At 43.5% G+C, this 288,358-nt stretch overlaps 1 protein-coding gene and 1 non-coding gene across 2 annotated transcripts; both read right to left on the bottom strand.

Moving 5' to 3' along the window:
- Positions 1-42,088: 42,088 nt before the first annotated feature.
- On the bottom strand, positions 42,089-42,161 carry trnaa-ugc (transfer RNA alanine (anticodon UGC)). The gene has a single exon. It is a non-coding gene; the product is annotated as a tRNA-Ala (tRNA).
- A 25,912-nt stretch (positions 42,162-68,073) lies between these two features.
- On the bottom strand, positions 68,074-206,487 carry LOC132815251 (cadherin-7-like). The gene is made up of 11 exons (XM_060824065.1): positions 206,305-206,487; positions 191,945-192,239; positions 186,080-186,199; positions 168,756-168,923; positions 137,444-137,631; positions 111,639-111,892; positions 103,612-103,748; positions 93,957-94,078; positions 76,841-76,958; positions 74,261-74,512; positions 68,074-69,216 (listed from the first exon to the last, which is right to left on the bottom strand). The coding sequence occupies exons 1-11, from the start codon at positions 206,485-206,487 to the stop codon at positions 68,723-68,725; spliced, it is 2,331 nt and encodes a 776-aa protein (XP_060680048.1). The 3' UTR covers positions 68,074-68,722.
- Between the last annotated feature and the right edge of the window lie 81,871 nt (positions 206,488-288,358).

The following is a 288,358-nucleotide window of genomic DNA, read 5'->3' as shown; positions in this document are numbered from 1 at the left end:
ATTTTGTTCAGTTAATCAACTTCTGGATAATCGAATGCCAGATAACATAGTTAGCCAAGCACTGGGACCTTGCGATCTTGTTCGGATAATCCGAAATTTGCTTACTTGAATGCTGGATAATCAAGGTTCCTCTGTAGTGTGTGATAACAGGCCGTGTGATGACAAGGTAGACAAATAAGAGGCTGGAAGAACACAACAAGTCAGGCAGCATCAGCAGGTGGAGAAGTCAATGATTTGTGTGTAACCCTTCTTCAGGACTTGGAGTGGGTGAACGGGGAGCTGCAGATAAAGGGAGAGTGGGGGAGGGTATAGTGTAGGGAGAGGGGCAGGTGATAAGGTAAGGATAAGTGAACAAAGGTAGTAGGTACAATCCTGGTTGGTTGAAAGGAGGGAGAAGGGATGGGAAGGGAGCTTATTTGAAATTGGAGAACTCGATGTTGAGTTCTCTATAGTGTAAGCTGCCCAGGCGGAAGGTGAGGTGTTGCTCCTCCAATTTGCAGTCTGATCCATTGCGGCAACGGAGGAGATCAAGGATAGTCATGTCGGAAAGGAAGTGGGAAGGGGAATTAAAATGCTGAAAAATGTGTTGCTGGAAAAGCGCAGCAGGTCAGGCAGCATCCAAGGAGCAGGAGAATCGATGTTTCGGGCATAAGCCCTTCTTCATTCCTGATTGGAAGAGAGGTAGATGAACTTCTGTCTCACCTGGAAGGGATTTTTAGGGACCTGGATGGAAGAGAGGGAGGTGATGTACTGGCAGGTTTTGCATCTTTTCCGGTTGCAGGGGAAGGTACCTGGGGGTTTGAGGTATTGGTGGTGAGAGTAGCGTGAACCAAGGATTGGTGAAGGGAATGTTCCTTGTGGAAGGCAGAGGTGGGGAGGGGAAGATGTCCTTGGTGGTTGGGTTTAACTGGAGTTGGCAGGAGTGTTTAAGAATGATCCATTGGATGCAGAGACTGGTGGGGTGGTTGGTGAGGACAGGAGGACCCTGTATTTATTGCATTTAGATGGGAGGGTGGGGTTTCGAATGGTAGAGTAGAGGGAGTATGATGGAGGGCACTTTTTTTCAAAATAGATGGACATCTGGGACGCTTGGCAGTGGAATGTCTCCTCATACAAGCAGATGCAATGGAGGCAGAGGAATTGGTAAAACGGGGTGGAGTTCTTGCAAGATGCTGGGAGAGGGGAGGAGGTGTAGGCCAGGTAGTTATGGGAGTCTGTTGGTTTGTAGTAGACATCCATCTGGAGACTGTCACCGGAGATGGAAATGGAGAGGTCAGGAAAGGCGAGGGAGGTGTCCGAGGTGGATGAAGTGAATTTGAAGTCGGAGTGAAAATTGTGGGCAAAGTTGATGAACTTCTCCAGTTCAGCCTGGGTGCAGGGCATTGCGCTAATGCAGTGATCCTTGTAATGGTGGAATAGTTGGGGCACAGCGCCTGTGTAGGTACTGAAGAGGGACTGTTTGATATAACCAGCAAAGAGGCAGGCATAGCTGGGGCCCATCTGAGCATGCATGGCCAACTCCTGGATTTGAAGGAAATGGGAGGAGGTGAAGGAAAGGTTATTGAGGGTGAGTACCAGTTCAGCATGGCGGAAGAGGGTATTGGTGGAGGGGGACTGGATGGGTCTGTTGGAGAGGAAGAGGTGGAGGACCTGAAGGCCATCGTTGGGCAGGATTTATGGATGTGTATAAAGACCGCATGTCCATAGTGAAGAGAAAATGCTGGGGGCTGGGTAACTGGAAGTTACTGAAGAGAAGGAGGGTGTGGTTAGTGTCGCGGATGTAGGTGGGAAGTGCCTGGACCAAGGGGGAGAGGATGGAGTCAAGATTGGAAGAAATGAGTTTGATGGGGCAGGAGCATATGGAGACAGTGGGTTGGCTGGGGTAATTGGGTTTGTGGATTTTGGAGACCAGGTAGAACAGGGCAGTATGGGGCTGAGGTACTATACATTTGGGGGCAATGGAGGGAAGATCACCCAGAGGAAATGAGGGCACGGACAGTGCAAGTGATTTGGGCCTGATGGGTCATAGTGGGGTCATGGGCAAGGGGGAGGTAGTAGGTAGTGTTGGAGAGCTGGCATTCAGCCTCTGCAACATCAAGGTCTATTCTCCAGCCCACCACCTTTGTCAGCGGGTCTGATGATGAACCGAAGATTGATGCAGAGAGAGTGGAGTGCTGCTTATTTGGAGGGTGATGACAAAGCCCAGTGTCTGGGGGGTGGGGTAGGGACATGGGAGAGCTCCAGCCCTAAAGCTGCTGAACTCAATATTAAGTCTGGAAGGCTGTAGGATCCCAAGGTACTGAGCTTAGCTGGAGCACTGCAGCAAGCCTGAGACAGAGATGTTGGCCAGGGAACAGGGTGGGGTGTTAAAGTGAGAGCCAACTGAAAGCTCAGGGTTTTTGTTGTGGACAGAACGCAAGTGTTCTGCAAAATAGTCACCAAGTCTACGCTTCGTTTTCCCAATGTAGAGGAGATCACATTGTGAGCAGCGAATGCAGTAGACTAGCTTGTGAGAAATGCAAGTAAAGTGCTGCTTTACCTGGATGGTATATTTGGATAGTGAGGAGGGAGGAAATAAATGGACAGGCGGTATGCCTTCTGCAATTGCAGCAGAAGTTGTCTTGAGGCTGTGGAAAGGTGTTGAAAGTGAAGGAAGAGTGGACCACGGTGTCCTGGATAGAATGGTCCCTGCAGAAGACTGACAAGTGAGGGGAGGGGCATATGTGTCTGGTGGTGGCTTCTGGCTGGAGGTGGTGGAAATGGTGGCTAATCATCCTCTGGATGTGGATGCTGCGGGATGGTAGGTGAGGACAAGAGGAACCCTATCGCTTTTGCAGAACAGAAGGGAGAGTGTGAGAGCAGAAGTGCAGGAGATTGATCGGACCCAGCTAAGGACCCTGTCAACAGCTGTCCTGGGAAATCCTCAGTTGAGGAAGACTGGGGCCTAGATACAGAGATTGGGACCTAGGCAACATTTGACATGGCCACCAAGGATGAAAATACTAAATCTGGGGGGGGAATTGAGGGTCTGGAATTACAGCTCAAAGTAGCAAATAATCCCAGACAGCAAAGGGTTAACTATACTCAGGACACAGCCAGAGAATTTTAGCAGAATTCTGATCAGTCCAGTCTCAGTTCCAGGTAACTTCACATGAAGTAACGTGTCAGGTCTTGGAACTTTATCTAGCCTCAGGTGGCACAGAGGGAGTGGATGTGTGAAGGGTCATGAAACTGGCATGTGCAAACTGTTCAAGTCTCCCATTGAGAAGTGCTGGACAACTGCCTTATGGTCTGTAAGGTTGCTTGTGCCTTTTGATTACAGTTCAATCCATCAGTGAGACAGCAGACGGCCTGAAGCGAGTGTCCCTTCCTCAATCAATGACTGCTCTGCGCTCTGCTCCCTCAGTCAAACATCGGTGGTGGTCAGCATCACAAAGTAGGTGTTGGCTCCCAATTTGTCTCAATCTCTTTTTCAGTCTCAGGAATTGGACACAATCCTTGTTGACAGATTGAAGAACAGATGGCCTTCTCCTGTGAGAGCCCGTTCAACATGAATAGTGTCACAAATTTTGGCTTCTCTAACTTGATGGAGTTTTTTTTGTCTCTTTGTCCCTTTCAGCCAGCGTGAATGAGCAGATTTCCAGCTGTCTTTCGGGGTTTGGGCGGGAAGGTAGAGAGGGAAGGCAAGGATTTCCTGCAGCACAGCCAGGAAAAGCCATCTAATCAATCCTTCTGTGCATACGCAGGTGGTCCTCTAGCCTTGACTCCACTTACAGAGGAAGCATCAGATGAAGTCACAGTAATATATATTTTGCTCAATATTTTATTGTGTTGCTGCTCAATGCCACTGTCATAAGTATTGATCGGGAGAGCAAAGCTTCCGTCTGTGTTGTGCATTTTCTGCTGACATGATGAAAAGAACCACAATTGTTTTAAAGCTTCAAGCTGGTCATCAGGATGAAACCAGGATTAAAACTTGAGCTGTTCCCAATTCGCAGCAAGGAATTCCACAGGCCGCTGATAAATACCGCCTCTGTGTTTCTGTCTTTGTCAGAATGGTTGCTTTCATTCTTTGTGAAAGCGAGAATGAGATACATCATTCAGTTCGAAAGGAAGCTGTCCCAATGTTGATCTCATGTCGAAATGTGTGAACCACTGGAGCGATTGTTCCTTTAACAGATTCTGAGCAGCTGATAGAATTTCACTTCTATGCCAGCCAACACTTCCATGTAACTGTTGTTCGCACTTTTGTGCTCCTGAGCAATTTGTCAACTTTTGGAAGAAGTCGCAAAATGTTCTTTTACACTGTGGTGTCTACACACTCGGAGAGCTAATGTCACGACTAAAAGCTTACTGGCCTGGGTCCGTAGATCTTGATGATCTTGAGGAATAATCAACCCACAGATAAATGAAGAAGTACATCAAGTTTACAACCCAGATACAGGCCATTCAGCCCATCAGATCCAAGTTAGTGTTTATACCTTCTTTGGTAGTCCAGGAATTATATTGTTTATGGATAACTGAATAAACAGAAGTGGGTGATAAAAGAGGCAAGGTGTTCAGTTGTGATGTATTTGATTTGATTTCTTATTGTCAATGTTCTGAGGTACAATGGAAAGTTTTGTTTTGCGTGCAGTACAGGCAAATGATACAACACAAAGGGCATAAGGATAATAGAACAGAGCGAGGAGTGTTGACAATTGAAAGAACTACAAATACATTAAGGACAAAAGAGTAACTAGGGAGAGAATAGGCCCCATTAAAAATCAGCACCTCTGTGTGGAACCACAGGAGATGGGGGAGGTGCTAAATGAGTATTTTGCATCAGTGTTTACTGTGGCAAAGGATATGGAAGATAGGGAAGATGGGAAAGTAAATAGCGACAGCTTGAAAAATGTCCATATTACATTTATTATGTCCTTCCCAAAATGAGGTGACCAGAACTGCATACAATTTTCCAAGCGTGGTCTCACCAGGCCTCCACAGAGCTGCAGCATAACCTCATGGATCTTAAACCCCATCCCCCTGCTAAAGAAAGCCAACACATCATTTGCCTTCTTAACAACTCTATCAAGTTGGTTGGCAACTTTGAGGGATTTATGGACATGGACCCCAAGATCCCTCTGTTCCTCCAAACTGCCAAGAATCCTACCTTTAGCTCTGTAATCTGCATTCAAATTCGACCTACCAAAGTGAATAACTTCACATTTTACCAGGTCGAACTCCATCTGTCACTGATCAGCCCAGTTTTGCATCCTGTCAATTCCCATTGCAACCTATAACAGCCTTCCACACTATCTACCACAACACCAACCTTTGTGTCATCAGCAAACTTACTAACCCACCCTTCCACTTCCTCATCCAAGTCATTTATAAAACTCACAAAAAGCAGCTGTCCCATAACCAATCTCTGTAAAACACCACTGGTCACCATGCTCCAGGCTGAATACTTTCCATCTACCACCACCCTCTGTCTTCTATGGGCCAGCCAATTCTGCATCCAGACAGCCAGATTTCCCTGTATCCCATGCCTCCTTACTTTCTGAATGAGACTAAAATCCATGTACACCATATCCGTTGCTCTGCCTTCAACCTGTTTTGTCTCATCTTCAGAAACTTCAGAGAGGTTTGTGAGGCATGACCTGTGGCCCGAAACGTCGAATTTCCTGTTCCTTGGATGCTGCCTGACCTGCTGTGCTTTAACCAGCAACACATTTTCACCTCACAAAGCTATGCTGACTATCTCTAATCAAACTATGGTTTTCCAATTAATTGTAAATCCTGTCTCTCAAATCCTCTCCAGTATTTTACCCACCACAGATGGGAGACTGACTATTCTGTAATTCCCAGGATTACTCTTGCTCCCTTTCTTGAACAGGGGACTAACATTTGGCACCCTCCAATCATCTGACACTACTCCAGTGGACAGTGAGGATGGAAAGATCATCGCTAAAGGCGTATCAATCTCTTCCCTCATTTCATGTAGTAACCTAGGGGAAATCTCATCTGGCTCAGGGGACTTGTCTGTCCTTGTGGCTTTCAAAATTTTCAGCATATCCAGAACTATATTTGCAGATACATTCTATTTTGCTCAAGAAATGCACAAACTTCAGGCAGTCAATCCATGTAACACTTTGTAAATTCCATTTTGGAAATAGAACTAGTCTGACTCAAGATACAGACAGGCTCTAACTTCGCACCCTTAAGGCATTGTCTGAGCTGAGATGTCACCTTTTGTTATAACACCTTAAGTTATCTTGCGAATGTGACTTAAAAGATATTCTGGGATTTACATATTAATGAACCGAAACCTGCAACCCTTTCTAAAAGATGAAAGATGCAACAATTTAGGTTTGTTCAATATATCATTTCAGCTGCATGACCCTGTAATCATTCACTATAAATTCTGTGTCTTCTGGTCCTGTTTCACAATCACCTAATGAAGGAACAGAGCTTCGAAAGCTAGTGCTTCCAAATAAACCAGGCAAAAGTGAGGACTGCAGATGCTGGAAACCAGACTCTAAATCAGAGTGGTGCTGGAAAAGCACAGCAGGTCAGGCAGCATCCGAGGAGCAGAAAAATCAGTTGCACTGTAACTGGGTGTTGAGTGATTTTTAACATCTATAAAACGTTTGAATGGGTATATGAATAGAAAGGGTTCCCAGGGATATGAGCCAACTGCTGGCAAATGGGACAAATTTATTGAGAATATCTGGTCAGCATGGCCAAGTTGGACTGAAGGATGTGTTTCTGTGGTGTACATCTCTATAACTCTGTAACTGCGGATGCTGTAAATCAGGAACAAAAGTAGAAACTGCTGGTAGAGGTCAGCAGGTCAGGCAGCATCTGTGCAGGTCAGGCAGCATCTGTGCAGGTCAGGCAGCATCTGTGCAGGTCAGGCAGAGTCAACATTCTGGGCCGAGTGACCCTCCCTCAGAAAACAAAAAGAAGATGCACAGAGAGCAATGTCAACATTAAATTTAGTCGATCTTCATCAATCATAGAGTCCTTAAACCAGAAAGTAGATTGAAGAGAAGATTGTTAGTAGTTCTGATAGATACAGAACTGAGGTTTAGAAGACCAGAACAATTGTAAGATATGTAAGAATAAGATTTGCTGTAACAGCTCTGATGCCATCTTGATTCCTGGCAATGCTCATGTACAAGTTCAGACACGTTCAAGAACCTCTTCACATGGTGAAAGATCATTTATCTTGGAGTTTTGGTCAATATTGTTCCTTGCACATTGGGACACTGTTTGGGAGTATTTTATGTTGTGGATATCTGCACATACACAGCTCCTTGTTCTTATCACTAAGAAAGGCTCGTCAGCTTCTAATGTGCTGTAAGACTCCTTTCATTACATCCGCACACAATTGTTTATCAAATACATCTTTTTCTTTTTATTTGTCCATGGGATGTCAGTATTCCTATCTGGCAATGACTCCTGTCCATTGCTCTGACCTCTGAGAACATGGTGATGATCTGCCTTCTTGAACTGTTTCAGTGTTTGGAGATTTAAGGGATGCGTTTAGGGAGGAAATTACCAGATTTTGACCCAGCGACACTGAAGGAATGGCGATATATTTCCAAGTTCAGGATGGTGAGAGGCTTGGAGGAGAGCCTGCAGGAGGTGGTGTTCCCATGTATCTGCTGCCCTGTACTTCTAGAAGGAAGTAGTTGTGGGTTTATAAGGTACTGTCCAAGAATCTTTGGTGTATTTCTGCAGTGCATCCAGTCGATGGTATACGCTGCTGATCGAGAGTCAGTGGTGGATGATTTGAAGGATAGCTAATGTGGTTCCTTTGTTCAGAAGGACAGCAGGGATAGAGCAGGTAATTACAGGCCAGTTAGTTTGATATCAGTGGTCAGGAAATTATTGGAAAAAGTTCTGAGGGACTGGATTAATTAATGTTTGGACTATCTGTCATTGATCAGGGATAGTCAGCATGGATTTGCGAGGAGATCCTGTCTGACTAATTTAAATAATTTTTTTGAAAATGCGACTAAATATATTGAGGGTGGTGCAGTTGATGAAGTTTACATGGACGTCAAAAACTCAGCCAGAAACTTAGCAGGACTCTACATGTAAACACAGTAGCTCCAAGAGTAGGTCAGCAGCTAGAAATTCTCCAGCTGATAACTCACCTCCTGACTCCCCACAATCTACATTGGACAAGTCAGGAGTGTGATGGAATACTCCCCAGATGCCTGGAGGGTGCAGCTCCAACAATAATCAAGAAGATCGACACTGTCAAGGACAAAGCGGTCCACTTGATTGTCATCATCACTTCGTCAACTGCACCACCCTCAATATAGTTAGCCACATTTTCAAAAAAATCAATTAAATTAGTCAGACAGGATTGCCTCACAAATCCATGCTGACTATCCCTGATCAATGACAGATATTCCATATAGTAATTAATCCAGTCCCTCAGAACTTTTTCCAATAATTTCCTGACCACTGACATCAAACTAACTGGCCTGTGATCACCTGGTCTATCCCTGCTCTCCTTCTGAACAAAGGAACCACATTAGCTATCCTCAAGTCATCTGTCATTTCACTCGTGGCCAACAAAGTATTAAATATCTCAGTCAGGGCCCCAGCAACATCTTTCTTTGCTTCCCATAGCAACCTGGGATGTGTCTTATTGGACTCAGGGAATTTATGCCCACTTAAACATCTAATACCTCTTCCATATTAATCTTAACGTTCTAAAACCTCACCATCCCAACTGAAATTTCTAGCTACAAGGCCTTTCTCCTCTGGGAATGAAGATGAGAAGTATTCATTAAGACTTTACACACATCCATTGGCTCCAGGCACAAATTAATCCTTTGGTCTCTAATAGGCCCACTCTTCCCCTGGCAAATCTCTTGTTTTTAATATCCTAATAAAATGTCTTGGGGTTTTCCTTAATCCCGAATGCCCAAGATTTTTCATGCCCCCACTTTGCCCTCCAAATTTCTTTTTCCTCAGCAATCTTTTGTGTGCATTTCTCTCCATATCCATCCAGTCAAGACTTCCTTGGAGTCTTACATGCTTCAGTCAAGCTGCTTCTCTCTCTCTCTCTCTCTCTCTCTCTGCTGAACTCCAATGGATAAAAGTGTAGCCTGTCCAACTTTTCCTCATGAGACAATTCACCCATTTTTGACATTAGTCATGAGAGATCTGTATTTATATCGAAAGCTCATGACTTCTGCACATCCCCAATTATTTTTCAGCAAATGAAGTACTTTTCGAAATGTTGTCAATGTATCCGTAGTGTAGGAAGTGTGGCAGGACGCTTGCACAGAGCAAGATCCCACAGATACCAATAAGAAACCAAGTAATCTTTATTTTTATGATGCGACCTGAGGAAGAAATAAGGATCAAGAGCTATAGAATCCCTACTATGTGGAAGCAGACCATTCAGCCCACACTGACTCTCTAAAGAGTATCCCCCCCCCTTATTCCTGCATTTCCCATGGCTCATCACCATGAGCAACTTAGCATGTCCAATTTATCCTGCACGTCGTTGGACTATGGGAGGAAACCCACACAGACCTGGGGACAATGCGCAAACTCCACACAGACAGTTGCCCAAGACTTGACTCAAACCTGGGTTCCTTGCACTGTGAGGCAGCAGCACTAACCACTGAGTCACCATGTGAAGAGTGCCACGCCTCTTGATGCGAGGCATGACTTCCCTGCTCTTGTTCAAAACTAGCACTGCAGAAGCTTTCATACTGACCTGAGAGGGTAAACTAGGCCTCATTTTAATGCCCCATCCAAGTGACAGCACTTCTGACAGTCTCTTGGTGGAGTGTTTTCCATTCAAGTAGAAAATGGGCTCACACATCCTGACTCAGCCAGAAGACCGCTGCCCACTGAGTTACAGAAACCCAATCTGCCATTGCTTTGAAATTCTCGACTATCACTCTGTGCTTTTTGGCAGTTGATACTGATCAATGTCTTGTTTAGCAACAGATGTGCATTATGCAGTGGCTTGCATGGCATTATGCATGCACATTTAAAATATCGCAAGCTACAATTTTCATTTCTGTTTGCAGACCTTTCTTTGTATTTGCAGGATGAATAATCTTCAGGCTATTCATAACACTCTTTAGTTCCTGAAGTCATCGACACTTTCAGATAGAGAGAACCAGATAGAATATAAAGCGACCACTATAGTATATGTCCAGGTGAACAATGCACCTTTCATTGCATGGGCCAGAGCATAAGAATGAAGAGCAGGACTAGGCCATCTGGCCCATCGAGCCTGCTCCACAATTCAATAAGAACATGGCTGACCTTTTTATGGCCTCCGTTCCACCTCCCCGCCCACTCACCATAACCATTAGTTCTTGTTATGAAGTTAAAATCGTGATCTGTACCTTTAAGAGAGAGAGAATGCTGTTCAGAACAGGGAACTTACAAGCATCTGTGTGTATAATTAGATAGCAGTCTGAAAGTGTACTGGAAAATTGAAAATATGTAACAGTTAGCTGTGTAATGGATAGATCAGAGTGGTACTAGAAAAGCACAGCAGATCAAGCAGCATCCGAGGAGCAGGAAAATTGATGTTTCGGATAAAAGCCCTTCATCAGGGTACCTGAGTTGGTTGCTGTTTTGACAACAATTTGAATTTAACCAATCCATTGAAACTATGCCTCAGGATACTTAAACCCAATCGAGTTTGAATTTATTGTTTTGCCAATACCAAACCAATGGGATGATCCGATGTTGGGGATATAAAAATGCAGGCATTTTGAGAATTGGAGACAGACCAACTGCCGTTGAAAGAGAGACCCAAAAGAAATTAGGAAACACTCTCTTTCAAAGGGACCTTTCATTATGAAATGCATTCACAGTAAAAAGAAAACTGGCAGAAGAAAGACATCAAAGTGACAGCAGGTGTATGGATTTGAAATTAAGTTGATGTAATTTTAATAAGTGTCTTATGGAATAGAATAGTGATATAGAGTTGGAGGTAGATAATAAGCAGTTCAGAGAAAGGGGGACTCAGTTGTGAATAGTAGTTGTTTAATGTTTAGTTTTAAAGTTAAAAGATTAAATTGATATTATTTTCTTTAAATAGTGGAATTTGGGGGTTCTCTGTCACTCATTCTTTAACAGATTACAAGGTGAGGTGAGCTTTTCTGGGTGTATGGTTTAATTAACAGAAGGGTTCACCACCATATCGTGACAGTTCCTTCACTGTTTGAAAATATATCTATCTAACTATCTTTGCTTTAAAAATATTCAACAAGGTCAACGTTCACCCAGAGAGTGGTATGTGTATGGAATGAGCTGCCAGAGGAAGTGGTGGAGGCTGATACAATTGCAACACTTAGAAGGCATTTGGGGTATATGAATAGGAAGGGTTTGGAGGGATATGGGCCGGGTGCTGGCATTTGGGACTAGATTGGGTTGGGATATCTGGTCAGCATGGACGGGTTGGACAAAGGGTCTGTTTCCATGCTGTACATCTCTATGATTCTAATTGTAAGGTGCTGACCTGCCACAATCCATCTGAGAAATACCCAGAAGATCTGTTTCCAAGTTTGTGAGAAGATTTGTAGCTCGGGTGCTCGTTGTTGTGGTTCTGTTTGCCAAGCTGGGAATTTGTGTTGCAGACGTTTTGTCCCCTGTCTAGGAGACATCCTCAGTGCTTGGGAGCCTCCTGTGAAGCGCTTCTGTGGTCTTTCCTCTTTGACTCTATGAGGTAGCTTCAACTGCTTCACTGAGCGGGAATTCCACAGATTCACCACCCTTTGTGTGAAGAAATTCCTCCTCAGCTCAATCTGAAATCTCTTCCCTCTCATTTTGAGGCTGTGCCCCTAGTTCTGGTATCACCCATCAGTGGAAGCAACCTCCCTGCTTCTATCTTATCTGTTCCCCTCATAATTTGGGATGTTTCTATAAGAGACCCCCTCATTCTTCTAAATTCTAAAGAGTATAGATCTAGTGTACTCAATCTCTCCTCATAAACCGACCCCCTCAATCTGGAATCAACCTAGTCAACCTCCTCTGCACTCCTCCAGTGCCATTGCATCCTTTCTCAAGTAAGTCGACCGAAGCTACACAGTATACCTTACAATCCCAGCCTACCTAATCAGCAGAAAACTCACTAAAACAGGGAATGGTTGAAGTGAGTGGTATCGATGTACTTAAAAGGAATCTAAGCAAGCAAATGAGGGTGAAGGGAACAGAAGATGATTGATTTAGCTGCAAACATCTGGGGGGAGCTTGAAATAAAGCTGAACATCCTGTTTCTCCACTGTATATCCAATGTAATTCTGTGTGAACACGATACTGACAAATCAAATGTTAAAAATCACACAACACCAGGTTATAGTCCAACAGATTTAATTGGAAGCACACTAGCTTTCAGAGCGCTGCTCCTTCATCAGGTGATTGTGGAGGACAGAATTTATAGCAAAAATTTACAGTGCCTTGCAATTGTGACCTCCACAATCACCTGATGAAGGAGCATCGCACCGAAAGCTAGTGTGTTTCCAATTAAACCTGTTGGACTATAACCTGGTGTTGTGTGATTTTTAACTTTGTACACCCCAGTCCACCACCGGCATCTCCAAATCAAAGCAAATGTTGTTGGCTAAAAGAACAATTTGACTTAACTGAAAGATACAAAGTTATACTGAAGCATGATGAATCACTACTATACTATAAGTGAACAATACAAAATAAATGATTTGATGACACACTAACGATAAGACTTTCTTTCGATGATTGTGTGAGTTGAAAATAAATGAGTGGAGGCTGACATGGAGCAGAAACATCAGCACAAACCTGCTAATTGTCTTTCACATCCTATATTTACAAATTGACATATTATTCTTCAGTCCTCTGATGGAGTATTGGATATAGGAATCATGTTTACCTCAGTCAGTGCAGGGTGGAATAAAAGAATGGAAATGAGAAAATTTCCCTACATTATTGACAAGCAAATTAAATAAATAAAAGTAAATTACTGCAGATTCTGGAAATCTGAAACAAGCACAAAAAGATTTAGGTTTGGATTTTATTGTCATATGTACCTGCCAATGTCGTTAACTCAGCCACATTAGGGAGATTCAAACAATCCTTGGATAAGCACATGGATGATGATGATGGGATAGTGTAGGGGGACAAGCTGAGAATTGGTCACAGGTCAGCACAGCATTGAGGGCCAAAGGGCCTGTTCTGCGCTGTATTATTCTATCTTCTATGTTCTATGTACTCTAGTATGGAAATACAGGAGTACAGTGAAGAGTATATAGTGTTACCACACATGACACCATCTTAGGTTCAAAGGTACAAAAAAACTTAGGTACAAAATAGTAAAAGAAACAAAGTTAGGAAGTTAAGCATTACATTCATAGAATAAGTGGAAGAATAAAGAAATAAGGTAATAGTTAACATTGAAATTGTTCTTAATATAAATTAGAAAATCAAAGGAATACAGTTAAAATGCTGGAAAAACTGCAGGTCTGGCAGCATCTACAGAGAGAGACATAGAGTTAATGCTTCAATTCAAATAGAACTGTCCTTGAAGTATCACATTGAACTCAAATATTGACTCTGTTTCTCTCACAACTGAAGCAAAGACTCTTTGGCATCATTACACATATTAATGTTGATTTTCCGTGTTGGCCACCATCAGGTTCTATGCTATGCGACATTGATGAAATCAGGAGCATGTCCCTTAAAGATATATTGCAAATCTGCCACTAGACATAACACAAAATGCTTTGGGTGCCAGGAGGTATTTTGAAAGGCAGGTGAAGTTGATAGGGTAATGTAAACAAACAAATATCCACTGATATTGGAAATCTGAAACAAAAACACCCGATAGAATTCCAGGTGGATGGGGTTCCAAGTGGATGAATTCAGAAGGGTGCCAGGTGGATGGAGTGCCATTTGGGTAAATTCAGTATGGTGTCAGGTTTATGATGTGAACAGGATGCCAGGTGGTTGAAGTGCCCAATGGTCAAAGTCTGCTGTCGGGTGTCAGGCAGGTACAATGCCAGGGTGCCAGGTATAGTTTGATTGCTTTAGTTAGATTGGGGATTTCTGGGTCTGATGGTTGGGCGCACATGTCAGATCCAACCATTTGGAGGGTGGTGTTTGGTCTATCAAGGCAGGCCCATTGCAGTGGTCTGGCTGGAAGCTTGTCAGCTCAGGTCTGTGGCATTACCAGAGACAGCGTTGGTGAGGGTCAGTGCAGCACAGTCTAAAAGACAGGTGGGTATTGTGGGTCAGCAAGTGGAGTTGCCCTTGGGAGTGGGGGAAGAGTTCATCACATTGATGCCATGGGGTATTGGTCCAGGTCAAAGGAGGGTGGATTCTGATCCAGTTGAGGGGGAAAATGACAATAGGAAAACAAGATTTCCTGTGCTGTACACATTTAGCTGCATTAGGGCTCTTAAGACATGGCTCCAAGATGCTCTGCTCCGACAATTCTCTGGCCACCAGAACATCCAGGCTTTTATTGTATCCAGGATGACATAAAGTTCACTGGAATCTGATGCCTGGCTTGATGCAAGTCTTTGCACAGCAGCCTGTCATTGTTAGACCGAGTGTTAACATACCTAGGTTCCATTCACTGGTGCTTCGAATCTCACTCAGGATGGAGACAGTGAATCCTCTGCTAACCATACCTGGACGCTACTCCTTTCTCACTGACTGAGATTGCTTGCATGCATATGGATTTGTATCATACAAATGTCCTCCACTCACTGAACTTTAATGGAGAACTCTTTCTGATTTTACTGGGAGTATTTGTTGGAGTTTTGCTCATGATTGCTGTCATGTGTAGTTGCCTGTTTTAAATCGAGTTTGCAAATAAATGTGATCATCTATCTCAGTCCTATTCTATCTCCAACTCACATAATTCTGTTAACGGGCTCTCATTGCTATTTACATGTGATAATAATTTGTTTCATTATGTTATTAAGAAATACTTAGCTTGATAATAGATGTAATTCTAGATTGTGGCATCACTTTGACAAAAAGCAAAGACCTACTGATGAAGGAAATAGGAGACAGAAACAGAAATTGCTGGAACAAACTCAGCAGGTCTGGCAGCATCTGTGGAGAGAATACTTTGATCTGAACCAGCTGAGTTTTACCAGTAACCAAAAAGGATCAATAGACCGAAAACGTTAACTCTGCCCTCTCCCCACACACGCTGCCAAACGTGCTGGGTTTTTCCAGGAATTTCCATATTCGCAACACAGCTTGCGACCTGTGTTGCGACCTCCTACTGTCACAGCAGTCTCTCTTTATAAGTACTCCAAGTATTTAATTAAACAATGCCCTTCATCTGCATCATAGAATCACACAGTACAGAGAGACCCTTTGGTACTTCAATTGTTGACACAGACTCAATACAGAACTGAAGGCCCTCTTCTGAACTGCATGATTCTACAATTCCATGAAAATTAAATGAAGGGTATTCTTAATTAAGCACTTGGAGCATTTATAAATGGAGACTGTGATGACAGCAAACAGACACATGTGATGCTGCAGTCAGTAAACAGAACCATTATCAAGCAAAGTACTGGTGTCCACTTTTATATTACTCCAGGTTTCTTACGATTGAAAGAATAATAACCATGACTACAGTCAGAATTGTATACTAACTCTATTGAAAACCCTTCAAGATTAAAAAAAATCTCATCGATAGTAGCGACAACATTGGCAAAACTCTGCTTGCTGATATTGGAATCCATTGTAGGAGCAAGTATTTCATTCAGAAATGACTTCTGTTTTGACTTGGCGCAGATGGCAGTCATACCTCATGTACATGAACCAGGGAACAAACAAAAGCAAAACACTTTGCTGGGTCCTGGGTGGTCAAATGCCAGGAGGATGGCAGCTGCTGGGCTTGGTGGTAATGTTTCTAGTGAGTTTTGAGAAGATTTATACCTCTTGTAGGTAATATTTCTATTTGGTGCCACCAGTGAAGAAAGCCATCCTTTCGACAGTGGTCAGGGGATAATTGCTTTCCCCTTATCCCTCAGGCTCTTGCTGAAGCTGTAGTTACATTCTCAGTGATTTTACCTGGCTTTTTATGATTGTGCAGAACAGCCAGTAACACAACAGAACACTTAGTTCATGTCCCTCACAAATAAAAGGGTGAAGATTGCCTTCAGCTAGAATATTTTTTTTCACAAAATAAAGAGATTCATTTATCATCATGTGTCTTAGAGTCAGAGAGTCAAACAATGCAGAATAGACCCTTCATCCCATTGATTCTGCACTAACCTATCAACATGAGACCTACTTTCTAGCATTGGTCACATGGTCAGGAATATTATGCCATTTCAAATGCTTATCCAAGTACGTTTTAAAGTTTTCCACCTCAACCACCCTCCAGGCAATACATTCCTGAATCCCACCATGCACTGGGTGAAAAAACTTCTTCAAATTAGATTAGATTACAAATTCTCCTTTAAAAATGTCCCATTGTTATTGACCCTTCAACAAAGAAGAATCTCTGCTTTCTATTCACCCTGTCCATGCCCCTCATAGTTTTATACTCCTCTAATAGGTCCACTCTCAGTCTTCTCTGTTCTAGACAAAACAACCTGATTTTATCCAGTCTCTCTTCATCGCTGGACTAATCCATCTCAGGCAACATCCTGGTGAATCTCCTCTGCACCCTCTCCAATGCAATCACATCCTTCCTGTAGAGTGGTGACCAGAACTGCACACTGTATTTCAGTTGTGGCTGAACCAAAGTTCTGTACAGCTCCAACATGGCCTTCCTACTCTTATAATCTAGGACTGATAAAGGCAGGCTCCTGTACACCTTCTTATCCACCCCATTATCCTGCCCTACCACCTACCGGGAAGTGTGGCCAAGCATCCCAAGATCCCTCTGTTCTCCTGAACTTCCTAGTGTCCAACCATTTACTGACTATTCCCTTGTCTTGATGTTCCTTCGAAAGTGCATCACCTCATTCTGACAAAACGGTCCATTGGCATGTCCTGGGAGTTCAGATAAATTGCGAATATTGGTGAAAACCATTTGAGAACCAAAACAATCAACAGGGAAATGAGAAATCCTATAGTGTGAAGGCCCAGTTGGAAAATCTGCATGATTGCACGTGATGTCCCACTTGTACGGGGAATAATGTGTTAGGTAAGGGGTATATGTAGGGGTATCGGTGGGTTGCGCTTCGGCGGGTCGGTGTGGACTTGTTGGGCCGAAGGGCCTGTTTCCACACTGTAAGTAATCTAATCTAATGTGAGTTCTTGTAACAGCATGAGGGCCAGCTTTGTTGTATCAACGAGTTAAGCATAAGTTTACCTTTCTATTTGAAATAACGTTTTGCCTGTTACTGTTTGAATCATGTTGGTTTCATTGGTTTGTTACACTGAAAGACTAAACAAAGCTTCGTACAGCTTTTTGTGCAGCCTCTCCTTTGAATATCAAAGTTTTATTCATTTTGACGTAATATGCAGAACCAGAACTGGCCATTCCCTCAATTTGCGAATGTTTGTGATCTGCATGAACTGAAATTACATTAGTCCATCAAATCCTTCCATGCATTCATCCTTCACTTGTTGATTGAGCTTCCTGTTAAATACATTGAAGATATTTGTCTCAACTACTCAGCAAGTTCCACATTGCTAGAACATAATTTTCCTGAATTCACTTCTGGATTTTTTTAACCACAATCTTGCATTCATGACTCTAAGTGTTGTTTTTCCACACAAGTGGCAACATCTTCTCCAAACATTCAAAGACTCACACAATCTTAGACTTCTGTTGGTTCTCATCCCTTTAGGACAGCCCCCGTTTATTCAATCTTCCCTGATTGGCAAAATATCTCAGTTCTGGGATCATCCTCATTTTCAAAGGATGCCCAGTTTAATAACTAGTTTAAAGTTTCCCCATAACCCCAATGTGGTTGACTCTTAACTGTCCTCTGGGCAAACTAAGAACTGCTGCCCACATCTCATTAATGAATTTAAAAACTCCACTAGGTGTGTTTTCAGCAGTAAGAGTGCATTAATTATGAGGGGGATCTAGTTGACATATTTAATTAAATGTCAATGGAATTGACATTTGTGGGCGGCACGGTGGCACAGTGGTTAGCACTGCTGCCTCACAGCGCCTGAGACCCGGGTTCATTTCCCGACTCAGGCGACTGACTGTGAAGTTTGCACGTTCTCCCCGTGTCTGCGTGGGTTTCCTCCAGGTGCTCCGGTTTCCTCCCACAGTCCAAAGATGTGCGGGTCAGGTGAATTGGCCATGCTGAATTGCCAGTAGTGTTAGGTAAGGGGTAAATGTAGGGGTATGGGTGGGTTGCGCTTCGGCGAGTTGGTGTGGACTTGTTGGACCGAAGGGCCTGTTTCCATACTGTAAGTAATCTAAGTAATCTAAAAAAAAAGAATTGCCAAGCTGACTAACTAGGACATTCCAACAGTGACCAACTCAACACTGACATTATCTACAAACCCCACAGCTATCTGGATTAAACCTCTTCCCACCCTGTCTCCTGCAAAAATGCTATCCCTTATTCCCAATTCCTCCTCCTCCACTGCATCTGCTCCCAGGAGGACCAGTTCTACCACAGAACACACCAGATCGTCTCCTTCTTCAAAGACGACAATTCCCCTCCCCCCCCACGTGTTTGATGATGACCTCCAGAACATCTCATCCACTTCCCACACTTCCGCCCTCAAACCCCACCCCTCCAACCACAGCAAGGACAGAACCCCCCCAGGTCCTCACCTTTCATCCCACCAACCTCCGCATAAACCGCATCATCCGCCGACATTTCTGCCATCTACAAATGGACCCCACCACCACAGATATATTTCCCTCCCCACCCCTATCCGCATTCCATAAAGACTGTCCCTCCGCAACTACCTCATCAGGTCCACACCTCCCTAACAACTCACCCTCTCCTCCTGGCACCTTCCTCTTCCACGGCAGGAATCGCAAAACTGCGAACAAACCTCCCCTCTTATCTCTATCCAAAGCCCCAAAGGAGCTTTCCACATCCATCAAAGTTTCACCTGCACTTTCACGCATGTCATTTATTGTATCCGTTGTTCCCAATGCAGTCTCCTCCACAATGGGGAGACAGGATGCTTACTTGCAGAGTGCTTCAGAGAACATCCCTGGGACACCCGCACCAATCAACCCCACTGCCCCATGGCCCAACACTTCAACTCCCCCTCCCACTCTGCCAAGGATATGCAGGTCCTGGGCCTCCACCATCGCCACTCCCTTACACCCGATGCCTGAAGGAAGAATGCCTCATTTTCCGCCTCAGGACCCTCCAACTCCATGGCATCAATGTGGATTTCATCAGTTGCCTCACTTTCCCTCCCCCCACCTTACCCAGTTCCAAACTTCCAACTTGGCACCACCCTCATGAACTGTCCCACTTGTCCATCTTCCTTCCCACCTATGCGCTCCACCTTCCCCTCCGACCTATCACCTTTACCCTCACCTCCATCCACCTATTGCACCCTCAGCTACTTTCCCCCCAGCCCCATGCCCCTCCCATTTATCTCTCCACCCCCGAGATTCCCAGCCTCATTCCTGATGAAGAGCTTTTGCTCGAAACATTGATATACTTGCTCCTCGGATGCTGCCTGACCTGCTGTGCTTTTTCAGCACCACTCTAATCTTAACTCTAATCTCCAGCATCTGCAGTCCTCACTTTCGCCTCGGACATTATACTGACTATGCCATAACATGTTGGCACAAGCAGGAATATAATATATGCAAATTTGAATCTATATTACAACATCAAAGATTGGATTTTAATTAAGGTAAATATGAATAACAGACCAACTGTGGTTGAACACTCACAGACCACATCAAATAGCAATGCAGTCAAGGAAAATCCCACAAATTTGTCAGCAGCTCATGGCCCCAACCCATCCCCACCCAGTCTGTCATGTTACTGCAGGTTATCAAATCTTATTGAAATGTGACTAGGGAATCCTTCACTTCTGAAGGCTTAGCTTCTGAATACATCAAAACCACTCCATCACAGACTGTTTCAACAATTATTTGTTACTGCAGTGTACTCTCTTTTCCTGGCACTGTGCACTGGGCTCTCAAAACCGTACTCTAACTATGCTCAGTGCTTACTCATAGAAACACTTCCATTTTGTTTATAGACCACCAGCCTCACTAAGCTGGGTTTCTAAAAACCTCACTGAGCTGCACCAAGCAAACACTGCTTGTGGGCTTCCATCATTCCTTAACCATTAGCTACACAGTCTGATTTAAATGTAGCAACAAGCAGAAGGCTATACTGTCCTATGAATAGTTTATGGATTAAAAGCAGATACATAAATTTAGTTCAGCACAATAATATAGAACAACAATAGAAGATATTTCAGATGGCGTTCAACAGAGTACAAGAAAAAATATTCTGTGAACAGGAAAGAATGAACTAAACATCAATGAAAGTCAATGAATCAATAAAGGTATAAGTGTTCGACTAAGGGTAAGGAAAGAGCAGGCACCTGTACACAGATAGCAGAGCCATGCAGCATAAAGGAGAATGGAAGAGAAGTCAAAAATATAATTAGGCAGACAAAGAGGAACTGTGAAATTAAATTATTAAGAAACATAAAACAAAACAGCAAAATATCTTAGTGGCAGTGATTAAAACAAGACCATTAGACAATTGCAGGAAAATACAATTTAACGACAGAGAAATGGTAGAAATATTAATTCATTGTTTTGCTTTCTACTTACACGAGAGATAGAACAAGGTGAAATGCCATTTAATGATGGGATGCGCCAACAGATAAGTAAAATTGCATTTTAGAATAATCTAGGGAAACGACTGGGAGATATTATTATACTCGTATCTAATGCATCATCAAAAAAGTCGTCATGACAGAAGACTGAAAGGTAGCTCATATAATGCTTATATCCAAAAAGTAGGACAAAATGTACCCGGGGAATGAGAGACCAGTGAGGCAATGATGGTCATAAAAATAACTGAATCCCTACTGAAGGAGAGAATAGACTTTAAAATAAAGATACAAGAATGAATAATTGGCATGGATTTTAAAAGGAAAAAATCTGTTTGACCACAGGAGCAGAAGTAGGTCATTCAGCCCATCGAGGCAAAAGTGGTTACTACAGATGTTGGAGATTAGAGTCAAGATTAGAGTGGTGCTGCAAAAGCACAGCAGGTCAGGCAGCATCTGAGGAGCAGGAAAAGCCATACCTCTTGAAGGGCTTTTGCATGAAAAATCAATTTTCCAGCCCCTCGGATGATGCCTGACCTGCTGTGCTTTTCCAGCACCACGCTGATCCTGACTCATTCAGCCCATCGAGTCTGCTCCGTCATTCAATGAGGTCAAGGTTGATCTGATAATCTTCAATTCCACTATCCTACCTTTTCCACTTAGCCCTTGATTCCTTTGTTAATTTATCTTTGCCTTAAATGTCGTGAACGATCCAGCCTTAGCAGCCTTCTGAGGTAAAGGCTTACACAAAATCAACACTCACTGAGGCAAAAGAAGAATCCTCCTTATCTCCTTCCTATCTGAGCTGCTTAGAGCAGGCCTTTGACAGTCTGAGAATTACAAGAGGCTGTCTAGTTGCCCCCCCCCTTCCCCCCCACTGTGAGTAGACAAGCCTCTGGAGTTTTCTGGAAGACTGTGATGCTGGGACATGTGGTGTGAAATGAGTAGGCATATGGCACTCCTGTCAGAGGGATTGAATGTTCTGGCACAGATAATGGCAGAGTCCGTGATCTGTGGGCACTGCAGTCACCAAATGTACATAACCAGTGACTTCCTCCAGGGATAGAACTACGACTGTCCTGGGAGGCCAACTCCAGTAGATTCCTGAAGCCATGTACACCATCGGCTTATCTCTATGTTTGGGAGCCCAGGCCAAGGGGAAAGCAAAGAGCTAGGAGTCGCATCAGGGGCCAAGTGACCTCTTTGTGGAGTAACACATCCCCAGTAGCTAATGCCAACTGGGGATGTGTTAGTGGGTTTCTGCATGCATGAATGATATTGTGTCTCAACATCTCCCAAAAAGTAACTGATTTGATCAGTTTGCGTGAGAGTGCAGGGGGATATGTTGTGTTGATGCTCATGGGTTCAAACATATAATCACAAGTATCAAAATGACTGAGGTGGTTTGGATACTAAAATTAACCAAGACAACAAACCAATTCCCTTGTAATGAAGGAAGAAGAGAAAGGAAACATTAGCCAAGAGGATGTGATCACCCGTTGAGATCTTCTCTGGGTTAGAGTCTCCCTTGTTTCATGTCCATCCAGATGTTCCTTGGTAGGGTCTTTCACATCTGTATAAGGCAGCTCAAGTTCCTCCTCCATCAACTCCCCATCAGAGCGATGGTTCACTCCACATTACTAAATTTCCAAAAGGGAGTCCTGTTCTGCAAGCCACATATTATAGAGTGCACAAAAAAAAATCATGAGGGAACCTCCCACAGGTGTGTACTGCAGAGATCCATCAGATCAAGTGGGGTATCTGAACCTTATTTTGTGCCTCTTGTTATATCAATTCAAAGATTTACGTCGGGACTCTCAGAAAGCTGTCATGAGCCATGCCTTCAGACGGTACCCTACGACACCCAGCAGCCAGCCTACCAATGCCTCTGGCCTGGTAAACATGCCTGGTACCTGGAAATTCCTAGTGATGTAGAGTTGTGGCTGCTGCCTGATACTTTAACCCTGGTGGTCACAATCCATCTGGGCATTAATTAAGTAGCACCGCTTTCTTATTCAGAATCACCCTGGCTGTCTTGCTGTTCCCTTCATTGCAATGTGTGGGAAATCACTGACAATCTGACTTCTTACAATATGCCGGGAGTGTGGTGCTGGAAAAGCACAGCAGGTTAGGCAGCATCCAAGCAGCAGGGAAATCGATGCTTTGGGCATAAGCTCTTCATCAGATTCCTAATTTCTCGATTCTGATCTCCAGCATCTGCAGTTCTCACTTTCCCCTGCTTTTTACAATATGTGCCAAGGACACAAATCATTTTCCTCTTCCCATTGGACTATTGTGGTTAAAATGAAGGCTATGAATTGTGCGCAGTGAAAGATGACTTAGTACAGTGGCTTGATCCAGGCTGGGTAATGCACTGCTAAAACACTGATAAACTGCAGCCTGGATAATGAAATACCAATATAGTGATGCGTTCCAGGATGATACTTTAACCCTGTTAATGCTAAGTTACCAGTGGTCTGCCGCAAGGATTGTTTTTGGGGCCACTACTGTTTGTCATTTTTATAAATGATCTGGATGAGGGCGTAGAAGGATGTGTTAATAAATTTGTGGATGACACTAAGGTCGGCAGAGTTGTGGATAGTGCTGAAGGATGCTGTGGATTACAGAGGGACATAGATCAGATGCAGAGCTGGGCTGAGAAGTGGCAAATGAAGTTTAAGGCAGTAAAGTGTGATGTAGTTCACTTCAGAAGAAGTAATAGGAATACAGAGGGGTAATGGTAACATTCTTGGCAGTGTAGATGAACAGAGATATCTTGGTGTCCTGGTCTATAAATCCCTGAAAGTTGGCATGAATTTAATAGGGTTGTTAAGAAGATATATGGTGTGTTTGCATTTATTGATAGAGGATTGAGTTTAAGAGCCACATAGTCATGATTCAGCTGTACAAGACACTGCTAAGGCTGCACCTGGAGTATTGCGTACAGTTCTGGTCAATACATTATAGGGTGGATATGGAAGCTTTGGAAAGGGTTCAGAGGAGATTTACAAGGATGTTGCCTGGTAGGTCTTATGAGGAAAGGCTGAGGGAACGGAAGCTGTTTTCATTGGATAGAAGAAGTTTGAGAGGTGACTGAGTCGAGATGTATAAGATAATCAGAGGGTTAGATAGGGTGGACAGTGAGAGCCTTTTTCCTTGGATGGTGAAGGCTACTATGAGGGGACACAGCTTTAAATTGAGGGGTGATGGATATAGGACAGATATTAGGGATAGTTTCTTTACTCAGAGAGTAGTAGGTGTGTTTGGAACAGCCTGCCTGCAACATTAGTAGACTCGCCGATGTTAAGGGCATTTAAATGGGCATTCGACATACATATGGATAATAATGGAACAGCATAGGTTAGATGGGCTTCAGATTATTTTCACAGGTCAGCATAACATTGAGGGCTGAAGGGTCTGTACTGAGCTATAACGTTTGATGTTGTATGTTTTCTGTTCGATGTAATGCGGTGATGTGGTGCAGCATGGAGTACCCAATGTTACTATAATGATTAGCTCCAAGCTTCACTATTTAATGTTAATGCAATATAGTGTGCTGCGGCCTGGACAATACGTTGTTAATACAGCGATGTGCTCCAGGCTGGACTATACAATGTTCATACAGTGATGTGCCCCAGGATGGACTATACAATGTTAATCCATTAATGTGGTCAAGACTGACCAATACAATGTTAATTCATTGATTTGCTCCGGACTGGACTATACAATGTTAATACATTGATGTGCCCCAGGATGGACTATACAATGTTAATATATTGATGTGCTCCAGGCTGGACTATACAACATTAATACATTGATGTACCCCGGACTGGACTATATAATATTAATACAGTGATGTGCTCCAGGCTGGACAATGCAATGTTAATTCAGTGATGTGCTCCAGGCTGGACTATACAATGTTAATACATTGATGTGCTCCAGGCTGGACGATGCAATGTTAATACAGTGATGTGCTCCAGGCTGGACTATACAATGTTAATACATTGATGTGCTCCAGGCTGGATGATGCAATGTTAATTCAGTGATGTGCTCTAGGCTGGACTATACAATGTTAATACATTGATGTGCTCCAGGCTGGACGATGCAATGTTAATACAGTGATGTGTTCTGGGCTGGACTATACAATGTTAACATGGTGATGTGCTCCAGGCTGGACTATACAATGTTAATATATTGATGTGCTCTGGGCTGGACTATACAATGTTAACACAGTGAGGTGCTCTGGGCTGGACTATACAATGTTAATACATTGATGTGCTCCAGGCTGATCTATACAATGTTAATATAGTGATGTACTCCAGGATGGATTATACAATGTTAATTCATTGATATTCCCTAAGCTGGACTATACAATGTTAATATATTGATGTTCTCCAGGCTGGACTATACAATGTTAATACATTGATGTGCTCTGGGCTGGACGATATAATGTTAATTCATTGATGCGATCCCGGCTGGACTATACAACGTTAATTCATTGATGTGCTCCAGGCTGGATGATGCAATGTTAACACATTGATGTGCTCTAGGCTGGACTACACAATGTTAATACATTGATGTGCCCCAGGATGGACTATACAATGTTAATATAGTGATGTGTTCTGGGCTGGACTATACAATGTTAACATGGTGATGTGCTCCAGGCTGGACTATACAACGTTAATATATTGATATGCTCTGGGCTGGACTATACAATGTTAATGTATTGATATGCTCTGGGCTGGATGATATAATGTTAATGCATTGATGTGCCCCGGGCTGGACTATACAATGTTAATGCATTGATATGCTCTGGGCTGGATGATATAATGTTAATGCATTGATGTGCTCCAGGCTGGTCTATACAATGTTAATGCATTGATGTGCTCTGGGCTGGATGGTATAATGTTAATTCATTGATGTGCTCCCGGCTGGACTATACAGTGTTAATACAGTGATATGCTCCGGGCTGGACTATATGATGTTAATATATTGATGTGATCCCAGCTGGACTATGCAATGTTAATAAATTAATGTGCCCCGGGCTGGACTATACAATGTTAATACATTGATGTGCTCTGGGCTGGACGATACAATGTTAATACATTGAAATGCTCTGGGCTGGACTATACAATATTAATGCATTGATGTGCTCCAGGCTGGACTATACAATGTTAATACAGTGATGTGTTCTGGGCTGGACTATACAATGTTAATACAATGATGTGCTCTGGGCTGGACTATACAGTGTTAACATGGTGATGTGCTCCAGGCTGGACTATACAATGTTAATACAGTGATGTGCTCTGGGCTGGACTATACAGTGTTAACATGGTGATGTGCTCCAGGCTGAATTATACAATGTTAATACAGTGATGTGCTTCAGCCTATCTACTACATACTATTTATACGGTGATGTGTTCTAGTTTATTTTCTCCAGTATGAACACATTAGTGTGCTCCATGCTTGGTCAATCATTCCTCTGCCATCACTCCAATAATGGGGGTTCCACAGCTAGCCTGAAATGATCCTGACTTGAGGACATTTAGAGTATTGAAATTTTCAGTGCCCCACCACCAGGGATATATTTCCCTCCCCTCCCCTATCAGCGTTCCGGAAAGACCACTCCCTCCGCAACTCCCTCATCAGATCCACACACCCCACCAACCCAACCTCCACTCCCGGCACCTTCCCCTGCAACCGCAAGAAATGCAAAACTTGTGCCCACACTTCCCCCCTCACCTCCCTCCAAGGCCCCAAGGGATCCTTCCATATCTATCACAAATTCACCTGTACCTCCACACACATCATCTACTGCATCCGCTGTACCCGATGTGGCCTCCTCTATATTGGGAAGACAGGCCGCCTACTTGCAGAACATTTCAGAGAACACCTCTGGGACACCCGCACCAACCAATCCAACCGCCCTGTGGCTGAACACTTTAACTCCCCCTCCCACTCCACCAAGGACATGCAGATCCTTGGCCTCCTCCAGCGCCAGACCATGGCAACACAACAGCTGGAGGAAGAGCGCCTCATCTTCCGCCTAGGAACCCTCTAACCACAAGGGATGAATGCAGATTTCTCCAGCTTTCTCATTTCCCCTCCCCCCACCTTTTCTCAGTCCCAACCCTCAGACTCAGCACCGCCTTTCTTGACCTGCAATCTTCTTCCTGACCTCTCCGCGCCCACCCCCTCTCCGGCCTATCACCCTCACCTTAACCTCCTTCCACCTATCGTATTCCCAACGCCCCTCCCCCAAGTCCCTCATCCCTACTTTTTATCTTAGCCTGCTTGGCACACCCTCCTCATTCCTGAAGAAGGGCTTATGCCCGAACGTCGATTCTCCTGCTCCTTTGATGCTGCCTGACCTGCTGCGCTTTTCCAGGAACACATTTTTAAGCCCCGATATTTGGTGACCAGCCACGCAATTGGCTGCCATCTCGGAGGCAGGCGCGTTATACAGCAATGCCACAGAGGACAAATGAAAAGCAAATATTTTTTGTGCACTGTCTCTCTGTCATCTGTTATTCATTCATGGTGTGCCAGTTTCTGTGGCCATCACCTATGGCTGTTGCAGCCTACCCTAAGCAGCTCCTCCGAGAGTTATCTCCTTCTTGCACTCCAGTGTCAACCAGTGTGGTTGGAGGGTTCCTAGGCGGAAGATGAGGCACTCTTCCTCCAAGCGTCGTGTTGCCATGGTCTGGCGCTGGAGGAGGCCAAGGACCTGCATGTCCTTGGCGGAGTGGGAGGGGGAGTTAAAGTGTTCAGCCACGAGGCGGTTGGGTTGGGTGGTGCGGGTGTCCCAGAGGTGTTCTCTGAAATGTTCCGCAAGTAGGCGGCCTGTCTCCCCACTGTATAGGAGGCCACATCAGGTGCGGCGGATGCAGTAAATGATGTGTGTTTTCTCTTCCCTCTGCTATCTCCTTCTTCTCCTCCCTACTAGAGGAGATAACTGCTAGTGAATACACTGTACCCCAATTGGATTTACAAACAATTCTGCCGGATTGCAACGTCTTCCAGTTTGTAGAGTCTTTCATAAGCTATACCCCGATAACATTCAAAGGTTCAAGTACATCTAAAATTTGCCAGTGAGATGCCCCCACTGTTGACATTAGGTAAGATTTGACCTCCAGCCTATACGTCTGCTCTTTCCTCTGAGAATGATCAAAGACCAACTTTCTATTTGGTCTTTCTGCACAGAACACACTATGGCTTCAGAGAAGTGATATTGCAGTAATTTGGATTACTATCAAGATCAAAAGATTCAGAGTTCAAAACGGTGGATGGGCTGCCAATTTCACTTTATTTGGGTCCAACTGCTCTGACTATTTAAAAGATTTCTGTTCACAGCTGAGAGCATCACTGGCTAAGCCAACATTTATTGTCCATCCCTACTTGCCCAGAGGGCAATTAGAAATCACACAGATTGCTATGGGTCTGGACCAAGTAAGAGCGGCAGATTTCTTTCCCAAATGGACATTATTGAACCAGATGGGTTTTCATGTCAGTCAACAGTAGTTGCCATTTGGCCAACACTTTATCCCATCAGTGGGGCGGCACAGTGGCTCAGTGGTTAGCACTGCTGCCTCACAGCGCCAGGAACCTGGGTATTATTCCAGCTTCGGGAGACTGTCTGTGTGGAGTTTGCACATTCTCCCTGTGTCTGTATGGCTTTCCTCCAGGTGCTCCAGTTTCCTCCCATAATCCCCATCCAAAGGTGGATTGGCCGCGCTAAATTGCCGATAGTGTTCAGGGATGTGTGGGTTGGGTGCATTAGTCAGGGGTAAATGTAGAGTAATAGGGTAGTGGAATGGGTCTGGTTGGGTCACTCTTTGGAGGGTTGATGTGGATTTGTTGGGCTGGAGGGCCTGTGTCAACCCTGTAGGGATTCTATCACTGAATTCAAATTTCACCATCTGCCATGGTGTACAGAAACTCTAAATAGTTCCAGTGGTGAACTGAGGGGGAACGAGACATGGGAAACCTGGTAAAGAGGAGCAGGTTTGTGCGGTTAGAGAATGTGACAGTGCTGTGTCTGTAATTAATCTCAGCGAATGACTATTTAGTCTGACCGTTAAGAAAATGTAATAATTAAGCAACAGTGCAAACTCAAGGCTGCAATACGGCAGCATTGTACGTGCTTGGGAAAATAATCAACCCATTATTGTAAAACACCATACCACCAGGCTGGGAGACAGTGAGGACTGCAGATGCTGGAAACCAGAGTCGAGAGTGTGGTGCTGGAAAAGCACAGCAGGTCAGGCAGCATCCAAGGAGCAGGAGAATCGATGTTTCGGGCATGAGTCCTTCATCAGGAATTCTCGGATGCACCTAACCTGCTGTGCTTTTCCAACACCACACTCGTGACTGACACCAGGCTGACCATAGTGTCTGATTAGGCAGATTCACACCCATGATTCTATGATGGCAGAACAGCATTGTTTCCAGAATTATTCATGTTTTTAAGCGAGTAGATTTTGATCAATCAAGTACAATGTTAAACTGAGGTCCTGTGTAAACTCAGATGGGTATAAAGGTTTCCATGTGCCTATTTTGAAGATAACTATAGACCAGTGAGCCTGACATCAATGGTGGGGATGTTGCTGAAGGGAATCTTCGGGACAGGATTTACATGTATTTGAAAAGACAAAGACTGATTAGGAATGGTTAACATGGCTTTGTGTGTGGGAAATCATGTCTCATGAGACTAGGAGACTAGGACCCGTGGACACAGCCTTAGAATTAGAGGGGGTCACTTCAGAACAGAAATGCAGAGACATTTCTTCAGCCAGAGGGTGGTGAGCCTGTGGAATTCATTGCCACGGAGTGCAGTGGAGGCCGGGACGCTAAATGTCTTCAAGGCAGAGATTGATAGATTCTTGTTGTCTCGAGGAATTAAGGGCTACGGGGAGAACGCTGGTAAGTGGAGTTGAATCGAGAGGACTCGTTGGGCCGAATGGCCTTACTTCCGCTCCTATGTCTTATGGTCTTATGAACTTGACTGAGCTTTTGGAAAAGGTAACGAAGAGGATCGATGAGGGCAGAGTGGTGGATGTAATCTATATGGACTTCAGTAAGGCATTTGACAAGGTTTTTCAGCTCTGATCTCCAGCATTTGCAGTCCTCACTTTCTCCTCCATTTAGGTCATTTACTCATCTTATTTTACCTTAACCATGTGTATCTGCAGTTAAAAGTGTCTTGTTTTTTTTGGGTCCAGAAACGGATTAATTCACTTTCCATTATTTCTTATGGGGAAAGTAGTTTCAGAATCCAAACTTTTTGCAATCCGAATAGCTTCCTGGAATAAATTAAATTCGGATTCCGAGGCACCACAGTAAATGATTTGGATGTGAACATAAGAGGTATAGTTAGTAATTATGCAGATAACACCAGAATTGGACATGTAGTGGCCAGTGAAGAAGGTTACCTCAGAGTACAACAGGATCTTGATCAGATGGGCCAATGGACAGGGGAATTTAATTTAGATAAATGCGAGGAGTTGCATTTTGGAAAAGCAAATCAGGGCAGGAATTATACACTTAATGATAAGGTCCTAGGGAGTGTTGCTGAACAAAGAGACCTTGGAGTGCAGGTTCATAGCTCCTTGAAAGTGGAGTCACAGATAGAGGATAGTTAAGAAGGCATTTGGTATGCTTTCCTTTGAGTCCAATAGTGGCCTAGCCAATGTCTTGTACATTTGCAACATGACCTCCCAACTCTGTCCATTGAGTTTAGGAGTTGGGAGGTCATGTTGCAAATGTACAAGACATTGGCTAGGCCACTATTGGACTATTGCATGCAATTCTGATCTCCCTCCTATCAGAAGGATGTTGTGAAACTTGACAGAGTTCAGAAAAGATTTACGAGGATGTTGCCAGGGTTGGAGGATTTGACTATAAGGAGAGGCTGAACAGGCTGGGGCTATGTTCCCTGGAGCATTGGAGGCTAGGGATGACCTTATAGAGGTTTACAAAATTATGAGTGATTTGGATAGGGTGAATAGATAAAGTCTTTTTCTCAGGGTAAGGGAGTCCAGAACTAGAGGGCATAGGTTTAAGATGAGAGGAGAAAAATTTTAAAGGGACCTAAGGGGCAACTTTTTCACACAGACGGTGGTGTGTGTATGGAATGAGCTGCCAGAGGAATTGGTGGAGGCTGGTATAATTACAACATTTAAAAGGCATTTGGATGGGAATCTGAATAGAAAGGGTTTCGAGGAATATGGGCAAAGTGCTGGCAAATGGGATTAGACTTATTTAGGATATCTGGTCGGCATGGACAAGTTGGACCGAAGGGTCTGTTTCCATGCTGTACAGTTCTTTGACTGTATGACTTGAAGGGGCTGACAATATTTATCTGTCAAAAAAGATTAATAGATGGATGGTTTAGTTTTAATCACACAATATTTTTAGGGAGCTTGCTTTGTGCAGATAGGTTACAAATTGTGTTTCCAACATAACAATTCTTCAAAAAGTATTTCACCAATTGTAAAGCTCAGTGGGACATAGTTAGATTGTGAAGAGAGCTATGGAATTGCAAAATCTCCCACCATGTCTTTGCTTTTCATTGTGTTAAAAAAAACAAGGGAATGGCATGGTTTGAATCAGAAATGTATTCTCTATCCCTGCCCGGATGTCATTTTCAAAATGAGTTTCATACTCATGAGAAGAATGTGCAATCATGAAATGTCTCCTTTCAGAAGATCAGTTCCCTAAACAGAAGAAATCTTCCTCTCTTGAGGCGCAGTGATCTTGATGTAAATAGCTAGAGTCATCAATGTTCAAAGTGTGGTAAGGAGAAAAGAAATTATGGAAAGGAAATCAAAGAATAAAAACCTATTACTTACAGTTCAGTTTATTTCTTTAAAAGAAAGTATTGGAATCATAGTAAATGTGGATGGAACCATTCAACAGCAAAGCTGAAGAAGGATCTTATGGCAGATTGAATCTGAATTAGCTAACAGAGATATTTGTCTGTAAATATGAAGAATAAATGAAGTTGTTGTTGGAATTCCTACACAGATCCCAGTTATAGAGTCATGGAGTCACAGAGATGTACAGCACGGAAACAGACCCTTCGGTCCAACCCGTCCATGCCAACCAGATATCCCAACCCAATCTAGTCCCACCTGCCAACACCCAGCCCATATCCCTCCAAATCCTTCCTATTCATATACCCATCCAAATGCCTTTTAAATGTTGCAATTGTACCAGCCTCCACCATTTCTTCTGGCTGCTCATTCCATACACGTACCACCCTCTGTTGCTCTTAGGTCTCTTTTATATCTTTCCCCTCTCACCCTAAACCTATGCCCTCTAGTTCTGGATTGCCCCACCCTAGGGAAAAGACTTTGTCTATTTACCCTATCCATGTCCCTCATAATTTTGTAAACCTCTATAAGTTCACCCCTCAGCCTCCGACGCTCTGGGAAGACAGCCCCAGCCTGTTCAGCCTCTCCCTATAGTTCTCCTCATTTAGTTAACAGTTTATCAGTTGTGACTTATTGCAGCACAGATACCTCAATAATCCAACCAAGGAATAGATTTGTTAACAGTTCCAGCAGCTTTACTCAATCTCCTCTATTTCCTGCTATGTTTGATGTTGTAATCCTGAGAAATGATGAGCATGTCTGGTGTAGCTTGTATGATTTGACCAGGCTAAGATAAAACCTTATTGGTCAGGGAAAAGGCCATTCAACCCAACAGGTCCACATCAACCCTCTGAAGAGCATCCCACTCCCCTAACCTACAACTCTGCATTTCCCATGGCTAACCCACTTAGCCTGCACACCCCTGAACACTATGGGCAACTTAGCATAACCAATCACCTAACTTGCACATCTTTAGACTGTGGGAGAAAACCCCAGAACACCCAGTAGAAGCCCACACAGACATGGGGAGAATGTGCAAACTCTACACAAACAGTTGCCTGAGGGTGGGATCAAACCCAGGTCCCTGGCTCTGTGAGGCAGCAGTGCTAACCACTGAGCCATTGTTATAGAGTGTAAAACCCTTACAAGTCTTCCATGTTTCAAAATGTGCAGCGAACACTTGCATATTCCTGATGAAGGGCTTTTGCCCGAAACGTCGATTTCGCTGCTCGTTGGATGCTGCCTGAACTGCTGTGCTCTCCCAGCACCACTGATCCAGAATCTGGTTTCCAGTATCTGCAGTCATTGTTTTTACCATAATGTTTGAAGTGTCATTCCTGTTGTAATGCAGGAAACATGCAGCCAATTTGCACACAGCTTGCTCCCACAAACAAGAAAACAGGTAAAGGTCCATATCTTCCTGTTCCCAGAGCATTAAAGACTGCTGGTCAACTTATGCCATGTTGAAGTTGTACACAACGCTGGTGACGTCTCTTCTGGAGTACTGTGTCCAGTTCTGGTCACACTCTAATAGGAAGAATACTACCAAGCTGGAAAGAATTCAGAAGAGATTTACCACAATGTTGCCAGGAATGGAGGGTTTGAGTTATAAGGAGAGGGTGGATAGCCTGGGGTGTTTTCCACTGGAGGGTAGGAGGTTGAGGGGTGACCTTATAGAGGTTTATAAAATCATGAGGGGCATAGACAAGTTGAATGGCAGGTGTCTTTTCCCTAGGGTGGGGGATTTCAAGATTAGAGGGTGGCTTGAGTGATAATTCCTTTACAGAGAGTGATTGCTGCGTGGAATGAACTACCAGAGGAAGGGATGGATACGGTTGCAGATTAAAAAACATTTAGAGAAGTACATGAATAAAAAATGTTTGGAAGGATCTGGGTCAAGCTGAGGGAGGTGGGGCTAGTTTAGTTTTAGATTATGGTCAGCATGGAATGGTTGGCCCGAAGGGTCTGTTTCATGATGTATGACTGATTCTATAACTTGCTGAATTTGCGAAGACATGAAGGCTGTGACATTTCAATCAGGTCCCCTCTCATTCTTCGAAACTCGAGTGAGTACAGTGTCCAATTGAACTAATCTCTCCTCTTAGGACAGTCCTGTCATCCCTAATATCAGCCTAGCAATCTTCTGCTGCACCCCCTCCATAGCAAGTATACCCTCTGTTGTAGAAACCAAATACTCAATACTCATGCTCCAGTCTCATCAATGCCCCATTTAATTGCAGTAAGTCATCCTTACATCTGAACGCAAGTCCTCTTTGAAGGTCAACATGCCACTTGCCTTCCTGAACCTGCCTGTTTATATTCAATGCTGAAAATGTGTTGCTGGAAAAGCGCAGCAGGTCAGGCAGCATCCAAGGAGCAGGAGAGTCAACATTTCGGGCATGAACCCTTCTTCGGGAATGAGTAAAGTGTGTCCAGCAGGCTAAGATAAAAGGTAGGGAGGAGAGACTTGGGGGAGGGGCGTTGGAAATGCGATAGGTGGAAGGAGGTCAAGGTGAGGGTGATAGGCCGGAATGGGGGTGGGGCCGGAGAGGTCAGGAAGAAGATTGCAGGTTAGGAAGGTGGTGCTGAGTTCAAGGGATTTGACTGAGACAAGGTGGGGGGGAGGGGAAATAAGGAAACTGGAGAAATCTGAGTTCATCCCTTGTGGTTGGAGGGTTACTAGGCGGAAGAGGAGGCGCTCTTCCCCCAGCTGTCGTGTTGCTATGGTCTGGCGATGGAGGAGTCCAAGGGCCTGCATGTATTTGGTGGAGTGGGAGGGGGAGTTGAAGTGTTGAGCCACGGGTGGTTGGGTTGGTTGGGTGGCTCAACACTGTCCAGAGTGTTCTGGGTTGTGTAGGTTCGGTACATTATTTAGGGGAATGGGTCTGGGTGGGTTGCTTTTCAGAGGGTCGATGTGGACTTGTTTGGCTGAAGGGCCTGTTTCCAAACTGTAGGGATTTGATGATCTGTTGGTACATCCACATTTCTCAACATCTCACCCTTTGAATAGCGTTTTTTTTTCTCCTTGAAGGATCGGTGCTGGGTCTACTACTTTTCATTATTTATATAAGTGATTTGGATGTGAGCATAAGACGTATTGTTAGTAAGTTTGCAGATGACACCAATGTTGGAGGTGTAATCGACAAGCAAAGAAAGTTACCTCAGATTACAATCGGATCTTAATCAAATGGGCCAATGGGCTGAGAAGTGGCACAGATGGAGTTTAATTTAGATAAATGTGAGGTGCTGCATTTTGGGAAAGCAAATCCTAGCAGGACTTATACACTTAATGATAAGGTCTTAGGGAGTGTTGCTGAGCAAAGAGACCTTGGAGTGCAGGTTCTTAAAAGTGGAGTCGCAGGTAGATAGGATAGTGAAGAAGGCGTTTGGTATGCTTTCCTTTATTGGTCAGAGTACTGAGTACAGGAGTTGGGAGATCATGTTGTGGCTGTACAGGACATTGGTTAGGCCACTGTTGGAATATTGCGTGCAATTCTGGTCTCCACTCAATTGGAAAGATGTTGTGAAACTTGAAAGGGTTCAGAAAAAATTTACAAGGATGTTTCCAGGATTGGAGGATTTGAGCTGTAGGGAAAGGCTGAACAGGCTGGGGCTGTTTTCCCTGGAGCGTCGGAGGCTTAGGGGTGACCTTATAGAGGTTTATAAAACCATGAGGGGCATGGATAGGATAAATAGACAAAGTGTTTTCCCTGGAGTGACGGAGTCCAGAACTCAAGGGCATAGGTTTCGGGTGAGAGGGGATAGACATAAAATGGATCTACGGGGAACTTTTTCACGCAGAGGGTGGCGTGTGTATGGAATGAGCTGTCAGAGGAAGTGGTGGAGGCTGATACAATTACAGCATTTAAAAGGCATCTGGATGGGTATATGAATAGGAAGGGTTTGGAGGGATATGGGTCGGGTGCTGGCAGGTGAGACTAGATTGGGTTGGGATATCTGGTCGGCATGGACGGGTTGGACTGAAGGGTCTGTTTCCATGCTGTACATCTCTATGACTCTCTAACTCTAAGTGTATTACTTCACATTTATACACTGGAGGAGATGGCTAAGATTGCTCAACTTACTGGCCCAGGCTTAACCCAACAACCTTCAGACTCGGTGGCAAGGTGGCTACCACTAGCCAAGCCTAACACATCAAGACCGGGAGTCATAATGACACAAAGGGTGACAGTTCAGCTTATTGAACCTAATCCACCTCTCTATAGCAGTTAGTCTTATTCCTCAATCGATCCCTGGAGCTCCCCAACTTTATTTCCTCCTAATTACCATCTCATTTCACTTTAAAATCACAAATCTCCATCTCCAAGGGCCATTAAGACTCTCTGAGTCAAAAGAAACTTTGCATTTTCCCTCAGGTTATCTCCATGTAATTCTTGCCCGAGACCTAAAGTCTGTAAGACTATTCCTTGCACTATGAGCTAATAGGAACTGATTTTCTTTATCAATCTTATTCAGACGTGTCACAATTGTATAGCACTCCATCAGGGGTGGTACAGTGGCTCAGTGGTTAACATTGCTGACTCACAGCGTCAGGGGCCTGGGTTCGATTCCTGCCTCAGGGAACTGTCTGTGTGGAGTTTGCACATAGGATAAATTGCCCATAGTGTTCGGCACGTTAGTCGGGGTATATATAGGGTGGGGGAATGGGTCTTGGGTGTGTTACTCTTTGGTGGGTCAGTGTGGACTTGTTGGGCCAAAGGGCCTGTTTCCATACAGTAGGGAATCTAATCAGATCTCTCTTTAATCTAATTTGTTTCAAGGAGAATAACCCTAATTTCTCCAAACTCTTTGTACCACTAAAATCACTGGAGCTATTCTGGTCACCTGTGTCTTTTCAAGGATCCTCACCATTTGAAGAAATGCCTTTGTAAGTTATTTACTTGTGGCTTACTGTAAACATGTGAGCTTTGCCCCAGTTTACTGTCATATTGGAACTAGCAACCATTCAAGCACATTGAAATGAGCACTCACATCCTCCCTCAGATGTGCTATCCAAAATGGAATACATTTCTACAGCATTTATCCCATTCACAGGACCCTCAATCTACCCCTGACCCCCTGACATCTGCCCATCCTCCCCTCTCACTGCCACCTGTACCCTTCACCCACCTTCTACCCTACTCCTCTCACCACCTCTCACCTTACCCCCTCACCCTCCTCTCACCCGAAACCATTGATCACCTCTCACCTTACCCTCTCATCCACCTCTCACTCTACACCACGGCTCATCTCTCACCTTACTCCCTCACTTCCCTCTCACCCTACACTATTGATCACCTCTCACCTTAGCCCCCTCACCCACCTCTCACTCTTCACCATTGATCACCTCTCACTTTACCCTCCTCACATATCTCTCACTCTACACCACCTCCTACCTTCACCTTACTCACCACCCACCTCACAACCTAACTTCCACACTCACCTTCCACTCTACACCCCTCGCCCACTTCTCATCCAACACCCTTTCCTACCTCTCACCTTATCCCCTCACCCTCCTCACAACCTAGCCTCCTCACCTACCCCTCACTCTAACCCCTTACCCACCCTGCTGCCCTCAGCTCTCGTCCTCCTGCTCACCCATTTACCTTACACACTCATGTTCTCTCAATAGCTCTGAAAGAGACCCCAAAGCTTTGAACTGCCTGTTTAGTGGAATATGGTACTGGTTCCTGTGAAAGTGGAGCCTCGTTTCAGTGAAGATTTACTCCAATGCTGACTGCACTCCGTCTCTTCTGAGGGTTCATGCCTCAGGAGTGAGGCTCTGGGATAGGAACGGACCAAATTTACGTGTCAAAATGGGGATCCCAACAGAGATTGGTAGATTTGAGGCATTAATGTTTCTGGTCAATGACCTTTCATTGGAACATTAAACCCACCTTCTCCTCTCACAGATGGTGCCTCACTGATTGAGTGTTTTCTGATATTTCAGGATGTTATTCCAATACTGGTGCATCATCAAATATTGGAAGGTGAGATGATAGTTGGACGTGGTTGTGAATGTAGAGTTGAAACAGCCTGCTGATTTTGTTAGAATATTGAAGTGACCGCACTGCCATTGTAAGTACTGGTTAGCTTTCTTGACAGGCTGACTGGTCTGTGAGTGAAGGTTTCTTGATTATATGTTTTATTGAGCTATGTCTCTTGATTAAACTTAAAATAAAGCCATAAGTATTAATTTAACCTGGAGCAGTGTTTTGTAGAGGAATGAGACAGTGTTATTTTATGGGCCTGTAGATTGAAAGAAGCAAAAATGGCCTTTAATTGAGTGATATGCTCTTCTTGTTGGATGTGGGAGTTGAGGGAGAATTTACAGGTTTTTGTGGTTTATATCTGCAATAAATGCCGTTAGTTGCGAATCCTATCAGAACGAATAGATCGGTTGGAGAGGCAGTTAGAGGCATTGAGTAATTTACAAGAGCAAGGGGATGTGATGGATGACAGTTATAGGAAGGGGGGAAAGTCTCAGATAGAGTCACACAGATGGGTTAACTCCAGGAAAGGTAAGAAAGGTAGGCAGTTAGTGCAGGAATCTTCTATTTCTGGATCAGTGGTGCTGGAAGAGCACAGCAGTTCAGGCAGCATCCAACGAGCAGCTTGTTGGATGCTGCCTGAACTGCTGTGCTCTTCCAGCACCACTGATCCAGAATCTGGTTTCCAGTATCTGCAGTCATCGTTTTTACCTCGCAGGAGTCTTCTATGGCTATCCCCATTTCAAACAGGTAGGCAGGTAGGACAGACCAGTGCTGAGCTGGAAGTTTCACCAGTATCGTCATTTCCCCTTCCCCCACCTCACCCCAGCTCCAACCTTCCAGCTCAGCACCGCCCTCATGACCTGTCCTACCTGCCAATCTTCCTTTCCACCTATCCACTCCACCCTCCTCTCTGACCTATCACCTCCATCCCCACCCCCATTCACCTATTGTACTCTATGCTGCTTTCTCCTCACCCCCACCCTCCTCTCATTTATCTCTCCACTCTGCAGGCACCCTGCCTCTATTCCTGATGAAGGGCTTTTGCCCGAAACGTCAGTTTTCCTGATCTTCGGATGCTGCCTGACCTGATGTGCTTTTCCAGCACCACTCTAATCCAGACTTTGGTTTCCAGCATCTGCAGTCCTTGGTTTTATCTATATTATCGCTGTGTCCTTCGGTCAGGGGAGTGCACAACATTATAAAGGGGACAGTGCCTGTCACCTTGCCATTCACTCCATTCTCCTTGGGCAGGCCCTACAGGGTGACACAGTCTCTCATTGATTAGCACTGCTGCCTCACAGCGCCAGGAACCCAGTTTTGATTCCACCCTTGGGTGAATGTCTGGGTGGAGTTTGCACATGGAGTTCTCTCCGTCCCTGCGTAGGTTTTCTCCGGGTGCTCCGGTTCCCCTCCCCACAGTCAAAAGATGAGTAGTTAGGTGGATTGGCCATGCTAAATCATCCTGTAACATCGAGGGATGTGCAGGCTAGATGGATTAGCCATGGGAAATGTAGGAATAGGATTGGGAGGTTCTGGGTGTGATGCTCCTTGGACGGTCAGTGTGGACTTGTTGGGCCAAATGGCCCATTTCTACACTGCAGGGATTCTATGATTCTTTGATTGAAACTCTGTTCGCACTTTCGCCCGATACTCTTTGTTTCATTTAGCCCCAAGAACTATATCTAACTCCTTGAAAACATTCAATGTCTTGGCCTCTAACCTTAAACCTATGCCCTCTAGTTTTGGATTCCCCTACTCTGGTAAAATGAGCTCAGCTATTCACCCCATCCATGCCCCTCATGATTTATAAACCTCTATAAGGTCACCCTTTTTTTTGCAAGGCAGGCAAATCCAAAGCTAGAGAGCATTAGTTTAAGGTGAGAGGGAAAAGATTTAAAAGGATCCCAAGGGGCAACTCTTTCACCCAGAGAGTAGTGCGGGTATGGAATGAGCTGCCAGAGGAAGTGATGGAGGCTGATACAATTATAGCATTTAAAAGACACTTGGATGGGTAGATGAATAGAAAGGGTTTAGAGGGATAGGGGCCAAATGCTGGGAAATGGGATTAGATAAGTTTAGAAACTATGTGGTTGGCATTGACAAGTAGAACCGAAGGGACTGTATCTGTGCTGTATAACTCTATGAATCTACATACCATGATGATGCAGACAGGCTGATACCTATCAGGTGCCAATGTCTATGGATGGCGAGGGTATGTGGAGGATGCCCTCTGATGTTGGTACTTGGTGTCCAAGATGGAGGTCTACTAGAGGAGCAAGCAGTGAGCTAGAGTCACCACTCTGTCAGAAATTATCGCAGTATTGTTTCTACCCCATGGGGACGCTGAATAGAAAACAGAATTTTAATAAGACCACAACAAATGATAATGAGATGTTAATACATGCTAATGTATGCAGGTTTGCCTCATGCTCCTCACTAGCAAGAACCTCACCTCACTATAAGACCATAAGACATAGGAGTGGAAGTAAAGCCATTTGGCCCATCGAGTCCACTCCGCCATTCATTCATGGCTGATGGGCATTTCAACTCCACTTATCCGTATTCTCCCCGTAGCCCTTAATTCCTTGTGATATCAAGAATTTATCAGTCTCTGCCTTGAAGACATTTAGCGTCCCGGCATCCACTGCACTCCGTGGCAATGAATTCCACAGGCCCACCACTCTCTGGCTGAAGAAATGTCTCCACATTTCTGTTCTGAATTGACCCCCTCTAATTCTAAGGCTATGTCCATGGGTCCTAGTCTCCTCACCTAACGGAAATAATTTCCTAGCGTCCACCCTTTCCAAGCCATGCATTATCTTGTAAGTTTCTATTAGATCTCCCCTTAATCTTCTAAACTCCAATGAATACAATCCTAGGATCCTCAGCCGTTCCTCGTATGTTAGACCTACCATTCCAGGGATCATCCATGTGAAACTCCACTGGACACATCCCGTGCCAGTATGTCCTTCCAGAGGTGTGGGGACCAAAACTGGACACAATACTCCAAATGGGGCCTAACCAGAGCTTTATAAAGTCTCAGTAGCACAACGGTGCTTTTATATTCCAACCCTCTTGAGATAAATGACAGCATTGCATTCGCTTTCTTAATCACGGTCTCAACCTGCATATTTACCTTTAGAGAATCCTCGACTAGCACTCCCAGATCCCTTTGTACTTTGGCTTTATGAATTTTCTCATCGTTTAGAAAGTAATCCACGCTTGTATTCTTTTTTCCAAAGTGCAAGACCTCGCATTTGCTCACATTGAATTCCATCAGCCATTTCCTGGACCACTCTCCCAAACTGTCTAGATCCTTTTGCAGCCCCCCCACTTCCTCAGTACTACCTGTCTGTCCACTAACTTTGTATCATCGGCAAACTTCGCTAGAATGCCCCCAGTCCCTTCATCCAGATCATTAATATATAACGTGAACAGCTGCGGCCCCAACACTGAACCCTGCGGGACACCGCTTGTCACCGGCTGCCATTCCAAAAAGAACCTTTTATCCCAACTTTCTGCCTTCTGTCAGACAGCCAATCCTCAATCCATACCAGTAGCTCACCTTGAACACCATGGGCCCTCACCTTACTCAGCAGCCTCCCATGTGGCACATTATCAAAGGCCTTTTGGAAGTCTAGATAGACCACATCCACTGGGTTTCCCTGGTCTAACCTACTTGTCACCTCTTCAAAGAATTCCAACAGGTTTGTCAGGCATGACCTCCCCTAACTAAATCCATGTTGACTTGCTTTAATCCGACCCTGCTCTTCCAAGAATTTAGAAACCTCATCCTTAATGATGGATTCTAGATTTTACCAACAACCGAGGTTAGGCTAATTGGCCTGTAATTTTCCATCATTTGTCTTTATCCTTTCTTGAACAAGGTGGTTACAACAGTGATCTTCCAATCATCCAGGACTTTCCCTGACTCCAGTGACATTTGAAAAATCTCAACCAATGCCTCCGCTATTTCCTCAGCCACCTCCCTCAGAACTCTAGGATGTAGCCCATCGGGGCCAGAAGATTTATCAATTTTATGACCTTTTAGCTTTTCTAGCACTTTCTCTTTTGTAATGGCAACCATACTCAAATCAGCCCCCTGACTTCCTTTAATTGTTGGGATATTACTCATGTCTTCCACTGTGAAGACTGATGCAAAGTACTTATTAAGTTCTCCAGCTATTTCCTTATCTCCCATCACTAGGCTTCCAGCATCAGTTTGAAGTGGCCCAATGTCTACTTTTGCCTGTCGTTTGTTTCTTATGTATTGAAAGAAACTTTTACTATCGTTTCTAATATTACTGGCTAGCCTACCTTCATATTTGATCCTCTCCTTCCTTATTTCTCTCTTTGTTATCCTCTGTTTGTTTTTGGAGCCTTCCCAATCTTCTGATTTCCCACTGCTCTTGGCCACTTTAGAGGATCTCTCTTTTTCTTTAATACTTTTCCTGACTTCCTTTGTCAGTCATGGCTGTCTAATCCCAAAGGAGGTGGAGAATGCAGGTATCGATCCTGCTACCTCTCGCATGCAAAGCGAGCACTCTACCATTTGAGCTAATTCCCCACTGTTCAATGCTTGACTGTAAAATGGGACCTTCAGCTGTCCATGACACGTAGTTCCTCACCTGACACCTCCTGCAATTTTCCCAATTTTCTAATTATTGCTCATGTCATTCAGGGGTTGGGAAGACTCCAGGCCTTGGCTGTCCAAGTGATGAGAATACTCAAGATTGAACATAAGAACTCAGAGCAGCAGTAGACCATTCAGCCCCTCAATCCTGCTCCACCATTTAATACGATAATGGCTGATCTCATCTTATCCTCAACTCCACTTTTCTCCATCACGCTCCATTACTAATTAAAAATCTCTCCGTCTCCTCCTTAAATATGGTCAATGTCCTCACATCTTCGCACTCTGGGAAAGTAGATTCCACAGATTTACAATTCTTTGAGAGAAGTCATTTATCCCCATCTCCATTTTAACTCTGCCAACACCTTTATCCAAAAACTAGGACGTCCCGTTCTGACTGAATAGCTTTTAGATCACTAAGTGTAGCAAGAGGCACAGAATGGGAAGGAAAGTGGAGTTGCAGCTTATTAGCCAAGATCTTGATGAATGGAAAAACACACTATGGGGGCCATTTTGTCACTCTTCTTACGCTTTAATGTTGTTGGAGTAAATCTTCTTTATTTCTAACCTCCAAAATGGTATTTCACACATATTAGATTTTGGAAAGAAGATAAATACAAAACATGAAAAGAGTTGATCAGATGTCCCAGCACAAATGGTAAGTTTTATTTCAGGAATAGCATCTGCATGAGAGCGAACAGTTAATCTTGAAAGATCCACTCAGAATCAATACTCGTTTCAGTTCGGCCAGTTCAATGGAATCAACTCAATACCGAATTTTGTGATCTTTAATTCAAGTAATCCTCATATCCATTCAAAGTGTTGGAATTGGCACTTCATTAGCTCCACATTTGGAAATGAGCCCCACTTTATTTTGCTGCTGATTTCTGTGGGGAAATTGCGGTTTGAACAATTTGCATCAGACTTCAAATATTTTGGGTTGTCTCCCGTTCTGATAGAATCAATTTAGTAACTGAATTAATGCCTGCTTACTCATGCACCAGCACAATGTTATTATCAATTCTTGTCTCCAATAATAATTAAATCTCTGGCAGGGATCAGAAATTATAATATGCCAATATGAACAAAAAGGTGTTTAATCCATCCCCATGATATTCCTCTTTCTGAGATTTTAACCAACATGGTATTCCATTTATTTCTGCGCTGTACCTGCCTGGCTTGTTAGTCAGTTAGCCCAGTTGACTGGTATGTAGCTCTATCATGTAAAGTGATGCCAAGAATACAGGTTCAATTCCCCAACACGAGCTGGGGTCACTGTGAAGGGTACACCTTCTCAACATCACCGCTTGTTTGAAATGTGGTTACCCTCAGGTTAAACTTACCACAAGGCATCTCTTTCTAGTGGAGTTGTGATGACATTTACTGAACTGGCTCGGGAATTTGCTTTCTTCATTCCTCTAGTTATTGCTAATTTAACAGCATAACCAAGCAAACTCCTGTAAACCACCCAACGTTTACTCCTCACCTCCCTCCCCCCCCATCCTGTCCTTTGCATAATGAAAACAAACATTTTCGTAGCTATCATCAGTTCTGAGGCAGGGTTACTGGACATAAACTCTGATTTCTCTTCACAGATGCTGCCAGACCTGATTAGATTAGTTTCTCTACAGTGTGGAAACAGGCCCTTCAGCCCAACAAGTCCACACCGCCCTTCCGAAGAGAAACCCACTCAAACCCATTCCCCTACCCTAGGTTTACCCATGACTAACACACCTTGGACTGTGGGCAGTTTAACATGGCCAATGCACCTGGCCTGCACATCTTCAGATTGTGGGAGGAAACCGGAGCACCCAGAGGAAACCCACGCAGACGCAGGGAGAATGTGCAAACTCCACACATACAGTTGGGAATCGAACCCAGGACCCTGGTGCTGTGAGGTAGCAGTGCTACCCACTGAGCCACCGTGCTGTCGCCTGCTGAGTTTTCTATTTTGTCCCTCATATTACTGTTTGATTTGTTTCTCCCTTAGTGAGTTATTTGATCACATGTTTAGGCATTGTGATAATTGTTCTGTTAAGTTTAGTTAGCTGTGATGAAACATACCTTCAGTTTTCTATTTATACTCACAGCCTGATTATTGTTAATATCTATTCAATCTATGGGTAAACTACAACTGATGAAAGTGACACTCCACCTTAGAGAAACACCATTGATGAGCAGAACGGCAGCTTTGTGTTTTTATTACATAGAACATAGAACATAGAAGGTTACAGCGCAGTACAGGCCCTTTGGCTCTCAATGTTGCGCTGACCTGTAAAAGTAATCTGATGCCCATCTAACCTACATCGTTCCCTTATTGTCCATATGTATGTCCAATGCCCATTTAAATGCCCTTAAAGTTGGCGTGTCTACTACTGTTACAGGCAGACCACTCCACGCCCCTACTACTCTGAGTAAAGAAACTAACCTTAATATTTGTCCTAAATCTATCACACCTCAATTTAAAGCTATGTCCCCTCATGTTAGCCTTCACCATCCAAGGAAAAAAGCTCTCACCGTCCACCCTATCCAATCCCCTAATTATCTTATATGTCGCAATTAAGTCACCTCTCAACCTTCTTCTCTCCAATGAAAACAGCTTCAGTTCCCTCAGCGTTTCCTCATAAGAACTTCCTTCCATACTAGGCAACATTCTCGTAAATCTCCTCTGAACCCCTTCCGAAGCTTCCACATCATTCCTATAATGCGGTGACCAGAATTGTACGCAATACTCTAGATGTGGCCTTAGCAGTGCCTTGTACAGCTGAAGCATGACCTCGTGGCTCCAAAACTCAATCCCCTACCAATAAACGCCAACACACTTTCCTTCATTTTCTCCCCATACATTCCATATCGTAAGAGATTTGGAATAGGTCAGTGCAAATTTGTCAAATTTTGATGTCTCTGGGCTATACCTTCTCTTTTTAACTAAATTATAATTAACGTTCTGCTTTTCTGTTCGTCAATTCCACCAGTTAAACCAAACTGTCAACTGCATTCTGTAAAAGTTCATGTGTCATTTACTCTGGGCAGTGGGTAGGATTGGCTTGTAGTAGTGTTGAAAGTCTAGTCTCAGAGTGGAGTTTTAACATTTCAGAAGTACTTTTGTTTCTGGAACTGAGGGCAGGGCCACATTAAATTGGCGAAGGTAATCTCACCACTTTCATGGAGATCCTAAAAATAAATGAGGGAGGCCACTTTCTGAATGCTGAGGCATGAGGATTGGAAGACGTTCAGCAGCGTGGAGCATCTAGGATCATTTAAAAAAAAGTCATGAAGAGTTACATAATACAATCAAATAGGCAAGTGGAATGCTAACTAGAGGGCTAGGATACGAGGGGGTAAACGTTTTTCTTCAGTAATACACAACCAGAGTTGGATGATGTCGAGAGTCACCATGAGCAGTTCCTACAGCTAAGGAAGGACGCTCAACTCAGTGGAAAATACAGTGAATACCTCAATCAAACATGGCCAATGCACCTGGCCTGCACATCTTCAGATTGTGGGAGGAAACCGGAGCACCCAGAGGAAACCCACGCAGACGCAGGGAGAATGTGCAAACTCCACACATACAGTTGGGAATCGAACCCAGGACCCTGGTGCTGTGAGGTAGCAGTGCTACCCACTGAGCCACCGTTTGTTTGCCACAGATTTTATGCAGGTAAAACTCTGCAGGGCGGATCGTGCTTTTTGTACTTGTTTGAAGCAGGATACATTGCATTGACTGTGCAGAGGGTGATTTGCAAGATACTTGGACTGCAGGCATTAAATTACAAGAGGATGTTAAACAAAACTAAGGCTGTACTGCCTGGAATTTAGAAGTGATTCTTTGCAATGCTCAGAAGAGCAGAAAGAATAGTTTGAGAGAACCTATTTCTGCGACTGGGGAAACAAGGACTGGATGACCTTTTAAAAGTGAAATGACGGAACATTTGTGTGTACAAAGAGTGGTAGAAATGTGAATTGGTTTTCTACAAATAGCAATTAACATTAGATTGAATGTTGATTTTAAAACTGAGATCAATGCGTTTTCCTTTTTCAAACTGGCTTAAAGCATGGGAGTGAAAGGGTTATGTAGAATAAGGTCACAGGTCAGACAGGACTATATGGAGAGGCTTGACCTCCTGCTGTGTCAATATTCCAAGCTGTCAACATTGCCCTCTCCTGTCACCAACTTTCCAAGATGACTCACCCAGGGAGTGACAGCACTAGGGTGCCCACCCAAGTGGGACTCCTCCAGTTGACATCCATTCTATACTCAGGCAGACATACTAAATGTGGGCCTACCTAAGAAATATCCAAAAGAGCTGAAACCCAGAAAACAGCTGGCAGTATCTCCATGACCTAGGGAAGGTATTGGGGAGTATCGGACACTTACACATCAAATAAAGATGCCAAACCTATCCCAATGACAAAACATCATAGACACTTGTTTCATACAAAGTAAAGCAGGAGCCATGAAGTTTATACAATACAGGAAAAGGCCCTTTGGCCCATCATGTCTGCACTGGTCAAAATTCTAACCCATTTTTCAGCACTTGGCTCATTGCCTTGTATGGTATGTTATTTTAATTGTTCATCCAAATATTTTTAAATATCTTGAGGCTTCCTGCCTCTACTACCCTTTCAGCCACTGAGCTCCAGATACCACAACCCTTTGGGCAAAACTTCCTGAAATCTATTACCTCCACAAGCAAGCAATTAACAATTTCCTGACAGCTTAAAGTTTTTTTTCAATCACTTCACATCCAATGCTTACACAGAAACATAGAAAATAGCTGCAGGAGTAAGCCATTTGGCCCTTCGAGTCTGACCCACCATTCAATATGAACATGGCTGGTCATGCAATCCCAGTATCCCATTCCCACTTGCTCCACATAATCCTACATCCCCTTTACTCGTGAGGACCACATCCAGCTCCCTCTTGAATATATCGAATGAAATGGGCCCAAGAAATTGCATATCAGGAAGAAATTATCTTTATACAATGATTACACAATTTGAACGAAATTTACAGCACCTTTATATCAGCCATTCACTTCCATTCAGATTTGAGACACCAGAATTACCTAACATCAAAGGTCAAAGACAATGCCATTGAGAGTCATGATGGTTATAATCAATTTCACATTCAATTTCCACTTCTGTTTGCAACATTCAATTTCAACTTGACCCACTTTTTCAGTTAGTATGGCTTGATCAAAATGTCGAGACAGGACATGTGTTTTATTAATGTCCAACGGTAATTTTGATTCTTATTGATTCAAGGAGAGCACTAGGTCTTGCAATTTGAGAATTGAGTGTTTCTCTGGGTATCAATTAGACTTGATAGCGAGAAAACACAGATTGAAAGTAACTGGTAAAAGAGCTACAGGCAACGTGGATGTGGATGTAGAAAGGATGGTTCCTCGTAAAGGAGAATCTTGACCAATTAAAAATGAAGGGGTGGCCCATTTAACAGAGACAAGGAGAAATGTTTTCTCATAGAGTCATAGAACCATAGAGATGCACAGCACGGGAACAGACCCTTTGGTCCAACCTGTCCATGCCGACCAGATATCCCAACTCAATCTAGTCCCACCTGCCAGCACCTGGCCCATATCCCTCCAAACCCTTCCTATTCATATATCATCCAAATGCCTCTTAAATGTTGCAATTGGAACAGCCTCAACCACTTCCTCTGGAAGCTCATTCCAAACACATACTTTTCTGTGTGAAAAAGTTTCCCCTTAGATTTCTTTTATATCTTTCCCCTCTCACCCTAAACCTATGCCCTCTAGTTCTAGACTCCTGGACCCCAGGGAAAAGACTTTGCCTATTTACCCTATTCATGACTCTCATAATTTTGTCAACCTCTATAAGGTCACCCCTCAGCCTCCAACGCTCCAGGGAAAACAGCCCCAGCCTGTTCAGCCTCTCCCTATAGCACAAAACCTCCAACCTTGGCAACATCCTTGTAAATCTTTTCTGAACCCTTTCAAGTTTCACAACACCTTTCCGATAGGAAGGAGACCAGAATTGCATGCAATATTCCAACAGTGGCCTAACCAATGTCCTGTACAGCCGCAACATGACCTCCCAACTCCTGCACTCAATATTCTGACTAATAAAGGAAAGCATACCAAATGACTTCTTCACTATCCTATCTACCTGTGACTCCACCTTCAAGGAGCTATGAACCTGCACTCCAAGGTTGGAGTATCACGGGTCCTTGATTCTCCCTTCCTCAAACAATGGTGCAAGGTCTTTCAGTGCGTTTAAGGCAGGGACAGATATAGCCTTGAACAGTATTATGAAACAGACCAAACCCCCTCAAAGTATTCAGAAAATAGTCTAGATCTTAATTTTCTCTTATTTTAAAGTTAAATATAAGGTGTTGTGCCCCAGATACAATTCGATTGGTCAACTTACCGGATTTAAAGCAAAACACACTTTATTCACCCACTACAGTTAAAATACAACAAAGGAAAGAAGGAATTGGAATGACTTAACTCTATTGGAAAACTTAACAAAATAATGACATGCATAAACATACTCTCGGCAAAAGGCAAGTTCAGAAAACAAACTGTCTCATGAGCAACTCCCGTAGAAGGAAGAGAGCCCCCAGCTTTTGACGGTAACTGAGAGAAAGAAAAAAAAATAGCTTAGACTTCTTCAAGATCCATCAGCAACTGCTAAAAACAAAAACTAAGAATCCTGGTTCTGTGGGAGCTTGACCACACCCATTCAGGCTGCCTCTATTGTTCCAACCCCAAGGCCTCACAAGCTGTTCACTCTAGCTGCTCTGGTAGACTGCTCCATACCTCTTCCTTAAAACCTCTCCTTAAAAAAAACAGGACAAAATACAACTCTTTAAGCCACAGCATCATCACACAAGAGAAAGGATAGAAATTTTTCAGCGCTAGGCAGTATTTAGAATAATCAGATCAGCCATGATTTTTTGGGATGATGGAGCAGTTCAAGTGATGAAGGGGCTACTTCCTCCAAAGAGTGGCCTAATTTGTAAGTTGGTATTCTCACAAAAATATGTTTACACAGTGAATTGCAGTTGAAACAAATTCAAAAGTCACTTTTAAAGGGTAAATAGTAAAAGAGAAACCATGATTCCGGGGACAAAGACTAGAGAAATGAGGATAAACAACTAGCTGTTTCAAAGGGCTACCCTTAGTACAAGGGATGATCTCAAAAAAATTTATAAAATCATGAAGGGCATGGCTAGGATAAATAGACAGGGTCTTTTCCCTGGGGTGGGAGAGTCCAGAACTAGACGGCATAGGTTTAGGGTGAACGGGGAAAGATATAAAAGGGACCTAAGGGGCAACTTTTTCATGTAGAGGGTGGTCCATTTATGGAATCAGCTGCCAGAGGAAGTGGTGGAGGCTATTACCAAGACAACATTTAAAAGGCATCTGGATGGGTATATGAATATGAAAGGTTTAGAGAGATATGGGCCAAGTGCTGGCAAATGGGATTAGATTAGGTTGGGATATCTGGATGGCATGGATGAGTTGAACCGAATGATCTGTTTCTGCGTTGCCCATCTCTATGACTCTATGATTCTATGACTCTATGACCAATTCTATGATCTGAAAACCCGTGTTCATGAGCCTCAGATAGGCAGATGTTAAAACAATGAGCTTCTCTATTTCTGTTTACTTACAAATGGACAGAGACATTTCTGAGAACATTGAGTCAAAACATCAACAGAAAGTGAGTGCATGTAAAGGATGTGATTGGGAACGTCAGAAACAAACCGTTCAAATGATAAAGAAAATGTGCACTTTTTAGATTCGACCATTGAAAAATCGTCAGCAGTTCTAACCACACTTCTGAATAGATTTTAATCCTTTTTACCTGGAGTGGTAAAAAGGAAAGTGGGTAACCTATTTTCAAACTGTCCTGGGATTAGATGCATTTATAGGAGCATCTTGTTGAGATTCTGACAAGACACGCTCAAGGTTAATCATTCGTTGGGTCCTGTCATGTGGATGGTTGGATCAAATCACAAATCCCAAGTTAAAACTCTCAAAGAACAAAAACAGAAAAGGTGAGAGAAATACAGCAGCTTCATAGAAATAGAGGGAACACCTTGAGTCCGATATGATCTTACTTCAGAACGGGAGAGTAGTAGCAATGTCAAATCATTGCATCCCTACAGTCTGTATTTCAGCCAGACCCACCCCACCATCCTATCCCTTAACCCTGCATTTCCCTGGGCTAATCCACTTAGCCTACAAATCCCTGGACACTGTGAGCACTCTAAGAGAAAATGAGGACTGCAGATGCTGGAGATCAGAGTCAAAACGTGTGGCGCTGGAAAAGCACAGCCAGTCAGGCAGCATCTAAGGAGCAGGAGAGTTGATATTTTGGGCATAAGCCCTTCATCAGGAATGTGGGGTGGGGGAAGAGGGCTGAGCGAGATAAATAGGAGGGTGGGGTCGGGGGGAAGGCAGCTGGGAAGGTGATTGGTAGATGCAGGTGAGGAGTGATTGTGATGGGTCGGAGATGAGGGTGGACCGGATAGTTTGGAAGGAAGATGGACAGGTAGGACTGTTCAAGAGGGTGGTGCCTTGTTGGAGGGATGGATCTGGGATGAGTTGGAGGGAGGGTAGAGACAAAATTAGAGTGGTGCTGGAAAGGCACAGCAGGTCAGGCAGCAATCGGAGAAGCAGGAGCCGGATAAATCTGTAAGCTGGGTAAGAAATTAGTTGATCGGTTTGGTGACCTCCAATCCCCTACCCTTTTTTCCGAAGCAAAACAGCACTTTGAACTTGGACTGTGACTTGATTCTCTCTGCACACACGCTGAGTTTTTCCAGCTCTGTTTGCTTCTCACCAATTAAACATCCCCCTTGTTGAAATTTCTTTGATCTCCTGACTCACCCATGTACCTCACTGGCAAAGGGCTGCTGGGATATGCAAAGATACAGAGACCATTCTAATCTTGTCTCTGATCTCCAACATCTGCAGTCCTCACTTTTGTCTTGGGGGGAGGGTAGATGAGGTATCTGGTGAAATCGACGTTGATGCCATGTGGTTGGAGGGTCCCAATATGGAAGATGAGATGTTCTTCCTCCAGTCATCCGGTGGCTTGGACTTGGCAGTGGAGGAGGCCCATGAGTAACTTAGCACGGCTAATCTTTGCACATCCCAGCAGCCCTTTGCCAGTGAGGTTCATGGGTGAGTCAGGAGATCAAAGAAATTTCAACAAGGGGAGTGTTTAGTTGGTGAGAAGCAAACAGAGCTGGAGAAACTCAGTGCGTGTGCAGAGAGAATCAAGTCACATTCCAAGTTCAAAGAGCGATTTTGCTTTGGAAAAAAGGGTGGGTGATTGGAGGTCACCAAACCTATCAACCAATTTCTTACCCAGCTTACAGATTTATCCTGCCTTCCCACTGCTTTACAGTATGGACATAATCACTCCTGGAAGAGAATCTCAAAAAATGTGGCAACCATCTGCAAACAACAGGCGGAATAGACATAAATAAAATATTGATCGAATATCAAACTGTAATCCATGTTCAGACAGAATCCCACCAGAAAATAAATAATTCTGGAAAATGCGGTGACATGAAGGATGGTAAATAGCATGAATTAAGCAAGGATAATCAAGCCTTGAATATGGGGGTTAATCAAGACTCACAAATCACAGAACTGTTGTGGCATTACAACAGCCCACTTTGTATGCACGAGCTCTTTAAACAAGAATCGTTACTTAATGCCCATCTCCTGCCTCTTCCTCATATTACTTTTTATCTCAATCATCATCCAATGCCCACGTGCCTCCACCTCACTTCCATTGTGGTCTGGCAAGATTTCGCTCAAATCTCATTAAAGTGATGGAAAATACCATCAAACAGTGCTATCATTTCACCAACTACACAGAATCCTGCACAGAAGAAATAACAGTGAGGATTAAAAGTGGGCAGATGTGGGTCAATGGATTTTTCAAAAGGAATTTGATAAGCTGTGCCATAAAAGATAAAGATCGTGGCTCATGGAATTAAGGAGAACACAGTTTATTGGAGAGTGTGACGGTTGCAGGATAAGGAAGAGGAAAGTGAGGATGAAGTGACTTTCATGGAATGAGGAGGTGTCATTTGTGGGTGATTTCATAGGGGGGGAGGGTGCGTCTGTGTTGGCTCCGCTGTTATTGATTATACACACCAATCATCTAGACTTGGAAACTGAAAGGACAATATTGGATTTCAAAATTGACAGCCAAATAAAGAGTATAGTCAGTCAGGCAACTGTCTATATGGAGTTTGCACGTTCTCCCCGTGTCTGTGAGGGTTTCCTCTGGGTGCTCCAGTTTCCCCCCACAGTCCAAAAATGTGCAGGTTAGGTGAATTGGCCATGTTAAATTGCCCATAGTGTTAGGTGAAGGGGTAAATGTAGAGGAATGGGTCTGGGTAGGTTGCGCTTCGGTGGGTCGGTGTGGACCTGTTGGGCTGAAGGGCCTGTTTCCACACTGTAAGTAATCCAATCTAATCTAAATTACAATTTTTATTCCAATTTGCTTATTTTGTCACTTCATCCTGGAAACCATAAAGCTCCAGTGGGCAAGGAGAATTGAACATCAGAAGAATTAGAATTAGATTTATTGTCACATACACTCAGGTACAGGAGTACAGTGAAAAGTTTACAATGTCACACGACATGGTGCCATCTGAGGGAACAAAGTACCTAGGTACAAATCTTAGATACAAAACAGAAATAAATTAAAAGAAGGTTAAGGGGAAATTGCAGTTATTTGTAGTATAAGCATAACTTAGAAACATAAGAAATAAAGTTAAAAAGTTAAAAATTACAGTCTTTCTATAAAGGACTCATAGTAGATGAACACAGGGATTTTCATATGTGGTCTGACCAGGCTTTCAAACCACTGACCACCTTCACCGGTCCTCAGTCCAACAACCATTCCCACTCCCCTCTGGCCCTCAGCCACTCCGACCATGTCACTGCTGTTCCAAAGTAAGTTTTATTTATGTAGAAAGCACTAAAAAAACTTTTAAAAAGAGAGAAGAAGAATGAGAAAATAAACAAAAGAAAAGATGGATGGATGGACGAGTCCCAGGCTGGGTTGCCTAGATGCTACCCACTCTGAATTGAGTAGATACAATGCAGTATCTACCCATTAACGTTGAAAAAAAAAAGTCCAGGGATGCCCTGCTCACAAAAGGCAGGACAAATCCAACCCAACCAATTCCTGCCCCATCAATCTACTCTCAATCATCAGTAAAGTGATGGCATGTGTCATCAACCAGTACCTGCTCAGCAATAAGCTGCTCAGTGATGCCGCTATTGGGTTCTGCCAGGGCCACTCAGCTCCTGATCTCATTATGGCCTTGGTTCAAACATGCACAAAGGAGCTGAATTCCCAGAGGTGAAGTGGGAGTGTCAATCCTTGACATCAAGGCTGCATTTGACTGAGTGTGGCAAAACTACTGTCAATGGGAATCAGGGAGAAACTCTCTGCTGTTTGGAGTTATACCTGACACAAAGGATGATAGCTGTGTTTGTTGGGGGTCAGTCATCTCAGCTCCAGGACATCTCTGCAGGAGTTCCTCAGGGTAGTGTCCTAGGTCCAACCATCTTCAGCTGCTTCATCATTGAGCTTCCCTCCATCATAAGGTCAGAAGTGGCGATGTTTGCCCAGGACTGCACAAGATACTGAAGCAGTCCCTGTTAAAATTCAACAAAATCTGGGCAATATCCAGGCTTAGACTGACAATTAGCAAGTAAGATTCACACCAAACAAGTACTGAGTATTTTCAATAAGGGAGAATCTAATTATTATCACTTGACACAAAAAACATTATCATCATTGAAGCCTCCACTATCGAGGTGCTGGGGTAACTATTGACCAGGAACAGAACTAGACTAGCTATTTTAATATTGTTGATAAAAGAGCAAATCAGAAACTAAGTATCCTGCTGACTCCCCAAAGCTTTTTCACCATCTACAAAGCAAGCTGGGAGTTTTTGTTTCAAACGTTTCGTCCCCTTTCTAGGTGACATCCTCAGTGCTTGGGATCCTCCTGTGAAGCGCTTCTGTGATGTTTCCTCTGGCATTTATAGTGGCTTGTCTCTGCCGCTTCCAGTTGTCAGTTGCTGTCCGCTGCAGTGGCCGGTATATTGGGTCCAGGTCGATATGTTTGTTGATAGAATCAATGGATGAGTGCCATGCCTCTAGGAATTCCCTGGCTGTTCTGTTTGGCTTGTCCTATAATAGTGGTGTTGTCCCAGTCGAATTCATGTTGTTTGTCATCTGTGTGTGTGGCTACTAAGGATAGCTGGTCGTGTCGTTTTGTGGCTAGTTGGTGTTCATGGATGCGGATCGTTAGCTGTCTTCCTGTTTGTCCTATGTAGTGTTTTGTGCTGTCCTTGCATGGGATTTTGTACACTACGTTGGTTTTGCTCATGCTGGGTATCAGGTCCTTTGTCCTGGTGAGTTGTTGTCTGAGAGTGGCTGTTGGTTTGTGTGCTGTTATGAGTCCTAGTGGTCGCAGTAGTCTGGCTGTCAGTTCTGAAATGCTCCTGAGGTAAGGTAGTGTGGCTAGTCCTTTGGGTTGCGGCATGTCCTCGTTCTGTTGTCTTTCCCTTAGGCATCTGTTGATGAAATTGCGCGGGTATTCCCATCCTGACTTGGGAATATATTGCTGTTTCTTCACTGTCACTCGGTCAAAATTTTGGAACTCCCTTTCTAGTGGCAGGGTGGACCTATGTCAAATTGAGCTGCAGCAGTTAAAGAAGGCATCTCACCACCACCTTCTCAAGGTCAAATAGGGATGGGAAATAAATGTTGGCCCAGCCCTTGGTGCCCACTTCCCATGAATGAACAGGCCAAGAGATAGAATCAGCAGAAAAGCAGCTCTCCATATGTCTGTTCCTTTCTAAATGTGGATATGTTATGAAGTGTACTGAATTAATTTGATGTAAACTAAGTGGACAGATAGAGTTTAATGTAGAATAATGAGAAACAAAACATTTTGCAATGAGGAACATGAAGATCAAATATATCTGAAATCATTGTTCCTGAATGACTTGGTGAACAGACAGATCTTCATGCGTCGATACATAGATCATTACAGTCAGCCATGGATAAGATTATGAAAAAACAGGCCAACAGCAGATAATACAGAACTTGCATTAAAGTTTTGCCTAAGTTGGGTTTGTTTCCAGAATTGGACACATTCACAGAAATAATAGTAATAGGTAAGTAGAACCTGGGGTAAGTTTGGATATTGGTGGAGATTTGGCAGAGATCTTGTCCGATATCTATTAAGTTCTCTCACCTTCACTTTGAAATTTTAGTAGATTGTTTTTGCACAAACATTCCGAGATCCTCTGTTACCCTTCGCCCAGCCAATCTGAGGGAGATGGAGGTGGTGAAGGACTTTGCAATCTGACCACCCATTATGCAGTGAAATATGACAGGACTCCTCATGTCTTGGCTCACTTTGAAGGCCTTGGAAATACTCAACAGTTGGGGTGCTGGCAAACAAGACCTCAAGGGGCAGTCCTGACAGAAGTAGATGTGCCATTTTGAATATCAGAATGATGGTTCTGGCTAAAGAAGATGCAGCTGAACGGAGCTCCCTAGTTGTCTTGATTTCTTTGCCACTGAATCAGTGTCATGATAAGGAAGAGGGGAAACCGTGGCTCTGCCACAATAAAGGATGGCATAGGGTGGCATGATGGCCCAGTGGTTAGCACTGCTGTCTCACAGTGCTGGGGAACTGGTTTTGATCCCAGTCTTAGGTGACTGTGTGGACTTTGTACATCCTCCCTGTGTCTACACAGGTTTCCTCCTGGTGCTATGGTATCTTACCACAGTCCAAAGATATGTAGGTTATGTGGATTGGCCATACTAAATTACCTTGCATAATCCAGGGGTGTGCAAGTTAGATAGATTAGCCATGGTAAAATGTAGGATGAGATACATTTTGATATAGACTCATTTTGCATTGTATGCATTCTATGGTACTGTGACATGTGGAGGTATCCTCTTGTCTAAAGATCCGAAATCAGCCACCTTTGGACTCATGAGGAAGATCCAACCTGGTCTCCAAGGGATAACCAGCAAGACAAATATTCTCGGAATGACAATTCTCAGTATTTGAATGCTTCCAAGCTGGGATATGATCTTGAGTAGCTCTAATCTCACTGCAATCTCAATGTGAATTGAGCCTCAGGCTATTGCTATCAACTGTTAAGAGATGGCTTGAACCAACCATGAGATTTATTTTGCCCTACAGGCATGTGCTGCTGAAGGTATGAAATGTGTTGCATTTTTCATCTCTGAGACATCTGTTGGTGCAGCTTTATTGAGGAAAGAATTGTCTAGCTGGAAGCTGAATTCAGGGTGAAGGTGTTGAGAGTGTGGTGCTGGAAAAGCACAGCAGGTCAGGCAGCATCCGAGGAGCAGGACAATCGCTATTTCAGGAAAAAACCCTTCCATAGGAAATCAAGGTGAAGTTGTGTCATGGTGATGGTCTCGATCTTGGTCTACACTAGTACCTGAGTCGTGCCAACATTTCCAAATGTGGTCATCAATGTGACATCAACCAGTTCATCTGTTTTGGAAGATATCGATTGTGGGATAAATATTGGCCAGAGTACTAGAACAATTCCTACTCTTCTCCTTCAAATTAATGTCACCGGATTTTTTTTGGGTTACTGGGCAGGCTGGCAGGAGCTCAGTTTAATGCTTCATCTGAAGGGCAGAACTCTCTCCATTCTTAACTTACTGATGTTCTCACTGGCATCTCATTGGCAGATCCTAATGAGAATTCCAGTTGGACATAGTTAAGGGCCACCTTGCCATGGGAATGTGGTGGTGACCCAGTGAGAGTGGGAAGTTACTGGTTAACCTGACGCAATGATGGTGGGCAGTGCACCATTGGGGGAGATGCCTCATATCCTGCACAGATTGCCCCAATTCTGATGTTGCCGCAAATTGAATCCAAGTGAATCCCAGGCACTTGCCAAGCATGAAAGGAAATGGTCTGGATAGTTGTGAGAAATCGAGGATGGAGACATTGGGGGTGGGGGAAGTGGGAAGGGGACTTGACATGGGACAAGGGATAAAAGGTTGAAATAGGGGATGGCCACAGACATCCCCAGGATACCTGCCCTCTGACCACGGGGGTCAGGGTACAGCAGGAGTGCTTGCAGTCCCTGCAATGGCCACTGCTCCTCGCTGGCGCTACTGAGGTGAATGTGCAGCCATTTGATCACATTGGTTCCAGGTCTCCCAGCAATGGTAGGCAGACAGAGATCTTACTTTAAAGCAATTAATAATGGGCTGCAATGGTGCAAGATTTGTAGCATCGGTGGGGTCCCTCACCTGGCCATGAAATCCAATCCAGCCATGGCAAACCAGCTCAGACTGTGTGCCTAGAACACATGAACTGTAAGGTTTCTCCATGTACAGTCATGCCATACCACAGAGTGCTGTCTGCTGGCCAGAGAGCTTTTTAATGACTGACTGAGTAAAGCCAAGAGTTTTGAGAAAATATGCTGTAAATGGCTTGAATTGCTCCTTGATAGCTGTGGCTCAGACTTGTTCACCGTGGAGCCCATGGTTAATGTCAATGCTGGCATCCGCAAATCCATCATAAATTCTTGTAAACATAAATCTAAGAATCCTTGCTGAAGGCTGAAGACCTGCCTTGGGTGGGACGTGTTTCCTGTGAGAGGTCGCAAGTTGGGCATGAGTACCTAATGCTTAGTCTGGGTCTGTGCTAAGCCTTTCCATTGTGTGAGAGAGATAAAAGTAAAGATTGTAGAGTCCCTATAGTGTGGAAGCAGGCCATTTGAGTCAACACTGACCCTCTGAAGAGCATCTCACCTAGACCCACTCCCTACACTTGTATTCCTACATTTCCCATGGCCAATCGACCCAACCTGCACAGCTTTGGACTGCGGGAGGAAATCGGAGCACACCCATTCAGACACAGGGAGAATGTACAAACTCCACATAGACAGTCACTCAAGGATGGAATTGAACCCAGGTCCCTGGCACTTTGAGGTAGCAGTGCTAACCACTGAGCCACCATGCTGGCCAAGTTACCAAGTCTAAGTGTACTGCGTTAATTTGGAGGAGAGGTAGTATGAAGGCAACAGGCAAACACTCTTTGTTATTGCAAGTGATTAACACAAAGAAAAGATGAAACATGACAACTGTGCTGATTAAATTACAGAATTAATCAAGAAAGGGTTTTTCTTAGAAAGTTAACACACAGTGTTCAAGACAGCCTTTCACCTTCGCACCATTTATAAGCACACTCTTGAATGTAGCCTATGCCATAATTATAGAGTCGTGCAGCATAGAAGATGACCCTATTTTCTATGTTTCTAAGTCTGTATTGGCCTATCTATACTTCTCCCACTTTCCAGCCCTAGGCCCATAGCCTGGAATGTTATGACATTTCAAGTCCTCATCCAAACACGTTTTACAACATGTGAGGTTTTCCTGCCTGGACACACCTCCCAAGCAGTCCATTCCAGATCCTCATCACCCTCTGGGTGGAAAACATTTTCCTCAAATTCCTTCTCAAGCTCTTGCCCGTCGCCTTGAAATTATGCCCCATGTTACTGATCCTTCAATTAAGAGGAACAATTGCTTAAATCCAATCCATTGTTTATGGGATCACCTAATCCTGTTTATCGCATGCTGCTTTTTGTAGATTTGATATGCAAGTGGTCCTGTGTATAGTTTCATCAGGCTTCTGTTTACAGGTATGCTCTTGAGTCAAACAGACTAGGTGATCTCAACCTAGTTTTCTGATCTCTACTATATTTGGTTGCCTTCAACTAGGGCAATAATGAGGGTTCCTGGTATGCCAGGCAGGAAGCGGTAAGCTGACCTTTGTTAGCCAGGAATATGTAGATCTGAGCTAAAGTGGGGACTGCAGATACTGGAGATCAGAGTCAAGATTAGAGTGGTGCTGGAAAAGCACAGCAGGTCAGGCAGCATCTGAGAAGCAGGAAAATTGACATTTTGGGCAAAAGTCCTCCATCAGAAATCCTTTGCAATTAATCACTAATCCACTCTAATCTTGATATGTAGATCTGGGACAAGGCTTTGTTGGTGATCGTAATTTTCTCAACTGGTTTTGCAAGTGGATTTGAAATTGTGTTTCCATTCAGGTAATCAATGTTTGAAGCTGGTTAAATGGCCCCTCTGTTGATCTGACATTCAAAAATAGGACAAAGAGGTTGACAACACAACATGCTCTGAGCAATCTTCAAAACCATTCTCTACTTATGTTCTCTCACATTGATGCAGAGTCAGGAAAATTATCTATCTTGTTGAAATGGTATTTCATGCAAAAGAGTTTATGATGCATTCATAAACAAGAAACAGCCTGCATTTCATTGCAATCAAATTAATGTGTTCAAATCTTTGACCTAAAAACAAGTTGGGATTAGTGTTGGGATTAACCATATGGACTTTTGCTTTGTGACACAAGCAAACAATCAGTACCATTATAAACACAGCTTCAAAGAAATCAGCAGTTTTCTAACTTTGCTATGTTGATCTTATTAGGCTGATTACAATTGAATTAGACAGCCTGGAATCAGTACTTTCAAGTGCCTAATCCCAAGAACAATCACAAATCATTGAATAGATCACCTAGAAGAGCATTAATCACACAGACAGTTCTATTCCCATCTCTGGAAAAGACATATGGAACACAAGCACTTTCACAAAATATCTTCACACCAAATAGCAACACATCATTCATACAACATTTTCAGTTGTGCTTAGAAACTGAGAACTCTTTCAAAATGCATAAATAATCAATCAGAAACAAATCAGAAATTGCTGAAAAAGCTCAGCAGGTTAATAACCAGTCAGCCCTTATCAGAAACTTACTAACAAATTTTGCCAATTAAACTTTTCAAAACTATTGCTTATTAAGAGATTATTTGGTTATCACAGCACTTTTTATGAGAGTTTGTTAGGTAAATTGACAGCAGTGTTTCTAAATTACAACAAGGTCTCAGTTTCAAAAGCACTTAAATGACTGTAAACTACTTTGGAATAGACTGATGACATGAAAGGTACCACATAAATGCAAGAGTTGCAAGTTTTTCCTGTTCCAGTTTATATGCGGGGGTTATGTCCCGAGCACTACATCGTCATTAGTGTTGCACAAATGGCTAGTTAATGCTACAATACTGGAATTTTAACAAGGGGAAATTATGGTGTAGTGGTGATGTGACTGCACTAGTAATCCTAGGGACCAGGGCAACTGGTGGAAGGCACAGTAGTGGTGACTAAGAAACTATCATTAATTGTTGAAACATCTCTAATGCCCTGTAGAGAAGAGAATCTGATGTCCTCACTCTGTCTGACCTATATTTGACTCTGGACTCACAGCAATACACACGACTCTTAGAAGTCACTCAGTTCAAGAATAATTAGGGACAGGCAATAAACATTTACATTCCATGAAATAATTAGATGTTCAATGTACCACAAATTAAAAAGCATTGCACACATGGTTTGGCTGCTATATTTCCTTCGTTCTGAAAGTGACTGCACATTAAAGGTACTTCATTGGCTGAAAAGTGTTGTAGAATGTTCTGTGTTTATATAGGTATTTGTTTCTTCCTTCATTGCTGAATACCACTAATCAATACATAAACATAATCAGGTGTAGGCAGTTGACAAGTAAACTGGTTAAAATAATGGGAATATTATCAAAGGTTGGAAAGGCAGTTTAGTGACAGCATTAACTGGATCACTGCTTATCACTAACATTTTTGGCTGTTTCCTTATAATATTCATGCTTTTGTTGTGCTGTTAATGAAACTTGAGTCCACTCAGATCAGAGAAACCTTTGGAAACCCATTTCTATGGTTTCTGGGGCTGGCCTGGACTGTATGAACTTGATTTCCTTATTTTTAGGAAAGGTATCATTGCCAAAGAGAGAATGCAATGAGGGTTCCTCAGACTTGTTCCTGACGTGGTGGGACTGTCCTATGAAGAGACATTGGGCAAACTGGGCCTGTATTTTCCAGAGTTTTGAAGAACACCAAAAGATCTCATTGAAACCTGCAGAATATATAAAGGGATAGGCAGGATTGATACTCCCTGCTGGTTGAGGAGCCTAGAAGCAGAGGCATAATTGAAAAGAAGGGGAATATCATGTAGGCTCGAGATGAGGAAAATTATTTTTACTCAGAAGTTTGTGAACCTTTGATATTCTCTACCACACAGGGCTATGGAGGCTCAGTACATGAGCATAGAATCATAGAATCTCTATTGGGCGAAAAGAGACCTTCAAGTCTGCATTGACCCTCCGAAAATTATCCTATCCTGTCACCCTAAATTTACCATGGCATGTTTAAGGTAGAGATTGACTATCAATGGCATACAGAGTCATGGGGAAAAAGTAGGTCAAAGGCATTGAAGTCATCGTATTGAATGGTGAGATGGGGTTGAGAGGCTGATGGCCTCCTCCTGTTCCTACATTCGTGTACTGCAGCTTGCCACAAAGCTGGAAGAAAGGGCAAGATCACATAACATTGCAGCAGTTTCTGTGTTGATGCATACTGTGTCTCATTAGCCCATCACACAGTCAGGCTTAACTCTTTCAGACTGCTGTCTAGCCAAAATGATTCATCTCTTTTCACTGAGCAGGAATCAACAATTCAACCTCTTGAGCCTGCTCTGCCATTCAATTCAACCTTGGCTGATCTCATCTCGATCTCAGCCCCACCTTCCTGCCCACTTTCCCTAACGCTTCCACAATTCCTCACAAAAACTGCACCAAACTCTTCCTTATTCAGTGTACCAGTGCCCACCACACTCTGGGATAGTGAATTTCAAAGATTCATGAGCCTTTTAGAGAAGCAATTCCTCCTCATCTCTGTTTTCAACTGTTGTCCTTTATACTAAAACTATGACCTCTCATTCTAGATTCCCCCACATGAGGAAACATCCTTTCTATACCTACTTATTCAATCCCCTTTGGCATTTTATGCACATCAGTTAGATTGCCTCACATTCTCTAAACCCCAGAGAGTATAGGTCTAAACCACTCAATGTCTCCTCATAAGACAAGCCTTTCACCTCTGGAATCAAACCTCCTCTGAATTGCTTGCAATGCAACTACGTCCCTCCTGAAGTAAAGGGATCAAATTTACACACAATAACCCATGTACGACCTGACCAGCATGCTATACAGTTGCAAAAACACTTCCTTATTTTTGTACACTATTCCTTTATCAATAACATTTCTTTTGACTTCCTTCCCATCTGCTCTAAGTGTGATTCATGCACAGGGACACACGGACCACTCTGCACTGAAACACCCTGAAATGTCACTCTGTTTAGATTATGAGTTGCCTTTCTATTCCAGTGACAAAAATGGACAACCTCAAAATTACCCTTCCGCTTAAACGCCATCTGTCAAATTTTGGCCCACTCAGCCTAACCATAACCATTTGCAAATTTTAAAATTTTAATCATTGCAGCTTACTTTTCCATCCATTTTAGGTGCAAATCTGCAAATTTGGCTATGCAGTAGCACCTCGACTTACGAATTTAATCCATTTTGGGACCCGGTTCACGAACTGAATGAATTTTCCCATTGTTCGGATATTCAAAGCGCACATAGCAAAGCAGAACAATTACAATGAAACCACGGGCTTTTTTGCGTTCGGACCTTCATTTGTACCTTGAATTTCGTACGTGCTTTGAAGCAAAATTTTACGTACAATCCTGTTTGTAAACCGATTTGTTCGTGAACGGGGTCGTTCGTATGTCGAGGCGCTACTGTAGTACCTTCCATCTTGCTTTTAATTTATTGTAGATTGTAAGTAGTTGTGACCTGAAGACCAAATCCTGTGGCATCCCACTGGTTGCACCTTGCCAATCAGAAAAGGATTCATTCATCCTGAGTCTCTGCATTCTGTTGCTTAGCTAATCCTCTATCCAAGCCTAACCTCACGTGATCTTACCTTATGTCTTTACGTTTTGTGTGGCACCTTATCCAATTGTGAACAGCCAAGTGGGCACAAAATGAGTGGGCAATCAGAGAGCAAACATGGACACGTAAGGAGCTCACCGGTGCAATTCATGAGGTGGATTGTCCCGCTTGTCCCTGCACAGAAAGGTGCCTATGTTCTCCCCGTGTCTGCGTGGGTTTCCTCCGGGTGCTCCGGTTTCCTCCCACAGTCTAAAGATGTGCGGGTCAGGTGAATTGGCCATGCTAAATTGCCCGTAGTGTTAGATAAGGGGTAAATGTAGGGGTATGGGTGGGTTGCGCTTCGGCGGGTCGGTGTGGACTTGTTGGGCCGAAGGGCCTGTTTCCACACTGTAAGTAATCTAATCTAATCTAATCTAAAGGCAGCAATGCAAGGCACCAGTGTGCTCCAAAGTGCAGTATTGAAGTGGATGATGGTATTTTGGGTAGGTGAGAGAGTTGCTATGATGGACGTGAGGCCAATGCATGTCCTTGGACAGAGTAGAGGGTGCAGATGGTCTCTGTCCATGGAGTGTGGTCCAAGCTGTTGGGGACAGCTGGCCAAGATGGAGTACGGGAGGGGCAAGCAGCAAGTTGGGAATTAATGCTAGCTGATTTCTCTCTGCTGTATTGAAGAACAGGACATTGTGTGCAAATGAAATGAGATTAAATACTAATGAGATGAGATAGGCTTCCTACCCTTTAAGGTGTGATTCCCTGAACATCTCGCTGTTCAGACCTTGGGTGGACAATTGGACATTGTCTTCCTTCATGTTTTAAATCTCGGTTTTCTCACTTTTGCCATGACTGACTTTCCCATTGCTCATGTCATCCGGGGGTGGGGCAATCCTGTCCAGGATCTCAACTCGCATCAGCATATCTATGGTGGTGGTGTTTTTTCCAAAATGGGGAGGAGATTCTCTTTTACTGAAAGCCCAAAGCTACACCATTTCAATTTGTAACTGGGGCTACTTATCCTCTTTTTAAAGTTATGCAAACCTGTAAGTGTAATGCAAAGTAGGAATGCAATCTTGGATCCTTGATGGTGCAGGTGATTTCAAAGCAATTTATGGCTTTAAAATAGGGCACCCCACATTGTTGGCATGCCTATGGCTGACTTCTGCCCTGCTTCTCCATGTTAAGATTTTACAACCATCAGGGGTAACCTGGATCCACTTGTGGCCCAATGGAGATGATTAAGTGGATTAATATTGCTTTATTACCCTGTCACCACTCCAATTCAATGGGCAGTAGGAGAGATCTGCTCCCTTCACTAGAACCAGCCAATTCGAACTCTGGTGAGATCAGACCACCATTTCTGGGAGCACCGCCATTTCCTCTTCCTCCTGGGTCTGCTCTCTTGCAATACCAGCTGTGGCAACCAACCCTAGAGTGGCACAGAGCTGTCAGCCTGTGATTGGCTCAGAGCTCTAAAAGACGGGACTTGTCTTATCTCTCAGGGAAACATGTGGTTGCCGGGTTTGACTTTGATTGGTCAAGGCATTACCTTGACAATTGAACCAGTGAAGGGATGTCACCTCCCCCCATCTCTTTGTTTGCATTGTATCCTGCACAGTGCATGCAAATATTCTTTCTGTCCACATAAAACAGTAGACTGTGCACACTTACATGTAGCTTCCAGAACATGCATATGCATTGTCTTCCTGCTTGACAATCCCATATTGTCAGCGTAATTCCTTACATGCAGGATTATACAACAAGTGTTGTTCAATTACAGCAAATCTAATGTTGGACATTGGGTCGTGGGTTTAATCCCTTGCTAGTTGTGAGAAGCTGAAAGGATTTGCTGCTTGTTATGATCTTTGGGGGCCAACATAACTGGCATCACACTGGCACTGAAATTTATACAGCACACTATTCACTTACACAATAGGCTCCTGAAACTGAGATTCCGACAAATTGTTTTGATGAGTGCAAGATGAAAATCTTTGGTAAAATGTATCTTTTGCAATAATACTCATGTTCCTTATTACCAAATAACAATTAAATAGTCATTAGCTGATCAGGCAAATCACTCAAAGAATACAACAAACTTCTCTTTACCCTTATCACCTCACAAGGATTATTACTACAGAGCTGAACAGAGGATAGAATGAATTCCAACAAAGAATTCACATCCCTTTCTGCAGAACTTGAGTGATTGCTTTTAAGCCTCTGGTATAAATGTAATTAGGCTAAACACAAATAGCATTAATACTCTCGTACACAAGGGAAAAGTATGAGGCACACAGCTATGTAACAATTGGCAGCTTACCATAATTAAACATTTTCATGGTGGATAGTTACTGATTAAAGAAAATTAGAATTGTTATTTTATTCCTTTTTTTTAGCATATTACAGTGCTCTTTCAGCTGGAACTGTTATAGTTTGTGATCGCGCTAGCTCTCACAATGCCTGCTTTTTAACATTATCTTTATTTAACATGTAGTTTTTGGTTGTTTCACTGTCTTTAGGGTGGAGACTTCCACTGCTCAATGCAGTATAAAAAGCAGATGGGAAGTACATGGAGGTGAGAGGATAACCCTGATACTCTCAAACGCTTCAAGGAATTTCAAACTCTTTTCTCATTGAGTCATTGTCGCAGGAGGAGACTCCTTCGTGCACACAGCTTCTTTGACACTTCAGTTGGATAAAACTCACATTGTCCATAAGACCATAAGACATAGGAGCAGAAATTAGGCCATTCAGCCCATCGAGTCAGCTCCATCACTCAATTATGACCAATAAGTTTCTCAACCCCATTCTCCCGCTTTCTCCCCATAACCCTTTCTCCCTGTAACCCTCGATCTCATTGATCTCTGTCTCCATCTTAAATTTATTCAATGACCTGGCATCACCAGCCTTCTGTGGCAGTGAATTACACAGAATCACCACTCTCTGGCTAAAGAAACTTCTCCTTATCTCCATTCTAAAAGGTTTTCTCTTTACTCTAAGGCTGATCCCTCATGTCCTAGTCTCTCCCACTGATGGAAACATCTTCCCGACATACACACTGTCTAGGCCGTTCTGTACTCTGTAAGTTTCAGTTAGAGCCCCCTCATCCTTCTAAATTCCATCAAGTATAAACCCAGAGTCCTCCAACATTCCTCATATGTTAAGCTTTTCATTCCTGGGACCATTCTCGTGAACCTCCTCCAAGAATGCTCCAGGGCCAGTACACCCTTCCTGAGATATGGGGCCCAAAACCGCACACAATCTTCCAAATATGGCTGCCAGAGCCTTATAGGACTTCAAAAGTACATTCCTCAGAAGGCATATGGCAAGCACACCATATGTCTTCTTGACCACTCTATCCACCTGTGTAACAACCTTCAGAGTACAGTGGATCTGCACTTCCAGATCTCTCCGCTCATCAACTTTTCCCAAGACTCTCTATAAATCCCTTTAGAATTAGACTTTCCAAAATGCAACACCTCACATTTGCATGATTTTGTAAACCTCCATCAGGTCTCCCCTCAACCTCCTCCTTTCCAATGAAAATAATTCTAATCTATTCAAACTCTCATCATAGCCAGCACCCTCCAAACCAGGCAACATCCTGGTGAGTCTCCTCTGCACCCTCTCCAAAGTATCCATACGTTTTTGGTAATGTGGCAACCAGAACTGTACACAGTATTCCAAATGTGACCGATACAAAGTCTTATATAATTATAACATGTCCTGCCAATACATGTACTCAATACCCTGTCTAATGAAGGAAAGCATGCCATATGCCTTCTTGATCACTCTAGTGACCTGCATTGTCACTTTCAGAGAACAAGGACTTGAACACCCAGATCTTTCTGTACATCAATTTTCTCCAGGTCTTTTCCATTTACTGTATTGTTCACTCTTGAATTGGACCTTCCAAAATGCATCACCTCGCATTTGTCCGGATTGAACTCCATCTGCCATTTCTCTGCCCAACTCTCCAATCTATTTATATTCTGCTGTAATCTCTGACAGTCCCCTCCACTGTCTGCTACTCCACCAATCTTAGTGTCATCTGCAAAATTGCTATTGCGGCAACCTATACCTTCCTACAAATCATTTAAGTATATTACAAGCAACAGTGGTCTCAGCATGGATCCTTGTGGAAAACCATTGGTCACATGTCACCAATTTGAGAAGTTCACTTCCACCACTACTCTTTGTCTCCTGTTGCCCAGTTAGTTCTCTATCCATCTTGCTAGAGCACCATGGACGGTGTGCAACTTCACCTTCACCAGCCTACCATGGGGAGTCTTATCAAACACATTTCTAAAGTCCATGTATATGACATCTACATCCCCTCCCTCATCAATCAACTTTGTCACCTCTTCAACAAATTCTATTAGGTTTCTAAAACATGACCTTCCTTGCACAAAACCATGCTGCTTATCACTGATAAACTTGTTTTCTTCCAAATGGGTATATATCCTATTCCTCAGTATCTTCCCCAGTAGCTTCCCTATCACTGACATCAGACTCACAGGTCTGTAATTACGTGGACTGTCCCTGCTGCCCTTATTAAACAAGGGGACAACATTAGCAATTCTCCAGTCCTCTCGGACTGGAGATGGACAACAAATTCTGGCCTAGAATGACCTTTTAAAAATGGCATAATGGAACAGTTGGACAGAGAAAGGAGTAAGAATTCGGGTAGACAAGAGAAAGATGTCAAGGGAGCAACATTTCTTATTAAAAAAAACGTTCATGTGACAGAATTGAGTGCATAAAACATATTCATTTCCATCCTTTTATTGAAAACTATACAGGTATGACCAAACGTAATGACACTTTTTAATATCCTATTACAAAACCCATTTTTATTATTCATATATGTACAAATGGAGGAAGATCTATGAACCATGGAGCAATGATTGTCTACAAAACTGAGCCTGAATTCTTTTTTTTCCCACAGATTATGACATATGATGAGATTTCCAATTTTGACATTTAAAAAACAATTTCTACTTGTCTTCCCTTTCAGCTTGTACTGGACAATGATCCAGTAAAAATAGTTCCTTGTGATCTTTCGTGTCTTTTAGAGATGAAAAACGTCCATTAATTTGCTACAATTAGATTTGCTCATGCTTTATTTCATCTCATGTATTCTGGAGAGGAGTTACAGTCAGCAAGCACTTGTATTTCTGATCCTGAGCTAGTACACAAGCCTGGCTCAAACACGGTGGGGTTTGGCTTTTTATTATAAATATATCACTGTGTAACAAAACAAAATGAAAAGATTAATTCTCCTGTACAAATCAGAAGAGATAACGTTTATAACCTCGCATTGCTGTCATTTTAACCCTTCATATCGAAATAAAAAGTTAAGCAATGCTCACAATCTGGTTGATTTGTGTGTTTTCCATGGGAATTCAGATGAAACTGCACCACTTAAGAAGAGGCAAAGTAAGACTCTTAAAAAATGGTTTTGTATTTACATTCCAGCCCACCCCTCCCTCCGACCAATCCCGAAACTGTCCCGCTTACAAAAAAAAATCAGTGCATTGTTGGAAGGGGTGTAACTAAGAGTTCATACCGTCCTTGGAGTTACCGTACATGTCTGCCAGTTTTTTGAAACGGGGTCCCCAGTCACTGAGGTAATCGTAATTCTGGTCCGATGCTGAGGTGATGGACTCTAAGGAGCTGAGTGATTCTGCTACTGAGCCGTTCCCCTCAAATGCATATGTCTGGAGAGAGTCATACGGAGGAGCACAGGGATCTGTGTCAGCACCTTTCATCCTCTCCCAGATAAATTCCCTGAAGATGATGTTATCAGGAGACAGCTTGTGTGCAGCTTTCGAAAACAACTGAACTTCGGGCGTGACATCCCGTCGTGTTTTCACATCCTGAATGAAATTGAGATTCCTCAGCGTAGCCATGTCAAAAGCTTCCGTGTCCTCCTCACCGCCCCCCTCATCGTCGTACCTGACTATGTTCTCCCTAATGTCCTTCTCTTCATCAAATATCAAGGGCTCCTTCTTGCGCCTTCTCAGTGTCACAATGAGCAGCACCAGTACTGCAAGACAAAAAGAACAATATTCAAAATCTGCTCTGCTGAGGTAAAATAATATTCAAAATCTGTTCTGCTGAGGTAAAATACATAGGAACACAGAAACAAGACCAATCAGCAACTTGAGCCTGTCTGTCATGGCTGATCCCTACACAGATTGTTCCACTACAACGTGCAGTTTGTTCATCCCTACTCGTTGTAACGCGATTGATGAATTGGGAACGCTGTTTCTAAACTGTGAACTTTTAAAACGTGTGTGTGCTACAACACGATTACATCACCAATACTTTAAGCGCTGTTTCTGAAGCGAGATTTTTCTAGAACACGGGATTGCACAAGAACGCATTATAAAAGGCCCACCTGTATTAACTTCATCTATCTACTATAACCCTTCCCAATAAAGGGTCACAGAGTTAAAACAGAGACGAGGTGGAATTACTTCTCTCAAAAGGTGGTGAACTTGTGGAGTTCAGAGTATGGTGTAATGCTGGGAAATTGAGTAAATACAGGAACGGGAAGACCGACTTTTAATCAGTAACGGGTTGAAGTGGAGGGGGCAGGAAAGTGGAGTTGGGGCTGAGATGAGATCAGCCATGATTGTATTGAATGGTGGAGCAGGCTCGAGGGGCTGAATGGGCTACACTACCTCCTGGTTCTTATGTGCATATATCATTAGCTAACAAATCAAACGGAATTGAAATGTTGAATTGATCACCAGTCTCAACAGCTTTTCCTCTCAGGGATTGGGAGTGGGTGCGAGAGTTCCAGTTTTCAGGGCCCCCTGTGGGGAGAAATGCTTCCTGACATTATGGCTGAACTTTAAATATAAAAGTCAAATCAAAGTGAAATGAGTGGTGTTCTGTGTGAAAGTGATTATCAAAATGCTGATTATCAAAGCAGCATCCCAGTTAGAGATGGAGCGCAGTCACCCAGGTTTCTCACTTGTGTTCATTATCCAGTACTTCCAAAAGGAATTTGGACACGTTCTGGGCATGATGTGACTTCCCACTGGAAAACACAAGCACAATTAACTTTCTGTAACAGCAGTCAATACCCGGTGCTGGATAATGTGCATTTAGCATTCATGAGAGGGAACTGAGGTAATCATATCCTGCTTGTCTCAGTCGTGGTCAGATACCTGGCTCACCGTGCGATGGAAATGATGAAGCAATTCCAAATGTAGTGGCAATCACTCATTGCACAAAACTCCAGCTGGGAGCTCATGTATTGTGTTTGCTCATTGAATATCTGTTCTCAAAATGAGTGCAGAACGACCTGTGTGCTCTGCACAGAGGCTGCAGAGACCAGGTTTGTACTTCGTTCAGCACATCAGACTGAGGGGGTGATATCACTGTCACGCTTATGATGATTAAAGGTCTTGCTCGAGAGTGAGATAGCATTTCCTGTGCAGGTGAGTTCCAGAAATGAGGGGACATGCCATATTCACTTGCAAATGTTCCCACAAAGCAGAGTGGAATTCCAGAACTCTTGCCTGCAAAATTTCAATTTCAAGGCACGGTGGTTCAGTGGTTAGCACTGCTGTCTCACGGCGCCATGGACCCGGGTTCAATTCCTGCCTTGGGCGACTGTCAGCGTGGAGTTTAGTGCCTGGTAGTCCGTGCACTAAAGTTCCTGAATAAACAGTTAACTGTACAGTGTGAGTTTATGAAGCAACCTGAAGTCATTAACATGCAGGGACATATCTTTCCCTTTGGTTGTGCATAGAAGAATCGCAGAAGTATTATGGTGTAGAAGTAAATTATTTGGCCATTCGCACCTGGATCAACATGTTAAATGAGCATCATTACCCAGTGCCTTGCTCCTGCTTTTCCTCCATATACATTATACTTTTCTTTTTTGCTAGCGTTATTTTGCTCATTACCGAAAACAAGTTCATGAACTATCATTCCTTTTTAACAATGTTTTTGATTTGATTTGGTTTATTATTGTCACATGTACCTGGGTACAGTGAAATTTTTTTGTTTAGCATGCAGTACTGGTAGATCATACTATACAAAGTGCATCAAGGTAATAGGACAGAGTGAGGAACACAATGTTACGGCTACAACGAAGATGCACAGAGATGGAGGTCAACATTTAAATTTAAAATTTGCAAGGCCCATTCAGAAGTTTAATAACAGCAGGGAAGAAGCTGTTGTTGAATCTGTTGGTACGTGTGCACAGAATGCCAGGCAGATATATAAAGGAAGTCTGCCTTCTGTTGGAGTAGGAGAAAGTGAGGTCTGCAGATGCTGGAGATCAGAGCTGAAAATGTGTTGCTGGAAAAGCGCAGCAGGTCAAGCAGCATCCAAGGAACCGGAGATTCGACGTTTTGGGCATAAGCCCTTCTTCAGGAATTCCTGAAGAAGGGCTTATGCCCGAAACGTCGAATCTCCTGTTCCTTGGATGCTGCCTGACCTGCTGCACTTTTCCAGCAACACATTTTCACTTCTGTTGGAGTAAAACTGTGTGGGAGAACAGGAATGTTTGCTGCTCTCTTTCTTGGTGCACTTTCTGCATTTAACACATTTTGTGCATTTTTCCTTCAGCTGTTCATTTGTCATTTTTGTTAAGCGTAGAATTGGGAAGTTAGGCATACAGGTAGAGGCCATTCAGCCCTTTGAGCTTGCTCCCCCATTTCAGATCAAGGCGGAACATCCACCTCAACACCATATTCCTGAATTATTCCTATATTCTGGAATTACAGTTGTATCTAGGAATCTATCAGTCTCTGTCTTGAATATACTCAATGCTAGAGCTTCCACAATAGAAAGAACCATTGCCAGTAAGCCAGTCTCTCCCTTAGGTGTTGAATGTTCATGACTAGACTTCACTCTCTGCCCATGGTTCTGAAAGTCCTCTCTCTCTCATGACAGGAGAGAGATAAAATAATTTTGCAACAGTACAGAGGAGAGCTACAAGTATGTTACCAAGGCTCGAAGCTGTGGCCATGAGGGAAGATTGGATCGGTTAGGGGTTGTTTTCCTTAGAACAGAGCAGACTGAAGGGCCATTGATCAAGATGCAAAATAATGAGGAGCTGCATAGAGTGCACAGGGTGGACTTAGAGGGGAGGCTAGACCTAATGGAGACGCTCATTACTGGGGGCCTTTCTGTAGAAGAACGGGGGCCTTTCTGTAGAAGAAATAGATGGAACATGAAGAAAAACATTTGCCTCAGAGGGTGAAAGATATCTGGAATCGGATGCCAAGTTTTCCGGTGGAAACAAAAACCCTTAACTCATTGAACAGGGACTTGGATCTGTTCCTAAAGCCTTGGAACACGCAAAATTTCAAGGGAGATGTGGGAAGTGACATTAGAATTTGCAACTCGCCTATTCAGCTAGCCTGGATCTCTTTTGTAGCTATAAATGCTCTATGGCTCTATGTGAGATCCAATGCTATTTGCAAGCTCCTATTGTATGTGGCCTTGTAGCCAGAGTATTTCAGATCAGGATGACCGGCTGCATTCCAAATGTTTTCTCTCATCTCATCTCAACAAACTTTTCAAAACTCTTGGCCTTTATATAACTATCCTCTGGTCAGTGGGGACAGTTGTACCTAATCTGATCATATCCCTCAGACTTTCTCCATCGAGCTCTGATATATCTTCATGTTTGGCTTCTTCTCGTGATTTGAGTCTTTCTGTAATCTCTTCCTCTATTAGATTCTTCTCTCTGTAATTTTAGATGATCATGTCTATGCAAAAGACAGCCTTTTGAATCAATTGTAAAATTTGGAGGTTACTGTGCACATTTACCAACCTAGTATACGTAACCTAGAATTGCTCAGGGCTTCACTTGCCTTGCCCTCTGCGTACTCTGTGTCAAGTCCATTGCAATAAAATTCCTGTACTCACATGGGCCCTGGTTAACCTGGAGTCTAAGATCTTTACACCCGAGGTCACATGCTGTGATATCAGGAGCATGTTTCTTAAAAGTATATTGCATACTAGCTGAGAGACGTCAGTGTGACATAAAAGTTGCTTAAGGTTTTACTACTTTCCACTCCTTCACATTACCCCGAATGTGGCTAGTCTCAGTAATGGTTACTATAACAATTATCGACTGCTGTAAAAGCCCATAGGGTTCATTAATGTTCTTCAGGGAAGGAAAGCTGCAGTTTCTCCCTGGTCTGGTCCACGTGACTCCAGACCCAAAGCAATGCGGTTGACTCTTAACTGGAATGGCCCACAAACCACTCAGTTCAAGGGTAGGATGGCTAATTAATATTGGCCTTGCTACATCCTGTGAAATACCACGGAATTGTTATGGTGCAGAAAGACGCCATTCAGCCCATTGTACGTGCACTGACTCTTCATTACCTCGTGCCTTGAACTGAGAACCTCCTGTTTTTTTCTCCCATAGCCTTGCACACTATTTCTGTCCGTATAATCACCCAACTCCCTCGAACACCTCAATTGGACCTGCCTCCATGACATTTCCAGGCAGTGCTTTACACACCCTCATTACTCACTGTGTGAGAAACATTGTCCATTATATTGAATTATATGCCATTACAATAAAGCTGCTGCAAGGAATGGCATGATGGCTCAGTGGTTAGCACTGTTGCCTCACAGAGCCAGGGATCCGGGCTCAATTCTACCCTCTGAGTGGAGTTTGCACGTTCTCCCTGTGTTTCCTCTGGGTTCTCTGGTTTCCTCCCAGGGTCCAAATATGTGCACATTAGTTGTATTGGCCACAATATATTGCCTAGGGAAGTGTAGGTTAGGTGGGCTAACCTTGGGAAGTGCAGGTTTACAGGGACAGGATATTGGAGTGGGTCTGGGTGGGATGCTGTTTGGAGGGTTGGTGTTGACTCGATGGGCTGAATGGCCTGCTTCTACACTGTAGGGATTCTAAGTCAAATTACACAATGTGGATATTGACCCTGCATGTTTGTCCGACCACATGCCTCCCCTCACAGGTGTAATTTGACGGAAGCATGAGATGCTAATGGTGCTGTGAGGTGTGCCTGGGCCCCGTGAAACAAAAATTCCTGTTTCGGAATGGACGGTGCCAGGAAAAACCCATTAAAGGCGCAGTCACATACCTAATAGTGTCAGAACGCAGGCCAGTATGGCAATTAGTGCTCCGGTGCTGAGGCCAGCGGGCAGGATGAAGGCTTCAGCGTTGCAAGATTGAGCAATGCCATCGTCATCACAAGCACAGACCCGGATGGTGAGGGTGCTGGTGCTGCTCAAAGGCGGAATCCCGTTGTCCACAATCACAATGGGCAGGAAGTAAACAGCCTGTTCTTGTCGACTGAATCCAGCTCTCCGAGTCAGAATCGTGGCTGTGTTATCTAAACATTGTTTTCAGAAAATAAATCACACTGTTTTTATATGGAATTCCATAGAATGACACACAGCAAAGAAAGGTAGTTCAAACAACAAGTCCGTGTCAGTGTTTTAGAAAGAATTCATTGAGGGGGATGTAGGCCTCACTAGCTGGGCCAATGCTTATTGTCCGTCCCTAATTATGAAGGTGGTGCTGAGCGAAGTTGCCTTATCGTTTTATTTTCTTCTACAAGGTCCATGTGTGGTAAAGACTTCCCCAAACCGGAGGTCATTGCTGGGAGCAGCACTGGCACGTCAAACAGTATATGTGGGCCCTGAAGACAGCCACCCAGCTTCCAGGGAATGTTGGTGGTGAGCTGCCTTCTGGAACCACCGCGGGCTATTCAGTGCAGACACTGCCATGAGAGAGGAGGTTCCAGAGGCCGGGAGACATGGAGGGAATAGCAATGCTGTTCCAAGTAAGGGGGGGGTGTGGCTCAGAGGGGGAACCTGCAAATGGTGGTGTTTCCATGTAACTGCTGTCATTACCCTTTAAAATGGTACAGGCCATAGATTTGGAAGGTTCTGTCGAAGGACCTTGGTGAATATCTCAGGAGGTGGAAGCGGTTGGGTTTACATCAAGACCCAATACTAAGGGCCTGAGGCTCTATGAGGAGCTTCATGGCACTCAGGCTGAGGGAGAGGTGATTGTGCTCAGTTTGGGAATGGAGCTGATGGTGGCAGACCCGGGTCTGGAGCAATACTCAGCCATTCTCAATCTCTCTGCCCCTGGTTCTCACTCTATGTCCAGGTCAATTAACCTTGTATGCTTCCTCAGCCATTAAGATATATAGTGGGGATATCAAGAGAGGGGTGGCACAGTGGTTAGCACTACTGTCTTACAGTGCCAGGGACCCAGGTTCGGTTTCATCATGGATGATTGTCTGTGTGGAGTTTGCAGACTCCCCTGTGTCTGCGTGGGTTTTCTCCAGGTGCTCTGGTTTCCTCCCACGTTTCAAAGATGTGCAGGTTAGGTAGATTAGCCATGCTGAATTGCCCATACTGTGCAGGAATGTGCAGGCTAGATGGGTTATCCATGGGAAATGCAAGGTTACAGGGAAGTGGTGAATCTGGATGGGGTGCTCTTTAGAGGTTTGAGTCAAAACCAAAGCTGCCACACAGTAAGGATTCTATGATCCTTTCCCCTGAGCATCTTTAGAATATGGAATTTATTGTTAAATGGAGTGTTTGAGGCAAATAGTATCCATGTACTTAACAGAACATTAGGAAAGGAGAGATGGCTCCTTTGGTTATATCGATAATGACTTTTGTTTTTGTACTCATGGGATGAACAATATGTTCTTATAACATACAAGTATAAATGAGCCTTTGCTTAATAATTTAATATTATCGTGTTATAGCCATTCGGACCTCCTTCCAAATATAACTTATTCAGATGAAAGTCGGTGCCTATTTTAAATTGTCATTTTCTTCCCACTTGTTTGACTTTAAATAGGCAGTGCAAAATTTGTCTTTGCAATCGTGTCTCATTCAGCAGCTGGTCACGCCCTTGAGTATATTACAGCTTAATTATGACATGCACAGTGTCATCCATCACCTGGTGACATGAGGATGGATTGTGCAAGTGTCACAGGTCTTCGGTGCATTTGCACTTTGATAGAACACCATGTTTGCGTCGAGAAGCCATTAACTGAGCAAAACAAAAACATTTTTGTCATGCTGTCATACCACAATGTAAAATATATGACATCAAAAAAGGGTCAGCTCTTTTTCCATGTCTTCTCAACCCAACTTTCTGGCGAATGTAACACTGAGACTTTTTTCCCCCTATCTGTCTTGCACAAGTTGTTTCTTTTTTGTGAATTTTAATTTCTGTTAAGTCACCTCTACTTGCCCGATTTCACATCATAAAGCCCTAGGCAAGTTGTGCAAGAGCTGATGTGCTGACAGAGACATTACGTGCTGACCAGATTAAGAGAGATAAACTTCAAATTTTGAAAAAAGGTTGCTGCATTAAGCGAGTCATCTCAATGTCATAATGATCAAACAGCATTGTATCCAATGAGGCAGTTCATTCGAATTTATAAATTATCATTGTGACAATTAGTTTATAATTGATCAGTTCTGAAAAATGAGCAAATTGGAAACTGTGTATCTGCTCCTCTCTCCTCTTAATTTCAAATCTGCAGCATCCAAAGTACTTTGCTTTTAATCTAGAATTATTATCCAGCAGAAGAAATGGCTTTCGTTTTGCTAAACATGTAAGAGAAAGGTCACAAGCTGCAAAACTCCGACTGACCTGAGGAATGACCAAGCAGAATAGAAATAGGTACCTCTGTTATCTTGCACTGTGAAATTCAGGTTATTGGCAGGCCCGGCAGCAAGTGAGAAATGGAAGTGGTGTCCACTGGGGGGTTTATCTCTGTCCACTGCACTGATTCTCTGAATTGTCTGTAATTGCAGTTAAAGATTAGATTTCATTTGCAGCCCAAAGCATGACTGAAATGGACTCAACCACGCCAGGACAAATTTAGAAGGTCAAATATTTGCATGAGACAAATCACCATGTCCGAGACTTTGCAAAGAGCCATGCATCATGTCAGATGAAGATATGGGGAAACTGTCTTGTCATTCACACAGTCAGAGAGTTGTTACGGTGCAGAAACAGGCCGTTTGCCCCGTCGTATCTGCACTCGTATTGCCAATCGCCTACCTTTTCCCCATATCACTGCACACCAATTCAATCCAAATAACCATCCAATGCCCCTCTTGAATGCCTCAATTGAACCAGCCTCTGCCACATTTCTAGGCTGCGCATTCCACACCCTAACTACTTGCTGTGTGAAACGTATTTCACATCACTCTTGCTTCATTTGCAGGTCACTTTAAATCAATGCCCTCTCATTCTGTTCTTTTTAACGATTGGGAACAGCGCCTCCCTAATCTACTCTGTCCAGCCGACACATGATTTTGAAAATATTTTCCCAATCACCTCTCAACCTTATTCAAACGTGACTTCTTCAATCTATCTTCATGACTGAAGTTTCTCATTCCTGGAACCATGATTGTGAATCTTTCCAATGCATTCACATCCTTCCTATAATATAGCACCGATGATTGTACACCATATTCCAGTTTAGGTCAAACAAGTTCAACATGATCTCCCTGCTCTTATACTCTATGCCCATTTAGTAAAGCCAAGACATTTTTCTTCAATAACTTCTCTCTCCATTTATCTTGCTACTTTTAATGATCTGTGCACAGAAACACCCTCTTTAGAAATGTACCACCTATTTTGTATTGTCTTTCAATTTTCTTATGAGCAAAGTCTATCACCTCATATTTCTTCACATTGAATTGCTGCCTACCCACCCATTTTACCAACTTGTCAATGTCCTTTTGGAGCTCCACACTGTCTTCACAGTTCAGTCATTCTAAGTTTCAGGTCAGGTCATTTGCAAACTTTGAAATTGCTTCCTGCACCGCCAAGGTCTAAATCATTAATGTAAACCAGGCAAAGGAAGGGTCCCAATACTGAGACCTGGGGAACGAACCTACAATTATTCCTCCAGGCCAACAAATACTCATTGACCACTCCTCTCAGTCTGTGCTTCTGGCATAGGTCATATGCAATCTGATAGGCTTGGGTTTATTGTCCAGTTTACATGTTGAGGAATGATTCTACATAGTTCCTTTCTGTGTCCATCCACCTCAACCTCCCAGTAAAGGATATTGGCATCATACATCAGGATGGTGATGGGCTGATACCCATTACTGACGTGTAACTTGGCATCCGATAATATTAAGACAGAATCCCATGATTAGGTTATGATCAACACTTCCTCTAAGTTGGGGACACACAGCCATCCAAAATCTACTGTACATGGGGACAAACAGACAAACTACATGCAGAAAGAGTGTTCCCTTTAAGCTACGCTGCTAAGTAGAGATCTTAATGAAACCTCTGAGTGCAACACCCAGAGGAAGCAATGTTCATTACTGAAGGATAATACCTCCCGTTCAGTCATGTGTTGTGGAATTGTTGGACATGCTGCCCATCGTGGATACTGAGCTATCTAGTCCTTATCGACTGACTTAACAATCTTAGTCAAGATTAGAATGGGACTGGAAAAGCACAACAGGTCAGGCAGTATCCGAGGAGCAGGAAAATTGAAGTTCCGGGCAGGAGCCCTTCATCAGGAATGACGCTCATTCCTGATGAAGGGCTCCTGTCTGAAACATCGATGTTCCTGCTCCTCGGATGCTGCCTGACCTGCCTTGCTTTTCCAGCACCACTCTAATCTTGGCTCTAATCTCCAGCATCTGCAGTCCTCACTTTCGCCCAACAATCTTACAACTCTAGATTCTGTGCCAACAATGGCGGCTTGCATTTTCGTGGTGCCTTCAAAAGTAAAATGTCTCCAAGGATCTTCACGGCAGCCATGTCAAAACCTGGCTCTGAGAGCCACAGGAGCCAACATGACTACAGGCGCGCAAAAACCTGATCAAAGCAGAGGGTGGAAGAGGTGTCAAGGCAGAGAGATTTAGAGAGAGAATTCCCAGTATCCCAGAGGGACATTGAACAGGATAATGAAGAATATGTGAAAGGAAGAGATTTGAAATCAATGATAACATTTAAAAGTTGAGCTGCTGCTGATGTAAGTCATTGATCATAGTTAGGACTGTAGGGACAAAAGGGAGTTAATACAAGTTAGGACACTGGCAAGAAAGGTTTAGATGACAGACTGTGCAAAGTGGGAAATATATTTCAAGTCCCAAAGAGAAGCGAAAACAATCCATCTGTGACAATATCTGTGCTGCATTGTCACTTCACATCCTCCTCGATTCTCTTGTCATTGTTGACACAATCAACCACAACAAGACACAGCGAAGCTGCTCTCCCACTGTTTTGGAAAATGGGACGACTCTTGTTTGGCTCCTCTCTGATATATCCATTCTTACTAGCTGGTTAAGATCTGGATAACATTCACCTGGGCTGATAAATGACAAATAAGATTCACACTGCACAAGATCCGGGCAATAACTGTTTTGAACAATGAGAGAATCATACCATTACACCTTGACACTCAATGGCATTAAAATCACAGGGTTACCACTGCCCACAAACTGAACTGAACTATTGCATAAATAATCCTGCTGTGGGTAACTCACCTCCTGACTCCTCAAAGTCTGAGCAGAATCTCTAAGGCACAAGTCAGGAATGCCCCCAACTAGTGTTCCCTCTAAGTTGCATAGAGTCATAGACCATGGTAACAAACCCTTTGGTCCAACCAGCACCCTAACTAAAATCCCAAACTAAACAAGTCCCACCTGCCTGTCCTGGCCCATATCCCTCCAAACCTTTCCTATTCATGTACCTACCAAATGTCTTTTAAACATTGTCATTGGACCCACATCCACCACTTCCTCAGAAAGTTCATTCCACACATGAACCATCTTCTGTGCAAAACATTTGCCCCTCATGTTATTTTTTAAAATCTCACCTTAAAAATGTTCCCCCTCGTCTTGAATTTCCCCATCCGAGGGAAAGGACAACGACCACCAACTCTATCGATACCTTGGATTATTTTATAAACTTTGATCAGGTCACCTCTCAACCTCCTATGCTCCAGTGAAAAAAGTCCCAGCCCATCCAGTCTTTCTTTATAACTCAAACCTGGCAATACCCTGGTAAATTGCTTCTGAACGCTCTCCAGCTTGAAAATATCCTTCATATAACAGGGACCAGAACTGGACAAAGCGTTCTTCTGGAATACTGTGTGTATGCAACTGCTCCAATGTTCCATAGAAGGTAATCATGCCAATTTCAGCATGGAGTTTCAGTTCAATCAAATGGGCTGCTTTGTCCTGGATGGTCAAATATCTTGAGTATTATTAAAGCTGCACTCATCCAGGCAAGTTGGGAGTCATGCATTGCACTCCTATTTTGTGCCTTGATGATGATGGACAGGCTTTGGGAAGATAAAATGTGAGTTAGGTAACACAGGATTCCTCGCCTCTGTCCTGCTCTCATAGCCACAGTACTTAAATAACTATTTCGGTTCAATTTCTGCTCAATGGTAACCCCACCCCCCAGGAAATGGACAGTGCGGGATTCGTTGATGGCAATGCCATTGAATGTCATGGGTAGGTGGTTAGATTATCTCTTTTTGAGGATGGTCATTGTCTGTCACTTCCGTGATGAAAATGTTACTTGCCACTTTTCAACCCGAGCCTAGCTATTATCCAGCTCTTCTGCGTTTGATCATGGACTGCTTCAGTATCTGAGGAGTCACAAATGGTGCTGAACATCGTGCAATCATTGGCGAACATCCCCACTTCTGACATTATGATGAAGGGAAGGTCATTGATGCAGCAGCTGAAGATACTTGGGCTTAGCACACTACCCTGAGGCATTTCTGCAGAGATGTCCTGGAGCTGAGGTAACTTGCATTACACCCACAAACATCCACTCCATCCACCACCAACACTGAATAGGAACTGTGTGTACTATTTCCAAGATGTCCAGCAGAAATTCACCAATACTCCCTAGTCAGCATCCTCAAAACCCACCACCACAATCATCCAGAGAAACAAGGGAAAATAAATGGATCACCACCACTTGCAAGTTTCTCTCTCCAAATCACTCGCCATCTTGATGTGGAAGAAGAATTGGAGGTAGCATGACTTGGTTAGTGACAATGCTCTGAATGAAAGATGGAAGCAGTTTGAATATTACATTGCAAACAGGGCATTTGAGGAATTCTTGAAGAAGAGAAATTTTCATAACTGTGGGGGAACACTGAAGCATAGAAAAATACAAAACAGGGGCATACACAGGCCATTCAGCCTTTCACAAGTGCTCTGCCATTCAATATGATCAAAGATGGTTAGCCAATTCAGTACTCTGCTCCTGCTTTCCTCCCACACCATTTGATCCCTTTAGACCAAAGAATTAAACCTAATTCCTCCTTGAAAATGTTCAGTGGTTTGGTCTCAACCACTTTCTATGGCAGAGTTCTCCACAAGTGGTTGGGACTGAGGTCAAATAGGCAGCACAACCAAGGGACTAACACACGTTCCATGGTTTAATTCTGTGCTGTGGTCTTCATATTCATCATTCTGCAATGCTGAAGAATTGGGCTCTTAAATAGAGTACCATGCTTACAGGGATTCTTAAAAACTAGTGGGTGAGTTAAAAGTTGTTGTTATCAGGTTGGGTCAGGAAGAACACAGCGCTGAACAGAATCTGGCATTGAGCTCCATAGAGACGTTGAAACCGATAACCAAAATCTTCGCATTTTAGAATTAGAATACTTACAGTGTGGAAACAGGCCCTTCAGCCCAACAAGTCCACACCGACCCTCTGAAGAGCAACCCACCCTAACACTACAGGCAATTTAGCACGGCCAATTCACCTGCACATCTTCGGAGGAAACCCACACAGACACAGGGAGAATGTGCAAACTTCCCAAAGACAATTGTCTAAGGTGGGAATTGAACCCGGGTCCCTGGTGCTGTGAGGCAGCAGTGCTAACCACTGTGCCACCATGCCACCCACTAAATGGTTGAGTTGATTACTGGTTCCTGTGATATCATTTCAATGTAATTCCACATATTTATGGAAAAGGTCATGTCTTCAGTGTGGGAATCTTTTGCATTGATCTGACAATATCTCTCCTACACTGTCAGTCTCTGTCCCATTTAAAATTACAGTAGCAATGTTGTGGAGAAAGCAACATTATTCCTCTGCTATTCAAGTAAACAAAAGTAACAGGAACATAGGACCAGGAGGAGGCCATCAGCCTCCTGAAACATGTCCTACTTTTTTTTACTGTATCATCTACGAAAGTTTATAACCCTCATCCACCTGGGGTTGGGATAACAGATACTGGCATAAATTTAAAATCCACTTAAGGGTATTCTTATAATAGTGGGATTTTAAAATGTATTATTATTCTTTCATGGGATGTGGGTGTCACTGGCTAGGCCTGTATTTATTGCCCATCCCTAATTGCACAAAGTCTAGTTACGAATCAATCACATTGCTGTGCATCTGAAGGCACACGTAGGCATGACCGGGAAAGGAACCGGCAGATTTCCTTCCTTAAATGACACTAGTAAAATAGATGGGACTTTATAACAATTACTGAGTTGTACAGGATGAAAACAGAACTTTTGGTCCAACTTGTCCATGCCAACCAAATATTCTAAATTAATCTAGTCCTATCTGCCAGTATTTAGCCCATATCCTTCTAAACCCTTCTAATTCATATACCCATCCAGATGCCTTTTAATGTTGCAATTGTACCAGCCTCCATCACTTCCTCTAGCAGCTCATTCCATACACATACCACCCTCTGCATGAAAAAGGAGTAAGGAGATCCCTAAAGCAAGCAGTTCATTGGTTAAATGGTTCATGATTGTGCTTTTAATTCTAGATTTTTCAATTGAATTTAAATTTCATTATCTGCCACAGTGGGATTTGAACTTTAGCATGGGGATCTAGATTATTAGTCTACTTTTTGTCATTTACATAAATGACTTGGATGTGAGCATAAGAGGTACAGTTAGTAAGTTTGAAGATGACACCAAAATTGGGATGTAGTGGACAACGAAGAGGGTTACCTCAGATTACAACAGGATCTGGACCAGATGGGCCAATGGGCTGAGAAGTGGCAGATGGAGTTTAATTCAGATAAATGCGAAGTGCTGCATTTTGGGAAAGCAAATCTTAGCAGGACTTATACAATTAATGGTAAGGTCCAAGGGAGTTTTGCTGAACAAAGAGACCTTGGAGTGCAGGTTCATAGCTCCTTGAAAGTGGAGTCACAGGTAGATAGGATAGTGAAGAAGGCGTTTGGTATGCTTTCCTTTATTGATCAGAGTATTGAGTACAGGAGTTGGAAGGTCACTATTTCTTTATTCTCCCTTAGGATAAAATATCTCTTCACACCCTTCATTGCGCAAGGGATTGAATTAAGAGCAGAGGGGCTCTTGCTGCGATTGTACAACATGCTGGTGAGGTCACACCTGGAGTACTGTGTGCAGTTCTGGTCTCCTAACCCGAGGAAGGATATACAGCTTTGGGGGGAGGTGCATAGTTGATTCCAGAGATGAGGGGGTTACCCTTTGAGGAAAGGTTGAGCCGCTGGGACTGTACTCACTAGAATTTATAAAAATGACGAGAATATCTTATAGAAACATATAAAATTATTAAAGGGATAGAGAGAAGCGGTCAGTTGTTTCCGCAGGTGGGTGAGACTAGGGGACTAGGGGACATAGCCTCAAGATTAAGAGGAGTAGATTTAGGACAGAGATGAGGAGGAGCTGCTTTTCCTAGAGAGTAGTGAATCTATGGAATTGTCTGCCCAAGGAAGCAGTAGAGGCCGCTCCATGAAATATATTCAGGACAAAGTTGAGTGGGTTTTTGCATGGTAGGGGAATTAAGGGTTATGGGGATAACGCAGGTAGGAGGAGCTGAGACGATCGATCAGCCATGATCTTAATGAATGGTGGAGCAGTCTCAATGGGCCAAATGGCCTACACTTGCTTCAATTAATATGAAGCTATGAAACATTCACACTTTAAAGACCCCTCAGAATTTTATATGCTTTAATCCAGTTTTCTCTTACTCTTTTAAACCTCAGTAGATACTAACAGAGCCTGTCCAAGCTTTCCTCATAAGACAACCCAACCGGTCCAGCTACTAGTCAAATAAACATTCTGTGAATTTCTTCTAACTCACTTACATCCTAAGGGGCTCGACACTGTGCAGAGTATTCCTGATATGGTGTCACCAGTGCATGGTTTAGCTGAAGTTTAATCTCTCCACCTTTATATTCAATTCCCCCAATAAACAGTAACATACCGTTAGCTTTCCTAATTGGTCACTGTATCTGCATACTAACCTCTTAGTTTGATTTTATTTTATTTTATTTATTTATTGTCACATGTACCTAAGCACAGCGAAAAGCTTTGTTTGTAAGCAGTACAGGCAGATCATAGTGAGAAAGGACATAAAGACCAAAGGGTGAAAAAAACTAAGACAAAGGCACACAGATTATGTCACACAGGGTGTGAGCTAGGCAAGATTAATATTAACAAGATCAGCGTTATTTGAAGTTAAAGAGTCCATTCATCAGTCTAATAACACCAGAGAAGAAGCTGTTCCTGAACACGCTGGTGTTCAAGCTTCTGTATCTCCTGCCTGACAGAAGAGGTTGTAGGAGATCATTACCGGGGTGGGATGGCAGCCTTTCCTCAGCAGCAAGCTGTGTAAATGGAGCCCATGGATGGGAGGCTGGCATCCGTGATGGTCTGGGTTCTGCACATAACCTTCTGTAGTTTGTTATGGTCATGTATTCATGGACTGGGATATACAGATCGCTCTGTATTTCAGAGCTCTGCAATCTCTCACTTTTGGCATAATATGCTTTTTTTCAAATTTTTCTTGCTGAAATAGATTATTTCACATTTTCCTGCTTTGTACTCCATTTGCCAGATGTTTGCCCACTTGTATAATCCTTTGCAGCCTAGTTATTTCCTTTTCACAACTTACACTCCTATTTAACTTCATTTGCAAAATGAATAAAAAAAGGACCAACAGATCTACGACCCTGGATTTCTCTGGTCCTTGCTATCTAGATATCAGCAGGAGAAAGTGAGGTCTACAGATGCTGGAGATCAGAGCTGAAAATGTGTTGCTGGTTAAAGCGCAGCAGGTCAGGCAGCATCCAAGGAACAGGAAATTTGACGTTTCAGGATTCCTGATGAAGGGCTTATGCCCGAAACGTCGAATTTCCTGTTCCTTGGATGCTGCCTGACCTGCTGCGCTTTATCTAGATATCAGCTACTTCATTTATGCAAAGAACTTACAGCACAGTCGGAAGGCCATTCTGCCCAACAGGTCTATGCAGGGTTTCTGCTCGACATGAGCCTTTTCCATTCTTCCTATCTCACCCCGTTAAACTATCCTTCTCTTCATTTCTCCACTATGCACTTATCTAGTTTCCCCTCACCTCGATCTGTGCTATTCCTCAACTGTTCCATTTGGTTCCAGGGGCTGCATTCCGACTATTATCTGAGTAAAGGCTTTTCTCCAGAGTTTGCAGCATCAGCACCAACATTCGACGCTGTGATGTTTCAAACTTCCACTCTTACTGAGTAAAGACTTCAATCTCCAATCTTGTCCTGTGCTCAGCAGATTTAAGATTTGCCTGCCGGAAACTCTTTGGATTTATCTTGATCCCTCGGCAGTCTGTTGCTAAGCTCTGGCTTCCTGTTTAATTCCGGCACAGTTACAGATCTGTCATTCCTCTCAATTAGATTACTCGGAATTGGTATGATACTAATTAAAATTTATTCACAGAGGTGGGAGAGAGTAAGGGCGTCCTACTGCTGAATGGTTTCACAAAATGTTATGGCTTGACAAAATGAACCTTTTTACAGACAACTAAACTGACTGATTTGATGCTTTAGCCGATAAGCACTTCGTTTTCCACCTCAAGTCTATTTCAGGCTTTGAACTTGTTAGACAAAAACAATTATTTTGTCTAAGCAGCTGAAAATCTCAGTTATCCCCACTGAGATCAATTAGATTGCTGTAGTTTTGCAAATGGCATGTAGTACTTTTCGACTGCACTTTCAGATGTAGAAAGCATTTTCTGTTCTGTGTTGCCATTAATTACAAGCGCGTAATTCCTGAACAAAAACCAAACCACTATGGAACCTTGTTAGTATAAACTCAATTACTGCAAATATCTTTTGCTCTAACAAGCATTTCACTACATCTGTTATTATGATTAGTCAAGGCGGTTAATTGTTAGATGAATGCAACCATGATGGCAGAGTTGATAAAGCATGCACTGGAAAAAGCACAGCAAGTCAGGCAGCATCTACAGAAGCAGGAGAGTTGACTTGTTCAGCATAATCCTTCTCCACTTCAGCTCATCTCAGATGTCCTCCTATTGCAAGGGCAGTAATTTTCCCTTTCTTGTGATCAACGGTGCCCTCAATCATGTCTCCTCCATTTCCCACACCTCTGCCTCGAACCCCAAAAAAGATGGAGTCCCCCCTGGGTCCACACATTCCACCTCACCAATCAACAATCCTCCACCCTGATGGACACACCTTCTCAACATCAACTGAGTTGAGGTTCAACTGATGTGTGCTGAGAAATGAAATAATTCGACATTTGTTTTGACTATTTCGCTAAACCTTTACAATTTGCCTTGGCTACAGTGACAGTACAGTGGGCAATTATCAACATAGGATGGGGAAGAGGTCACTCAGCCTCTCAAGCCTGTTATAGAGGTATAGAGTTATAGAGCTGTACAACATGGAAAGAGACCCTTCTGTCCAATTCATTCATGCTGACCAGATATCCTAAATTAATCTAGTGCTATTTGCCAGCATTTGACCTATTTCACTCTAAACCCTTCTGTTTTGCCATTCGATGAGGCCAAAGCTTATCTACTGCTATTTCCATAGATGTACTTTTGCCCCTTAACCCATAATAATCTTTAGCCTCAAAAAGCTAAAATTAATGCTTGGTCCAGAATCAGTTATCAGCTATTAATTTCACCTGCTCTTCTTGTGTGGAATTGTTTCCTATTTTCACTCCCTGGAAGGTTTAGCTGTATTTTAATGCCTACTTCTGGACAGCCCATAACATGGAAATATTTTTGCCTGGCTAAGTCTTACAGTTTATTTGGATAAGTGCCTTGTTCATCGAGTTCTCGGGACGGCTTTTCACCATGAGGTCTAGCAAGATCTCCTACCGTTTCTTACTAAACCCCCCTTATTCATGACCCAGCTCACTCCTACGGACTCCGGTCATTCAGTCCTAGTCACATCTTCCCACAAGCCATTTCTGAAAGAAGACATCACTGCTGGGATATTCCAAAATTGATGGGTATCTCTAGTGATGGTATCATGTGGTGCACTTGGACAAGCATTGAGCTGCCCCGTAGGCTGATGTTCTGGTTCTAGGAGTCAGTGAGGACTACAGATGCTGGAGATTTCAGAGTCAAGAGTGTGGTGCTAGAAAAGCACAGCAGGTCAGGCAGCATCCGAGGAGCAGGAGCGTCACCGTTTTGGGCAAAAGCCCTTCATCAGGAATGAGGAGCGTGCTCTAGTCCTGGCAAGCAAGGGCTAATGGTTGGGTAGGGGCCTGGAGGTCCTGGCGGATGGGGGGTGATATAGAGGGAGGACAACCTCCTTTCCCCCAGACTGACACCATGCCAGCTTGGTCTGAAGTCGTCACCTCAGTCAATGCAGCAGACTTAACCATCTGGAGGATAGGCCAGCAATGTGGGATGAAGGTCAATGACCTTCTCACCCAATAGGTGCCACCATCATGTCTCTGATACCTGGCAGTCCAAACCTAAAGGGCATAAGTTTAAGGTGAGAGGGAAAAGATTTAAAAAGGAACTTTTTCACATAGAAGATGGTGCGTGAATGCAATGCGCTGCCAGAAGCATCTGGATGGGTATATGAATAGGAAGGGTTTAGAGAGATATCTGCCAAATGCTGGCAAATGGGACTGGATTTATTTAGGATATCTGGTCAGCATGGATGGATTTGACTGAAGGGTCTGTTTCTGTGCTGTATGATCACAAATTCATTCAATCTCTGTGACTGTCCCCACCTCCCACCAGAAGCTCTCTGCAACATCATCCCTCACTCACTCTCACCCATCCCAACCCCCGTCCCAACACCACTCACCCTGCCTATCAACTCCTTCAATCAGGACACCTCCCCACTTGCACAAAAAGTTTGAGCTAAGTCATTCAATTTCATCTCCCTTACCACCTGCTTCTCTCTCAGTAACAGGAAGAAAGCAGCACACAGAGGGGCAGCAAGGGTCGAGTTGTGTGACAGCCTGCTCAGCGTTTCACCCCTTACCCCGTATGTAGAGAGGATCTTGACTCTGGAGAAACCTTTGAGGCAAGAGTAGGACAGTGCTACCGAAGATAGGCCAAGCGATGGGCCAAATGACCTCCTTTGGTGTTGAATCATCAATCCGTACAAACAACAACACAAAAGCAACGGGGTAGGAAACTCCCGATAAACCTTGGTGATCTCACACACACACACAGACACACACACACACACAGACACGCGCACACGCACACAGACACACACACACACACACACACACAGACACATAGACACACACACACGCACACACACACAGACACACACGTACACAGACACACACACACACGTACACAGACACACACACACGCACACAGACACACACACACGCGCGCACACACACACACACACACATACACACGTGCTGGGGAATACGTAAGCACCATCGCTTTTTGGTGCTACTGTGCAGGGAGAAAAGTATTAAAAATATATAAACAGGAGAAAAGAAGAAAGACATTTACACCGAGGAGCTCAGAATCTTAAAAAACATAAACCTTTGTGATTTGTGAGGCACAAAAAAATTGAAGGATTTTCATGACATTCCAAGGTCCAAACATAATATACTGCTGACTGTTTTGGGATGTAGCCTTCAAAATCTGAATAATACACACTGGCCTCTGGATAATTCTCCACAACAGAACGAGAAGCCTCAAAGTGTTTCTTCACAATTAAAGAGTGACACTGTGTGGAACAATGATCATTGTTGTGTTCACAAATGGAGCAGCAAATGTCCCTCAACAACGCTCCACAAGAAACGGCCACGTGAGGAGCAGGATATCTTTGGCCAACAGAGTAATGTTGGACAGAGCTTATGCTCATTAGCACTGATCTGCTGCTATTGGTCAACATCTTTACAGAAAATAAAACCTGTACTTTTTTGCTATTCATTGTAGTTTGTGGAACCTTGCTGTACGAAAAAAAATCCATTACAGGAATCAAAAACAGAACACTGTGGAATGTCCTTCATTCAGGAAAGGTGCTATATAAATGTAATTCATTCTTTGCCAATGAAAGGAATACTAAATTGAACTTCTATCACTTATCTTCATTACCATGCATGGAGTATAGTTGCATAATTGATTTGGTGGGTAGCAGTGCATATGGCGTATAATGGAGCTTTCACAAGAACTAAATTAGAGTGGTCTCTCATCATCGGTATTTTGGATTATTTGTATTCTAATTGGAATGATGGCAAATAAATGCTCCCTGGATTTTTAAACTGCAACTCCATTCTATCACTTGGCATTTTAATTTTTAATTTGCAGCAAACCTGTACTTTTTCCATTTAAATTGCTATCATGTATCCACAATGCCCTGTGATTTAATCTAATTATAGCTTTTTGTATTCATGTCAAAGTCATAAAGCATCTCAACAGTCATTCAGGAGAAATCATTGAAAGCCGCAGTTTGCCTTTTCCAACAATTTACACATTGATTGCAAGCGATTTGTATGGATTATGGGACAAGCCTTAGCCTAGATTTGAGAAGATTGTGTGAAATTTGCACTTTAACGGCGAATGCAACACAACCAAGTAACCAGTGCTCCCATTTTCTTGCAGAGCAGGTGCTGGTAATGTTTCTGCTGCTGCCATTTAGTCTTCCATTCAACATCCTGCCTGTTTCTCCTAGTTCCATTTGGTTTCTTTATTCAGTCACAGGGTGTAGACATTGCTGGCCAGGTCAGTGTTGCTTTCTATGTTATTCTGGGCATTGCTGGGTAGGCCAGCAGTTATTCCCCATCCCCAGTTGTAGTTGAGAGTGAGTCTGGAGTCACATGTAGGCCAGACCAGGTAAGGTTCCTTTCCTAAAGGACATTAGTGAACCAGGTTAGTGAACAGGGCAGGTTTTATAATTGGGGGAAGGGTAACTACGATGCTGCAAGACAGGATCTGAGGAGCATAAGTTGGGAGCATAGGCTGTCAGGGAAGGATGTCGTTGAAATGTGGAACGTTTTCAAGGAATAGATACGACGTGTCCTTGATATGGATGTACCTGTCAGGCAGGAAAGAGATGGTCGTGTGAGGGAACCTTGGTTGACGAGGGAGGTTGAATGTCTAGTAAAGAGGAAGAAGGAGACTCACATAAGGTTGAGGAAACAAGGGTCAGACAGAGCATTGGAGGGATACAGGATAGCCAGGAGGGAGCTGAAGAAAGGGATTTAGGAGAGCTAAGAGAGGGCATGAAAAATCTTTGGCGGGTAGGATCAAGGATAACCCCAAGGCCTTTTATGCGTATGTGAGAAACATGAGAATGACGAGAACGAGGGTAGGTCTGATCAAGGACAGTAGTGGGAGACTGTGTGTTGAGTCGGAAGAGATAGGAGAGGTCTTGAATGAGTACTTTTCTTCTGTATTTACAAATGAGAGGAACTGTATTGTTGAAGAGGAGAGTATGAAACAGACTGGTAAGCTAGAGGAGATACTTGTTAGGAAGGAAGATGTGTTGGACATTTTGAAAAACTTGAGGATAGACAAGTCCCCCGGGCCTGATGGGATATATCCTAGGATCATGAGGGAAGCAAGAGAAGAAATTGCAGAACCGTTGGCAATGATCTTCTCGTCTTCACTGTCAACGGGGGTGGTGCCAGGGGACTGGAGAGTGGCAAATGTTGTACCCCTGTTCAAAAAAGGGAATAGGGATAACCCTGGGAATTACAGGCCAGTTAGTCTTACTTCGGTGGTAGGCAAAGTAATGGAAAGGGTGCTGAGGGATAGGATTTATGAGTATCTGGAAAGACACTGCTTGATTAGGGACAGCCAGCACGGATTTGTGAGGGGTAGGTCTTGCCTTACAAGTCTTATTGAATTCTTTGAGGAGGTGTCCAAGCAAGTGGATGAGGGTAGAGCAGTGGATGTGGTGTACATGGATTTTAGTAAGGCATTCGATAAGGTTCCCCATGGTAGGCTTATGTGGAAAGTCAGGAGGCATGGGATAGTGGAACACTTGGCCAGTTGGATAGAGAACTGGCTAACCGGTCGAAGTCAGAGAGTGGTGGTAGATGGTAAATATTCAGCCTGGTGCCCAGTTACAAGTGGAGTTCCGCAGGGATCAGTTCTGGGTCCTCTGCTGTTTGTAATTTTTATTAATGACTTGGAAGAGGGAAATGAAGGGTGGGTCAGTAAATTTGCAGACGATACGAAGATTGGTGGAGTTGTGGATAGTGAGGAGGGCTGTTGTCAGCTGCAAAGGGACTTAGATATGATGCAGAGCTGGGCTGAGGAGTGGCAGATGGAGTTCAACTCTGTCAAGTGTGAGGTTGTCCATTTTGGAAGGACAAATAAGAATGCGGAATACAGGGCTAATGGTATGGTTCTTAGTAAGGTGGAGGAGCAGAGGGATTTTGGGGTCTATGTTCATAGCTCTTGGAAAGTTGCCACTCAGGTGGATAGAGCTTGTAAGAAGGCCTATGGTGTATTAGCGTTCATTAGCAGAGGGATTGAATTCAAGAGTCGTGAGGTGAGGTTGTAGCTGTACAGGACCTTGGTAAGGCCACATTTGGAGTACTGTGTGCAGTTCTGATCGCCTCATTTAGGAAAGCTTTGGAGAGGATGCTGAGGAGATTTACCAGGATGTTGCCTGGAATGGAGAATAGGTCATACGAGGATAGGTTGAGAGTGCTAGGCCTTTTCTCATTGGAACGGCGAAGGATGAGGGGTGACTTGATAGAGGTTTATAAGATGATCAGGGGAATAGATAGAGTAGACAGTCAGAGACCTTTTCCCCGGGTACAACAGAGTGTTACAAGGGGACATAAATTTAAGGCGAAGGTGGAAGATATAGGGGAGATGTCAGGGGTAGGTTCTTTACTCAGAGAGTGGTGAGGGCATGGAAGGCGCTGGCTGTGGGAGTGGCAGAGTCAGGATCATTGGAGACCTTTAAGTGGCAATTGGATAGGTACATGGATAAGTGCTTAAGCTAGGACAAATGTTCAGCACAACATCGTGGGCCGAAGGGCCTGTTCTGCTCTGTATTGTTCAATGTTCTATGTTCTAGATGGGTTTCATGGTCATCTTTAGGCGCTTAATTCCATATTTTTATTGAGTTAAATTCCACCATCAGCCATGGGATTTGAACTCAGATTTAATACCAAGAGGCCATCATCCCTGTTTGATTTCTACCCTTCTTTCTGTTCTACTGTTCTTAATATTGCCACTCCCAACTCCCAGATCACCCTTATCCCCATCTCTGAATTGCTTCATGATTAAATGATTAAACCTCTGAACTGCTTCTGGACCTGGGGAAAGGAGGTTGATCTGCCAGGGCTCCCTGCTTGGACCAGATTAACAGCCCCAATTGGAGAACTCATATTCTATGAGGTCCCACCTGGCTGACCTTGTTACAATCACCACTGGCTTGAGCTGACAGTTTTGCGCGCTAGGACTTAGGATTGGGTGACCAATACTGGCCTGAGTGATGAGCCCAGACCCCATCAAAAAACAAATGAAAAATAACAACAAGACTGAGCTATTGTAATCATAGAGTCACAGAGATGTACAGCACGGAAACAGACGCTTTGGTCCAACTCGTCCATGCCGACCAGATATCCCAATCTAATCTAGTCCCACCTGCCAGCACCCGGCCCATATCCCTCCAAACCCTCCCTATTCATGTACCCATCCAAATGCCTTTTAAATGTTGTAATTGTACCAGCCTCCACCACTTCCTCTAGCAGCGCATTCCACACATACACACACCACCCTCTGCGTGAAAAAGTTGCCCCTTAGGTCTCTTTCCCCTCTCATCCTAAACGTACACCCACTAGTTCTGGACTACCTCACCCCAAGGAAAAGACCTTGTCTATTTATCCTATCCATGCCCTCATGATTTTATAAACCTCTATAAGGTCCACCCTTCAGCCTCAGACACTCCAGGGAAAACAGCCCCAGCCTATTCAACCTCTCCCTATAGCTCAAGCCCTCCAACCCTGGCAACATCCTTGTAAATCTTTTCTGAACCCTTTCAAGTTTCACAACATCTTTCCGATAGGAAGGAGACCAGAATTGCACACAACATTCCAACAGTGGCCTAACCAATGTCCTGCACAGCTGCAGCATGACCTCCCAACTCCTGTAGTTAATACTCTGACCAATAAAAGAAAGCATACCAAACGCCTTCCTCACTATCCTGTCTACCTGTGCTAGTGAACCATCGGGCTGTTCTTTCTGGTGATGGCTGAACCTGAAGGTCACTTGGCCTCTGGGAAGAGGAGAGGTAGAGGAGGAAGAGCCTTCATGGTAACCTCAGCTGGCATGGGAATTGAACCCACTCAGTTGGCATTCCAAACCAGCTATCCAGCCAACCGACCCCTCCAACACACGAGCAACTCCTCTCTCACCAAGATGTTACATACTCAAATCCTGGAGTGGGAATTGCACCAGCATTTATTGATTCAAAGGTGAGAGCGCATTAATAAGTGAGTGGAGTTAACACCAAACTGAATGAAACATGGAAACACAGTACCCGAACAGACTGAATGTTATATCAATGTAATTTGGGGCAGTTCCTTACCTTACCATGATTGGAATTCTCACATACAAATGTTTCATAGTCCATTGGGAATTCTGGAGCATTATCATTGATATCCACCAAGCTAATGAGAACAAAACCTCTTCCAATCTGAGCGGGATTCTCTGTGCAAAGTATAATACACAGTCAAGACAAGATTAATGTATGTCATTACATTATGTTCATGAGATTTCTTTACGTAATTCTCATTTCTAATCATGCCAATAGAAACAGAATTTTGAAAAAGCTGAGCAAACAGAGGAATACATCAGAGTGAGTCATTCAAAAAGTGATAGCACAAGCCCGGTATAATGTTAATGGCTTCCCAGGATTGCAGTAATCATTAGCATGAACATACAAACTAACACCTGAGTCACACATCCTTTGTGGCCTCTTCAAACAAATCATGTACTTCAGAAACGTACTTTGCTGTCCTCCCAAATACTGTGGCCTTGAGTTTCTGTATGTTTTCCAGTGTCAAGATTTCACTGCAAAAGGCAGCATTGATTGAAATAGCAAGAATTGTAAGAGCTAAGACATAAGTGAGTTACATAGAACATGGAACACTACAGCGCAGAACAGGCCCTTCGGCCCTCAATGTTGTGCTGACCTGTGAACTATTCTCAGCTCGTTCTCCTACACTATCCCATCATCATTCATGTACTTATCCAAGGATTGTTTCAAACTCCCTAATGCGGCTGAGTTGACCACATTGGCAGGTGGGGCATTCCACGCCCTTACCACTCTCTGTGTAAAGAACCTGCCTCTGCAGAGAAATAAGAAAGGGATGATCACCTTATTGGAATTGTATTATATACCCCCTAATAGTGAGTGGGAAATTGAGAAACAAACTTGTAAGGAGATCTCTGTAAGAATAAAAGGATGGTTATGGTAGGGGATTTAAACTTTCCAAACATAGACTAGGACTGCCATAGTGTTCAGGGTTTAGATGGACAGGAATTTGTTAAGTGTGTACAAGAATTTTTTCTGATTCAGTATGCGGATGTACTTACCTGAGAATGTGCAAGACTTGACCTACTCTTGGGAAATAAGGCAAGGCAGGTACCTGAGGTGTCAGTGGGGGAGCATTTTGGGTTGAGCGACCATAATTCTATTTGTTTTAAAATAGTGATGGAAAAGGATAGACCAGATTTAAAAGTTGAAGTTCTGAATTGGAGAAACACTAATTTTGATGGTATTAGGCAAGAACTTTCAAAAGCTGATTGGGGGCAGATGTTCGCAGGTAAAGGGACAGCTGGAAAATAGGAAGCCTTCAGAAATGAGATAACAAGAGTCCGGAGAAAGTATATTCCTGTCAGGGTGAAAGGGAAGGCTGGTAGCTATAGGGAATGCTGCATGACGAAAGAAATTGAGGGTTTGGTTAAGAAGAAGAAAAAGGTATATGTCAGGTACAGACAGGATAGATCAAGTCAATCCTTAGAAGAGTATAAAGAAAGTAAGAGTATACTTAAAAGGGAATTCAGGAGGGCAAAAAGGCAACATGAGATAGCTTTGGCAAATAAAATTAAGGAGAATCCAAACGGTTTTTACAAATACAACAAGGACAAAAGGGTAACTAGGGAGAGAATAGGGCCCCTCAAAGATCAGCAAGGCAGCCTTTGTGTGGAGCTGCAGAAAATGGGGGAGATACTAAACGAGTATTTTGCATCAGTATTTACTGTGGAAAAGGATATGGAAGATATAGACTGTAGGGAAATAGATGGTGACATTTTACAAAATGTCTACATTACAGAGGAGGAAGTGCTGGATGTCTTGAAACACATAAATGTGGATAAATCCCCAGGACCTGATCAGCTGTAACTTAGAATTCTGTGGGAAGCTAGAGAAGTGATTGCTGGGCCTCTTGCTGAGATATTTGTATCATCAATAGTTACAGGTGAGGTGCCGGAAGACTGGAGGTTGGCAAACGTGTTGCTACTGTTTAAGAAGGGTGGTAAGGACAAGCCAGGGAATTATAGACCAGTGAGCCTGATGTCAATGGTGGGCAAGTTATTGGAGGATAATCCTGAGGGACAGGATATACATGTATTTGGAAAGGCAAGGACTGATTAGGGATAGTCAACATAGCTTTCTGCATGGGAAGTCATGTCTCACAAACTTGATTGAGTTTTTTGAAGAAGTAACGAAGAGGATTGATGAGGGCAGAGTGGTAGATGTGACCTATAGGGATTTCAGTAAGGTGTTCGACAAGATTCCCCATGGGAGACTGATTAGCAAGGTTAGATCTCACAGAACACAAGGAGAACTAGCCATTTGGATACAAAACTGGCTCAAAGGTAGAAGACAGAGGATAGTGGTGGAGGGTTGTTTTTCAGACTGGAGGCCTGTGACCAGTGGAGTGCCACAAGGATCAGTGCTGGGTCCTCTATTTTTTGTCATTTACATAAATGATTTGGATGCAAGCATAAGAGATACAGTCAGTAAATTTGCAGATGACACCAAAATTGGAGGTGTAGTGGACGGCAGAGAAGGTTACCTCAGTTTGCAACAGGATCTTGACCAGATGGGCCAATGGGTTGAGAAGTGGCAGATGGAGTTTAATTCAGATAAATGTGAGGTGCTGCATTTTGGGTATTGAGTACAGGAGTTGGGAGGTCATGTTGCAGCTGTACAGGACATTGGGTAGGCCACTGTTGGAATATTGTGTGCAATTCTGGTCTCCTTCCTATTGGAAAGATGTTGTGAAACTTGAAAGGATTCAAAAAAGATTTACAAGGATGTTGCAAGGATTGGAGGACTTGAACCATGGGGAGAGGCTGAACAGGCTGGGGCTATTTTCTCTGGCGCGTCAGAGGCTATGGGGTGACTTTATAGACATTTACATAATTATGAGGGGCATGGAGAGGATAAACAGACAGTCTTTTCCCTGGGGTTGGGGAGTCCAGAACTAGAGGGCATAGGTTTAGGGTGAGAGGGGAAAGATATAAAAGAGACCTAGGGGCAGCTTTCTCACACAGAGGGTGGTATGTGTATGGAATGAGTTGCCAGAGGAAGTGGTGGAGGCTGTTCCAAGTGCAACATTTAAAAGGCATTTGGATGGGTATATGAATAGGAAGGGTTTGGAGAGATATGGGTCGGGTGCTGGCAGGTGGGGCTAGATTGGATTGGGATATCTGGTCAACATGATTGGACGGGTTAGACTGAAGGGTCTGTTTCCGTGCTGTACATCTCTATGACTCAAAGTTTGGGAGAAGATTTGTAGCTCGGGTGCTCGTTGTTGTGGTTCTGTTCACCGAGCTGGGAATTTGTGTTGCAGACGTTTTGTCCCCTGTCTAGGTGACATCCTCAGTGCTTGGGAGCCTCCTGTGAAGTGCTTCTGTGATGTTTCCTCCGGCATTTATAGTGATTTGTATCTGCCACTTCCAGTTGTCAGTTCCAGCTGTCCGCTGCAGTGGCCAGTATATTGGGTCCAGGTCGATGTACTTATTGATTGAATCTGTGGATGAGTGCCATGCCTCTAGGAATTCCCTGGCTGTTCTCTGTTTGGCTTGGCTTGTCCAATAATAGTAGTGTTGTCCCAGTCGAACCAGCTATCCTTAGTAGCCACACACTCAGATGACAAGCAACATGAGTTTGACTGGGACAACACTACTATTATAGGACAAGCCAAACAGAGAACAGCCAGGGAATTCCTATAGGCATGGCACTCATCCACGGATTCAATCAATAAGCACATCGATCTGGACCCAATACACTGGCCACTGCAGCGGACAACTGGAACTGACAAATCATTATAAAAGGCGGAGTAAACATCACAGAAGCGTTTCACAGGAGGCTCCCAAGCACTGAGGATGTCACCTTGACAGGGAACGAAACATCTGCAACACAAATTCCCAGCTCAGCGAACAGAACCACAACATCTCAATGCCTCTATGACATCTATTTTAAATCTATCACCTCTCAATTTGTTGTTATGGCCCCTTGTACAAGCTGATGTCATCATCCTTGGAAAAAGACTCTCACTCCTTACCCTATCTAATTCTCTGAATATCTTGTATGCCCCTATCAAATCCCCTCTTAACCTTCTTCTTTCCAATGAGAACAGACTCAAGTCCCTCAGCCTTTCATCATAAGACCTTCCCTCCAGACCAGGTAACATCCTGGTAAATCTCCTCTCCACCTTTTCCAATGCTTCCACATCCTTCCAGAAATATGGCGACCAGAACTGTATACAATATTCCAAGTGTAGATGCACTAACACTTTGTATAGTTGCAGTGCGATATTGCGGCTCCAGAACTCAATCCCTCTACCAATGAAACCTTACATACCTTATGCCTTCTTAACAGCATTATCCACCTGGGTGGCAACTTTCAGGGATCTATGTACATGCACTCTAAGATCCTCTGCATATCCACGCTACCAAGAAACTTTCCATTGACTCAGTACTCTGCCTTCCTGTTATTCTTCCCAAACTGCATCACCTCACATTTAGCTGCATTGATCTCCATTTGCCACCCCTCAGCCCAATTCTGCAGTTTATCCAAGTCCCCTGCAACCTGCAACATTCTTCCAAACTGTCCACTACTCCACCGACTTTAGTGTCATCTGTAAATTTACTAACCCATCCACCTATGCCTGCGTTTAAGTCATTTATTAGAATGACAAACGGCAGTGGTCCCAATACAGATCCTTGTGGCACACAACTTGTAACCGGACACCAGGCTGAATATTTTCCATCAACTATCACTCACTGCCTTCTTTCAGAAAGCCAGTTTCTAATCCAAACTGCTAAATCACCCTCAATTCCATGCCTCTGCATTTTCTCCAACAGCCTACCATGTGGAACCTTATCAAAGGCTTTACTGAAGTCCATGTATACCACGTCAGCTGCCCTACCCTCATCTACGTGCTTGGTCACCTTCAAAAACTCAATGAGGTTTGTGAGACATGACCTGCCCTTGACAAAACCATGTTGACTCTCTGAAATCACCTTTTGCTTGCTAGATGATTATAAATCTTATCTCTTATAATCCTTTCCAAAACCTTTCCTACAACAGATGTAAGGCTCACTGGTCTATAATTACCTGGGTCATCTCTACTGCCCTTCTTCAACAAGGGCACAACATTTGCAATCCTCCAGTCCTTTGATACTCAACTTGTAGACAATGACAACTCAAATATTAAAGCCAAAAGCTCTGCTATCTCCTCCCTAGCTTCCCAGAGAATCCTCAGATAAATCCCATCCAGCCCAGGGGACTTGTCTACTTTTACTCCTTCTAGAATTGATAACACCTGTTTATAACTAACCTCGATCCTTTCTAGTCTAATATCTCGTACCTCATTCTTCTCCTCTACAATATTCTCCTTTTCCTGAGTGAAAACCAATGAGAAATGTTCATTTAGCACATCTCCGATTTCCACAGGTCCACACTCAATTTCCCATTTCTGTCTTTGACTGGCCCTATTCCTACCTTAGTCATCCTTTTATTCCTCACATACATATAGAAAGCTTTAAGGTTCTCCTTTATTCTATTTGCTAAAGACGGCTCTTCTTAACTCTCCCTTTAAATCCTTCATAGCTGATCTGTTACACTCCATATGCTCTGCACTCTTGCATGTTGGTTCGAGAAACAACCATAAACAAGGTGGGCATTTCGTCAATGCTTAACGAAAGCATCACCTGGGTTGATCTCTCACACCAAGTTAATAAGGACTTTTGATTTCCAACGTAAACCATTTTAACTCAGTTGTAATTGAGTTCAAACTCAATCAGTTAATCAACACTTGGTAAGGACCTGGGACCACTGATGCTTTAAGGCTTTGATTGGCTTGTTCCTTAAGCAGCAAATATCAATGATACCCAGTGCATGGTTGGTTTGAATGAGTGCCTTCAAGTCAATTTGGTCTCAGTTCCTGTCAGCATAACATGACATTTGATTGTGTTGCTCAGTTCCGACTATCTTTGGGGTCAGGTGTAAACAAAGGAGGAATCTGGGTTGGTGGTGGTGGTGGGGGGGGGGGCGGACTTCGCTTTGAGAAAGATTTGCGCAGTGTCAGTCACACTCTGGGCCCATCATCCTGAGGTGCCTCTTACTGAAAGTCCAAGCTTTTCTTTACTATTTTTTGCAGAAGGAGCTCCTTTTAAAGCAAACGTGTGAACCTTTCTGTTGTCATGTTTGGCGGGGGGGGGGGGGGGGGGGGGGGGGGTGGTGGTGACAGTGAACCTTAAACTGAAGTTGGAATGGTTCACACTAGTTAGTTTCCATTGTACATTTCCAGCACATGCACAAACCCAGACAAATGGATCTGTCAGACCTGAGCTGAACTCACGCCAGCAACTGAGGAATTAATATTCAGTTCATGAATGAATCTGGATAAAGAATGTGTATCAGTAATGGTGGCCATTAAACTGGATTGCTGTTGAAATAACTCTGCGAGGGCTGGTAATCTGTCACCTTTTATCTCGACGTGCATGTACTTGAGACTGACCCAGCTAGCACAGAGCTGGCTCCTAGAGTGGGCAGAACTGCTGACACTCCTGTTTCTATCTGTCAGCCAGGGCTCCCTGGTTGGACCAGATTAACAGCCCCAATCAGGGAACTCATATTCTATAAGGTCCACCTGGCTGACCTTTTTTTAGATTACTTACAGTGTGGAAACAGGCCCTTCAGCCCAACAAGTCCACACCGACCTGCCGAAAAGCAACCCACCCATTCCCCTACATTTACCCCTTTACCTAACACTATGGGCAATTTAGCATGGCCAATTCACCTAACCCCTGCACATCTTTGGACTGTGGGAGGAAACCGGAGCACCCGGAGGAAACCCACGCAGACACGGGGAGAACGTGCAAACTCCACACAGTCAGTCGCCTGAGTCAGGAATTGAACCCGGGTCTCTGGCGCTGTGAGGCAGCAGTGCTAACCACTGTGCCACCGTGCCGCCCTCATTACGTGACCTTATTACGATCACTAGAGCTGTTAAAAGCCATTTGGTTCATTCAATCTTACCGCCTTTGGATTATTCCCTGGGCAGTGCACAAATTGACATGGTGTACAGAACATTAGAGAGACAAAGACTGCTGTGGGCAAAGTGGGCTCCAGTTCGTGGGGCACTAACACCAGTACTAGAGAAACTCGGCTGGAACTGTACCATTGGGCCAGTCTATACCTGAGCTCCAGCTGGAGCAGTGTTCTTGTGAACAGCATAACTGGGAATATAGAGAAGGTTTTAAGCTAAATGGGGGTGCAAGGGGAATGGAGTGCATCAAAACATAAAGATAAGGGAGGAGAGAAAAATAGAAATATGGAAGGGACAGAGAGAAAAAAAAACCTAAGAATGCACCAACAATCAAAATCAAAGATAACAAAATGGCTCTGCATTACAATGCACCCAGCATTCAGAACAAAATAAACAACATGATGGTGCTGATTGAAGTCAATCGGATTTCCTAGTGACTACAGGATGATAAGGATTGGGACCTGAATATTGAGGGGAATAAAGCATTAAGTAGAAGCTGGTAAAGGTGGAGGTGGTAGCTCTTTCACATTTTGTTTCAGTCAGTCCAAAATCTAATCTGGATCAATGTGTAAACAAAATATCAAAGAGTGGTTTAGTGGGAAGTGGGCAATAGATCTCTCAAACTGAAATGGACCAGTTCTTAGTTCTGTCACCATCTAAATCAGTTTTCTTACGTTGTAAGAAAATAATGACTTCTGCTTGAAAAACATGAATATAAACAGCTTTACTTTTTGTGTTACATGGCAATTGGGCACAGTGTTTGGCTGTACACAAAATAGAGGCTAAAATAATGACCAATTCTTTCAAATCTAAAAGCGCTGCCAAATACTGCAGGAAACTAATCGATTCATCACTAGAGTTGCTGAACTGGAGCAGTTTTGCTCAGATTGACTGAAACAGTTTGGAACCTGCAGTCATTTCAAACAACCTGGTCAGGCAGGTGCGAGTATTAGACACACCTTGGGGCAGGTACAATCTTAAAGCCTGACCATCTCAGCTCTGAGATACAGTGACACTGCAACACAAAACCCTTATATGAAGATTCAGCTTGTCACTAACTGGAAGTTTAATCTTATTTTCCAATACAACATAGAGGCATACAAAACTGGGATTGACAATTGCTCACTCAGACAGGTGACTATTCCGGCTCTTTGGTAACAGTGGGACTTGACTCCACTAGAGACAAGAACCCAAAAGTACTGTCTTCTGCTCTGGTTAGGTCCCATTTGGAGTACTGTGTCCAGTTTTGGTCCCCAAACCTCAGGAAGGACACACTGGCCCTGGAACATGTCCAGCGGAGATTCCCACGGATGATCCCTGGAATGGTAGGTCTATCATATGAGGAACAGCTGAGGATCCTGGGATTGTATTCATTGGAGTTTAGAAGATTAAGGGGAGACTTAATAGAGATGTACAAGATAATACATGGCTTAGAAAGGGTGGATGCTAGGAAATTGTTTTCGTTAGACGAGGAGACTAGGACCCGTGGACACAGCCTTAGAATTAGAGGGGGTCAATTCAAAACAGAAATGCGGAGACATTTCTTCAGCCAGAAAATGGTTGGCCTGTGGAATTCATTGCCACAGAGTGCAGTGGAGGCCGGGACGCTAAAAGTCTACAAGGCAGAGATTGATAGATTCTTGTTGTCTCGAGGAATTAAGGGCTACGGGGAGAATGCGGGTAAGTGGAGTTGAAATGCCCATCAGCCATGATTGAATGGCGGAGTGGACTCGATGGGCCGAATGACCTTACTTCCACTCCTATGTCTTATGGTCTTAGACAAACCATCTGCAAACTGCTCAGGAAAGCCTTCTGGCGCTTTTCTGTTCCTTTAAGATGACCTCTCGTCTCTTCCGGTGCCAAGGTGAACCAGTTTGTGAGAATCCAACCTGTAGTTCACTAGATGGCCAGTCCAGGAAGGTGGTCAAGGAGCAGCCTGCAATGCAGAAATCCTCCCCCAACAATGAAAGAAAATCATCGCAAAATAAGGAATGTTTTGGTATTATCTTGCCCATGCTACATTGCAAGGCTCAATATCCCCAGAATGGATATGGATCATGTCAAAAACACCAGTAAGCACAAAAAAAACTTGATCTTGCATTAAGAATGTATTCACATCATCAGATTTCTTTCCCCTCAATGCCATTTTATTGTCATTTCAGTTTACATTCTTCCAATGCACAAAGTTGCCTTTACAGTTCATTATACAGTAGGAACAGACTGCCATTTTCAGTAATGAACTGGCAGATCAGGAGATTGTGAGGACACTTTCCAGATCAGAGACCTGAGTAGGAAAACTACACTGAAACCTGTCATGCAATATTGAAGGAGTACTGCACTGTCAGAGGCGTAGTTTTTTTTAAGGTGAGGCTCAGTCCTCCATTTCAAGTGGCTGTAAAAGATAACACATGATGTCATGGATGAGTGGGGTTGCTAAACAGGCAATGGGTGAACCCTTGGCCAATACTCACCCCTTAAGCAATACCACAAAATTCATTTTACTTGTTCATTTATTACATTGTATGGGAGTCTGTTGTTCACACATTGACTGCTGTGTTTCCTACTTTACCACAGCACCTCCACTTAATTGACTAAATAAGGCGAGACCTCCTGGGGTTGGTGAAAGGAGTTATACAATTGCAAATCTCTAAAGTATTTCTGTTGGAAATCACTTACGGCTCTCCATCGCTAAAACGGTGATGTTGTGCTCTTCGGTTGTCTCCCTGTCCAGTGATTTTGCAATTGTGATGACTCCAGTGGTGGCATCAATGTTAAAATATCTCTCCAGGTCGGTGTTGCGATCTATGGAATATCTGGATAGAAAGTTAAAGTTGAGAGTTTAGCATCCATTAATGATTTCAAATCATTCAAGGAAGCCATTTACCAGTTTAGTTACCAACAACAGGGCATGAAAGGAAACACCCAGCAAGTGGAAATGATAAAGAATCTTGAGAACAGAGTTGGCAACTCTGGTTGGCATCGAGTTGGATCCATTCCTGGAGATTTCGGTACCTGACTCCAATCCATCCTCAACTTTCTCCCATTGCTACATTCCTCAGGAACACAAGTTCCTACACCTTTTGGAATTCAATGACCCCTTTGCTGGATTAATCCTCACTATTCACCAAATTGCCTCTATTCCTCATTTCCACTGATGGTTTTTTTGAATGAAAGCAAAACGAAAGAAAACTTAATCTTAAAACTGCTGCAATAGAACTGCTGCAACATCACTGGATTTGTAATGCAGAAACCCAGGCTCAGCATCCTGCTAATGGAGGATTGTCTCATGAGCAAAGACGAAACGGGTTGGGACTCTACTCACTGGAGTTCAGATGAATGAGAGGCAATTTCACTGAGACATACAGGATTCTTAGGGGGCTTGACAGGGTGAATGCTGAGAGGATGTTTCTCCTTGTGGGTGAGTCTAGGACCAGAGGGCACAGACTTTGAATTCAGGGGCACTAATTGAAGACTGAGATGAGGAAGAATTTCTTCTCCCAGAGAGTTATGAGACTTTGGAGCTCCTTGCCACAGAAAGCTGTGGGGACAGAGCCCTTGTGTATAATTAAGGCTGAAATGGATAATTCCTTGATCTTGAGAGGAATCAAGGGTCACAGGTAAAGGGCAGGAAAGTGGACGTGAGGAATGTTGGATCAGCTATGATCCTACTGAATGGGAGAGCAGGCTCGAAGGGCTGAATGGCCTACGTTACTGGTGATCTAAATTCAATAAGGGAACCTCAGTGGTGGTGACTATCCTCAATTAATGACCTTCAGGGAAGGAAATCTGCTGTTCTTCCCTGGTCTGGCCTACATGAGATTCCAGACACATAATAGAGTCATAGAGCCATACAGCACAGAAATAGACTCTTTGGTCCAACTTGTCCACGTTGACCAAATATTCTAAATTAATCTACTCCCATTTGCCAGCATTCGGCCCACATCCCTCTAAACTCTGCCTATTCATATACCCATCCAGGTGCCTTTGAAATGTTGTAATTGTACCAGCCTCCACCAATTCCTCATGCCAGGTCATGCACCACCCTTTGTGTGAAAAAAGTTCTCTCTCAGGTCCTTTTCAAATCTTTCCTCTCCCACCTTAAACCTATGCCCTTTAGCTTTGGACTCCTCTACTCTAGGAAAAAGACCGTCGTTATTCACCCTATCTATGCTCCTCATGATTTTATTTTTAGGTCAGCCCTCAGCCTCTGACGCTCCAGGGAAAACAGCCCCAGCCTATTCGGCCTCTCCCTATATCTCAAACCCTCCAACCCTGGCAACATCCTTGTAAATCTTTTCTGCACCTTCTCAAGTTTAACAATGTCTTTCCCATAAAAAGGCAACCACATTTGTACGCTGTGTCCTAAAAGTGGCCTAACCAATGTCCTACACAGCCACAACATGATATCCAACTCCCATATTCAAGGTTCAGACCGATGAAGGCAAGCATGCCAAAAGCCTTATTCAAGGAACAGGAGATTCGACGTTTCGGGCATAAGCTTCCTGAAGAAGGGCTTATGCCCAAAACGTCGAATCTCCTGTTCCTTGGATGCTGCCTGACCTGCTGCGCTTTTCCAGCAACACATTTTCAGCTCTGATCTCCAGCATCTGCATCCTCACTTTCTCCTCAAAAGCCTTATTCACCACCCTATCTACCTGCAACACCCACTTTCAAGGAACTTTATACCTGCACCTCTAAGTCTCTTTGTTTGGCACCACTCTCCAGGGCCCGACCATTAGCTGTATAAGTCCTGCCCTGGGTTCTCTTCCCAAAATGCAACCCCTCACATTTATCTAAACTAAATTCCATCTGCCACTCCTCAGCCCATTGCCTCATCTGATCGAGATCCCATTGCACTCTGAGGTAACCTTCTTCACTGTACACACTGCACCTCTTCCTTTGGTGTCATCTGCAAACTTACTAACTATGCCTCAATTGATTGGGCAGAAATTTGGTTGATGTGGCACGATATTAACCACCCTCCAATCTTCCAGCACCGCACCCGTGGCTGTCGATAATATTAATATCTCAGCAAGGGGCCCAGCAATCTAATTTCCCTAATTTCCCACAAAGTTCTGAGCAACGCCTGATCAGGTTCCGGGGATTTATCTACCTTTATACATTTCAAGACCTCCAACACTTCCTCCTCTATGATATAAACTCTTTTCAAGACATCAATATCTGTTTCCCAAGGAAGCTATCTTCCATCTCTTTCTCCACAGCAAATATTGACACAAAATATTTATTTAGCATCTCCCCCATCTTCTGCAGTTCCATACATAGCTGGCCATGTTGATCTTTCAGGAGTTTTATTATCTTCCTCATTACTCTTTTGTCCCTTATGAATTTATAGAATCCCTCTGGATTCTCCTTAACCAAATTTGTCAAAGAAATCTCATGTCCCCTTCTTGCCATCCTAATTTCCCTCTTAAGTATACTCCTACTGCCCTTATAGTCTTCTGGGGATTCACTCAAACCCAACTGCCTACAACTGATATATGCTTCCTTCTTTTTCTCGACCAATTTCTCTAGTCATCCAACATTCCCTAAGTCTTGCCCTTCACACTAATAGGAACATACTGTCTCTGAACTCTTGTTACCTTATTTGTAAAGGATCCCATTTTCCAACCACCCCAAACCTGTAAATAGCCTGCCCACAATCAACTTTTGAAAGTTCCCGTGTAATACCATCAAAATTGGCTTTACGTCAATTTAGAACTTTAACTTTTAGATTAGTTCTACCCTTTTCCATATGCTTTTAAAATGAATAGAATTATGACGACTTGCCCCAAAGTGCTCCCCCACTGACACCTCCATCACCTGCCCTGCCTTCTTTTCCAAGGTTAAGTATTTCTCCTTCTCTAGTAGGTACATCCACATGCTAAGTCATAAAGTTTTCTTGTAGACACATAGCAAACTCTGCCACAGTGAAGTTCTTAAAACTATGGCAGTCCATGTCTATGTTTGGAAAATTAAAATCCCCAACCATTAAAACCTTATTATTCTTACAGATATCAGAGATCTCCTTACAAATTTGCTTCTCAATTTCCTGTTGACTTCTGGGAGGTTCATAGTACAATCCCAACAAGTTGATCATTCCTTACTTATTTCTCAATTCCACCCAGATAACCTCACTGGATGACTCCAAGAATATCCTTCCTAAGTACAGTTGTAATGTTATCTTTAATCAAACCACTGCTCCCCCTCTTTGCTTGCTTCTTTTTCTATCCTTCCTATAGTATCTATATCCTGGAACATTAAGCTTCCAGTCCTCTTCATCCTTGAGACATGTTTCTGTGACAGCTACGATATCCCAGTCCCATGTTCCCAACCTGCGTTCATCTGCCTTGCTTGTCAGACCTCTTGCATTGAATTAAATGCAGTTTAACTTATCAGTCCGACTTCATTCTCTGCCTTACTCTTCTCTGCTTTGACTATTTGACTTGCTCCATTATTTACTGTGCTAGACTCAGCCTTTTCTCTTTTCTCATTATTGCCTTGGGTCCTCCACCCACTCCCCTCTTTACTAATTTCAAGCCTCCTGAGTAACACTAGCACATCTCCCCACAAGGATATTGATCCCTTTCCAATTCAGATGGAACCCATCCCTCCTATACAGGTCATTTCTACCCTAGAAGAGATTCTAATGATTCAAAAATGTGAGCCCTTCCCCCTTGCAGCATCACCTCAGCCACGCATTCATCTGGTGTATCCTCCTATTCCAACCCTCACTAGCACATGGCACCAGTAGTGATCCAGGTAATTCTACCCTCCACGACCTACTTTTTAACCTCCTTCTTAGTTTCCTGTATTGTCTCTGCAGAACCTCATTCCTTTCCCTCCCTATGTTGTTGGGACCAATGTGCACAATGTCCTCCTGCTGGCCACTCTCCCTGATCAGAATATTCTGCACCCTATCTGAGATATCCTTGACCATGGCACCAGGGAGGCAACTCACCATTCTGAAGACTCACTGACAGCTGGTGAAACATCTGTCTGTGCCCCAGACTAAAGTGTCCCCATTACAATCAATCTCTTGGAAAGTGATATACCCCTCATTTCAATGGAGACAGTCACGAGACCAGAAACCTGGCTGTCAATGCAATACTCACCAGCAAAATGGTTGACTCTTAGCTGCCCTCTGAAATAGCCTTAATAGGCAACTATGTAGAAGGGCAATTAAGGATTGGCAACAAATGCTATTACTGCCCTCCTTCCAGGAAAGAATAAATTAACTCTGGAAGCTTCCTGGAGGGCTATCTTCAAATCCAAGAGACTCTGGGGGGTCTTGGTGCATTGACAATCCAAGGTGTGGATCATTATTTCTTGAATAGGTGCTAACCAGACTGCTGTGCATTGTTGGCCATTTTATGAGTGCCTTGAAGCATAAAGTTAGGCCACCCACTGCACGTACAAGCCCAGGTCATGTGAGTGCTCTGCTCTCTCTTATACTTCATAGTTTGCAATCAGACTCCAAAGAGAGTGTTCCTGCTGCCCACCTCAGCACTATTCCCTAAGGTGGACTTGATATGATTGCTAGCTTGATACCCAACTGTGGCCCATGCCAGTCATATTAAGCCATAAACCTGTCATAGTTTTCAAATGGTGCTCAGTAGGTGGCAGTGTTGCTCACACTAAGGTATCTGAGCGCTTGTGATTCCGGCCTTTTGCACAACAGCGATTTTCACTATTACATTTTGCCTACAGCTGCTTGTGTCCTACATACGGGACTTCCTTCCTTCAATCTCTTTGCTTTTCTATCTCACTCTTTCCTGCTTTACGCTATTTCTTAAAAAAACCTACCTCTTTGATCGAGGTTTTGAGTTATCTGCCTTAATATTTCACTTATGCCTCAGTGTCAGTTGATTTTTTTTTATATAACACAACTATGAAATGCCCTGGAACAGTAAAGGTGTGATATAAATGCAAGCTGTTCTAGTGAGAATGTGCATAGGGTATATGCAGGTAGGGAAAGTTAAGTTATGCAGGTTAAGTTCTGAGTTTTGTGAAACAAGAGGTTCAGCTGAGCATGACTCTGATCAGATAAGAACTTACAGTTAACAGTGAGGTGTTGGAAGCAAGGGTAATGGGTTAACAGGGTGGAAAAGCAGTCATTATAAGGAGCCATTTAACAAGATGAGGGAGCAATCAGTATGTGAGGTCAGTTTAACAAGGTGAAAAGTATTCATTATGTGAAATCAGTTATTCATTGTGTAATAGCAGATGGCTTAACCTTTACCATTGACACTTGCTGATTGTAACAGTCACCCAATCAATATGCATACTGCCTTATCTAGATGCTCTTCCCTGTAAAATGACTATGTAGTTAATTGAGAAACTGCTGTATCAGAGAAGACTGTAAACTCATGTCTCTGTTCACATGGGCGATCGTTTTTTCTCTCTCTCTCTCTCTCTCTCTCTCTCCAGGGCCTGGAATAAAAGAGGGTAAAGCAACTGTGTCTCTGAGCATCTTGCCTAGACTGAAAGGGGAATGGGAGACACTAGGGTAGATACATGGGAAGTTAGGAGCTAGAAGCAGGCCCGTTGAGGCTGCTCCACCATTCAACAAGGTCTAGTTGTGTTATCAATTTCACTTTGCTGCCTGTCCACCATTCCACACTCTCCCCCACTCCAAGCCTTCTCCCTTAATCCATTAGGGCACACAGCAAGACCTGGGCAACATTCAGGATCAGGCTAACCAGTGGCAAGCAGTGTTCACAAAGAACAGTGCAATGGATGAGAATCTAACCAGAACGGCTGAAACAGGTTATCAGGACATTGCTGTTTCTGAAAGATTATGGTCCTGCTTTTATTTCCATGAATATATGGATATCCTTGGCTACACTAACAGTGATTGCCAAACCCCTTTGACGTCAAGAAGGTGACATTGATCTGCCTTCTAGAACTGTTGAAATCCATCCAGTGCAAGATAGTCCCACAGTTTTGGTCTAACAATAGTGAAGGAACAGCCTTAAATGTTTTGAGTTAAGATGGTGACCGGCTTGGAATGGAATTCACAGGCAATGATACTCCTCATGAAACTGTTTCCCTTCTCCTTCTGGATGATAGAGGTTATGAGTTTGGAAAGTGTTGTCAGATGAGCCATGGTGGGTTGCCGCAGTACAACTTGTAGATGGTGTACACTGCTGCTACTGAACCTGATGGGTGAGGTACCGAATAAACAAACTCCTTTGTCCTGGATTGTGTCAGGTGCTTGGCTGCTGCTGGAGCTGCACTAATTCAGGGATTCTGACTGCTGCATTTCTACATTACAAAGTACTTTAAAAGTACTTCAAAAGCTGTGAGGGGTGGCCAAGACTGGGGAAAAGAAATTTCAAGGATATTTGACACTCATGGAAGATAAGCAAAAAGCAAAAAAAAAGTGGGGGTTCTGCCGATAACAAGAAAAAGGATCAGCTTGGAGTAGGGGGTGAGAGGACGGGTCCATTACCAAGTAAGGGACAATCCATTTAGGGCTGAGAAGATGAGGAATGTCCTCACTGACTCTCTGAAATTCTCCACCCTAGAGGTCATGCAAAGTTCAATCACCGAGTGAGTTTGAGGCAGAGATCAATTGATGGTGAGTTACTAATGGCATCAATGGATATGGGAGTAATATGGGAACGCAGCATTGAGATAGATGTTCAGTGATGATCTAGAATGGCAGAGAAAGGTCAAGGAGCTGAATGATCTGCTCCTACCTTCCTGTGTAAAGTGCACTAAGACATCCTGAAGACTGGGCACTGCACTAAAATAAGCCTCTTGTTTTCCTAATTACTAGCGCAAAATGGTGGTACAAATGGCAGGACACTAGGAAGTTCAAGGGAAGAAAGGGATGGTGGGGTGCTTGTCCACAGAAGGTGGCAGGACAAGTCAATAGGGGAGTTAGGAAGGCAAACGGGAAGTTGGCAATTATTAAGAGTACAAGATCAGAGAGGTCATATTGGAGTTGTACAGAACTTTGGTTAAGTTATACCTGGAGGACAGTGTGCAGTTCTGGTCACCTCACTATAGGAAGGATGTGATTGCAGTGGAGGGGGTACACAGGAGAATCACCAGGAGGTTGCCTGGGATGAAGCAATGCAGCAATGAAGAGAGACTGCATAAGATCAGGTTGTTTTCTTTGGAGCAGAGAAGGTTGAGGGGGTGTTCCTGATAGAGGTGTATAAGATTATGAGGGGCATGGACAGGGTGGAGAGAACACAGTTGTTACCCTTAGTTTAAGACACAAGAACAAGGCTTCTGTTTTTAATGTGAAAGGCAGGAGGTTGAGAGGGAATTTGAGGAAAAGTCTTTTCAGCTGGAGGGTGGAGGTCACTATTTGGAAGAGTCCTTGAATCTGGTGAGCTCACAACCTTTAAACAATATATGAATGAGCAGTCGAAATGTCACAATATTCAAGAATAGTGGGTCTAATGTGGGAAAGTACACAGGAGTAGGCCATTCAGCCCTTCAGCCATTCAATGAAATCATGGCTGATTTGTGGCCGAACTCCATATTGGCCCACATCTCTGAATACCTTTCCTTAAGGAAAGCTTATCCCTCTCAGATCTAGCATTGAGTGGAGATGGCAGCGTGTATTTGGCAGTATAGACTCAATAGGCCTCTCCTGTATGATTCGGTGAGAGCCAATGAATTGGATGGATGATTTAGAATGCTGTAGAGCTGCCTTGCATTGGGTGCAGGAACTGGTGAACTCTCACCTGACAGGGTTGTTTGCTGTGTCGGGGTCATGTGCAGACACAGTGCCAATGGCAGTGCCAACCTTTGCAGCCTCAGAGACCGACATCTTGTAGAGAGGCGAGTTGAACTCTGGGGCTTCATCCACGTCCTCCACCACCAGCTTCACCGTGGTGGTATCAGCAAAGGGTCCCAGCGCCTGGAACCTTGGGTCGGTGTTTTTATTGGAGACTTCAATCTTCAGACTGTAGCTTGATTTTTTTTCAAAATCCAACTCCTGTGAAGCAATTACAAAACATACATATATTTACTTGGCGCAATGTCAGTCCATTAAAGAGCACGACAAGCAAATGAAAGAACAAGTCACATCCATCAGGTGATGACATTTTAACATGGGATCGTTTAATTAAACGGCAGGCGTATTTTCAGCTTGTTCCTGCTCCATTGCTCTGAGCATCTATCTTTGTTATTCCTGCTATTTGCACTGAAGTGACAACCTCCAAGTAAATAAGGTTCCAAATGAATGATTTATTTGCGATTCCTCCAGCATCCCCTCTGCAATTTATTTATCTTTTAATCTATCTATCTCCTGCTGTTTTCTGAATAAGATATATGGGGTCTGATAGTCAAGTCCAGAATGAGCGTAGTCAGCCCACTCAAAGTTTTTACTGTCAGAACCACCTCAAAACATTTTATAGCCAATGACAGAATTCCGTCAAACATTTTACTTTCACTCATGAAAGTTGTATTCTTGGACATTAAAGACTTGCCAAGCTTTTTGGTTTCTTGCTTGCGATGAGCTGGAGAGACTGATTTGGCCGAAGCGATTCTCAGGAATATGTACCTTATAGATGGAGTCATGGGTGTGGTGCATTTCAGGTAACTCTCTCCTCTAGTACTGAATGTCCCGGGTTCAGGGTGCAAATCTGTTGTAGAGAATAAGCACAAAACGCCAGGCTGACCCCAGTGCAGTACTGAGGTATGACTACACGATTAGAGATGCTGACTGCTAAGATTCTGACTGTGCCCATCTCATGGCATCACACTGCAAATACGAAGCTTCTGAGATTGACATACTTTAAAGTCCGAGAAAATGAAAGCGGGAGCTCGTGGAAATTTGACTGATAACAAGCTGTGTTAGCTAGGTGCTTGGGGGTGTTGGGGGTGAGGGAAGGGAAGTGCAGCTGATAGAAGGTGCAAGATGCTCCCACCCACAGACAATGAAAAGGGCAGTTATACTGCCTCTGGGGAACCTGTTAGTCTAAGCCTCACAGGTAGATGGTTTGGATGTAAGCCGTTACAAATAATTGTACATAACTGTTCATGTATCTCCATGATAAACTGGATTTGGGACTTACAGGATAGCTAATTAACAATTCTATCCGGATACAAGGCCCTTGTGATTCACTTTGCCCTGGGAATAGGTTTCAGGAAGGGAAGTCTATTACAAGCCATTACAGTCACAGGTTACAATGTTCTGAGATATTTCTGAAATTCGGGTTAGTCTGTAGCCACCTGAAAGAGAGGAGAGAGAAAGAGGAGTCGGGGTGGGGGGTAGAAAGAGAGAGAGAGAGAGAAGGAGATAGAGAAGGAGATAGAGACAGCTAATCCTGCAAATGAAACAGAGAAATTGTTGTCCTTATTCACCAAACAGAACACAGGTGGGAAGTCACAGTAAAACCAAAGAGATCAAGTTCATGAGGATTTAAAAGTGGTTGGAAGATTCACCGAGACTGGGTTAGAATCTCTAAAATATTGAGTAGAAATCACCTTTGGAAAAGGATAAACGTAGGAAGCCATTGAGAGTATAAAATAGTTTAGAACTAGCTTTGAACGATGAAGTGTTTACTTAATCAACAGTGTAGAATATAACCAACATTGTACATCTTCAGTTGTGCTAAAAGCCAATGAGGAGTTGCTTTCCTGTAATTCACTTGTAAGTTGCTTACAAAATTGTGATTATTCCATGTTCTTTCATGTTGCTTCTGTGATAGAAGTCTTAAAATTTGAATCCTTGACATGAGATCTTTTCAGTTGATGAACAGAACCTTTCCAAATGTTATTTGTCTCTGCAGAAATCATCTTGGTTTATATGCTCTTTGCAGGAATTCACAGAATTCACATTTCTTTAAATTCACAGAATGAAATAATATAATAGCATTGTCCAGACATTCAACAACCAGGTTTTCATAGTGCTCTTGTTGTATTCATGGTAACGCTAACATGGCTCCATCTATTTTTGCTCCAGCATTCCTCAGGATAGTAACTGTGAGGATTTAGCAACAATTAATCAATCTAACTTTGAAGGTACCGGCGGAGAAGTCAGAAATCGACTCAAAGATAGGTGTTGACATGGCAGGAGCAATTATATCATTGGCCCAACATCTGAACCTTGGAGAAATAAAACACTATGTAGACAAGGAGGTTAAAAAGATGTTTAGCATGCTTGCATTCATCGCTCAGTCCTTTGATTATAGCAGATGGAAAGTCATGTTGAAGTTGTACAGGACATTGGCCTCTTCTGGAATACAGTGTCCCGTTCTGGTCGCCTGATTATAGGAAGAATATTATTAAACTAAAAGGTTCAGAAGAGACTTACCGGAACATTATGGGAATGGAGGTTTTGATTTATAAAGATAGGCTTGGACTCCTTTTCACTGGAGTTTAGGAGGTTGAGAGATGAAGTTTATAAAATCATGAGAGTTATACCAAGGGTTAATGGTTGGTGTCTTTCCCCAGGTTGGGGCATTTCAAGACTAGGGGGCATATTTTTAAGGTGAGAGGAGAAGTTTAAGAAGGACATGAGGGGTAATTTTTTAAATAAAACAAAGGGTTATACGCATGTGGAATGAACTTGCAGAGGAAGGTTGCGTACGGGTGCAGTTACATTTAAAAAAGTCCAATAATAGGAAATGGTTGGAGGAATATGGGCCAGGTGCAGACAGGTGGGACTAGTTTAGTTTGGGAGTGAGGTCAGCATGGACTGGTTGGACCGAAGGGCCTGTTTCCGTGCAGTATGACTACTTCAGATGAAACACAGATTCCACAGATTTCCAAGGTTCAGTTGAAGATGAGAAATAATGCAATTTGAGAAAGAAAATGGAAAGGAAAAGAAGAAGAAATGTTAAAACATGAACAGCAGTTTCAGAGAGTAACAGAAAAGGAAGACCTAGACTTGGAAGACTGGAGGTATTTATTAGTGGGCTTTTATACCCACATCAAAGAATTTGGGTTTAAGATAGACTGATCATGGAGAAAGCAAGTTCATGTCTATAGTCAGTCTTCATTCATTAGAACTTTGTTTATTGTATGCTAGTGCTAACTACTCGCATGTGTAGTCAGATATATGTCAGGCTCTCGTCTTACGATTACGTGACTTGAGCTATTTTCTACATATGCTTCTGTCTATTTCACATCACTCTTCCAATCCTACTCAAACTCACTCTGTCCACAATATGCTGTTTATGCCCAGTGCGGTGCAGCTCTATGCTATCATCGCAGAGTCCAGGGTCTTAATGTCTTTCTGCGACAAGAGGGAGGCCTGAATATTTGAACTGGAGAGAGACAGCTGCTGCAGTTACCCAAGCAGGAACTGGGGGAAAGACATGACAATGAGTCCCCTTTAATTTCCGCTTTTGATTTAGCAAGGTCCACAGTAAACTCCCCGTTATCCGAAACACAAGCATTCCAAAATCTTATGGAACCAGCAAAAACTTCAAAGAAAACTTGCCATTTTTCTAAAGTTTCTTCAAAAACATCAATTTGAAGTTGGCACACCATGCTCCGATATGCACATGCTCACTTATGTCTGGAGTTACCAGAACCCAGCGAGTAAATTGCACTGTACTCTTGACATTTAGATTTAAGACTTTTCATTCAAAGAATATAAGAGTGTACAGTATTGGGTTTCTATCAGAGTATTTGTAATGCAACTGACAGATTCATATAACCAGTGCCCATCAATCCCCACACTTGCCTGAGTTTTATTTTATTCATAGGATAAGGGGCATTGCAGGCTGGTAAAAATTATTGTCCATTCCTAGTTACCCTTGAGTGAGCTGCCTTCTTGAATCACTGCAATCCAAGCACTGTAGGTAGGCGTATAATTCTGCTCGGCAAGGAATTCCAGGATTTTGATCCAGCGACACTGAAGGAACGGGGACCTATTTCCAAGTCAGGGTGATGAGTGACTTGTCAAGACATGGATAATGGGGAGTTTGCCATATTTACTTGATGCCTAAATTCAGTGAGAAACAGGTTAAAATTTTATTTTGTATCCTTTGAGAAAACACTTCAGAACAATGTAACAATGGCTTAAAAAAATTTAGATAACTTTAGTACTCCAGTGATTGTAACGAGGTCAACCAGGTGGCCCTCACAGAATATGAGTTCCTTGATTGGGGCTGTTAATCTGGTCCAAGCAGGGAGCCCTGGCTGACAGATACAAAAAGGAATGTCAGAGGTTATGTTCACTCTGAGGGAGCTGGATCAGTGGTGATAGACTCTCCATTTGTGACAGGGAGGGGACTGACTCTAAACTGTCTGGACCACACAGTCAGTGTGTTATTACTGCTGTTGGGTTTTCTATGGAAGAGGAGAATTTTTTTTCCCTCTCCCCCCCTTTGTTTCAGGTAGACTTTTTGTTTTTCTTTATTGCTTATTGTGATTGTTTTTTTCTGGGTTTCTTTATTTTAAAAAAGCACATCAGAGGTTCTGTTCACTCTGAGAGCTGGCTCTGAGGCAACTGGATCAGTGTCCACATGCAATTAAAGGGGGACTTGGTGATGGGATACTGGTTTTGTTAGGGAAAGCGTTCGATTCTTTCAGGTGAACATTATTAAGTAGATTATTATGAGGTTAAGATTAATGTAAGGGTAAGATTGCTGTCATTAATGTGCATGAATTAATTGTACAAGGTTACAGACATGAAAATACATCATCGGACTTCTGTGGAATTTGCTGGAGAAAATGGGAATGATGTTTGATAACTGATATGGAGCTATGAAGATTGAGCTGGATTTTAAAAGAGAGTTGTTAATAATGGAAGAATTTAAAACAGGTGCGCCTTTTGGACTAAGGTCCCATGAAGAATAGCACAACATTCAGAGTCATAGAGATGTACAGCCCAGAGACAGACCCTTTGGTCCAACTTGTCCATGCTGGCCAGATATCCTAACCCAGTCTAGTCCCATTTGCCAGGTTTTGCCCCATATCCCTGTAAACCCTCCCATCATCATGATTAGATTGGATTCCCTAAATGTGGAAACAGGCCCTTCAGCCCAACCAGTCCACACCGACCCTGCCCAGATCCATTTCCCTCTGACTAATGCACCTAAAACTATGGGCAATTTAGCGTGGCCAATTCACCTGACCTGCATATCTTTGGATTGTGGGAGGAAACCCATGCAGACACGGGGAGAATGTGCAAACTCCACACAGTCACCCAAGGTTGGAATCAAACCTGGGACCCTGATGCTGTGAGGCAGCAGTGCTAACCACTGAGCCACCATGCTGGATGGTATATGAATAGGAAGGGCTTAGAGGGATACATTTCGAACATAAGAACTGCTGTTACAACTGATGATTGTGTCTTGGTCCATAAACGTTTGTGGGTGACAACAAAGCTTTGTTCGTAAACACAACAAAGAAGATAGCAAGACAGAAGTAGTGATGAAGCAAAGACTGGCTATAATGTGAGGGATAGCAGATGCTTCACAAAGTTGTCAACAAGTGAGTGTGAGAGATAAATTTGACTTGAAAGGGTAAAAATGTCACTTTTACTATAAGATAGTAAGGTTGCTGGGAATTAAAAATTAAACCAATGGGCATTGATAGGACATAGAGTTATTCAGCATGGAAACAGATCCTTCGGCCCAATTTGTCCGTGCCAACCAGGATCCCAAATTGAATAAGCCCCTCTGTCCTTTGTTTGCCCCATATCCCTCTCAACCATTCCTGTCCACATACCTATCCAAATATTTTTTAAATGTCTAGTGTTAGATTAGATTAGATTTCCTACTGGAAACAGGCCCTTCAGCCCAGCATGTCCACATCAACCCTCCGAAGAGTAACCCACCCAGACCCATTTCCCTTTGACTAATGCACCTAACACTTTGGACAATTTAGCCTGGCCAATTCACCTGACCTGCACATCTTTGGACTGTAGGACAAAACTGGAGCACCTGGAAGAAACCCACGCAGACACAGGGAGAATGTGCTAACTCCACACATTGAACCTAGAACCCTGGTGTTGTGAGGCAGCAATGCTAAACACTGAGCCTTTGTGAATGCAGCATCAGTGACTGAAGCTTGTGGTATAACCAAAACAATCTCTCACAGAATTGCTACAGTGCTGAAGGAGGGCATTGGTCCCTTCATCTCTGTACTAGGTCTCCAGATGAGCATTTCACTCAGTGTTGACCTGCTGCTTTCTCTCCAGAACAATGCATTGCTCAGTTCCACAGCATCTTTCTAAATACCTCAATGGAACCTGACATCATCACACTTTTGGGCAATACATTCAAGATAGAGTCATAAAGATGTACAACACAGAAACAGACCCTTCAGTCCAACTCATTCATGCAAACCAGATAACCTCGATAAATCTAGTCCCATTTGTCAACATTGGGCACATATCCCTCTAAATCATTCCTATTCATAAACCCATCCAGATGCCTTTTAAATGTTGCAATTGCCAGCCTCCACCACTTCCTCTGGCAGCTCATTCCATACACGCACCATTCTCTGCATGAGAGGGTTACCCTTTTGGACCCTTGTAAATCTTTCCCCTCTCACTTTAAACCTATGCCCTCTAGTTTTGGACTTCCCCACCCCGAGGAGGAAGACCTTGTCTGTTTACCCTCTCCATGCCCCTCATGATTTTATAAATCTCTACAAGGTCATCCCTCAGCCTCTGACACTCCAGGTAAAACAGCCCCAGCTTATTCAGTCAATCCCTACAGCTTAAATCCTCCAACCCTGGCAACATCCTTTTGAATTTTTCAGAACCTTTTCAAGTTTCACAATGCCCTTCCAATAGGAAGGAGACCAGAATTGCACACATTATTCCAAAAGTGGCCTAACCAATGTCTTTTACAACCACACCATGATCTCCCAAATCCTATACTCAATGCATTGACCAATAAAGGCAAGCATACCAAATGCCTTCTTCACCAACCTATCTACCTGACACACCACTTTCAAGGGGCTATGAATCTGCACCCCAAGGTCTGTTGTTCAGCAACACTCCCTAGGACCTTACCATTAAGTGTATAAATCCTGCCCTGATTTGCCTTTCCATTTATCTAAATTAAACTCCATCTGCCACTCCTCAGCCCATTGGCCCATCTGATCAAGATCCCAGTCATACTCTGAGGTAACCTTCTTCGCTGTCCACTTTTGGTGTCATCTGCAAACTTAATACCCATACCTCCTGTGTTCACATCCAAGTCACTTATATCAATGACAAAAAGCAGACAAAAAGAAGTGAAACAGTATTCACTCATATCACTTTTGTTTCCTTTAAATGGCTTTAAATCTTATTCAAGATCCTTTCAGGAGAAGGAATATTGTTCTATCCAGAATGTTCATGATTCTGAATGCCTGTAACAAATGTCCTCTCAGTTTCCCCACCTCCAATTAAACGAGGCCCAACATTTGTATTCTCTCCTTCTAACTGAAGTTCTGCATCTCTGGGTACCTTCTTGTAAATCTTTTGTGCACTCTCTCCAATGCCTTCACAACCTTCGATACATATATTCATCTAAAATGTGACATGGAAACAGACTTTTCGGTCCCACCAATCCATGCCGCCACGTTCGCAAATTAAACCAGTTCCACTTATCTGTATTTGGCCCATATCCTTCCAAACCTTTCCTATTCATGTACTTATCCAAATGTATTTTAAACATTGTAACCGTACCAGCGTCCACCTCTTCCTCTGACAGTTCGTTCCTCATACTAACTGCTCTCTGTGTATCAAAAGTTGCCTCTCGTATCCCTTTTAAATCTTTCTCCTCTCATTGTCTTCTGGTTCTGAACTCCCCACCTTAGGGAAAAGGTCTTTGCTATTCACCTCACCTATGCCACTAATGATTTTATAACCTCTATAAGGTCACTCCTCAACCTCCTATGATCTAGTGAAAAAGGTCCCAGCCTGTTTTTCTAACACAAGCCCTCCATTCCCAGCAACATCCTGATGAATCCTCTCAGGATGAATAATGTCCTTCCTGAAAAGGGTGACTAGAACTGGACACAGTACTCCAGAAGAGGCCTCACCAATGTCCTGTACAACTTTAATATGATGTCCAACTCCTATACTCAAAGGACCGAGCAATGAAGTTAAGCATGCTAAATGCCTTCTTAACAACCCTGTCTCTCTGTGACTTGGATTTCCAAGAATAAAGTGTGACAGCTAGGTCTGAAGCTGAATTCATAATAACCTTTTGCTCTCCTATGCTATGCCATCATTAATAAATCCCACACACATTAGTAAATGCTCTCTCAACCTTTCCTGCCTCCTTCCATATCTTAAACGCATATACGCCCTAGCCCCTCTGTTCCTGTAGTTCCTTCAGAGTTGTACCCATTATTTTGTGTTGTTTGTCATGTTTTTTTTCTGACCAAATTGAGTCATCTTCCTCTGTCATTTGTCAAGTTATTTTACCAATTTGTTCAGTTGAAGTTTGACATTATCCTCCTCACAGTATACAATGCTTCAAAATGTTGTAGCGTTGACAACCTACGAAACTGTTGACTGCACATCAAGGTATATATGTGAAAGGAAAAGCAAGGCTCCCAATAATGAGCCCTGGAAAATTCCACTCAAATCTTCCTCCAGGCCAAAATTAAATCCATGAACCATCAGTCACTGATTCCTGTCACTAAATTTTATATCCATGAGACCACAGAACATTCAGCCCATTGAGCCTGCTCTGCTGTTCAATGATATCATGGTTAATCTGATAATCCTTAACTCCACCTTCCTGTCTTTTTCCCCATAACCCTTTATTCTCTCCCTGATTAAAATTCTGTCTGTCTCAGACCTGAATATGTTAACGATCTAACCTGAACAGCCCTCTGTGGTAAAGAACTCCACAGATTCACTAGCATCTGAGAGAAAAGACTCTTCTTTGTCTCTGACTTAAATGTATGGCAGGAATCGGCAGATAAAGATAAACTAACTCCACTAGTTGGATGTTCGAGAACTAGGGGGGATGGTCTGAGAAAAAGGCCAGGCTATTCAGGAGGGATTAAAACAGAAGTAGCTGGAAAATCTCAGCAGCATCTGTGAAGAAAAATCAAAGTTGACGTTTTAGGTCCGGTGACCCTTTCTCAGAACCGGAGAGGTGTTGGAAGCACTTCTACACACAAAGGGTGGGAAAGATTTGGAACACTCTTCCATAAATGATAGTGGATACTGGATCAGTTGTTCATTCTAAATCTGAGGTGGATAAATTTTTGTTAAACAAGGGCGGCACGGTGGCACAGTGGTTAGCACTGCTGCCTCACAGCGCCTGAGACCGGGGTTCAATTCCCGACTCGGGCGACTGACTGTGTGGAGTTTGCACATTCTCCCCGTGTCTGTGTGGGTTTCCTCCGGGTGCTCCGGTTTCCTCCTACAGTCCAAAGATGTGCAGGTCAGGTGAATTGGCTATGCTAAATTGCCCATAGTGTTAGGTAAAGGGTAATGTAGGGGTATGGGTGGGTTGCGGGTCGGTGTGGACTTGTTGGGCCGAAGGGCCTGTTTCCACACTGTAAATAATCTAATCTAAAAAAAAGGTATGGGCCAAAGGTGGGTATATGGAGTTAGGCCACAGATTAGCCAGGATCTCATTGAATGGTAGAACAGGCTGAAGGGTCTACTCCTGTTCCTATTGCCCAATGTTCCTATGACCCTTATTCTGAGATGATTCCCTTCTGGTATTAGTGTCTCCCACGTGGTGAAACAACTATCCATGGTGGTATTGCACCTTTTATTCTCAACTATGTTTTGCTCATAAGTCTCTTTTGTGGCACGGTATACTTTTTGAATGTCTATACGCACACAACAGCCCTGAACTCTTTCTGTTACCATTGAACATCGATGCAGAAAGAGATCATTCAGCCCAGCAAGTCCTCTCCACCAACAGTCAATAAAAGCATGGGCTGGTCTCAACTCCACTTTATACCTTTTTCCGATAGCTCTTAAATCACTTACTGAGAATCTAATTATCACCACTTGATTTTCAATGACACTATAATCACCGAATGCCCCACTATCAACATCATGAGGGGTTTAATTCACCAGAAATTGAAGTGGACTAGCCATATAAATATTGCAGCGACAAGAACAGGTCAGAAACTAGGAATCCTGCAGTGAATAACTCACCTGAAGATTCCACAAGTCAGGAGTATGATGGAGTACTCCCCATTTACCTGGATGAGTGTAGCTTCAGTAACACTCAAGAAGCTTGATACCATCCAGAACGAAACAGGTCACTTGGCTGGCATCGCATTCACTCCCACCAACACCAATGTACAATCGCAATGTGCATTGCTAAAGTTAAACAAGACAAATTGCTTCCAAGCACAAAACCACTGCCAGCTAGAAGAACAAAGCAGCGGGTACATAGGAACACCACACTCTGTAAATTCCCCTCCACAGGCACAGAAAGAGAGCAATGAACTTATCCTGAGACAATCAGGCTTGTTCCAGGGCCTGCCCCACAAAGAGAACTTGAGAAACTGGTTCTGTATTCTCTAAAGCTTTGAAGATTGAGAGATGATCTCATTGAAACCTACGAAATATTGAAAGGGAACAGAAAGGGTAGACGCAGGGTTCGATGCAGCCCCTGGTTAGGGAAGTCTGGAGACAGGTTGCACGACACAAAATTAAGGGGGCGGTTGCTTAGGACCGAGATGAAGAAAATTCGTTTTACTCAGAAAGCTTGTAATTTTTGGAATTCTCTACCCAAAGATATCTGTGTAAACTCAGTCACTGAGTTTGTTTAAAGTAGAAATTGACAGACTTTAAAATACAAATGATGAAAAGGGACAGAGGGATAATGTGGGAAAAAGGCATCGAAGTGAATGATCAACTGCTATTGGTATTGAATGTTGGAGTGGAGGACTGAGAGCTGAATGGACCATTTCTGCTCCTAAGTTCCTATGGGGAAGGCAAAAGCAAAGTAGTAATTTAGTAGCTCAGCTCTGGCCCTGGTTAAACATATTCATCTGCCCTTTTGGACCTCAGTGGTCCTCATTTCTCCTTTTCCATCTTTTTACTTTTGATATGTCTACAGAAGACTTTGGGATTCTCTTCAGGTTGGATACATGTGATGATCAATAACTTGTTCAGCAATACTTTAAATATTGACCAGGATACTGCTGTGGTTTGAAATGGTGTTCCACCTGACTAATGATGTCCGAGAGAGAGCTGCATTTGCTCTGATTCTATTTCCCATACACTGCAGGAGGCTTTCAATCCACAATGATCTGAGGTGACAGCTTACCATCACATTCTCCACAGCAATTAGGGATGGGCAATAAAGGCTGGACTGGTCAGCAAAGTACACATTCCCTGAATGAATAAAAACTAAACCAGCAGCCCTGAAGTGAACGTTGCTGACTACAGAGTTTGCAAAATAAAATAGTATTGATGCATAGTGCTGGTAGAAGTTTCTGCTGTGTAGAATGAATTTATACTGTGTTTTAACCAGTAGTTCTGTTATTATGGTGCAATGTCAAAACTGTCAACTAACGATACTGATTTTATCTAAGGCAGCAATCTAATTGGAGACTGTGTAATGCCTCCAGATATTTTCACAATGTCCACTGAAGTTGAGGATGCACTAAAAAAGATCATAAGACCATTAGATAGAGCAGCAATTCAGCCAATTGAGCAGAAGTGGGTACTGCAGACGCTGGAGATTACAGTCAAGATTAGAGTGGTGCCGGAAAAGCACAGCAGGTCAGGCAGCATCCAAGGAGCAGGAAAATCGATGTTTCAGGCAAAAGTCCTTCATGAATCCTGATGAAGGGCTTTTGCCCGTAACGTCGATTTTCCTGATCCTCGGATACTGCCTGACCTGCTGTGCTTTTCCAGCACCACTCTAATCCATTCGGCCAATTGAGTCTGCTCCGCTATTTGATCATGTCTGTATGTTTCTCAATCACATTCTCCTGCCTTCTTCCCATGTCATCTCATTAATCAAGAACATATCTGTCTATGTCTTAAATACATTCAATGAGCTTCAGAGAGTCACCACCCTCTGACTGAAGGGATTTCTCCTCAGTTCTAAAGGGTCATCCCTTCACTCTGAGGCCGTGCCCTTCAGTCCTAGACACTCCCACTTTGGGAAACATCTTCTCCATGTCCACTCTATCCACATCTCTCAGTATTCTGTAAGTTTCAATCAGACTCCCATCCTCATCCTTCTAAACTCCATCAAATCCAGACCCAAAGTCTTCAATGGCTCATCACATAACAAGCCCATCATTCCCAGGATCGTCCATGTAAACCTTCTCTGGACCACTCCAAAGACAGCCTTCCTCAGATACCAGACCCAAAACTACTCACAACATTCTAAATGTGGCCTGGTCAGAGCCTGATACAGTTTCAGCAGTACATCTTTACTCTGGTATTCTAGAGCTTCTGAAATGAACGTTAACATTGCATTTGCCTTGCTAACTGCCAACTGAGCCTGTATGTTAACCGTAAGAGAATCCTGAACTCGGGCTCATAAGTCCCTTTGCGCTTCAGATTTCTGAAGCCTTTCTCATTTCGAAAATAGTCTACACCTGGATGTAGGTTTGCTCGCTGAGCTGAAAGATTCATTTCCAGATGTTTCGTTACCCTACAAGGTAACATCTTCAGCTGGGTGAAGCACTGCTGATAATTCCTGCTTTCTATTTATACGTTTGGGTTTCTTCGGGTTGGTGATATCACTTCCTGTTCTTTTTCTCAGGGGGTGGTAGATGGGGTCTGACTCGATATGTTTGTTGATAGAATTCCAGTGTGTGTCTCTGTAACAAACGCTACATTGGACAAACAGGCAGAAGACTAGCCACCAGGATACATGAATACCAACTAGCCATAAAATGACATGACCCTCTCTCACTGGTATCCTTAAATACAGATAAGGAAGTACACCAATTCGACTGGGACAACACATCCATCCTAGAACCAGCCAAACAGAGACACGCATGACAATTCCTAGAAGCATGGCGAGCAAACCTACATACAGAACCTCAACCTGAGCTACATATCTTCTCAAAGCTTGCTAATACTCGACACCTCTATTCTTCCTACCAAAGTGCATAACCTCACTCTTTCCCACATTGTATTCCAACTGCCACTGCTTTGCCCACGTACCTAGCCTAGGCAAGTCCTTCTGCAGCCTCCCTGCCTCCTCAACATGACCCATCCCTCCACCTATCTTTGTGTCAGAAAAAAATAACAGATAAACGTATGGCTCTCTCTTCTGTGTCCTGAATAGGGATGGATAAATCCGCTACAGTGGATTAGATTCTTAACAACTCCACTGTTTTGAGCTGAAAAATTACAGGCTATTTTCCTGCACTCTCAAAGTAATTTCAAAGTTTCACACTAAAAGGCAAATGTTAGGCCCAGTCTCAAATGACCCTCTTGTGGCAGATATTATGTGGGCGGCACAGTGGCACAGTGGTTAGCACTGCTGCCTCACAGCGCCTGAGACCTGGGTTCATTTCCCGACTCAGGTGACTGTCTGTGTGGAGTTTGCACGTTCTCCCCGTGTCTGCGTGGGTTTCCTCCGGGTGCTCCGGTTTCCTCCCACAGTCACAAAGATGTGCTGGTCAGGTGAATTGGCCATGCTAAATTGCACGTAGTGTTAGGTAAGGGGTAAATGTAAGGGTATGGGTGGGTTGCGCTTCGGCGGGTCGGTGTGGACTTGTTGGGCTGAAGGGCCTGTTTCCACACTGTAAGTAATCTAATCTAATCTAATTATAAACATAACAACAGACCGATGGGAGGAGGAGCAAAACATTTGGTTTATATTTCCATGACTTGGCCATCAGGCCACCTTTGCCCACTTGACATCCTCGGTCTGTGTGTGTGGATTGAAATTCCCCATGACTGTCACTGCATCCTTCGGGGAAGCTCCCATCATTCCTTCCTTTATGTGTCTTGTGGGTTCAAGGTCTACGCAACATTCCCAAAGATGACTTCATGCAGCTTCTGGGCTATGGCCGCCTCCATAAATTCCTGCTGTAATCCCAGCTGCTCCATCCAGGTGGACTTGCTGTTGGGGATCGGTGGGATGTATGGGTATCAAGCTTCCCATGTCATAAAAGCACGTGTCTGTATCCTTCCTTTGTCTGGTTTAATTTGACCCTTTGTTACTTCAATGCAGTACCAGACCAGTGGCACCCTGCAGGCATCTTCTCATCCTTCCGGTCTTAGCGTTAGGTAATTCCTCGCCACTCCCCCCACCCACCAACACGCACACACCGACTCACCCAGAAAATTTTACAGTGCTTCCCCCTCAGTAGCCTCCATTGCCCTACGTGGAGAAAGTGAAGACCGCAGATGTTGGAGATCAGAGTCGAGAGTGTATGGTGCTGGAAAAGCACAGCATCCGAGGAGCAGGAGATTCGACGTTTCGGGCAGGAGCCCTTCATCAGGAATCTCAATTACCCTTATGTGCCTGACCAAACAGCGTTCATAGCTACATCACGATAGCATCGAGGTGAGCCTGGTAGGGAGAGACGCCACTGTGATATTGGTTCATCCAGCTCAGGCAGTGGCAGAGGGGTATAGGCCCAGTGACAAAGATGGTGCATGTGGATCAGCGACTTCGATGTTGATTGAGTCCGGTGTAGTTGCCGGCGAGATGACAGTGCGGGCATCGTTGATGGTGATGAGCTGGCTCGGGACTAATGGGCTTTCTGCAAGCCATTTCTTTCTTTTCCCTTAATCTTAAATTATTCAAAATGGCGTCCTTTCGTGGCGACAAATTAAGGCTTTTCACTGTATTTTGCTTACTTATTCTTACTGTAAACCATGTGACGATAAAATCAAAATCAAAATCAGAATCAAAAAGCCAGGGGCTCAAGTACCATCCCAATTCTGAATGGAGTGTTTGTGAGTAAAACCTGTCAGAGATATATACATCTTAAAGCAACCCAGATCCCTGACCCCATTGTCCTTCCACCCTAGTTGAGGGCCTGTTTACTTTGCCCACTGATTACTCCAAATCCAAGGTTTGCTAAAGTCCGCCCAAATCATCCACCTTCCTCTCATTTCATGCCCATGTTGTAGGAAAGGCGTTGAATAAATCCATTGGCTTTTGCATGTTGTCCCTCTTAACTGCCATTTAGCGCACATCAGGCTTTCACAGGCTGGGAAGGGACAGCAGCTTTTCGTGTTGCCAGGACAACAGCTTCTGCTGCATGGCAAAGGTCACCCCTTCGTGTTGTCAGTCCATCTGGGCCAACAGCTTCTCCTGCTGACACTCCCATCTGCTTTCTGCTTTCCAGGGAAGGCGAACGATGTCCGATCATCCATGACCTGACTTCCAATCGCCCAGCAGTTGACAGCCAAGGGGCTCCTTGATAACAACTCTGGGTCAGTGGTCCAGAGCTGGCAAAGTCAAACCTATTATCGCTGCAGATCACCCACCATCTTCCCCCATACCTCTCCTCATCTTCCCTGCCTTGATGTTAATGGTTCTGGCTTACCGCCACATAGTCAGTATCTCCCAAAACGTCCACACATCAGTGACCATCGTCAACCCTGAGGATATTTGGCAGAAAGAAGCATCACCTCTGCCCCTGTCCTCAAGTCAATTCACGCAAATGACTCAACGAGGGACAGATATAGGCAGTCTTTTAAATCTGCTCTGCCCTGCACTCATGAGTCTATTACAGTGTATTAACTTACAACCCCACCCAAAACTAGGGGTGAGATTTTCACCTTTTTACAAAGATGTGCGCAGGGTAGGAATTAATAAAACTCGCTATTACAGAAGGAATTTAGCCAATCGCTAGGGCAGCATTTATTACTCATCCCTAATTGGCCAGAGGGCAGTTAATAGTGAACCACATTGTCATGGCCTCATACAGAGGCCAGATCAGGTAAGGATGGCAATTTCTTTCCTTCAATTAGTCAATCAGGTGGGCTTTTCTCAAAGTTGACACCTGTTTCATGGTCATCAACAGAACCTTAATTCCAGATTTTGTTTTCACAAAATCCACCATCTGCCATGGCAGGATTGGATCCCAGGTCCCCAAAGTGAATAAAAATCAGGGAATTCACTCTCCAACAGCAAAGAGGGAAGAGAATTGTACCTTTACTCTAGTATTGCTCCTAGGCCTGTGCAAAAGTACCTCTGGCACCAGAAAACCTGGAGGAGAAACTGAGGACTGCAGCTGCTGGAGATCATAGCTGAAAATGTGTTGCTGGAAAAGCGCAGCAGGTCAGGCAGCATCAAAGGAACAGGAGATTTAACGTTTCGGGCATAAGCCCTTCTTCAATCTGGGTCTGGTCTTGGACTCGCTACAAAACTGACAGAAGCCATTTGGCCTATCGAGTCTGTACAAGCCCTCCAAACAGCATCTCACCCAGACCCATCCCATCCCACCACTATTCCACCTTATCTCAGGAAAAATATACTGGCATCACAGGCAGTCCAGGGAAGGTTCACCAGCTGAAACCAGGGGTGGACTGACTGTCTTGGAGATTGAGAACATAAGCTTGTGGGTGAAAGTGAGGACTGCAGATGCTGAAGATCAGAGTCAAGATTAGAGTGGAGCTGGAAAAGCACAGCAGGTCAGACAGCACCCGAGGAGCAGGAAAACCGACGTTTCAAGCAAAAGCCTTTCAGCAGGAATGAGGCCTGGGAGCCTCGGGGGTGAAGAGATAAATAGGGTTGGGGCTGGGGGGGAAGGTAGCTGAGAGTGCAATAGATGGATGGAGGTAGGAAAAGGTGATAGGTTGGAGAGGAGGTTGGATCGGATAGGTGGGAAGGGAGATTGGCAGGTGGGACAGGTCATGAGGACGGTGCTGAGCTGGCAGGTTGGAACTGGGGTAAGGTGGGGGGAGCGGAATTGAGGAAACTGGTAAAATCCACATTGATGCCATGGAGTTAGAGGGTCCTGAGGCGGAAGATGAAGCATTCTTTCTCTAGGCGTCGGGTGATGAGGGAGTTTCAATGGAGGAGGCCCAGGACCTGCATGTCCTTGGCAGAGTGGGAGGGGGAGTCGAAGTGTTCAGCCCTGGGGCGATGGGGTTGGTTGGTGCGGGTGTCCTGGAGATGTTTTCTGTGAGTAGACATCCTGTCTCCCCATTACATTAGTACATTAGGCATGTACTTGGTGCAGTTGAAAAGAATGTGAGGAGACTTTGTTGAAAAATAAAATATTGAAAATCTTAGTTGATTTTTCTCTTTACCACACTCAAGGAATGTGGGCATCGCTGGCAGGGTCAATATTTATTGCCCGTCCCTAGCTGCCCTTCAGAAGATGGTGGTGAGCTGTCATTTTGAGCCGCTGTAGTTCCATGTGCTGCCCTGAGGGAGGGAATCCATGGAGTCCAGCTTGTGTCACTTGAAATATTGAAGATCAACACATGATTTAATAGAAGGGTTTAAGTAGAATAAAGGAGATGATGTAGAAAATAAAGACCAACCATTTTCTGGTGGGGAAAACCCAGAAAGAGGAGGCATAGCCTTAAAACTAGAGTTCAGCAGTTCAGGGTTTTTTTATTAAAAGCATAAGCCATAAGCTATAGGAGCAGAAATAGGCCATTCAGCCCATCAGGTTTTCCCCATCATTCAATGAGATAATGGCTGACCTGACAATCGTCAACTTCACTTTCCTCCATAACTCTTGATTCCCTTCCTGGTTAACAATCTGCCTAGCTCCACATTTACAGATATATGAGCTAGAATCATAAAACCTTTCGTCCCCCGGCAGGCTCCTACATTCATTAAGATCATGGCTGATCTGATCGCTATCCCTGAAATTCCTGCTCATCTCTTAAATGGGAGACCCCTCATGTTCAGATTGCATCACCTAACTCTAGACCCCCCCCCCCCACCCCACATGAGAGAACATTATCTCAGCATTTATCCTGTAAAGCCCCTCAGTATCATATGATTACCATCACCTCTCATTCTTCTAAACCCAAAAGGCCGAACCCTCTCAATATTTCTTCATAAGGCAAAAAAACCCCTCAAGAATCAGCAAGCAAAGCTAAGGGTTTGAGGTTCGTTCTGACAATGACTCTATTTCAAATTCATCAAAATAGATATGGGTGGTATGGTGGCTCAGTGGTTAGCACTGTTACCTCATAGCACCAGAGACCTGATCTCGGTTCCAGTTTCCGGCGACTGTCTGCGTGGAGTTTGCACATTCTCTCCGTGTCTGCGTGGGTTTGCTCCAGGTGCTCTGGTTTCCTCCCACAGATGTGCACGTTTGGTGCACTGACCTTGCTAAATTGCCCATAATGTTCAGTGCAAGGTAGTTGTGTGAAATGCAGGGTTTACAGGGATGGGGTGGGTCTGGGTGGGAAGCTGCTTGGAGCGACAGTGTGGATTTGATGGGCTGAATAGCCAGCTTCCAATTTGTATAGGTTCGATACCAGTCAAGGCACATTTGCCGTGATGGTTTGGACACTGAAGAAGAACGTGTAACTTGAGTGCTATATCCTGGTAAACTTATTTCTCTTGTGAGTTCTTCAGAAGGTAAATTGGCTTGAAGTTTCAGTAGCCCTTCAAACTTTGCCAGTTCATTGTTAATGTGAACAAATTCTGTCCATATGGCTGATTACGTTCTGCAAATGACATCTGATACAGTGAAGCTGCTCCATGTTGCTTCTCAGTTTGATTTCAACACAGCGATGGGCTACAGTGAGAGGTGCCTACAGTGCATGCTAGAGTTATTAAAATTATTATTGATTCAATCAGGATGAGTAGTCTCTCCCACCGCAGTGCTGGGAATAAACTGTCTGGTCTGATCACTTAATAGAACAGATCGAAATACAAGTACACTTTCAACTGTCACTGTTGGTAGAAATAAAGGCATTGTGATAGACAGAGAAGATTTGTTTCATTGGTAAGGTTGGACGAGCGTCTCTGCAACAGTGCTCCAAACCCAGTAATGCCTTCTAGGTCTTTCTCAAAGCATAGATCCCTTCAGAAGGCAGCAACACCTCACATGGTTGGGTCAATAGTTAGAGGCAGGAAGGAGTGACTTTCAGGGCAGACATGGGGGTGCAGCAAGAAGGTAGGGATGGGAGAACTGCAGCCTTGCAATTATCCAATGATTCCGGGTTCTTACAGCTTATTGAATCCCTACAGTGCGTAAAGAAGCCATTTGGCCCATCCAGTCTGCATCGACCCCCCAAAGAGCATCCTACCCACCCCCAGTCCCCTACTCTATTCCTGTAACCCCGGATTTACCATGGTTAATCTACCTAGCCTGCACTCCTTTGGACTTTGTGAGGAGACTGGAGCACCAGAGGAACCTCGCGCAGGCACAGGGGAACATGCAAACTCCACACAGACAGTCACCCAAGGCTGGAATTGAACCTGGGTCCCTGGCACTGTGAGGCAGCAGTGCTAATCACTGAGCCACCGTACCATTCTTAGTGAGCCATAATAACCCTTGAGGTTTGAAACCATTGAGCACATAACCATGGGTGAGGTGCCGGAAGACTGAAGGGTGGCTAATGTTATGCCATTATTTAAGAAAGGCTGTAAGGGGCAGCCTGGGAATTACAGGCCACCAGTGAGTCTGACATCGGTGCTGAGTTAGTTGTTGGAGGTGATTCTGAAAGATAGGATTTACATGAATTTGGAGAGGCAAGGACTGATTAAGCATGGTTTTGTGTGAGGAAATTTTTGTCTTACAAAATTGATTGAATTTTTTTAAGGAAGTAATCAAAAAGATTGATGAGGGCAGAATGGTAGACATTATCTACATAGACCTTCGAAAAGCCTTTGACAAGATTTCGCATGGTAGACGAACTAGCAAAATTAGATTAGATGAGATTCAGGGTGAGATTATCAATTGATTACAAAATTGGCTTAACAGCAGCAGATGGAGCTGAAAAATGTGTTGCTGGAAAAGCGCAGCAGGTCAGGCATCATCCAATGAGCAGGAGAATCGACATTTCAGGCATAAGCCCGAAGAAGGGCTTATGCCCGAAACGTCGATTCTCCTGCTCCTTGGATGCTGCCTGACCTGCTGCGCTTTTCCAGCAACACATTTTTCAGCTCTGATCTCCAGCATCTGCAGTCCTCACTTTCTCCTAGCAGCAGATGGAGGGCAATGGTAGAGGGCTGTTTTGCGGATTGGAGTCCTGTGACCAGCGATGTTCTGCAGGGATCAGTGCAGGGTCCACTTTTGTTTGTCATTTATAAAAACAGCTTTGGATCAGAGTTCAAGAGGCATGGTTAGTATGTTTGCGGATGACACCAAAATTGGTGATAGAGTGGACAGTGACGGAGGTCATATAAAATTGCAAAGAGATCTTGATCAATTGGGTCATTGGTCTGAGGAGTGCCAGATGGAGATAAATTTGAATAAATGTGAGGTATTGCATTTGGTTAAAAAGAAACACAGCAGGACATATACAATTAATAGGAGGCCCTGGGTAATGTTGTAGAATAGAAAGAACCAGTGGTTCAGGTCAAGAGTCCTTTGAAATTTGTGCCACATGTGGGCGAGGTGGTTCAGAAGGTGTTTAGCACGCTCGCCTTCATTGCTCAGACCTTTAAATATAGGAGTTGGGAAATCATATTGAGATTGTACAGGACATTGGTGAAGCCTCTTCTGGAGTATTGTGAACAGTGCTGTTATAGGGAGGAAATTATTACATTGGAGAGGGGTTCGGCAAAAATTTCCCAGAATGGTGCCGGGAATGGAAGGTTTGAGTTACCAGGATAGGCTGAATGAGGACTTTTCTCACTGCAGCGTAGGAGGTTGAGGGGTGACCTTACAGAGGTTTATAAAATTATGAGGGGCATGGATAAGGTGAATAGTTAGGGTCTTTTTCCTAGAGTGGGGAAGTTCAAAACTAGGAGGGATACTTTTAAGGTGTGAGGAGAGCGATTTAACAAGGACATGAGGGACAAGGTCTTTACACAGAGAGTGGTTTGTATTTGGAATGAACTGCCACAGGAAGTGGTAGATGCAGGTACAGTTGCAACATTTAAAAAAAACATGGTGATATGTACATGAATAGGAAAGGTTTGGAGGGATATTGGCCAAATGCAGGCAGGTGGGACAAGTTGAGTTTGGGATCATGGCTGGCATGGACTGGTCAGACTGAAGGATCTGTTTCGATGCTGTATGACTCTATGACTCCAGCTTGGATTCTACCAACTGAGCTAATCTGGCGCTCAGTCTTCTGTGGATTCCAGCAGAGTCTGCAAATTGGATGAGAGACTGGACCTGAGACAATGCTGCAGAAAGGTGTTCAAGTGAAAGTGAGAAGTGAAGAGTAATATAATGGAGGTAGGAGACAGTGTAGTCAGGAAAATAGACAGCATTCTCTGTACTCAAGAACAAGATGCCAGATGGCTGTGCTATCTGCTACAAAACCAGAAGGTATCACAGCATCTGTGAAGAGAAATCAAAGTTAGCATTTTGGGTCCTGTAATCGTTCCTCAGTACTGATGGTAACAGGTTAAAAGGTTGTTTTGAACTTTTCCACCCTAGGAAAAAAGTCCTTCCTACTCATCTTATCTACACCCCTCACAATTTTATAAACCCTACAGGGTGATCCCTCAACCTTCTAGACTTCAGTGAAAAATGTCCCTATTAGCCTATCTTTATAATTTCTATTCCTGACAACAGCTTGATAAATCTTTTCTGAAACCTTTCGAATTTAATTACTTCCTCCCTACAACAGGGTGAGCAGAACTGGACATACAACTCCAGAAGAGACCTCACCAGTGTCCTGTACAACCTCAATATGATTTCCCAATCCCTGTACTCAAAGGTCTGAGCAATGAAGGCAAGTGTGCTAAACACCTTCTTAACCACCCGTCCACATGCAACACAAATTTCATATAATTCTATTACCATCAGTTCTGAGGAAGGGTCACCGGACCCGCAACGTTAACTCTGATATCTCTTCACAGATGCTGCCAGACCTACTGAGCTTTTCCAGCAATTTCTGCTTTTGCTTCTGATTTACAACATCTGCAGATCTTTTGACTGTTATAATGTGCTATCTGCTGCCTGGTTTGGAACATCTGTTCAAAGCTGAGACAAACCTGTTGGGGAATGTTCAGCATCCAGTTAGCAAGGTCACTATGGGTGCCAATGACAAGGGCAGAACAACAAAACAGAAACTTTTTATAGAATCATAGAATTTTAGTGTGGGAACAGGCCCATCGGCCCAACAGGTCCATACCAACCCTCCAAAGAGTAACCCACCCAAATCCATTCCCCTACCCTATATTTACCCCTGACTAATGCACTGAACCTATACATCCCTGAACACTATGGGCAATTTAGCATGGCCAATTCATCCAACTTGCACATCATTGGATGGTAACATGAACAACTAGGGGCTAAAATAAAAAGTAGAACCTCAAAGGTAACCTGACTATAACAATGGCTGCGAGCAAATTAGCATAGGGTTGACAAGATTGGAGATGTGAATATGCAGCTTAAAACTGGCATGGGAGAGACGGGAACAAGTACAGAAACTCAGCAGCCATAGCTGCATCTTTGGGAAGACAGCAGAGTTAACATTTCAAGTACGGGGATATGTCATCAGACTTGTCAGCAGCTGCTGCCAGACCTGCTGAGTTTCCCCTTTTCGCAGTTCTTTGTTTTATTTTCTGGGAGAAATGAGTTTCAGATCATGACATTCATCCCTGGGATGTTGCTGTCTTTGACAAGGCTAATATTTGTTGCCAATCACTAATTAGCGAGCCGTATTGAGCCAGCTAGCCCCAGCTAGGGAATGAAATCTGCTGTCCAGTCTATGTACTACACCAAACATACAGCGATGTGGTTGACTCATAACTGCCCTCTGATTTAGCCTAACCAGCTATTCAAGTCAAGTCATAATAAGGGATACACAATAAATGCTGGCTCAGCCAGTAATGCCCGCACCCTAATAGAAGAATTTTTTAAGTACACCCATCATATTATTCTTGAGGGACTTCCAGGATTTTGATATGGTGGCACTGAAGGAACAACGATATGTTTCCAAGTCAGTAGGTGAGTGGCTTGGAGGAGAACTTGCAGCTGATGGTGCCTCATGCTGCCCTTGTCCTTTTGGAAGGTGCTGTCTGAGGATTGCTGGTGAATTTCTGCGATGCATCCTGCAGATGTTATGCACTGCTTCTACTGTCCCTCAAAGGTGGAGGGAGTGGATGTTTCTGGATGTGGTGCCAATCAAGCGGGCTGCTTTGTCCTGGATAGTGTCAAGCTTCTGAAGTGTTACTGGAACTGCATCCATCCAGGCAAATGGGAGAGATTCCATCACATTTCTGACTAGTGCCTTGTAGATGGTGGACAGATGTTGAGGAGTCAGGAGGTAAGTTATTCGTTACAGAATTCCTAGCCTCTGACCTGCTCTTACAGCCACAGTATTTATGTGGCTAACCATGCTCAGTCGCTGGCCATTGGCAACACCCAGGATGTTGAAAGTGGGTGATTCAGTGATAGTAATGACTTTGAATTTCAAGGATCTGTGGTTAGATTCTCTTTTGTTGGCGATGATTATTACCTGGCACTTGCTGGGATATTGTTCCCTTCAAGAGGGTTGGAATATAAAAGCACCGTTGTGCTACTGAGACTTTATAAAGCTCTGGTTAGGCACCATTTTGAGTATTGTGTCCAGTTTTGGTCCCCACACCTCTGGAAGGACATACTGGCACTGGAGCGTGTCCAGCGGAGATTCACACGGATGATCCCTGGAATGGTAGGTCTAACATACGAGGAATGGCTGAGGATCCTGGGATTGTATTCATTGGAGTTTAGAAGATTAAGGGGAGATTTAATAGAAACATACAAGATAATACATGGCTTAGATAGAGTGGATGCTAGGAAATTGTTTTCGTTAGGCGAGGAGACTAGGACCAGTGGTCACAGCCTTAGAATTAGAGGATAAATTCAGAACAGAAATGCGGAGACATTTCTTCAGCCAGAGAGTGGTGGGCCTGTGGAATTTATTGCCGCAGAGTGCAGTGGAGGCCGGGACGCTAAATATCTACAGGGCAGAGATTGACAAATTCTTGATGTCACAAGGAATTTAGGGCTACGGGGAGAATGCGGATAAGTGGAGTTGAAATGCCCATCAGCCATGATTGAATGACGAAGTGGACTCAATGGGCCGAATGGCCTTACTTCCACTCCTATGTCTTATGGCCTTATCTTAGACAGTAGAGGTCATGATTTAGAATGTGCTGGCAACTTGATGAGTCACTGTAGTAGTGCATCTTGTAGATGATACACGCTGCTGACACAATGAGTCTGTGTTGGAAGAAGTGAATATTTAAGTTTGTGGTTGGGTTATTGATTAAGTGTGCTGCTTCATCAAGGATGCTGATGAGCTTTTTGAGTACTGCCCATTGCAGCACTGGTTGAGTAATTAAGACCAGAGATAAACAAAGCAACAGAATGAGAAACTGCAAATCTCTCAGAAAACTGTTTGAATCATAGAATCCTCGCAGTGTGGAAACAGGCCGTTTGGCCCAACAAGTCCACACCAACAATGCAAAGAGTATCCCACCCAGACCCATTCCCCTACCCTATCATTCTACATTTCCCCTGACTAATCCACTTAGCTTACACGTCTGTGTGCAATTTGGCATGGCCAATTCACGTAACCTGCACATCCTCAGACTGTGGGAGGAAACCGGAGCACCTAGAGGAAACCCACACAGACATGGGAAAAATGTGCAAACTCCACACAGATAGTCATCCAAGGCTGGAATCAAACCTGAGTCCCTGGTGCTGCGAGGCAGCAGTGCTAACCACTGAGCCACAATGCTCCCCACCTCCATGAGGGCATTACATAGAGAGGAAGGAAAAGACCACGGAGAGATTTGAAAACAAGGATGAGATTTTAAAATAAAGTCAATGTCAGGGAGAGACTGCATTTAAATATTCAGCTTGACTTCATTTTATGTTCCTGCTTTTTTTAAATTGTCTCCACTCAAATATGAGCCTTTTACCAAACTGAACAATTTTCCTGGATGAATTTCAGCATTTCCCTTTATAATAATAAAAAAGATTCCTCAACTTTGTTTCATCCATCCCTAACAGCACACAGAACTATATTCCTTGCATTCTTCCAAAGGATAATAACATCAATTTGATAAACAGACTGAGGAGATACAGGTAGAAAGCTGGCAATCTTTGTCCTAGTTTTTCAAGTTGCCACAAGCTTTGAAGGGGTTTCAGGCCTCACCCTGAAGATTTGTAGCTGCAGTTGAACAATCCAATGCAAGGGGGGGGGGGGGTAAACTGGCTCTGAGGTGGGATCAGTGTGGAGAAAACAAGGTCACGGAGCTAACAGAAAGAAAGATTATAAATAGTTTTTGATGAACTGGAAGTCAGCCAAAGTGCAGTGTTGTAACTGAGAAACCAGTTGGTGACAAAAGGGAGAGTAACCACAAGTGACAACGTTGAACATCAGTGTATAATCTATCATCTGAAGACCTGTATGAACTGTCCTTCTGCAGAAGGAATCATATTAGATACAAAAAGTGAAGAAGTGTGTGAAGTGATTCAATCTCCATCGGTTTAGCTCCTCCAAGGATGGCACAATTCAAAGTAGTGAACAAAACCTGCATTCTCTCAAAACAGCAGCCTTTGATTTTGCCTTGACTGGTCTTACCTTCTGAAGAGTTACAATGCCCTCTTGGGTCTCCATGTCAGTTTCAATCTTGAGAACAGAAAAGCCATCCCCGTCAATAATTTGGTATTCCATTTCAGCATTTGGTCCAATGTCATCATCGAGAGCTCTTATTTTAGCCACTGTTGAAGCCACAGGTAAAGATTCTGGAACATTGTACTGATAAAACCCTGTGTGAAAAAAAGTGGTAAATGTCATGCATCTGAAACGTACAGCAGTTGGATCCTGTGATAATGAGCTCTTTGAGAAAACAGAGAATTAGGTCCAATTTAATATCCAAGTGTACCAATGAGAAATGGCATTGTGGTGGCAGGGGAGAGGAGGAGAGTGAATAATGGAAATGAGGCAGAAACAAAACATGTCCCCCCTCCCCACCCCCAGCAGATGCCCATTGACTGACGTTTTAACTGCGCAGCACTCCAGTTGGCTTGCTACAAAAGTGTAGCAGGTGGGATCCACTGACCTTGTGCTAATTGGTAGAATGTACATTAGTAATATCAGATGATGTTGGGAGCTGAGATGCGAAGGTTATAATGGGAGGATAGAGTGAGAGATGGTTATGGGCGGATACAGTGAGTGATGGTAATGGGTGAATACAATGGGTGGTGGTAATGGGGGAAGACAGTGTGTGATGGTAATAGGTGAATACAGTGGTTGATGGTAATGGGGGAAGACAGTGTGTGATGGTAATGGGTGAATACAGTAAATGATGGTAATGGGTGAATACAGTAAATGATGGTAATAGGTGAATACAGCGAGTAATATTAATGGGTGAATACAGTGAATGATGATGATGATGGGTGAATACAGTGAGTAATATTAATGGGTGAATACAGTGAGTGACGGTAATGGTGAATACAGTGGGTGATGGTAATGGGTGAATACAATGAGTAATATTAATGGTTGAATACAGTGAATGATGATGATGGGTGAATACAGTGAGTGATGGTAATGGGAGAATACAGTGGGTGATGGCTATGGGCGGATACAATGAGTGATGGTAAAGGCTGAATATAGTGAGTGACAGTAATGGGTGAATACAGTGAGTGATGGTGATGGGTGAATACAGTGGGTGACAGTAATGGGTGAATACAGTGGGTGACAGTAATGGGTGGGTACAATGAGTAATGGTAATAGGTGAATATATTGAGTGATGTTTATGGGCAGATACAGTGAGTGATGGTAATGGGTGAATACAGTGGGTGATGGTGATGGGTGAATACAGTGGGTGATGGTGATGGGTGAATACAGTGAGTGATGGTACTGGATGAATACAGTAGGTGATGGTGATGGGTGAATACAGTGGGTGATGGTAATGGGTGAATACAGTGGGTGATGGTAATGGGTGAATATAGTGAGTGATGGTGATGGGTGAATACAGTGGGTGATGGTGATGGGTGAATACAGTGAGTGATGGTGATGGGTGAATACAGTGGGTGATGGATACAGTGGGTGATGGTGATGGGTGAATACAGTGAGTGATGGTGATGGGTGAATACAGTGGGTGATGGTAATGGGTGAATACAGTGAGTGATGGTACTGGATGAATACAGTGAGTGATGGTGATGGGTGAATACAGTGAGTGATGGTGATGGGTGAATACAGTGGGTGATGGTGATGGGTGAATACAGTGGGTGATGGTAATGGGTGAATGTAGTGAGTGATGGTAATGATTAAATACAGTGAATGATGGTAATCGGTGACTACATTGGGTGATGGTAATGGGTAAATACAGTGAGTGATGGTACTGGGTGAATACAATGGGTGATGGTAATGATTAAATACAGTGAATGATGGTAATCGGTGACTACATTGGGTGATGGTAATGTGTAAATACAGTGAGTGATGGTACTGGGTGAATACAATGGGTGATGGCAATGGCAATGATTCCATAGTTGGTCTGAGAATCCTCATCTCCACTTTCCTGCGTTATCCTCAAAACATTTGATTCTTTTATTGATTAAATATCTTCATGGTCTCAGCCTTGGATGTACTTAACAACCCAACCTCAATAGCCATCAGTAGTAAAGACTTCTATCAGTTTTCTACCCTCCGAATGACGAAATTCCTTTGACATCAAAATTGGTGGTAGAGTGAACATCGATGAAGGTTACTCCAGATTACAATGGCATTGTGATCAAATGGGCCAATGGGCTGAGAAGTGGCAGATGGAGTTTAATTCAGATAAATGCGAGGTGCTGCATTTTGGGAAAGCAAATCTTAACAGAGTTTCTACACTTGATGTTAAGCTCCTCGGGAGTGTTGCTGAACAAAGAGATCTTGGAGTGCAGGTTCATAACTCCTTGAAAGTGGAGTTGCAGGTATATAGGATAGTGAAGAAGGCATTTGGAATGCTTTCCTTTATTGTCAGAGTATTGAGTACAGGAGTTAATTGTCATGTTGCGCCTGTACAGGACATTGGTTAGGTCACAATTGGAATATTGCATGCAATTCTGGTCTCCTTCCTATCGGAAAGATGTTGTGAAACTTGAAAGGGTTCAGGAAAGATTTGCTAGGATGTTGCCAGGAATTGAGCTATAGGGAGAGGTTGAATAGACTGGGGCTGTTTTCCCTGGAGCGTCGGAGGCTGAGGGGTGACCTTATTATAGAAGTGCATGAAATCAAGAGGGGTGTGGATAGGATAAATAGACAAAGTCTTTTCCCTGGGATGGGGGAGTCCAGAACTAGAGGCCCTAGGTTTAGGGTGAGAGGGGAAAGATATAAAAGAGACCTAAGGGGCAACTTTTTCACACAGAGGGTGGTATGTGTATGGAATGAGCTGCCAGAGGAAGAAGTGGAGGCTGGTACAACTGCAACATTTAAAAGGCATTTGGATGGGTATATAGATAGGGAGAGTTTGGAGGGATGTGGGCCAGACTGTGGGGACTAGATTGGGTTGGGATATCTGGTCGGCATGGACGAGTTGGACCAAAGGATCTGTTTCTGTGCTGTACATTATGATTCTATGACTGTGTATTAAACAAATGATCCTTTATTGTGAGATGATGCCATCTCCTCATAAGACAGTGCCTCCACACCATCCTTTACCCACCCCCCCGCCCCACCCCCCACGTCCCTCCAGACCTACCATGGCACCTAATATATTAGAAAGCTGGATCTTCATCTATCCTTTGTGACAAGGCAGTTACCTTCCATTTCTCCCAATTGCTCTCAGTTTTCTATCTGTGAGTATTTTATATTCAATGCTTTAAACTTACACGTTTGATGCTTTAAGCTTCTACATTGCTTCCACAGAATAATATCAAAAATATTTAGCTGAAATACTGAAATGGTCCATGTCAATGTAAGTTCCCATGTCAACATTTTCTTTTGCAATATCAAATGTGATGCTCTCCTTCACAATCCAGGCTGAGTGTTCCTTTGAAGTTATTGTTGTGGAAATATTCCTGAAGCCTGGTACTCAGAAACCTGTTAGAGTACCTGCTGAGGAAGCTATTGATGTGGTTGCCAAGGTGAGTATCTGGCTCTTTCACAATATCAGTGCTACCCTTTATCTGCTTCCAAATCCACTCAATATCCGAGTCTGTACCGATTCATCCTTCCGAAACCGGCAGTGGAGAATCCTTTCATCCTGAGATGCATTTTTTTTAATGCATTGGTGGGATGGGAACATTGTTGGAGAAGGGAGTGGTGAGCTGTCTTTTTAAACTGCTGGAATTCTTAAGACCATAAGACATTGGAGCATAAGTGAGGCCATTCAGCCCATCAAGTCTGTTCCATCATTCAATCATGGCTGATAAGTTTCTCACGCAGTCTCCCGCTTTCTCCCTGTAACCCTTGATCCCCTTGATATTCAAGAACCTATCTATCTCCATCTTAAATATATTCAATGACCTGGCCTCCACAGCCTTCTGTGACAATAGATTCCACAGATTCACCACTCTCTGGCTGAACACGTTCTCTTTATCTCGTTCTAAAAGGTCTTCCCTTTACTCAAAGGCAGTAACCTTGGGTCCTAGTCTCTCCTACCACAGGAAACATCTTCCCAACATCCACTCTGTCTAGGCCATTCAGTATTCTGTATGTTTCAATTAGATCCCCCCCTCGTCCTTCTAAACTCCATTGAGTATAGATCCAGAATCCTCAAGTGTTCCTCACATGTTAAGCTTTACATTCCTGAGACCTTTCTTCTGAGTCTCCTCTGAACATGCTCCAGGGCTGGTACATCCTTCTTGTGATATGGAGCCCAAAACTGTGCAGAATACTCCAAATGTGGACTGACCAGAGCCTTATAGAGCCTCAGAACTACATCCCTGTTTTTATATTCAAATCCTTTCAAAATCTTTGGCATCATTGCATTTGCCTTCCTAACTACTGACTCAACCTGCAAGTTTACCTTGAGAGAATCCTGTTCTGGAACTCCCAAGTCTCTTTGGACTTCAGATTTCTGAATTTTCTCCCCATTTAGAAAACAGTCCATGCCTCTATTCTTCCTACCGAAGTGCATGACCTCACGCTTTCCCACGGTGTACTCCATCTGCCACTTCATTGCCCACTCTCCTAACCTGTCCAAATCCTTCTGCAGCCTCCCTGCCACCTCAATGCTACCTGCTCCTCTATGTATCTTTGTATTATCTGCAAACCTAGCCAGAATGCCTTCAGTTCCTTCACCCTTGGATATAAAGACACCCAAAAAATGATTAGGAAGTGAGTTCCAGCCCATTGACCCAATGACAGGGAACAAACACTAATATAGTACCAAGTCAGGATAGCGTGTGATTTGGAGAGGTACGAACAATGGGGTGGTATTCCTATGCACCTGCTGCTCTTCTAGGTGGAAGAGGCCATGGCTTTGGAAGGTGCTGTTGAAGGAGGCACAGTGACTTATTAGAATGCAGCTTTTCGATGGCACACGCTGCAGCTACTGAGCGTTGATGGTGAAGGGAGTGAAGGTTAAATGTGACTGTTGGGTTACAGGCTGCTTTGTCCTGGATGGTGTCAAGCATCTTCAGTGTGTTGGAGTTGAACTCATTTAGGGAAATGGGTAATATTCTTGTAAACACCTTGTAGTGAGTTACCTTTTGCATAATTCCCAATCTCTAACCTGCTCTTGCATTTATATACTCAAACACTTTACAAATATGTAACATTATAATCTAGCCTGGACGATTTGTAATTGTCAATCTCATGTTATAATCCTAGAAATGAAGGTTTCATTTCATTGCAAAAACATTTCAACACTAATGAGAGTGGAATGAGAATCGCCCTGTGGGGTGGCTCAGTGGTTAGCACTGCTGCCTCACAGCACTAGGGTCCCACATTCGATTCCAGCCTTGAGCGACTGTCTGTGTGGAGTTTGCACATTCTCCTCATGCCTGCATGGGTTTGCTCCAGTTCCCTCCCACAGTCCAAAGGAGTGCAGGTTACCCTTCGGAGGGTTAGCGTGGACTGGTTGTGCCAACGTACCTGTTTCCACACTGTAGGGAATCTAATCTATCTGCTGATAACACTTACACATATAGGTTATGTTTTCAATTATTCAAAAAATAGTCACTGTGAGACTATGGTTGAAAGTTAATACTAATCTACTTATTATTGTAGGTTTTTACAAGATTTAATTACAAGGACCCAAATAAAGTACAAAAGTCAATTGCTCAAAAATGGTCTGGAATCATTTTGGAATTGAAGCATTAACTCTGTCTCTCTCTGCACAATCACTACCACACTCTCTCCAAAACTTTTTGCTACTGGGACAGAAGCATTACTTGGGTCAGATTGATTCTGAGAACTTTGACCCAAAGGTATTTATCTCAAAATTTCAACTTTTACATACATTATATATACCCACCAGAGCTACACAAAATAGTTCAGGTGTGGGTTGCTAGGGCTCGATACAACTGCAGTAAGATATCTTTCCTTCATTACTCAAATTCCCTTGCAATGAGGGTCAACTTATCATTTGCCTTCATAATTGCTTGCTGCATCTGTTTGGTAGTTTTTACTGACTCATTAAGAGAAAGGGAGGGAACAAATTAAAGGTAATTTGAAAACAAAGTAAATGTGATCTGAGTCAGAATGTTTTCAGACAGTGAGCAGCTATTCTCTGGAACTCACTGCCTACAAATGTGGTGAAGTCCAAGGTACAATTGAGGCATTCAAATGACCTTTAGATGGCTATTTCAAGAAACAAGGGTAACTGGGGGAAACAACCAATGAGGAGAAAGTGAGGACTGCAGATGTTGGAGATCAGAGTCAAGAGTGTGGTGCTGGAAAAGCACAGCAGGTCAGGTAATATCCGAGCGGCTGCAGAATCGACATTTCCTCATGAAGGGCTCTGACGTGAAACATCGATTCTCCCGCTCCTCAGATGTTGCCTGACCTGCTATACCTTTCCAGCACTACACTCTTGACTCTAACCAGGGGAAAAGGCAGGCAAATGGGATTGAGTCATAATGGTCAATCAGAGAAGCAGTGCAGATACAATGGGCTATGTTTAAGAACTATGATGGCTATGAGCCTCACAAAATGAAGACATCAAGACAGCTGCCAGGATGCAGGCATTAGGCTCTGGTCCAGTAAGGGGCAGAGGTACAAATTCAATTCTGCGTGGCCAGCTTATCTCTCACCTCTCTTTGAATAGAAAGCTGCAGTGATCTACATTATGCAACAGTGGACTGCAAACCAGAAGATAATGTCTTCAGCATCACCTGGAAAGAGGCTAGATAGTAAAATGTACACTATTGTTTAATTTGTTGGGTATTGCTGCCTGGGTTAGCATTTCTTTTCCTTTCCTAATTATCCACAGGGCAGTTAAGAGTTAACACATTGCCCACAGGCATTAGCAAAGCCCCCAGTAATGCCATGTTATCTTGGCCTGAGATTGGGATTGTTGGCATGGTGGAGTAGTGATCTCCTCAATGAGGCACAGACACCTCAAACATTATTCTTTGGAGAGGATTGGGGAGCTTTCTTACCTTATTGAATGGAATCTGGCCATCACTGGCTAGACTAGCAATTACAGATGTAAGGATCATATCTTTTTAATTTATGTTTTTGAAGACTGAGAACTGAAATGAGAAAGAGCTGTTTTCAAAGCCAGTGTTTTGAAGAGTACAGAGAAAACGCAACCTGATCCTCATTACAAACATTTTGTAAGGAACAAGTTTGAACAAGTAGTCATTGAAGTTGATCGACAAGCAATTTAGAGCCAAGGTGGCATACTAATGTGATTTTTGTTGGTAACAAGAAACAGATTGATCTATGAACTAATAATCAGTTAACAATGATAGAGACTGTTTGCTTGCCAACAACTGAATGATTGGTCCTCTAGTAAGTGAAGCTGGGAATAAATTACAGAGAGAAGTGTTCAGTTCATCCCTAGCTCAGGAATAATCCCTTTGTTCTCTACAGTCAAGACTCACTGTACATCTGAAAAATAAAAGAACAGTTCTCCTTTCTTACCACATTGTTGCAAGCGGTGACTTTTACCAATAAATCTGAAAGCTTTTTTTTGAGTGAACCGCTGACCACCTTGTGTCTCAAAGCAACCAGTGGAGGCATCCAGAGAAAGATAACTGAAGCAACAGATCATTTCAACAACAGAACCTGGGAACAAAGATTACTAAACTTTCTTTGTAGTTTCAGCCCTCTGTCCATAACCGATTTTCCTTTTCTATGTGTCTGTATGAAAGGGGGACTTTATCAGAGGATGAAGAGTTTTATTGAGTAGTATAAAGTGCCAATGGTTTACCTGATCCCAGAGTCTAATTGTTTGTACTTCATGCTGCTTAACACATGTTCAGCTTTGTGTGAGCTTAACGGGTGATGTGGGCTGGAGCTCCACAATGTGCTGTGGGCAAACAGCATTACAAATTGACTAAAGCTCTGATCTGCCAATACTATACGTTTTCAACAACTGTAAGCATGCTCACGTCTTTACCAACATGTCATCTGGCAATCTTCACTTCACTTTTATGTATCATTTAACAGTGTTTGTAAACACCATGACCCTTCTTAGTCCCTGGAGTTGAGTGTTCCAGGACATAAATTATCTCTTCAACCCATCCTGCCTGTATTGGCTCATTGTTGGAGCTATCTAATGCATTTCACATCTCTATCCTTTCTCACAACCAGTGCAGCTCCTTAGTAAAAACCAAAAGAACTGTGGATGCTGTAAATCAGAAACAAAAAACAGAAATTATTGGAAAAACTCAGCAGGTCTGGCAGCATCTGTGGAGAGAAATCAGAGTTAACGTTTCAGGCAGAGTGGCTTTTCCTCAGAATTTCCACTTGACCCGAGACCTTAACTCTGATTTCCCTCCAAAGATGCCGTCAGATTTGCTGAGCTTTTCCAGCAACTTTTATTTTTGCTCCCATTGTAGTTCCTTACTCTTTCAAATATTTATTCAATTCCCTCTCAGAAAGTTATCACCAAGAACGGTTTCTCTTAGCCAGTGCATTCCAGATCGTAATAAAATTCTTTCCTCATTTCTCCCCCCCCCCACTTTGTTTCCAACTGGGAGACCAATTAATAACTCCTCCCTGTGCTAAAGAAATTCAGCAGGATAATGAAACAAAACCAATATATATCATGCAGATTTCGCCATCCACTCACATAGGAGATGGAAGTGTTGGCTCAGTTGAACAATTCATCCATCAATGTCGTAATCAATGTGGTGACAGCAAATTGTCTGTTGCTGCAAAAATCTGATTGCACAGCTTGGAAGTAAGTGAAGCCATTAACAGTCAGGATGATAATTCAGTTTGGTTGCCATTGACAGTAGTTTTCCTGGGATTCAAAGTGTCTGTGGGAAGGTTGGAACACTTCCACAAACAACAATTGATCACAAATAACAAAGAACAATTGATTAATGTTAAGTCAGATATTTTTAGACTTTTGTGAACCAAATGTATTAAAAGATGGGGAAAAAAGATGATGTATGAAGTTAGGTCACAGAATGTGATTGAATGGGAGGACAGGCTCAAGGGGGAGGCTGTAGGGGAGGCAATGGCCTAGTGGTTAATCCTGAGCCCCAGGTAACGCTCTGGGGATGTGGATTCAAATCCCACCACCACAGATAGTGGCATTTGATTTAAATAAATATCTAGAATGAAGAGTCTAATGACGACCATGAATCCATTGCTGATTGGTGGAAAAACCCATCTGGTTCCGTAATTCCCATTAGGGAAGGAAACTAGCATTGTTACCTAGTCTAACAGACCCTTCTAGACTCTGGCTCTGGACCCACAGCAATGTGCTTGAACCTTAACTTAAGGATGAGTACTAAATACTGGACTAGCCAGCGATGCCTTCATCCATGAATGATTTTTAAAAAATTGTTTTCAGTTCTAATGCTTTCCTGTAACAGTCAGACCATCACTTCTGAATTGAAACTTGAGGACAACATCGGGCGACATGGTGGCTCAGTGGCCAGCACTGCTGTTTCACAGCACCAGGGACCTGAGTTCAATTCCATCCTCGGGTGACTGTTTTCTGGAGTTTGTAAATTCTCTCCGTGTCTGCTCCAGTTTCCTCCCACAGTCAAGGTTAAGTGGAATAGCCATGCTAAATTGCCCATAGTATGCAGGCTAGATGAATTAGCTAAGGGACATGCATGGTTCCAGGGACCGGGTACAGGTGTGGGTGGATGCTCTTCAGAGGGTTGGTATAGACTCAATGGGCCGAATGGCCTGTTTCCACATTTTAGGGATTCTATAAAAATAAAATAGCTTCCACTATATAGATACCTGGGTCTGAGACTGTAGATACAATTCATAATACAAAGGCAACTCTGGTCAGTTTGCTTCTCCAGCCAGCCAGTGTTGTTGGTGTTCTATACACCCCGAACAACAGGCCGAATAACTTCCTGTGTTATGCTACCATTATGCTAAAACCATCCACACTGCAAATAAGAATGGTAATGCAAAAAGGGGGTAACTTGTAACTGTGCACACGAGCGAAACTGCTTTCAAAATGTTGATCCAGAAGGTTATCTCATGCAGCTTTTAAAGTGAGTCCTCCCTGAAGCACCCACCTTTGTAACTCTGTCTTAGAAAATCAATCAGCGTCTGTCTACAGCTCACCTCCATCACACTGATCCCCACTCCCACCACCCTCACTGTCATCATGAACTTGAACATTCCTCAGCCACCATTCAACCTCCACTGCTAAGGGTGCGGGAGGTGGTGTGGTGACAATGTCACTGGGCTAGCAAACTGTAGTAGATGGTGAAATTTTAATTCAACCAAAAAGCTAGCCCAGTGGTGATCACTGTCAACTTTTGTAGTGACACACCTGTTGACCAATAAAAACCATATTGATCTCTTACAGAAGGAAATCTGCTATCCTTACATGATCTGGCCAACATGGCACACCTGAGTTACAGCAATGTGGTTGACTCTTGACTGCCCTCTGGGTAACTAGGTGCAGGTGATTAATGCTGGCCTAGACAGTGATACACACATCCCATGAATGAACAATAATCTAACAATTCCTGCACCTCTCCGCTACTAACCACATGATCACCCCCACTTCCTGCTACACCAATCAACTCACTCAATGCCATGGTCACCTCCCCCCCAACTGTGAGTCGAGAAACATCAGAATCACTGAGGAAGGGGGTGAATGTATTTGTCATTTTAACTCCCATATTTCCTCAGTCTTGAGAGCAAATGAAAAATAGGCAAATTTTGCCTAGTCCACCAAAATGCAGACGTCAATTACTCCCAGTTTGCTCTGAATTGAGAGATGACGTAGTTCAGAAAATCTCAGACAGCAAGTGAGACAATCTGTAAATCACAGTCTTTGAGGAACTGCGCCTCTCTTTGTTTGAATGCTGTTGGAGAGCGTTCATCTGTAGCGCGTATGGACTGTTGCGGTAAGGATGTCAGCTGGGCTCAGAAGAAGATGCAGTCATCCATGCCAGCAGGAGAGAGATGTCACTGCCACCAACTGGTGCCCTCTCAGAAACATCTTGAATAAAACGGCTGCCTGGGACACCTATGCTGGAGGGAAATCTCAGCATGTGACCTCAGCTGTGACCAGGGAGATGGGAGAACATCAAAGCCAGCCTGGAATACTTGCCATTGGTCTGTCCTTGACATCTTCAATGGTGGGTGGGGCACAGGATACAGAGGACAGCCGGAAACTTACCTTCGAAAATGTTGAGTTTCATTTAGCAGGTGGGTAGCTATTTGGATCTCGCCTCACACCACTCAGAAAGTGGTCTGGGAAATTGTCACTCTGGTTGGGAACACAAATGTTTGCTCTACCTACATAACCACCCCTTAACTGGCCGTTGAGAAGTCTATTTGGAGTTGATTGGAACATGGAAAAAAGTCAGGAGATTTTAGTCAGAGGGAAATTGAGAAACAAACTTGCAAGTAGATCTCAGCTATCTGTGAGAATAATAGGGTAGTTATGGTAGGGAATTTTAACTTTCCAAACATAGACTGGGACTGCCATAGTGTTAAAGGTTTAGATGGAGAGGAATTTCTTAAGTGTGCATAAGACAATTTTCTGATTCAATATGTGGATGTACCTACTAGAGAAGGTGCAAAACTAGACCTACTCTTGGGAAATAAGGCAGGGCAGGTGTCAGTGGGGGAGCACTTTGGGTCCAGCGACCATAATTCTATTCATTTTAAAATAGTGATGTAAAAGGAACTTTCGAAAGCTGATTGGAGGCAGATGTTTGCAGGTAAAGGAACAGCTGGAAACTGGGAAGCCTTCAGAAATGAGATAACAAGAATCCAGAGAAAGTATATTCCTGTCAGGGTGAAAGGGAAGGCTGGTAGGTATAGGGAATGCTGAATGACTAAAGAAATTGAAGGTTTGGTTAAGAAAAAGAAGGAAGCATATGTCAGGTACAGATAGGAAAGATCGAGTGAATTCTTAGAAGAGTATAAAGAAAGTAGGAGTATACTTAAGAGGGAAATCAGGAGGGCAAAACGGGTACATGAGATAGGTTTGGCAAATAGAATTAAGGAGAATCCAAATGATTTTTACAAATATATTAAGGACAAAAGGGTAACTAGGGAGAGAATAGGGCCTCTCAAAGATCAGCAAGGCGGCCTTTGTGTGGAGCCACAGAAAATGGGGGAGATACTAAATGAATATTTTGCATCAGTATTTACTGTGGAAAAGGATATGGAAGAAATAGACTGTACGGAAATAAATGGTGACATCTTGCAAAATGTCCAGATTATACAGGAGGAAGTGCTGGATGCCTTGAAACGCTTACAAGTGGATAAATCCCCAGGACCTGATTAGGTGTACTGGAACTGTTGGAGGGAATCCTGAGGGACAGGATGTACATGTATTTAGAAAGGCAAGAACTGATTCGGGATAGTCAACATGGCTTTGTACATGGGAAATCATGTCTCACAAACTTGATTGAGTTTTTTGAAGAAGTAACAAAGAAGATTGATGAGGGCAGAGCAGTAGACGTGATCCATATGGACTTCAGTAAGGCGTTCGACAAGGTTCCCTATGGGAGACTGATTAGCAAGATTAGATCTCACGGAATACAGGGAGAACTAGCCATTTGGATACAGAACTGGCTCAAAGGTAGAAGACAGAGGGTGGTGGTGGAGGGTTGTTTCTCAGACTGGAGGCCTGTGACCAGTGGAATGCCACAAGGATCGGTACTGGGTCCTCTACTTTTTGTCGTTTACATAAATGATTTGGATGCGAGCAAAAGAGGTACAGTTAGTAAGTTTGCAGATGACACCAAAACTGGAGGTGTAGTGGACAGCAAAGTGGGTTACCTCAGATTACAACAGGATCTGGACCAGATGCGCCAATGGGCTGAGAAGTGGTAGATGCAGTTTAATTCAGACAAATGCGAGGTGCTGTATTTTGGGAAAGCAAATATTAGCAGGACTTATACACTTAATGGTAAGGTCCGAGGGAGTGTTGCTGAACAAAGAAACCTTAGAGTGCAGGTTCAGAGCTCCTTGAAAGTAGAGTTGCAATTAGATAAGATAGTGAAGGAGTTGTTTGGTATGATTTCCTTTATTGCTCAGAGTATTGAGTACAGGGGTTGGGAGGTCATGTTGCGGCTATACAGGACATTGGTTAGGACACTGTTGGAATATTGCGTGCAATTCTAGTCTCCTTCCTATCGGAAAGATGTTGTGAAACTTGAAAGGGTTCAGAAAAGATTTACAAAGATATTGCCAGAGTTGGAGGATCTGAGCTACAGGGAGAGGCTGAACAGGGTGGGGCTGTTTTCCCTGGAGCATCGGAGGTGGAGGAAATTATGAGGGGCATGGATAGGATAAATAGACAAAGTCTTTTCCCTGGGTTCGGGGAGTCCAGAACTAGAGGACATAGGTTTAGGGTGAGGGGGGTAAAGATATAAAAGGGGCAGCTTTTTCACGCAGAGGATGGTACGTGTATGGAATGAGCTGCCAGAGGATGTAGTAGAGGCTGTACAATTACAACATTTAAGAGGCATTTGAATGGGTATATGAATAGGAAGGGTTTGGAGAGATATGGGCTGGGTGCTGGCAGGTGGGATTAGACTGGGTTGGGATATCTGGTCAACATGGATGGGTTGGACCGAAGGGTCTGTTTCCATGCTGTACATCTCTATGACTCTATGACTCTATTCTCCTGTTGGAGACATTCATTAGATGGTTACTTGGATAGAAATGGTGCAGGGATACAGAGAGAAAGCAGGAGATTGGCAGTGGGTAATAGAAGAGGTGCAGTACGATAGGCCGAATGGCCTCATTCTGTGCTGTTACAATTCTGCGATAAGGAAGTGTGGAAGGTAATCTCTTGCAAGAAGCATTTTGCTGAAGATTTGCCAGGAATATTCCCTTCACAACCTATCTGCTCAATAAAATGTGGCCCAGGAATTCAAAGGGGCCATCAGATAGCAGATCAACATGAAGGTCTCTGTCAAATCCAAAAACTGTTCTATGTTATTTGTAGGGGTAAAAAATGAGGTCTGCAGATGCTGGAGATCACAGTTGAAAATGTGTTGCTGGTTAAAGCACAGCAGGTCAGGCAGCATCCAAGGAATAGGAAATTCGACGTTTCGGGCATAAGCCCTTCATCAGGAATGTTTCTCATGCTTCCATTCAATTTTAGCATCTAACTTTCATGATGCCTACTTCTACAAGGCACAGGTCAGAAGGAATGGAATACTCTCGGCTTTCCTTCATTTCCCCAATCAAGATTCAAAAGGTTCGATACCACACAGGACAAAACAGCCCTCTTGACTGATGTCCCATCCACCACCTACAATATTCACCACTCTCACAAATGATGCACTGTGGTAGCAGCAAGTACCATCTACAAAATGCATTCCTGATGAAGGGCTTATGCCCGAAACGTCGAATTTCCTATTCCTTGGATGCTGCCTGACCTGCTGTGCTTTAACCAGCAACACATTTTCAACTATGTTATTTGTACTTGTGTAAACCCATCAAATCAACTTGAAACAGACTTTTCAATGGCCAGTTAAAGGAAAAAATATGAGGTCTTACACCATCGGCTACATCTTCAGCTGATGCCAAAGACTAATACCAAGCTTAAAGTTGTAAACACGCTTGGCAAGGAAGTCAGCGACTCGCATAATTCATTTTCCTTCCCAACTGACATTTTGTCTAATTTCTCCAGATAACATAAGTTATCCTTGATACATGTCACTTAAACAAGTGATCACAACAGGTATGACTTCATCTTCATTCCCACCATTATCCCAGCATTCATGAAGCAAATCTGACATCATCCACTTCTATAAACAACTGGAAATGTCTGTTTGTTTCTCATGCTTCCATTCAATTTTAGCATCTAACTTTCATGATGCCTACTTCTACAAGGCACAGGTCAGAAGGAATGGAATACTCTCGGCTTTCCTTCATTTCCCCAATCAAGATTCAAAAGGTTTGATACCACACAGGACAAAGCAGCCCTCTTGACTGATGTCCCATCCACCACCTACAATATTCACCACTCTCACATTGATGCACTGTGGTAGCAGCAAGTACCATCTACAAAATGCACCAAAGCAACTCACCGGGGCTCCTTTGACAGCACCTTCCCAAATCACTACCTCTACACCTGGGTGAGCAAAGGAACGGTGCTTGGACTGAAACAACTCCACAGCGGCCAGTGTCCCTTCACCAAGTCACCCTTTATTTACTCATGAACAGTCCTTCACTTTAGGATTGCCTCTGCAGAGTCAGCTGTCAGAGTGTCATTACATCTGATGCTCCCCTTTGTATCTGTCAGCCAGGGTTCCCTGATTGAACCAGATTAACAGCCCCACTCAGGGAACTCATATTCTACGGGGTCCAATTGACTGGCTTTCTTACAATCAGTACCGAAACATAGAAGACTGGAGCAGGAGGAGGCTATTTGGTCCTTTGAGCATGCCCCGCCATTCATCGCAATCATGGCTGATCATTCAACTCAATAGCCTAATCCTGTCTTCTCCCCATAACCTTTGATCCCAGTGCTCGATCTAACCACCTCTTGAATACATTCAATGTTTTGGCAGCAGCTATTTCCTGTGGTAATGAATCCCACAGGCTCACCACCCCTTGGGTAGGCAAACGTCTCCTCATCTCCATCCTAAATGGCCCACCCCGAATCCTCACACTGTGACCCCTCGTTCTGGACACACCCAGCACTGGGAACATCCTCCCTGCATCTACCCTGTCTAGTCCTATTAGAATTTTATAAGTCTCTATGAGACCCCCCCCTCCTTCATTTGTCTGAAGTCCAGTGAAAACAATCCTAACCTAGTCAATCTCGCCTCATCCATTAGTCCTGCCATTCCCAGAATCAGCCTGGGAAACATTCGCTGCGCTCCCTCAAGACCAAGAGTATTCTTCCTCAGAAAAAGAGACCAAAACTGCACGCAATATTCTAGGTGTGGCCTCGCCAAGGCCCTGTATATCTGCATCAACACATCCCTGCTCCTGCACTTCAAATGTCTCACAATGAAGGCCCAACTTTGGATTATATAATTTCCCCATCACTGTCAGTGTGTACAAACTCTAGAGCTCCCTTTCTATCTGGACTGTGCATGTATCTACATCAAAAGGGTGTCCCCTCCCATGACTTCCTCAAGGCAATTAAGAATGTACCCTCAATACGAGGCTAGGCAAGACTGTTCCCAACCCACAGATTAGGAATACAATGCCAGGAATAAGAGTTTTAATATGCTGAGTTTCCAGCCCTGCTACAAACATTGACAAGGAACATATGCCCACCTAATGGAGCAGTCTTGCTGCCATTTAATACTCTAAGCAGCTTCGGTCAGCTGAAGGCAGGTTACCCAGCCCTCAACTGGGCTCAAATCCCACCTCAAAGAGCTGCTGATGACCAGCAGCTCTAGTGGTGACCACTGGGAGCAGCACTGCACTGACTATAAGCAGGGCGAAAATGAAGACTGCAGAAGGGCTGATAAAGGGCTTTTGCCTGAAATGTCGATTTTCCTGCTCCTAGGATGCTGCCTGATCTGCTGTGCTTTTCCAGTATCACACTCTACGACTATAGGCAGATCTACCACGCTCCATAGTGGAATCCATGGGCGCTGAGTCTGGAGGGGACAATAGGAGGGGATGCATGGGATTGTAAAGAAAGATGGGATGGTGTTGGTGTGAGGGGAGGATCTGACAGCAGGACTAGGTAGGGTGGGAGGACCTGATAGAGAGAGGCAGAGACTGGGAATGGGGGGTTAGTGAGAGGCTCCTGATCTGGACACAGACCCTGTTATGGAGATATCCCTTCCCTTTCATTTCCAGCTGGATTGTTCCCTGGAATAACCGAAGAAAGAATGCACAATTAATCCGGATAAGGAATAGATTCCTGCAGAGACTTACACAATCTGCCAGAGTGTTGACAGAATGACATGTTCTGTTCGTGTTTTTATACCATTGTGAGCTCTAAAATGAACCAGTACTGATGGAAGAGCAGACTCAAGGCTGAACTCACTCTGATTACACTCTCAGCATTGTCATGTAATCTTTTATATCCATTAATAATGGAGCACATGATCATCAATACCATTTGACCACCAGCTATTTCCACAAGCACATTAAACAGAAATATTATTCGAAAAGAGGGACCAACATAAAAATGTGGATTTTGACAACTATCGTCAAGAAAGTAATACCTCTACTTCCTCAGGAGGCTAAGGAAATTCAGCATGTCCACAAAGACTCTTACAATTTTTTTACAGATGTACCACAGAAAACGTCCTACCTGGATGCAACACAGTGTGATACAGCAACTGCTCTTCCCAAGAGCGCAAGAGACTACAGAGAGTCATGAACATAGCCCAGTCCATCACACAAACTAGCCTTCCATCCATTGACATCATCTATCCTTCTCACTGCCTCAGGAAACCAACCAACAAAAGATCCCTCTTACCCCGGTTATACTCTCGTATATACTCTCGAAGGTATAAAAGTTTGGATACACATATAAATAGATTCAAGAACAGCTACTTCTCCTTCGCTATCAGTCTTTTGAGTGGACCTCTTTAATGTTAATGCTGATTTTCTCTCTGCACCCATTCATCAACTGTAACACTGTATCCTACACTCTGTTCTGTTACTCTGATGCACTTGTATGGTACAATCTACCAGGAGAAAGTGAGGACTGCAGATGCTGGAGACCAGAGTTGAAAAATATGTTCCTGGAAACACACAGCAGGTCAGGCAGCACCCGAGGAGCAGGAGAAGCAACATTTCGGGCTTATGCACCACATTTTTCAATTCTGGTACAATCTACAAGTAAAGCATGTAAGACAACACTTTTCACTGTACCTCAGTACACGTGACAGTAATAAATTAAATCAATCTACATGAGTGAACTTGGATGAAGGGACACGTGTATAGAAGCCAGATTTGATGATGATTCAAATATAGGGAGGAAAGCACATAGGGAGGAGAGTGTAAAATGTCTGAAAGAGGACATGGTAGAATGAGGGAGTGGACAGAAGTTAGACAGATGTAAAAACCTGAACAGAACATGTCATTCTGTCAACACTGTGGCAGACTGTATAAGTCTCTGCAGGAATCTACTCTGGATTCAGTTATTCTAGGGAACAATCCGACAGTTAGACAGACATATCCTGGAAAAATGTGAGCCTTTCCATATTGCCAGGAGAAATCGAAAATTGGAATATTATTTAAATGTAGAGAGACTATAGAATACGGAGGTACAGTGGGATCTGGGTGTCATTGTACATGAAGTAGAAAATATCAGCACGCAGATGCGTCAAGTAAGTGGGAAGGCAAGTGGACGTTTCCCTTCATGTAAAGGGCTACAGTATAATAGCAGAAATGATGAGGCCTCATCTGGAATATTGCATACAGTTTAACTCTTTTTATGTAAGGACACTGGAAGCATTTCCAAGAAGGTGTCTGACTGGTTCCTGGGATGAGGGGTTTGCCTTATAAGGGAAGACTGTGCAGTCATGGTGTTTAGAAGGAGAATTGGTTTTATTGGAACATGGAAGTTTCTAAGAAGGTGAAAGAGCGTGGATGCTGGGAGGGGGTTTCTATCTTTAGGGTATTCTGGAATCAAGAAGCACAGTTTCACAGTAGGGGCAACAGTATATACTACTACGCTGCAGCAATTCACCAAAGATCCTGAGGAGAAAGTGAGGTCCTAAAGAAGGGCTTATGCCTGAAACGTCGATTCTCCTGCTCCTTTGATGCTGCCTGACCTGCTGCGCTTTTCCAGCAACACATTTTTCAGCAAAGAGCCTGAGACAGCAGCTTCCAACCTCACAATAACTTGAAGGACAGGGATAGCAGATAGATGAGAATACCACTGTCCTACAAGTTCTCCTCCAAGCCATTCGCTATCCCGACTTGGAAATGTATCACCATTCCTTCAGTGTTGCAGAATCAAAACCCTGGAATTCCCTCCCTCAGGGCATTATGGGTCTACCTAGAGCACGTGAACTGCAACAGTTCAAAAAAGCAGCTCACCCCGACCTTCTCAAGGGTAACTAGGGATGGGCAATAAACACTGGCCCAGCCAGCAACACCTACTTCCTACAAGAGGATAAAACAAAATGGGCTCAGATTTAGAATCACTGAGAAAATACAAGGACTGGGCAATTGTTCACTCAACAAGCTTGATGCCAACAAAGGGCACATCAAGGCTATTCTGAAGAATAATGGCTATACTCATGAGATCAATTCTCATTGTATATCACACTAATTCATGAATGATCATAAAGCCATCAGTTTTCATGCCCAACCTACCTCAGATTGCCCTGGAAGGGAAAGATACCTCAAAAACTAGAGGTAAAGCTAGCTGTTTCACGTTGGTACTATAGTAACATGCTTGGTAATGGCCATTAACAGGGTGCTGCCCCTCTGCCAAAAAGACATTTCTTCACACAAATGAGTATTGCAATATATGAATTTCACTGCCACTGTGATGCCAGGTATATAGCCCTTAAACCACAATGACTGGCAGATCATATAAAACAGCATATTCCTTTGGATGTTCATAAAATGCAAGGTACTGACAGTCAAGTCAATGGTTCAGGCCTCTGCTGATGTAATTCGGGAAACTAATCATCTCACTGAAGATTGTAGAGATCCCAAAATGCCCGCTTGCAGAATTGTGCAGGAACTGCTGAACAGCAGCAGACAGATTTCACAACCTACCCTCTCCGCCAAAGACCACCAGAAACAAAAAGGGAAACTAGACATCCACCCTCTGTTCACTGTTCTAATTTCTAACTACAAATCTGCCTCTGGCCTCTACACTGCAAACTCACTCCTTCAACATTTCCACCTATTTTCTTCTCCTTAACTTCAGCAAAGTTGGAAAATTAACTCAGAGTCATGGATGACACACAGGCTGCAAGAAATGCCGACTGAATTTCACACCGTTGCCAAAGAGAGAGATGAAATCAGTTACTCGGGAATAAGGTTTGGAATGGGGAACCAAGGACAAGGAATGTCCCCAGTAGTCAGTTGGGAAGAGAGTTCTGGTTCATCCAATGCTGCATGGTGGATACACAACCTGATAATTCAGCAACAACTGGAAGAGGTGGTGAAGTGGAGTAGTGTATCACCAGTGCAATTGTGAAAACTAACGTTACGTCTTTGGGTTATGACACTGAGAGATATCGGGTAGATGTTAAACAGGAGGAGGGTCATACATATATCCTTACAGGATACTAATAGCAACGATGTAGGGACAGTCTTTCTCCAGCTTAACCAAAGCTGAAAGGAGACAAGATGTGAAAATGTATCATTGTGCACTCATTAGGATGAGGATGAAAGAAACAGATTTGAGAAAAGAGGTCTGAAGAATGACACAAAACATTAACCTTGCCTTCTCTCCACAGATTCTACAAGGCCTGCTGAGTTTCTCCAGCAATTTCTGTTTTTGCTTGAGAAAGGGCACCATTTTACATAACATGACAAGCATGTTAAGCAACATTCCCCTCCCTCTTCTCATGAACAATTTGGCGTTCCTTCTTTTCAAGTCTGTTTCTTGTGTCCAAGTGACACTAAGAGCGAGATGGAAAGCTTTAACGTTTCATTTCCTTTTAGAAATGTTGAGATTTTCTGGCTACAATTAGATCGATAAAAATAGAACCTCCCAAGTAAGAGCAGCCATACCCAGCTGGATAACAGTGGTGAGACATTGGAACGAGATGGTGTTATCAAAGGATGCAGGCAGGTCGTGAAGGATGAAGAAGGATCATTTACCTTTGTCACAGTAACACAGGATAATATTTGTGACTTTAATCAAAGTTGTTTATGTACTGCAGAGGGTACTGGAGATATTGCAACACGGAGTTCCAGGAAAAAATTGAAAGGTAACAAAACTATCCAGGACTCAGGTGAGAAAAGCAATGTTCATTTTCGATTGTGATGCTTAAGGGTTGAGGGATTCACATTTGGGAGTATTTTTGAGCTGAGGGTTTAAAGGAGATCTGAGGGGATTGTTAACATAAAGGCTAACTTGGGGACAGAGAAAGATCGTCGGGCGTGAAAATAAGATGGAGGGGAAAGAAGGGGAGTGTCATGGATGAGATGAGTTTAGAAAGGGCGTATAAAACATATATAAGTAGACTATAGAAAGAGTGCCCCATTCGGTCTGCCCAGCTCACTCTACCTTTCGAAATGGTCACAATTAATCCTCTACCTCAATGTAAGAATCTCACATGCCCCTAGAAACCTTCAGTTTCTGGAAATCTATCTAATTCTTTCTTAAATTTACCTCAATGCTTGGCCCCCACAGCTTTCTGTGGTGGAGAATTCCACCGTTCACTACCTTCTGCACAAAGATATACGATCAAGTACCAAGGAACAAGGACAGAGTCAGGTGGAGCGGACTGAGAAAAGGGCTTAGCAGAAAATCTACTGAATGGATAATGGAAGCTGTTTAGTTCATGGCTCACTACAAAGATACACCCAGTGACAAAGCAGAGTACTATGCAGGGGATTAACCAACCCTAGTTAACCAAGAAAATTAAGCTTTGTACCAGTGTCAAGAAAATGTGGCAATGTAGCAAAATTTAGGGAAGAGGATTGAGAAAGTTTCAAAACCTAACAAAAAAGGGGAGAAAATAAACTATGAGCATAAGCGAGCAGGTAATATAAAAATGGACAGTGTAAGCTTCTTTAAATATTTATAAAAAGTAAAAAATGGCCAAAATTAATATAAGCTTCTTAGAGAATCAGGTGGGGAACCAGAAAATAATTGAGGAGTTGAATAATTATTTTGTCTCCGTCTTTATGGTTGAATAGCAGTTTAAAAATAATAAATCGAGCTGCAAACATTGGGAAGAATACAAGTAAATGAGGAAAATAGCTTCAGGGAAACAAATGAGATTGAAGCCTGATAAGACTGCAGGACCTTATTGGCTGCATCATCGAACATTAAAAGAAACAGCCACAGGGAAAAGTGGTTGCACTGATGTAATTTTTCAGGGTTCCTTGGATTGAGAATTGAAAAGCTGCCAATGCAACACACTTACTCAGGCACTGGCATGTTCATCCCAGTGGCCATGCTTTGAGGTTGTTGAACCCAATGTTGAGTTCCTCAAGGCTGCTGAGTCTGACCCTTCTACCTGACTAAAATGAAATAAAAGAACTGAAGATTCTGGAAATCTGAAACAGAAGCGGAAATGGCTGGAGAAACCCAGCAGCATCTGTGCAAAGGAAATAGTGTTTTGAATTCCATTTGTCCTTCTTCAAGAACTGGGGGTTTTGGGCACCCTCACCATCTGAGCGAAAGTGAGGACTGCAGAAGCTGGAGACTAGAGTCAAGATTAGAGTGGTGCTGGAAAAGCACAGCAGGTCAGGCAGCATCCGAGGAGCAGGAAAATCGACGTTTCGGGCAGGAGCTTTCTGCCCCATTAGTTCCTCCCCACTCTGTGCCAACATTTTCCAAGCCCTTGAGCTCCAAGGAAGAGTCATATCAGACTTGAAATGTTCACTCTGTTTTTCCCTCTCCACAGATAACCCAGAACTGTTGAGTTCCTCTAGCATTTACTATTTGTTTTTTGAAAGAGTGCCTTGCTAAAATGATACAATGCAGTCGTCAGACCACAGATGGAATATTGTGAATCATTTTGGTCCCTTATTTAAGGAGAGATATACTGGCATTGCAGGCAGTCTGGACAAAATTCTTTACATTTAATTCATGCGTGGGGCATGAGCATCGCTGGCTGGGCCAGCATTTATTGCATTGCCTGGTTGCTCCTGAGAAGGTGGTGGTGAGCTGTCATCTTGAACCACAGCAGTCGATTTGTACAACTAAGCTGCTCACTGGACCATTTCAGAGCACAGTTGAGAGTCAACCACATTACTGTGGGTTTGGAGTCACATAAAGGCTAGAGCAAGTGAAGATGGGAGATTTCCTTCCCTGAAGGACCTAAGTGAATCAGATGATTTTCCCAAACTCGGCCATGGGCCCACGGTCATCACTAGATTCTTAATTCTAGATTTTTTTTAGGTTCCCTGCTGTGTGGAAACAAGCCCTTCGGCCCAACAAGTCCACACCGACCCTCTGAAGAGTAGCCCACCCAGACCCATCTCCCTCTGACTAATGAACTATGGGCAATTTAACATGGCCAATTCATCTCACCTGCACATCTTTGTGACTGTGAGAGGAAACTGGAGTACCCGGAGGAAACCCACGCAGTCACGGGGAGAATGTGCAAACTCCACACAGTCACCCGAAGCTGGGGTTGAACCTGGGCCCTGGTGCTGTGAGGCAGCAGTGCTAACCACTGAGCAACCGTGCTGCCCTTAAGAAATGTGGGCTCGTCCAGGATTTGAACCTGGGATCTCTTGCATGTCCATCCAGCTGAAGGCCCGAAGCGAGAATCATACCTCTAGACCAACGAGCCACATGCCCCGGGTGGCTTAATTGAATTCAAATTCCACCATTTGCCATGGCAGGATTTGAACCCGGCTTAACTAGGTTGATTCTAGGTATGGAAACAGTCTCTTATGGGAAGAGGTTGAGTGTGTTGGGCTTGTGCTCATTGGAGTTTAAAAGAATGACAGCCACCTTATTGAAACATACAAGATTCCTCGGATTCTTGACTGAGTCAGAGACAGAGAGATTCTACCCTCGTATGAGAGTCTGGGATTGGAGGGGCATAATCTCAGAATAAGCCATCACCCAATCAATCAGGAAGGAGTTGAGGAGAAATTTCCTCTCTCAGAGTGATAATGCTATGGCATTCTTTAGCACAGAAGGCTGTTGAGGCTGAATCATTGTGTATTCATGGCTGAGGTAGAGAGACGTGTAATCAGTCAGGGAATCAAGGTTATGGGGAATAGGCAGGAAAGTGGAGTTGAGGATTATCATAACCGCCATGACCTCATCGAATAGCAGAGGAAACTCAATAGAAAGAATAGCCTCTTTCTACTCCAATGTCTTCTGGTCTTCTAGTTTGGTTCATAACAAATTGAATACTTGGGCATGAAAGCAAGCATTTAGAGGTTTTATAACTGATCAGTCTAATCAATGGGCTGCGTCAGCTTCGGTCTCTCCTGTATGTGACAAAATCAGAAGTTGATTTTGTTGACTCTGTTAAGGGATATGGGCATCACTGGAAAGCCCTGTATTTACTGCCAGTCTCTCAGTTTTCCCTCAACTGAATTGTCTTGCTTGGCCAGTTTAGTGATACTTAAGGGTTGCGGATCTGGAGTCAAGTGGACCATAGACCAGACCCAGGCTAAGAGATTTCCTTCCCTTAAGAGCATTTGATAACCTGATCAGCCTTTACAACATCAGGGATAGCGACCTACTGAATAAGATTCGCTCTTACTGAGTAGATTGTCATTGCAGATTCGTTAGTTTAATTTAAACTCCATGAGCTAGTCTGGTGGGACTTGAACTGGAGAATGGATCCTGAGCATTAGGGAAGACAATGGCCTCATGGTATTATCATGGGACTGTTAACACAGAGACCCAGATAATGATCTGGGGGCACAGTTTTGAATATCGCCACTACAGTGAATGGAATTTGAATGCAATAAAAATCTAGAATTAAGAGTCCAGTGATGACCACGAATCCATTGGTGGAAAAACCCATCTGGTGTATTAACATCCTTTAGGGAAGGAAACTGCCATCATTACCTGGTCAGGCCTACATGTGACTCCAGACCCACAGCAATGTAGTTGACTCTTAACTGCCCTCTGGGCAATTAGGGATGGGCAATAAATGCTGGCCTAGCCAGCGACACCCTCATCCCGTGAACAAATTAAACAAAAACTTGATTCTCTCACTTACTAGCCAAGCTCCATATTTCTTCCTGCAACTTTCTATCAGGCTGAAGGAGACAGCTCACAACACCTATGTCCCATTTGACCCTGAGTAATACATGATACATGGTTAAGTGATTCAAATCTTCTACTTGGTAAGTGATCTGAGGGTTTATTTTATCCTGTCCAAATAACGCAGATTTGATTCTCTTAACAGCAACTGATTCTTTTAAATAAAAGCCACAAACATTCTATTTCATACTTAGTGCATCAGAAAGACACCAATGCCTGCGTCAGTGTCATCACCCAGCCTCAGCCCTTGTGACAGAACACCTGCTGAAGCCCTCATCCATACATTGGTCATGTTCAGACTCCACTGCGTTCCGGATCCACCGGCAAGCCTTCCGAAGTGCGCATTATCCCAAAGTTCTGCTACTCAGTTGGAGCACCAAATCCACTTCACCATCACGTTTCCTCTTGAAGACAAACAACTTTTCATCGAAAGATCTACCAAACCTGTTCCCCCCTTCCCCCCATCACCACCACTATTTTTAACCATCACTACCTTCCTAACTGGCACAATTAAATCCTTATATAGTCTTATCTCTCAATGTAGCTGCAATCTTCTCCATTCTTATAACCTTAGAGGATACCATAATCCTTCAATTCTAATAGCTTGCACATACCTCTCTTTCACCAGTGGCCGTGCCTTCAGTAGCTTGGGAGCACAGCTGTAGAATTTGTTTCTGAGGCTGCATTTGATACATTCTTAATTGACAAGCGAGTCAAGGGTTGTAGGGGTAGACAGGAAATTACAGTTGATATCAAATCCTAACCCTAACTCGAACACAAACCCTTTCTAAAACAGAGAATAGAGAATATCAGAGAATCTCAGCAATTCTGGCAGCATCTGTGGAGACACCAATGGAGATAACATTTCAAGGTCATGGTATGACTCTTTTAGAATTCCTCTTCACAGATTTGGGAAAATCAGTGCGTCACTTTCAGTTGCTCAGTCACATTCCAGTGGGCAGGTTTCCCATCTCCTGCCATTCCTGTCCCTAACTAAACAGAGGTCAGGATTCCCACCAGCAGGAATTGGCCGCTCCTGGCTAGCCTGTTACAGTCGATTCCATTAAATAAATGGGTTGGAATTGCCCCGTTACTTCATCTGGTGCCTAAACAATGATTTATAAAGGTTCTTCGATAATGAGGAGCTTTTAAGACAAGCTTTCAATCACAGAATGTACTAATTCTAAAACGGAGCCAGCCATCTTCTGACTTTAATTATTCAAAGTAATTTATCAACAAATTCCAGGCTGGCAATTTTAAGGGCAATTTATTTCTACTTAATGATTTCTTGCCAAAGGTATATATGTTATTAAATTTGGATCATCAATTGAGAAATGGTTGGTTTTGCAGACTTAGCTCTTTCTCTAGATGTTTCTGTACTGAAATGATGGAAGAGACACAGTTAAACTAAAAACCAGTATCATTCTGGGAACACAGTCAGAATAATATCATAAAAATGATAGCTGCTACCTCTGTGTTACTTACATGGTTATGATACATGGTTAAGTGATTCAAATCTTCCACTTGGTAAGTGATCTGAGGGTTTATTTTACCCTGTCCAAACAATGCAGATTTGATTCTCTAACGTCAATTGATTCTTTTAAATAACAGCTACCAAAATTAGTGTGTTTATATCTATAAGCAGAGGTATATGCTTTGAAGAGGTTTATATTCTGTCATTGTTAATTGTTTCAAGGGATTTGGATGTCAATGGCTAGGCCAGCATTTGTTACCTATCGCTGAATGCTCTTGGCTTGCTAGGTCTCTTCAGAGGACAACTGAGAGTCAAGCACATTGCTGTGCGTCTGGAATCACACGTAGGCCAGACTGGGTAAGGATGGCAGATTTCCATCTTTGAAGGACATTAGGGAACCTGATGGGTCCATGCAAAAATCGATGATCATTGCATCGTCACCACCAGTGAAGCTAGCTTTACATTCCCGATTTTATGAACTGAATGTAAATGCCACCAGCTGCTGTGATGGAATTTGACCCACAATTCTCAGAAGATTAGTCTGGGGCTCCTAGGTTTTGGGGAGGTCATGCTGCAGTGGTGAAGTCTTTGGACTAGTAAACCAGAACTCCCAGGCTAAAGATTTTCAGAGCATGGCTTCGAACCCTACTATGGCAGATGGTGGTATTTGAATTCTGTAGAAAGATAGCCAATGGCAACTATGTAACCACTGTCAATTGTAAAACCCATTTGGTTCACTCATGCCCTTTGGAAGTGAATCTGTGATTTTAACTGGCCTGGACTACATGAGACTTCAGACCCACCGCAATGAGTTTGACTCTTAACTACCCCTAGGGCAATTAAATATGGGCAGTAAATTCTGGCCTGACTACTGATACTCGTGAAAGAATTTAAAAAGTCATTCAGAGATGTCATCATCCCCTCCTCAGCATCTCTACCTCTTACTGGAGATGTTCACTGCTTGGTATCTTGAGTGGTAAGAATCTTGCTATCGATTAACCAAAGCCTAATGCTCTCCAGGTCTTGCTGTGTGCAGTCACAAATCATTTCAGGATCTGTCCAATAATATCTGGGGAGTTGTGAATGATAGTCCGCACTATATAACCAGCAGCAATCATCCTCATCTCTGACTTTATGGTACAGAGAACCTCTCTTCTCTATCTTCCCCAGCCCTTGTAATGAATGTGAGTTCCTTTGAAGATGGCTGACTGAACTCTCCAGATTCTCTTGAAAATGTAGCTGACTTGCTCTGACAAATTCCCTGCTGATCTTGATGCTTTTCCTCGATGGATGATTAATGATCTGAATATTGAAAAGCAGTAACTCCCCTCCCACTGGGCAGTGCAAGTTTCAGCTGAAACAAGACTTTCGTTCCCCTTGTTAATAATGAAGACTATTCAAAAAATAGGAAGTTAAATACTCTACCAAGAATGGCACCCGTGAAGTCTATCATTGTTGAAATAATCTGGAGAATTCACTGTGGGATGATGAAATAATAAAATATATCAGAATATATGAGCCAATGTGTTAACCTGCTTGAAGTTTTAAGGAAATTAATGTTTTGCAGATCTTTTTAAAAATTGGTATAATCTTTTAAATTAGCGCTTATAAATTGGAGCTTTGATTGACTGAAGATTATAACATTGAAGGTACAGCCAGCATAGGAGCAGAGACAGAACCCTGCTGGAATATCTTAACAGGTCACAAAAATTAGTTTCGAGGAGGTGTCACTACAGTGGCCAGTGCCCCAGGATAATACTGTGGGAAAAAGGAGTTAAATCCCAACATGGAGAAAGTGAAGACTACAGATGCTGGAGATCAGAGCTGAAAAATGTTTTGCTGGAAAAGCGCAGCACGTCAGGCAGCATCCAAGGAGCAGTAGAAGCTTATGCCCGAAACGTCGATTCTCCTGCTCCTTAGATGCTGCCTGACCTGCTGCGCTTTTCCAGCAACACATTTTTCAGCAGTTAAATCCCAACATGGCAGATGGTGAAAACTGAATTAAATTTAAAAAACTGCTATAAAATACATAGCCACACAGTGGGAATGTAGCCACTGTTGATTATTGTAAAACCCCATCCAGTTCATGAATGTCCTTTTAGGGAGGAAAATTTGCCATCCTTACCGGGTCTGGCCTACATGTGACTCCAGACCTACAGCAATGTGGTTGATTCTTAACTGCCCTCTGGACTGGCCCGAGCAAGACATTCAGTTGTAACAAACCACAACAAGGTCTGACAAAAAGGATGAGCCTCCTGATATGGCCCAAGGCACCGCAAAAATACTGACAGACAGAGCCTTCTTCGCTGGTATCTAGGAGCTTGTGGGAGAGCCGTCCCACAGATCAGTCAAGAAACACTCCAGGTTGAACCGTACGGCTGGAGTGGTGGCATCATGTCAATTTGAGATCCCATCATTCCAACGTCAGTGAGGTTTACTGATGAAAACTCATCGAGACTGAGGAGAACGTGAACTGACAGATGTCTGACATGACTGTCACCTCCCGCTTTGTGTACGTGGCTCAGCTGGAGTAGGCCTCCAATTTCCTGATTCTACCAGAAATGCTAAAACATGTTGCCTTTTCTTTTGTTTTAGTCACTCACTGAATGAGGGCTTCACTGGACAGGGCAGCATTTATTACCCATCCCTGATTGCCCAAAAGGCAGTTAAGAGTTGGTCACATTGCTGTTGGTCTAGAGTCACATGTAGGCCAGATGAGATAAGGATGGCAGTTTCCTTCCCGAAAGGACATTGACTGAACCAAATGGGCTTTTCCAACAATCGGCAATTGATTCATGATCATTATTAGATTCTTCATCCCAGATTTTTATTGAATTCAAATTGCACCATCTGCCATGGCAGGATTTGAACTAGGTCTCAGGATTAGGGGTCTATCATTAATATCAATCAGCTCTCCAGCTCGGCCTGAGCTCCTCACCTTGGTGTCCTATTTTCTTCAATTTTTTTTATCAATGACCTTCCATCCATTATAAAGTCAGAAATGGAATATTCACTAATATTACACAATCTTCAGAACAATTTGCCATTCCTCAGATATTGAAGTAGTCCTTGCCCATTGACTCAGACAACATTCAGGCTTGGACTCAGAAGCTGCAAATACCATTCATGCCACACAACTGCCTGACAATGGCCATCTCCAATAAAGGAGAATCCAACCATCACCCCCAGCATTGAAAAACATTTCCATCACAAAATCCCCCACTTTCATTAGGGCTGGGAGTCATCATTGACCAGCGAACCGAGGTTAGCCAATACTTGGGCTACAAGAGTGGGTCAGAGGCTCAGGATTCTATTGTGAAGAACTCAATTCCTGACTCACCATCTACTGGCTACAGGTCAGGAGCATGATAGAATTCTTTCCAGTTGCTTCAACAACATTCAAGGTATTCGACACTATCTGGAACAAAACAATCTGCTTAATTGGCGTCCCACCTACAACCTTCCCTTTACCATCAACACAGAATGACAACAGTGTATAATATCTAGAAGGTGCACTGCATCAACTCACTTGACAGCACCTCCCAACTCATGACTTCTGCCATCTCTTCGAATTGGGTCTGTTAATTAACTCCAATTTAACCAATGGCATCACTGTATCCAGCCTCAAATATTGCTTCTCCATTCCATGCCATTTAACTCTTCCCTTGCCATTCCTCCCATAAATCCACCCTATCCCTCCACAAAACAGACCAGTGTAGTTTCCATAAGACATAGGAATGGAAGCAAGGCCATTCGGCCCATTGAGTCCACTGCACCATTCAATCATGGCTGATGGGCGTTTCAATTCCATTTACCCGCACTCTCCTCATAGCCCTTAATTCCTTGCGAGATCAAGAATTTATCAATCTCTGCCTTGAAGGCACCCAACATCCCAGCCTCCACCGCGCTCCGTGGCAATGAATTCCACAGGCCCACCACTCTCTGATTGAAGAAATCTCTCCTCATTTCCATTCTAAATTGACCCCCTCCAATTTTAAATCATTTCTAAGCCATGCTTGAAGGTCTTGATGCAGAGAGAGAAAAATCAAGATGCCTTTGTTGATGGGCTCCACCTACCTTCCAATGTTTTCATTCTCTGCCAAATGACCCCAGTTCCTCTTCCTGCCCTGTCTACCACCAAACGTTGACAGCTGTCCATGCATTATCAGCTCCAGCCTCCCCCATAATCTTTTATTCTCCACTTGCAGCAGGATTGCAGACATCTGCTTTATACTGACTCATCAACACTCTCTAGACAGTCACAACCTGTCTAGTATTATAATTCATATGCTTCGTGATGTTTTATTAAGAGGCTGAGTTATAGTTGTAGAGTCACACAGCACAGAAACAGACTCTTTGGTCCAACCAGTCTATACTCTCAAATTAAATTAGTCCCACTTGCCTGCACTTGGTCCATATCCTTCCAAACATTTCTTATTCATGTTTTTATCCAAATGTCTTTTAAATGTATGCGATCAATAACATCCATCAATCTTGACCAGTGAATAACACCAGTTTAAATGACTGAAAACAACTTTAACAAACTACACAGGGCATGTTGCTGGGTCTACACACTAGGCAGTTCCTTAGCAAATGAAAATAAAATTCAAGGACTTTTAACATGTTGGCTGCCTGGCTTTCTGCTCAATTTTTATTTAAACTAAAGCGAGAAATGGTCTGAAGCTCAATTTAAGGTGGACTTAATTTGCACTGAAAATGCTGTAACCTTTTGTGTGGATGAAGTTCAAGTCCTTCAGAGCTGAAGAAGTTAGCTCTCTCCATAGCTGTTGCCAGGCCTGTTGAGTTTCTCCAGTGATTTCTGATTTAATTTCAGATCTCCAGCATCCGCAGTATTACGGTTTTGTGCTGATTTTGAGTGAGCAGAAATGTCAGGCAGTAACATTTGTGAAGAGCAACCACAATATGAAAGGAAGCCAACGTGTATTAATATGCAGCGTATATTCTAATCTACTGCTTCACCTTACCAAGCAGGACAATATCATAGTGAGAGCTTGATGTATAGTTTGCTTTGATGAAAAAACAATATAGTTCCTTACTGCGAGTGAAGTGAGGTGGGTTGTCATTGACATCGCTCAGAGTAACAGTGATTGATGTCGTCCCAGACAAGCCTCCCATCTGTCCAACCATGTCTTTAGCTTGTATAACCAGTAGGTAGCGATCCTTAACCTCACGGTCCATGTTTGGCAGAGCTGTTCTGATGATTCCTGAAATATATATCCGAAAAGATCAGTTGTAGGGCTCCATGTGTCTGAAACATGACTGGCGAGCAAATTCATTTCTTCCAGCATGCAGTTATTGAGTGGTCACGCTGTTCAGGAACAGCTTCCAGGGTCTGATTTAATACATCCACAACCTCACTGATGGCTTAAAGTTGTTAATAATTTACTACTATCTGTGCAGCAGAATTCACAGAGTCATGCAGTGCATCAAGCCTGTCCTTTGTAGACCTATCCAATTAGTGCCACTCCCCAGCTCTGTAACCACAGCCATAAGAAAAACCTCCACTTCAAGCAAATATCCTACTCTCTTTTTGAAAATTATCCCTGAATCTGCTCTTGCTCTCTTTCAGGCTCAGATTTGCTGTGTTAAAAAAAAAACAACTTTTCCTTTTCTCCTGTATCCTCGAAGAGGTTTCTGCATCTTCACTCCGACAAGACCTTCCATAATTTCTTTGGTGAACGCAACCCTGTCCATTCCACAAGGCAACCTTCATCTGTTAGCAGAGAGAGGACTGCAGGTCAGCCAGCAGCCGAGGAGCAAGAGAGTTGACATTTCAGGCACAACCCTTCTCATTATGCCTGAAACATTGACTCTCTTGCTCCTCGGAGGCTGCCTGATCTGCTGTGTCTTTTCCAGCACCTATGCTTTTATCAACATTCATTCATTGACTCCATCTACTGCCATGGGAAAGCAACCAACATAATCGAAGAGGGGAAAGTGAGGATTGGAGATGCTGGATTCAGTGTTGAGAATGTGGTGCTGGAAAAGCTTGATGAAGGGCTTATACCCAAAACGATGCTGCCTGACCTGCTGTGCTTTTCCAGCACCACACTTTCGAACAGAATCAAAGACCTCTCCCACTCTAATTTCCTCCATCCTCTTCTATCAGGAAGAAGATATAAAAGTTTGAATACACCTACGAACATATTTAAGAACAGTTCCTTCTCCAGTGGTATCAGACTTTTGAAAGGACTTCTCAAATGTTAACTCTGATCTCTCTCTCTCTCTCTCTCTCTCTGTACCTTCTCTGTGGCTGTAACACAGTATTCTGCATTCTTTTCTGTTACACAGAGGCACTTTACGTGGTATGATCTGCCTGTAGAACACTGGAAACAATGCTTTTTACTGCATCTCAGAACACATCACAACAAAAAGTTAATCAATTGATCAATCCTGACTTGAAATTCTCTGCTTTAAGAAGACCAACCTGAGCTTTTCTCATCTGACCACGCTGGGCAAACAAAAACTATGAGAACTGCAGATACCGGAAATCAGAAACAAAAAACAGAAATTGCTGGAAAAACACAGCATGTCTGACAGCATGTGGACAGAAATTAAAGTTAATGTTTCGGGTCCAGTGACCTTTCTTTAGAACCCTCCCTTTATTCTCAAAACCTTTAAGAAGGCCATAACGTTCTTCCTAAAGCGCAGTCTTTAAAATTAGACACAAATTCAGCTCAGGTCAAACAAATAGGGATGTGCAAAGGTTTAGCAGAGCTTCTTTGTCTTTGCATGTTGTGCCTGTAGTTACAATATCAAGGGTCCCAGATGGAAACAGAAAGTGCTGAAGAAACTCAACAAGTTTGGCAGCATCTGTGGAGAAAGAAACAGAGAAACAGTTAACATTTCAAGACCAATAAGGCTGGAAATGGTTTTTATGCTGTTGCCAAAATTAGAAGAGGGGGAGGTGGAACAGATGATGAGTAAGCACTGAGCAAAAGCCATAAGGAATGCTGAGTGCAATAAAGGAGTGACAAAGGTAAAAAATAGATCTTAAAGATAGGAGTGAATTCTGATATAGAGGGCAGCCGTATTGAGAGCAAACCTGCAACATTAGATAATGCGGGAAGGATGGGAGATGATGTAATCAACATGGAGGACCAATGCTATGGTTCTGAAACTGCTGAACTCAACATTGAGTTTAAAGCTGTGATTACCTAAACCTTACAGACTCCTCGACTCAACATTTTGTTACACAACTTCAGAGCATGAGCACTGCCCTGCACTTTGATTATACCTATGGTCCCATCCATGGGCTTGGGTTTGCTCTCAACAGGGCTGCATTACTTTCTATTATTCGCACCTACTATTAACATCTACAATGCACATATATCTTTCCTTCATTACCATTACTGCTCCCTTTGTCTTTTGCTGTCACCACCCTCAACATCTGTTTGAAAAGCTTTTCCTCCCCCTTTGTCACTCCTTTCCAGCCTCCTCCAGTTCCAAAGAATACTCATTGGTCTTAGAGCATCAACTTTCTTGCTGTCTCCTCAAATGCTGTCAGACGTGCTGAGTCTCTCCTGCATTTTCTGATTTATTTCAGATTTCCAACATCTGTAGTATTTTGCTTTTATTGCAATATCATTAAGCTGGAGAGGGTTCGGAAGAGATTTATCAGGATGGTGCCAGGTATGGCAGGTTTGAACGATAATGAAAGGCTGGGACTTTTTTCACTGAAGTGCAGGGAGTTGAGAGGTGACCTGATTGAAATTTATAAAATAATGAGAGGTATGGATAGTAGTTGTCATTTCCCTAGGATGGGAAATTTCAAGGCTGGGGGACACACTTTTAAGGTGAGAGAACACAGATTTAAAAAGACATGAGAGGCGATTTTATTACACAGAGAGTGGTTCGTGTGTGGAATGAACTTGCTGAGGAAGGGATGGATGTGGGGACAATTACAATGTTTAAAAGACATTTTGATAAGTACATGAATAGAAAAAGTTTGAAGAGATATGGGCCAGCAGCAGGCAGGTGGGAATAGGTTAGTTTTGGATTATAGTCAGCATGGATTGGTTGGACCAAAGGGTTTGTTTCTGTGCTGTAAGACTCCATGACTCTATGGCTGCAAGAGTCCTGGATACTTGCTTTAATTTGTTCTTAATGCGATTTTAAAATAATATAAAGAATTTTTGCTCTCAAATTATATATCTTAAAATATGTAAGCCTTGACATGAACTCTTTTGAGATGGCCACATGAACACTTTATGTAATAAGAAAGTGCTAACTAATAGAAAATTGGTATGCAGGAGCATTTGGCAGTGACCACAGTACGATAGAGTTTCACATTTCATTTGAATGTAATAATAGTAAATTCTGAAAATAGAATCTTAAATCTGAATCAGGGAAACTCTGAAGGCATGGTGGGCAAGCTGGAAATGACAAAAGGTCTGAAAGTGGACAGGTAATGGCATTACATAGACTATATCAGATATAAATCCATAATGGCACAAACAACCAATAGGAAATGTCAATCATCCATGGCTGACAAAATTAATTAAACATTGCATGAGATCAAAGGAAATCATTTATAAGAATTCTCGAGAAAGTGGTAATTTAGGAGCAATTTAGAACTGAACAAAAGATGTCTCGGAAATTGGTAAAGAAAGGGAAAGAGAATACAAAGACAACTTAATGCAAAATGGCATGGTAGCTCAGTGGTTAGCACTACTGCCTCACAGCACCGGAGTCCCTGGCTTGATTCCAGCCTTGGGCAAATGTCTGTGTGGAGTTTGCACATTCTCCCTGTGTCTGCGTGGGTTGCCTCCAGATGCTCTGATTTTTCTCCCACAGTCACAAAGATGTGCAGGTTAGGTGAATTGGCCATGTTAAGGTGCTTCAGTCAGAAGGAATTAGGTCTGGGTGGTGTGGGCTAGTTGGGCCGAAGGGCCTGTTTCCACACTGTAGGGAATCTAATCTAATCATAAAATTTGAATTGCAAACAGTCTTTTAGGTACATTAAAAGGAAAAGATCATTTCAGGCAAATGTAAAACCCATTTAGGGTGAAAACAAGAAAATTGATTGTGGAGACCAGGAATTGATGGAAAAGCTAAGTGATTATTTGGTGTCTAACTTCAAAGAGAAAGGTACAGAAATACAGGGCATCCAAGGGATTTGTGAAACTGGAACTGAAAGTAATTATGAATAGAAAAGAAATACTTCCAGGACCGATGATTGATAAATCCCCCAGACCAGATGAGTTACATCCCAGGGTTTTAATGGAGGTGGGTAGAGAGATATATTAGGGGTTTAGACAGGGTTGACCATGAGAACCTTTTTCCACGTATGGAGTCAGATATTACTAGCAAGCATAGCTTTAAATTAAGGGGTGGTAGGTATAGGACAGATTTTAGGGGTAGATTCTTTACTCAGCGAGTCGTGAGTTCATGGAATGCCCTGCCAGTAACAATGGTGGACTCTCACTCTTTATGGGCATTTAAACGGGCATTGGATAGGCATATGGAGGATAGTGGGCTAGTGTAGGTTAGGTGGGCTTGGATCGGCACAACACATCGAGGGCCGAAGGGCCTGTACTGCGCTGTATTGTTCTATGTTCTATATTGGACACTTTGATGATAACCCTTCTTCTATACTTCTGTTGGTAACATTAAGGTTGCTGCAGACTGGAAGGCAAATCTAATCCCACATTTAAGATGAGAGATAGAGAGAATGGAACATACCAGATCTGCTAGCTTACATCAACATTTGCGATTATGCTAGAATCCTTTATAAAGGTTGTGATAACTGGACACTGAGGAAATCATGGTCAAATTGGGCAGGATCAATACAGAGTAATGAAAAGTACAACTTGACAAAGTTATGCTGTGATTTTGAGAAGATATTCATTGCAGTATTGAAGGAGAGCCAGTTGATTTGCTGCATTTGGATTTTCAGAAGACTGCTGTTGAGCTCCCACATAGGAGGTTATGAAATAAACGTATAGCATATTGGATTGGGGGAAGATACAAGTACCAATTGAGAACTGATTAACAGAGAGAAAGTAGAGAATAGGAATAAATGGATCATTTTTAGGCTGTTATCAGTTGGGAAACATGGAGATCAGTGCTAGAGTCACATCTACTCACAGATTATGTGAGCAATTTGTATGTAGAGGGTCAAGTGTAATATCATTAAATTTGCTCATGACACATTATGTGGGAATGTAGGTTCCGAGAAAAATTGAAGAAAGCTTCAATCAGCTTTGTACAGGTGAATGGGCTAGAACACACCTAGTGGAATCTAAATTTGAATGAAATTGAGGGCTTGGCTAAGAAAATAAAAGGAAGCATATGTAAGGTATAGACAGGATAGATCGAGTGAATCCTGAGAAGAGCATAAAGACAGTAGGAATATACTTAACAGGGAAATCAGAGGGCATAAAGGGGACATGAGATAGCTTTGGCAAATACAATTAAGGAGAATCCAAAGGGTTTCAACAAATATGTTAAGGACAAAAGGGTAACTAGGGAGAGAATAGGCCCCCTCAAAGATCAGCAAGGTGACCTTTGTGTGGAGCTGCAGGAAAAAAGGGGAGATATTAAACAAGTATTGTGCATCAGTATTTACTGTGGAAAAGGACATGGAAGACATAGAACGTAGGGAAATAGATGGTGACATCTTGCTAAATGTCCATATTACAGAGGAGGAAGTGTTGGATGTCTTGAAATGCATAAAAGTGGATAAAGCCCAAGGACCAGATCAGGTGTACCCTAGCACTCTGTGAGAAGCTAGGGAAGTAATTGCTGGGCCTCTGAGATATTTGGATCATTGATAGTCACAGGTGAGGTGCTGGAAGACTGAAGGTTGGCTAATGTGGTGCCACTGTTTAAGAAACGTGGTAAGGACAAGCCAGGCAACTATAGACCAGTGAGCCTGACGTCAGTGGTGGGCAAGTTGTTGGTGGTAATCCTGAGGGACAGGATGCTTTGTATATGGGAAATCATGTCTCACAAACTTGATTGAGTTTTTTGAAGAAGTAACAAAGAGGATTGATGAGGGCAGAGCAGGAGATGGACTTCAGTAAGGTGTTCGACAAGGTTCCCTATGGGAGACTGGTAAGCAAGGTTACATCTCACAGAATACAGGGAGAACTAGCCATTTGGATACAGAACTGGCTCAAAGGTAGATGACAGAGGGTGGTGCTGGTGGGTTGTTTTTCAGACTGGAGGCCTGTGACCAGTGGAGCGCCACAAGGATCGATGCTGGATCCACTCTTTTTCATCATTTATATAAATGATTTGGATGTGAGCATAAGAGGTGCAGTTAGTAAGTTTGCAGACGACACCAAAATTGGGGTGTAGTGGACAACAAAGAAGGTTACCTCAGATTACAACAGGATCTTGACCAGATGGACCAATGGGCTGAGAAGTGGCAGATGGAGTTTAATTCAGATAAATGTGAGGTGCTGCATTTTGGGAAAGCAAATCTTAGCGGGCCTTATACACTTAATGGTAAGGTCCTAGGAAGTGTTGCTGAACAAAGAGACCTTGGAGTGCAGGTTCAGAGCTCCTTGAAAGTGGAGTCGCGGGTAGATAGGATAATGAAGAAGGCATTTGGTATGCTTTCCTTTATTGCTCAGAATATTGAGTACAGGAGTTGGGAGATCATGTTGCAGCTGTACAGGTCATTGGTTAGGCCACCTTTCGAATATTGTGTGTAATTCTGTTCTCCTTCCTATCGGAAAGATGTTGTGAAATTGAAAGGGTTCAGATGTTGCCACGGTTGGAGGATTTGAGCTATACGGAGAGGCTGAACAGGCTGGAGCTTTTTTCCCTGGAGCGTCAGAGGCTGAGGGCTGACCTCATAGAGGTTTACAAAATTATGAGGGGCATGGATAGGATAAATAAACAAAGTTTTTTCTCTGGGGTGGGGGAGTCCAGAACTAGAGGGCATAGGTTTAGGGTGAGAGGGGAAAGATATAAAAGAGATTAGATTAGATTAGATTACTTACAGTGTGGAAATAGGCCCTTCGGCCCAACAAGTCCACACCGACCCACCGAAGAGCAACCCACCCAGACCCGTTCCCCTACATTTACCCCTTCACCTAACACTATGGGCAATTTAGCGTGGCCAATTCACCTAACCTGCATATCTTTGGACTGTAGGAGAAAACTGGAGCACACCCACGCAGATACAGGGAGAATGTGCAAACTCCACATAGTCAGTTGATCTAAGGGGCAACTTTTGTACGCAGAAGGTGGTACGCGTGTGGAATGAGTTGCCAGAGGATATGGTGGAGGCTGGTACAATTGCAACGTTTAAAAGACATTTGGATGGGTATATGAATAGGAATGGTTTGGAGGGATATGGGCCGGGTGCTATAGGTGGGACCAGATTGGGTTGGGATATCTGGTTGGCATAGACGAGTAGGACCGAAGGGTCTTTTCCGTGCTGTACATCTCTATGACTCTATGACTCTAAGTGCGAAGTTTCAAAAAAAAGAACATTTCCGAAATAGTGAGAAGTTGGGAGGTGTTGGTGTCCAATGGGAAGAATTTCTTCTTTCACAGGGTTGTGAATCTTAAGAACTCCTTGCAATAGCAGACTGTGGGGAAAAGTCCTTGGTGTATATTATGGCTGAGAAAGATACATTCTTGATCAGTTAGGGAAAATCAAGGCTTACAGGAAATTCCAGGAAAGTAGACACGAGAAATGTTAAATCAGCAACGATTGAGTGGTGGAACAGGTACAAGGGGCTGAATGGTCTACTCCTGTTCCTATTTCTTTTGAGCCTGGATGTCCTTTTCGTGAGACACTACAAATTAGCAACGGGTACAACAAACAATAATAGTGGGAAACATATTTTACCAAGGGGATTTTGGGACAGAAGACATCATTGTGTAGAGCCTTGGTAAACCTACACTTTGCTCCAGGTACAGTTTTGGTCTCTTTGTCTGAGGAATGATCGACTTGCTGTAGAGTGAGGGCTATGTTTATTCATCAGCCTAATTCTTGGATTGGCTGACTTATGTTATGAGGAAATAGTGAGGAAAATGGATCTGTGTTCTCCAGAGTTTGATGGAATGAGAGATGATCTCATACTTCCCCTCACTGGTGAGTCTAGAACCAGGAGACTTAACTCAAAATAAGCGCTAAGCCATTTAAAACTGGAATGAATAGGAATTTCTTCACTCAAAGGGTGGTGAATCTTTGGAATTATTTACCTCGGAAGGAAGTGGAAGTTCAGTCACTGAACACATTCAGGATAGAGCTTAATGAATTTCTAATAACATCAAGGGTCATGGAGGTGGTGCAGGAAAGGGACGATGAACATTGTATTGCTGGTTCAAGAGACTGAACAGACTACTTCCGTTTCCATGTACCTTCATCCCTGATATTAACAGAGATATGAACTCATGTAAAATGACCAGACAGGCTAGTGTCGCTGCTTAAAATGGAAGCAAAAAGAAATCGAGACAAACAGATGTAACTGGTCAACATTGTCAAACCATTTAACTGAAGGTTTAAGTATCATTGTTAACAGGTGCAATCAAGTAAGGATAAGACGCGGTGGTGAGAATGCCAGGCTGGGCTTTATTCTGATTAATAATTTCACCCAATTTAATAATGCTCTGTCTTTCACAATTCTGCACTCAAAATCCTCCGGCAAGTTAGTTACGGGGCAACTTGGTTGCTGTGCAGAATCTGCTAACTTTGCCAGGCCAGTTGAAGTAACTAACCAATAGTACAGAAATGCTGCAGCTCTACTTTAAACTGAAAAGATTCACATTGTAAGTGATTGCAATTGCAGTTTTCCTCCAGGAAGTCACGCTGCGATGTTTCCACTCTGACATAACTTAGCATAATAGCATTACAGAGACTTTTATAATCTGTAATAAGCAAAATGTGATTATCACTTGATCTTTAAATCCCTAACAGATGGATTGTGTGCGTGAATGAAAAAGATTAGAGTCGCAGCAGTTGTCTGTAATAAATCGTATCTTGTGGGTTTCTTTTCAGTGTTTATCAGCTCAACATAGGACATCTTCAATTCTAATTAATTATGGTAATAGAATAGAAGCAGGAATAGGTCATACAAGCCCTTAAGTCTGCTCTACTATTCTCTAATCTTTAACAACAAATGCCACTACCCCACCTGATCTCCAAAACCTTGATTCCCTTGACATCCAAAAGGCTACTGGTCTTAGTTTCAACTACAGCCAAAAACTGCACATCTGTACCCTCTGAGATAGAAAATGTCAAAGATTTCCCAGCCTTTGAGTAAAGAAATGTCTCCCCATTTCTCACAGTAATGGCTAGTCCCTTATCCTGAGGTGACATCCTCTAGAGTCATAGAGTCATAGAGATGTACAGCATGGAAACAGATCCTTCGGTCCAACCTGTCCATGCCGACTAGATATCCCAACCCAGTCTAGTCCCACCTGCCAGCACCTGGCCCATATCCCTCCAAACCCTTCCTATTCATAAACCCATCCAAATGCCTCTTAAATGTTGTAATTGTACCAGCCTCCATGACATCCACTAGCAACTCATTCCACACACGAACCACCCTCTGCGTGAAAAAGTTGCCCCTTAGGTCTCTTTTATATCATTCCCCTCTCATCCTAAACCTATGCCCTCTAGTTCTGGACTCCCCGACCCCAGGGAAAAGACTTTGTCTATTTATCCTATCTATGCCCCTCATAATTTTGTAAACCTCTATAAAGTCACCCCACAGCCTCCGATGCTCCAGGGAAAACAGACCCAGCCTGTTCAGCCTCTCCCTGTAGCTCAGATCCTCCAACTCTGGCAACATCTTTGCAAATCTTTTCTGAGTCCTTTCAAGTTTCACAACATCTTTCTGATAGGAAAGAGACCAGAATTGCATGCAATATTCCAACAGTGGCCTAACCAATGTCCTGTACAACTGAAACATGACCTCCCAACTCCTGTACTCAATACTCTGACCAATAAAGGAAAGCATACCAAACACCTTCTTCACTATCCTATCTACCTGCAACTCCACTTTCAAGGAGCTGTGAACCTGTACTCCAAGGTCTCTTTGTTCAGCAACACTCCCTAGGACCTTACAATTAAGTATATAAGTCCTGTTAAGATTTGCTTTTCCAAAATGCAGCACCTTGCATTTATCTGAATTAAACTCCATCTGCCACTTTTCAGCCCATTGGCCCATCTGGTCAAGATCCTGCTGTAATCTGAGGTAACCCTCTTCACTGTCCACTACACCTCTCGTTCTGGGCTGCACAGCTCAGGAAACAACCCCTCAGCATGTGTCCCGTCAAGGCATTTTAAACATTTCAATGAGATGATCACTCAACTTTCCTCACTTGTTTGTAGGATGCCAGCATTTCTCACTCATCCCTAACTGCCCTTGAGATGGTGATGGTGAGCTACGTCCTTTAACCACTGCAGTCCACATGCTGTAGGTAGATCCACAATACTGCCAGGGAGGGAATTCCCAGATTTTGATCCAATGGAGAGACATAGAGCTCCAAGTCAGGATGGTGGGTGAACTGGAGGGGAACTTGGAAGTGGTGGGAAGGCATGTGCAGCCCTTGTCCTTCTAGATGGTAGAGGTCACAGATTTGGAAGGTGCTGTTGGTGGGGAATTGCTACAGTGATTCTTGTAAACAATTCTCAATACAGGTCTCTGAAACTCAGAAGATATAGACTAATTCAATCTCAGCTCACCTCACACCTCATTGCTATCTCATACGACAAGTCAAGCTAGTTAAAGTTTGTTGCACTGTCTCTTAGGCAAGTATAATTTATTTTAGTTTATGGGACCAAAGAGATCAAAACTGTTTGGAGTAGCCTAATTGTCATCCCACAAAGAACCTGTACAATAGCAGCAAGACTTCCATAACTCTTGCCCTCTGAAACCCTTGTAATAAATGCCAGAATATAATTTGCCTCTCTAACAGTCGTGGCAATGTGTCTACCTCCACATAAACAGTGACCATTACTCATCCACCACCATCAATAAAAAGGAAGACATTTATTTATATAGCACCTTCACAACCAGATGGTGTTCAAAAGCACTTTACAGGAGGTGAAGTACTTATGAAGGTGTGTGTTGTGAGCAATGTACAGCCCATTTACACACAGCAAACTCCCACAAACAGCAATGCGATCATTGTGGTTGAGGGGTAAATGTTGGCCGAGCAACTGGACAGAATTCCAATGCTCTTCCTCAGAACATTGCTACTACATCCATCTGAGAGGGCACGGTGAGCCCTGGTCTGACATGCCACCCTTGTTCAATATCACAAGTGCGCATTTTAATAAGTGACTTCGGCCTTTCATTCCAAAGCGCGTGAGCACAACAGGTTCCTCCACAGTGATGGAAACTCTCGCTGATGGTTAGTGAGACTCTTTACAGCCTTTATCACGGGGTTATGCTTGCGAAATTCAATAACACTCCTTTTCTATTCAATCATATAAAACCGGGCTCCAAGAAATCTCCTAATTACAAAAACCTTTCCCATTTTGACATTTAAGTGCATCTCATGTCCTCCAAGCAGCGATATCCATGTGATCCTCTGGCGTCAACAGGCTGCTAATGATCTCTCTCCAAAGCAATAAAAATAGATGTCTGTGGTAAGTGGGATAAAAAGTCACTCACTTTAAACGCTAGTTTCTGTTTCCAGTGTTGATGAAACAATTAAAATTTAATTAGCGCCAGGAGCCCGACAGGAGTGTACTCAGTAAAACCTGGAAGGAGGCACAACACTTTGTCTGACAGAACTGAAACAGAAATTACAATTTCTCAAACGCTTCAAAATTCACTTCACAAGTTCCATTACAGAAGCTTCCCTCAGACGTATCACTGAAATTTCTCGTCAGGCCAATGAGGCATAAACTTAAAGTCATTCGATGACAAAACATGTAAAGACAACGGATCTGAGTTATTAGTTTGAGTTATAATTCTAACAGCCATTTTTCCAAAGGCATGCGTGTCCATGGTGAGCCCAGACTGGAAGACCTCATCCCTCAGCAACGGTAGGCCTTTAAAGATCAAGGAATTCTTCACTCACTCTGAAATTCTCTACCTCAGAGGGTTGTGAAAGGTCAGTCATTGATCTTATTCAAGGCAGAAACTGATAGACTTCTAGAGACTATTGACAATGGTAATAGTGCGATAGATTGTGTGGAGGTAAACAATCAGCCACAATCTAACTAAAAAGTAGAATGGTGTACTCCTTTTCATGCATAGCTTCTTGGTGCCTCATTCAAATGTTATGACTTGCAGATGTTAATAATGGACTGAGGTGGACAAAGTTAAAAATCACACCACACCTGATGAAGGAGCAGTAGTCTGAAAGCTAGTACTTCCAAACAAACCTATTGGACTGTAATCTGGTGTTGTGTGATTTTTAACTTTCTCCATATGTTGTACTATCTCCCAAGGTCAGTGAGACGTGGCTCTGCAGTTCCTCTACGCATCTGAGGGGCCATTATTTGTATATTCTTCAACTTGCTTGACCTCGACAGATGCATGACCTCACACTTCTCCAGACTAAATTCCATTTCTTGTCTTCCAGTCCATCTGACCAGTCCATTGTGTGACACATTATGGCTTTCAGAGGTATATTTTGTCTTTTTTTAACAAAGTTCAGACAGATATATCAAGCAGTCTGATCCAAGGCCAATAAAGTAAACAGCTTTTGAGGCCTAGGTTTTTTTTAGGTTGGAACAATAGAAGCAGCATGGATGGGTGGGGTCAAGCACCCACATAACCAGGTTTTATAGTTTCAGTTTTTGCTGGGGTCTTGAAGCTGGGTTTAGAGGTTATATTTCCTCCCTTTGTTATAGCTAAAAGCTGGGGTTGTCTTCCTGTTGCTAGAATTGCATGTGAGACAATCTGTTTTACTGAATTTGCCTTTGCAAAGGGTGTGTTTATGGTATGTTATTGTATTGGAATAGTTACTGTTTAGTAGTCAAATAATCTACAGTTCTGTTAAGTTTTCCAATAGAGTTAAGTTATTTCAATATTTTCTTTCGCTTCTTCTTTTTAAACTATCGTGTATGAATAAACTATGTTTTGCTTCAAATTTGACAAATTGAATTGTATCTAGAATACAACACCTGGCACTTACCTTTAAAATAAGAAAACGTTAGGCTATCTTCTTAATGTATTTTGAGGGGGTTTGGCCTTGTCCACAACAATTAACATATCCTTGTTCTTGCTCACTATTGAACTACAGAGCCAATTCTGTACCACACATTTAAGCATTTCCGCTACAGTAAGATCTGAATCATCGATGGATGCATCAAAAGGCAAGGAGTGAGTACTGGTCCTGTAAAGTTCCAGCTAAGATAGCCTTCCAAACACAAAAGAAGGCTCATCCACTATTAAACTGTGCTTTCTGCCATCGAGGAAAAAGTGAGGACCGCAGATGCTGGAGATTAGAGTCAAGATTAGAGTGGTACTGGAAAAGTGTGGCAGCATCCGAGGAGCAGGACAATCGACATCTCGGGAAGAAACCATTGGGCCAATTTCCAATCTAACTTGCCACTGTCTCTTGGGTTTGCTGAACTTCCACACTTCTGACCATGTACCCTAGGGGAAGCTGTCAGGAGCCTTGTTAAAATCCATGCGGACAACATGAGGCCCTGCTACCCACTGATGGTGACTCTCAGCCACCCTGCTATTGAATGGTGAAGCAGGTTGAAGTGCAAGTGCTGATTATGTCGATCCTTAGGCTACTAACTGAAGACAGCTCCAGAGTTGACTGGCAAGGGAACATGCTGCCAACTGGGAAACAATTACAACCATCGGCCTTGGAGTCAGACTGTATGACAGCTGGGCATGCATGAAAACAAGGTGCATGAGATGAAATGTGACCCTGCTCATAATGAGTGAAGGGATGCACTGTGTTATAACAGCAGGGTTCCCCGTGCCAAACACTGTGCTTAAACCTGGAACACACGCAATGATGCAGCACAAAACAAGGCCATTTGGCCCACAATGTCTGTCCTAGCTCTTTCAGCGGGGTTTTCAATTAGTGAAACTCTTTCTCCAGAGCCTTTCCTTCCTTCAAGTCTTTGGAAGCATCATAGGTTTGAAGTCAGACAGCTACACTTTTTTGGATTTCACTGTTACAAGAGTCAAATTTTGGGATTGCATTATTGAACAGCAAGAAGCATGGACTGGTGCAGATGATGTTATCTTAGTGATAGTATCAGGAAAGCTCACACCAGGGCTTGAGGGTAAAGAACATCCATCTGGGTGGTCGGGGTGAGGGTGGGGGTGTGGGGGTAAGATTGAAATAAACTCACTTTCTAGCTGGTGTGATGAGGCTCAGAGTCAGATGAATTTTACACTTTTTAAAAAAATATGACCTGCAGCAAGATAAGAGTTGCACCCGAGTAAAATGAGATGTAGAATCACAGAATGATCCAGAAGAAGGCCAATCAGCCCATCTTGGCTGTGCTGGCCCTTTGAAAAAGCTACCCTAATCATCCCTTGACCCTCAAATAAAAGCAGCTGTTGGAACTCGGCAGCAAACACAGAGACTGCTGGAGAAAACCGACAGGTCTTGCAGTATCTGTTGAGAATGAAGCAGAGTTAACGTTCTGAGTCCAATACAATTCTTCTTCAGAAGTTTGTTTCTGTCTCCACGGATGCTTAGTTGCTGTGCCTCAGCTCCAATACCCTGCTCTTTCCTCAAACCCCCAAAAACCTTTTTCCTCTCAGGAATTGTTTTTCCTTCTCAATAACGTTTGAAAGTAGGTGCTGATGAAAATTTTTAAAAATATTGACAGGAGAAGGGCACACGCCCTTGGTTCCAAAGAGCTTGCTTTGCCATTCATTAAGATCATATCTAAACTACACCCCCAACCATTCACCCCTTTGCTCATCAAGAATCTAGCCACTTCTTCCTTAAAACGTCTAAAGAGTTTGCTTCTGCTGCCTTCTGGAGGATAGAGCCCCAAAAATTCACCAGGCTCTGTGAGAAATAAAATTCACTTCATCTCTGTCTCAAATAGGCCAAAAGTATTTATTTTTTAACACACAAAAGATTGACCTTTAGGATTTCAATTTGAAATGTGACGAGGATGTTATGAGAGTACAGGGTGGCTTGGACAGACTCGGTGAGTGGACGGATGCATGGCAGATGCAGTTTAATGTGGATAAATGTGTGGTTCACCACTTTAGTGGCAAGAACAGGAAGGCAGATTGCTACCTAAAAGGTGTAAAGTTAGGTAAGGGGGAAGTACAATGAGATCTAGGTGTTCCTGTACATCAGCCAATGAAAGCAAGCATGCAGGTACAGCAGGTAGTGAAGAAAGCTAATAGCATGCTGGCCTTCATAACACGAGGAATTGAGTATAGGAGCAAAGAGGTCCTTCTGCAGCTGTACAGGGCCCTGGTGAGACCGCACCTGGAGTACTGTGTGCAGTTTTGGTCTCCAAATTTGAGGAAGGACATTCTGGCTATTGAGGGAGTACAGCGTGGGTTCACGATGTCAATTCCTGGAATGGTGGGAATATCATATGTTGAAAGATTGGAGTGACTGGCCTTGTACACACTTGAGTTTAGAAGGATGAGAGGGGATCTTATTGAGACGTATAAGATTATTAAAGGATTGGACACTCTGGAGGCAGGAAACCTCTGCATGAGTCCAGAGCCAGAGGACACAGTTTAAAAATAAGGAGTAGGCCATTTAGAACAGAGTTGAGGAGAAACTTTTTCACCCAGAGAGTAGTAGATATATGGAATGCTCTGCCCCAGAAGGCAGTGGAGGCCAAGTCTCTGGATACTTTCAAGAAAGATAGAGCTCTTAAGGATAGTGGAATCAAGGGTTATGGGGGTAAGGCAGGAACAGGATACTGATTGTGGATGACCAACCATGACCATAATGAAGGGTGGTGCAGGCTCGAAGGGCCGAATGGCCTACTCCTGCACCTATTGTCTATTGTCTGTTAAATATGCCATTTTGTCTTGTGCCAGCCAATGTGAAGTAGCAATACAGGATGTCACTCATGTCCAATTTTATACGTTTTCAGGACAGACAATGGGGATTGTCTAAAATTTAATGTTTCCTTTTGTTAAGTCAAGAGGAGGCTGGATGTCAGATTGTTCCTTTTCTCTCAGATTTGTAATTGGCAACTCGCAACTCAACCTGGAGAATGGAGTCACAAATTCGAATGAGGCAGGGGACTATGTTAAAGGAAGTTGAAAGAGTAGACAGAGCATAAATGCAGACTCAGTAGTAATAGGGGAGGCCTTGTGTTAAAATCCTGGCTTGGTTTGCTGACACCATGCATTACACTCCATTTAAATCCACATTTGTTCATGCACACAGGAGACTGGGGTGACAGCACACACAGCAGGCCACCCTGCTGAGTAAGGAAATATTCATTTCCTCTCCCACCCTCATGCTCACCCCTCCCATCCTGGGTCCTTACTCTGGACCCCCCATCCCACCAGCCCCCTGCCCCAGGTCCTCACCCACCCCCAGTCCCATCTTCCCTCACCCTATCCCACATCCTCACTCCCCTCAGCTCCACCCTCACTCCCCCAATCCCACTCGCACTCCCTCGACCCAGATCTCACTTCTCCACCCTGCCTTCAGCTCTCCCCACAATTCAGTCCTCACTGCCTCACTGCCATGTCCTCACTGTGCTCCCCTTCCCCCACCTTATCCTGTTGCAAAATTGTGCTCCTCCTCTGCCCATGTGAAATGCTGCCTTTATGTGCAACATCACACATGGTAAATTGTACACGACGACGTATTGAGTCTGGGATCATGTTCATTCGTGTTTGCAGACAAGTGGCCAACCGCAGATGCTTCTGTCAGCAGATGCTGCCTTATAATGACCCAGGTCCACATTGAAATGGTACATTGCAGACAAAGCCTTCAGAAACTCACTCCATAGCCCCATCCAGTGGCTAGACCATGCAATTCTATTGTGACGCCTAACTGTTGACATGATGCTATCCAAAGTTGCAGTTGCCGCTAACTTACGCACATTTTATAGTCCACTCTTTAATTTACATTGAGTTGCACAGACTCTACAGCAGAGAAACAGGTCATTCAGCCCAACGCATCCATGCAGACACATATATGTTCCACTGGAGATCCCTCCTGTCCCTCATCATCCATCTTCCCTCACGTGTTTATCTAGTCTCCCTTTAAAGAGATCCAAGCAGTTCATCTCAGATATTCCATGAGCCTGCAGCTTTCACATTCTCTCAATAATTTCTCCAGAATTCCACATTGTGTTTATTTATGCATGCAAGAAATAAGTAAGTCAGTCAAAAGAGCAACATTTACACTGGTCTATGACATTGAGGGTAGCAAAGCAAGACAAAAAAAAAGCAAGCATTTTAGGCTTCACCACAGATTATAATTGGAGGCAAAAATAAGTATTGTCATTGATTGTCACCTGTCTTGGGCTCTACGGAGAAATAAGGCTGCCCCTGGAGGATACTGTACACCACCCTGGCACTGCTCCCGTAAGTAGGATCATCAGCGTCGGTTGCTGTCACTTGAATCACGGATGTTCCTGCATAGAAATATAGTGGATCATCTGTTAAATTAAGTCCATCAAGGAACCAATGTCAAAGTGTCACGATGTGGAAATGAACTGCATAAATATATCAAAAGTTTGCATCTTTTATCAGTGTCCTTCCTGTGCCCTATATCTTTTTTGTCTCGGGCCAATGTTATAAAATGCAGCGAATCATCAATTGATGAGACTCATTTCCTGAATTATTAAAAATATGCAATATGTTACACTCTTCACAGTCCTTTATAGCCACTTCACAGGGTGTGACTGGTGTGATACACGAAACAGTTTTCTCACAGTGAGGTCTCACACACAACATTGTGATAATGACCAGATAATTTGTTCATAAATGTTAAAAGAGCAATAAATATTGCCCATTATTCTAGAAATAGCTACCCTGCTTTGCTTCCAAATAGTACCACAAGATCTTTTCAATCCACTCAGGCAGACAAATGGGAACTTGGTTTAACTTCTCATCCAGACGGCAGCAGCAACAGAGCAGCACTCCCTCACTACTGCACTGGAGTGGGTTTTGAACTCACAAGCTTCCGGTTCAGAAGCAGGAGGAGCACTGCCAACTGTGTCAGTGGAATTGTAACCTTCCACATCAGGTGGGTCACACCACAAAGTTGAGCACTGCAGATGCTGGAGATCAAAGTCGAAGAGTGTGGCGCTGAAAAAGCACAGCAGGTCAGGCAGCATCCGAGGAGCAGAAGAGTCAATGTTTCGGGCATAAGCTCTTCATCAGGATCTATTGAGTGGAAATGGTGGTCAGGAACAGAACTACACAAACAATTCAATAAATTGTTCGCAAGATCATGGAACAAGATGATCACTTCTGATTTTCCAAATGACAATAGCCTGACAAATTTGTAAGATCCAGTAGTTTCTCTTCTGATTTGATATAATCATGGATTAAATATGTGGATGGCAACTATAGTCCATTTTAATAACTTAATAGTCAGGTACATCTGTGTCGCAAGGATTCAGATTCCACAACTTGCATTGACTGCTTTGCATGACAACGAATTATATTATGGGAATATTGTGAAGCAAACCTTGTCGTATCAGGGGATTTTGGGGCAGTTGGTCAAAAGTTGCCACGAAGTGGAATTTAAGGAGCATTTGAAAAAATAGGAACACCACGCCTTGTAAATTCCTGTCCAAGCCCCTCACCATCCTGACTTGGAAATATATTGCCGTTCAGTGTTGATTGGGTCGAAATCCTGGAATTCTCTCCCTAAGATCATTGTGAGCATCTACCTACAGCACATGGACTGCAGCTGTTCAAGAAGGCAGCTCACCACCACCACCACCACCTTCTCAAGGGGAGCTTAAGAGCGGCACAGTGGCTCAATGGTTAGCCCGGCTACCCTGCAGTGCTAGGGCCTTGGGTATGATTCCACCGTCAGGCGACTGTCTGTGGAGTTTGCATGTTCTTCCCATGTCTGCATGGGTTTCTGTCAGGTGCTCTGGTTTCCTCCTGCAGTCCAAAGATGTGCAGGTTAGGCAGATTGGCCATGCTACAGTGTCCAGGAATTTGCAGTCTAGGTGGACTCACTATGGGAAATGCAGGGTTACATAAGTAGGGTAGGTAGGTAGGTGGGTATTAATGGGATGCTTTTCAGAGGGTTAATGTGGACTTGTTGGGGCTTCCAGACTGTAGGGATTCTGTGCACACAGGATGGGCACAGTCAGTGGCACCATGGAATGAATGACAAAAAGGCAAGATTTTCTTGCAACCAGCTTAATCAGAACAAGATGCTTCCTTTCCATTCTTTTTCCCTGACTAAATCTCTCAGCTTTTGCATGCTGTGCAATTGGTCACAGAGCTTCAACATTTATTTCTCTAGAACAATGATCGAGGGAATGTGATTTCAAATCCTCTTGTCAAAGGATAATTAAAAACATTCGGAATTACACAATATCTTAAATGTAATAGGGGAATAAAAAAACAAAGGCCAGAGGTACTGCACCGGTCACAGTTTTGTTTGTGGAGTGTATGATGTGGAGGTGCCTGCACTGGACTGGGGTGGACAATGTCTGAAGTCACACGACAAGAAAAAAGGATTCCTGAAGAAGGGCTCATGCCCGAAACGTCGATTCTCCTGCTCTTTGGATGCTGCGCTTTTCCAGCGACACATTTTCAGCTCTGAAATCACACAACACCAGGTTATAGTCCAATAGGTTTATTTGAAATCACAAGCTTTTTGAGCAGATTTGCCGAGCATGGTTTCCCATTTGTAAATTTGCGCTGTCTCTGTCAAAGTCCTGACAGCGTTTTCCAAGTGCTCTACTATTAAATCTTTCTAACCAGTGAATGGAAAGGTAGCCTCTTCCTCCTATTATGGACCAGGCCAGACCCCTTCAAAATATTTTAAGAAGGTAGCCTAGACCCTTTTTCTTATTTCAAAGGTGATGTGAAGTGGGTGTTCCAGGATTGATGCAGCAGGTCAAACCACTCAGCTTTAAGCAAAACAGAATTTATTTAAAGACTACAGTTAAAACACAAACAAAAGAAAGCAGAACAAAAATACTTAACTATTGGAAACCTTAACTAATCTGATACAGTAACTATTACGATTTAAATGTTCCAATACTGTAATATCCCATTAACACTCCCCTTGGTAAAACAGTAAATTCAAACACAGATTCTTACAGGCAGGAGTGCACAATGCCCAGAGAGAGATTTCAGAGGAAGTCTGAAGCTTGCAACTCTTCTGGACTCACACATCTTGTGACTGCTATAGCTAAAAATAATTACAAAATACCTGAACTGGAAGAACTGGCCACCCCCCTCCCATTGTTAAACTATTAAACACCCGAGACTGCTCGGCACCTCTGCCTTTACAACCTCGCTTCCAAAAAAACCAAGGACAAATAACCTTTTTGAAGTGACAGCATCATCACACTCCGATTGCAAAGTAATCATTTGCTTTTTATAATTCATTCATGGTACATAGGCACCACTGGCTGGGTCCATCCCTAGGTGCCCTGGAGAAGGTACTGGTGAGAGTGCTGTGGAAGGTGGTACCTGGCTGGACTTGATGACATATCCTTGGAGGAGCTTCTCAGAATCGCCACCACCCCTTCCCCTTGATCCACTCAGCTCCTGCAGCTCACTAATGGTGCCAACTGAGTTCCAGACTCAGAAACTGACACACAATCAGCCAATGCACATTAGCCCAACCCACATCGTGGTACGTGTATGTATTGGGCCGCAAACCAACTATTTCTGAAAGTAAACTATTAATCTCCCTCACCCTAAGCATGACCCCCAGCCAAACATCAATGAGAAATATCCCCAACAAAAAATAATGGGCAGAAAATGTTGCTAAACGTCAAAGTAGGTCAGAGACAAAAATAAATTTAGGAAAGGTTGATAAGACTCTGAAAACATTCATTCTAGATTAATAAAATAATAATTAATTCCAGCAGTTTAAGAGTATTTTATTACCTAATCATTTATTTATGTCAATGATATTACAGTGTTATTCAATGACTATTAATCATGCTACAGTGAGACATAGATGTCCATTAATATTCATTCAGAGTCCCAACGAAGAGTCATACTGAACTCGTAACATCAATTCTGATTCTCTCTCCATGGATCATGCCAGAGTTACTCCAATACTTTCTTTTACTTTTTAATATTGCAGGTGAAATATAAGTGAAAAATTTATCAATATTAATTTTGAATGAATGCCACAATATCTAGATGTCACAACATCTGTGTGGGATGCTCTTCAAAGGGTCAGTGAAGACTCAAGGGCCGAATGGTTTCTTTCCACACTGCAGGAATTCTGTGATTCTATGATTCATAGTATAAATCAATGCTGATGCTGTTGGAATGGGCTCTGCTATTTTGAACCTGCCTGAATTTTTCCAAGTTAAAAATCACACAACACCAGGTTATAGTCCAACAGGTTTAAATGGAAGCACACTAGCTTTCGGAGCAAAGGTCATTGATACTGAGGATCTAAGGGCCATGTCTGTATTTGTTGCACGAAGTCAGATACTAACATAATGAGCGGATGAAGAACAAACAGATATTGTGGATTCTGGAAGAGCAACTTTGCATCTTTTATGCTATAATCCAAATCTTACTTCTGAAAGTAAGCTATTAATGCTCCTCACCCTGGGAACAGAGCTTTTTGAAGTCAATTCCCTTTCTATATATCCGTTGAATATCACACTCTACTCAAAAACGAGAAGGTCATTCTTTAGTGGGTTAAAAAACACAAAACACCAGGTTATCACCCAACAGATTTATTTGGAAGTACAAGCTTTTGGAGCACTGCTCTCTGGTAAAGAAGCAGCTCTCTGAAAGCTAGTACTTCCAAATAAACCTGTTGAACGGTAACCTGGCGCTGTGTAAATTTTAACTCTGTCCACCCCAGTACAACACCAGCACTTCCACATCATGCTGCAGTAATACAAAGACTTGTTTGACCAAACCTCAAACATTGGGACAGCTCCAGACATCACACCTCAGAAAAGGGATGTTAACCTTGGAGGTAAGGTGGAATGAGAGCTGCACTCCCAGCATGAAACTGCACTCACGAGTGGTATATTCCCGAGAATTTAGAAGGGCAACAGGTAGATTTTAATCAAAGTTTTCAAAGAGGAACTGACTGTTACATATTATTTCACTTTGTGGGAGTCATTAGCATTTACTGCCCTTTCCTAACTGCCCTTGAACTAGGGAGTTTGCAAGGCCACTTCAGAGGGCTGTTATGAGTTGGCCACATTGCTGTGGGTCTGGAGATGAATGCAGGCCGGACTGGGAAGGATGGCATTTCTCCAGATGGAATGTTTTGACAATTGGGAACAACGTCAGGGATGAAACTTTGACTCCAGAAATGTTAACTGATTGGAAACTCTGCCAGATGGGATTTGAATGTACGTTCCCCAAAGAGTTTGCCTGTGCCTCTTGTTTACTATTCCAGTGGTATTGCCATCACCGTTGGTAATGTAGAACATGCTAAACTAGCTCCTGTGGTTGTGGGGTCTCAGAATGGGGAGCCTCCATTCTACGAGGAGAAAGTGAGGACTGCAGATGCTGGAGATCAGAGCTGAAAATGTGTTGCTGGAAAAGCGCAGCAGGTCAGGCAGCATCCAAGGAACAGGAGAATCGATGTTTCGGGCATAAGCCTGAAGAAGGGCTCATGCCCGAAACGTCGATTCTCCTGCTCTTTGGATGCTGCCTGACCTGCTGCGCTTGTCCAGCAACACATTTTTAGCAGCTTCCATTCTACCTAAAGACTAGAATAAAGCCTGATTTTTCAGTTAGGTAACACTTCTTTGTTAAAAAGGGTGGAAATCACTGATGCATGCGACAGTTGATGACAGCTGAATTCTTAAATTTAAATCTGAATTTGATAGATTTTTGCTGAATGACATTATTCAGGGACGCAGGTTAGAGCAGACTGCAGCAGTTCAAGAAGGCAGCTTGTCACCATCTTCTGATGGACAACTAGCGAAGGATAATAAGTGACGCCCAGTGACACCAATGAACGAATTTTTAAAAAGGAGTATGTAGGATTGAGGAGCAACATAGCGTATTTCTGTTCCTATACTGACAGCTTTCTGGATTGAGAAGTAATGGTGCTAACTTTGGCTGTTAATCAAAGTGTAGGTAACACACTGCATAGCCCAGTGACACACAGAACTTACACACAATACTGTCATAGGAGTCACATCAATGCTCAGCAGAAAGGCACACTTCTTGTACAGACTTACCCACGGGAGACATCTCCGGAATACTGGTCACGTACGGACCATCTAGAAATCGTGGCTCATTATCATTGATGTCCTGTATTTTCACGATAAACTCGGACAGTGGTTCGACAGGTTTGTTCGTTATCCGGTCAACAGCTTGTGCGCGGAGGGCATAGTAAGCCTGTTCCTCACGGTCCAGCCTTTTGGTAGCATGGATGTCCCCTGTGCTCTCATCAATGATGAAGATGGAGCCTGCACCCTCTCCTGAGAGAATGTACTTGACTGAGCCATCTCCTCGGTCAACGTCAGAGTGGAGCTGGTGGTAAATAAGAGCACATTTAGATTCAGGTCAGTTGATGTCACAGTGCGAAGATATTCTTCCCCAGAAGGCCTAGAGACCTAACCTGTACCACAAACATATTGGGTAATGTACATCCTACAATATGTGTTTTAAGTCTCTCAGTGGAAGTAGCTGACAAGATGCACTTCAGAGAAAGACTTGAGGGGCAGACTGCATGTACACACATTCATAGTATATTCCAAAGCATGTTACAGTTAATGATAAGTTCCTTATACTGAACTCCAAGTGTTATTTCTGATTCTCTCGTCACAGACGCTAATGAATTTCTGCAGAATTTTCTCTCTTTTGTCTCAGATTTCCAGCATCCACAGTACTTTGCCTTTGAACTTTGAATGCATATTCATTGTTTATCATCCAGAATCCATGGCAAATAATTTGCACACGGCATTTCCCACAGATATCAACGAAACGGCTGGATAATTTGGTTCAGTGGTAGACAATAGTGTGGCTGCTTGAAGTCTGAAATTAAGAACAGAAAGTGCTAGAAACAGGCCTGGCAGCATCTGCAGAACAGAGACATAGAGTTAATGTTTTAAGTTGGTTCTGATGAAAGGCCACGGACCTGAAACATTAACCCTGTTCCTCCCTCGGTAGCTGCTAATGGAGCTGCTGACTGTATCCAGCATTGCCTATACCTTTTTGTTTTAATTTCCAGTATCTGCAGCCTTTTGGTTTTTTTTGTACGGGAAAAGTTAGCTTCCTCTCCCTCCAAAATTGCCTCTGATCTGTAACTATTCCTGAGCAACATCCATGGAGGCTGCAAGTGCCCCTTTCACGATGTCAGATATTTATGCTTCAGTCTTTCAACTCGTCATCCCTGGCCAATTAAAAAAAAACTTGCCAACTGATTATCATAGTCAGTCTATCGCAATGGAATATTTTTGCTTTAATTGTCAGCTTCAATGTGTTGAATTATACTCTTTACCTTGTAAAATAATTGCAATAAGCTGAGGGTGCTGATGGTTATGACAGAAGAGAGAGAAAAAAAAAATCACACAATTCAAGCATCTTAACATCTTGAAGAATATTTTGTTATTTCATTAACAATCTCGCACATCTCGAGAGAAAAGCAACACAAGAAGGCTTTGCATGAGCTGCAGGATAAGTAGTGAACATTTTCCCCTGAAATTATGACTTTTATTCAATGATTATTTCTCCCCCTCCTACCAACTGTGAAGTTTCATTTAGTAATAGATCTGTCTGATGACTATCACAAGGCGACTGCAGCCCCACTTGCAAATCTGAATCAATATTTAATTACAGAGAGCAGTGATCGCAGAGTGAGTAGTTAATGTGGTCTGATAGCAGTGGAATGTTGGACCTCCCATGACGGGAATCCAGCTTTTAAACTGACATTCATCCTCATCCCCAGTGGGTGACTTTCATTTCTTAATCAACCAAGGAATAAGTTAAATATGAATATATGCACATCACCGATGGGATGGGTGCAAGGAGTTTGCAGGATCAGGAATCAAATCCGTTCCATTTATGCAACACGTTCCCATCTTCTGCAGAGCAATACCGAGGTGGCAGGGGAAGTCAAAGGTCAGGAATGTCCTCCTAAGGGTACAGAATGAACCAAGGGAAAGAAATATACAAGAGAAAATCGATTGTCTCAAACCAGCAGGGGGTTTTGTTTTAACAGATCTGGGCCTTGCCAACATCGGCGGTATTCATTGCTTGTCCCTAACTGTCCTGGAGAAGGTGGGGGTGAGCAGCTTTCTTGAACCGCTGCAGTCCATGTGCTGTAGGTTGACCCACAATGCCATCAGGGAGGGAATTCTGGGATTTTTACCCACTGACACTGAAGGAACAGCGATAAATTTCCAAGTCAGGATGGTGAGTGGCTTGGAGGGGAGCTTGCTGGTGAGTGGTGCTCCCATGTATGTAGCTGCCCCTCATTATGGTCATGGTTGTGGGTTTGGAAGGTCTGTTGCAGGAGTGAGTTGTACCTTGTTGACAGGGCACACTGCTGCTGTTTGGAATGAGCTGCTAATGGGTCACTTGCAGCCCCCTTGGAGAGCAGCGAGCCACTTTAATAATTTGTGGCTCATTGCCAACAAAGCAGAAGAGGAGAAGGAAGCTGGCTCCGACTAGACGTGGAATATGTCAGGAATAATGACTGAAGACTTTCCCCTTTTGAAAATCAGCCCTGCCCATGGACTGAAGGGGAAACATTGCCAGGATTTTGGAGATACAATTGGAATTCATTGATTAAATCTTCCAAACAGCATGGGTTCAGTAGGCTGAATGGCCTGTTTCCATGCTTTAATATTCCATCCTTTGTTTAATGCCCAGATCCATAAGAAACTACAGAAGGTTATGTGCTTAGCCCAAACGGAAGCCAACCTCCCATCCATGGACTCCAACTATACATCTTGTTGCCATGGAGTGGCTGCCCATATCACCAAAGACCCCTCCCACGCCGGTAGTACTCTCTTCCAACCTGTTCCATCTGGCAGAAGATACAGAAGCTTGAACACAAGCACTATCAGGTTGAATGACAGCTTCTTCCTGCTGTTATTAGACTGATGAATGGACCTCTCTAATCTCCAGTAATGGTGATCTTGCTTTGTGCACCTCCAGTGTAGCTGTAGCCTTGTGTGCCTCACCCTATCTAAGGGCCGTATGATCTGTCCCTGTTGCAATGATCTGCCTGTTCTACTTGCAAACAAGGCTTTTCATTGTACTTAGGTACATGTGACAACAATAACTCAAATCAAATGCATCCCTCCTTTGAGCACGCAACATGATCAAAGATTTGTCTGGCTTGCCTACATTGAAAACACAATCAATCAGTCATTTGAAGCCTTGCTCTGCTTTCAGTCACACAGTGGGGCCTCATTTTAATTGTAATGTCACAGTAAGCAGGGCTGTTCCACTGTTCCACTGTCCCAGTGTTACCACCATGACGCTCCACCTAGTTTCAACCCCAGGAACTTCCTTACGTGACAACAGCACATTGATGCCAGGCTGGCTGATGAGGGAGGGGATTTAATTCATCAGAGCCTAGTAGTGGGAAGCCCATTCCAGGGTGTCTCACACAGACAGCAATAGGTTGCAGTAGCTGCTTTTTCAAAGGCAGCCCACAGAGGGAGGTGCCACTCTTCCTAACCAACCTGAAAATAAACCTTCACACCATTTTTGGTCAGGTTTCTCTGTAGCTTCCGATAAACCCTGCTACGGGATCCCTCTCAATGCCAGCACAACAAATTGCACTCACGTAGCCCATTTATTGCAATAAAAATGATCACTTCACAGGAAGGTTGTTGAACTCCTTTCGACATGGAGACCCGGACTGATGTTCGAAGAGGTTGGTACTGAAGAGCAACTGAAAGGAGCAGAAAGACTTAGAGAAGTAGAGAGAGAGGTTTATAGAGGATCATTGGTGCTTCCTTCATTGACTTTCCTGAACCACCATCCCACCAGGGGAATGATGAATCTGACATCTGAAATAATTCAGCTCCATACCATGGGAGCCTCATCTGGTCATGGTCATGGGGGACAATATTCATCATGTGCTTGCTTAGCCTTTGACCAACCAGGGTGAAGATTATTTGAGGGCTTGGAGTTCAAGCTAAGGTCTTGGTTTATTGTGCACCAGTGATTGCCATGCTCTGATAAACTCAGAATCACTCACTCTACAGCAAGCCACTCAAACTCCCAGAGAAGTGATGGCTTCACAAATTCCTCCAATTCCAGTGGCAACAAACAAGGTCCAACTAAGACGACACATTCAACATCAAGGAACTAATTACTCAATATCAGTTACATTGGCTGGAACATTTTATCCATATGCCTGACAGCAGACTCCCAAGATATCCACTCTATTCAGAATTGGGTCTTGCCATTGACTGGCTCAGTGGAACGATCAATGAGATTCACTTTCTTTGAAGGCACAACTGCTCAAAAGTGACAGCAGAGACTTCAACGTCATTGGTTTAACAGCAGAAGAGTGTAGCAGGATCTTTTCATCCAACAGATCATCATCCCCTGTGGCTGCATCTTCCACTCCTTATTGAAGGAGCTGACAAAGGTCGAAGTTCACTTTGAAGCTGGTCACTGTCACTCATGGTGCTACATCATCTATTGCATCTATTGCATCCGCTGCACCCGATGTGGCCTCCTCTATATTGGGGAGACAGGCCGTTTACTTGCGGAACGCTTCAGAGAACACCTCCGGGCAGCCTGGACCAACCAACCCAACCACCCCGTGGCTCAACACTTTAACTCTCCCTCCCACTCCACCGAGGACATGCAGGTCCTTGGACTCCTCCACCGGCAGAACATAACAACACGACGGCTGGAGGAGGAGCGCCTCATCTTCCGCCTGGGAACCCTCCAACCACAAGGTATGAATTCAGATTTCTCCAGTTTCCTCATTTCCCCTCCCCACACCTTGTCTCAGTCGGTTCCCTCAACTCAGCACCACCCTCCTAACCTACAATCCTCTTCCTGACCTCTCCGCCCCCACCCCACTCCGGCCTATCACCCTCACCTTGACCTCCTTCCACCTATCCCACCTCCATCGCCCCTCCCCCAAGTCCCTCCTCCCTACCTTTTATCTTAGCCTGCTTGGCTACACTCTCTCATTCCTGATGAAGGGCTTATGCTCGAAACGTCGAATTCTCTATTCCTGAGGTGCTGCCTAACCTGCTGTGCTTTGACCAGCAACACATTTGCAGCATGGTGCATCCCGATCCAGTTCCTTCCAGCCTTTCCTGGAGGAATAGTTAAAACATTTGCAATATCCTCCTGCGGTTCCAAGGATGATGTTTCTTTCACAGAGACAGGCTCACTGGGGAATGAATTAACAGCAATTTCTTGCAGCTGATGAATAAACAGGATTCAAATACATGTGTCTCTGTTTAATAAACAGCAATGCTGATTGGGAGTGACATAGAGAACAATAATCTGCCTCCCATTGCAGCAATAACCTGCACCTGCCCTTAACTGTGATTCTTCCTGAATCTTCATGTGTAATGGAATACGATTGGAGAAATTGAGGCTTCAACCACACACTGGATCTGATAGAATTGATATACCCTCCCCACCTCGGTATCCAATTTAACAATAGAGTTCTTCTCATTAACCACAATTCCTAGATTCCAAAAATCATCCTGTTGGAGTGTCACTTCCCCAAGGAGGAATGTTCCTCACTGGCATCTAATTCTTGGACAATTGCATTTTGGAGTGGTCAGATTCATCTCATAAACTGTAAACCTCTACTTCAGCAAAGCCTCTGAACATGGCCATTCTTATAGCATGCATGACACACAACATTACTGAATGGGCAAGGTTGGCACAGATGCGAATTTTTCTTGGCACACTACAGGCAAGAAGCAATGGCGGTGCCATTTTGGTCGCTTTCTTACTGGTACATTGGTATTCCTCTTATTATCAAAATTAATGGAGTTGGATCCCATGGACACAGTCAAGGGACTTATTCCTTCATTGATGAAAAAGTTGTTCTGCTTGTGAAGTTCAGCTTGTCTAACAACTGTGTTACTTTTCCCCATGTAAAATCTTGCAAAAATTCTGATAACGTTTCATTCAGTGCTTCTAATATGGTGGGATGGAGAAAGTGAGGACTGCAGATGCTGGAGATCAGAGCTGAAAAATGTGTTACTAGAAAAGCGCAGCAGGTCAGGCAGCATTCAAGGAGCAGGAAAATTGATGTTTTGGGCATAAGCATTTTTTCAGGAATGAGGAAGGTGTGCCAAGCAGGCTAAGAGAAAAGGTAGGGAGGAGGGACTTGGGGAAAGGGCGTTGGGAATGTGATAGGTGGAAGGAGGTTAAGGTGAAGGTGGGGGAGAGGCCGGAGAGGTCAGGAAGAAGATTGAGGGTCAAGAAGGTGGTGATGAGTCCAATGATTTGGGACTGAGATAAGGTGGGGGGAGGGGAAATGAAGAAGCTGGAGAAATCTGCATTCATCCCTTGTGGTTGGAGGGTTCCGAGGTGGAAGGTGAGGTGCTCTTCCTCCAGGCAACCGCAAGAAATGCAAAACTTGCGCCCACACCTTCCCCATTACTTCCCTCCAAGGCCCCAAGGGATCCTTCCATATCCGTCACAAATTCACCTGCACCTGCACCTCCACACACATCATTTACTGCATCCGCTGTACCCGATGTGGCCTCCTCTACATTGGGGAGACAGGCCGCCTACTTGCGGAACATTTCAGAGAACACCTCTGTGACACCCGCACCAACCAACCCAACCGCCCCGTAGCTGAACACTTTAACTCCCCCTCCCACTGCGCCAAGGACATGCAGGTTCTTGGCCTCCTCCATTGCCAGACCATGGCAACACAACGCCTGGAGGAAGAGCGCCTCATCTTCCGCCTAGGAACCCTCCACCCACAAGGGATGAATGCAGATTTCTCCAGCTTTCTCATTTCCCCTCTCCCCACCTTATCTCAGTCCCAACCCTCGGACTCAGCACCACCTTCTTGACCTGCAATCTTCTTCCCGACCTCTCCGCCCCCACCCCCTCTCTGGCCTATCACCTTCACCTTAACCTCCTTGTACCTATCACATTTCCTAATGCCCGTCCCCCAAGTCCCTCTTCCCTACCTTTTATCTTAGCCTAATATGGTGGGATCTCTCATAAGCTCATCTCTTAATTTTCCATATTGGCAATTATCAGCAGGATGGTCTGCTTCAATTATTTAAAAAAATCAGTAGTTTCCCCAGGCTCCTGGTTGTGCTGATTGCACTTTACCAAATCTAAGATGGTGCTATACTTTAAGCCAAAATAGAAGTCATAGGCCTTAATTACTTCCTCATAATTTGTGATCTGTTCCTTAACTGATGAGAATTTGGCATTGGCACTGCCACAGATCATGGACAGCAATTCACCAACACAGTTCATAGCTAGCTTCTGATTTAAGTTAGAGGCACTCCAAATCTGCATAGATTGATCAAGTTGATTCAGTTCCTTCATGTGGTCCAGGGCCTCTGGTAAAGGCAATCTTTGATCCAACATCGGTGATTTTGTGTGATGCATCATGACCAAACCCTTTCATAATCCAGCCCTTTCCAGTGGTGCACTCGAGTTTATAACTGAACATCAGCCAACTCCACAGCAGAAGAACAATTCTTAAACTAAAAGGAGAGCATTGAGAACCTCAAAGGGTCACAAATGAGTACTTGTCAGCAGTCCGATTGAGAATGGCAAATTGATATTACAGTTCAGAGACCTAAAAGCCTGGATTTTCCAATCGCTGTAATTTTAACACAAGCAAACACCCACTACTGGGCTAACGTTGCCATTAAAGAAACATCAATCAGAATACCTAAGCTATAGAGATATTGCTTTCATACCAAGATTCTTACAATGAAAGATTAAGATTGAGTTGGACTAAATTGTAATGATGACACTGCAAAAGCTAACAGACATGTTGAAGTATTGTCGATCCGCTTTGTTCTGATGGATTTTATATTAATTAATATGTAGCACATCGGGACAGGAACACAGAATATTTTCCTTTACCAAGCTTCCAGCACTAGCATTGAATTATCTCACAATTCATTGGCCCAAGATCCTAGAGAAGGATTTATAGAGCTCCTTTCACCGTTTCGATTGTCCTCAATGGAGTTAAATTTAAAGTGTAATTTTGAAATATATTCACTGTTGCAAACTAGGAATCTCAGCTCATTTGAACTGATCTATGCTCTCAGATACACTTCAACTGGAAGAGTTACTAAGCATTTGGGGCACAACAACGGACCTTTCAACCCAAAGGATCAGATTGGTGTTACTGCTTCAAACAAGGCTTCTCCTATTTCTCCTCTTTGAACACCGTGAGTATAACTAACCATTCTCTTCTCTCTCATTTATTCATTGAGCTGCCCGTTAACTATTTACCTCAACTGACTGTGTGATAGCTGGATTTTCCAATCGCTGTAATCTTAACACAAGCAAACACCATTAAAGAAACATCAATCAGAATACCTAAGCTATAGAGATATTACTTTTAATACCAGGATTCTTACAATGAAAGATTAGGATTGAATTGGGACTAAATTATAATAATGACACTGCAAAAGCTAACAAACATGGTGAAGTATTATTGATCTGTTTTGTTCTGATGGATTTTATATTAATTAATATAGACAAGTTTAATGGGGTTCCATTGTGATACACAGATATAGTTCATATATAGGGAGGGTTTGACATGTAAGACTCTATAACAGCAATATCCATCTGAGCAATCCCCTCCCAACCCTTTCCCCAACAATTCTTCAACCCTTGACCTCTTTCTCCCTTATAACAAAGACTAGAACTCGAGCACAAAGTTTAAAAATAAGAGGTCATCGGGATGTACAGCACAGTAACAGACCCTTTGGTCCAACTCATCCATGTCGACCAGATATCCCAACCCAATCTAGTCCCACCTGCCAGGCACGCGGCCCATATCCCTCCAAACCCTTCCTATTCATATACCCATCCAGATGCCTCTTAAATGTTGCAATTGTATCAGCCCCCAGCACATTCTCTGGCAGCTCATTCCATGCACACACCACCCTCTGCTTGAAAAGGTTGCCCCTTAGGTCTCTTTTATATCTTTACCCTGTCACTTTAAAACTATGTCCTTTAGTTCTGGACTCCCCCACCCCAGGGAAAAGACTTTGTCTATTTATCCTATCTATGCCCCTCATGATTTTATAAACCTCTATAAGGTCATCCCTCAGCCTCCAACACTCCAGGGAAAACAGCCCTAGCCTATTCAACCTCTCCCTATAGCTCAAATCCTCCAACCCTGGCAACATCCTTGTACATCTTTGCTGAACCCTTTCAGGTTTCACAACATCCTTCTGATAGGAAGGAGACCAGAATGCACGCAATATTTCAACAGTGGCCTAACCAATGTCCTGTACAGCCACAACATGACCTCCCAACTCCTGTACTCAATACTCTGACCAATAAAGGAAAGCATACCAAATACCTTCTTCATTATCCTATCTACCTGTGACTCTACTTTCAAGGAGCTATGAACCTGCACTCCAAGGTCTCTTTGATCAGAAACACTCCCTAGGATCATACCATTACGTGCATAAGTCCTGCTAAGATTTGCTTTCCCAAAATGCAGCACCTTGTATTTACCTAAATTAAACTCCATCAGCCATTCCTCAGCCCATTGGCCCATCTGATCAAGATCCCGTTGTGATCTGAGATAACCTTCTTCGCTGTTCACTACACCTCCAATTTTGGTTTCATCTGCAAACTTACTAACTGTACCTCTTATGCTCGCATCCAAATCATTTATATAAATGACAGAAAGTAGAGGACCCCGCACCGATCCTTGTGGCACTCCACTGGTCATAGGCCTCCAGTCTGAAAAACAACCCTCCACCACCACTCTCTGTCTTGGTCTTAAAATGGAAATCATAGAATCCTGGGGAAACAGGCTACTCAGCCCATCACGTCTACACCAACCCTCTGAAGAGAATCCCATCCAGACCTACCCCTGTAACCCTGCATTTCCTATGGCTAATCCAGCTACACTACATATCCCTGGGCACTATGGGGCAATTTAACATGGCCAATCCATTGAATCTACATATCTTTACACTGTGCAATGAAATTGGAGAACCCAGAGGAAACCCATGCAGACACAGGGAGAATGTGCAAACTCCACACTGTCACTGGAATCGAACCCAGATCCCCTGCATTATGAGGCAGCAGTGCTAACCACCGAGATACAATGCACTTCCCCCCTGACCCCCCACCTCACTGAGTAGCTAGCCCATGGAATTCTCTTCCCCATGACACATTAGTGGCAAGGTCACTGAGTTTATCTGAGGCTAAGTTGGACCCGCTTTTCATAGTCTTTGGAATCATAGAGTCATAGAGCATGGAAACAGACCCTTAACTCCAAACAGTCGATGCCGACCATAATCCCAAACTAAACGAGTCCCACTTGCCTGTGCTTGGCACATGTCCCTCCAAACTGATTCATGAACTTATCCAATTGTCTTTTAAACATTGCAATTGTACCCACGTCTACCACTTCCTCTGGACGTCCAATCCACACTCCAACCACTCTCTGTGTAAAAAGGTTGCCTCTCATGTCCTTTTTAAATCTTTCTGCTCTCACCTTAAAAAAATGTTCCCTATTCTTGAAACTGCCCTCCCCCCTCACCACAGGGAAACAACACCTTGCGTTCACTTTATCTAACCCCCTCACGACTTTCAAAACCTCTACAGGATCACCCCTTATATTGCAAGATAAAGATACACCATGCTGTAAAAATAGCAAATTTGGAAAAACATTTGAGTCAAGGGTTTAGGAATGGGCAGACATGATCTTAGCAAATCACAGAGCAGGCTTCAAGGGCTGGACAGTTGACGCATGCTCCTAAGTCCCACATTCTCCACTTACTAAGATGACAATTTTGTGCTATAAAATAGTTGCAGTGGTCTGCAATTCATCCCAAATCCCAAACCTTGCTCTCTCTGTCCATAAAGGCAGTAGGAATATATTTAAGAGGGACATCACAAAGGCAAAAACAGAACATGAAGTAGCTTTGGCGAATAGGGTTAAGGAGAATCCAAAGGGATTTTATAAACATATTTACCACAAAAGGGTAACGAGGGAGAAAATAGGACCCCTTAAAGATCAGCGAGTAAAAAGTGAGGTCTGCAGATGCTGGAGATCAGAGCCTAAAATGTGTTGCTGGTTAAAGCGCAGCAGGTCAGGCAGCATCCAAGGAACAGGAAATTCGACGTTTCGGGCAAAAGCCCTTCATCAGGAATTCCTGATGAAGGGCCTTTGCCCGAAATGTCGAATTTCCTGTTCCTTGGATGCTGCCTGACTTGCTGTGTTTTAACCAGCAACACATTTTCACCCCTTAAAGATCAGCAAGGTAGCCTTTATGTGGAACTGCAGGAGATGGAGGAGATACTAAACAAGTATTTTGCATCAGTGTTTACTGTGGAGAAGACCCAGATTGTGGGGAAATAGATGGTATCATCTTGAAAAATGCTCATATCACAAGGAAGGAGGTGTTGAATGTCTTAAAACGCATAAACCTGGATAAATCCCCAGGACCTGATCAAGTGTACCCTAGAACTCGGTGGGAAGCTCGGGAAGTGATTGCTGGGCCTCTTACTGAGATATTTGTATCATTGATAGTCACAGATGAGGTGCCAGAAGACTGAAGCTTGGCTAATGTGGTGCCATTATTTAAGAAAGGTGGTAAGGAAAATCCAGGGAACTGAGACCGGTGAACTGGACAATGGAGGTGGGCAAGTAGTGGGAGGGAATGCTGAGGGACAGGATGTACATGTATTTGGAAAGGCAAGGACTGATTAGGGATAGGCAACATGGTTTTGTGCATGGGTAATCATGTCTCACAAACTTGATTGAGTTTTCGAAGAAGTAACAAAGAGGATTGATGAGGGCAGAGCGCTGGACGTGATGTATATGGACTTCAGTAAGGCATTTGACAAGGTGAATAAATCTTTACTGAGCCCTTTCAAGTTTCACAACATCTTTCCCACAGCAGGGAGACAGGAAATGAATACATTTCCAAAGTGGTCTCAACAATACTCTGTAGAGCTACAACACGACCTCCCTTGTATTCTTTGTAAAAAAAACATCACCCACAGCCAGTCTTCGCCAATCTCCACCTCCGCCACTGATATCATCCAACACTTCAATGCAAATTTATCTATCCTCTGTTACTTGGTTATTTCACTTACTCACTGTAGAAAGCTCCCAGAAGAAATTCACTCCATTCCACTGGATCGCTTTTCAACCCCAGTCTCCCAAAACTCCTGTTGGTGATTTGCCATTGCATAATTATATATCCTTGGGACATTTTAGCACATGGAAGGCAAATATATGATGTTTCTAAGCATGGACAGACTAGGCGCTGCATGGTTACTGAATTACCCTACAGGACTTCAAAATGGACAGCTGCTCTCTGGGATGTGGATAAAACAGAAAAGAAAAGCCTCATTTTCCACCAGTTTCTCCCCATGGTATTAGTCCCTCTGGGTAGACTACATGATATGTATCATAGCTGATCTCCTCTGTCCTTCATCAGATTTACAGAGACCGCCAGACAATGCGTCCTTTAAAGGAACACAGTTTTATTGCAGTGTTCCGCTTGGAGACATTACAGCCTTCAGGATTCAATATCAAGTTTAATAATTTTACAGCCTGAACATCTCCTTCCGAATGTATTCCCAAACCCCACTTCCCAGGTCCTGTCGTGACATGGATTATTTTCAGCACAACAATTCATTATCATCGACTCATAAACCACGGTATCACCTATCAAGCTTCTTTTCTTCTCCGGCTTGTTATCTCAATCACTTTCCCTCTCTCTCTTTGGGCTCCATCTCCACCTGCCTGCTCACTCCATCCCCCCCCACCCCCACATCTGGCCCCCACTTCCTGTATAAATACCACCTTTTCCTATCTCCAATCAGTTCTGAAGGAAGGACACTGGACTCAAAGCATTAACTCTGTTTAATCTCCACAGATGCTGCCAGACCTGCTGAGTTTCTCCACCACATGAGAATACCATTTTTGCTGGTATTCACTGATTTTTACCTTTGTTTCTCTATTTTTTTTGCAGCCAGGAACGTAGTGACACACAACTGAGCAACTTTCCCACTACCAAAAATCACCGTGATGTTTTTTTAAACTTATGACTACCACCAGTAAAACACACACGTAGCCAATGAGGTACATACAACCAAAGCATTGGGGGTAATGCAAGCCATCTGGTTTTGCTTTATCATTTCTAAGCAGAGATTTTATACCATACCTCTGGAGCAGGTGGGACTTGAACCCAGGAGTGTCAGCTCAGAGGTAGAGACATTACCATTTCACCACAGGAGCCTCCTGAGCTAAAGCTAACAACCACCACCAGTAAAAACAACCTTTTAGCCAATTCAGTATTTACATGCAGAGCCATATTGATTTTTTATAAATCACATGTATTTGTAAATTAAACATGTAAATGAGACTGTCAGGCTCATTCAAATTGGTGGCAGAACTCACATAATTAGTGTTAAAGGAACAGAGAAGGTGATATTCACTCTTGCATCAAGACATACAATGGCCTGACAGAGTTGTTTATGAGCAAAGCTGCCATGGAGTTACAGACAGTCCCATGAGTTGTAATAAAAATCTTGTCGAACCACTTGGTTCTCCATGAATCAATCTCTGGCATGTGGGGCATTTCAAGCAATTACGTTGACAAGGACTTTGTTCTTGGGAAAGATGTCAGGACTCTGGAGAGGGTGCAGCAGAGATTTATGAGATTGGAGGTAGGATGAAGGACTTCAGTTACACAGCGAAACTTGAGAAAATTGAGTTTCCCTCCTTCAAGCAGAAACAAGGTTAAGGTAGGATTTGATTGAAGTGTTCACAATCCTCAAGTATTTTATTGAACGAGTTTAGAAGCAACTGCTTTGAGTGACAGAGAGTTGGGTAACTAGATGATGAAGATTTAAGACAATTGACAAAAGCGCTAGAGATTTGAGGAAAACTATTTATGCAGTCAGCTACGATCTGGAATACAATGCCTGCAGGGGAAACTGGATCAGCAACTATAACAGACAATGTTTGTGAAATGATGGGGAAGAGGAGTGGGATAATGGGATAACTCATTCAGAGAGCCAGTGCAGGCACGATTGGCTGAATGGCCTCTTCTATGCTGCATCGGTTTGTTAAAGTTGGACAAATGTTGTAACTCCAGTGCCATTCTCTTTGTCAGCTGTTGCGTGGTTTAGCAATTTGTGAATGAGACTGTCAGGTTTTTTGAAATCACACATGAAATGGGGTTCCATGCTCTCAAATTCCCCCTCAGCGCCATTTCCATGGAGGTGCGCTTCTGTCAAAACAGCGCAGGCAGGGATTATAGCTATATTCACATGTTAGGTGTCTGGAAGTGTCCTTCTGGGGGCCAGCATTTCATTCAGATGAGCGGCATGAGTGGAAATGTGAGGGTGGGGGGAGGTGGAACTGTACAAATGGGCATTAACAATGAGAGTCGCTTACCTTCCCCACGTACAACGGGTCGGTGCCTGTGTATTCCTCCAACACAAAGAATTGGTTCCACACCCAGCCACGTTTCATCCGTCTGTGAGCTTCCCCCGGCTTTCCCGTTGAAAGGTGAGATCCCGGCACTGCCGATGAAGGAGTGGATTGCCTTGTCCCACTCAGGCACAGCAGCAGTGTCATTACCACCAGAGAACAGCACAGCCTCACATCTCTCGGTTGCATTTTTCTACCCCGGAGAGTAAGAAACACAGGCAACTGTTCCGCTTGGCTTGACAACAGCAGCCTCAGTTCGGGCTGTCAGTCTCGACAACAGAGATGCGAAGCTTGTTGAAGGTTGGTCTCAGGAACCTTGCTGCTGCAGAGTAAACTTTACTGAAGAAACAGACACCTGGTGCGGATAAAGACAAGAGTTGCTGTCAGTTTAATGTTTCACCAAGCTCTGATATCTTGCTTACCACGTGGAAGGACCAGATCTAAAGGTGCCTTAGACAAGTAATGAGAGTGTAATACAAATGGTACATGAACAGTGCATTGAAACAGTGGAGAGATGACATGCTCTAACTCAGAATCAAAAACAGACATTGCTGGAAAAACTCAGCAGGTCTGGCAACAGCTATGGACAGAAATCAGAGTTAACATTTCAGGTCGAGCGACACTTCCTCAGAATTTAAATTTGACTAACTTCAAAACTCAAATCAAGAAGTGAAAGCTAATTTCTTTAATAGTGACCCCAACACACGATCGCAAAAATCAAACCAGATCACTAATGACCTTTCGGGAAGGAAATCTGCCATTCTTACCTGGTCTGGCTTGTGTGTGACAGCAGACCCACAGCAACTTGGCCGACTCTGAATTGCCTTCAGGGTGCATTTCGGGATTGTTAATTAATGCCAGCCTAGCAAGTGACACCCACACCCAGTAAACAAGTAAGAAATAGCTCATTGTGTATTCATTATAGGGGAAGGGTAGTTTGCAAAGTTGGGTATGCAGCTTGCTTTGTTGGTGTCCATTTTACATTGCAGGTATTTTTCTGATCAACCTGTTCAGTTATTTTGGCACACACTTCTGCACATTAACCCAAGCCTCCTGGTTCGGAGGTAAGGATACTACCATTGTGTTACAATAGTCCCCATTTTAAAGTGTACGATTGTTGGAAAGCCTTTCCTCTAGCTAATTAGAATATCATCGTGGAGTATGGCTCCAGATGAGGATCGGCCATGATCACAATGGATAGGATAGCCCAGTTCATAGATTCTATGTTCCTAACTTTGCGTAAATTTCCATTCCATACTAAACATGATCTCCATCTGAAAGATACAGATTCTGAATTCGGATGACTCCAACTTCAAGCTCTTGATTCCTTATCTCCATGAGTAGACACCTGGGGTAAACCTTACCTTTATTTTGTTGAGTGTGAGTCACATTGTGGCTCTTGTAGTGGGACACTCATCATGAGATTTCTCACATTATCTTAGCAAAACGTGCCTCGTTATCTACCCGCTCCATTAGAATCTTTCATGTCTGATTTCAGCCCCATTTTACCACATGCTGCTCCTGGAATAGCTAACCAGCTCTGTGGATATTCACCGCATCCCTGGCACTCCTGCACAATCTTCCCAAGACCCAGCGGGCAATAGCATTCCGAAATCAGGTGACGGACGGAATCTGAACAACTCGGAGAAGGGGATTATTTTCCAGCAGGGCATCGGGAGGTCCCAGTCATGGACGTGGTGCAAAGCACAGGAATCCTCTTCCTGGGAGATTGCCAGAGCAGACCAAGCCCCCTGGACTCTTCCAGTCTGCTCTGAGATCACCACCTGAGTCAGTTCCACTTCCTCCGTGCCTGAAGTGTGATGAGAAGGTCAACAGTCTTGTCACTTTTCTCTCTGTATCCCTGCTGCCACCAAGACTCACGCTCGACTGTTACCCAAGCAACCTCTCCCTCAAACTGCACACCCCCCCCCGCGATTAAACCTCCATGCTGCCTCCTCACACGTCTGAGACACCTCATTATTTGACCCCCTGCATTGGCATTAACGAGTAGGCCTCACACTTTTGCCTCACTTAACCCCTTTGTTTCTCTCATTCCAGGAGACAACAACCCCCTGATAGGGCAGAGGGAATCTGTACAGGTGGAGCGGACCTGGCATTATGCTCCCCACCTCCCTTGAGGAGACCCCTGCAGGAGAAGACTGTGACTGCTCTTGGGGATACCATACAACACTTGCCAACCAAGTACCAGCCCCATTGCACTGTACCTCTCTGTGACACTCCCCACCATCAGTGCCATTCATTTCACACCACAGTGAGCCATTCGCCATAATATTTTCTCTCTCATGCTCTCTCTCTCTCTCTCTCTTTTCTTTACATTGCACGTTACATCAGTATCTCCATCACCATCCCAATGCAACAGCTAGCTCCCCATGAAGCCAGTTTCTCACCCTCTGAGGATGACGACACAGAGGCCTCAGAGTGAGCATCTGCAAGGCTGCTCCCCCCATCCCCCACCAGCTCAGACACTGACAAATTGGAGGAGGAGGTTAGACTGAGAAAGGACACAACCTGAAGTTCCTCACTGTACCAGCTCCACAGCTGCTGGAGGAAGTAATGCCCCAGGCCGTGAGCATTGAGAGAGCTGCTAGAGACCAGGCATCTGCTCAGCCCCAGGTAGGAGAGGACCCTGGGGCAATCAGGGAGGACTGGGAGCACCAGACTGGGATGACCCTTACTGCCCAGAAGATGCTGGCGCACAGAGAGTCATGTGACCATCCGGCTGTCTCCATGAAGAGGTTGGTGGTTGTCATGGAGACCTGGTCCAGCATTCCCAGAGTCTGCTGGAGAGGTGCTCACACCTGCACTCCATCGCCCAGGCCACGGGCAAGAGCAGCAAAGGCATTGGGAACCTGTTGAGCTCCCTAAGTACGGCTTCCTCAAAGGGAAACAGAGATAGCAGGAAGCATCCCTCTGGCGGAGTTCTACACTCTCAGAGTGAAGACACTTCTCCTTGTCTCAGTCCTTATAACCAAGTGGATTTTTATAAATCTTTCTGGGCACAGTTCGACACACCGGAGAATTGATGTCAGACTGCATAATTACAATCTCAATTGGAGATAGTACAGTTTAGACTCTAAAGCCCAGCCTGTTTGAAAGTAATTGTTGAATTTATATAACACCTTTCACAATGTCCCAAAGCACTTTATCACACTGTTGTAATACAGGAAATGCACATGTAGCAAGTTCCCATAAACAGTCATGAAATCATAACAGCACAGGAACTTCGGTCCAACCCGTCCATGCCGAACATAATCCCAAACTAAACTAGGCCCACCTGCCTGCTCCTGGCCTATATCCCTCCAAACTCTTCCTATTCATGTACTTATCCAAATGTCTTTTAAACATTGTAATTGCATTCACATCTAAGGCTTCCTCACAAAGTTCATTCCACCCATGAACCACCCGCTGCGTAAGATATTTGACCGTCATAAGATCAGATAATTTGCTAGTGCGATAAGTATTAACCTGGACACTGGCAATTACCTTCTGCTGTTCTTCATAACATGTCATTGCATCCTTCCCTGAGAAATCAAGCAGGGACTCCCATCACATTTGAAAGATCGTACCCGGGGCCCTCAGGTACTGCAGTGTCATATTTAGAATTTAAATGCTTGTGCTCAGAACTCAGATTTGAACCTACAACCTTCGGAATCTGAAGAGAGTGCTCCCAACCCATCCACAGGCATAGTTTTCCATGGGAAAGTGGGATACTTTTCCGATATATTTGTACTACTTCTCTAAACAAACTTCTGTTTGACATTTGGAGTACTGTGCCCAGTTTTGGTCCCCACACCTCAGGAAGGACATACTGGCACTGGAACGTGTCCAGCTGAGATTCACACGGATGATCCCTGGAATGGTTGGTCTAACATATGAGGAACGGCTGAGGGTCCTGGGATTGTATTCATTGGAGTTTAGAAGATGAAGGGGAGACTTAATAGAAACTTACAAGATAATACATGGCTTGGAAAGGGTGGACACTAGGAAATTGTTTCAGTTAGGCGAGGAGACTAGGACCCGTGGACACAGCCTTAAAATTAGACGTGGTCAATTCAGAACAGAAATGCGGAGACATTTCTTCAGCCAGAGAGTGGTGGGCCTGTGGAATTCATTGCCGCAGAGTGCAGTGGAGGCTGGGACGCTAAATGTCTTATAGGCAGAGATTGATAGATTCTTGATGTCACGAGGAATTAAGGGCTATGGGGAGAATACGGGTAAGTGGAGTTGAAATGCCCATCAGCCATGATTGAATGGCGGAGTGGACTCGATGGGCCGAATGGCCTTACTTCCACTCCTATGTCTTATGGTCTTATGGACAAGCCTGCATGAGCACACTGTTGGTGCACTTTGAATGGAGTTATACCACTGACAAGATTTCCTTGAGAATGCACAAATAGAGAGCTATTAAATAACAGACAGGGCACTGAACCACACGTGCATTGTGTCTCTGCTGCCCTATTAAAAGGATTAAACACAATCACTAAGGAGTTTTGCAACAACTACAGAAAACACAAGCCATTTAGAACTGAACCCAGCATCTATCACATTTAGAAAAGTGTTCTTAAGTGCACTTTTGTTCCACCTGAAAACATTATTTCTGTCCCTGCAAAGTATCTTTATGCGACACCCGTACTTTCTAGCTTCCATTTGGCACCGATCGCAGTGACACTGCTGGCTTTGACAATAACAGAGGCAGTCACCCAATTGCTTAAGTGGGGATGAGAGGAATGCTGGAGCCTGGCTCTCTGCACCGATGTTAGCAACACAGACAGGTCAACATGGTGATAAATTTACAGTCCTGTGTGGATCTACAGCAACACAAGTTCCAGATAGGTTATTGGGCCTGAATTTTCCCAGTCCTGTTCTCAAGGGATTGTTTGGGAGGCAAGTCAAGATATAGATCACTGTCACATTCAAAATCCATGAGATCAATTGAGATCTAGTTCCTGGAGCTAAGACTATAGACCCAGGACCTCCTGCCCATTGCTCCTGCAGCTCTGATACATCCTAACCCAGGAATGTATCAGGGGAGGTGATGGCTGAATGGTACTATCACTGGGCTGTTAATGTAGTGACCTAAATAGTTGCATTCTTTTATGTCACCACAACTTAGAAATCTAGCAATCTCTATTTTAAACATAAGTGACTGAGCTTCCACAACCCTTGGGGTTACAATATTCCAAAGATTCACAACCTGAATAACACATTTCTCCTCAGCTCGGTTCTAATTTGCCCTTACTGGGAAACCATGTCTCCTTGTTTTCAACTCCACAATCAGGGAAAACATTTTATCTACATCTACACCGTACGTATTTTATAGGTTTCAATAAGAACACCTCACATTCTTTGAAACCTGCACAGATGCAAAATCCAATTTCCCAAATCTCTCTTCATAGGGCAGTCCTGTCATCCCAGGAATCTTTATTTCAATCACTCCATATTAATAGTTAATAAGGTACTATACACGGTATTACAGGTACGGTCTAACAACACTTTGAAAGGATATAATATAATTGAGGTAAAGCTCTGCTTGTCCTGTCATCAAATCTTCTTGCAATGAAGGCTATTAATGCTTTAGTCTTCACAATAACTTCCTGCACCTGCATATTATCCTCCAATAATTGACCAGCAAAGACACCTTTGTAGTCTACACTTTCTCCTCTTCTTTGATCCCTTCACAGGATTGGGGAACTGGCACGTAGGTCAGCATTTATTACCCATCCCTGATTGCCCAGAGGATAGGTAAAAGTCAAACAGCTTTGGGTCTGGAGTCACTTGGAGACCAGTCCTAGAAAGAACAGCACTTTCCTTCTCCAAAGGGCATCAAGAAAACTGATGAATTTTTATGACAATAGCTTCATAGTCATCATCAGACTCTTAATTCCAGATTTTGTTTTTACATTGAATTCAAACATGGTGGAATTTGAACCCAGGACATTGCCTGGATCTCCAGATTAATAGTTTAGTGATAACATAAAGGGAGATGATATCATAGTGATATCATCTCCCTTTATGTCTTACCATTTCTGAAATACACTGCATGTGTTCTCCCTACCAAAGTGGGTGACAACACATTACATTCTACCTGCCCACTTCCTGCCCATCATAAGCCTGTCCAGTTCTTCCGGAAGCCACTTTTCAGAGAACACTTTCTCAGCAACCTGTGTTATTCGCAAATTTGGAAATGTTACATTTTATTCCCATCTCAAGTACTGATATACATTGTGAACAACTGGGTCCCCAATCCTTGTAATACCCCACTATACACGGCCAGCCAATGTGAAAGGGAGCCATTTACTGTTTGCTGCCTGTAGGTTAATCCATGATTCCAAAAGGCAGCACAGGCACTATTTAAGAAGCTTAAACGAATCTTATATTGTGCTTTAACTTTGCAAACTAACCACTTATTGGAGATTTTAACAAAAGTTTTCATTAAATCCAGGTACTGTATACTATGCCCATCCACTCCCCTTGAATATTACTGAAGATGCATCCTATTGTAGCTTTTCTTTTTAAATCATTCATACTAAAGTCAAGGGAAAGTTATATTTAGACTGTGAGAGGAGATACACTTGTAACTGCCTTCACTGGTCAATTGTAGAAGCAGCCATAATCCCAGCAGACCATAGGACTGTTCTCTCATTGGACACAGAGAGAGGGGTGATGGATGGTAAATTTACACCAAGGATCACCATGCCTCAGGTGAGGTTGAGAAAGCAGGACCTTTGTGGTAATTTCTGTTGGCATGGGCATTGAATCTATACTATCGGTATCATGCTATGTTGCAAACCAGCTGTCCAGCCAACTGAGCTACTGCTGTCCACCACTGGTCAGTGCATGCACTGAGATTCACCTTTTCCATAACTCCTTAAAGTCTGGTTGAAGATTTGTAGCTCGGGTGTCCGTTGTTGTGGTTCTGTTCGCCGAGCTGGAAGTTTTTGCTGCAAACGTTTCGTTCCCTGGCTAGGGAACATCATCAGTGCTATTGGAGCCTCCTGTGAAGCGCTGCTTTGATGTTTCTTCCGGTATTTATCGTGGTTTGTTCTTGCTGCTTCCGGGTGTCAGTTTCAGCTGTAGTAGTTTGTATGTGGGGTCCATGTCGATGTGTCTGTTGATGGATGTTCTTGCCACTTCCGGGTGTCAGTTTCAGCTGTAGTGGTTTGTATATGGGGTCCAGGTCCATGTGTCTGTTAATGGAGTTTGTGGATGAATGCCATGCCTCTAGGAATTCCCTGGCTGTTCTCTGTCTGGCTTGTCCTATGATGGTAGTGTTTTCCCAGTCAAATTCATGTTCCTGGTTGTCTGAGTGTATGGCTACTAGGGATAGCTGGTCGTGTCGTTTTGTGGCTAGCTGATGTTCATGGATGCGGATTGTTAGCTGTCTTCCTGTTTGTCCTATATAGTGTTTTGTGCAGTCCTTGCATGGTATTTTGTAAACTACGTTAGTTTGGCTCATGCTGGCTATTGGGTCCTTTGTTCTAGTGAGTTGTTGTCTGAGTGTGGAAGTTGGCTTGTGTGCTGTTATGAGTCCTAAGGGTCGCAGTAGTCTGGCTGTCAGTTCTGAGACGCTCCTGACGTATGGTAGTGTGGCTAGTCCTTTTGGTTGTGGCATGTCCTTGTTCCGTTGTCTATCTCTTAGGCATCTGGTGATAAAGTTGTGTGGGTATCCGTTTTTGGCGAATACCTTGTATAGGTGTTCCTCTTCCTCTTTTTGCAGTTCTGGTGTACTGCAACACACTGCAGTACACCAGAACTGCGAAAAGAGGAAGAGGAACACCCACAAACTCCATTAACAGACACATGGACCTGGACCCCATATACAAACTACTACAGCTGAAACTGACACCCTGAAGCGGCAAGAACAAACCACTATAAATACCGGAAGAAACATCAAAACAGCGCTTCACAGGAGGCTCCAATAGCACTGATGATGTTCCCTAGCCAGGGAACGAAACGTTTGCAGCAAAAACTTCCAGCTCGGCGAACAGAACCATCCTTAAATAGTGCCCGTGCCATTTTTACATCATGCAATCTTGATCCTGAAATAGGATCAAACCAACCTGTGAAATATTGGCTACCCTGACCCGGTATGTTTACATATGCTTATGGAAGTACAAACTCATGAACTAATCTGAGGCCATCTATTTTGGTCCCAAAAAATGTCTGGAATGCCCCAGATTAAGGAACAAATTCAGTAGCAAATCGAGTGGTGGGTGCTGCCAACATATGCTGCCATCAAGTCAAAATGGCATTCTGACTACACACAAATCAATAATGTGTTATATGAATTTTAATGCCATTGTGATGCCAAGTATGCACACTACATACCATAAAGACTGCTAAATTGTATCAAATATTTGGCTGTTCACAAGATAGAAGGCACTGACTGTACACCTTAGATGTAATTGAATTACAGTTACTCAATACCCTTGCATATAGAGAATTAACAAATTGAGATTGTATTGAAGAGTGTGGTGCTGGAAAAGTACAGCCAGTAATGGCAGAACCGAGGAGCAGAAGAGTCCACCAAGAATATGCAAGTGCTGGGCCTCCTCCATCGCCAACCCTAACCACCTGACGCCTGGAGGAAGAACATCTCATTTTCCACCTTGTGACCATCCAACCACACAGGATCAATGTGGATTTCCCCAGTTTCCCCGCTTCCCCTCTCTCCACCTTATCCCAGTCCGAAGCTTCCAGCTCAGCACTGCCTTCTTGAACAAATCTTCCTGTCCAGCTTCCTTCCCACCTATCTGCTCCACCCTCTTCACTGACCTATCATTGTCACCCCCACCTATCTCATTTTCAGCCACATTTCCCCCCTCCCCCCCAACCCCTTCCTATTTATCTCTCAACTCCCCCCCCCATCCCCCACCCCGCCCCCGCTCTTATTCCTGATGAAGGACTTATGCCCGAAACGTCAACATTCCTGCTCCTCGAATGCTGCCTGACCAGCTGTGTTCTTCCACCACTTCACTCTTCAACTCTGATCTCCAGCATCTGCAGTCCTCATTTTTTCCAAATTGGGATTGTTTGTTAAGCTTGTGGTCAGCCTGACGTGTATGTCCTGGAAGCTACATACACTAATACACAATATTCCATTCTTGGCAAAAATGGAGCAGCATGGGAAAGGATCTGCATCAACTCAACAAAATAGTAGCCAGCCACTTTCTGATTCATTTATTTTGATCAGAGTCAAACTGCCTGCTTTCACATTTAAACAAAGCTTTGCAGTTAACTGTCAGTCATTATTAGATGGTGCATTATTTAAGGCAACACTTCTTCCAATCAGAGTCCACTTGCATCCATCCATCACTCTCATCCAGTATAAATGCTATTTATCCTTTTTCTGAGTTGTTTCCTGCAAACCGTCCTGCTGGATAAAAGGCAAAGGCTCTGGCAGGATGGGTCTTTTCTCAGCAATACTCAAGTGCTGAACCACAGTTACCACACAGCGGTGAACCCCTATGCTAATTAAATCAGACACCCAGAAATGCTCACCTTGCCTTGTAATCTATTAAAGTATGAATGACAGGGAGCTCCCAACTTCCACTATTTAAAGAGAGAAGTATTTATTATTTAACTCTATCAATCAACAATTATTCACAACTCTAAGCCTCCTTTCTCTTAAATGTTTGTTGTCTGCCTCAAACTATACAACAATATGTCCCAATAAACACCCATACTGAAATCACATCAACTTAATTTCAATGCTGTCATCAGTGTGTGTGTGTCTCTCTCTCTCTCTCTCTCTCTCTCTCTGGCTGTAGATCTCCCTGGGTTGTCTTCAGTCTTTTGTTGCCAAGATGTTTCATATGACAAAGGTACCTTTGATAGAGAGTGCTTTGCTGGCAGTTACTCTGGCGATGGCAGTTTGTGTCTCTGTCAAACTGTCAAAATGTCTGCTTCTCATTGGTTCGATGTTTACAAAACAATAAATTCAAAATCGATCTGTGCTTAGTATGCTGGGGCGTAATTTGAAATGATTGGTTCAATTCAAATGATTATCAAAACAGCAACCAAAACTCAGGTGTTTATTTCACAACCAAAAGTTACATATTTTCAATTTTCCAGTACACACTGAGACTGCTAGTCAGTCCCATGACAGGCACCTGCAAGCTCTCAGTGCAAAACAGCTTTCACTCTCTCTTAAAGGTACAGTGCACTCCTTCAATTTCATAAATCCCCCCTTAAGAAAAACATGAACGACCATAATAAAAAAAGGTTTTTTTTTCTTAATTCTTAAGTACATTACAATGAAATACATGATACATTAATCCAAGTTCATATTAATTTTTGCACACATATATCTATAACGTTGGTATCTGTTCAATCTTATCTATACTTTATCCATTAAATCCGTGATTATGTATCTGCTATCACATTCTTACCACCCACAATATGTATAATTTGTAAGTTAAAAATCTGTAATATAAGACTCCAGTGAAATCGTCTCAGATTCCTATCTTTAAATCGCTCCAAGAATGTAGGAGGATTGTGAGCCATGTACTAACTGTCTCCAACATATTGTTTGTCACATAAACATTAAAGTGTTGTAAGGCCAGTTCCAAACTCAATAGTCCTTTCTCAATCATTGAGTATTTTCTCTGGTGGATGCTAAGTTTCTTTGAAAAGTAACCAATTGGCTGTTCAATTCCATCATCACTTTCCTGTCACAGTGCAGCTCCAACTCCTACATCACGAGCATTGATGATTCTCTAGTTCCTTCTCCCTGTTATAATAAGGTTTCAGTATGTTGACTTGACATACCTGATACAGTTTTTTCCTATTTGGCATCTTGACCAGCTAGTTCACCTGACAGTGTTTTTCTCAATTTGATAGGGACCACTAAAGCTGGCTTTGAAGGGATCTCCAATCACTGGTAACAGTACAAACACATCATCCCCTTGGATAAACATCCGTATGTTAGAGTTTTTATCTGCCACCCTGCTTCATTCTACACTGCGCCCTCTTTAGGTGCTGTTTAGCTAACTCACCTACCTGATTTAATCTCTCCCTCACCTCTGATACATAATCTAAGTGTAAGATCTCTGACTTCAGTCCAGTCAATTTTTCTTTAATTAATTTCAAAGGCCTTCTCACTTCATGGCCAAATACAAACTCAAAGGGAGTGAACTGAGTAGATTCATTTGGGGCATCTCTAATGGCAAACAAGACGAATGGGATACCTTTATCCCAATCATTCGGTTAAACCTGGCAGTATGCTCTCAACATGCTCTTCAAGGTCTGATGCCATCTTTCTAAAGCTCCCTGGGATTCAGGATGATTATGCATTGGATTTAAAGTGCTGTATACCTAAGCTATCCCTCACCTCCTTAAACAGCCTAGCAGCAATTAGACTCTTGGTCTGACTGCATCTCTCTGGGTAGCCCATACCGTGTGAAGAAAGCTACTAACTCCTCTAGAATCCTTTTTGCCTTAATGCTCTGTAATGGAATTGCCTCCCACTAATGGTAGACACATCCACTATGGATGAAAATGTGTTGCTGGAAAAGTGCAGCAGGTCAGATAGCTTCCAAGGAGCAGGAGAATCGACGTTTCGGGCATGATCCCTTCTTCAGGAATGAGGAGGGTGTGCCAAGCAGGCTATGATAAAACGTAGGGAGGAGGGACTTGGGGGAGGGGCGTTGGAAATGTGATAGGTGGAAGGAAGTTAGGGTGAGGGTGATAGGCCGGAGTGGGGGGTGGGGGTGGAGAGGTCAGGAAGAAGATTGCAGATTAGGAAGGTGGTGCTCAATTCGAGGGTTGGGACTGAGACAAGGTGGGGGGAGGGGAAATGAGGAAACTGGAGAAATCTGAGTTCATCCCATATGATTGGAGGGTTCCTTCATCTTTCTCTTTAGTCTTTGCTTTTTCCTGTGACTTATGATAGTGGGAATTGGTTACCACACAATCTGGGAAAATTCCAGGGTATATTTCTTTCAACTCCTCAGTTCCCTGGTCTTTCGTGGGCTTCTCCACAACAAAGCGTGTCACTCCCACCTTGGATTCGACCGAATCATTCCCAAGAACAAACTGGATTCCTGAAACTCTCACGCTGTTAATCACTCCCACCGTAACTTCCCCAGTCTTGAGTTGACACTCTAACTTGATCTTACATAGGGGACATTAAAGTTCTGTCCATCCATCCCACAAATTACCACTCTATCAGGTAACAGATCAGAAAGAGTGCAAATTTGTTCATCTCTTACTATTAGAAACTGGTTAGATCCTGTATCTCTCAAAATTATAACTTGTCCTTCTCTCCCTGTTCTTTCTGAGTAAATTTTACCCACAGAGGTGAATTCTTTGTTGAGATCAGGTACTAACTCCATACCCAGCCCCTGCCTAGGCTGTGCACTCTCCTGCAGCTCCTCGGCTCTTCTTAGAGTCTCGATGACTACCTTCACTAATGCCATTGGCTTAGCTTCTTTTACCACATCTTTTCCCACAGTGCCTTTCTTTAACGACCAGCACCATGACTTAAAGTGTCCACTTTACCACAGTTGCAAATGTGTTGCTGGTCAAAGCACAGCAGGTTAGGCAGCATCTCAGGAATAGAGAATTCGACGTTTCGAGCATAAGCCCTTCATCAGGAATAAGAGAGAGAGCCAAGCAGGCTGAGATAAAAGGTAGGGAGGAGGGACTAGGGGGAGGGGCGATGGAGGTGGGATAGGTGGAAGGAGGTCAAGGTGAGGGTGATAGGCCGGAGTGGGGTGGGGGCGGAGAGGTCAGGAAGAGGATTGCAGGTTAGGAGGGCGGTGCTGAGTTGAGGGAACCGACTGAGACAAGGTGGGGGGAGAGGAAATGAGGAAGCTGGAGAAATCTGAATTCATACCTTGTGGTTGGAGGGTTCCCAGGCGGAAGATGAGGCGCTCCTCCTCCAGCCGTCGTGTAGTTGTGTTCTGCCGGTGGAGGAGTCCAAGGACCTGCATGTCCTCGGTGGAGTGGGAGGGGGAGTTAAAGTGTTGAGCCACGGGGTGATTGGGTTGGTTGGTTCGGGCGGCCCAGAGGTGTTCTCTGAAGCGTTCCGCAAGTAAGCGGCCTGTCTCACCGATATAGAGGAGGCCACATCGGGTGCAGCGGATGCAATAGATGATGTGTGTGGAGGTACAGGTGAACTTGTGGCTCCGAGGTCGGTGGGGGCGGAAGTGACGTCACGGTTGGCGGCGGCCTTTGGTGCCGCGGGCGCTGTGGAGGCCACATGTGTAATGGCGTCCGACAGGCCTGTGGAAGGTTCTGGAATAGTTGAGGGGCCACGAGTGTGGGGGTAAGTACATGAAAGTTTTTGGTACTTACTGTCTTTAATCTCTGATAGGGCTAGGAAGAACTGTTTGTTGAGTTTGTGGATTCTTCTGTAGATGAAGAACAGCAGGGGTCCTTTGCAGGTCTGTGAGAGTGTTGTCTTGAGCTGGGGTAGTGCTGATTGCAGGGAGTGTAGGTAGCGACGCATGGCTGCAAGGGTGGAGCGGAGGATCCGGAGGGAGGTCTGTTGCTGGAGGCTTCGGATTTGTTGTAGGTACAGGTTGTCCTGGTTGGGTCCAAATTTAATGTAGTTCGGAGTCCGTGTGGGATCAGTCGGTTCCTTAGGCAGGTGCTGAGGAAGGAGATGTGGCTGTGGTAACGAGTCTGTTTGAGAACGTGGCTGAAGAGCTTCTGTGCAGAGGAGATGACCTGGGGGGTGCAGTGAGAGAGGGACTCACTGAAATCCTTGTAGAGGGAGGAAGAGAGCTTCTTCAAGGAAGGCATCCTTGTAAGAGGATTCGCAGTAGGTTAAAATCTTCGAGTAAAAAATGAGGTCTGCAGATGCTGGAGATCACAGCTGCAAATGTGTTGCTGGTCAAAGCACAGCAGGTTTTACTCGAACACTTTACCACAGTGTAAACACCTGAAGCCTTTCACCTCCTTTCCACCCTCTTGGACACTTTTCTAACCTGTGGTACCAATGCTCTCTACTCTTTGGTTTGTAGTGTAGGACTACTCTTCTCCCAGTTTCTATCCCTCACAGGATGAAATTCATGCCAGATGTTAAACTTTGCCTTATGCACCAATGCACACCCATCTGCCATCGCTGCCACTCTTCTCACTTCCTTAACTTTCTGTTCCTCCACATGAATTCCTATCATCTCTAGAAGTGAGTTTTTAAACTCCTCCAGCAAAATAATCGCTCTTAGAGCTTCAAAGGTCTTATCTATTTTTAAGGTTCACATCCCATCTATCAAATTGACTATGTTTAATTCTTTCGAACTCAACATAAGTCTGACCTGGTTCCTTCTTTATGTTTCTGAACTGCTGTCTATATGCTTCTGGTACCAATTCATTAGCCCTCAAATAGCCTGTTTGAGTTCTTCACAATCTTTTGATTCCACATCTGACAGTATTATAAATACCTCACTAGCTCTGCTTGCCAGTTTAGTCTGAACTAGCATTATCCATAAATCCTGGATCAATCCATCTGCCTAGCCAATTTTTCCAATGAAATAAAGAAGTCTTCAACATCTTTCTCATCAAAATGTGGCAAAGCTTTCACATATTCGTGCATATCACTATCTTCTCTCTTCAGCACCATCCTGTTAACTTGACCTTCCTGACTAATTGCTGAAAATGTGTTGCTGGAAAAGCGCAGCAGGTCAGGCAGCATCCAAAGAGCAGGAGGATTGACATTTCGGGTATGTGCCCTTCTTCAGGAAGCCCTTCCTGACTAATTCACAACTTCTGAAGTTCAAATTCTCTCTCCCCCTCTCTCTCTTCTCTCTCTCTTTCTCTCTTATCTCTCTCTCTCTCTCTTCTCTCTCTCTTTGCTCAGCTAAGAACCTTCTCTCTCTTTCTTGTTCCTCTAACATGGGCCTTTCCTTTTCATTATGTTCGAACTCCATTTTCCTCAATTGTAATTTAAGTTCTTCTAACCCTACTGCACTTGTCTGTTTCTCTGACACACCTATCTGTTCGACTAACTCCCTTACAATTTCAGCTTTCCTTTTGTCCCTAGTTAGACCCAATTCTAACCTCCTTGCTAATTCTAAAAGTATGGCCTTGTTCTATTTTGCTAAACTTTCTTGGCAAATTTGGGAATCATCTTCAAGCCCCAGAACCTCCTTAGCAATCTTAAGAACCATTTCTCTTACTTTTAATTTAACCAACCACAAGTAACTGAATTGACTCACCTACATTTTATTTAAATATCTGGGACCCTAATCAGCAAATGTTTAAATCTGATGGGATCTTTCGTACCCCAAATCAGTTCGAATTTGTCCAAACCTCAGACTGGACCTGCCTAAACCTGTCCAAATCACGGAACCGAGCCCCTAGACTGTAACAAAATGGAAGTGAACCCCTCTGTTAATTAAACCAAACACCCAGAAACGCTCACCTCACCTCATTATCTGATAAAGAATGAGTAACAGAGAACTCCCAACTTACACTAAGAAAAAAATCAATTTATTCTTTAACCCTAAAAATAAACATTAAACAACAACTATTCACAACTCTAAGCCTGAGTGTAGGGAGGTTAGGAATAATGCAGCGATCTCTAAGGAGGGTGCCTGTAACCAGAAAGGTGGATTGAAGTGTGTATACTTCAATGCCAGAAGTATAAGGAATAAGGTAGGTGAACTTGCAGCGTGGGTTGGTACCTGGGACTTCGATGTTGTGGCCATTACAGAGACGTGGGTAGAACAGGGACAAGAATGGCTGTTGCACGTTCCAGGGTTCAAATGTTTTAGTAGGATCAGACATGGGGGTAAAAAAGGGGGAGGCGTGGCATTACTTGTCAAAGACAGTATCACAGCAGTGGAATGGACGATGGAAGAGGACTTGCCATCTGAGGTAGTTTGGGCTGAGGTTAGAAATAGGAAAGGTGAGGTCACCCTGTTAGGTGTTTTCTACAGGCCTCCTAATAGTCCTAGAGAAGTAGAGGATAATATTGCGAGGATGATTCAGGAAAAGAGTGAAGGTAGCAGGGTGGTTGTTATGGGGGACTTTAACTTCCCAGATATTGACTGGGAGAGCTATAGCTCGAGTTCATTAGATGGGTCGGTGTTTGTACAATGTGTGCAGGAGGGTTTCCTGACACAATATGTCGACAGGCCAACAAGAGGAGAGGCTATATTGGATTTGGTTCTAGGTAATGAACCAGGCCAGGTGTTAGACTTGGAGGTAGGTGAGCACTTCGGGGACAGTGACCACAACTCGGTGACTTTTACTTTAGTGATGGAGAGGGATAATCGTGCGCCGCAGGGCAAGAGCTATAGCTGGGGGCAGGGAAATTATGATGCAGTGAGGCATGACTTAGGTTGTGTGGATTGGAAAAACAGGCTTCAAGAGAAGAACACTAATGAGATGTGGGGATTGTTCAAGGAGCAGCTACTGCGTGTCCTCGATAGGTATGTACCAGTCAGGCATGGTGTAAAGGGCCTTGTGAGGCAGCCGTGGTTTAGTAAGGAATTGGAGTCCCTTGTGAAAGGGAAGAAGGCGGCATATGTAAAGATGAGGCGTGAAGGTTCAGTAGGGGCGATTGAGAGTTATAAGGTAGCCAGGAAGGAGCTAAAGAGGGAGCTAAGAAAAGCGAGAAGGGGACATGAAAAGTCTTTAGCTGGTAGGATTAGGGAAAACCCAAAGGCTTTCTATAGGTATGTCAAGAATAAAAGGATGACTAGGGTAGGTATCGGTCCAGTCAAGGATAGTAGTGGGAAGTTGTGTGTGGAGGCGGAGGAGATTGGAGAGACATTAAATCAGTACTTTTCATCAGTATTCACTCAGGAACAGGACACTGTTGCTGATGTGAATATGGAATCACAAATAATTAGAATGGATGCCCTGGAAATATGCAGGGAAGAGGTTTTGGGAATATTGGAAAGGATGAATATAGATAAGTCTCCTGGGCCTGATGGCATTTACCCCAGGATCCTATAGGAAGCTAGGGAGGAGATAGCAGAGCCATTGGCCTGGATTTTTATGTCATCATTGTCAACGGGAATAGTACCAGAGGACTGGAGGATAGCGAATGTGGTCCCATTGTTCAAGAAAGGGAGTAGGGATAGCCCTAGTAACTATAGGCCAGTGAGTCTGACTTCAGTGGTGGGCAAAGTCTTAGAGAGAATGGTAAGGGATAAGATTTATGAACATCTGGGTAGGAATAACGTGATCAGGGATAGCCAGCATGGTTTTGTGAAGGGCAGGTCGTGCCTCACAAACCTTATTGAGTTCTTTGAGAAGGTGACTATGGAAGTGGATGAGGGTAAAGCAGTAGATGTTGTGTATATGGATTTTAGTAAGGCGTTCGATAAGGTTCCCCATGGTAGGCTAATGCTAAAACTTCGGAGGTATGGCATTGAGGATACATTCGAGGTTTGGATTAGGAATTGGCTGGCTGGAAGGAGACAGAGGGTAGTAGTTGATGGATTATGTTCATCTTGGAGCGCAGTTACTAGCGGTGTACCACAAGGATCTGTTTTGGGACCATTGCTTTTTGTTATCTTTATAAATGATCTAGAGGAAGGACTTGAAAGCTGGGTAAGCAAGTTTGCGGATGACACGAAAGTCGGTGGAGTTGTGGATAGTGAGGAAGGAAGTGGTAGGTTACAGCGGGATATAGATAAGTTGCAGAGCTGGGCGGAAATGTGGCAAATGGAATTCAATGTAGCTAAGTGCGAAGTCGTTCACTTTGGTAGGAATAACAAGATGATGGATTACTGGGCTAATGGTAGGCTACTTGGTAGTGTGGATGAGCAGAGGGATCTTGGTGTCTATGTACACAGATCTCTGAAAGTTGCCACCCAGGTAAATAGTGCTGTGAGGAAGGCATATGGTGTACTGGGCTTTATTGGCAGAGGAATTGAGTTCCGGAGTCCTGAGGTCATGTTGTAGTTGTATAAGACTCTGGTGAGGCCTCATCTGGAGTATTGTGTGCAGTTTTGGTCGCCATACTATAGGAAGGATGTGGAAGCTTTAGAACGAGTGCAGAGGAGGTTTACCAGGATGTTGCCTGGAATGGTAGGAAAATCTTATGAGGAAAGGCTGAGGCACTTGGGGCTGTTCTCATTGGAGAAGAGAAGGTTTAGGGGAGATCTGATAGAAGTGTATAAGATGATTAGGGGTTTAGATAGGGTAGATACTAAGAACCTTTTACCGCTAATGGAGTCAGGTGTTACTAGGGGACATAGCTTTAAATTAAGGGGTGGTAGGTATAGGACAGATGTTAGGGGTAGATTCTTCACACAGCGGGTTGTGAGTTCATGGAATGCCCTGCCCGTATCAGTGGTGAACTCTCCTTCTTTATGTTCATTTAAGCGGGCATTGGATAGGCATTTGGAAGTTATTGGGCTAGTATAGGTTAGGTAGGACTCGGTCGGCGCAACATCGAGGGCCGAAGGGCCTGTACTGCGCTGTATCCTTCTATGTTCTATGTTCTATGTTCTATGTTCTATAAGCCTCATTTCTCTTAAATGTTTCTTATCTGTCTCCAATTATGCAATAATATACTGTCCCAATAAAAGCCCATATTAAAATTACATCAACTTAATTTCAAAAATAACCAGTGCTGTCATCAATGTCTGTCTCTCTCTGTCTGTAGATCTCCCTGGGTTGTCTTCAACCTATTGCTGCAAAGATGTTTCATATGAAAAAGGTACCTTTGATAGAGAGTGTTACGCTGGCGATGGCAGTTTGTGTCTCTATCGAGCTGTCAAAATGTCTGCTTCTTTATATCCCTAGCATCAGATCTTCTCATTGGTTTAATGTTGGCAAAACAATAAATTCAAAATCAATTGGTTTTTAGTATCCTGGAGCATAATTTAAACTGATTGGTTCAATTCGAATGGTTGTCAAAACAACAACCAAAACTCAGGTATTTATTTCATGGCCAAATGTTACCTATTTTCAATTTTCCAGTACAGTCTGATACTGCTAGTCAGTCACATGACAGGTGCCTGCAAGCTCCCAGTGCCAAACAGCTATTACTCTCTCTTAAAGGTACAGTGCACTCCTTCAACTTAATAATATTACCAAATAGTTATTTTTATCAATTCTGTCCATAACATCTTCAAAGAACTCTTAACAAGTTTGTCAAACATGATTCTGCATTGGCAAATCCATGCTGACCATGTCAAAACCAATCATTATTATCCATGTATCCATGGATTCTAGCATGCTCCCTACTATTAATGCAATTCCCTGTTTTCTATCTTTTTCTCTTTCTCTCTCTATTCTTGAATATTGGGGTGACAGTTGTCGTTACCAAACTGCAGTAGGCATTCCAGAATCAAAGGGGTTTGGAAAATTTCTATGTACCAATGTTCATCAATGTACCTACGTAACTATCTCTGTAGCGACCTCTTACAGCACTCTGGTATGTAGTATATCAGGTACCAGGAACTTAGCTCTATTAATTTTCCAATGCATCTTTGTTGCTAATTTTATTTTCCTTCAACACCAATATTGGGACCTCCATGTTAAGGTGCCTCATCATCTCCTTTGAACCTCAGCATGAGCAGCTACCTCTCCTCATGTCTGTACATGGGAAATCCTCCTACCATCCTTCCCAGACAATGAATTCAGAGATGACCAATTATAGCACAGCCTGAAGGCAAACTGCTTGGCTGGCCTGGCCACCAGCAAGTAGGAGGCTAATGTCCTGCTTGGAAAACCCAGCTCACAGGCTCATCCAGCTCAGGAGGTGGCCATTCATCCCATCGCACCTGTGTAAACACATAGGTCAAGCTTGGGAATTCATTCCTATTCCCCTGCTTAACACAATATCCCTGCAAGCCACACCCTTTCAGCACTCACTCCATTCCCTTTTAAAATGATTGCCGACACTGGCTCCTCCAGCAATGCATTTCAGATCTCAATTCAGTCAGGAAAAATAAAATGATCTGCTCATCTCACCTTCTACATTGCCAATTGCATTAAACTGCATCCTCTGCTCACTAACCCTTCAGCCACTGCAAACTGCATCTCCTTATCTCCTCACTTTTTGAGAACCAGATCAAGTCCTGGCACACAGGCGGACCAAACAACCCATGAAAGAAGGTAGTCTCATTTCACTTCTGAGCCCTGTAACCTCACAGGCTGCAGCACCTCAAGGGCACTCCCAAGTCAAAGAATGCCCCTATTTCATGCATCAACACAGGTCATCATTATGGGGAGCTCTATTAGATCTTGTGGTAATCTTCTCTGTTCAAAAGAGGAAAGAGAGGACTCTAGCTGTGAACATTAAAGAAGTTTGGTGATTGAACTTTGATCTATGCTACAGTTCACCTCGGACAGTATGGAATCATAAAATATAGAAGGCCATTCAACCCATTGAGCCCAAACAAGTTCTTTGGAGGAGCCACCGACTTAGACCCTCTCTCTTGATTTTCTTTAGGTATTTATTCTATTCCCCAACAGTATGTTTGGTTCATTAATGACTCCTAATTGATTGATTTACATGGCTGTTAAATATCAATGCAGTCATCTTTTCCTCCCATTTGCATGTACGGAAGAGATTTTCACAGTCTCTTAATGTTGCAACATGGCACATTACTGAAGAATGGACTAGTGGCTCTAGGTTGAACCCATCACTGACAGCAATAAATCCCTTCACCCTTTAATACGTAGGAGGATCGCACAGCACACAGTGACACTTTCCCTCGTGTTAATGAGCTGGTTAAGTGGTGAAAGGCCAGTGTGTTCTGGTGAATCAACCATTTGAGGAAAAATATATATATTTTTAAATCTTTAAGGTTGTAACTTAAGTGGCAAAGGCATGAACAAATATATCAACCTCTGATACAGTGATGTCTTTAATTTATTTCAACAAGTCTAGAAACTGTTCCAATTCACAGGGGACTGGACAGCAAAAAACAGTATATCACAATGATTCTAACAAGCAGAAACTCCAAAGGAACCACAAAGTAAAGAGGGTTCAGTGTATCGACATAGAGGCCTAGAAGATGACAGGACAGATGGTGGTCTTCCAGTCTATGGTAACTCTGTTTGCTCCTCATTCTCAAGTAAGATGTCCAACTCCCTCTTAATTTTTTTTATCACATTAGCTTCCACTGCCTCTTCAGGCAGACCATTCCATGTCTCTGCAGCTCTCTGAGTGAAAGAGTTTGCCCTCATCCTGATGTTCTACCCTACATTATCAGTACTAATTAAAACTCAAAATAAGGAGGAGCAGATTTTGGACTGAGTTAAGAGGAACGTTTTCACCCAAAGTGTTGTGAGTCTGTGGAATTCCCGCCCAGTGAAGCAGCTGAGGCTACCTCGTTGAATGTTTTTAAGAAGAAGATAGATAGATTTTTGAACAGTAGAGGAATTAATGGTTGTGGTGAGCAGTAGGTAAGTGGTGCTGAATCCACAAAATGATCCGCTATGACCTCATTGAGTGGGCCAGATACTCCTGCTCTTATTTCTTATGTTGTTCCTATGACAACAGTAGCTCACAAAAGTGTCCCTTTCATCTCGCAACCTTTGTGTTTATGTGGTGGTTTCTCTAAAGAAGGATAACTTTGGTGTCAGAAAGAACGTGCACATTACAGTATATTACTGTGAGGATGCTCTCCCATTCTTGTCATCTGTCATAAGCACATCAGAAGGATTTGCCATCCAATTGCCAACCTGCCTGGCCACCTTATTTAGCCATCAAGTCCTGATGAAGGGCTTGTACCCGAAATCTCGAATTTCCTGTTCCTTGGATGCTGCCTGACCTGCTGCGCTTTAACCAGCAACACATTTTCAGCATCGAGTCATGGAATGAGACTTAAACCCAGAGGTAACAGACCCTCACAGCACCACAAGAACTCAATGCTGTCTGCCTTTGTCTGTTGAAAGTTTAGCTCCAGAACATGTTGTGATGCATTTCACTTCAAATCTTGAGAGCAAATATTTACCAGTCCCATTAATTAAATCATTGCACTGTTACAGGTGCTACAGTTCAGAATGATATCTCATTTTGCAGAAGTGAATTTTATTGGTTTCCAAGGAGAATACAAGGAGAGAAAAATCAATCACACAAGCATGCTTTCAAATTTACTCTTGTCAAATAGTACGATTGTTATGACTTTGTGTGATAAAATAAAACAGACAATATCGACTTGTGGATGAAGAAAAAAAGGACATATGTTTATTTAGCGCCTTTCATTACCTCAGCACCTCCCAAAATACTGATTATTGATGATGTATTTGTTGAAGGCTGTACTGTACAGCAGCTGATTTAGAAACAGCAGGCTCTCACCAACAATGACCACACCATTTGTTTTAGTGAATGTCGGGTTGAAGTGGCAATAATTCCCCTGCTTGTCTTTGAAGTAGTCTGTGTACACCTGACTGAAACCATAGCACGTCCCATCTAACACCTCCGGCAGAGCAGCACTCCCTCAGAATTGCACTGGAGTAGGAGCGTAGATGATAAGTTCAAGGTATCCACACTGCAATTTGGGGCAGATCTACATACAACATGCATGTTGAATCACATGCCAATATTGAGTCATTTTCTCGTCTCAAGACTGCCTCCCCATTTCATTGCAGTCCTTGACTCCCAAGGGATTTTCCTGATCTCCATCTGACATGGCTTTCACGGCGAGATGATGGGAATGTCACTGGACGAACAATTCCTCAGGTTAAAGCTCTGGGGGCATAGGATCAAACCCCACCATGGCAAATGGTGAAATCTGAATCTTAAACAATTCTGGAATTTGAAAAACACTAGCCTAATGGCCACTATGAAATCACTGTTTATTGTTGAGGGGAAAACTCAACTGGTTCTTTCAGAAAGGAAATCTGCTGTCCTTTCCCAGTGCGGACAACATGGAACTTCAGACCCATTGCTGGTCCTTAACTACCGTCAAGGTAATTAGGGATGGCCAAGCCAACAATGTCCACATCCCATGAAAGAATATATTTGAAAAAATCTTAGAATAGAGGGTACTACACTGTACAAAGCTTCTTGTCTTCTGTTTGAGCTGGTTGAGGGGTACAACAGCTTTTGCAGCAGCACCTTTCATGTTCTGATTTGGTTGCAGAGCCACTGTTACTGATTAAGCAGCCAGCAGCAGCTTGTCAGAAAAGGGGTATTCGAGTTGAAGTGAGGTTGGATGGGACAAGTTACCTGTAGCCCATATAAATCATGTGCAGCTGAATCAAGCAACTTAAAATCACCTTTCTGGGCACTCAAGCTGATGTCATCAGTATCATAAATAAAACCAGTGATATGGCTGTCAACACAGTGACTACCGGAAGGGAAACTTGAGAGGGTTAGAAACGATTTACAAGGATGTTGCTGAGACTGGAGGGTTTGAGCTACAGGGAAGGGCTGAATAGGCTGGCGTTTTTTTTCCCTGGAACGTCAAGGGCCGAAGGGTGACCTTATAGAGGTTTATAAAATCATGAGGTGCATCGATAGGGTGAATAGACGAGGTCTTTTTTCCCAGGGCAGGGGAGTCCAGAACTAGGGAGCGTAGGTTTAAGGTGAGAGGGGAATGATTTAAAAAGGACTTGAGGGGTAACTTTTTCACGCAGTGTGTGTATGGAATGGGCTGCCAGAGGAGGTGATTGAGAAGGATATGGGCCAAACGCTGAGAAATGGGATGAGGACAGATTGGGATGAGGTCAGATTGGGATATCTGGTCAGCATGGATGTGTTGGACCAAAGAGTCTGTTTCCACGTCACATGACTCTATGACTCAATGACAGGCCTCTGTATCGTCATTCTCCGACGTTTTACTGCTGATATTCTTGTGATGGTTGCAGTTTGTTCAACACGGACTAGAGTGGGGTGGGAGGCATGAACGGGGGTGTGGGGCTCCTGGATGGCTCAGTGTAATTATCAAAGCAAACCCCCCTCTGCCCAGCACCCAGCATCATCTCCCCCTGCCCCAAACCCTCAGGTCACTGTGTTCTCTACGGACTGCTGACTATAGGCAATATCAGGAGTATGAGCTGAAAAATGTGTTGCTGGTTAAAGAACAGCAGATCAGGCAGCATCCAAGGAACAGGAAATTTGACGTTTCGGGCCAGAGCCCTTCATCAGGAATGAGGAGAGTGTGCCAGGCTGGCTCAGATAAAAGGTAGGGAGGAGGGACTTGGGGGAGGGGCGATGGAGATCGCAAGATTGGATTTGGCTAGAAGAATAAGGAGAACATATGGTTCTTGGAAAACATCACTCCCAATAGCAGAGGAACCAACAGATTAAGGTCTGTACTGACTGTGAAATGCAGCAATTCATTTTAGTAAGGCTATTTAAATAAAACAGTTTAAAAGCAGTTATATTCACCTTCTAGAAAACCTTGGTTGGTCCACATACGGAATAATGGGCACAGCTCCGACTTTCAACCTGTCAGTCAGATCCCTCGGCAGTGTAGGAAGCACAGAAATGATTCACCAGCATCACATCAGAAGTGAGAAGTTACGCCCATTCGCAAAGATTGAAGAGACCCACTGAAAGAAGGTGACATGATGGAGGCCTTTAAGATTAGGGAGGGTTTTGATAAGACAGTGGTAGAGAAACCATTTCCACTTGTGAGGGAGCCTGGACTCAGGGTCATAAATGTAAATTTTATTTAGTCTCCCATGGGACACGGGTGTCGCTGGCTGACCAGCATTCGTTGCCCACCGTTTGCTGCCCTTGAACTGATTGACTTGATAGGCTATTTCAGAGGGCAGTTGAACATAAAAACCTAAGAACTAGGAGCAGGAGTAGGCCGTCTGGTCCCTCGGACCTGCTCCACCATTCAATAAAACATTGGCTGATCTTTTTGTGGCCTCAGCTTCACTTACCCGCCCTCTCACTGTAACCCTTTATTTCTTTACTGTTCGAAAAATTGTCTACCTTAGCTTTCAAATCATTCATTGAGGAAGCTTCAACTATTTCACTGGGCAGGGAATTCCACAGACTCACAGTCCTTTGGGTGAAGAAGTTCCTTCTCAATTCAGTCCTAAATCTACTCCCTTAATTTTGAGGCTATGACCTCTTTTCCTAGTTACACCCACTGGTGGAAATACCCTTTCTACTTCTACCTTATCTATACCCTTCATCATTTTATATGTTTCTATAAGAACCCCCCTCATTTTTCTAAAGTTCCATGAATATAATCCCAGTCTATTCAGTCTCTCCTCATAAGCCAACCCCCTCAACTCCAGGGTCAACCTAGTGAACGTCCTCTGCACCCCCTCCAGTGCCAGTCCATCCTTTCTCAGGTAAGTAGACTAAAACTGCACGCTTTATCTTGGGTGTGTGATAGCCATTCTCACCCATCTCTGGGTAAAGACATTTCTCCTGAATTCCCCATTGGATCTAATAGTGACAATGGGGAGGTGATGACCTGGTGATGTCATCACTAGACTATTTAAATCCAGAAGCTCAACTAATGGTCTGGGGATCTGGCTGTGAATTTTGCCATGGTGGATGGAATTTGAATTCAATTAAAATTATAAAAGAATCTGGAGTTAAGAATCTACTGTTGAAAGTATTGCCAATTGTCAGGAGTAAAAAAGCCCACTGGCTCAGTGATGTCCTTCAGGTACAGCAGGTGGTGTGGCCTCACCAGCACCCTGTACTGCTGCAGCATAACCTCACTGTTTTTAAACTCAATCTCTTTAGCAATGAAGGACAAAATTCCATTTGCCTTCCTAAGTACCTGCTGTACCTGCAGAACAACCCTCTGTGATTCATGCACACGGACACCCAGGTCCCTCTGCATAGCAGCATGCTATAACATTTTACCATTCAGGTAATAGTCCTTTTTATTGTTATCCCTACCAAAATGGCAAGTCAGCCAAATTACTGTCGGCTTGGAGTCACAAGTAAGCCAGACCAAGTGAGGATAGCAGTTGGAGATTTCCTTCCCTGAAACACAGAAACATAGACAATAGTTGCAGGAGTAGGCCACTCTGCCCTTCCAGCCTGCAAAACCATTCAATATGATCATGGCTGATCATGCAATATTAGTAAGCCATTCCCACTTTCTGTCCATACCCCTTGATCCCTTTAGCCATAAGGGCCATGTCTAGCTCCCTCTTGAATGCATCTAAAGAATTGGCCCCAATAGCTTCCTGTGATGGAGTATTCCACAGGCTCCCAACTCTCTGAGTGAGGAAGTACTTCCTCATCTCAGTCCTGAATGGCTTACCCCTTATTCTTAGGCTGTAACCCCTAAGACTTCCCCAATATCAGGAACATTCTTCCTGTATCTAGCCTGTCCAGTCCCATCAGGATTTTATGTGTTTCTACGAGATTCCCCCTCATTCTTCTAAATTCTAGTGAGTACAAGCCCAGTCGATCCAGTCTTCCCTCCTATGTCAGTCCTGCCATCCCGGGAATCAGTCTGGTGAACCTTCACTGGGCTCCCTCAATATCAAGAATGTTCTTCCTCAGACTGGGAGACCAAAACTGCATACAATACTCAAAGTGTGGCCTCATCAAGGCTCTGTATAACTGCAATAAGACATGGATCAGTGGTGCTGGAAGAGCACAGCAGTTCAGGCAGCATCCAAAGTGCAGCTCTGCAACAAGACATTCCTATTCTTATACTCACATTTAGAAAGTTAGCATATCATTAGTTTTTCTCACCACCTGCTATGCCTGAAGGACATTACTGAGCCAGATGGGTTTTTTTTTTCCCCGACAATTGGCAATCAGTAGATTCTTAACTCCAGATTTTTAAAATAATTTTAATTGAATTCAAATTCCACCCACCATGACAAAATTCACACCCAGATCAGAGTTTCTGTATTAAATAGTCTAGCGATGATGCCATCAGGTCATCACCTCCCCATTGTCACTATTAGTTCCGATGGGGAATTCAGGAGAAACGTCTTTACCAGAGACGGGTGAGAATGGCCATCACACACCCAAGATAAAAAGCATTTTGAGAGAAGCTGGACAAACACATAACAGAAAAAGAAATGGAAAATTACTGTGCTAAGGCTCAATAATGTATGGGAGAAGGTTTACGTGAATTGTAAGTGCCAGTTGGGCTGGAAGGGCTAGATTCTATGTAATGCTAAGTATGTCTGAAATCATTGATAAGGAAAGCTGCCTTCACTTTAAAAAAAGCACAGTGAAATCACTGGCTGCTCTGTCACCAATCATCAAACTAGTCATCACAGCTCTACTGTGAGTGTGATGGATGGAAGTAGGAGGCTAAAATTCTTTAACCTGCAAATGTAGAAAACGCTTCTGATACATAACGTTGGAAAGTGATTGGTAACACGAATGGGGAGAATCATTTCCTTAAATTCCCCCTTCAGCTTATACTTTGTATCTGTAAATCAATGTTGATAAATGCAAAGACTTGTGTGTAAACTGCTAATGATCTCTTTAAAAACATCAGGGTACTTTTAGAAATTATTCACAAAAAAACCAAAGATTAATAATGTGTTTTTTTTAATGGGGAAAAATCAAACCAAGGTCACTGAATGCAAATCAGATAAGGAAGGTGACTGGGTAATATTCATCTGTTCCTGTTATGATAAGCAGGCATTACTGCAGTCTCATTAGAGGTTACTTTGTGACAGTGCCTCAGGAAATAATGCTGAGGGACCACCTATTGTGACAAGGCCCTGATGTGTTTTGAAGAAAAGTAGATTGAAGGTTCTTCCAGAATTGCAGCTTTTCTTTCAACAGTAGTTTTCTCTTTGTATCTCCGAGCATTTTTGGGTGTTAACTTGTTAGGAACACTAACATCCACCTTGCAGTTTGCAGAATCAACCCCAAGAAGGATGGGCATCTGAACTGGAAATGGAGAATGCAGCACACAGACAGGTAGACCCTCAAAAGTAATCGTTTACCTAACTGGTTCTCTGCTTCTGTCTTACAGCTGTTGGCCCAAAAGCCACCCTTATGAATTATGGACCGAATGACCTCCTCCTGTGCTCTATAATCCTATACTTTGAAGCTATAACTCAGAGAATCCTACAATTCATTGTCAATTCAATGCTTTATGATAATCAAGATCAAGTGTATGAGTCTGACATTTGTGAAAGCCAAAGGAAGACTTTCCACCATAAGTTGTAAAATGAAGAGGTTCAACCTACAGTCTGACTGAAACATTTTCCCCACTTTCCCTAAAGCAGTGAGCTGTTAAAATCTAGATGCTCTTGACAAATCAAAAGGCTTAGTGACAAAATACACAGAGATTGAGTTTATTTTCTCTTTCAATAGCTGAAAAGAAGGATATGTCTATTATTATGGATGTGTCAGAAATATTGAATGCCACTTAACGCAAGACAGCTCAAAGTCAAGTTTGGTTCAAACTTGGTGTTCCATTGAGGAATAGTTATCCCGAGGGAATACTGAGAGGAAGGAACTGCACCAGTTTTCTATTGCAGGTGTTTGCATAATGTAAAATGGCATTGTTTTCATCTTATTCTACACTGGATAAATAGGTGTTGACTCTAATGTTTGCATAGCTCACTGAGGATATTCCATTACAATGTTATTTAACTTTGTTACTGAAGATGTATGACACGAAATCATTTGCGTGAAGGCAGCTGTGCTTATTTGCCTGACTTAGCGCCGTGATAAAAAATAATCTTTCCTAGGACTCCCTTGCACTGTGTCCATCGTATTGAGCACTCTGTGCTGGCCAGTTCCGTAGAAAGTCGAGACAGAAGGCATCGCAGAGTCCACTGGCTATGAGTCAATGAGACCAGACACCATTAAGTCCCCTTGCCAGATGACACAAGATCACTTGGGTTGCATTCCCCTGCTGGTAACTGCCCTAAGTATTCTCATGGGAGCATTTTAAATGAACTGAACATACTGTTGTGTGAATCTGCAGTTCAAACGCACACACAAGCACACAGTAACACAAGAAAAGAGCAAAACAGCTCTAAACATATGGCATTGTAATAAGTACTGAGTTACATTAGCCTCTGAGCTCCCCAGAACAAAGGAGGAAAGCATGGTGAAGACTGCAGATACAAAGTGGTAACAGCACAGCTACACACAGGTTAATACTGGCAAAACGCGCAAGATCATAAAGAAATTGATTCATAATATTCCACCACTGGACATGGGTAATAATATTGTTTAACTATAAATTTCTTCTGTTTTAAGGGTGAGTTTTCCCCCACCCTTAATAATACTGGCTTTTCACATTTTTATAAAAAATGAATTGTCTTTCACTGAAATGCTATATATTAGTCCAAGGATAGATCTTCAATATTTATGTTTGGATTTGTTTAACCTTTGCGTTTTACTTCAATTCCTTTCAGGGTAACAGCATATCAACACAATTCTGATCAGTCAGGGCAGAAGCTAACCTGCTGACACCACAGAGCCCTCTCTGTGGTCCCCATCTTTGGTTGTTCTTGCTTCAGAGAAAGGGGAGAGATAACACTTTCATTTCTCACTGCCATCCTCCTTTACCTTCCCAGCCGAGCCTGTGAATGTAGTGCTTTAGGGAAAAACAGTGTCGAAAAATATCAGCCATGACTGACGTTCAGACTCATTTCAACCCGGCAGGACGTAGTAACATTCTCTCTCTTCCACGGCAGTCATCTCATTGTCCAAGACTTATTAATTAAGGTTTATGCTTTTATCAGGGTTAAGGAGAGGAGAGGCAATCTCAACTAGAACAGAGATTGAAAGCTGTTGGCTTTATTCTGCACTAACTATCTTAGCTATTCAGCCCCATTGATCACAGTGTCGCCAGTTTTTAAGATAAAATAGTGCAGTATCATTAATGTTTATCCTGTCCACCTCTCAGAGAATCACACGGCACAGAACAAGGCCATTCGGTCCATCTTGTCTCTGAAAAAAGCTATCCATTATTTTTCCTGAGTCCTTCCGCTCTCTCTCCATAATACTTCAATTGTTGCCTTTTCAAATTTTAAACGTTTTTATGTAATATGCTTCCGGCGCCCCATCAGCTTCTGTGAATAAAATCTTCTAATTTTCTCCCTTTGATTTTTTTTTGTGAAGAATTTAAATTCTGTGTCCTCTGGTTACCAGCCTTCTCACCAATAGAATCAGATGATCTTAGTACTCTATCGAACCAAAAACTCTTTCCTGTTTTGAACACTTTTGTCAAATCTCTTCTGAACCAACTGTGCTCTAACAGCAGTCCCACTTATTCCCATTATCCATAAGCCAACATCAACCACTTATATCCCCACAACTCCCCTCAGAACCTTCTGTCTCCAGGGAAGGCAAAGCTAATTGTCTTTGAATTCATCTAAAAGGTCTCCATCAATGCTTACTTATTCAATAATTACTTATTCAACAACGTTATGGAGTAGGTTTACAATTTACAGTCCAGGCAAATTCAATCAGCTGCTTGTAATAAAACTGGACAGGTACTGATTTCCATCAATAATCTTCTGCTGACCCAATTCACAAGTTGGAGATGGTCTCACACTGGGTAGAGGGTGATTGACTGGCTACCAGGAGGCTGGGGATATGAATGGAGAGAATGAACTGCAGTCATGGCTGAATTGCAGATTTCCTGAAGAAGGGCTTATGCCCGAAACGTCGATTCTCCTGTTCCTTGGATGCTGCCTGACCTGCTGCAGTTTTCCAGCAACACATTTTCAGCTGCAGATTGGCAATGGCCTACATCGTCTTTGTAAAGTCTACAGGAACTAGTCTTTGGCAGCACTCCAACGAGACGCTGTGAAACTTGAAAGGTTTCAGAAAAGATTTACAAGGATATTGCCAGGGTTGGAGGATTCAAGCTATAGGGAGGGTGTGGATAGGCGGGAGCTAATTTCCTTGGAAGATTGGAGACTTAGGGGAGATCTTATAGAGGTTCATAAAATCATGAGGGGCATGGATAGATAAATAGACAAGGTTGTTTCTCTGGGGTGAGGGAGTCCAAAACTAGACGGCATAGGTTTAGGGTGAGAGGGGAAAGATTTAAAAGGAACTTACGGGGCAATTTTTTCACGCAGAGGGTGGTACATGTATGGAATGAGCTGCTACAGGAAATGGTGGAGGTAGGTACAATTACAATGTTTAAGAGGCATCTGGATGGGTATATGAACAGGCAAAGTTTAGAAGGATTTGAGTCAGATGCTTGCAGATGGAAGTAGATTAATTTAGGATAACTGGTCGGCGTTGATGAGTTGGACCGAAGGGTCTGTTTCTGAGCTTGTCTTTTTGGACATCATTGGCTACACTGCCAGACAAAATGCCGTCTGCTCCTAAGTACATCAGAGGAATGCAACTGCTACAGATGCATGAGGCTCCCATCTGATTAAGGTTGGAGTGGAAAGCTTTGGGAATGGTTACCATACAGTTTGCACAAACAATTTATCTTCACCCACAGCCCTTCATATGCAAAGAGACAAAAGCTCCCACTTTTCTCTGAAATCACCTTTCTAACTTATCACCGTACTTCTTCATTAATTAGAGGCTCTTAAGTTCAGCTCATGCTCATATCTGTCACACCAAATGACATGAATAAGTTGTTGATGAGAAAAAAAAAACACCAGAACAGCATTATATTTGCACTCATTCCTTCAGCGAATGGTATCTACATGACACTTGCTTTTATCACTGCAGCTGAGCACTCGTGTTTTGACAACTATAAAATTATTCTCTTTAACCCAATCTCTACCCAATATCTTCAAAGTTCTTTCTTGACTTTCATATTTTCACCGTAATGACTCTACCCCGAATACATCAAACTGTATCTGCCACCTACTGGCCCTGCCTGCCAAAGCAATGTTGCTTATTTCCCCAGTGCCTCCTATTTGGGTGCCATCTATAAATTCAGGACATTTTTCTTACTGTACTTTTGTCCAAGTTGTCATTATGATTGACAAATTATAAAGACCAACCCTTGAGCTGCTGAAACTTTGGCACAGCTGGAATAACTTCTGTTGAGAAAAGATATTTTCTATCTATGACTGTAGAGGAGCCCCCATCCTCTGTCCTGTTACAATCACCATGATTTGCTGATTGGGAATTATGTTCAAGTGCTTCTGAAACTCAAAGAGTACAATACTCACTGACCCGTTCAATTAAAGACTTCACTTGAATCGTTAAGAGCTGTTATGCTGTTAAATGTTGGTTAATTTTGATCTCATTTTTGAGAATCCATGCTGATTGGCCTTTATACTTCTCAATTGATCATCTATTATAAAAATGTGCATGCTTTATAAAGTATGTACTTTACAGGGCAGCATGGTGGCTCAGTGGTTAGAACTGCTGCCTCACAGCACCAGGGACCCAGATTCGGTCCCAGCCTCAGGCAACTGTCTGTGTGGAGTTTATGCATTCTCCCTTTATGTGTGAATTTCCTCCGGGTGCTCTGGTTTCCTCCCACTGTCCAAAGATGTGCAGGTTAGGTGGATTGGCCATGCTAAATTGCCCATAGTATCCAGGGAAATGAGGGGTTACAGGGATAAGGTGAGTCTGACTGGAATATCCTTCAGATGGGCAGTGTGGACTTGATGGATCAAATGGTCTGCTTCCACACTGTAGGGATTCTATGTGCTGGTGCATGCCACATCACATGACTACTTAGTCAATCTTATGACTAAACCCATATGTACAAAACAGAAACAGAGAATATCAAGGAAACAAAGGTGGCGCGAAAAATTATGAAATCACTGGTTAGCTCTCAGCTGGAGTATTGTGCTAACCTTTGGATTCTGCACTTCAGAAGGAGGGTCATGGAGGATTTTGCGGAGATTTATTCAGAGAAGTAGCCGCAGGGTGGGAGTTCAGTTATTTGGAAAACCTGGAGAAACAAGGATTCTCTTCCTCAGTGCAAGACGTTCACAGAAAATTTGAGAACAATGTTCAACAATTCACAAGGAGATTCATTCGGAGAAGTTGGGAGAGGCTGGTTCCACAGGCAGAGGGTTAAGATGACTGAGCAGATTTTTTTTGTACTCACCAAGTATTGATGAGCTGAAAGGCATTACTTGAAAATGTATTGGGACCAAATCCCACAGTAACTATCTGAATGGGAGGAGAGTCAAGATTAATCAGATTTCTCTTTCAAATAGCTGACCTAAATTTAATGGGTTGAATGGCCTCATTCTGTGCATTATGATCTTATGTTTGCACAGATCTCCTTTCCACATAATGCATGATATGAGTATCATGCTACAGCTTATAGCAAGTTAATGGTAAAATCACCGTAGTCATACCAGAGCATAAGGCTGTTCTCTCATTGAAGAGAGATGACTTTTGGGGGTTTAATCTGAGGATCGCCACACTTTAGGTGAGGGGAGTGGTTGAGAACAAGAGTTCTTCATGGTAATCTCAGGCAGCATGAGTCATACAGGAAGGACATATGTAAGGTAAAGACACTACAATCCCAGAGGACCACAGACTGCTCTCTCATTACAGAGAGCAAGATGACTGGTGGTGAGTTTAACCTGAGGCTCATGTGATGTTGAGAAGGTGAAACATTCATGGTGACCTGAGTTACCACAGGAACTGAATCCACACTGTATTACAAACCAGCCATCCACCAACTGAGCTAACCAACATCTCACAAGAAGACACGAGTACCATACGTGAACCAGACAAATGCTGTCAAAGCTGGCAAAACATTGCTTCTGTGGCAGGTAGACTATAAAATGCACCACATCTCCCAGTTCCAATGTGATATTCCGATCTAGGTCATGCATGGTAACTGTCAGGGGAATACAGGGCACTGGGAGTCGGCTCCAGCATTCCACCAGATCGTGGCTGATCCGACTGTGGACTCTGCCCTCTGCTGCCACTATAACCCGTGATTGTCCTTGAAGTAACAAACAGGGACAGTCTACAAAGTACATGAAATATACCTCACAACCTGTCACTGGAGCAGTAATCCAGGATCCAGAGTTAATGTTCTGAGCACATCAGGTCACAATCCAATTTGACAGAGGGTGAAATCCGAATCAATGAAAATCTTGAACAAAAGATGACAATGACAACTCTGTTGCTTGCTGTAAGACTCCCATCTGGCTCACTAATACACACGAGAGAAGGAAATCTGCCATCCTTACCTGGTCTGGCCTACATTTGAGTCCAGACCCACAGGAATGCGATGGACCCCTAACTGCCCTCCCCAGGCAATTAGGAATGGGCAATAAATGCTGACCCAGCCAGAGATGCCTCCACTCCATGATTTTTTTTTAAATAACAGGAACACGCAGTTTATGCAACTTGCACACCCAAGGAAACTGCACACACGGTCTGCTCCATAACTCACACAAACACGCAGCCCGACACACAGCGGCGCAGGCTACTCTGCACCTTGCACAGCACTACACAGACTCTCCCTGGGCCGCTACTACCTATCGGAAAGGCGTCATATATTTTCGACAGACACATTCACAAACCGTGGAGACACGGTTTGCCCCAACAAATGCAGATCAGGACAATCTGTTAATGATAAGCACATGCAAAACATATAGACGCATGTAAACTACTTTTGAGATTTGAAATGGATCAGTAGGTCGGTGATAGACAGACCAACAGAATGTGTTCTAGAGCTGATTAGGGATGTTTGCAATGCTTTATGAGTCAGGTGCATCAGTGCAAATGGTTTTTTTGAACACTGATGGGGATCTGGGGTGATTTCTGTCTCTCTCTCTAGCCCATCACTGGGAGCTGTTACTTCCTCCTGTATCTCTGACAGTTCCGTACTGAACAGCTCTGCGATAAACACGGGGGAAGGCTCCAAACTCTGTGCGCGACAATGAATTGAATTATCGTGCAGAAGACTTCAGGCGAATGATCGCAGTCAGAAAGCTCAAATGAACCGTTTCATTTCAAACACTGCACAGACAAAAGGGCATTCTGTGGGCTAAATGGGATGGAGTTTGCTGTAGAACGTTATATTTTGTTTAAAAACACACCCACTTCTTCCATCTCTGTAGGTCTGTCTATTCTTATACTAAAAACCAAACTCTGGTCCCTGATAACGGTCCGGCCAACAACAACATTAAGGAACAAACACTTCATGGCTCACCTTCACAGAATAAGCATTGCTATCTCCGCCTAACTCTTCAGTTTAACGCCTTTCCTTTTAAAGGTCTGTTGGGTGAAGGCGATTAATTCTTTCCAAAAGCAAAACAAAACGCACACTCCAACACTGCCCGGCAACCGCTTCATTCGCCAAACGCTGAGTTCCTGCAAACGGGTTTAACCTGGAGCCGGTCAACGCTGAGAGGGTTAAATCTCATCCTGAAAGCAATCAGATTCCGGAGAAGGATTGGTGGGGAATAAAAGGTAGGAATTGCGGCACAGTGTGCCAAACCAGTGGGTAATAGGTGAACACTGGGGTCCCAGTCAATATAAAGGGCAGCTCAGTCAATGCATAGCTGACCTTGCCCAGCGAAAGAAACGCAATACCGGAGTTTCATTTCGCTTTCGCGTTGTGATGATTTAATCTAACTGCTCGAATGACAATATTCCATCTCCCCCCCCCCCCCCCCCCCTCCACCAAAGGAAAAATGAGCAGACACCTACCTTCTGCTGATCAGCAAGGCAAGTTTTGCTCCGTTTCTTGTTCAGCTGCTGTTTGGGCTGTGTGTGTGTGAGAGAGAGAGAGAGTCCCTGTCCTTGCTCTCTCACGTCCCGGTATCAACCCACAGCCAGCAACAAGGCGAACTGTCTCTGCAGGAGGTGGAGAAGGGGTGGCAGTACAGAACTGGGTCCAATCGCCTCGCCTCAGCCTAGACGGAGGGGGGAGACACCCCCCTCCCGAAGAGAAACGGAGGAGGAACCAGGCAGCTTACTGTACCCCAGCCAACAGTGATTCATAACCAGGGGACAAGGACCAGGAGCGAGGCAGAATCCACAAACAGATTCCTTTAGACCGAGATGTATAAATCAGGGCTGGGGGTGTGGGTGGGAGGCTGAACTTCATCTATCTTTCCCAGAGAGAGAGAGAGAGGCGGGGGGGAGAGGCAGGGAGGGAAGGGCATTTGCATTTGAAAGAAATCGAACCACCGCAAAGACTGTCAGTGCTCTATTATTTTTGGGTGAAAAAAACACTTGTCACGGAGCAAGTGATCAATTGAACTCCTGGGGCATGTGAGGCGAGAGCACAAAACTAATCCGGATTTACAGGTTGCCTGCTGAGAGAACTTCCAACTTTTTCAGTTCTTCTGCCTCCTCAGGGGTGGGATTGGGGAGACCCCGTTAGATTCCCCGGGTTGTTTTTATTTTTTGACAGCCCCTACCCCTTTCTGCTCTCTCTCTCTCTCTGTGGTTTACAAGTTCCAGTGTGTGTGTTCCCCCCCTCCCCCCACCTTTAATTTGCTCTGGGAGACAAGCAGAGATGATATTGGACTTTCTCGGTCCTTGATATCATTTCCCAGCGCCCAGTGGCAAACGAAAAGCAAAATTAACCATGTCATGTCAAAATTGCAACCTGAAACTGTTATTAGCCACTCTACTACAGCGACTGCAATTCGCATTCAGTTTGAAGGCGGTGGCTGCGGGTTCTCCCCAGACATAGACACCACTCCGGCCCCACCCTTTCATGTCTCCCCGTGTATAAGACAGTGCAGTGTCAGCCTCAGGGAGAAATGGCCCACGCTATGGCTATTATCTGGCTGCCAGTTTAAGACAGAGGTCGGCAGGAGCATAAGACTGCAGATGCTGGGATCTGTCCTGAAAACAAAAAATGCTGGAGGTCACAGCAGGTCAGACAGCATCCATGGAGAGAGAGAGAGAGAGCAAGCTAATGTTTCGAGGCGAGATGACTCTTGAAATGACTTACAGTGCTGTCTCTCTGCAATTTGGTTTTGTTCAATATATCATTTCCACTACATGACACTATAATCTTTTGCTATCAGTTCTGTGTCTTGTGGTCCTGCTCCACATCCACCTGATGAAGGAGCGTCGCTCTGAAAGCTAGTGCTTCCAAATAAACCTGTTGGACTATAGCCTGGTGTGTGATTGCTGTCTCCATGGATGCTGCCTGACCCGCTGTGAGCTCCAGCACTTTTTTGTTTTCCAGGCAGAGGTCTGACCATCTCTGTAGGCCCTGGGGACATGATGGCACCCCAATTGCTAGGCACCCTTCCCCAAAACCAATGCAAAACATTGCCAGTTCTAGACATCTAAAATAGGAACAGAAACTGATGGAGAGACTCCACAGGAAGAGAAACTGAGTTAATGTTTCTGTTGATGTATGTCTCCCTCCCAAATTGATATGCCAATCCCAATGGGCATCTTACCAATGGCATCCTCCTGACCACTGGCTAGATATTTCTTTTCCTTTCACAGCATTCTGCAGGATCAAGGTGAAACAAGCCATTAGATTAGATTTTCTACAATATAGGAACAGGCCCCTTGGCCCAACAAGTCCCTGCAAAGAGTAACCCACCCAGACGCATTCCCCTAATTAGTGCACCTAACACTATGGGCAATTTAGCACAGCCAATTCACCTAACCTTTGGATTGGGGGAGGAAACCCACACAGAGAGTCACCCAAGACAGGAATTGAACCTGGGTCCCTAGCACTGGGAGGAAACAGTGCTAACCACAGAGACATCATGCCACCCCTGTCAGCCCATTCCAGCCCAACAACCAAATTAAAACCAGCCCCTGAGAATAGGACTCCATCACATTTCACCTTTTGTAGCCCAGGAAAACCTAGACAAAATAAATCACCCCTCCCGCTGAAATTAGCAACCCCGCGCAGGGAGCTGATCAAATCCAGAATCTTTCTGCAATGCAGTGCAGCATTAATTTTAAATTATGCCATTTTTAAAAAAATCTCATTGAGGACAAAGAGTAAGATCTGACAGGGTCATGCTTAAACATGCCCTTACTGTAATTTCAAAAATTTGCTCGCAAATTATCAATCTCAAAATATATAAGTCTTGAAATTGCATTATTTGATACTTAATACCATCTGAACACTTATATCTTTCAGCAGCTCTGATCTTAAAAGAGACATTAATTCATTCAAAACGAACAGATACACTGGTGTCTCTGCTTAAAATGGCGGCAAGGAAGATTGAGACAAACGTAAATTAAATGATTTATACAATATTGTCAAACCATTTAACAGAAGGTTAAAATAGCATTGTTAACAGGTGAAACTAAATTGAAGTGCACATAAGATGCAGTGGTGAGAGTGCCAGTCTGGGCTTTTTCCTGATTAATAATTTATCTCAATGTAATAATGCTCTATGCTTCACAAATCTGCATTCTAAATCATTAAGAAGGAAGTTAGTTAAGGACCAACTTGGTTCTTCTGCAGGATCTGTTAACTTAGGTCAGTTGAAGCACTTAACCAATAGCACAAAAATGTAGATCTACTAAAAACTAGAAAAAATTAATAATACAAGTGATTGCAAATGTATTTTTCCTCCAGGAAGTCATGTTGTGATACTCCCACTCTGACACAACTTAGTAGCATTACAAAGACTTTTATAATTTGTAATAAGCAAAATGTGATTATTACTCGACTTGTAAATCCTTACCAGATGGAGTGTGTGTGTGTGTGTGTGTGTGTGTGTGTTGTGTGCGTGTGTGTGTGTGTATGACGAAGATTAGAGACGGTAGCAATTCTGTGTAATGAATGGTGTCTTGTGCTCTTTTTTTCATGTGATTTTGTGGATCAGTATAGAATATAATCAATTCCTGTTATTCATCACACAAAGAAGTAAGAACATGAGAAATAGAAGCAGGAATAGGCCACTCGAGTCAGTTCCATCGTTCAGAAAAGTCATATTGGATTTTCTTCACTTTCTTACTCAATCTGTACAGTCCTTGACTCACTTAATCAGCAAGATTCCATCGTTCTTTCGCATTCTAATTGACAATGTTTTTGCTAAACTTGCCTTAGACAGGGTGGTCTGCAATACCAGTGAGTATGACTCTTGGCTGTAAGCAGTTTACCTTTGAAAAGTCATGACTTACATCGTTTTGGAAACTTCCCCCAGTGGACTAACATGTTCATGAAAGTCTTGTTTATGTCATTTCGCTGCATATTCCTGATTATTGCAAGGCAGAATGAGTGATCTCTCCGGGGTACAGAATTCCAAACATTTGCAACTTCTGAGTGAAAAAATGTTTCCTCATCTCTACTCCAAATGGCCGATTCCTTACACAAAGTCTACACTTCCTGGTTCTAGACTCTTCAACCAGTGGAAATGGCCTCTCAGTCGCTACCTTGCTAATATCTCAAAGGGTTTTCCATGTTTCAATGAGATCACCTCTCATTCTTGCAACCTCAGAGGATTATAGATGCATTCTATTCAATATATCCTCATAACATGGCCCTCTCAAGCCACAAATCAATCAAGTGAATCATTTTTACTTCAAAAGTATCCTTTATTCATAAAAATATCTTTACATACGTACATAGTCACTGAAGCAGTTTGGTTCTGCACAGCAGTGTATGAAGAAACAAACAAACATTGAAGTTTGGCTCCATCCAACAAACAAACCAAAGGTACCTCTTATTTGTACAACAATATTTACATATATTTGAAGCACTGGGAGGGTCCAATAACTGAGCGAGCCCCATTTAACTTTGGTAGGAAGACCTCAGACTGTGGCCTTTCCCCATTGTGTCTTGGCGGCAGCTGCCCCAAGCTTTGTTGTATCTCTAAGGCAAATATATCCTTCTTCAACACGGAGAACAAACTGACAACACTGCCATAGGCATGGTCGATGTACCATTGCATCAAGATATCCTGACTTCCTGAATCTAACCCCCTTCTTACAATAAAAGCTAATACACACATTTTGCCTTCCTAATTGCTCCCTGCACCTTCATGTTACCATTTACTCTGTCCTTCCAAGCAAAATCAACAGTATCAACATACCTCAGTAAGGATAGAAGGTAGTGGAAGATGCAAATGCTGCACACTGAAAATCATAGAAAGTGTTGCATTCAATCTATCAATTTTTGATAAGTTATTTCTCTTGAAGTTAATCATTTAGATCAATCTCACAATCCTGCTCCCAATTTAATATGCCCCTTTATCAAACAACTGCTCTTCAATGAATTGAGCTGCCCTGCTTCAGTGTTCCAAATTCTGAGCACACACTCTGTAAAGAATTTGGTCTCAGACTCCTCCTCAATTCTTTTGTGATTTTTTTTTCACTGCTGTGCCCACACTTGTTATCATCTCACCGGTCGATCACTATTTACTTCATCATAATCCATCACACTAACCATTATTAAATCATCCCAGGACCTTTGAAGAAAACAAGCCTCTTATGCTGAAACTCTATAATGATGCAAATAGCTTTTTCTATACAACTGCCCACGTGATATAGAGGGTTCTGACAAGTTGTCTAGTCCCTTAGTTCCACCATTAAGGTTCACCCCTAAGACTTTCAGTGAACATGGTCAGCATAGTAACTTAGTGGCTCGCCCTGCTGCCTCATTGTGGCTGGAATCCGGCTTCAGTTCCAACCTTTGGTGACTGCATGTTTGGCATTTTCATGATTTCCCCATGTTGTGTGGGTTTCCTCCCACAGTCTCAAAGATATGCAGGTTAGCTGGATACATTGTGTAGGTCAGATGGATTAGCCATGGTAAATGTGAGGCTTTGAGGATAGGATTGGGGGACTGAGTCTGGGTGGGATGCTCTGTGGAGAGTTGGTGAAGACTTGATGGACTGAATGGCTCTTTTCTACACTGTAGAGCGTCTACACTTTGGCTAGCTGTGCTAACATGTGACTTCATGTGACTCAATGTTGAATTTTGTTTATAATCCTTCTGTGACATGTCTGTGGATATTGTATGGCATTAAAAGCATCTGTTGTTGATTAAATTGCTGCTTGCCTACCTAATGACCATTTTCCCATGGCTTTTCTCTTGCCTGTAGAGCTCTCTAACACTCCACATTAGCTTTCCTCTTCTGATTCTTGCCTTTTGTGCATAACCTGAGTTTCCAATTCTCCATTATTGCCGGCCTTAATTTCTTCTGCCGAGGCTCTGGTATCCCTTCCTTAGTTGAAGAGTCAATAACAAGGGGGACATCATTTGAAGGTGAAAGGCAGAAGGTTTAGAGGGAATTTGATTAAATAAATGTCAACCGAAGGGTGATGGCAATCTGAAATGCACTGCCTGGGAGTGTTGAAGACACAGGAAGCCTCACAACCTTTAAGAAGTACATGGATGAGCCATTGATATGTTACAACATTCAAGGCTATGAGTTGGAAAGTGGGATTAATGTAGATAGGCTGGCACAGATCTGACTGGCCAAAAGGCCTTTTCTGTACTGCATAACTGTTTGAACCTCTCTGTTTTCTTACCTCCCTTTTACCTACTTTAAGACATCCTTTAACCATTACTCTTGGTGCCGGTGTTGGACTGGGGTGGACAAGGTCAGAAGTCACATGAAAAAAGGCCATTGTCCAATAGGTTTATTTGAAACCAAAGAGCTAATGTTAGAAGTCACAAGATTGTATGTCCAACAGGTTTATTTGAAATTACAAGCTTTCTGAGTGCTGCTCCTTTGTCAGGTGATGGACGTGATTTCAAATAGACCTGTTGGACTATAACCTGATGTCATGTGACTTCTAACATTAGCTCTTTGATCTACTTTTGGTCACCTGTCCTAATATTTGCCTTTGTGGTTCAGTGTCAACCTTTGGTCATGAAAGCAATCCCATAAAAAGCTTTGGGATCAGTTACAATATTAAAGGTGCTACATAAATACAAGTTGCTATTATACTGACAGTCCTACTTGCTTACAGTGAAAATCTCAGTTTAGTCCAGACTTATGAGGAGCAGTGAACGAACCGAAGAAACTTGACTTGTCGTGGATAAATTTTTATGACACGCAAAGCAGCAAATTTTGGGAGATTTCCTACAGCTGGAATCTTTCAAGCAATCCTAAAGACACCCAGAAATATCACCCATTAGAAAGCCTATTTGAATTTATTCACAATGCAGCAACACTTAGCTGTAAAAAGGAAATCATCAGTGATTGAATTGTTGGTCACAATGCGTCAAATTGTTTGGGTGTAATCTTACTGAGTGCTTAAAATACGATTCTTTCTGAGAGATTCTATTCCATTCCAGCTGCAACAAAAGAGTCTCAAACTGAGTATCATTTGGTAATGTGTGCCTTGAGTATCAAGACAGACTCACTAAAGGATCCAAAGCATTGTGTGGATTAAAGTCTGAAAAAAAAATGTTGAGATGGCAGTGATTTTAGCTAACTGTCAAACAACTGCACTTGATCCTGCTGCGATTTCTGTTACATCAAATTATCAGCATGCAGTTTCTAAGACCGTCAAAACTCCAATTACCCTAAACCTTTTGGCTACTTAAAAGCAACACACTTGCAGTTTTGTTTTTGATGATCTTGAAGATGTCGCAGGTTTAAAGTAAAACAAGTCTTCAGTAAATCTGAAAGGGAGTACTGTTCGTTGCAACTGGGATCGTGGATTTGTAGATTTGTTTGGAGGGCCTTTCAACTTTGACCTTATTACCGCCTTGGTCTAAATGAGGAGAAAACAGTCCATCTCCAGAGGTGAGGTGTGGCGAATGCCCTTGACATTGAAACTGCATTTGACTGAGTGCAGCATCAAGCAAAACCAGAGTCAATGGGAATCAGAGGGAAAACTCTCTGTTGGCTGAAGACATACTTACCACAAAGGAAGATGGTTGTGATAATTGAAGGTCAATCATCTCAGCTCCAACATGTCTCTGTAGGAGTTGAATGAATGATTTATTGTCACACACTTTTCTTTGAAATACAGTAAAATACAGTGAAAAGCTTTCATGTGTCAGCATACTTAAGTCATTCTGATAGTTTAAGAATAAGAAAATTTAAAAAAATTAAAAAGAAGCTCATCTATGTACGAGTTCTGAGCCATTTTCATCCTGGGACTGATTCACCTTTGTCACTACCAGCACTGCACCCAGCCAACAATGAAGTCCATCAATCGTCAGGCACCATCTTTCGCCTCTGGACCCACCTCACTGACTTTACTCAGGGTTCGCTTTCCTCCATCCTGGGCTGACTCTCCTCTGCTCACTCTCTCCCATGTTGGGCTCACTCTCTCCCACACTGGCCTCAGTCCCTCCCACACTGGGCTCACTCTCTCCCACACTGGGCTCACTCTCTCCCACACTGGCCTCAGTCCCTCCCACACTGAGTTCACTCTCTCCCACACTGGGCTCACTCTCTCCCACACTGGCCTCAGTCCCTCCCACACTGGGCTCACTCTCTCCCACACTGGACTTAGTCCCTCCCACACTGGGCTCACTCTCTCCCACACTGGGCTCACTCTCTCCCACACAACAAAAAATAGTCTTAGCTTTTATTGTCATGCCTACTCAAGTACAGGGATACGGGAGTACAGTGAAAAATTTACAATGTCACCAATCATGGCACCATCTTAGTTACAAGGCTCCTATGTAAAAAAAAATTTAAAGACAATGTTAGAAAAACAAAGAAATCAGTTAAAAGCTCAACATTATAGTTCTCCTCAGTATAAAGGAGCAAATAAGAAATAAAATTAAACATTCTAAATTACAGAAAGAATTCAACCACTGACCCTTGACATTTAATGACATGATCTTTGTTCAATAGCTACTTTCATAACATCTGGGGATTACCAGCAGCCAGAAACTGAACTGGTTCAGACAAATAAATATATGGGCTATGAGAGCAAGTCAGAAGCTAGGAATTCTGTGCCGAGTAACTCACTCCCTGACTCTCCAAAGCCTGCCCACCATCTACAAGGCACATGCTGGGAATGGGATTAAATACTCCCCACTTGCCAAGACTGGGGCAGATCCAATAGCACTCAAAAAGGTGTAAACCCATCCAGGACAAAGCAGTCCCCACCATAATTGTCACCCCATCCACCACCTTCAACATTCACCACCAATGGCAGCACTGTGTGGCATCTACACAATACACTGAGACATCTTTGACAGCATCTTCCAAACCTGTGACCTTTACCCCTTAGAAGGACAAGGGCAGCAGATGCATGTGAACACACCAAACCATGCTCTTTATGACTTGGAAATATTTTGCCGTACCTTCACTATTGCGGGGACAAAAATTTCTGTCTGAACAATGCTGTGGATGTCTCAAATTTCCAAGGACTGCATTAATTCAGGAAAGTAGCTCACCATTACCTTCTTAAAGCCCCTAGATGAATGTGGTGATGTATTTATAAGGTCACTAGGCTAGTAATGCAACACCCCAGAGCATTGGTTCGAATCACATCAGAGTAGGTGGGAAAGCTTGAATGCAATATTTCAACAAAAAGCTCTGAAGTGATAAATAAGCTACTCTAATGGTAGAGTGAGTAAAAATTGCTGGAGAAACTCAGCAGGTCTAGCAGCACCTTGCAGAGGAAACAACATCAGTGTTTTGACCCTTCCGAAGAAGCTCTGATTCCTCTCCACAGATCCTGTCAGACCTGCTGAGCTTTTCTAGCAGTTTCTGCTTTTGTTTTGTTTCAGATCGCCTGTTTTTTGTTTGTTTATTTTAGTCTAATGACAACTCTGTGACTTGTCATAAAAACCCATCAGCTTCACAATTGTCCTTTAGAGAAGGAAATCTGCCATTCTTCCCTGGTCTGGCCTATAAGTGACTCCGAACACAGAGCAATGTGATTAATTTTTAGCTGGCCCCAGGCAATTAGGAGTGGGCAAACACACACGCACACACACAGGTAGTTTTCCTGTAACATGGTAGTTGCGTTCCTGTCTGATACTGCGTTATAGAAAATCACTCAATATAAATAACGGGGCCACTGTGAAAAATAGGGTTGGGGGCAAACCACCAAAAATATCAGTTAAAATTGAAACAAAAACAGTAGTTAGGCTAACACAAATGGTAGCACAGTCTAAGTAAATCTTTAAACCGTATATCTTAATGGAATAACACAGTAAATGCAATGCTTTAGCACTAAAATCTCTGACTACAGCACTATACCTTTCACAGAGCTCTTTCCCAGAAAGCACGTGAGCCAACTGACCACGTGATGCTGATGCGGATGCCCAGTCCTCCCCAAGATACTCCCCTGGTTTGAAATAAACTCCCTTCTAAATGTAGACCACCATTCCCAGTTCCAAGGTTTGCAGAGCTGATTGTATTCCTGTTTTAACTGAACACACTGAATTTGCACCTTGCAGACAGAGGATCCTGAGGCTGCATTTTGCTGTTCAGCTCGTACTGGGGATGTGAAATCATGGAATGGTGAACGGGAATTCAATCAATTCAAAAAAAGATTCACTAATCACATTACAACCAAATCGCGTTTAATAAACGCACGTTATAGGAGGAATACCTGTATTCCTTTGAACTAAGGAAACATGGGAATGGTTGCAGTCTGGAAATACATTGTAAATCTGATGTATCTTCTAACTGTTGCCATAACCCATTTTCACTGGAAGTACCAGGGAAATGATACTATATCGGCCCAGATCCTGAAAAACATGTGATCAAAGAATGCTGCCTATGTTAGCTCATTAATTGTCTTGATTTTGAAATTCTTATCCTTCTAACCAAGTTACTTCATGGTGTTAATCTTCTCTAACATTGAAACCCCCAAATTTTTATTTTAATTCATTCACAGGATGTGAGCATCTCCTTCCACAGTTCAAGTGGCAAGTTACAGTCAGGTCACACAAATGCCAGAAAATGACCATCTCCAATGAGAATTAGGCTCTATTATCATGTCAGTTCAAATACAGGGACATAGGAGTACAGTGTTGAAAATGTGTTGCTGGAAAAGCGCAGCAGGTCAGGCAGCATCCAAGGAACAGGAGATTCGACATTTCGGGCATAAGCCCTTCTTCAGGAATAAGCCTTCTTTCAGGCTTATGCCCGAAACGTCGATTCTCCTGTTCCTTGGATGCTGCCTGACCTGCTGCGCTTTTCCAGCAACACATTTTCAGTTCTGATCTTCAGCATCTGCAGTCCTCACTTTCTCCCCATAGGAGTACAGTGACAAGTTTACAATGATGTGCAGGCTGGGTGGATTAGCCATGGGAAATGCAGAGTTATAGGGTAATGTGAGCAGGGTCTGGGTGGGAGGCTCTTCAGAGGGTTGGTGTGGACTCGATGCATCAAATGGCCTGGTTCCACAGTGCAGGCACTCTAAGAAGTGCCTGCGGGCAATTTATTCCATTAAGGGTGCCATATAAATGCAAGATTTTATTGGATCCAGGTGACTGTTGCTGGTTACTTCGTTCACAAGGCCAACTCACTGTTTCATTTTTGATATGAAAATTGGAGTAATGGTTATGTCTGTCATAAATCCCACTGAGAATTAAAGAGAAACATCTTTACTCAGAAAGTAGTGACAATTTAGAACTCAATACCAGATGGAATAGTTGATGTTAGTAATATAGATGTATATAGTATGCAGGGAGAAGCTGGATAAACATAATAATAAATGAGGAAGGAATTGAGTGTTTTCTTGATAATGTTCGGTGATAGGTAAGAGTTAGCATACAGGGCTTGATTGCTCAGATGGGCCAGGGGGTCTACTTCACTGCATTCAATATAAATTCACTTAAGGACATCCCACTGAAACACATTTGAGATTGGAAAATCAACCTCTGAGGACTATCAGTGCAAATCCCAAACTGTAAAGCTCTGTATTTTTGATTATAACTCTCATTGATCTGAGCATTGGTGCAATTTTACCCATTATTAACGAGACAGTCTCAAGACAACAGCAATAACAAGGCAGACAGTAACACTCTTTCTGTTCTATTGGAATAATGTAGATTTTAAAAATATTTCATACTTCGAGCCAAATAAAAATATTTCATACTTCACCAAAGGCCGGGTGAAAGATAAAAGCCTTTTACACCAACTTCTATTTTTCTTTCTCTTTTTCTAACTTCTTTCTTTTGAAAGTTCGTTCATGGGATTTGGACACCATTGGCTAGCCCAGTATTGTTGCTCATCCCTAACTGCCCTGGAGAAAGATGGGGTGAGCTGCCTTTTGAACCATTGCAGTCCTAGGGGGTGTCGGGAAAGTCTACAGCTTATTATAGAGTCATGGTCATAGAGTCCTCCAGCATGGAAACAGACCCTTTGGTCCAACCAGTCCATGCTGACCATAATCCCAAACTAAACTAGTCCCACATAACTGCTCCTGGCCCATATCCCTCCAAACGTTTCCTATTCTGTATCCATCTAAATGTCTCATAAAGATTGTAACTGTACTGCATCCATCACTTCCTCAGAAAGTTCATTCCACATGCGGACCACTCACTGTGTTAAAAATTTGCCTGCTATGTCTTTTTTAAATCTCTCTCCTTTAAAATGTACCCCCTCATCTTGAAATTCCCCATCTTAGGGAAAAGATAACTACTCTCAACTACCTTCCCCCCAGCTCCACCCCCACTCTCATTTATCTCTCCACCCCCGAGCGTCATTCCTGATGAAGGGCTTTTACCTAGAATGTCAACTCTCCTGCTCCTCAGATGCCGCCTGACCTGCTGTACTTTTCTAGCACCACATTCTAGACTCTAATCTCTGGCATCTGCAGTCCTCACTTTCACCTAGAAGACAACTGCCACCAACTCTATCTGCACCTCTCATTATTTTATAAACTTCTATCAGGATTTTGACTCAGTGAAGGTTACACGCCCAGACACTGTTCTGACTTGGGGAAGGAGTTTGCAGGTGGTGATGTTCTCATGTATCTGCTGCCCTTGGCCTTCCACACGGTCGTAGTCACAGGTTTGGAAGGCGCTAACGATGAAGCCAGGTCAGCTCCTCGAATGGTGCAGCTTGACTCAATGGACTGAGTAGCTTACCTCTGCTCCTCTGTCTTATGGTCTTACATATGGGCTATCAGCCTTGGTGAGTCTCTGCAGTGCATCTTGCAAATGGTGCATACTGCTGTCACTGAACATCAGTCAAAGAGGGGGACAATGCTGAATGTGGTGGATGGGGACGCCAGTCGAAAAGGTTGCTTTGTCCTGGATGGTGTCGAGCTTCTTGACTGTTGGAGGAGCTTCACTCACCCAGGCAATTGTTGAGTGTTTCAAGCATGCTCTGTTTCGGTTTCAGATATCCAGGATTTTTCTGCTGTTAAAGGATGGGCTTTTTCATGAGAATACATACGATCCTGTACACTCCTGAATCAACTTGATTAATACCAACAAATCTTTCAAAGACTGGCCCCAAGGCTCAAATTTATCTATTGGCTGATTTCAGGGCAATATTACTCGAAGAGAGAGAAGATAAAAAACCCTAATGAACCTGTTCAGTGACCCATAGACTCCCTACAGAGAGGAAGCAGGCTATTCAGCCCAGTAAGTCCACACCAACCCTCTGAAGATCATCCCATCCAGACACACCCTCATCCCTGTAACTCCACATTCCCCAGGGCTAAACCACCCAGCCTGAATATCTGGGGCACCTCAGCATGAGACAATCCACCAGATCGGCATATAATCGGACTGTGGGAGGAAATCAGAGGTCCTGGAGGAAGCCCATGCAGACACGGGAAGAGTGTGCAAACTCCACATAGACAGTTGCCTGAAGGTGGAACCAAACCTAGGCCCCTCGTGCTGTGAGGCAGCAGTGCTAACCACTGACCCACTGACCCACTGTGTTGCCCCAGTGTTGTGGCACACCTCTTAAGTAGGTGAGACTTGAACCCAGATCTTCAGGTTCAGAGGCCATGCTGTCACTGCACCTCAAGAGACAAGTTGCCTCAAGTTGTATCCTCCCGTTGTAAGGGGGAGCTTGTTGTGAATGATTCTGGAAAGAAGGAGCTTACTAAGTATGACCAAAGAGAGGAATGTTGCAAAAGCTTCTCATCTGGTCAGTACAAAGGCAAGAGAGCCAAACCTGTAAACAGTCACAACAATTTAAACTGCAGCTGGAAAAGTGATTAATTGGGTGCTGCTCCCTTTTCTCATGTGGCATAAATTGTCAGTGATCCTTCTGAAAAATCTGGCGTTCTTGCATTAGTCCTGACAAGCACAAAATGGAAACCTTCGTCAAGTTGTCTCTCTGTCCAGCAATATCCAAGATCTGCACGATGAAGTTTCTCTGTACCAAGCTGACGGGAAACAACAGACTCGCAAGTGCCCCACGCAAGGACCGAGCCCTCACCATCACCGGATTGACCCTGTCGATCGTGCGAACTGTCTGTGCCAGCGTAACAAACCCTCACCATCACCAGGCTGACCCTGTCCCTTGTGCGAACTGTCTGTGCCAGTGTTGCGTAAAGTTTGTGAGAAATATTTGAGAAAACAGCTGTTGCAGAATAGCCTGACTTTAAATAGAGGGGACTGTGAGGCTGAATGTGGGCTTTGTGTGGCAACACTTTCAACTTCTTGAAAGGCATCCAGTGCCCACAGGGAGAATGCAAAGGAACCTCACTGTGCGTGACTGTGTGCGTGTCTGTGTGTGCATATCTGTGTGTATGCGTGTGTGTGTGTGTGTGTGTGTGAGAAAGAATGTGTGTCTTGTATGTATCTGTATGAGTGTGAGTCTGTGTGTGTGAGAGAGTGAGTGTGTATGTGTGTCTAAGTGTCTGTATGTGTCTGAGTCTGTATGTGAGAGAGAGTGTGAGTTTGTATAATTGTGTGTGTGTGTGAGAGAGAGAGGAAGAATGTGTGTGCATGAGAGAGAGTGTGTGCATCTGTGTATGTGTGTCTGTGAGAGTATGTGTGTTTGTGTGAGTCTGTATATGTGTGAGTCTGTCTGAGTCTATGAGTCTGTGTGTGTGTGAGAGAGTGTGTGTGTCTAAGTTTGTATGTGTGAGTCTGTGTGTTAAGTCTGTGTGTGTGGGAGAGAATGTGTGAGTATGTGTTTGTGTGCATATGTTTGAGAGAGGAAGAGTGTATGTGTGAGAAAGAGAGTGTGTGGCTGTGTATATGTGTGTGTGTGTGTCTGTGAGAGAGAGGGAGAGAGTGTGTCTGTGTGTGTGTGTGTGTGTGTGTGTGTGTGTGTGTGTGTGTGTGTGTGTGTGTGTGTGTGTGTGTGTGTGTGTGTGTGTGCCGGTGTTTGTCTGCATGATGAAACATTCAGTTTAAAAGCATCCATTCTCTCTCCTTGAATTGTTGTCAGTTCCTTAAAAAGACATTACCCTGCGTCATTTGAGAGGTGACAGATGTTGCTGTGGGATTCTTGCTATCCTGCTTCAAGCCTAAATAAAAAGTGAAAAGACAGAAAAAGGGAATTTGCTTTTGCTAAAAAAGCAGAGATACTTACTTTAAATCACCCAGTCACTGGTAACTCCCCCTCGTGAACATGCCTGACTGGTACACTTGCAAAGCTAAACCCTTTGCCATTCAATTCAGGGTCAGTTCTCCTGCTGGTGACGATGACCCAAGCTCCCCTCTTATTCAGCAATGATGAGCAGAACGAATTGAGGGATTTTTTTTTGTCCAGGCACCAGCATGGGAACAGGAGGAGGTCTGTAACAACAGCACTCTATCAGAACGTGTGAGCTAGTCTTCCCTTTCAAAATGAAACGCACAGAGCCGAGCCCCACAATTGCACCGTAGGATTAGATTTGATACACTCAATATTAAGACATGGTTCCGTTCAAAAAAGTAGGTAGTAACAACATCAGAGCGGTACAACAAATTCCCTCCAGGGAACAGAAGGAAGTGATGTTGCCTAATTTATTGAGTTACACTGAATTACACACTTAAAGCAGGATGGAAGAGAAAGTTCGGCGAATGGCAGATTGAAAAAAGTGCTGGGATCAAAGTATTTCTAACACTGAGGCAGACCGAGATACTGAGCACTTGGACATGATGGAAAACAATCTAGCAATTTGTATTAAGAAACGTGACGCCAGGATCAATGAGTCTCTGTGAAAGCTTCATAGTAAAACAAGCAATATTAAAGATTTACACTCTACCCACTGGCAGGGATATACTGAACAACTGGGGTTTACATTTCAGATCTTTGTACTGTCTTCAAACCAATCTTACTCAAATGTCTGATACTAATAAGATCTTGTAATTGTCTGAATATGTATGTTTGCATATCTGTTTGTGAATGTCTGAGTCTCTGTGTGTTTATGTGTAAGTCTGGGACCGTATGTCTGAGTGTATGTATAGGTTTGCCTGTATATGTGTGAGTTTGTGTGTGTTTATGTATGTGTCTGTGTTTGTGCATGTCTGAGTCTATTTGTGTATGTCTGTGTCTGTTTGCGTGTATGATTGCATGAGCCTGTGTTTATTTGTGAATGTCTGTCTGATTGTGGATATATTCGCTTATATATGTGTGAATCTGTGTGCATTTGTGTATGTCTGTGACTGTTTGTGTATATGTCCACTTATATATGGGTGAGACTGTGTGTAATTGCGTCGGTGTGAGTCTGTATGTTTGTGTGAATGTGTGAGGTTGCGTGTGTTTGTGTGAATATGTGAGTCTGTGTGTGTTTGTGTGAATGTGTGAGTCCATGTGTTTGTGTGAAAGTGTGAGTCTGTGTCTGTATGTGTGAATGTGTGAGTCTGTCTGTGTGAAAGTGTGAGTCTGTCTGTTTGTGTAAATGTGTGAATGTGTGAGCCTGTATGTGTTTGTGTGAATGTGTGAGTCTGTGTGTGTTTATGTGAATGGGTGAGTCTGTACGTTTATGTGAATGTGTGAGTCTGTACGTTTATGTGAATGTGTGAGTCTGTGTGTGTTTGTGTGAATGTGTGAGTCTGTGTGTGTTTGTGTGAATGTGTGAGTCTGTGTGTGTTTGTGTGAATGTGTGAGTCTGTGTCTGTATGTGTGAATGTGTGAGTCTGTGTGTGTTTGTGTGAATGTGTGAGTCTGTGTCTGTATGTGTGAATGTGTGAGTCTGTATGTGTTTGTGTGAATGTGTGAGTCTGTGTGTGTTTGTGTGAATGTGTGAGTCTGTGTCTGTATGTGTGAATGTGTGAGTCTGTGTGTGTTTGTGTGAATGTGTGAGTCTGTGTGTTTGTGTGAATGTGTGAGTGTGTGTGTTTGTGTGAATGTGTGACTCTGTGTCTGTATGTGTGAATGTGTGAGTCTGTGTGTGTTTGTGTGAATGTGTGAGTCTGTATGTGTTTGTGTGAGTCTGTATGTGTTTGTGCATGTGTGAGTCTGTTAGTCTGTATGTCTGAGTTTGTGAGCTCTGATGAAGAATTGTCTTGACTCGAAACGTTAGCTTGCTCTCTCTCTCCAGGGATGTTTCCTGACCCACTGTGATTGCCAGTATTTGAGATTAAAATGTGTGCTGGACAGCGCACACTGAGCCAGTATGAGTGTGGAAAAGTTACTCATCCATTGGCACAGAGTTATCTCAGCCCAGCTTGAAAGGCTTGAGTTTCTAAATGTCCTTCTTCCATCATTGAATGGGAACAACTTCAGGGCTATTTCTCATCAAGACATTTGAAATGGAGACATATGCATTCACGAATGCCTTGAGGAGAACATTACAAGGCGGAGTGGTAATATGATCACTGAGCTTGGTCAGCATTTTAGCTTGTTTGCAGATTCCTGTTTAATCTTGGATGTGTGCCCCAGTGCCAGCAATTACTGCCAATTGCCCTTGAGAAACAAACACAGAAGTTGCAGGAGAAACTCAGCTGGTCTGGCAGCATATGTGGGAAGAAAACAGAGTTAACCATTCGGGTCCAGTCACCCTAAATCAAGCTGCCTTTAAGAAGGCGGATTCAAGCAGCCCTCTTGAACTGCTTCAGTCCTTGAGGTATAGACTGGCCCATTATGTCACTAGGGAGGGAGTTTTGAGAGTTTTGACCTAGTGACAGTGAAGGAACAGCAGTATATTTCCAAGTCAGGATGGTGAGTGGGGGTGTCAAGGGCAACTTCCAGGTGGTGGTTATCCCATGTATCTGCTGCCCTCATCCTGCTGGATGAAGGGGATCATAGGTTTGGCAATGAATCCTGGAGATGGGATACACTGAGCAGGGGATGAATGGGGTGAATGTTTTGGGTCACATATGGGGATCCAGTCAAATGGGTAACTTTGTCCTGGATTATGTTGGATGTCTTGAACATTGCTGGAAATGTTATGACTTTCACCAAAAATAAGAAAGTGGCAAAGGCCAAACACAAAGTGTTTGATTGTCCACTGTCGACCAAGTGACATTTGGAGGGCATCTCCCAGACCCTATCCATACCCAGTGCACTTCTGATTGAATTGCCCACTGAGAATCGATGAGCCCAGCACCAGAATTCGTGACTCAATTCATGTACAACGGGCAGAGGGTACAATGTGCTCACATAGCACATTGCGTTCAGAGTGACAATTCCTACCCAAACTATTCCAAGCCAATTAGAAGGAAGGGTCTTTAGATTTTTACAGAAATGGTGTCTAGGACCAGATGTCTTAGCCTCAGAATAAGAGAGGCTATTATTTAGTTTAATTTAAGAGTGAGATGAGGAGGAATTTTTTCTCTCAGAGAGCTGTGAGTCTTCAGAACTCCTTGCCACAGAGAGATGTGGAGGCAGAATCATCGGGGCATAGAACATAGAACATTACAGCACAGTACAGGCCTTTCAGCCCTCAATGTTGTGCTAACCTGTGGAACCAATCTGAAGCCTATCTATCTTACACTATTTCATTTTCATCCATAATTATCCAATGACTGTTTAAATGCCCTTAAAGTTGGTGAGTTTACCATTGTTGCAGGCAGTGCGTTCCACGTCCCTACTACTCTCTAAGTAAAGAACCTATCCCTATCATCTGTCCCATATCTATCACTTCTCAATGTAATGCTACATCCCCTTGTGCTCCGAGAAAAAGAGATAGAGAGAATGCAGCATGGAAATAGACTTTTCGGTCCAACTCGTTCATGCCAACCAGATATCCTAAATTACTCTAGTCCCATTTGCCAGCACTTGGCCCCAAACCCTCTAAACCCTTCTTATTCATATACCCATGCCTTTTAAATATTGTAATTGTACCAGCCTCCACCACTTCCTCTGTCAGCTCATTCCTTACACCCCATATGTATATTTATGGCTGAGATAGATAGATTCTTGACTGGTTAGAGAATAAAGGGGAAACCGTAAGAAAGTGGATATAAGGAATGTTGGATCATCCATGATCTTATTTAATGACGGAGCAGGGTGGAGGGGCTGAATGGCCACTCCTGTTCCTATTGTCTATAGTTTTACGTTAACAGTAGTTGACTGCTGGTCTCAAGTTCCTGTGTTCACTGTAAAAATGTAAATGTAAATCTTTGTGTCATTCTCTTTAATCACCTTCATTTGAATGGAGTGCGGCATTCTCCCTTTTCAATTTGAAACACTAGCTTTTGAGAAGTAGATTTCTATGAAATACACTTGTTTTTCGATAGGTTGCTGTAACTTCTGTGAAACCAAAACAGATGTTTGTTAAAGAACAACACCAAGATGCATTTATCTAGCACTTTTAACACCGTAAGGATTGCAAGGCACACTCAAGGTTATGCATGATTGTTTTAATGGAGAGCAAATAGTGAAAGCAATTAATACATTTAAAATTTAAGGCAATTAAGGTAATTAGATTAAGATTAAAGGTAATTGTGGAAAGAAGCAATAATGGCATGAGGAGAAACAGTGAGTGGGTATGATCAAGAATGCACAGCCTGAGGGTGTGGTGGAGGCTAGTTAAATGCAAGCAGTCAACTGATGATTATTCGAAAAGGAAGAATGTTCAGGGTTACAGGGAGAAAGTGACACTGAGTGACAGGGGAGCTAATGTAGACCCATTAAGTCAAATTCTCTCCTTAAGTACTGTTACAATTCTCTGATACTGTAAAACAAAAACGTAAAGACTACCTCTCTGTCTGTGTGACAGAATAAATGTGAATCAAGTGCATGGAGAGTTTGTGTGTGTTACATTGCAGGTCATAATCTTGGGACGGCTCAGCTTTATTTCTCTGGGACAGACGGCAGTGCTCTTTAGTGGCTGTGAAGTGAAAATCTCTACATCTGTCCAACGATCGTTCAATGAAGGACAAAGGTGCAGTTGCCAATAGTGACCACATCTTTTGACCTCACGTACAACTTGAAAGAGAGTTCTTGAAGCATGCACAGTTTGATGTGCTCCATAATGATGTTGTGACAGCTGGTGTATCAACATGGGTTGGTAGTTTGAAAAGACAAATTCAGGACAGCACAGGGTTCTTTGAGATGACTGATGTAATTTATTAAGGTACTACGCATTTGCATCTCTGCTTCAGTATGTAAGAGCAAAGGCTGAAGTACTGTGACGGGAGGAATTTTGGCATTCAACTGAGTGGAGTCCTATCATTCCATGGCTTGCCTGACCAAAGAAACCTTTCATCCCATGAATAAAATCAGAAAATGATGAAAATAAACAACAGGTAGGCAGCATCTGTGGCGAGACAAACAGAGTTAACAACTTAGGTCATAATCTCTCTGCAGAACTTCCTTCAGTCCATATTGCCCAGTGGCGTATCATTTTGTTTGTTCACTTTACTAACACTGACTATGATTGTAAATATAGAGTTTGAACTATTGAATGAATTGCTAGTCTTACAACATTCCCTCACTGCTAAAATCAGAGAGCTTGATATTTGATGTGCTTTTATGTTGAAAATTACCAAAGGCTTTAACTTTGCTTCACTAACCATACAGACGAGTATACCCAACAAATCTTGTCTTCTGACATCCTGTTATTCCACCCAAACTCTTTTCAAATCTCTCTACTTTGTGGTTTTGCCCTTGTGCGTATTCAAATTCACGAGTGCTACATCCACGTTGCTGATGTTCTTTAATGGATTCTCCTGTTCTTGCTGCTGTGTAACAATCAACCACTGGAAATTGGTCGTTTTAACATCAAGATGTTTTGATAGGCTGTGAGCAATCTTGGTATTTTGTCACATTCCATTAAACCGCTACCCCAGCTAACAATTTGTCTGAAATCTTTTCTTGACTCAAGGTGAGATTTGGCTCACTGAAGAACAGCCTATCACATAATCAACTGATGGGGTACAGAAGACAGCTGGACTGATCAGATGATGCTCTCAAATCCCATCCTGCAAAGGTAGGAGGCATTGTGGCACTCAACTGCATTCTCCATAATTTCTCCAGAGAGATGGAACACATGAAGAGGATATGATCCTGGAGGGAGATATCTCATCAGAATGGGAACATGGGCTCAGAGAGGAGGAGGACAAAATGGAGGCAGAGAAAGAGAGAGATGATATTGAGGTGGCCTCCTCCTGCCACTCTTCCGAAAGCAAACTAACCTCCACTCCTGTAATCTCCAGCATTAGATCGACATCAATGAAGAGAAGTGTCTTCCTGACCTGGATGTCAGATATCCGGTTCCCCTGTCAATTCTGACTTCACAGTGGTGTTGGGAGTGGCTTTTCCACAAACATTCACCCTGAGGACCATGGCCAGAGTCAGTGAAGGCTAACAGTGAGTGTCCAAACGAGTCATACCCTTCATCTGACACACCTCCATTCCTGTCCCCATGCTTCAAATTGGATGGGAAATCTATCAAGGATCATTCCATGGGAAAATTTGAACTTCAGTCCATTTGCTACTGGAGGTGTGTTTCTGCAGCAGAAAGAGGGGTGACCCTGGTTTCCCTCCTCAGGATGAAACCCAAGCCCTATATTATTAGAAGGGTTTCATTGATTACAAAAGAACTTTGAGTTCATGAAACATGCTAAATAAATGTGGGTACTGCCTCTTCCACATGGGACACTTAAGTCGGAGCTTGATGTTTTGTTTGAATTGCTTCTCCATATTTACCAAGTTATGCAGTGGTCTATTAATTATTTCTTGTGTAGATATAACATCTTTGTTGAGTTGACTTACCCCGGAATTTGGTTCTCCTGCCTCATGGCACATGTTTTTTTTGAAGCCTGAGTTTGGGGAGCAGGGAAGCTGGCTTTCCCAAAGGTGAAAATGTGTTGCTGGAAAAGCGCAACAGGTCAGGCAGCATCCAAGGAACAGGAAATTCGACGTTTCGGGCATAATCCCTTCATCACGACTTCTTCGGGCTTATGCCCGAAACATCGAATTTCCTGCTCCTTGGATGCTGCCTGACCTGCTGCGCTTTTCCAGCAACACATTTTCAGCTCTGATTTCCAGCATCTGCAGACCTCACTTTCTCCTCGAAGGTTTTCCCAAAGGGACAACAATATTTGATGCTCCAACATGCTCAATTTGCTGATCAAACCAGCTTCAGAAAGCCTGTGTCTGTGAGGGAGGAGAAGCTAGTTTTTTAAAGCAATACTAAGTGGCATTATCACAAGACCAATAATCCAGAAACTCAGCTAATGTTCTAGCAACCCAGATTTGAATCCTGCTGATGGCTGATGGTAGAATTTGAATTCAATAGGGGAAGAGGGAGGTCTGGAATTAAGAATCTACTGATGACCATGTAACCATAATTGGGAAAACCCATTTAGCTCAGTAATGGGAAGGAAATCTGCCATCCTCATCTGGTCTGACCTACATGTGATTCCAGAACCATAGCAATGTGGTCAACTGCCCTCTGTGATGACTAAGCAAGCCACTTAGTTCAAGGGCAGCTAGGGATGGGTAATAAATGCTGACCAGCCAATGATGCCTATGTCCCATGAGTGAATTTTAAAAATAAACTTCCTCCCTCATCTCAGAATGGCCTGGAGGCTGATAATGCTTCTGGTATTAATGGTACCTATCTTCAGCACAGATGTGGTGGGATTCTGCCACAAGGTGTCAGCAGATCTTAGATGCTGCACTTGTGATGGTGTTTACCTTCTACCTTGTGCATGTTTACTCTTGGGGAGTCAGTTAGCTCAGTTGGCTGAGTGCCATTAACAGCGTGGATTCAATTCCCACACCAACTGAGGTTCCTCCTTCTCAACCTCTCTCTCCCCTCACCTGAGGCATAGTGACCCTCAGGTTAAATCACCCAGCTGTCTCACTTTCATGCGAGAGTAGACCTCCAGGACTGTAGCTACTTTTCTGTATTCTGAAAGACGTGCGTTTGTGGATGTCAGGACTAAGCAGGTTCTGTGAAGAGAGAAGTGAAGTTAACTTCTTCAGGACAACGCTGACAAATCAGATTCAAAACATCAGCTTTGTTTTTCTCTTTGACCTGCTGTGATTCCCCAGAATATGGGCGGCACGGTGGCACAGTGGTTAGCACTGCTGTCTCACAGCACCCGAGACCCGGGTTCAATTCCCGACTCAGGCGACTGACTGTGTGGAGTTTGCACGTTCTCCCCGTGTCTGCGTGGGTTTCCTCCGAGTGCTCCGGTTTCCTCCCACAGTCCAAAGATGTGCGGGTCAGGTGAATTGGCCATGCTAAATTGTCCGTAGTGTTAGGTAAGGGGTAAATATAGGGGTATGGGTGAGTTGCGCTTTGGTGGGTCGGTGTGGACTTGTTGGGCCGAAGGGCCTGTTTCCACACTGTAAGTAATCTAATCTAAAATTGTCAGTATTTGTTTTAGATTTCCAACATCAGCACTATTTTACTTTCAGAATGACAAGAATCAGCCATTCAACCTCTTTAAGTTCTTCAGTCCGAATGTGATAGATCTGGTTCTCAAATCCTCTAATCCACCTCACTCCCATGACCCTTGTCTGACAAAGATCTATTGATGTCATGATTGAGAACTATCTCAGTTCTAGAGGACAGACTTCCAGATTTCCTCGACCTTCTGTATGAAAATGTGTTTCTGGAAATCAACACTGAATGTCATTGCTCTGATTTTAAAGTGATGTCCCTATTCCCTTTACATGGACTCCCTGATCAAAGAAAATAATTGTGACCCATTTCTCCATCTCCCAGTCCCCATCCTATATTTTATTGCATTGTCTCCCCTGTTCACAGATGATACTTCTTGAAGTGCATGAGATTAATGGCTAACATGGCAATAGTTGGAGTTAATCATCAGTTCAGCAAATCCTGACAGTGTGGAAACAGGCCCTTCGGCCCAACAAGTCCACACTGACTCTCCGAAGAGTATCCCATCCAGACCCATTCTCCTAGTACTCGACATTTACCCCTGACTAATGCACCTAACTTACACACCCCCGAACACTATGGGCAATTTAGCATGGCCAATTCACCTGACTTGCACATCTTTGGACTGTGGGAGGAAACCGGAGCACCCAGAGGAAACCCGCGCAGACACAGGGAGAATCACACAGACAGTCACCCGAATCTGGAATGGAACCCAGGTCCCTGGCGCTGTGAGACAGCAGTGCAAACCACCCACTTGGCATACTGTCAGGTCACACAGAACTTCTGAGGAGAGAAGATTCTCGTGGGGTCCACCTGAATAGTGACCCTGGAAATAGTGTGAATAATGAATAAACGGTCATTAGTTTGCATTAGTCTGTTTCCAGCTGTGAAAAATAAAGTCTGCAAACCCAGTTACTGTTTTAAGTGAGAAAAAGTGTCCTTTGGAGATTAAATGTAATGTTGAAAATGTCTCAAAATGCACATAACTCCATATTTTAGTCATTGCATTTCTATACTAGCACAAAAGGCAAGCAGAGGCGTTAGCCTGACTATATTTGTTGGATTCTCATTTTCTCGGTGCGACTTGAAACATTTGCTGACCAATCGGATGATCGTAGGTTATGACAAAATGATCCAACACGGAAGGAGGCTGATCAGCCCATTATGGCTGGCCTGGCTGATTGAAGGATCACACCACTCAATGTCACTACACTCAATGTAACTCCACTCAATGCCACTCCACTCAGTGCCATTCCACTCAATGTCACTCCACTCAATATCACTCCACACAATGCCGCTTCACTCAATGCCACTCCAATCAATGCTCTAGCTTATCCCTCCACACTTCAGGCTCACTGCCTTTATTCCTGATGAAGGGCTTTTGCCCGAAACGTCAATTTCACTGCACTTTGGATGCTGCCTGAACTGCTGTGCTCTTCCAGCACCACTGATCTAGAAGCCACTTCATTCAATGCCACTACACTCAATGCCATTCCACTCAATGCCACTACACTCAATGCCATTCCACTCAATGCCACTATACTCAATGCCACTACACTCAATGCCACTCCACTCAATGCCACTACACTCAATGCCATTCCACTCAATGCCACTATACTCAATGCCACTACACTCAATGCCACTACACTCAATGCCACCACACTCAATGTCACTCCCCTGTTCTGTCCCCACGCCCCTGCAAATCTTCTGCAGCTGTGACAGGCAGTGAATTCCAATCACAGTAACTTTCTGATGAAGGACCCGAAACATTGTCTCTGCTTTCTCTCCACCACTGCTGTAGGACCCACTGAATTTCCCCAGCAATTTCTGGAATTCAGAATTCCAGCGTCTGCAGTTCTTGCTTTTCTTTTATCCCTTTGATAGATCATCTGTCCTCCCCTTTCCAATGACTCCTTTGCTATGTTTGTGCATAAAGGACAATTGAAGGAAAGTCAGATGTATGTGTCAGGAAAGGCTGACTGTCTTTTCACTAGGGAAAAGGAGGCTGAATATGGACCTGATAGAGGTTGTTAAGACCACAAGATAGTGGAGAAGAATTAGGCCACTCAGCCTATCGATTCTGTGCCACATCCGATCATGGCTGATATCCTTCTCAATCTCATTCTCCTGCTGTCTCCCTGTAACCTTTGATCCCCTTATCAAACAAGAACCTACCTATCTCTGTCTTCAAGACAATCAAAGACTTGGCCTCCACACCCTTCTGCGGGAATAAGTTCCACAGATTCACCACCCTCTGGCTTGTAAAAGCTTTCACAGGGATGGACTGTTTCCTTGGATGAGCATAGCTGCGAGCCATTTAAACAAAACTCCTACAAGTAATTCAGAAGAAACCTCCTCATCTACACAGTACTGAGAATTTAAAACTCACGCACAGGGAGTGATTAAAGCAAGAAGTATAGCAGGGTTTAAAGAGATAAGGAGTTGAGTAAGTTAGGGATGGAAGGGTGCATTGGTAGATTCAGATGGGGAACAAAAGTTCACATGAAGCATCAATGCTTGCATGATCTAGTTGGGCTGAATGGCCTTCTTCCTGGACAACATCCCACACATAATTCTATGTAATGAGAGCATATCCATTTCCCTTGCACTGTAGGAAATCCTAATTTAATTGACCCCACTGTGTCCTCAATATCAGCCTTTCCTCCAGCAGATTACATCCAGCTAATCCTATCAGTTTAGCTCAGTATGTTACGCAGGATAAGTAGGAGCAGAAGGGTTTCTTTTCACTATTATTGGTTCTGAGATATTCCAGCACTTTTACCCCACCCAGTGGTCACATTGGAGTTCTGAAAAAAACTGCTTTCTGTTTTGCACTTCTTAGAAATACACAAAAAAGCAAATATTTCCCGACGGAGATGCTGTTAAAGCTCAGCAAAACTCAACCGACACTGATGCTGCTGCGTGTTTTAATTTATCATGACCACTGCCATCAGCAATGAACTTGGGGACCTTTAAACAACTCACTGGTAATCTTTCCAGAGGAGAATATACATGTATGCTGCGTGTGACTCGTGTTGATTCAGACATCCAGGAGGATGGAAAATTCACTTCCCACTCCCACTCCTGCCAATTGGGCCCCTCCCCTTCCCTTCTCCCCTCCCCCTTCCTCACCTCCCATACCTTCCCTCCTTTTGGCTTATCCCTTCATGGGATATGGGTGCTGCTTAGGCTGGCATTTATTCCTCGTCCTGCATTGGCCTTGAGAAGATGGTGAGCCATCAACTTGAACTGAGACTGTCCTTCCTCCTCCCCAATCCTTTCCCCTGCTCTGCCCTTCCTCCACCTCCCCATCCCTCCTGCATCGTTCTCCCCTTCCTCTCTTCTTATCTTGTCCTGTATTTTTCTGCCTCTCTTACTCCTGCCCTCATTGCCCCTTATTCCTTCATCCAGCTTCTTGTCTTCCTACGTGCTTTCAATCTTGCTCCTCTCTTTTACTTCCCTTCACTCCGCCTTCCTACTGCTATCTCACTCTCCTTATTTCTTGTCACCTCTTTCTTTCTCCCTTCCCTTCCTCCTCTTTCCCTCCTCTTGTTTCTCCATTTCTCCTCCACCTATCTACCCCTCCTCATTTTTGATGTCCCTCCTCTTTATTCTCTTTGTCCCCCGACATTTCATCTATCTGCCTCGTCACTTCCCCTTCTTTTTCCTCCTCTTCACCCCCCCCCCAAACATCTCTTCCACTAGTTCTTCCCATCCCCCAGTAGGAATCAGCCACAAGACAATTGAAGTCTATTGCCAATCACTGCATGAATTGTAAACACAGTCAAGGACACAAGGGTTCCTAGAAGGAAAGGTACAGTTGAACCATCATGATGCCTGAATCACTCCATTCTGAAATAGCAGAAGAGCTGCGAAAAAGTGAAGGGCTTTTGCCCGAAACATCGACTCTCCTGCTCCTTGAATGCTGACTGACCTGCTGTGCTTTTCCAGCGCCACACTTTTTGACTGATCTCATGTGTTTACTTAACTATTTCATAGAGTATTTGCAGTCCTCACTGTCTCCTCTCCGAAATCGCAGAATGTCTTGGTGGCAAATATCTTTGGCGTAGCTCAGTGGATAGCACTTCTGCCTCACAGTACCAGGGACCCAGGTTCAATTCCAGCCTCGGGAAACCATCCGTGTGGAGTTTGTCCATTCTCCCCGTGTCTGTGTGGGTTTTCTCCAGGTGCTCTGGTTTCCTCCCACAGTCCAAACATGTGAAGGGTTGGTGGATTGGTCATGCTAAATTGCAAATAGGGTGCAGGTGTGACGTGTTAGCCATTGGCAATGTAGTGTTATGGGGTGGATCTGGTCGGGATGTTCTCTGGAGTGTTGGTGTGGACTCAATGGGCTGAATGGCCGGCTTACACAGGTAGGGATTCTATGAAATAGTTAAGTAAACGCATGAAATAAAACCAAAACGCAGAAGAAAAATATTCTTAATTCATCTTGGTAAGTAGTTAATGTGAGAAGGAGTTGCATCTGACTTTATAAAGGAAAGGCAAGATAAAATAAAGGAGTGTTTACTCCATCTGAAAATTACATAATGAGTACCTCTAAGTTTCATGGCAAGGACTTCAAAACCTCGGAGAATGTAGAATTATGGAACATGTAGATGACTATCTCCCTCTCAGATATTGAGCTTTATTTTATTTTCCAGTTAAACGTCAAGTTAGTGAAGCAAAGCAATATTACTGATGGAAACTCAATGAAAATTTTATATTAGAAACTGTCAGCAAACCATTTTACGGACATTTGTCAAATACTCTCGTATATTAGTGATAAAATTATCAACGCTTTTTTTTCTTCTTTTGTTATGTCTAGTCTGATTAGATCTGTGTACATAATCTGAAATAGAAACCCCATTCACCACCACAATTATTCAGTCCCTCCAACACCAATAAACAGTGTGCACAATCTAAAAGATGCACTGCAATAACTCACCAATGCTCCTTCAGTAGTACATTCCAAACACGCAACCTCTGCTACCTCTCAAGGCAAGTTCATGGGAGTACCATTATCCACAAGTTCCACCTAAACTGTACAACATCCATATCATCATTCGTTCATTGTCGCTGGGTAATAATCCTGAAACACAGCAGTGTGGGTGTTCCTTCACCACTCTACCAAAGCACAGGGCTATTAGTGCAAAAGGAGGCCATTTGGCCCATCTTTCAGCAACATTTTATCAGCCAATGTCAACTGACTATCTTCTTAGCATCTCCTCACATTCCACTTCTATCCAAATAATCTCGCCTCTTTAATGCTTTAATTGAACATGCCTCCACACATTTCCAGACAATGCATTCCATGCCCTAATTATTTGCTGTATGAAATTGTTTTCTCTCACATCATCTCTCTTGGGCAATGTTGTTGAACAAAGAGATTTTGGAGTGCACGTTCATAGTTCCTTAAAAGTAGAGTCACAGGTTGATAGGATAGTGAAGCAGGGGTTTGCTCTGATTGGTCAGTGCATTGACTATCGGAGTTGGAAGGTCATGTTGCAGCTGTACAGGACACCGGTTAGGCCACTTTTGGAATATTGTGTTCAATTCCAGTCTCCCTGCTATAGAAAGGATGTTGTGAAACTTGAAAGGGTTCAGAAAAGATTTGGAAGGATGTTGCCAGGGTTGAGCTGTAGGAATAGGCTGAATAGGCTGGGGCTATTTTCCCTGGAGTGTCAGAAGCTGAGAGATGATCTTAAACAGGTTTATAAAATCATGAGGGGCATGGATAGGGTAAATAGACAAGGTTTTTTTCCCTGGGTGGAGGAGTCCAGAACTCGAGAGCATAGGTTGAAGGTGACAGGGGAAAGATTTAAAAGGGATCTCAAGGGATAACTTTATCACACAGAGGGTGGTATGAACTTCCAGAGGAAGTGGTGGAGGCTGGTACAATACAACATTTAAAAGGCATCTGGATGGGTATATGAGCAGGAAGGGTTTAGAGGGATATGACCCAAGTGCTGGCAAATGGGACTAGATTAATTTAGGATACCTGGTCAGCATGGACACGTTGGACCAAAGGGTCAGTTTCTGTGCGGTAAATCTCTGTGACCCTATCATCCCGACGTTGAATCTATCCCCTCTTGTTCATTTTTCTTTTATGAGCGGGAGCAGCTTTCTACCCACTCTATCCAACCTGCTCATGACTGATGTACGGATTGGGATCGTTCAGGAAAGTGTTCAAAACATTCTTAAGCAGGCAGCATCAGACCATAACTTTGTAATTTGTTTCGGTAAGTGTACAGTGAAAATTACCCAGTGTAAGTTAATGAGGTTGACTACCAGGTTTTAAAACAGACAAAACATTATTCACAAAATTACACAATGAATCACAAAGAACAGAATAAAGAACCCTGACAGAACTCAGCTTAGCCAACTATACTTAATTATGATGTTCCAAATATACGCAACGGTCCCGATAAGCAAACTCCCTTTAAAACCCAGTTTAAATGGAACACATGCTTGAAGGGCAGAAGAGAGAGACAGAGAGTTTCCACAGAGCTCACTGTTGAACTTCCCAGTTCAAGACTGAACTAAAACTACCCAGCTCAGCTAGAGAGCTGACCACTCCTCTTACATTATACAGGTCACTTCCAAAACATGACCACTTTGGCCTGAAGTCCCATCTGTTTACATATAAACAAAAGGCCACTCGAAATCCTTTTCAGCTCTGTACCAAACCAGCAAGATCGGAGTCCGGCCCGGTTTATTACCCCTCTGAACAAAATCATGGACAGAGTCTCTTTGAGCGAAGGAACAGCTTTTAGAAAAAAAAGGGGGACTAGCCTTGTGACAAAAGAAATTCTGAGGACAATTAGGAATTGGCAATAAATGTTGACTTAACTGGTGAATCCCACATCATATTATCACAGACAATTGAAATCTAGATGCTAACTCTAATCTCCTGAAAACAGATGTTGAAGCTGCAGTTCTATTAAAAATATCCAAACTGGAATGGATTGACATTTGTCAGTTAGGGTCAGGTTATGGAATTAAGCCAGATAGTCAGAGCGAAAGTACAGAAACTCTTACCCAATGAGAGTAGTAGACTCATATATTTGAATCAGTACTCCTGCTCTGTGTAACCAACATAATACTTTGCAATCCACCTTTGCCATCAATGCTACTTATTCAATGATTCTCGTAAGGCATCATTATGAATTATTTACAATAATTAGCAGCTAGGAATCCTTTTAGAAGCAAGGGAGGAGTCTGTTTCATTTGTATAAATTTTTTAAACCTTTCTCTGACCAGAGTGCATATTCTATTCAATGCAGATTACATTGGCAATGTCAGCATTTGTTGTCTGTTCCTGAAGAACAGTTAAGCATCAACCACATTTCTGTGCATCTGGATTCATATGTAAGCTGGAACAAGTAAGGATGGAAGATTTCCTTCCCTAAAGGGGGTCAGTGAACCTACCGGGTTTCTTTAAGGAACAAGTGATGAATTTTGGCTTCAGCATGGTGATAGAATCCTCCCTGTCCCTAAATAATGTGGACAGTAGCAAGTCAGTTGAGAAAATATGGCAAGATTAGTCCCATGTAGACCAGACCAGGTAGGATGGGAGATTCCCTTTCCCATAAAGGACACTCATGCACCAGGTGGACTTTTGTAACAATTGACGACTGGAGCTTCGGAGGCTGAGGGGTGACCTTACAGAAGTCTACAAAATCATGAGGGGCATGGGTGGGGTGAATAGACAAAGTCTCTTCACAAGGATAGGTGAGCCCAAAACTAGAGGGCAAAGGTTTAAAGTGGAAGGGGAAAAGGACCTACAGGACACCTTTTTCACACAGAGGGTGGTACGTGTATGGAATGAACTGCCAGAGGAAGCTTTGGAGGCTGATACAATTACAACATTTAAAAGGCATCTGGATGGGCATATGAATAGGAAGAGTTTGGAGGGCTATAGGCCGGGTGCTGGCAGGTGGGAGTAGTTTGGGTTTGGATATCTGGTCGGCATGGACAAGTTGGACCAAAGGGTCTGTTTCTGACTGTACATCTCTATGACTCTATGACTCTAAATGGGACTAGATTAATTTGGGATATCTGGCATGTGCAAATTGAACTGAATGGCCTGTACATGTGCTGTACAGCTCTATGACTCCTGGTCACCATTTCTGAGACTTGCTTTTAACTCCTGATAGATTTTCAGAAACTAGCTATGAAGAGAGGTTGAGTAGGTTAGGTTTATTTTCTTTAGAAAAAAGGAGATTGAGGGGGGACTTGATTGAGGTTTGCAAAATCATGAAAGGTATAGACAGGGTGTTTCCCAGGGTGAAGGATTCAATAACGAGAGGTTATGCTTTCAAGGTGAGAGGTGAAAAGTTAAAGGTGGATACACGTGGCAAGTACTTCACACAGAGGGTGGTGGGCATCTGTAACGCGTTGCCAGCAGAAGTGGTAGAGGCAGGCACGGTAAATTCATTTAAGATGCGTAGGTGGGTAACAGAGGGTTACAATTGCTTAGGAATTGACCGACAGGTTTAGACAGTACATTTGGATTGGCTCAGGCTTAAAGGGCTGAAGGGCCTGTTCCTGGGCTGTAAATTTTCTATGCTCTTTGTTCTAAAATCGCAGCAGCTGCTGTAGTAGTGATGGGAATTTGAATTTGAACACATATGCCTAGAACATTGGCCTGCACCTCAGAATTACTTATAGCCGCCAACTCCCCACAACAGGCACTGTTTTGCTGAAGAATCCTTGTTAAAATTATTTAATTCTTTATGTACATTATAGCCATTTGGCCCATCCAGTCAATGCAGTGCTCATGATTTACAACAGCCCCCTCCACCTTACCCTCTTGATATAACCCACTCCTTTCTGCAGTTGATTGAGTTAAAAGTTGGATATACTGTTCACCTCAATCACTTACTGCCTGGAATGCAAGTTCCATCCTAATAAATACTTGATTAAAAAAAAGAAGAAATAGTTTGCCTTATCTTGAATTCATGAAGCCTGATCCTGGAATTGTGTATACATCAGATAAAAAGATCAATTAAAAATAGACTGAGGTTACCCAGCAGATATATGATGTCCAGTAGAGAATCCAAAAGCCCAGGTTAAAATTTAATGGAAAATCTAATAGGTTCAGTGAGAGATTCAGTAGAACCAAGCTGAGAGTCTGCTCCTTGCTAATGCACAAACTTCAATTACCTGCAATCCCATTATTCTGGCTGTGACTTCTTCATGTGTAGGCAATTCTAATTAACCTGTCCAGACGTGATTTGACACGCAAGGGATTCGAGCAAACCCCTTCTGACTTGAAGGGAGGGACACTACCACAGCACCACGAGAGACCCTTCCTCAGCTGTAGGCTGGTTGGCTGGAGGTTGCTGCTGTCCGTGGCATTGTGTTCAGCCCCAGTTTATCAGTGTCATCACTGCACTGCGGCAATCGCCATGGTAACCCCTTGCTGGGGTCTGTTGATCCCAGTTCTAGCGAACCGGTGTCAGGGAGATCAGATTCGGGACAGGTTCTGAGTGGTGTGAGCTGTTGGCGTGGTATGTCTGGGCAGAAATCCAACGTCATGGTTCCTTCAAGGTCTGGAGCACAGACGTATTTGGGGGCCCAAAAGCAGCACCAGTCAGCGGGCAGGGGGAGCAAGGGGGTAGGGGCGAGCGGCTGGTGAATCTGGATAGCAGTCAGCAGTGAGATGGCTAGTGCACATGGATGGTGGTCAGCACATGGATGGTGGTCAGTAGTGAAAGGATTGGTGAACCCAGATGGTGCGGGTGGAATGACCGAACCCAGTGAGGGAGAGAGATTGGGCCCAGTGAAGGAGAGAGAGATTAGGGTCACAGGAGGAGAGAGATTGGGCCCAGCAAGGGAAAGAGATTGGGCCTAGTGAGGGAGAGAGATTGGGCCCAGTGAGGGAGAGAGATTGGGCCCAGTGAAGGAGAGAGAGAGAGAGAGAGATTGGGCACAGTGAGGGAGAGAGATTGGGCCTAGTGAAGGAGAGAGAGAGAGAGAGATTGGGCACAGTGAGGGAGAGAGATTGGGCCTAGTGAAGGAGAGAGAGAGAGATTGGGCACAGTGAGGGAGAGAGATTGGGCCTAGTGAAGGAGAGAGAGAGAGAGAGATTGGGCACAGTGAGGGAGAGAGATTGGGCCTAGTGAAGGAGAGAGAGAGAGAGAGATTGGGCACAGTGAGGGAGAGAGATTGGGCCCAGAAGAGAGATTGGGCCCAGCAAGGGAAAGAGATTGGGCCTAGTGAGGGAGAGAGATTGGGCACAGTGGGGGAGAGAGAGATTGGGCCCAGTGGGGGAAAGAAAAATTGGGCCCAGTGAGGGAGAGAGAGAGAGAGAGATTGGGCCCAGTGAGGGAGAGAGACTGGGCCCAGTGAGAGAGAGAGAGAGAGAGAGATTGGGCCCAGTGAGGGAGAGAGACTGGGCCCAGTGAGGGAGAGAGATTGGGCCCAGTGAGGGAGAGAGAGATTGGGCCCAGTGAGGGAGAGAGAGATTGGGCCCAGCGAGGGAGAGAGACATTGGGCCTAATGGAAAGCCATCATGGAGTGACTGCAGGCCCATTTTGAACTTTATTTCTTTATTTGCTAGTTTATACCGAGAAGAACTATAATGTTGAACTTTTAACTCATTTCTTTATTTTTCTATTTGTACCAAGGATTTTGTACCTAGCTACCTTGTACCTAAGATGGCAACAAGAATGGCAACTTTGTGCATTTTTCACTAGTCCTATCTCTCTGTACTTGAGTACGTATGACAATAAAACCTAATTCCTACAATGACACTTTAACATTGCCCTCCATACAGTGAGGCATGGGGGCGGCGGGGAGGGGGGTGGTCCCCCAAAGTTCGCGATAGAACGTCTCCACATGGACTTTGACGCTGCGGATTCTATTCAGAGGCATGCACCTGAAGGAGTGTCACACTAACACTTCAAGAGATTGTAAATGCTGTAGGATTATTTAGAATGGAGATGGGGAGGAATTTCTTCTCTCAGATGGCTTGCATCTCTGGAACTCTGTAATACAGAGAGCTGTGGAAGGCAGAGCCCTTGTGTATATTGAGAGAGATTCTTGATTAGTCAGAGGATCAAGGGCTATGTGGAAATGTCAGGAAAGTGGATGTGAGATGTGTCAGATCAGCCAGGATTCTGTTGAATGATAGTGCAGGCTTGAAGGGCTGAATGGCCTACTCCTGTTCTTATTTCCTATGGTTTTATCATCTCATGGCTGCATCATGCAGGGTGCAATGATTATACTTGTCTTCAACCTGTAGGAGCCTGATGAATACAATTGTCCCTTAAAGGGCACCACTCACATCGCTCACAAGGAGAACTAGTTCCTCACTTAATGGGCCCATAGCGGGCTTTTTTTCCCCACAATTTCTCAACTCACTTGTCATCACCTGCATCATTCAAGGGCTGGAAGAATTCTGACCCTGGCCTTAATAATAATGACACATCAATTATTATTTAAAAACTGATCTGGTTCACTAATAACCTTCAGACAATAGATGCAGGAGTAGGCCATTCAGCCCTTCGAGCCAGCACCACCATTCATTATGATCATGGCTAATCATCCACAATCAGTATCCTGTTCCTGCCTTATCCCTATAATCCTTGATTCCACTATCTTTAAGAGCTCTATCCATCTCTTTCTTGAAAGTAACCAGAGACTTGGCCTCCACAGCCTTCTGGGGCAGAGCATTCCATACACTCACCACTCTCTGGCTGAAGAAGTTTCTCCTCAGCTCTGTTCTAAATGGCCTACCCCGTATTTTTAAGCTGTGTCCTCTGGTTCTGGATTGATCCATCAGCGGAAAAATGCTTCCTGCTTCCAGAGTGTCCAGTCCTTTAATTATCTTATACGTCTCAATTAGATCCCCTCTCATCCTTCTAAACTCAAGCGCATACAAGCCCAGTCGCTCCAATCTTTCAACACATGATAGTCCACCCATTCCATGAACCTACGCTGCACTCTCTCAATATCCAGAATGTCCTTCCTCAAACTTGGAGACCAAAACTGCACACAATACTCCAGGTACAGTCTCACCAGGGCGCTGCAGCAGAAGAACCTCTTTGCTCCTATACTCAATTCCTCTTGTTATGAAGGCCAGCATGCTATTAGCTTTCTTCATAGCCTGCTGTACCTGCATGCTTGCTTTAATTGACTGATGTACAAGAACACCTAGATCTCGTTGTACTGCCCCTTTACCTAACTTGACTCCATTTAGATAGTAATCTGCCTTCCTGTTCTTGCCACTAAAGTGGACAATCACACATTTATCGACATTAAACTATATCTACCATGCATCCTTCCACTCACCAAGCCTGTCCAAATCACCCTGTATCCTCCTCACATTTCACCCTGCCACCCAGCTTTGTGTCTTCAGGGAAGGAAATCTGCCATCCTTACCCAGTCTGACCAACATGTGACTCCAGATCCACAGCAATGTGGTTGGCTTTTCACTGTTCTGAAATGATCTATTGCATTACTAATCTGAATGGCAATTAGGGACGGGGAACAAATCATTGATGGCCATGTCTCAAGATGGAATAAAATAAATAATATTCTTGGAAATGGGTATCCCTGGGCCTCAATGCCTTCCAACATTAACACAGATGGGAAAGTGAAATAGATTTGGAGATAAAGGTGTTTTTAAATTTGGAATGTTGTGGCAAGTTTTGAGTCCCTTATCAAAGGAAGGATGTATAGGCAGTGGAAGGGGTCCACAGGAGGTTTACAGCAAATGATCCCAGTGATGAAGGGTGTGTCCAATGAGGAGCAGTTGAGGACTCTGGGTCTGTACTCGCTGGAGTTTAGAAGGATGAGGGACAACTGATTGAAATTTACAGAGGACTGAGAGATCTAGATAGAATGGACATGGAGAAAATGCTAGCAGGCATGACCATGGTCATTAGTGCACAGGCTCAGAGTTAAGGGACGACACCTTTAGAAATGAGATGAGGAAATTCTTCAGCCAGGTGGTGATGAATCTGTTGCAAAAAGTTGTAGAGGCCAAGTCACTGAGAGTATTTAAGACAGAGATAGATAGATTCTTGATTAGTCCGAGGATCATGGTTATGGGGAGAAGGCAGGAGAATGGGGGTGAGAAAAAATCAGACATGATCGAATCACGATCTTATGGTTTTGTGATATGGGTCTCACATGGCCAAGCCAACAGTCACTGCCCATCCCCAGTTACTCAATGAGAAGCAGGGGACTGTGTGTCATCAGTAGCATGTGACCCAGAGGGGAACTTTGAGGCAATGTTGCTCCCATGTTCCCCTTGTTCTCCTAGGCTGTTGAGTTCAAGAGTTTGAGAGGCACTAGCAAAGGAGTCTTGGCAAGTTACTGCAGAGAGCAGACTGTAGTTACAAGGAGCTGATGATGGAGTGAGTTGGTGAATAAGCTGCTGGAAGGAGAGACAAGATGCCAAGTCACAGAGAGTTTCAAGGGATATCTGTGGGACACACAGACCCAACAACCCCATCACCCTGTGGCTGACCACTTCAATTCCCTCTCCTATTCCCCCAAGGACATGTAAGTCCTGGATCTATTCCATCATTCAATCCAAGCCACCTGACATTTGGAGGAAGAACACCTCATCTTCCGCCTTGGGACCCTTCAACTACACGGGATCAGTGTTAATTTCGCCAGTTTCCTTGTCTCCCCTCTCCCCACCTTATCCCAGATCCTCCAACTCAGCACCGCCCTCTTGACCTGACCGAATGTCCATTTTCCTTCCCACCTATCCACTCAACCTCCCCACTGACGTATCACTATCAACCCCCACCTGCATCTCCTTATCACCTTCCCAATTTCCTTCTCCCCAGCTCCATCCCCACCCCCACTATTTATCTCTCAGCCCCCTTCCTCCTCCACATTCCTGATGAAGGGCTTATGCTCGAAACGTTGACTCTCCTGCTCCTCGGATGCTGCCTGACCGGCTGTGTGTTTTCAGCACCACATTGAGTGGAGTGACAATCAAGTGGGGGCTGCTCCCCATCATAGATGGTATCATGCCAGCCATTCTCACAGGTGGAGAGTATTCCATTATATTTGGGACATGCATCATCTTCTGAAATGTGTACAGCACTCTTTAGTTCGACCAGAGATCGGTCCATGTTTCAAAAAACACACCTAAAATGCAACTGAGTACTTTTTGTTTGTATTATCAAATGCTGCTGTAAAGATTTCAGTTATTAGCTGATTCAGTAATTGATGGAGATTAATATCTAACATAGTTAATGTCAGGCTTTAGAGCAGGAAAAGCTGTCAGTGCTCTGACTTCGCAAGACCAATTGCTGTTTGGTGGCAAGAGTAGTTCTGGAATTGATGTTTCAAATTTAAAACAAAGTTGGGGGCCTTACTTGCACAAATTGGAACTGGATTGAGTTACCTAAATAGATCAATTCGAAGTTATAGCAGATCAAAAGCTTACCTCCTGGAAATAGCGATAGGTGGATGCAGGTGGGGGTTGATTGTGATAGGTCAGTGGGGAGGAAAGAGACCTTGTTGTGAACGAGAACTTTGAAGAGCTGGGAAACAGGCTCGACCAGATCAAGATTGATGAAGTTGATGTGCTGGAAATTTTGGCAAACATTAAGGTTGATAAGTCTCCAGGGCCAGACCAGATTTATCATAGGTTGCTCTGGGAAGCTGCTGGCGAAGATCTTATGCTTCCTCACTCTTCACAGGAGTTGTACTGGAAGATTGGAAGGAGGTGAATTTTGTTCCTCTTTTCAAGAATGGAAATAGGGAAATCCCTGGCAATTACAGACCAGTCAGTCTTATGTCTGTGGCCAGCAAGGTTTTGGAAACAATCCTGAGGGATAGGATATGTGACTATTTGGAAAAGCACAGTGTGATTAAAGGCAGTCAGCATGGCTTTTTGACGGGCAGGTCATGCCTCACAAATCTTATCGAGTTCTTTGAGGAAGTAACAAGACAGGTCAACAAAGATCAAGCAGTGGATGTGGTGACTCAGTCATCTGCTGCCTCACAGCGCCAGGGTCTCAGGCTCGATTCCATCCTCAGGCTGTGCAGACCCTGCACATTTCCCTTGTCGCTGCATGGGTTTCCTACTGGTGCTCCAGTTTCCTTCCACATTCCAAAGTTGTGCACGATAGCTGGATTGGCCATGCTGAATTACCCATAGTGTGCAGAGATGTGCAGGGATAGTTGGGTTAGACATGGGGAATGAAGGGCTACAGGGAGAGGGTAGGGGACTGGGTCTGGGTGAGATGGTCTTTGGAGGGTCAGTGTGGACTTGATGGAACAAATGGCCTGTTTCCACACTGTAGGGTTTCTACAGATTGAACCGTCATCTAAGGCAGTGTATTCCAGACCCAAACCATGAGTTGCATGGAAAATGTTTTTATCATCTTGCAATTATTTCTGTGATAAATCACTTTAAATATATGCCCTCTTGTGCAAACAGATCTTTCTTATTTTTCCATAAGTGGCACGGTGGCATGTGGGCGGCACGGTGGCATAGTGGTTAGCACTGCTGCCTCACAGCGCCTGAGACCCGGGTTCAATTCTCGCCTCAGGCGACTGACGGTGTGGAGTTTGCACGTTCTCCCCGTGTCTGCGTGGGTTTCCTCCGGGTGCTCCGGTTTCCTCCCACAGTCCAAAGATGTGCAGGTCAGGTGAATTGCCCGTAGTGTTAGGTAAGGGGTAAATGTAGGGGTATGGGTGGGTTGCGCTTCGGCGGGTCGGTGTGGACTTGTTGGGCCGAAGGGCCTGTTTCCACACTGTAAGTAATCTAATCTAATCTAAAAACCTGACGTGATTGTGGACAATCTCAACTGAATCTTCTCTTATCATGTTTCAGAACAAACTCTACGCCTCCTTTTGCTGAGCACTTTCAATCCTTTTCCTTCATGTCCTGCGTACTGCTGTCACCCAAGTAATGCACATAACGGCGAGTGGGAAGCAAGATCAAAGAAACGTCACTCGTTGATATAGCAGAGGTGAACGAATATTTAACTGCTGTTTTTTATTTCTGGAAATCTTGTGTTTTGGGAGGTTTAGAATTTCTCTTCTGTTATTATTCATTCAGTAGGTGTTGCTGGCTGGGCCAACATTTACCGTCCATCCCTAATGAGTCAGAGGAAGGATAAATCACATTGCTGTGAGTCTGGAGTCACATGTTGGCCTGACCAGATTAGGACAGCAGTCTTTCTTTGCTCTAGGACATGAGTGAACCAGTTGGATTTTTCCCAACAATAGTTTTAATGTCATCATTAGACTCTGAATTCCAGATTTTAATTAAATTCAAATTCGGGATTCGAACCCTCTCCCAGCCCGCAAAGCAGGATGTGGGTTTCTGGATTAATAATCTCGTGATATTGTTCACAAGGCCACCATCTTAAACACCTGTACCTCGGTCAACCTTTCACTGTAATCGCTTGAGTGAATGTGACAACAAAGCTAATTCAATTCAATCTCCCCATAGTTGACAATGCTTGACAGTAAATATGAAACAAAAGCAAAGGAATCCCACCAGAAAATTCAGCAAGTAGTTAAAATAAGGAGCACACTGACCAAAAGTACAGTGGAAGCTGATGTGTTAATAACCATTAAACAGAAATTGAATAGATAACTAAAAAAGAAAGTATTTGCAAAGGTTTTGAGAAAGAGTGGGGATGTGGAATTAAATGGCTGCTTTCTCAGACAGCTGGAGCATGCTAGATGGGCTGAATGGACTCTTGTGCTGTATGATTCCAAAACTTTGTGGAGTCAGCATACTTGTCCTTTTCAGCTAACAGCTTTCTTATTTTGCCCTTTCCAGTTCCTCCCTTGATGCATCGAGCTTTCTCTCATAATCCCTGGATAACTGGATATGGAACTATTGGCGACCAAGTGAAGAAAATAAAATGACTCAATATGCTTCCGGCTTGATGTTTGTCAAGTGTGATATCTTTGAAACGTTCATCTTTTTCAGTTGCATCCCTTGCTTTCTGCTGACCTGTGCATCCATCAGATCTGATACTTCTCAAACAAACAAGCAAATGATGTTTCCTAATTACAGATTATTTATAGAATGGAGCATGGCAGCTGAATGAGTGATTGATAGAGGCCTGATTGATCCCATCCTCCTTTCCTGCCCTCAGCCGAAACATTCATTCTGGGAATGTATTGTATTCTGTTATCACTACCTGGCCCTCAACACTTCTAAAGCACAGCAGGTCAGGCAGCATCCAAGGAGCAGGAGAATCGACGTTTCAGGCATAAGCCTTTCTTCAGGAATGAGGAAAGTGTGTCCAGCAGGCTAAGATAAAAGGTAGGAAGGAGGGACTTGGGGAAGGAGTGCTGGAGATGCGATAGGTGGAAGGAGGTCAAGGTGAGGGTGATAGGCCGGAGTGGGGTGGGGGCGGAGAGGTCAGGAAGAAGATTGCAGGTTAGGAAGGCGGTGCTGAGTTCAAGGGATTTGACTGAGAAAAGGTGGGGGGAGGTCCCCACCTTGTCTCAGTCCTCATTTCCCCTCCCACACCTTGTCTCAGTCAAATCCCTCAAACCCAGCACCACCCTCCTAACCTGCAATCTTCTTCCTGACCTCTCCACTCCCACCCCAATCTGGCCTATCACCCTCACCTTGACCTCCTTCCACCTATCGCATCTCCAACGCCCCTCTCCCAAGTCCCTCCTCCCTACCTTTTATCTTAGCCTGCTGGACACACTTTCCTCATTCCTGATGAAGGGCTTATGCCCGAAACGTCGAATCTCCTGTTCCTTGGATGCTGCCTGACCTGCTGCGCTTTTCCAGCAACACATTTTCAGCTCTGATCTCCAGCATCTGCAGTCCTCACTTTCTCCTCAACACTTCTAGCAACACTCTTAGTACATCTGCATCACTTGTATAGCACACCAGTGTGGGGTCAGCTGGAATAGTGTATCTACTTCTGAGCATCATACTTCCGGAAAGATGTCAATACTTTCAGGCTATTCACAGAGTCACAGAGGTGTACAGCATGGAAACAGACCCTTTGGTCCAACCCGTCCATGCTGACCAGATATCCCAACCCAATCTAGTCTCACCGGCCAGCACCCGGCCCATATCCCTCCAAACCCTTCCTATTCATATACCCATCCAAATGCCTCTTAAATATTGCAATGGTACCAGCCTCCACCACCTTGTCTGGCAGCTTATTCCATACACCTACCATCCAGTGAGTGACAAAGATGCCCCTTAGATCCCTTTTATATCTTTCCCCTCTCACCCTAAACCTATGCTCTCTAGTTCTGGACTCCCAGACCCCAGGGAAAATACATTGTCTATTTACCCTATCCATGCCCCTCATAATTTTGTAAAACTCCATAAGGTCACCCCTCAGCCTCCAGCGCTCCAGGGAAAACAGCCCCAGCCTATTTAATCTCTCTCTATAACTCAAATCCTCCAACCCTGGCAACATCCTTGTAAATCTTTTCTGAACCCTTTCAAGTTTCACAACATCTTTCCGATAGGAAGGAGACCAGAATGCTGTCTTTCAGTGAATAAAGTGGAGAAACGGGGGCTGTTTTCCAAAGAGAAGTTTGAGAGAGGAGATTTGATCACAACCTTCAAAATCATGATTGCAGGGTCAGGACAGAGAAATAAACTAAGAGACAGTTCCCACTGGTAGAAGGCAATCCTAGATTTACAGAATCATTATAACACAGAATTAGGCCATTCGGACCATCATGCCTGCACTGATTCTCTAACCAAATGTCAAACTCCCGACTTTTCCCCAAATCCCTGCACTTTATTGCTATTCAAACAATGTTGTCTTGAAAGTCTCAATTGAACTTTCCTCTACCATATCTCCAGGCAGTGCATTCCATACCTTAACTGATCGCTTTGTGAAGAAGTTTTTTTCTCCCAACACCTTTGCTTCATTTGCTTACCACTTTAAATCAGTGCCCTCTCATTCTTTTTTCTTTTATGAGGAGGAACAGCTTCTCCCTATTGACTTTGTCCAGCACAAGCATGATTTTGAAACCTCAACAAATTTCCTGTCAGTCTTCGTTTCGCCAAAGAGAATAATCCCAACTTCTTCAATCTATCCTCATAGTTAAAGTTTTGTTTTTATTCCTGGAGCCATTCCTGTAAATCACTTCTGCATATTCTCCAATACATTGATGTCTTTCCCATAACGTGGCACCCACAATGTTCCAGCTGAGATCTGCAGTGTGGAAGCTGGGAAATGGGACCTCAGCTCCAAGTAAACTCCTCCCTCACAACTCTGTTCTACTCTGACACGAGTTCTTGGAAGAGCTTATGGATGCTCCTATAATTTTCATCTTTGACCTTAAGTTTTAGATTTTCTTGCCTCTATCTCTCTTTACTTTCCACCCTCCCTTATTGTCTTTAACATGCTCCTTAAAACCTTCTTTTTACCTGTATTCAATCACATTAAGTGTTTCAATTTCTGTTTGACACTTGCTCCCATGATGCACCTTGAGACAGTTGTGTTACATTCATACAAGAGCAGAAGTAGACCATTCAGCCCATTGAGTCATGGCTGGTAATCCTCAACTCCACTTTCCTGCCTTTTCTGTCTAATCTCTGAACCTATCTATCTCTGTCGTGATTCTAATGAGATCAGTCAAGTGAACCCTCATGGAATGGGGCTGTTAATCTGGTCCAATCAGGGAGCCCAAGCTGACAGATATAAAGAGGAGTGTCAGAGGTTCTGTTCACTCTGAAAGCTGGCTCTGAGGGAGCTGGATCAGTGTCAAGGACTCTCCACGCGTAGATAAAGGAGGACTTGGTGATGGGATAACAGCCTCTGTGGAGTTATTTCAGTCTCAGCTTGAATATATTTAATGGCCCAATCGTCTGTGGTGAAGAATTCAATAAACTCAGTATCCGCAGAGTGAAGAAATTCCTCCTTATCTCTCTTTTAGATGTGTGACTCCTTTTTCGGAGATGAGTCCTTTATATAAATGCAAGTTTGTGTCAAGATCAGAGAGCTGCCTCTCAAGGCTGATGTAAATGGGTCCATTTTGGATGATTGTGAAGACGTTACACATAATGAATTCAGCTTTCACATTAGGAAAGTGATTCTAATGAGTTTAAGCAAAATCAGATTAGTCAGTCTGGGTTTAACATGATTAGCAAGCACTTCTGTGCAGTTGGACGGAGAAATATTTTAATTGCTCATTCACAATAAGGATAATAATCAATAAGAGTGATCAAGTTCCTTTCTGCAGCAGCACAGATCAGGCTCTTAAATCTTAAAGGCCTATAGTACAACATGAATTACATATTCATTCAGCTAGAAATGAAGGTTAAACTATCAGAGGATTCCTGTGGTCAGTTTAACTACCTTCTCAACATGGTTATTAGAATCTGATAACTCAATGATGACCATAGCCTTATTTAAGGAATTCTGCTGGATTTTATTTTTAAACCGCTGTTTCACTAAAGCTAATTTACAGTCGGTAAGTACATAAGTAATAACTATGCTGCTCGATTCTACACAAGCAACTCATCACTTTGTCTGTTCAGCCACGATTCGTGGATAATCATTATGTTAATGGGTTCATGTCCCACGCATTCTGCACCATGGTAGCCGGGGATTTGGAATTTATCACAATAAAAGTGCAGGAGAAATGGTTGGCCTAAGTAATGGCGACCATGAAACTGTAAAAGTGCTGATCTAATCGAAATAAAAACCAAAAGAACCGCGAGTGGTGTAAATCAGAAACAAAAACAGAAACTGCATGCAAAAGCTCAGCAGGTCTGGCAGCGTCTGTGGAGAGAAATCAGAGTTAACATTTCGGACCCGAAATGTTAACTCTGATTTCTCTCCACAGACGCTGCCAGACCTACTGAGCTTTTCCAGCAGTTTCTGTTTTGGTGTCAAACGAATCTGCCTGGTTCGCTGATACCCTGCTGGAGTCTGGAGGCTGCAATTCTCAGCAGGGCAGACCCACGTCAGGTTGACTTTGAACATAACCCCCCCCCCCCCACCCCCGAAAAGCTGTAAGGAGCATCCACCAGTATTTTCAATGGATGCAGCATCTTTTAGATTAATGAATGTGTCACGTACATGGTCCAACCTTGAGGGATTACTGATTATTTCCATCCATGGTACATAGAATTGTTAATAAGTACAGCCTACCATTAGCCAAAAAGGGGAGGCATGGTGGCTCAGTGGTTAACACTACTGCCTCACAGCACCAGGGTCCCAGGTTCAAATCCACCCTTGGGTGACTGTCTGTATGGAGTTTGCACATTCTCCCCATGTCTGCGTGGGTTTCCTCTGGGTGCTCTGGTTTCCTCTAATGGTCCAAAGATGTGCAGGTTAGGTGAATTGGCCATGCTAAGTTGTCAATAGTGGTAGGTGCATTAGTCAGAGGGAAAAGGGGTTTGGGTGGGTTACTCTTCAGAGGGTCAGTGTGGACTGGTTGGGCCGAATGGCCTGTTTCCACACTGGAGGGAATCTACTCTCAAGTAATTCAATACACTATTGAATTACTGGTCTTCGGAGGGTCGGTGTGGAGTTGAAGGGCCAAATGGCCTGCTTTCACACTGTAGGGATTATAGGAAAGAGAGTTAATTTGTTAGTTGCCTTTATGTGTCAGGTCACCTCTCATTTTCAACAGACACCACCTAGTTGGCTGCAGTGTGAAAATGAAGGTGTAAATCTCTTGTCAATCCCCAGCCTTCCCCTCAGCAAGTCTTCAGTTGCACCTCCCTGTCCTAGCACACAGGAACTGATCTCTCGTCACCCAGGCTAAACCCTCCAAGGACATGGATGAAGATTGGCCTGTGGATGTACAATGCTCAGGACTACCAGCATGTGGACACACCCAAATGGTCAGATCCACGGTCTTGTGGACACCTCCGGAAGAGTTGAATATTAAACATATAAATTCTGATTAAAAATCTGGAGTGGAGCCCAAAGGCAAAGTGACATTGAAAAACAGTAACACTCTGGCAAACCCAAGCAACCTAGATAACATCAAAAATAATGCTTCGCACTGGGTCGGTGAGAATGTTTGGGTGGATTGAGACTGCCTGAGTAGATTGATGATGATTGGGTAGGTTGAGAATGTCTGGGTGGATTGAGAATGTTTGGGTAGGTTGAGGATGCCTGGGTAGTTTGAGGACATCTGGGTAGTTTGAGAATGTCTGGGTAGGTTGAGAATGTCTGGGTAGGTTGACAATGTCTGGGTAGGTTGAGGATGTCTGGATAGTTTGATAATGTCTGGGTAGTTTGAGAATGTCTGGGTAGGTTGAGAATGTCTGGGTAGGTTGACAATGTCTGGGTAGGTTGAGGATGTCTAGGTAGGTTGAGGATGTCTGGGTAGTTTGTGAATGTCTGGGTAGGTTGGGGATATCTGCGTGCATTGAGATTGTCTGGGTAGGTTGAGCATGTCTGGGTAGTTTGAGAATGTCTGGGTAGGTTGAGGTTGTCTGGGTAAGTTAATAATGTCTGGGTGGATTTAGAATGGCTGGGTAGATGATAATGTCTGGGTAGATTGTGAATGTCTGGGTAGCTGAGAATGTCTGGGTATTTAGATAATGTCTGGGTGATTTGAGAATGTCTGGGTATTTACAGAATGTCTGGGTGGATTGAGAATGTCTGGGTAGGTTGAGAATGTCTGGGGAGGTTAAGGATGTCTGGGTAGGTTGAGGATGTCTGGGTGGATTGAGAATGTCTGGGTAGGTTGAGGATGTCCAGGTATGTTAAGATGTCTGGGGAGGTTAAAGATGTCTGGGTGGATTGAGAATGTCTGGGTAGGTGAGAATGTCTGGGTATTTTGAGAGTGTCTCGGTAAATTGAGAATGCCTGGGCAGGATGAGGATATCTGGGTAGATTGAGAGTGTCTGGGTAGGTTGAGGATGTCTGGATGGGTTGAGGCTGTATGGGTGGATTGAGAATGTCTGGGTGGATTGAGAATGTCAGGGTAGTTTGAGGATGTCTGGGTAGATTGAGAATGTCTGGGTAGACTGAGAATGTCTGGGTAGGTTGAGAATGTCTGGGTAGGTTGACAATGTCTGGGTAGGTTGAGGATGTCTGGATAGTTTGAGAATGTCTGGGTAAGTTGAGGATGTCTGGGTAGTTTGAGAATGTCTGGGTAGGTTGACGATGTCTGGGTAGGTTGAGGATGTCTGGATAGTTTGAGAATGTCTGGGTAGGTTGAGGATGTCTGGGTAGTTTGAGAATGTCTGGGTAGTTTGAGAATGTCTGGGTAGGTTGAGGATGTCTGGGTAGGTTGAGAATGTCTGGGTAGTTTGAGAATGTCTGGGTAGGTTGAGGATGTCTGGGTAGTTTGAGAATGTCTGGGTAGATTGAGGATGTCTGGGTAGGTTGAGGATGTCTGGGTAGTTTGAGAATGTCTGGGTAGGTTGAGGATGTCTGGGTAGGTTGAGGATGTCTGGGTAGTTTGAGGATGTCTGGGTAGGTTGAGGATGTCTGGGTAGGTTGAGGATGTCTGGGTAGTTTGAGAATGTCTGGGTAGGTTGAGGATGTCTGGGTAGGTTGAGGATGTCTGGGTGGATTGAGAATGTCTGGGGAGATTGAGAATATCTGGGTAGCCCAGGGTCTCCATAGGTTTTATCAAAGGTCACATTCTCGAGTAGATGCTCTGATTTCATTGTAGAGCATTAACACAACATGGAAGGCACCATTTATGGAGGATAAGTGCAACTCAGTTGATGTAGAGCGCTTTGGGCTGATGCAAAAGATCACCACATCCCAGTTTTCAACCACTACCCACCTGAAATCAGAATGTCTTGGGTACCTGGATCTTAGA

Source organism: Hemiscyllium ocellatum, chromosome 4 (assembly GCF_020745735.1).
Source record: "Hemiscyllium ocellatum isolate sHemOce1 chromosome 4, sHemOce1.pat.X.cur, whole genome shotgun sequence".
NCBI lineage: Eukaryota > Metazoa > Chordata > Chondrichthyes > Orectolobiformes > Hemiscylliidae > Hemiscyllium > Hemiscyllium ocellatum.
The sequence above is the reverse complement of the archived record's forward strand: the minus strand, read 5'-3'. Positions and strand labels throughout refer to the sequence as shown.

Coding starts and splice junctions, on each gene's coding strand:
- LOC132815251 (XM_060824065.1), bottom strand. CDS start 206,487: ATGACACTGCTGCTGTGCCTGAGTGGGACAAGGCAATCCACTCCTTCA. Junction 137,632..168,755: donor CCCACCTCACTTCACTCGCA/GTAAGGAACTAT, acceptor TTTTTCACACAG/GGTTTTATCAGTACAATGTT. Junction 69,217..74,260: donor CTGCGTTCTGACACTATTAG/GTATGTGACTGC, acceptor TTTGTCTTGCAG/TACTGGTGCTGCTCATTGTG.